The 246,535-nt window shown below is 38.9% G+C and overlaps 9 protein-coding genes and 3 long non-coding RNA genes across 19 annotated transcripts; 4 read left to right on the top strand and 8 right to left on the bottom strand.

Moving 5' to 3' along the window:
* Positions 1-10,275: 10,275 nt before the first annotated feature.
* On the top strand, positions 10,276-15,313 carry LOC140224453 (maternal protein exuperantia-like). The gene is made up of 4 exons (XM_072299517.1): positions 10,276-10,435; positions 11,775-11,919; positions 13,365-13,842; positions 14,944-15,313. Exons 2-4 carry the CDS (start codon positions 11,789-11,791, stop codon positions 15,073-15,075), a joined length of 741 nt encoding a protein of 246 aa, XP_072155618.1. The 5' UTR covers positions 10,276-10,435; positions 11,775-11,788; the 3' UTR covers positions 15,076-15,313.
* Positions 15,314-42,161: 26,848 nt separating this feature from the next.
* LOC109037118 (SET domain-containing protein SmydA-8) lies at positions 42,162-65,044 on the top strand. 3 transcript variants are annotated; one of them, XM_072299515.1, is made up of 5 exons: positions 42,162-42,310; positions 52,208-52,303; positions 61,859-63,116; positions 64,228-64,412; positions 64,707-65,044. In XM_072299515.1, the coding sequence occupies exons 3-5, from the start codon at positions 61,859-61,861 to the stop codon at positions 64,824-64,826; spliced, it is 1,563 nt and encodes a 520-aa protein (XP_072155616.1). In that variant the 5' UTR covers positions 42,162-42,310; positions 52,208-52,303; the 3' UTR covers positions 64,827-65,044. The 3 variants fall into 3 exon arrangements, with proteins under 3 accessions (XP_072155616.1, XP_018907165.2, XP_018907166.2); XM_019051620.2 differs by lacking the exon at positions 42,162-42,310 and having other exon boundaries at positions 52,191-52,303; XM_019051621.2 differs by lacking the exons at positions 42,162-42,310; positions 52,208-52,303 and adding an exon at positions 60,028-60,642.
* Positions 65,045-65,382: 338 nt separating this feature from the next.
* Rpt1 (26S proteasome regulatory subunit Rpt1) lies at positions 65,383-74,675 on the bottom strand. Its single transcript, XM_019051623.2, has 9 exons — positions 74,479-74,675; positions 73,345-73,382; positions 72,078-72,251; positions 70,776-70,915; positions 69,674-69,842; positions 68,984-69,148; positions 67,864-68,055; positions 66,870-67,065; positions 65,383-65,752 (listed from the first exon to the last, which is right to left on the bottom strand). The coding sequence occupies exons 1-9, from the start codon at positions 74,552-74,554 to the stop codon at positions 65,595-65,597; spliced, it is 1,308 nt and encodes a 435-aa protein (XP_018907168.1). The 5' UTR covers positions 74,555-74,675; the 3' UTR covers positions 65,383-65,594.
* Positions 74,676-74,773: 98 nt separating this feature from the next.
* On the top strand, positions 74,774-78,637 carry LOC109037096 (probable transcriptional regulatory protein Pmob_0807). The gene is made up of 5 exons (XM_072299075.1): positions 74,774-75,141; positions 75,770-75,882; positions 76,296-76,425; positions 77,830-78,026; positions 78,295-78,637. The coding sequence occupies exons 1-5, from the start codon at positions 74,910-74,912 to the stop codon at positions 78,490-78,492; spliced, it is 870 nt and encodes a 289-aa protein (XP_072155176.1). The 5' UTR covers positions 74,774-74,909; the 3' UTR covers positions 78,493-78,637.
* Positions 78,638-81,979: 3,342 nt separating this feature from the next.
* jar (Myosin heavy chain 95F jaguar) lies at positions 81,980-161,113 on the bottom strand. Of its 3 annotated transcripts, XM_019051591.2 has the most exons (24): positions 160,798-161,113; positions 146,848-146,879; positions 107,269-107,468; positions 106,479-106,552; positions 105,654-105,783; positions 103,831-103,995; positions 103,223-103,485; positions 102,715-102,864; positions 101,668-101,927; positions 100,746-100,903; positions 100,119-100,283; positions 99,537-99,760; positions 99,057-99,260; positions 97,846-98,070; positions 96,884-97,091; positions 96,259-96,497; positions 93,059-93,279; positions 92,605-92,695; positions 91,996-92,126; positions 90,127-90,177; positions 88,172-88,286; positions 87,509-87,626; positions 86,362-86,574; positions 81,980-86,029 (listed from the first exon to the last, which is right to left on the bottom strand). In XM_019051591.2, the coding sequence occupies exons 3-24, from the start codon at positions 107,447-107,449 to the stop codon at positions 85,872-85,874; spliced, it is 3,744 nt and encodes a 1,247-aa protein (XP_018907136.2). In that variant the 5' UTR covers positions 107,450-107,468; positions 146,848-146,879; positions 160,798-161,113; the 3' UTR covers positions 81,980-85,871. The 3 variants fall into 3 exon arrangements, with proteins under 3 accessions (XP_018907136.2, XP_018907135.2, XP_018907137.2); XM_019051590.2 differs by lacking the exons at positions 146,848-146,879; positions 160,798-161,113 and adding an exon at positions 108,318-108,475; XM_019051592.2 differs by lacking the exons at positions 90,127-90,177; positions 146,848-146,879; positions 160,798-161,113 and adding an exon at positions 108,318-108,475.
* On the top strand, positions 117,498-160,787 carry LOC140224452 (uncharacterized). The gene is made up of 4 exons (XR_011899729.1): positions 117,498-117,990; positions 140,784-141,020; positions 153,857-154,041; positions 156,182-160,787. It is a non-coding gene; the product is annotated as an uncharacterized lncRNA (long non-coding RNA).
* Positions 161,114-168,432: 7,319 nt separating the features above from the next.
* LOC109037114 (transmembrane protein 104 homolog) lies at positions 168,433-178,214 on the bottom strand. 2 transcript variants are annotated; one of them, XM_019051616.2, is made up of 9 exons: positions 177,849-178,214; positions 176,669-176,790; positions 175,704-175,809; positions 174,306-174,399; positions 173,774-173,838; positions 172,790-172,920; positions 171,986-172,079; positions 171,223-171,316; positions 168,433-169,200 (listed from the first exon to the last, which is right to left on the bottom strand). In XM_019051616.2, the coding sequence occupies exons 1-9, from the start codon at positions 177,870-177,872 to the stop codon at positions 168,437-168,439; spliced, it is 1,494 nt and encodes a 497-aa protein (XP_018907161.1). In that variant the 5' UTR covers positions 177,873-178,214; the 3' UTR covers positions 168,433-168,436. The 2 variants fall into 2 exon arrangements, with proteins under 2 accessions (XP_018907161.1, XP_072155617.1); XM_072299516.1 differs by lacking the exons at positions 176,669-176,790; positions 177,849-178,214 and adding an exon at positions 175,902-175,973.
* Positions 178,215-179,629: 1,415 nt separating this feature from the next.
* Positions 179,630-206,820, bottom strand: LOC109037124 (uncharacterized). Its single transcript, XR_002009436.2, has 3 exons — positions 206,539-206,820; positions 182,618-182,813; positions 179,630-182,162 (listed from the first exon to the last, which is right to left on the bottom strand). It is a non-coding gene; the product is annotated as an uncharacterized lncRNA (long non-coding RNA).
* On the bottom strand, positions 202,324-206,528 carry LOC140224451 (uncharacterized). Its single transcript, XR_011899728.1, has 2 exons — positions 204,821-206,528; positions 202,324-203,994 (listed from the first exon to the last, which is right to left on the bottom strand). It is a non-coding gene; the product is annotated as an uncharacterized lncRNA (long non-coding RNA).
* A 6,260-nt stretch (positions 206,821-213,080) lies between the features above and the next one.
* Naam (Nicotinamide amidase) lies at positions 213,081-215,288 on the bottom strand. The gene has a single exon (XM_019051628.2). The coding sequence runs from the start codon at positions 214,743-214,745 to the stop codon at positions 213,696-213,698; it is 1,050 nt and encodes a 349-aa protein (XP_018907173.1). The 5' UTR covers positions 214,746-215,288; the 3' UTR covers positions 213,081-213,695.
* Positions 215,289-221,119: 5,831 nt separating this feature from the next.
* flr (actin-interacting protein 1 flr) lies at positions 221,120-242,750 on the bottom strand. Of its 3 annotated transcripts, none has more exons than XM_019051619.2 (16): positions 242,610-242,750; positions 237,885-237,976; positions 236,690-236,811; positions 236,026-236,116; positions 235,327-235,474; positions 234,558-234,738; positions 233,838-233,999; positions 233,238-233,366; positions 231,924-232,028; positions 230,897-230,999; positions 229,861-230,075; positions 228,713-228,832; positions 227,073-227,231; positions 226,268-226,418; positions 224,778-224,927; positions 221,120-223,673 (listed from the first exon to the last, which is right to left on the bottom strand). In XM_019051619.2, the coding sequence occupies exons 2-15, from the start codon at positions 237,898-237,900 to the stop codon at positions 224,815-224,817; spliced, it is 1,815 nt and encodes a 604-aa protein (XP_018907164.2). In that variant the 5' UTR covers positions 237,901-237,976; positions 242,610-242,750; the 3' UTR covers positions 221,120-223,673; positions 224,778-224,814. The 3 variants fall into 3 exon arrangements, with proteins under 3 accessions (XP_018907164.2, XP_072155614.1, XP_018907163.2); XM_072299513.1 differs by lacking the exon at positions 242,610-242,750 and adding an exon at positions 242,458-242,509; XM_019051618.2 differs by lacking the exon at positions 242,610-242,750 and having other exon boundaries at positions 237,885-238,044.
* On the bottom strand, positions 238,999-241,387 carry LOC140224450 (uncharacterized). Its single transcript, XM_072299514.1, has 2 exons — positions 240,751-241,387; positions 238,999-239,349 (listed from the first exon to the last, which is right to left on the bottom strand). Exons 1-2 carry the CDS (start codon positions 241,072-241,074, stop codon positions 239,089-239,091), a joined length of 585 nt encoding a protein of 194 aa, XP_072155615.1. The 5' UTR covers positions 241,075-241,387; the 3' UTR covers positions 238,999-239,088.
* Positions 242,751-246,535: the final 3,785 nt, after the last annotated feature.

The following is a 246,535-nucleotide window of genomic DNA, read 5'->3' as shown; positions in this document are numbered from 1 at the left end:
CCGTGGAAAAAACTATCTCCCTTCCTTTGTGCCAAGACATTTTTAGAGCCCGAGTTTTCAAGTCAGTCATTTCGATTCTCCGCTAGTTTGCTCTTCGACTCTGTTTTATATTCAGGGTGTTTTCTTAATGATCTCTTTCTTAAATTTTTAATTTTCGAGCCCCTCAAAAATGTCTCGATTTTTTCAATCGCCCCCAGTAAACGCCAACAATTTTTCTCCACTCTGGCTCCACATTCTGGTAGCGTTATTAGGGGTAGGTTTTAGTCGACTGACGAATCTTGTACTACATACTTAGTCTATGTGCGTATTGAAGCAGTGTGACACACTCCGATCAACGAGTCTGACGCTCGATTTTCCCATGATATTTCAAAATGCATGAAATAAAGTCATTTTTTGAATTTGAAATGAAGAAAATTACACTGCAAAAAAAATGTTACGGGCTATAAAGACATACCGTCCGTTCCGAGCTCTAAGTCCGAAAGTTGCGGATGCCGGAGCCTTAGCTTCGATTGCTCCCGGTGATACGCCCGGAACTTTCAGCCTCTGAGCCCGGAAGGCGGACGGTATGTCTGTATAGTCCGTAAATACGGCTTCCACGGCCGGAGTTTTTTTTTAGCGTACAAGAAGGATCTAGAAATTTCCGGTTGCTATTGTAAAGTGTCTAAAGGGGTACATTTTGTCCGTCTCAATGGAGATGTTGCATGTGTGAGGGATTTGCGATTTGACCATTGATGCCTATGTAAAAGTTCGTGAGAAACACGATGGTGCCATTTGTTGTGTACTGCGGGTGGTACCGGATATAGGAAAAATGAAGGCAAGGCAAAATACGGAAACGAACTTATGTATTGAAAAGCGAACGAACGGTGAGGTGACAAAAACTAGCTGCTATCTTACGGAGGTCGAGAGCCGGGCGTGTGACTCCCGCGCCAAAATCAGAGTGTCCTTTTCTGGATCTCTGGCGATCGGATCCTCTGGTCTCATTAGCTCATAACGGTGACCAGCTAATGGCTCCAGATATGAATGAAGGGCAAGGGTTGAGGGTGATTAGTCCGGACCCCGCGCGGAATGATGGGATAGAAAGTGCAGAGTCCGGTGATATGACGTAAGAAGAGAAAGCATGCGAATAGGTGGAATGTCCTGAGACCGGATATGAGGTATAAATGTAAGAGTGTAAGTGATGATGGAAGATAGGTATAGATAGATATAGGTATAGATAGATATAGGTATAGATAGATATAGGCATGTTGGGGCACACAACACTCCTCCCTCCATGTGAGAAAAAAAAATTAAAATTTCGAAGAAATTTAATTTTTTTTTTTTTTTTTTTTTTTTAGAAGGAAAAAAAAAGGGATTATCGAAGAATGTCAGAAATAATGAGATATTTGAAAAGGCGTGACTGATCCGGTGGATCTGAAGAGGAATAAAAGAAAACAAGGGAAGATGTATGCGTAAAGATGCTCGTTAGGTAAAGTCAAGATTTAAGCAGAAGAATGATGAAGGAAGAATCAAAGGGACAGGGATCGACTGAATACATTTAAACTTGTTACTTATTTAACATTAAGCAATCATAGAAAAGTATGTAGTGAATTTAAAATATTATTTACACGGGGACATAAAGTTGCTGTAGTTCTGAGTAATGATTCCTTCATAATGTGGGCGGAACTTAAAATAATTATGTACAGCGACTCAAGGACTAAATGAGTTGTGTGAGACAAAGTACCTACTTTGGGTAGTACAAATAAGATAATAAGATAATAAGAATATAAAAAGAACGACGGACAAGATGAGAATAATGGTATTAGCAGCTTAGAAGTTTACCGGCTAAGCTGTCAGGAGTGCAAGAGCAACTATATTAGGAGGACAGATAGATCTAGCTGTAAAATTTTATAATTAAAGATCATTAAATATATGTACATAAATCACGTGTAATGTATTCGAGCATATAAATGAGATGAAGGATGAAATATCACAAAATGTTGCTCTTTTTTTTTTTTTTTTTTTTTTTTTTTTTTTTTTTTTTATTTATTTACCAAAGTAGACGACGTCACTAAATAAAAGTACCTAAAATTTTAAAATGCAAACACAGCAATAATGGTGCTATCTGTTAAACGTCAAATTTGAGTTATATCTAGCGCGTAATCCTCTCTTGGTAAGGTGTTGCGCTTTATTGTACTTAAATTCAATTCAATTAAACTTAGCAGAATTTACCAAAATATAATTCAATTGTAGCTACCAAAATGTAATACAATTAAAGTTACCACAATTTTATTTAAATAAGTTACCGAAATTTAATTTAAATAAAGTTACCAAAATGTAAAGTAAGTTTTATTGTAACGGTAACAGTGAGTGCCTAGGTCCTAATTGATTGCGATCGGGTGGCGGGTCGCCTAGGAGTTACTATCGGTGGGCTCCTATTAAGTTCTATTTGTTCATCTTCGCTTCCAGATTCGTGGTTACGTGAACGACTTCGATATCTATTTAAATTGATATTGGTTATGCAAATTTTTGATAGATCTAGAGGTGCGTTTTTGTTGGATTCGGGCCATAACTTTCCCAGAATGGGTAACCAACGGCAGTTACAGCATTTACAGCAAAATACATATGTTATTATGAGGGCTATTACAATGATTGTAAATGCTAAATATGATTGATACAAAATAGAGTGTGTTACAATATGGGGTTTGCTTAAGTTATCATCTAAAATTTCTTGGAATTTGTCTAGTTTATGTTTGGTGTGTCGTAGTTCCTCTAAGTTTATTCCAGTAATAGAGAGGGGTTTCATTAAGTTTGCCTGTTGGTTAATGAACTGACTTTTGTACACGCAACAATCGTCAATTGAAATGTTGAATTTTGGGATGTAATGGGTGACATTGGACGAATAATTGGATGAAGCTTTCAATGTAGTGGAGAATGTATATAGCTGACAGCTTGAGCGGAGAGTTAGAATGCCGGAGCCTTCGATTGTTGCGTCCAAGATGTGGGATGCGTCCTCCTCACAGGTAATAGACGCGGCCGTGGGTTTGGTTACCGTGAAGAGCCAAGAGTTAGGCTGGATGGAGTGCCAGATTTCCAGGTTCGCCTTCAAGGTCCGAGTTAGGCAATCCTCAGGAACTTCGGTCGGGGCCATGAGCAGTTCCGTTTCGCAAACTGGGTTTTGCGCCGTTGAGTAAGTAACCAGGTCCGTACAGATGTATTCTCCGTCGGAAGTGCTGGTGCATCCAGTCCTATCCTTAATTAGACAATACTTTGTTCTTGCTGTGTTTATCAAAAGGTAAGGGAATTGGGTGTCGATAATGGAAAAAACGCTTCGATGTTCGGGTGTTGTGGCCGGGAGGGGGAGAAGGTGGAACAGATTATATGTAATTCCGGTGACTAGTGGGATTTTAATCGAAAAAATTAAAAGATCGTTGTCATAAAAGGCGGCGATATTGCAGATTGTAAAATATTTATAAATGTTGTTGAAGTCTTGTGGGGCGAAAGGCAACTCGTTGTCTCCTGTTAGCTTAATTTTCTCTAGTTCAGTTTTGAGCGATTTCGGAGTGATTATGCTTGGGTGAATAACTTTCTGCTTTATAAAAAGAATTGATTCGATTAAAACGTTTAACTCGTCTCGCAGTTCGGCGATCAGCGTATTAAGCAAGTTTAATTGGCGCAATATCATCCCTTGTAACTCTAGAAATGATATATTAGCCCTAGTTCTTAACGCTTCATCATTAAAAACTCTAACGTTGGCATTAAGTGATTCTTCGGCGGTTTTCAATGACTCAGTGCTTACGTTATAATTTTTGATGGTGTCGGAAATTAAATTGACCTGCGTGCGCATTAATGTTTGTGTTTCCTTATTGTTGTGCAACAAGTTGGAAATAGATTCAGAGTAAAATTGGGCATCTTTGGCATCGGGGATGCCAAAAAGCCAATTCGTAACGTAGCTTACGCCGTCGAACAGGCCTCGACGGTTTCTTTTTTCATGAAAATTGTGGCCTAATAAGTGGTTTACTGTTTCCAGTTTATTTTCTAAAGATGTTACAGCTTGCTCGATTTCCTTGATCGTTGTGTTACAGTGCAAATCGATATGTTTCTCTTGAGAAACATGTCCGCAAATGTTAGAAGATTTACTGGCCGCCTTTTTAATAATATGTAATTTTTCGGTATAAAATGACACGTTTAAAAAAGAGAGTAAAGTGTATTGGTCGTTAGCAATTTTAGTTAGACCCAAGTTATGATAGTAAATTCCCGATTGATGTAAGATAGGGGTTATGTTATACGGTGTCTCGCACCATTTTTTAGGTGCCACTCTCTGAGAACTTACTTTCAAGAATTGTTCCTCTTCCTCAGCCTTGTTCAATGCTTGGAGTAAATTTTCAAGAGTTTGGCATCTAAGAAATCGTGAAATTTCTGGCAAGGAGTGGTAGATAAACCTACTAAGTGCTAATTCCTCGATGATTTCTATTTTTCCCGCATTCCTAGTGTTTTCAGAAGTACTTAATGTAGATAATATGCGGATCCTAGTAGAATTTATGCGGTTATAAAAGTCAATAACTGATTCCTTGGGATTCTGCCTAATGTTATTCATCTCTTCCATAAGTTGGACATAATTTTTCCTATCAAGATAAAACACATCGAGCGCTTCTTTTAATTCTGTTCATGAATTAAACTCTTTGCCTCTAATACGTGATTTTACCGAACTGCTTAACTTAGAATGAATGATTGTAAGAAGAGGAACTGATGAATGAGCGATACGCACTGCATTGTCACAATTAACCACAAAATCATAATATTCAGTTACTTCACCCTTAAACTCTCCAATTAATTTGCTCAAAAATGTGAGATCTTTAATTTTTGTACCGTCGTCGACCATTTTGGGGTGTGGGGAAGGAACGAGACACAACAAGAACAAAATACCAATCAAAATTAAAGACAGGGTGAAATGCACTTCACAAACCTTTGAAGAATTTTGTAGAGTGGGACCAGGAGGGTTGTTCTTTTGCCGACTGCGCCACTGTTGTGTACTGTGCGGGTGGTACCGGATATAGGAAAAATGAAGGCAAGGCAAAATACGGAAACGAACTTATGTATTGAAAAGCGAACGAACGGTGAGGTGACAAAAACTAGCTGCTATCTTACGGAGGTCGAGAGCCGGGCGTGTGACTCCCGCGCCAAAATCAGAGTGTCCTTTTCTGGATCTCTGGCGATCGGATCCTCTGGTCTCATTAGCTCATAACGGTGACCAGCTAATGGCTCCAGATATGAATGAAGGGCAAGGGTTGAGGGTGATCAGTCCGGACCCCGCGCGGAATGATGGGATAGAAAGTGCAGAGTCCGGTGATATGACGTAAGAAGAGAAAGCATGCGAATAGGTGGAATGTCCTGAGACCGGATATGAGGTATAAATGTAAGAGTGTAAGTGATGATGGAAGATAGGTATAGATAGATATAGGTATAGATAGATATAGGTATAGATAGATATAGGTATAGATAGATATAGGTATAGATAGATATAGGTATAGATAGATATAGGCATGTTGGGGCACACAACACATTGGTTTTCTCTGAAATCATCTCCCAAGTTCAAAAAAGCTCTCAAAGTGAGGCCAAAATGGAGGGAATATCCCACGCTATCTTGAAAGTCCACGTCTACATCATGACAAACTATCCATAGGGAGTAAATACATTGACAGGGCTGTCACTTTGCTTGGGGACTCCAAAACTGAAAACATGGCAACCCTGCTAATATATTTGCTCCCTATCTTTGAACGGAGAGTTTGTTTTGATGTAGAGGTGGACTCTCAGGGTAGTGCGGGATATCCCCTCCATTTTGGCCTCACTTTGAGAGTTTTTTTGAGCTTGGGAGATGATTTCAGAGAAAACCAGTGGCACCACCGTGTTTCTCGCGAACTTTTGCACAAGAATCCATGGTCAAATCGCAAATCCCTCACACACGCAACATCTCCATTCCCTCGGTTGTAAGAGTCACACATTCACTCGTGATGTTCGGTCGTCCACCGCTCAACCCAAGCTCCGCGGGCGTAATCTCCGAGTTTCCGGGTTGGTCTCCTCCTGGTGGCGACTTTTAAGCTGAGGCAGGAGTCTTGATTGAAGTTGGCTGAGCTATTAATATTACAGTGGGCTCTGACAATGGGCGCGGCTGTTTGCCTTCGCGGGCGTCGCGCGGGCGTCTTCCTCTTCGGGCGGGCGCGAGTGCGGGTTTGCTTTGAGTACGCCTCGCGAGGTGTATGGGTCCCCAGGGGCCCGCCCGCGTTGAGCGCCAGGCCCTTCCCGCTGCTGCCGGATCAAAACCAAATGCAAATCTCTAAAACCACCGATGAAAATTATGAGGTTGGGCCGTCCTTAAATTACGTAACGCTCTAAGGGGAGAGGGGGGTTGAGGAGAGTGTTACACCATTTTGTTTTTATGTGTTAAATGATACTGACCTACGTCACAAAAGGGTTATAAGAGGAAGGGGGTCAAACATTTCCACAAAGCGTGTTACGTAATTGATTTATTTTTATATTAAGGGAAAGAAAAGGATGGAGGAGGGCGTTACGCTATTTTGTTATTACGTGTTGCAGGATAGGGACCTGCGTCACAGAAGCATTACAAGGGGGAGGAGGGGTCGAAAATGCAGAACAAGTACGTTACGTAATTTAGGGACGGCCCCTTATGGAATGTAACAAGAGAATAGTCATATGCATAGGGTCCGTTTTAATCTGTCCATGAAGCAGAATTTTCAAAAATAGGAATTTGATTGCGATAAATAGCAATTTGTCACAATCTCTTATTTATCACAATTTAGAACAAGCTCGGTGCGACTTAAAACTTCAAATTCCTTAATAAGGCATTTGGATGTGCCGTTACGCCTTCATCGAGGGTGTGCTTCGACTTCGAGCAACTATTTTAACTCTCCGGAAATCAAATTGCCTATGCGATGATTTGAAGGAATTCTCAACGAATCCGGTGCGACCTACAACTATTAATCGCTAATGAGGGCATCGCACAGCGTAGTCGCGACTTTGTCGAAGATTGATAAGTCAAAACTCGAATAACCGCAGATCAAAATCTCTAAGAAATGTCCTATGATCCAAATTACCACAAAAGGTCACTAGCTGCGATTATTCGATTTTAAACTTACCCATAAGAATACCTAAACCAATATAACATTAAACGCCGCCGGGACACACTTTCAAAATGACGTTCCTGAGAGGAATAGACTGATTTTCTACAGGTAAATGAATATCTAATATATCGTTTCTAAAACAAGCAGAGGTAATAATTTTGTCCTTTTTAGATCAACTAGGTCCGTTTTCTCCATCCTACCTCAGCCTTTTAGTTTGGTTCCTTTCTTCATGTCTGGAATAAGCCAATTAAAACATGTAAAGGAGCTAACTGAAGAAAGTCTTGGCAAAAAGAGACAAAATGTATTGGGTCGTAGCTAAGATTTTGCGATTCCCATCATCAGCTCGTTCCAACCGAAACTCTGGCAGTTAAAATTCATTTAAACGAAAACATGTTGAGTATCAATAGAGGATATAACGAATGTACGGAACATATTTCAATCCGTATTCTTCTTCCTTTTTTCCTAATCTTTTCACTCTTTATTTTCGGCAAAGAAAAATTAAAATCTAATACAATCTTAACGCTAATAAAATGCACAATGGTAGTGAACTTGATTTGTCTCTCGTAAAATCGACGGGAATAATTTTGATTTTAAGGTGCTTGGTATGGCAACGGAGATGCTGTTGAGGGTAAAACTGCGGAGTCGGTGTTGTACGACGTGTGTGAACGCTTTACAACGCGCGACTCACGCAAATCGCAGACTTTTTGACAGGTCGCCTATAAATATTTTATGACGTCAGCAAGCGCCGAGTCCCCCGTTAATCCTTTCAATTATCATTATTTGTTCTCGTTCGCCCAACTTTTTGACCTTTCCTCCGAGCTTTCCTCCCCCTCCTGTCCGCGAGCGCACCCTTTCCAAGTCGCGGCAAGGAGCCGTAAATTTTCTTTGACGCGTCCTGCCGACCAACTCCAAACTCTAAGAAACACAGCAGCCATATTAAAAGCACATCGTGCTATATCCCTCGAATTTTATACGGGAAAGTATAGGTAAGTGTTTTGTAACGTTAAAATATATTTGGTTTCTTTTTGCCGAGAATTTCTTGGGCTAGCTTTTTTACATGTGCATGTCATATTGTCTCTTCAGACTTCTTTTTTAAGCACTTTTATTTTCTTTTAATGAAACTATAGTTTCATTCACATTACCTCCAGATATGAGAATATGAGGGAAAGCACCGAATTAAGGTAGTAAATATTCGGGAGATATTTTTGAATAATTCATTACGCGACGCTCATTTTTTTGAGCAAATAACCACTTGCTGCACGCACGATATTTTGAGGTACACCTCGTAAAATTAAGTTGCAATGCAGTTTTAAAATTCTCGTAATCTCCCGAGTTCAAACCAAGTTCTTCTAATTCTTATGACGTGAAAAAGCGAATTTTATTTAAAGTTCCGAAACTCTTTGGGAAGTCCTGCCCGGTTTGTCTCATCAACCATCAACACTCTTGGACACTATTTCTAACAGATTCGACCAATCAAACCCGTCAGTTTTCCATGGATCGAACCTTTCTTAGGACCACCTCGCGAGGCGTTACCAAAATAACGCACGAATTCATGAGTCATTGAATCGGAAGTATACCGAACTCAAATCAAAATGGCAGCTGGGAGGTTCGGGCGTAAAAGTAGTGCCGAACCTCTAAATAAAGTTTGCCACTGCGCTCGTCATCGACCAAACATGGACAGCTTCAGAGCCGCTCAAAACAGGACCTTTCCCGAATGAAATATGAAACTCCCGACTTTCAAAGTCGGCAGTTTTCCGCTCCGCCTTAAATCAGGAAACGACGGGGAAATCCGAAAGAAATGGAGCATCTTTATGTAGATCCGCTGTTTTAGAGTGATGATATTTTATTTATGCGTTTTTTTCATCTCCGGATTTTCGTCTCACTTTTCAGAGCGGGCGGGGCCGGCGGAGGGCTCCGACGGTAATGATAATGATTATTATAATGACGTCGGCAGAGAGGAAGGATGCTAGGGCACTTGGAGCTAAGTGATGTTGCTAGGCTCTCATTTATAATGCAAGATGTTTCATTTAGAATACATGCTTCTTTGTGTGCGCCCAGAGCCCTCAGTATCCACCCAAAATATGGAATACATTTAGCTCATGAAAAACTCAATCCTCGGTCCTATGCCTCCTTTCCTCTTCTCTTTATTTACTTTCTCACTTATTATTTTTCCGACTTCCCTCCTTCTTTTCCTATTCTCCTATTTTGTTTCCTCTCCGGTATTCCTCTGAACACCTTCGAGCCTCGTTTTTTATGGGCTTTCTTTATAGTTGCTTTCGACATCCTTCAACTGGTGGGCGGCCCATTAATGTGACTGGAGGGAAGGAGAGTTATGACGAAGCCTCGAGCACAGTGCCGGAAATGGGTCAGTCATAATAAGTGTCATGAAATTTTGGAATTTTGAGGTACTCGAAATTCCCTCTGTCAAATAAATCATCGATTTTCCGTCGTCAAATATTCGATTTTTTGTTTAAATTCTGCACGATAGACGACACTGAATTACACTCCCTTATAAAAGGAGTTTTATTCGAAGATTAAATGAGTCGAATGCGCAAGTCGGAGAAATTTTCCAATAAATTATTTTTGATGAAAAATATTCAAATATCATCATCATGGTATTTTTTTTCCAATCTCGCAAGATTAACAACATGATGGCTAATATCATCCATTGTACTTCTGCTCCGTACAGTTTCTTCGATCATAATCGAATCAATAAGCATGAAAAGAAGCCCCTGCACTTTTTTCCGATCTCTAACTAAGGTTACCAAGGTAGAAGAAACCATGGTATGCTCTAATGCATTGGACAACGCGATCCACTGCATTTTCTAAAAGTGCGATCTCCCTATCAAAATAAAGCGTGTTTACGATCGGACTGATATTTAAATTTAGACAAGGCTGAATTATGAAATTAAACGACTAAAACACGATTTCATGATACGCATCTTTTTGACCCATCACGAAACATGACTTACTTTGCGCATATTAAAATCGATCATCAAATTATTCCTCTCGAGTTCCCGCCAAATCAAGGACATTATTGCGTACGGAAGTTCAGTGCATACAATAACGTTTATGAAAATGAGTTTAAACTCTTTGTCTACATGTCGCGTTGATAAGAGATTTACTACTGCGATTTCTCCGGAAAAGGTCAGACTCAGTTTATTTTGGAGGAGAGCATTATTTTTTTTAGTAGACAGTGATGTTTTGAGACCGAAAGTCGGTTACAAAGTTGTTTCTCTCATTCATCGATGAGCAGTGTTTGCAATATACATAAGTGAAACTGCGGCAAAAATTTGTCATCCAGACCCTCAAAATAGCAGGTAGGTGCGAACTTTAGTTTTGTTAGTACGTCTAAAGGCATTGTCACCCTATTGAAGATTGCGATGCACCCACGAGATTTTGGGCCGATCCCGGAATGAACTTAGAATCCAGGATTTGCCCGGGCAAATCGCGATATGACCAAATCATGTGGGCAAACCTTGCAACAACCACAATTTTTTCCAATGTGCCCGGGCACATCGCGACTCGGCCAGATTGTTTTGGGCACATATTATTATACAAACAAAATTTATGTTATTGCGATTATGCGCACCATCTTTTAACGCTGCGTGTACTTGTTTTGATCGAACGCCGCGGAGGATTTATCTTATCAGAGTTATCAGGCTGTCGGTCCTCTTGGAATCAGTGACCAAGGATTGTTGTCGAATATTGACACCTCGCTCGTTGATTCATCATACCGGTCAGTATCGGTGAACATGTCCAACGAAGCGTGCGTTGATGTAAGTGCTCCTAGCAACGACGGAGAGTCCGTAATGCGCGAAAAATTTACTAAGAAATTACCTAAGTGGGGAAGCGAAGGACCGTTGAAGTGATTTCTGAAAGTTAACCACGTATGAAAAGCTCATTGAAGATGATGGCATTCTCGACATCGTGCGTGACGTTCGCCTTATATGCGACTACGGTGGCCGAAATCGGGTAGAGTACGAAGTGGAGCATAACAGATAATGGGTTCAACATGATGAAAGCTAGCTACCTTCATGAAAAGATGCAGGAGGCGCAAGAGATAAATGAAGCCGCATTCGGACAAGCAAATGCCCGAGGTACTGGATTTACATTTTGTCCCGCTGAATGAAGAGGAAATGCAAAGATTCACTGGAGAGTAAAAAACATTGGATCTAGAGTTCAGACTCTTGAAAACAGTGACAAGAAAATGGACTCTTGATTCAATCAGATTTAAGCTTAAATCAAAAGGAAATCCGCTCAAATTAAGAGGCTTTGTTCTTGATTTAAGCTTAAAGCTGATTGAATCAAGAGTATTTTTTCTTGTCGATGTTTTTAAGAGTCTGGACTCTTAAAAACAGTCACTCTTAAAACATGTCCAAGAAGGGGGGGGTCCAGACCCCCTGTAACACACACCCCCCCCCCCCCCCTGTCTACGCCACTGCTAATGCCTGTCGTATACTGCATGTACGCGACAGGTTAGTTTGTTCTGCATGTCTCTCTTCCGTGCCAAAATAAACGAAAAACACCACAATGTGCGGTTTTAAAAAAATTAACAGCAGTAAAAAAAAATTAAATAATATTTCCAACCAAAGTGTCCCTTAAGCATTAATTATAGCATACAATCATTACTTATTTACGTTTTTATCCTGTTTGAAGGAACAAAGATTACAATGGATCGCGATAACGTGGTAATGAGTCGCGATTTTGCACCCGTATTTTTCGACTTGGAAAGAACGGGTCACCGCGCCGGGGATGAGATAATACGGATTGGAGCTATCAATAAGGACAACATATTTTGCAGGTATGAATGAAGAATTTCTTCAGCATGAAAGCTTAATCCAGTTGCAATTTTAAAGTTGTTTTCGCGTAATGAGAAACCAAAATCCCATCGATGATGCACAGTTGCTACAATCAGTTAGATTTTTATCATTGCTGATGAGATCAGATACTGATAAGAGCAGATCATTTTTACTTTTACTTGAGACGTTAGAGACGACTCAAAATTCATGCCACCTCATGGTAGCAAATGCAAAATACTGGAATACCCCTCTATGAGGATATTGTCCAAATATATGCCACAGTTTAGGCTAAAAATATTGGGATTCTTCATTACAAAATTCATTTGTGTATGGTTATATCATTGTTTCAAGACACCTATTCAGACGGGAAGAATGCACCCTCTTGCTCTGAAAATTTTCTTTTTACTGTAAGCAAATTAAGACAGGTTACAGGACTGCATGAATAAACTTCTTGCAAATCCAGTATAATCACAGCTATCTTGAAAAGCGCGGCAGGGTAAATCCTAGCTTGGGTAAAAAAAAATTCTTCTCGTTTGCACAGAGTGCAATGCATCGAATTGCCCTAAATGGGTCAGTTGCTTCAGCACAGAATTCAAATTTGATTACTGAATCGTATTTAGTATTACAAAATAATGTTTATTATGTGCCTCAAGGCAATTTTTAAATGTCCATTAATTCAGAAAGTACCACTCTCAGAAAGCGGTGAATGATGTCACCCAGCGAAATGATGTAAATTGTGATTTCCGTTGATGCCCTGGTTTTATCGCTGACATTTGCAGAAAATTAATGCAAATTTTCTTATCGCTGACAAATGACACCAAAGTTGAACTCGTATAACGTCAATCAGTTTCATTTTGAAAAAGGAACCAACAACCGAACGTTTTAACAGATCGTTTTATTTGCAACATGATATTTCACTAGATTCAACACTAATATCATGAATCTGATTGTGAGACATGCGGATATGCGGAAACCACCGAATCGTTTTTCAATCGTCGATCTAACGCTTTCAATTCTAGATGCAACTACTCGTAATATTGCAGACTATCCATGTTAAGTATTCATAGAAACGAAGGTGCACAGATCCTTCGCACGCTTCATGAGTCACTTCGTTGTGTAAAATCATGTTTTTACTGATTTTACTAATTTATGTTACCTAATCCCTGCCTTCCAATAAAGCACCCTCACAGATGCAAGTGCAGATAATGATCCACGAGATGGTTGTTTTTGTACCAGTGGCGAGGCGTGAATGATCGACTATCGATATTTCCCCCACTTAAAACTATGGTAAAGAATCGATTATGAAGGTTTTCGTTGCGAAAACTGTGTTCCCCAATCCTTTTCCATATGTTTAAATGGCAGATTCGTCTATACGCAAATCACACCATTCCATTCCCTTGTACGCAAACTCCCATTCATTAATGCATAGTTCTTTTTACAAATGCAGATACATACTTCCCAAGAATGACATCCCAGCGGTAGCTTCAGTATTGACAGGACTCAGGAAGGTGGACGGAAAGCTCCACCTTCGTGGTGAGGTCAAAGAAACTACAACACTGAAGGAGGCACTCCAGGATTTTCTGAAGTATCTGCGACAATTCAACAAACCCGTCATCATGATCGGTCATAACTGCCTCCATTTAGATTGCCGTTTTCTTCTCAATAGCTTGAGACAGTACAGACTTTTGGGTCAATTTACTAGGATTGTTCAGGGCTTCACCGACTCAGTACCGCTATTGAAAAAGTATCTGCCCGGTAGACCCTCGTTCAATCTAAAGCATCTCGCCGTCGATATTCTGAGTCAAAACTCGAATTTGGAGACTCAAGAGACTCATACTGATGCTACCACTCTCATCCACATTTTTCGAAAATACAAAGTAACAAGCTCTCAAATCTTCAAATTTTCCAGCTCTGTTAAAGATGTGGTGCGTATGAGATCATTTTTCACTTCACTTCATTCGCTTTATTTTTGGTTTCTTTCGCAAGATCAAATTGCGAAAATTGTAAAAAGCTACATGGCAGTGGCAATTTTAAAAGTTGGCATCACTGTTTTTTGCATGTAAATGAATTTAAAAAATCGATTTAAGTTAGATAGTTACACAATTTTACGAAGCAGCCCGAGACAATGGTAACATGAAAAAAAAAAAAAAACTATGGGAAAATACTGAAAACAAGGCTAAACATACTGCACTAAAAACCCGAGACGTTTTTTCCCAAGACTGAGCCATTGTAAAGTTGAAATGTCTCGGGCTTTTAGTAATGTATTTTTAGCCTTGTTTTACTTTGTTCCCCCACTTGTTTTAGATTTAAGTGAGGTGCTCACCAAGAATCGATTGTTTTTCATACATTTAAATTGAGGAATACCAGTGTTGCCGACTTTCAAGCAGCGTTTTCAAGCAAAATCGAGCAGCGCAACGTTTATTCTTTCATAGAAATTCCACGTTAAACACAGAGGATGCTTCATAAATGTCCAAATTTTACTGTAATAATACTGTAGCTTGATTGGGCTCACAATGAGCTTCTGTACAAGTTATGAATTGAAGCACTACGTAACTTGATTCCTCTTCAAAGTTTTACCGCAAAAACTAATCAGACAACGGGAAATCTAGAAATAATACATGTTACCTGAATGATTGATTCATATCATAAATAATGTTAATAATTAATATGAGTGAAACAGCCAAAATACAAACGACGTCATATGGATGATCTAACTTCTGTTTGATCTATGTTAAAAATACGTGTTAATATCTCGTTAATTAATTTCCGAACTTCCCGATTTGTCTATAGGTTTCTAAGTAAGATTTTGAAGAGAAAACATGTGACCCTTTCCTGTAGTTTGGACCCGGTTTAGTCGCCCACCAGAATAAGTTCAAACTGCATTAAAAGTGCAGTACAACTTAATGATTTTCCCGTGCTCACTTACCAAAATCTTCAGAGGAAACGATTTGTCTTTACATGATAATAAAACTGAATTATTACTGTTACCTTGATTCATTTGTTTTCGTTTTCAATCTGATACGCAGCTAAAAAGAGAGGATCGTCGTAAAATTGCAAAGAAAGATCTCCTATGTGCTGACTCGTCCAGGTTTAAATCTGCTTATTACAGGCTCTGTGCCGAAAAAAAGACGGAGCAGGGCGAAACATCGAGAGTCTGAAAGAATGCCTGGATACAGAACCCAAGGAGCACAGGTTGCAGTAAATTAAAATTATGTCAGTGAGTAAAATTATTATTGATAATTTTGTGTAAAATTATGTGCTAAAATTATTGATACTGTATCAGAGTGTTGTGAATTGGGTGTACTTACCGTTGGAAGGGGTTCTGCCCTGTTTCAATGAAATTGGGATAAATAATAAGTTGCAAAATTTTTTACATTTAAAATTCTGTCGCATAATTACATGGAACGAATTTCGGTTTTTTATCCTCTCCTTTTTTTTTTACACAGTTAGGACTACTGTAATGTACACGTTTACATTATTATTATATACGTTATCAAATCGTCACATATTTTTGACTATTTGATACAAGATTAGGTACGTTAGATTATTTTCGATCCGAGCAAGTATCTTACTTTATTCGAACATATTGAGATAAGGCTCAAATAGGTAATCGGACATGGAAAAAGTTGGTCGAAGTAAATAGAAAATAAAAACTTTTTTGCGTTTTCTACAGAAGCCCAAAGAAGACTTTCTTATTCACGCTCTAGATATTTCTTTTCTGTTTCGGGCTCAGTAAGTACACCCATGTTCGAAGGAAACGAATGCCTGGAGGCAAGTCTCCGTCTTCCCCTTTCTCAAACCAGAGACGGAATCAATTATTCACCGGTAAAAAGTCTTGGACTACTCCCTGTTTGCGGCGCTTATTCCGAGGGCTTTTAGATGAGATAATGGGTCAACGGTAGGGTTGCTGGGGTCCTACTTGTTGACCCGGCGGCGCGGCGAGGCGCGAGTCCCCAGGGCCCTGTGACATTATTTGCCTTCTGATTAGCCGTCATCCCTTACGTTGTGCCCCCGCCCCTCGGGACGCTTCGCCTCTACGACGTGCCTGGCTTTTTGCCTATCCTTTTTTCCACCTCTCATTCCCGCAATAAGTGGCAAAAATACCAACCGGAAGCCACATTGATTCTTTGCGTTTTGAAGAAGTTTCCCGAAATGCTTCCCTGATTTACCTGTCTCCATCGTAACTTTTTTTTTCTTTTTCTTCATTTTTTTTTCCATTTTTTTCCTGAAAAATACATGACTGACACCAGTAAAATGTTGCCAAGAGGTTTGAACCTCGTTTGGTACAAGTAGTAAATCTATAACAATTTTTGATCATAACGATGAAAATCACATTCAGCGATCGGCACCCTACCCTAATTAGCATATTTTTACAGTGTATAAGTAACAGTAACCAAAAAGAATGGATACATCATAAACATTACGATGTAATGCGCAGATGTCTAACAAATAGAAGAGCAACCGATTTGGTTTCTTTATGTAAAAATGACATAACCCTTTTAAATTTAAATTCGATCACACATAAGTCTCACTTGTAACTGAGTATAATATTTTTACTGCAATTTTCATTAATAGGTATATTTCTGGATTCATCGCCTTTTCATTCGAGAAATATATTCATTTTGAGTTCAAATACACTACCAATGGGCAAAAAAACATTACACTGATGACTACAATAATTATAATCCACCTTACTCCAATAATGCCTTTGACGCATTTCTCATGAATTAGAGACAAAAATGTTGAGGAATAAACGATTTATTCGAAGCGGAAAGTGAAAACCCTCTAAGTTCCGAAGGATTTTTATCACGAAAAATGAGTACTTAAAGCTAGAAACTCGAGAGTTTATCGGCAACTTTTCAGGAAAGAGAGGGTTCCATGCACGAAAAAGCTATAGAAAGAGGCAAAAATGCTGCGTTTTCGTCGCAGTCATTTCATACAGTCTGTAACATACGTGGTATGCACGGTGGAGGAACCCACTGGGAAATATCAAGTGATCTTTTGTCAAAACATAAGAAGAGATTTACTCTGCCGACGCATCAAACATTTATAACAGTCCTTTTTGCCTTTGTTGCCAAACGAAGAAAGAAATGTCACTCGATAAAAGTTGGGTGAATATGCAGAACCACGGCTAAACATGGTCCACATTTACGATGATGCTGTACAAATAAAAATTCAGTAAAGAAATTTCATGATTTACGTCGAATAAAAAGGCCTTGAATCTATTCATAACCGAGAAAAGTATTCCATGTAAGCATTAAGTCGCGGTCCTCATCCGTGGAAGACGGAAAATTAATTCGTGTTTTGGACCTTGTCCACACAAGCGCAGGTCGAACCGATGGTTCGAGGAAGAAAGTAGGTATAGCCAAGTTCCTCAGTTTCTGAAACAAGTTCGCCTGCAGTTTTGTGACCTGCGATCGTGCAGACATAGGCATACATTTTTGTGAAATTTTATGGGCTGAGTAAATAGGGCTTTTGTTGAAACCTTGTGTTGAATTGTTTCTTAAAAACAGTGGAATCTAAAAGAGTAAAAAAAAATTCATTTACACACAACTAGGGTATTCTTTTATCCTCTTTTCTATAAATGATTACATTTTGAATGATTAAAATGGATTTACTTTACAAAAGATGGATAAAGTTAAACGTCTGCCGCAAAATTGCTTAGTGAACGAATCTAAACTACCCGCCTTCATTTGAAGGTACAGGCAACACAAGATCCCAAGCGCGCGAAAAGTGGTATCCAATATCAACCGGTTGTTTTCAAAAGAGACAAGGAAAACTGGATGATGGATGCTGGAAAATTGCGGATAGCACACATTAAGGTGTAAGAAAGGCAAAAATATTACTTTTGCATATCTTTGTTCATTTCTTTTCGTAGCTGGGTGGAAAAATATATATATATAAAAAGGTCGCTTTATAGCACTTCCTCGCGCTCTACGACTCCTAACCTCCACTGCTCTCTTTCAAACCACAAAGCTTGGGGGATTGAGCACCTTAACATTTCCGCTTCAATCCCTTCCCTCCAACCTTTCATGTAAAAATGTAAAAAATCATGTAAAAATGGAAAAATGTAATGAATTTTAAAATCATGAATCACGAACTTTTCCGAAATTTTTCAAAATTGTTATAATAAAATGGCAAAAATATTTCTAATTGTTGATAATCAGCCCAAATAATTTTAGAAACGCTGCCAATATTGCTTAGAGGTATTATTTTACTTGTGCTCATCACTCGTGCTTCATATGGACGTATTTCTATTAAACGGAACTGTGTGCATAAAGACATGAGCCCGAGACCCATAAGATTGTATGCATTACAGGGCTCACATCACAATGCACATAGTTCCGTTTGATAGAAATATGTCATATATGAGACGAAGGATTAAAAATCCAGAGAGGGGGAGGGGAAACCCGAATTTTTTTGCGTCTTTCAAAATTTTCCACTGCGGGTTGCATATCATACCCATGAAGTAAATGCCTTATATTTTTCAAGAAATTTACGTCTCGTGAACCTCACGAAACATTCCACGAAAGTTTCTTTCGTTTAAGACCTCCTTGCTCGGTGGCGGGTGAAAATGTTACAACGCTGTGCGTACCCTTCGTCGAGTTCATAAACAACCCTATCCCTGGTCCGCGTCACCCTCTGTCCATTTTTCTGCGATACAAGCTCTCTTTCTCCCGTTTCCTCATTCACATTTGTCATAATCCCACCGTCCCGATCCCTCCGCCCCCACCCCGCTCCGACACACTTTCGACGTCTTCGCCATGAATTTTGAATGAGGCCGCCGCCGAGGAAACTCCCTTCAGCTCCGCATCTCGCCCAGATTTTGAGGCCGCCGTTGACCATGTAATTTATTAGCATCCTCAGTCGCCTTTCACCATTCCAAATCACCCGTCCTGCGGGTCGATTATTGAAATTGATAGACAAAGCGATAGACAAAGAAGACAAAAAGGATATGGAGGGATCCTATTGGTGGAAGCAGATGGTTGCAATGGACAAAGGAGGTAGGTAATAGACTAACTAACGGCAACCCACGAGCGACCCGACAGTTAGCCTATCATTTTCTCCCTTAGCTATAAGAACCACCCATTTCAAACATTAGGATCGCTCCATACTCCCTATGTCTTCATTGTCTATAGCTTTGTCCATCAATTCAGTAATCAGTCCGCTGGGGCTTACTCGCCTCTTGCTTGAAGTGATCCTGCGGGCCGATTATCGAAACTGATAGACAAAGAAGACATGGGGAGTATGGAGCGATCCTATTGGTTGACATAGTTGGTTCCTATAGACTAAGAAAGAAAATGATGGACTAACTGTCGGGTCTTTGGTAGGTTGCCGTTAGTTAGTCCATTACCTACCTCCTATGTCCATTGCCACCACCCGCTTCCACCAATAGGATCCCTCCAAATCCCTTTTGTCGTCTTTGTCTATAGCTTTGTCTATCAGTTTCAATAATCGGCACGCTGGGGGCTCCTTTCGATGGCCCTGCAAATCATGCTAGGTGTCAATTTATGACAATTGTATGGCTTTGCCTACAACCTTTTAATGACTACTGTTATGTTACTTGTCCAATGAAGGCAGATACCAGATACTTCCATGAGGAAGAAAATTGTTGAAGATTCTTATCATAATGTTGTTACTGCTGCCCACAGCGTATTCCTAACATTACAGTGTCCTATAGAAAAATGAGAACAGAATCGCCCTCCATAGGCAATGTGGATCCAAGGGAGCCACTATCACAAATGGACTACATTCAGCAATTTGTAATTACAGTTTCTGGCCTAGTTTAAGAACAACATAAGCACCATTAGTTTTCCTATGACCATATTGTGTGTTTCAACGAAAGTTACTCAACATCAATTTTTAAAAACTTCCATGGTTCTCCGTGCAAGAAAAATCTGTGAATACTCCAAGGAATGATGTAGATTTGTTCTCCTTAAGAAAAAAGTATATTGACAGCAGAGATTTTAAAACACCGCAAACGAGATGCGTGGTTATGGCAGTTCATCATTATGTTCTTTCTTGCTGTTAATCGCATGCAGCCTAAGTTGCTTCATCTAAGGTTCTGATTGAGATTGAATTAGCATTGAACATAACTTGTCAAGTAAATAAATGATAGGTATTGTCCAAATTTACATTTTCCCAATATAGTCCGTGTCCTGCATGAAATTCTGTTGAAGAATCACGTATCAAAAGCTTAAATTCTTAACTTGTTTAATGGTCCATTTAATCTAAAAAAGCGAACATAGAAAACTTTTCTAACTTTTCTCAGAAAAAATGTTGTATCGGGAGAAACAAGGCAACGTTGGACAGCTCATACGCGCGTCGAAACTCAAAATGGGCCTTTCAAGCCCCATTTTTCGATGCCGCGATTACCTTAACGCGCCGAACACGGTGCGGTCGGTGTCAAACTCATATCAGCGCCTGCAAGACTGTAGGAATACTTCACGCATTGCGCCAAACAGTGCGGTCGGCGTCAAACGCATTTTAGCGCCTACACGACTACCTGAATACTTCTCGCATTGCACCAAATGCAATGCGGGAGTTATTTGCGACAACTACTCAACCACGGGTATAGGCTTAGTTGCCGCTCAAGGCAACGCGTCAAGATTTTGAACTATTCTTGAATGGTAAAATTCATTCATATCATTCGAACTGCTGGTTGAGTCAAATGTATTAGAATTTGGGTATTAGACACCCCAATTCCCTTAACCATTCCTGGATAGTAACTAAAACTCTCTCTTTTTTCTGAGTGTATTATTCGGGGTGTCTCAAAACCGACTTTTTTTTTACTTTGATTCCCGATTTGAGTTACAAATCAGTCCAAATTTCTGGAATTTGCTCGCTCATTCCCCGATAATATTCTGAGAAAGTGAGATGAAATTGTTGTACAAAATGATCAGCATTATCTTGCCCCCCCCCCCTTTCAATAAAAATAACGGTAATTTCAGAAATATTTCCATGCTCCCAACGGCTACCCAAGCTGAGAGGCCGTATCCCCCCCATAGAAAAAATGCCTTGCTTAAAATAAAAAGGAACTGAGTTCGTGGGAGTGAGCAAAATGTACAAAAAATTCAATATACAAAATACAATACATAGAGAAATACTTATATAACACGTAGTGAGCTTTGAGCTGTCAACCTGAGTCCGAGAGAAGGCGAAAATAAAGAGGCTGTGGAAATTACATTTCAAATAAAAAAATACCTTGAATTGGGTGCCTACCCCCCACCGTGAGGGGAGACATCCTGAAAAATTAACGAGAAAGAAAAAAAATTCTGTCAGGCTGACAGCCAAGAGGGGCGACCAAACGGTCTAGGCTAGACGCTCAAGGAGCGCCTTAGCCTCGGAGGGGTACAGTTTTTTCTTTGACCCATCCTGAAAAAAGACCACGAATTTTTTAGGATGCTTCGGAGGATTTGTGTCGTGCAGCTCGACAAAATCCTGAAGCTTCCTCAAAGACCGCGGAACGGGCCGAGGTTCGATCGGCGAGCGGGTGGCCTGGCTTGCAGGAGCAGGCGCCGTATGGGTGACGGCACTGAACGTGGAGGAGCTGGGCCGCTCCAGATACGCGATCAGCGATAGCGGCGACATGCTCTCCATAGGCGGCGTCGTCAGATCGATGACCTGATCGATGACCTGATCGATGACCTGATCGATGACATCGATGCGATGCGACGGAAAATGAACGAGGCGGCGGAACTGTGAGATCTGCTAAGAATGAAAACTGATCTCTGGCGGGCCAGAGAAAACAAGAGGGCCTATGAAGGTCGGTTGCCCCTTCAGATAAGTGGGCTACTCTATTGTCGAATACCTGGTTTTTGATCTCAATGCGTAACGAGGAGCCTAATTTGAGGCGATCTGGCAGCACGATTTGTGCCCGCCTAGATACAGCCTCCATACAGAGCAACATTAAAGGGCCACAATCAACGGTGTCTTCCTGCTGCGGGCAGACACCGGCACACGGTGGATCGAGACAATGGTACAGGTCGGTCATGGGCGATTCGGGCAAATCGCATTTTTTAAGGGTCAAAAGTGTTCCTCAAGATTTATATTTTAAGGATCTGACATTGATTTGGAACGAAACATGTTCATTTTTGTGACAGAAGGCATGAAAGAGAGGCTTTGCGTAACTTTTCATTTTAGCGAAAAATCGTCAGAGTCTTTCTATTCCATTTAACTTGCTTCTGTTTAAATTACTGCTAATTTCATTGATGGATTCTTATTCTTCAGAGTCTGGAGAACACATTGCACTAGTAATTTTTTGTATTCGACCCATTTTTTCAATGATTATGTTTGTGCTAATGTGTTCATCTCAAAAAGCAAAAAAAAAAAGTTTAGGTAAACTTTTAACTACCCATCCGCCACCATCCGCCAGAAAAATTTGTATAGGCATGTTCGCAGGAGTCCTGAGAATACGATCCCGCAAAATTTGGGTGCCACTTTGCGCCACTTTGGCCGTGACGTCACTTTTTCTGTTGCGTTCCGAGATTGTGCGCGAGCCTTATCTCGAAAATCAAGCGACCGGTGAGCTGCCGCGGCACTTACCTTGCTTCTGTTTGAATTAATGCTAGTTTCATTGATGGATTTTTATTCTTCAGAGTCTGGAAAGCACATTGCACTAGTAATTGTTTGTATTCGGCCTATTTTTTCAATGATTATGTTTGCGCTAATGTGCTAATCTCAATAAGCAAAAAAAAAGTTTAGGTAAACTTTCAACTACCCATCCGTCACCATCCGCCAGAAAAATTTGTATAGGCATGTTCGTAGGAGTCCTGAGAATACGATCCCGCAAAATTTGGGTGCCACTTTGCGCCACTTTGGCCGTGACTTCACTTTTTCTGTTGCATTCCGAGATTGCGCGCGAGCTTTATCTCGAAAATAAAGCGACCAGTGAACTCTCGTAACTGCTAAATGACCCAGGTAGGTATGATTCATGTTCATCGGAAACTGAAAAACAAGTTTCACCATTAAAACGTATGCTCTTTGGCCCTTTTGTCGTATTTTCATTATTTCCTAAATTACATATCTATTGGAGAACAAAAAAAAAAAAAAAAAAAAAAAAAAAAAAATCGGGCACATTTTCACTCGGACATCCCTCTATATCCCTTAGAAAGCTTTTTTGGGACGTATACGTAGATAGCTTGAGGAAATTTTACCAAGTAAGCCCCCCCCCCCTTTACTTGCCTAGCCCCTGACTATGATGCCATTTTATCTGTTGGCCTCCGCGATCGCGCGCGACCGGTCACCGGTGAACTCTGATAACTGATGCTTCTCTCAAATACGTACATATTTTTCAATTTACACCTATTTTGATGTAAACAAAGTGCAGTCAGTGCGAAACTAATTACACTGCGAGTACGTTCTAACGTTACAAGTCCGGGAAATTTTGGAATTTTTACGGTTTTTGGCGTTGCTCGTTTTTTGCAGCAGCTCATATCTGGGGATGTATTTTTGCGTATTTGTGACACTTATTTGTAAGTTTTCATAAGTTCATTCATAATTTATCCTCTTCCATCATGAAAAATTAAAAACTCCGTCCTACGAAGTAAAACACAGACGCCTAAACTTTGCACCTGTATAATTTTCTCGACAAAATGCACAAAAACGGGTCTTTAGGTACGTTGTTCACCAAAAATAACATCAAAAATGAATTCTACGCGAAAAATTACTTGAGATAAGTGGTATGTAATCGATCAAATGACCAGGAATATTCGTTATCCTCGTAAAATTAGAAGCGGAACGCTCCATGACCGACCTCTCCCATTGACTCGATCCACCGTGCGGCATAGCAGTTCCACTCCTCTATCTCAAAAGAATTTGGGAAGCAAGTTGATATAAAACCCAGCATACACTCTAAGATGTATTGCGCATCTTTGTCGCAATATCTGCTGTCAAACACAATTATTACATGGTTCTTTAGATCCACTACAGATAATGCCCAATGGTTATAGTGGACATTGCAGGGCACCAAAATCAGGTCCGTAGAGAGCAAAGGGGTATCTTCAAGGAATTTGGAGGCAACCTCTGCGCCGTCCCTTTGGAAGGCTTCGAAGAAAAATGTGTCGGCTATTTTTATTTTTAGATTTTCGTTAGAGAGGGCACGCTGCTGGAGCAAATTTCCATAGTGGTTTATCAACGCATCATCAATCCATTGGTTTAACAATAAACGGGCAATAGATTCAGGAGGGCAACAAAATTTGAGAATTATATAAGAGAAATTCAAAAAAGAGAGTGCGATACGTTGAATCGTTGAATTTACTTGAATCCATTGCACGTACAGCGCACCCCCCTCAGTCAATGCCATCTGAAGGATGTAAGTGAAAAATAAACGCAAAATGTACCTCTTCAGCTCTCCCCCTATTTTTAAGGGTTTCTTCAATGAATAAAGACCCTGGGTAACCTGATCAGAGGACAAATGAAAACCTGCGGAAAGTTTCCCAAGTTCTTAGAGGCGGGATCCTCAGCAGACGCGCCATGAGGATTTTAGTTTCCCTACCTGAAATTTATCTTCTTATTTTTAATTCGAAGTTTGCCACGATGGGCGGATTGCTACTTGGGGGTTATCAAAGTTAAAAAGGAAGGGCTGCGGAAGGGGGATGAACCAGTGCGGGGAAACAGAAGCCTGGGAGATAACGAAGGGTAGCGGGACTTGTGTTTGTGTAAGTTTTTATCGATGATTAAAACTTGCGCTTAGCATTGAGTTGTTAATTATGAGAAAATAGCAGTTAAGAATTATTCTTAAGCATGTTTACTTCGCTAGACTCGCGTCCTCCAACTTCTCGTTTTTGTTGCTCGTTGCCAAATATATGTGACTTTTTTCTTCGCGATTGCGTTACCTATGGGAACCGTCCTCCGGAAACGTGAGTTTTAGGATGAGGGATTGACTTTTTTCTTAGCGGTTGCGTTACCTGGAAACCGTACTGAGGAAACATAAGGTTTAGGATGAGGGATTTTTTAGTATAGACTAACACACCTAGGGAGCTGAGTGTGGGCGTTACGGTACTTTGCGGAAAGGCATCAGGGACATTTACGTCCCTCCATGCAAACAATAATTAATACCTTTCGTGGAATTGCAGAGAATAGAGAATAAATACTCACGCCACTATCTGTTCCTTTTCCATGATTCTTGATAAAGAAGAACGTCTTTGCTATGACTTGCACTTGACGGTCGCTTATATCACGAATTCACAACAAAGGAAAACAAAGGATCAGCTGGTCACCACGCGGGTCGAAGGTGGCGCCGCCACTTCCCGAATCAATCCGAACATCCGCGACCTCGGCCGCGGTCGTGGCTCCCCTGTCACCGGATCCTCCCATCGCTCGTCCGGGACACCGCGGCTCCGAGCACTCGCCGGATCCCCTCTCCCTCACCCCGCACAACGGAGCTCCCGGACCCTCACTCGAATTTACAGTGGAAGCCCGCGCGATTAATCGAACGGCTAATTCTTCCTTCTCGTCGACGGTAAAAAATGCTGGAATCTCTCCCAGTATCACTGGGACGTTCGAAAATTCGTGGTGTTGATCACAGTAACGTCTCTTTCAAGACGGGCAGCTTCGTTGATCATGGAATGCCACGCGCGTGTTGACTCCTCACAAAAGTGAGGTATGCAACCCGCATTTCATGGGATTCGTGAGGAATGCACATCGCAAATTATCGCTGAGCACCGGCGAGGTGCGCGACGAACATGAGAACGCCTCCCGTCCGTAAGGTATGCAACCCGCATATCTGCACCTTAGGTCGGCGAGGCACGCAACCCGCAACTGAAATTGGGTCGTTCGACAACAACCCACTTCGGTTAGGTTAGGTTGGGTTGGGTTAGGTTAGGTTAGGTCACACGACAACGCTGAACTTGGGTTAGGTCACACGGCAACGCTGACCATAGGTTAAGTCACACGGCAACACTGAACTTAGGTTACACTTCGACATCTCAGGTGTGCGCAAGTCGCCATTTCCCCTCTACTTGCCGCTCCATTTAGGAGCCTCCTCGTCGATTTCCAATCGGATCCAAGAGACAGGACGTTGTGGGAGAAGAGGTCAAGATTCCTTTTGTATAACATTATACAATTCCTCCTTTTCATATAAAAGGATCTGCAATCAGATATATATAATCAGATTTTAGAAGTTAGAATTAACATTGAGCTTAATAGCCAAAAACTTTTTTTTTATTTTCTACTTAACATCAGGACAACACAGGATTGTTAAGTATCAAGCATAAGGTGTCATTTTTTATAATCATATATATATATATATATATATATATATATATATATATACTATATATATATATATATATGAACAGAAGCACTTAAAGGAAGGAATTTATATCAACTAAAATAGTTTCGGGGAACACCATAGTGCAGGGGAGCAATAGATTAATGGCCCATTTCGCATGTGTTCAAAGGCGGATGTGTTTCCAGGAATTAATTTACAAATCCGTAGACGAAAACTACACGAAAGGCGTCTGCGAAAAATGTAGTAATTGTAAAAAGGGATTTCTCGACGACAACGTCAATTGCTTGGATAACATCAAAATTCTGACCACGAAATTCAATCGTTTAGATGACAACAGAAAATGTTGTATTCTAACGATAGCCAAAACATTATGCAGTTATCGTAGCCATCTAACGAAACGATTCGATAGGATTGTCAGATACAAGGAGTTTGGGATTCTAATGGGAACTAAGCCCATCAGCCATCGTCAGCCCATTTGAGTTAAACTCAACAAAAAGTTGAGTATGAGGGCTCAAATAATTGTATTGTATTATAATTGTTTGTATTATATTGTAATTGTGTAATTTTTCCTAATTGAAATTGTGTAATTCTTAAAAAATTGTATTAAAAATGAAATAATTTGTATTAGAATGGATTCTTGACTATAGTAAAGAAGTTATATTATCGTTAAAGAAAAAAATGTGGGACTGGGTCCACCATGTACTAGACACAAAACAATGATAGTCCCTACATAGCGATACAAGTTCAGCTTTTCGGCTTCTTCATCGCTTATAAGATCTTTGCAATGTTGCTGACCATAAAATATGCTGTTGAGGCACTGCATCTCCTCCATACAGTCAGTGAGAAATTGACGTGTGACGCCGCCTGCATCATACGCACCTCCTGACGACCCAACAACATCAGTGTATCGGACGTTGAGCCGCTTAAAAAAGTTCAATTCGCCGGAAATAGTACTGATTTTTTAACAGCGGTCCGGAAATACTGAAAAAGTGCGAAAATTCAGCTGAAAGGTCCGGAATTATTCATTTTTGTCGCAGTTTGAGAGAGAAATTCAAATTTTTTAAAATTTTCGAATTTCGTCAAATGGAGGTACCTGAAAAAATACTGAATTTTTTCGTTAAGGAGGTACACTGGAAAAAAAACACATTGGATCTAGAGTCCAGACTCTTAAAAACATCGGCAAAAAAAGTACTCCTGATTCAATCGGAATCTAGCTTAAATCAAGAACCAAGCCTCTTAATGGACTATTTATGCGAAAAGGAGATATGTGGAAGTGGAAAGATGGGGTGTGCTCGTTAGTGGTCGGGCCATAAGAATGAATGGGGAATATAAAGCGCCAGTGACGTCAGCGGCAATGAGTGCGCACTCTAACGACGGGGAGATGGTCGTCGGGGCGCTGTAACTCGTGAGCCCTGTGCACAAGGCTCTCTTGCCATGCCCGCGGCTCATGAGTTAGCATATTTTGGCGTTTAGCTCCCTTTGATTTAATGTCAAATCCCGCTTCTCAATTTTCTCAAAAGGAGCTATATCCACTTTTTACATTGTTTCTTATGACCCAACTAACGAGCACACCCCATCTTTCCACTTGCACATATCTCCTTTTAGCATAAATACGTCCAATTTAAGCGGATTTCGTTTTGATTCAAGCAAAAATCCGATTGAATCAAGAGTATTTTTTCTTGCCAATGTTTTCAAGAGTCTGGACTCTAGATCCAATGTGTTTTTTTTTTGGTTTTTTTTTTTCAGTGTATGCTGAATTTCTTGGGTGTATGCTGAATAGGTACTGTAAAAGTACTGATTTTCGGCCCGCATGTGTTAGTAGACACCCTGAAAACATTTTGTCGGTAAAACGCTAGCAAAATCTAGGATAGAGTTACAACGTTTTCGTCGAGGAAGGCAGTCAACCCCTTCTGCGCGCTGGAAAGTTCAGAACAACTCCATCGTGCGAGTATGAGGGCGGCCAAAAATCGCGCGAGGGCTCATCCGAGATGGCAACGCGGAAATTTAGACCCCCCGTAGACTCATAACAAGAGCTGGGAAACTCGGGACGCCAACGCAACGGCGGCGCTAAGGAAGAGGCGGAGGCTGCTGAAAAGCGTTAAATTAAAAGAGCTGATAATTAAAACTGGTCTCATTTGACTTGACTTGTGGAACATTTTGCGCCCTCCTTACCCCCGCCCACCTCATTCACCGCACCATATCCAACCCCCGCCCCCTCCCCCGCGAGCCCGCGCCGCCACCATCTGCCCACCTTGTGCCTCGACTTCCTTTAAAAACCAACTTATCTCCCCCTCCATCCCTTCGCTCGCGCTTTCATTTAATCGCGTAACCCCCCCCCCCCTTCCTTTCTTAACCTTGTTTGCTTATCGTTTTGAGCAGCTATCGCATCGGCTTGTCTTCGGTGACAATGATCCACTGATAGACGTAAAATTCAAATGTGAGGCTCATGCTACCCTCCAGGGTGCAGATTTTTGGCCCTCATTCATTATCGCTGATTTTTATATATGAAAAGAAAGGGAGAGATTATAGGACAAGCCAGAAGTGGATGGATTTCACTGGCTGTGTGTCACACTTAAAATTTTAACAGTGAGCCACCAATATGCAATCTCAACACGTGCTACGTCCTCTCCTTCATAAACATAAAGTCGTCAAACGTCTTCCTATCAATTTTGGAGTGAAGGTGAATCCAGCCCAGTTCAAGATACGTTTTGTTTAACATATCGACGGTGAAACTACCAAACCACGTATCTCGTTTGCGGTGTTTAAAAATCTACGCTCACATTTTATTTTTTTGAAGTAGACCAAATCAATATCATACCTTGAAATTTTCACGGAATTTTCTCCGCACAAAGAGGAAAAATCACAGAAATTTTCAAGACCAGAAGTTAGGTAGTTTTTCATTTAAAAAATAAAGTACGACAGGAAGTCTGCGACGTCGCAAACCGAGATACGTGGTTTGGTAGTTTCACCGTCGATATGCTTACACACAAATCATAACTGTTGTTTCATCGTTCCTCTGACGAGCAAATTCAACTAACTAAAACATTCAACTAAACATTAACATTTAACATTAACGTTTAACATTACATTTCAACTAAATGTCACCGGTGCTAAAACTTCCACCTCCAGTTTGTATTTTTCACTCGGAGACTGGTGCGCATTTTTCATTAAACATCGATCCCTCCACGACTGATTGGCAGAGATTTGCAATATTTGAGATAGAAACTGAGCAGTTATTTTTGTTTAAAAAAGAGAAGCATCATTTAAGTAAAGTTTCCAACCTTGGACGGAAGTTGCGTTCTTTCGTAAGGAACAAGACGATTTTGAGCAGGCATATGGAAAAAGTATTTTTCTATATCTCATTTTTTTTAGCGGTATAGTGCAGTATTCTCAATATTTATAGATGAAATCTTGATGAGCGAAATCTTTAATCTCAACGGTGCTCATCTTCTTCGAGGAACTTAAAAACGCGTTTACATAGAAAACAGCCGAGCGCTTCTCTGTAATGAGAACGTATTTTAGCGTCCCCGCTTGTTGTTTCTCCTTCTCTTTTCGTCGTTTCCCTCACAAAGGAACGTAACTCCATTTCAATGTTGCCAAATTCCCCCTCGCAAATTGCATATTAACCAAGAGAATCTTGGGCATGCCTAACTGAAAATTTCACTGATTTTTCCTCAGGTTTCATTCAAAAATCAGAAAAAAGGGGAATAAAATTTCACAGGTACATTTTATAAAAATATTTTAATTGCATGCCTGAGTCAATTTGGCAACCTTGGAATGGAGTTATGTTCCTTCGTCCGGGAAACGACGTATTGTGACCGTGTGTGACAGTATTTACTCCGTGTCCCAACAGCACTGTATTCGGGGATCAATAGGAATCAATTTCAGCAGGATTGCTGGCTCATATCTCGGACCCTTCTGCCTCGCCGCACGCGGCATGTTGCATACCCGGCGCGGCGCAGCGGAAGGTATTTATTTAATGGGTATTATTTACGATCCGAAGGTGGAGGGCGGGGGCGCGCTCCGCCGAGCTGGGCCGAGGGAGTCGAGGAGGTGAAAATTAGATTTCAAAAGTTGAGAGCGGGTGTTAACTTCGGGGAGGCTCCGATCTGGCACCCTTTGTATCGGGGAAACTTGCACCGCGGCTGGTGACGGTGAGCCTTTTGGGAGGGGGGTGGGGGGCTGAAGAAGTGAATTTGATTTTCCCCATTCGCATCCGATGCCGTACCCCGTTTCATAGCTGCATTTCACACCCCCGTTTCAGCTAGATTATCTATAAACTATTTTCCACAAGGCCGCGGCCTGATCCCTACATTTTCCTTGTATGTATTTTTGAAATGCTGATGGAACAATGGAGAATTTGCATGCCCATTTTTTATTGCTTCATCTAAAAGTGCCTAAAGAGCTGATTTCACAGTATTTTTTATAATTTTTTTCTGATATGGGTAATGGTATAAAAGTAGATTTAAAAGTGAGGAAATGCACCACCTAGTGACGTCATCTGGCGGCATTTCCCATTTAAACACACGTATTTTCGCAGATTAGATCATTATGTCATAGCTTCTTCAACACTTGTTCAATTCATGAACCAAAGATATCCTCGTGCTCAGTTCACCCAGTAGTTTCCACTTAAACACGAATTTTTAACTGTGTTTCTGAAAAGGAGTGCGACTTTTGGTGTCGGCTAGCGCTGGTCCTGAGGAAGAGAGGACGAGTGCCAGCTGTCCTGTAGCGGACTTGGTTTTTGCGCTTGGAAGCGCTTAGAACACCCCACGAGATAGCTCGGTCGGGCTGACCCAGTGTGATAGCACTCCGGGCGATCTGAATGTTGAAGCGCACGAGTTTTCACCCTCGGCACCTCGGTGATTTGCGCTCGAGAGCGCGGTGGGACCCCCTAGAGACTGCTCCAAGGGCTGTGCCCGGCGGGAACACGCCAGGCGAACGGGAAAGCGGTGTTGGAAGGAAGTCCAATTCGATTCCTTACCAGGTCAGGCAGCGGTCCGGTGGTTTCTTAATGCTGGTGACGGCGTTGGATCTTGGTGGTGTTTGAGGCGGAAACCAGCCTAGAGCAAGCGCAAGCGGTCCTCCTGCTTATTTGAGCGCTGCTCGACGAATGCTGAAAACTAGGAACCTTGCTGGCTTTTTATAATGCCAGCGACATGCAAAAGAGAGGGGCGAGAGCCAATGAGAAAGCAGGAAGAGAGGAACTTACCAATGAGGTGATGGAGATGATAGCTGCTGAAGGCGATGCACTGGAATGATGCAATGACGTGGTCCGTTACCTGTTTGCCGCGAAGCCGAGCCTTGACCTCGGGCCATCGACGGAACGCGGTGCCGCGGGTAGGTGATAAGATGGACCCGCGAGTGTAAACAGGAAAAGAAGCGCGTGGCCGCAGCGGCACGTGCCGGTCGGAGGGACCCGCGCGGAGTTGTCAGATATTGGGGACCCAACACTGGACATGGAAGTCCACAGTTGCTTTTTGCGCTTGGAGACGCCGTAGAGACCCCAAGAGACGGCTCCTCGGGCTGGCCCAGTGCGGTAGCGCTCCGGGCGATGTGGGCATGGAAGACCCGCAAGTCGTTGGAGCCGTGGAGAGCTCGGCTAGAGTTGGACCAGCGCGCCGATGGATCAGAGGTGTAGGTACCTGGAGGTACTTACCGTAGGTAGCTTCTCTTCTGGCGGTTGAGCTGCGAATGGAATGAGACGCGCGGCCGCTCGCTTTTTATAGCCGCGGCGCGACGCGCGGCCGCGTGATGAGTGCGTGGGACGCGGGACTGGTTGCATAAGCAGCACACAGCGAACGGTCCGGCGGTACGCGCGATCCTGGCATCCAAGCTGATTGCCAAGTTCCTCAAAAAATTGAGATAGAAAAAAATGCCCCAAAATTCTACAATTTGAAAATTTGCATTCGCAGACAGAGGAGGCTGGTATAAACATACCGCCCGCCATGAAACCACAAAGGGGTCTCATAAGTAAAGGAGGAGACAAAGGCAAAGAGAGAAAAAAAGAACAAAAATGATTATGCAAGCTACTAGATTCTATTAGTACAGCTTATCTCAATTCAATACAAAAATACAAAAAATACAAGAAGATACAAGGGAAATACAAGAGACAATACAAGAGACAATGGATCTCAGCGCCGCTGGTCTTTCCTAGAGTGACGAGAGCCGGAGCGCGGCTGATCCGATCGGTGACTCCTCTGCCGGGGCTCTGGACGTCGCCCGCCGTGCTGGCTTCCGCGCCGTCTGCCCTCTTCCTGCTGATCTTCCTGATGTTGACGCGCGCTAGCGCGCGACCGACACGCCGCATTAACTCCATCTTCCGCACCATCCAGGGCGGCAGCGCTTTGGATGGCGCCCTTCCCAGATACTCTTCGATGAGACTCTCCACCATCCAGGCTGGAGTCTGCAGCTTGGCATCGGCGATGACGCGCCCTAGCGCGCGACCGACACGCCGCTAACTCCATCTTCCACACCATCCAGGGCGGCAGCGCTTTGGATGGCGCCCTTCCCAGATACTCTTCGATGAGACTCTCCACCATCCAGGCTGGAGTCTGCAGCTTGGCATCGGCGACTTTGATGATCATTGGCCGCCGAGGGGAGCCCCGCAAGGACTGAGGACGCAGCGTGGAGGACGGAGAGGCGATGGGGGAGAGGATGACGACGGAGGGGGACACCAGGTTGATGGGTGAACCGAAGGCGGGAGGAGTAACGGCCGGTCGGGGGGTGGCTTGTTGACGAGGAGCAGGTGGGGTAGGTGAGAGGGACGGCAGGAACGGGGACGACGAGGGCGGCGTCCGGATAGGCTCGGGGGTTTGGAGAAGGATGTCCTCAATGTCAAGCGTCACTGGTGGCGGCTGGTGGACGGCGGGTCCAGGCCCGTCGACTGCCGATTGGCCCGGAGCCGCGGCTGATGCAGCTGGCCGGGGCCGAGGATTGACGCATTTTACTGGAATGCGGCTGACTCTCTTGGGTTGCTTCAAAAGGCTAGCTGAGGTGGTGACCTCTATGGAGGGGTGGGCACGCACCACTGTCCTGGGGTCCACCGCGACCTCTCGAGGGTCCACTGCTCTAAACTGCTTGTTCGGCTTCTTTGGGCTGGCCGATGCCATAGGAGCCCTTCTCTTGGGCACGGTCACCTTGCTCTTCGAACTGATCCTTTTGGTGGGATCACCTTTTGGCTTCCTCTCATAGACCGAGTGGCGCGACAGCGCCGGCGAAGCAGGCCGAGAGGCTGGCTTGGATGGCTGCCGCGGTAGGTGAGAGGGACGGCAGGAATGGGGACGACGAGGGCGGCGTCCTGATCGGCTCTTTTTTTTTTTTTTTTTTTTTTTTAAATAAGGGAACATTACAAAGACAAAAAATTTAAGAAGTTCGTACTATACAGTACTCTTAATACATGGTTCGACACAATCTTCATCTCTCACGTATGCTACCGCCACAAGATGTTTTTACACAGCTTGCGAGGCAGCATTTGGAAATGCAAGGAAGCATTATGTCACATAATCACAGCATATATAGGAAACAACGAATTATACTGGTAATTTAGTCATAGTAATCATCACAGCATAAGAGAATTTTGACAAGAGGAAATTCAATACAAGGTAGTGAACACAATCGGCTACCTTAATCACGTGTTCGATTACACTCTACGCAAAATTGAGTATCGTGTAGAACAATGAAATGACATGAATACATAAGACAATGGGTCAATTCTTAAATACTAAAACTAATATCAGAAGAGTGGGCACGTCACTTTGCTGTACGCTTAGTCTTGGTTGATGGCTTTGTTCCAGGGGCTTTGCGCTTTGGTGCTCCTCTACCAGCAGGCGGGTCATCGTCCATGTCCTCCGCTTCGCTAGTCTCTTCATCGTCCACAGGGGGCTCCTTGCGGTCCCCCCTACTGAAAATCCTTTTGATTTTCTCAACAGCTTCAGCCGATGCCACGGAGCTCTCATTCAAGACTCTCCTGAGAGCTTCTCCTGCACCTGCTGCAGCTGACGCTTTGAATTGGATCAAAGTGTTGCTCCATTGCGGGTCATAATCTGGATACGACTCTACTTTTGCTTGAGTAAGGTAGGGGGACTGAGCCAACGTGCTCTTCGGCATCATTGCCAGTATGAAAGTGCCTATGCGGCTCAGCATGTCCTCCGCAGATGTGTCCTCAAAATCCATGCGAGCCTTTCCAGTGAAGTACGATGCCCCGATGTGATAAGCAATCCGGCTCTCCATGATCGACTTCCGGATTCCTGGCAAGGCTGACATGCCACTGAGGTTGGGGCAGAGCTGGCCAAGCATGTTGCGGACCAGACGTTTCGCTCCTTCGTAGGCAATGCTGTGACGTGCTGTGCCAGCGGGCATCCCAGCAAACCTGAGCTTTGCATCATTTGAAAACACGATGTTGATTGATTTAGTGTAAGTTGGTCCGGATAGAGCCCTTATTCCAGGGACCTGAGCGATGTGGAAGACTGCAAGAGTAGATGCCCAGTGCCCTATAGTATGAATGCACGTAACCACTGCAGTATCATTTTCACGCCAAGTGGGGTACTGCACAAGGGCAACTTTCTTGGCGTAGCCCTGCAACGGTCCTTGTCCCGTGTGGTGATTCATCAAGTATAAATTTGCTTTAGTGGCAATCACAATCGATAGGGCTTTCACGATGGCATCTGGGGTGACAGCTTCTGGAGCAGCCGGGTCTGTGATGGTGACATCTGTTTGATCTCTTATCATTCAGTCCCCGTCAGGCCTGCCGCCAACTGTTTCCGCAAGACCTGCCAAGACAATCCCAGCGGCTGCGCTTGCATATAGGTTCCTCATATCGGGAGGATTGCTGTTGAACGTTGTGTTCGCCCAGGCTGCGGCATATCTAGCTGCTCTGGATTGGTTGACATTGCTCAGGACTGGGAGCTTGAGGTTGTCCGGCAGCGCGGGGTCCACACCCGGAACCTAACCTAACCTAACCTATTTATATTGTAGATCCATATTGATAATGTAAGAGGCTGCAGCAAGCAGCGTGCACAAACTGAGGAAAATACAACGCGTTCGCCAAGACCCCGCATCCACGGTCCTTCTTATCAGTATCCGATACATGACCATCTGATACTCTCACCTGTAAACAAATCCCATGGATGCACTGTTGCCAAAAATTAAAAATTCAGTATCATCTACCCTCGCCCAAAAGTGCCACGATTTCGGCCTCGCCCGAAAGGCATTCGCCCAAAAGGGACGCGACCCCACACCCACAGCGATTCCAACTTCAAATGCTCCGTTGATCGAGGGCAGGTCAAACACCGCCGTCATGATTGCCAGCGCGGAAGAATTAGCTATGAACTACAGAGAGGACTACTTGAATAAAATTTTAAAGATTAATTGTTGATTTTCACTCGTTTTTGCGCAAGAGTTTAGGGCAGTGTGCACGCGTTAGAACACAGACGAAAGAGGGAAGGGAAACTATACGGTCGCAGTATTTACCAGAGATGAGGCAGCGAAAAAGGGCACGTAGAGATCTCCAAAACCGACGTAAGAGTACACAGCGAACGGTCCAGCGGTACGCGCGATCCTGGCATCCAAGCTGATCGCCAAGTTCCTCAAAAAATTGAGATAGGAAAAAATGCCCCAAAAATTCTACAATTTGAAAATTTGCATTCGTAGACAGAGGAGGCTGGTATAAACAGTTTCGATTAAGATTCTTTACTACTTTTTTCGGAATGAGGCGGGGGGCGAGTCTTTAACCCCCCCCCCCCCCCCCCCCTGCGGTCGAATTAACTCGAAATGCATGTCGCGAGGCGTGTGGTGAATGAGCCACGTCATCTATAAGGAATCAAAATCAGATGAGCCTAAACTTTAATGCGTCTCCACCAAGACTGGCCGAGGTGGAAACGGCAACCACGTCAGTGGCGTGGCGTGCTTTGCGATATATCGATTGATACGCAACTCAAACCTATGAAAAAGATCGATTATCAGGGTGTTCGCAGCGAACACGTTAGTAATCGATTCTTTACCATAGTTTCAAATGGCGAGATATCGATAATCGATCATTCACGCCACGCCACTGAACCACGTACTTCGACATGGAACCAAGTCAAATAAATGAAACTATGAATAGCTTGTTCAAAATCCACTTGAACTATTTTACAATTCACGGTGAACCCGCGGACATTTTTGTAAAGAAGAGGGAGTAAGTTTCGAGTTTCTTGTCAGGGACCAGACCGAATACTACGTGGATATAAAATGAATTATGGTTTAAAAAAATGGTAAAATCCTCGAGTAACAAAAATTATTTCTGCTGATTTCAGAGTTTGTAAATTGGCAGCACACGCTAAAATAATCATATTCTCTTCTGCGACTCGTGAGAACAAGACACTGTTAAAATAACCCAAGGAGGCGGCATATCCATTTTCTGTCGTCTTCTTTCTTTCAGTAGTTTGCGCAGTTTGCAGACAGCTGTCCATAAAGTCGCCCTTGAGCTCTTATAATCGCCTGATTTCGAATCCATAATGTTTGATACGATTTGCGAGAGCCTGTGTGGCTAAATTTAAGCACTGAAGCTTTTTATTCAATTGATAAGTTAATCGTCCAGGTACAACAATCGTGCAAGATTGCCATTTCGTTTTTTTACCAACCCTCATGAAACCTCCATGATAACGTGATCGAGAATCAGTTTTGAAACGTGTTTGGCTCCAGTTTTCTTTACTAAGATGCTTCAAGCTGATCCAAGTTTGAGTTCATTCATTTTAGCAATGATTGGATCTTCGTCTGTTCAGCTCAGTGCTCCTGTGTCTCCGCGTGCACAAGCGGCTAATGATCTGAAGGCGGATCAAAACATGGCGAATGATAAGCCGAGCATTAAAATTAATATCAGAGAAGAGCGAGTAGTCTCGGAGAGTACGGATTCCGTTAAAACGTATGAAGGGAGGATGGGAGAATGTTGCCAAATAACCTGCTCGAAGCCGAGGTACGGCAAAATACTTGTCGATGAGGACAAGTGATCGCGTATAATGATTGTCTCCCCGATCGGAGGGATATTTGGATCAGTGGCGTGGCGTGCTTTGCGATATATCGATTGATCTGCCATTTACATCAATGAAAAAAGATCGATTATCAGGGTGTTCGCAGCGAACACCTTAATGATCGATTCTTTATTATAGCTTCAAATGGCGAGATATCGATAATCGATCCTTCACGCCACGCCACTGATTTGGATCGCATTTAGCAAAAAGGAACCAGCGCAACTACAGTGTTGTGAAAATGATGCTTCTTCATAATTATCGAAAAAATCTCTTAGATTAGCAAATAGTCTTTGCTTCCCACCAAAAAATTGCGTTAATTGTAAAGGGAAATGCTGTAAATTTTAATGCCCGCTCATACGTATTGTGTATTTTCAAAAGAAAAGAAAAAATTGCACGATTTTGAAAACACTGCAATTGCGTTGGTTCCTTTTTGCAAAATGCGATCCATTTGCAGTGAAGAATGATTTCAAATTTCTTCGTTTTCAAACTGAAACGATTGGGTTCCTTTTTTACCGTACTTAGTTTCAGTAAAGTAGATGGAGGGAAAAAAGTATGGTTTGAGCGGCAGTGATATGAGTGTGGTTATCACCAACGGACTCCATTGTCGTAAAGACTTAAACTCTAATCGCACTCACCAAAATCATGGTAAATGCTGGTTATCCCTACCCCAGTATCACAGTGTAAAAGATCATGTAAGGTAATGGCACCAGATTTATTGTTTAGTATATTAAGTCATCTTTTGCCGCCCTTAAATAACACCTTGTTACCGTTACAAGGAACCTTGTCATGTTTGATCCACCAGGATTCTCGTTATCCACGCAAATGCTCCGCTGTACTCAGCCAATTAAAGGTCGTCGCTCAGATTACTTGCGTAGCCACTGAAACACCATCGACGGAAATATACACAATGTGGTAATGGAGTAAGAGAAAGGACGCACGTTGATGACGGCGCAGTGATACAACTATTCGTGCTTGGCGGATGTCCGTGTTGCGTCTGCAAAACTGAAGGCGCGATGGTGCGAGGCGTGAAATCTCAATGCTGCGCTCTTCGCTACCGCTCAGATTCAGGAGAAAAGTTAAAAAACGAGGCACAGATAAGTCTTTCCAACCTTCAGCTATGTTGACACACGATTTCTGTTTTTTTTTTTTCTCTCTTTTCAATTTGATGTCTAATTCTTTTCTTACGATGCATTTTTAGGCCTACATCTAAAGCTAGCATGTATTAGCCCCATTCAACCTACGATGTTTTTTTTATCAAGCCTCGGGGTAATTTGGTCCTGCCTGGACATCTAAGTTCTAAACAATTTTCACTCGCAATTTGTACATTCACCAAGAAACCGTCATGTCACACTTTTCCACCCGAAAATGTCATTGATCTCCTTTCTGATCACACGCCAAACCCGGCCAAACTATGGACAGAAATTGAATAACGATGCAGCTTCCGTAAAAACTCGGATAGTTCGAGTCGATTTCGCAACAGTTCAATAGAGTTACGTGCTTAATGCAAGAAAAGACGAGATGCCGATGAAGAAACAGCATCTCTCGGAGGCTTCGATCGAAGGGAAGAGACCGCAGGGAGGCATCGACTCATGATTCGGCGAGGGTCGACCTCTCCTCCGAAGCCGGGTTTCGACTGTGACACTTGTGAGGTTCCTTTTTTTTGTTTTAAATCGAAGACAGCCCTAAAGTGGAGGAGGGTTGCGTGGCGGAGGCGGAGGCGGCAGCGGTGAGTCCGATAGAAGAAAGGAAATCTGATAACGAACTTTTGGTCTTGTTACCTTCACCATCGCCCCCTCGGCAGCTTTAATGAGCGATTTTCTCAAGTAACTCGTTGAGAATTTTTAAACGACCCCGGCCCCGAACGGGAATCGCTCCTGCGTTTTCAATTTTTCCCTCCTCCCCCTCCCCCGCCCCCGCCCGCCCGGCGCCCCTCGCCTCTCGCCCCGACGCTCCTCATTACCCGATGTGCTTTTCGCGCCGATGTTTTTTTGTTTTTCCCGTCGTCCTCCACAAAATGACGCCGCGGCGCGTCACTCGCGTCCCGCTGAAATCAATTCTCCGACGGCGCGCGCCTCACCGCACTCTGGACGGATTGCACCGCCCTAGGAGCCAAAATATGAAGTCAAGGAAAATGGATATTCGGATAAGAATGAAGTCGTATAGAAAGCTTTCGCGCAAGCGTCGTGCCCTCTCGATAGACACTGGAAAAAAAAAAAAACACATTGGATCTAGAGTCCAGACTCTTAAAAACATCGACAAGAAAAAGTACTCTTCATTCAATCAAAACCTAGCTTAAATCTAGAACCAAGCCTCTTAATTTAAGCGGATTTCGTTTTGATTCAAGCAAGAATCCGATTGAATCAAGAGTATTTTTTCTTGTCGATGTTTTCAAGAGTCTGGACTCTAGATCCAATGTGTTTTTTTTTTCCCAGTGGAGCGTAACTTCATTTTCATGATGCTTAAGTTCCCCTCGCAGATTGGGTATTAATTATGAGAATCGTGGGTATTCCTAACTGGAAATTTCACCGATTTTTCCTCAGAATTCTTGCAAACATCAGGAAATTTTTGATAAAAATCGCACTGGTACAATTTTATGTAAAAAATTAATTCTTTGAGTCAATTTGGCAACCTTGGAATAGAAGTAGGTTCCTCCGTGCGGGAGACGACGAAGTGTGGAGGATTGCACTGTCCTGCTGAGGAATGCCGATGAATTTAGCGCAGAAAACAATGGAGAGACTGGAAAAATACATTCCTCCAATGGAGATGTTGTATGTGTGAGGAATTTGCGATTTGACTATTGGTTCTTATGTAAAAGTTTGCGAGAAACACGATGGTGCCACTGGTTTTCTCTGAAATCAACTCCCACGCCCAAAAAAAGCTCTCAAGTTGAGGCCAAAATGGAGGGGATATCCCACGCTATCTTGAGAGTCCACGTCTACATCATGACAAACTATCCATGCAAAGATAGGGAGCAAATACATTGACAGGGCTGTCACTTTATTTGGGGACTCTAAATCTGAAAACACGGCAACCCTACTAATGTATTTGCATCGTATCTTCGCATGGAGAGTTTGTCTTGATGTAGACGTGGACTCTCAGGATGCGTGGGATATCGCCTCGATTTTGGCCTCAACTTTAGAGCTTTTTTTGAGCTTGGGAGTTGATTTCAGAGAAAACCACTGGCATCACCGTGTTTCTCGCGAACTTTTACGTAAGAATCAATTGCCAAATCGCAAATTCCTCACACATGCAACATCTCCATTGCGACGTTTTTTTTTTTATTAAATTTCTTCAAGAAAACTAGCTGACATTTTCTCTTGAAATTTTCAACCGACTGTTAGGGTTATTTTATGTTTTACTTCGTTTTAACCAAACTTACGCATTGAAATTGCTCTCGGTGATGAGCTATTCTCGAAAGCAAGACTTATCAGTTAAATTAAATCATTAAAGAGAATGGAGAGGGCGAATATGTAGTGCAATATTTTTATGTAAGACACAAAGAACAAAGACGGACGGAATGTACTTACCAACCAAAAACTGTACATTGGGTCATAAAGTTTTTACAATCCCAATAATTAGCTCCTGAATTTTTCGATACTGTGATCCCTCTTCCTGGGAACGGTCACACATAATGGGAAACTCCAAATACGGAGCATGGCGAGGTTATACATCTAATTTTAAAGTTCCAGCGAATCTTAGCCTAAAAGACCAAGACATTCACCCACTGTGGATCGCCGTGAGCAGTCGCTGCTGGAGCGGGCTTTAAATTAAGCAGAAGTATTCAATTTTCCGCTCTGCGCGAGAGAGGGTGGCGCGGAAAATATTGACTTTATCTCGATAAATATTTTGCAGCTCCCAAGAGGTGGTCCACTCGGCTCGACGCTGCAGGGCGAGACGGGGGACGGGGGCAAGGAGCAACGTCAGACCAGATTCGTTTGCTTTCCTCCCAGATTCCCTCTTTGGAGGTTTCCGGTTCGCGGAAATTTTCATGTAGAAATAATCAAACCAGGCACCCAATATTTATACCTAGAACAGAAAATTCTCAAAATGAACCGTAACACCAGTATCTCCATGAGTCATTCCATCGTAACGGGTGTGACAACAATTTAACTTTAAACAAGAATTTGAACTCTTTCTTGGGGTTTAATTAAAAAATTATCTGCAGTAGTAGAAAGAACTTTTTTATAGATCATTTTGGTATATCAGAAATTGTTTTTTTTACTTTGTTCCATTCCTCAGAAAAAAATTAAAAGGCTGCGTAACGGGCGTGACCGATTTTGGAAGTGAGTTTTTCCTAAGTGAGTGTAAAGTGGAAACTCAGCGATTTTTATGAATGTAAAAATCTGCTTAAATTATACGATTAAACCAAGGGTTTTTGCTTTAACTGCCGATTATCCGTTTTCAATTATCTTTATATACAATTGACAGCTTTATGCTGAATTTTTTTAACGCACGTTGGCAAAAAAAACTCCAACATACTATCTTTTTTTCTTTCCTTGAAAAATGGGAAAGTTTGCGTAACGGGTGTGACAGATTGTCTCTCTGAGGTCCATCACCTCTGAGAGAGGTTAAAAGTTAAAAAACTTACTTTGCAGGAGTACATTGAATCAGTTTCTTGACAACTGCAAACACAACCTGAAACTTGCTTTTGGCGGGAACACCAGAAAACATTGCTACCAAACTGTCACTCTTTTTACAGGAGTGAACAGATTGGCCCAGATATTCCGGACCACATTCCACCAAAAACTGCTGTCTGTCAAACCGCCCTCAACAATAAAATAATTTTCAAAGTCATTTTAAAAATGGTAATACAAAAGTCTAGACTCGTGAGGCCTGTATCAGCTTCTTAGCTGGTAAAAGGAGAAAACATCGGCTTCTTAGCTGGTAAAAGGAGAAAACATCGGCTTCTTAGCTGGTAAAAGGAGAAAACATAACTTAGGTACTTAGACCATATAAAAGTGCTCTCTTGTCCACAGATAATGGAGCGGGGCCCGCGGGGCCAAGCGCATCAATTTCATCAATGAGGGTGGCAACGTCAGCGTCCAGCTGATTCTGATTTTGAGGGAGAGGAATATCATCAGCCATGACAAACAAGTAGAGTATCTTGGAGGAAGGAGTTAGTATAAATCGGGGTGGCTACTTCCCAAAACGGTATGTGATTGTAGAAACTTTTACAAACAAATTAAAAACTTTAACCACACGGAAAACCGTTGCACGAAAACATTGGCAAGGGAAAACTTACTGCTTTATTTCTGTCTTCATGAAAAGTTCATCGCCATCTTGTGAATCCTCCTCGGTATACCCTCAATTTTGTATGCTACTGTATCGTCTTGACAATATTTGCACCCGTTTTGGGGTTTTTGGTAATTGATGGTGAACAAACGCCAGGCCTCTTACATGCATGACATTTCAAGTAAAGTGAGACAAATTTGGAGTGAACCTCTACATTTTCATTTCGTGAAGCTCATTATTTACAGGGAATACTGATGCCTCATTAAAAACCTGCAGCACATGAAAAACCATCGCACAAAAACCATGGTACAAACAAGTAGATATGGTGAATGAGATTTTAAGCATTACCTAGACGAACATTCATTCAGGATAAAACTATAGACTAAAAAACCTTGATGCAGTAGAGAAAGATCCCAAACTAAATGATAAGAAATAACACATAAAATTGATAACAAGAAGAAAAAATTGAATTGATAACAGAATTTGAAATTAACGATTTACAAAAGCACATTAAATTGATAACAAGAAGAAGAAAATGGAATTGATAACAGAATTTGAAATTAACGGCATGATGTTCTTATCCAAATAATTCTGCAACTCCTCATTTTAGCCTATCCCTGATGCGGTGTCTCCTCTGTCTGCTGTTTTCCTAACTGTTTCGTTGTGTCAGTTTTCTACAGACTGTCTTCTCCTATCTGTGGTTCCTCTCCCCCAGATGACGTCTCCCTATCTTTCTCAGCATTTTTCAGCAGAGCTTCAGTTCTAATCAGTCTATTTATTAAAGTTAAGGCATCAGATGTACAACTTGCACTCCTCAGATGCATCCGTTTATAGCGAGGATCTAAAATTGTAGAGCAGATCGAGATTTCCCGATTTTCCAGATCTCCAAACCTGTCCTTTCTGAGAATCTCAATTTTTATCTTTTCAGCTGTAATCCGCTCACCTATTTCTGTCTCAGGTTTCAGCTCCTCTAGTTCCTTAAACAAACAACTGATAAGAGGAATCGTCTTGCTGGCGGTGACATATTTCTCCTGACTGAGAGCTTTTGTCACTTTCATCAGCGGAGCCCATGAGTCCGTCGTCTCTTTCAGCTGTTGTACTTCCTGGGCCGTGATCATTGGTGGCGCTTTAGGATGCTTGATGAGAACTGCATCGACTGGCTTATGAAGCACTAAAAATCTATCAATCATTTCAAAATAAGAATTCGACCTAGTGGCAAAGGCTTGTAGAAGTTTCAAAGGCACTGGCCTTCCTGACGCAATTTGTACGTCTCGCAGTTCATATGCAAAGTTGAGACTGTGTTTACCATAGGTTACAATTGGTTTCATCTTCCCTGCAGGCTCTATGAATTCTTCTATGACAGCTTCAGCCACTACATTTAATTCATGGCCAGAACATGGAATATGCTTATCTTTTGAAACTAATGTGTCCCTAACCGCTTTGACAATGCTTGGTGCATTGTCAGTTACTCCTCCTGGAATTTTGACGACTCTGACATCCCACTTCTTTTGTACTTCTTCAAGAGCCTGTTGAATGTGCTAAGCAGCATGATAGGTTCGTAACTCTTTAGTTGTTAGAATATCTAAATTCATGTGTACACCTTTGATATAAAGAGCTGTAACACCACGGTAACCTTTCGTATTTGGATCATCTGTCCAAATATCAGTGGTTATACTGATATCATCGGTGGCAGATAACTTCGTCTTCATTCGAGAGAAGTGCAGATAATATTTCTGATCCATCAAATATGTTACCGTCTTTCGTCCCGGTACGATGTACAAAGGGATGGCCACCTTGCAGAATGTCTGAAACCCTCATCTTCTACGATACTAAGAGGCTGATTTTCAACAGCAAGCATGTCCCTGCTAAAAATGAGTGAAATGCTAGCATATTGATAGCAATGTGCTAGTATTGAGTTTTAAATCATAATAATGAGTAACACAATGTCAGCAATATGTTGTAATAAATATAAATGTATATTTTTAAATATAAATGCATAACAATCATCAAGAGCAAATAAGCCAAATGGAGTTGTACTACGGCAATAAAACCAGGGAATAATATATAACATACATTTTCCCTCATTATCTACAAATAAAATACATATATGAAGTTTTTCATCTATACAGAGTCGTATAGAAATCCCGCACCACTACAGACAATTAAAATCTTATGAGTGCTTCCAGACCAAAGGAAACTATTCTCGCGGCCCCCCAAAAATTTTAAGGGACGACCCTGAAAAAGTACAAGAAACTCAGGGTTCGTGCAGGACTTCTGGATCACTCTGTATCTGTACACGGAGAAAAAAGCTTCGTGCATGGGACCCGAAGCTCAGGTCGTATGGATCTCTGAAGTTTTCTGATCACGCATCCGAAAACTTGAGGTCGAGCTGCCGAAGTTCGGGTCAGACATCGAGCCACTTCGGTATGCACCGGAGTACTTCAGATGTGTGACCCGAACCCTTCGGTATATATCGAAGTACTTCAGATGTCTGACCCGAACTTCGGCAGCTGGGCCTCAAGTTTTTAGATACGTGATCCGAAAACTTCAGAGATCCATATGACCTCAACTTTGGGTCCCACGCACGAAGTTTTTTTCTCCGTGTGAAACTTCCACTCATAGTTGTTTTTGGAGGAACCTGCCCACATCACACTCACCCATCTCGGGTATATCAATGATAATCTTCCCGGTGGAATCCAGATGCAGAGCTTTTGGTCCTCATGAGGATGCGACAATGGGCCTTTAAACTTTGATAGGGAAGGGCGTTATTAATGATTTGCAAACAAAGGGCGCTGCCACCGGTTTCTGGTCTTGCGGATCAATTACCCGGAGCCGGGAGCTGCGCTTTAATAAAGCGGATCCCCGGATTGTCGCAAAAGCTCCACATAGTCGTGCTCTCGACCTCCTTCGCACACTCACCTCTGTCACCGCTCATTGTGTTGCGCCTCCGCGCTGCCCTCCTTTGCATTTTTAAAACATTTTCTCGGCTCCTCCGCGTTTTCCCGTCCACGGCTCTTTCATTGCTCCCGAGCCTTTTGTTCTTGCGAGTCCTTGAGCGAGCACCTTAGCTCGTCCCAGTCCACAGCAGCCGAGTATGAGTGAGATTGCCGACGCAGATGCGCCTTCAGTTCTCCATATAGGCAAATCCGTGACGCTACTCGCGATCCATGCATTGATCGGGAGGGACCCTCCTTCGAAAATTGTGGGCTTCCCACCCATCGGTTGAATTTTTTGTATTATTACATGGACCGCATTAAAGAGAAAGAACCCGAGCCACATCAGCTATGTACGTGCGTACGTTTGAGCCTGCAAACATTTTCACTGTTGTCGGTAAGACTGAGTGTCAAATGGTTAGGGTGAGAAGATAGCCGATTAAAGTAGGGGATACTAAGGCGATTGCTAACATCTTTTACATATTCAATGTTGACACTTTCAATAACGAAATTCTACTAAGGGCCTATCGTCCTCGTTTTTGCTAAAAATTCAAAATCTGCGGAGATTTTTTACCTAATCAATGCGATATATCGCATGCCAGTTCGACCACGTCATTTGGGCTTGACGAATCACCTTAAAATGCATTATCCTCACATTGAAATAATAATCAGTGATGAGTCTTGAGTTATCAAGGGAAAAAAAAACTAGATTATCTAAATGGAATACTTACGGTTGAAATCTACTGTCTGGAGATGACGGATCCTCGCAGGAATGAGTCAGCCTGATCAAACCATGGTATCCGCGGCTTGTAAACATCTGACTCTGCCGTGTCCGAAGTAAAATAAAGAATTCCACTAAATACGAATAACCTGGTGTAGATACAATAATTAAAACCATTAAGACAGAAATTCAAGGTGTAAGGGCCCCTTGCCAATATCATTAGCTACGCTCTAAAATCCCTTCTAACTTTTAACGTAACTTCACATGGTTAGTAGACGAAGTGTGTGATAAAAAGACTTCGAAACCATGACATCCACATCTTGAAGAAATTATTAACTTTGAGCCCCTTGATAATGCGAAGTTCAAATAATAATAACGCTGACAACATGTTCACAAAGGAAACTTTAATACACATGGGCAGAACCGGGAACTATATTAGGGGGTGGCCAGAGCACCTCATCCAGGGGGGTGGTGTTTTGGTCTCCCATTAAGGGATCTCTGAGGAACTCCTTCGGCTCCGAGAACGGGAGAAATATTTAGCTCCAAAGAGGGGATCCAGAGGACCTCCTGCATAGAATTGGAGACGGGTAGAGTTGCCTCATGGGCAACTATGAGCTTTGCTCTCCGAAAAAGTGATCAAATTATCATTTCATATAAGATACATATTATTCATGTCACCCAACAAATTGCTTGCATTCTCTCCTACGACATGTCATTGCATACGGATTTTTAAATTATCAGGAAAAGAGGTACGTAGGTACTTTACCTGTTGTTTTTTTGTTTTTTTTTTTTGGATTTGATGACTTTTCTTTCTTCTGTGGCAAATGTATGTCTAATATTCTTGATTTTCTTCCTCAGAGTTTCTAGTGCTATATATCTTTACAAAAATGAACTCTTCTCAGGTCGTCTTGTAATTCCTTGAGACTTTCATTCCTAATTAACCTTATTTTGTAATCTTCACTTTGAAGGTCCCACAGAGACGGATGTGAAACCAGGCAGTCGAGGAACGTAGAGATTTCCTCTGCTGACCATTTTTCGGTTTGAACAAGAGCCATTGTGTACACACTTCTACTGTAATTTTAACTTTTAACAATTTTCACGATTCCAAATGGTCGAGGAACGTAAACTTATACACATAATGCACCCAATGTACTGATGGATTTCGCATCCATCAAGAATAAACAGGACTTAACGAATGCATCTAATCGTCCAAAAAGTAGGATTGAGTCCTACTTTGGATTCAATCGCGGCGATTGGAGAAATTCCGAGAATTTTACTCGCCCGTCGCGGCGATTGACCGATTACACCCGCGTTTAAACGCGAATCGCCGTGTGTATCTAGGCCTTAAAGGTGCGTTGATGAAGTCTACTTACCTGTTTGCATTAAGTCAAGACTATGTAAAGGCGCGTAAAGTGACACCATCGCTACGCTCCACTATAGTCTCTACGACCTCCAGAGATCGTTGAGTTGTAGAGCTTCTGTGTAGTGAAACGTCATCCTACCACACTTTACAGGTAATGCTAAATGGAATACGTAACACACTTGTAGCGCCTCGGGTAATTCTGTAGAGCTTAACAGTTCAAAAAGAAGACTTCAACAACGCACCTATAATCACATTGACGATGCTTCGATGAAGACAGCACGAAATTGCAGTAAAACCTTGTAGCTACCAAACTCAGGCATTTAGAGATACATAAAACCGAAAAGACAAGTAATTTTTATCTTACCTGTTGTGCCAGGTCAAGAGATGCACATGTGTCTTGCAATTTCTTGGATTGTCATCTCACGTTTCCCTTTATTGTGATAGCATGGATCACTCAGGCTATGTGTAAACATTCGTTCTTTTTGCTTCATTTTTTTTATTAATTCGTATGATTTGCTCGATGTTCCATTTCGCTTTCTCTGGTTCCTCGTTCTTTGCTGCAGGTCTTTTCACCGTTGTTTTTCCTCTTCGGCCGGGACAGGCTTGAGTTTCAGCACATTCAAAATAGAGGATACTTGGGGAGTACTATAGTGAAGACTAATTTTTTCCCTTCTTCGGGCCTTTTAGTGAGAACAACAATAACAACATACTGCCTCCCATCAGCTGTGAATTTTGTTTTTGGTTTATTCATGATGAAATAAAATGAGAAAGTATAAAAGCCTGGCAATTCACAAACACTATATTCAAGCACGGTTGCGTGAGTAGAGAGAATTAGTGTGTCTGCGCCACACTGCAATATCCTCATTGTTGAAGACGCATACTTGACGACCTTGCCGAGAGATCCGTTGTGCGTCACCTTCCTCACCACGTGCCCAACGTCTCCGCCGTCGAACCCCCCCTATTTCTCTCGTAATTATCCTCCTTTACTATGCTACCGTTGAATACCCCTACCCCTCCTACCCCACTTCTTCGTTTATGACCAATGTCTCAAAATTACGTCACCTAATCAATATTAAACCGATGTTCGATATCTAAATTCCCCGCACCCCAACTCCCTTCATCTTTCATATGCTTCCGAAGGAAGCATATGAAAGATGAAGAGAGTTATGGATATGGATATGGAACATGGATTTAATATTGATTAGGTGACGTAATTTTGAGACATTGGTCATAAACGAAGAAGTGGGGTAGGAGGGGTAGGGGTATTCAACGGTAGCATAGTAAAGGAGGATAATTACGAGAGGAATAGGGGGGGGGGGGTTCGACGGCGGAGACGTTGGGCACGTGGTGAGGAAGGTGACGCACAACGGATCTCTCGGCAAGGTCGTCAAGTATGCGTCTTCAACAATGAGGATATTGCAGTGTGGCGCAGACACACTAATTCTCTCTACTTGCGTGGAAATCAGATGAAGGATGAGGCCAACAGTTCCATCATCTACCATCAAATTTTTGCAGGCCGTAAAAATTTGATGGTAGATTATTTTTCCTTCTGAGATGAGGCCCCATCAGCAGCATGTTTTTGGGTCGAGGTTGCAAAACTTTCAACGTTCCTTGGGCTTTTTGTAGCTTCTATAGGATTTAGTTCTTTTCTTACGAAACCATTACCTATCAGTATTAATACTGCTTAAGACATTGTCAGTTTGAGAAGGTTTGAAAGGAATTTTTCCACCCTTGTCGACACAGCTGTTTGGCCAATTGAGAGTTTCAAAATTCAGCAATGAACGCCCTTGTTCAAGCGGTTGAGGTTTCTTGGTTTTTGGTCTTCTTACTCGAGGAATATCATCTTCACCATCATCTTCACTCGATGATAAAATTCTTTGACACGGTTTCCGTTTCCTTCGGCCACGGCCTAAATTTTCCGGCTCTGTGAGTGAAAGTTGTTCGTCTTCATCTTCGGCTTTCTTAGCGATTTGCCGGGCAGCAAGAAGACTTCCTGGAAATATTCAAACCGGTTAATATCACGCACCGATCTTCATTTGTTCGGAAATTGATGGAAATTTGAGCGTGTATCCAGGCCTTTCAAAATTTTGGGGGGCTAACCTCAGAGGAAGGAGAACAATAGGGTGGAACAAAAAACACTTTTTTCGGAATTGCTTGATAAGTATCCCAGAAAAGTTGTCTCTTGTGCTGTGATTAGACCCGTGCTCTTCCTCTTTCGAAATTCCAACGCCTTCCGGTGGTACGGCACTCCACAAGTTGAGATTGTGCGCAAAGCGATCTGAATCGATAAATATAGAGGACACCAATTTGCATATAACTACCAATATTGCAGTCGATAGAACTGATTTCTTGAGTCGATCTTTTAAAAGATCGTTTCTTCAAGGATAAATGATCGATGACGTCTTCTGCTCGCCCATGATTGGATCGGGAAGTTCGGTTTGGTTTCGGTAACGTGAAGATTCCGTAGCCGTCACCTTCCGGCCAAAGTATGAAGCGCCATACGACGTTTAAAAATTTCCGCCGCCATTTTATTTTTTCATCTTACAAATCCATAAATATTTGTTGGTTGAATCTGTTTGAAAATTTCACTGAATTTTAGCGGCAGCACGAAGAAAATTCAGTGAAATTTTCAAATCGATTATTCAACCAAAAAATCTCTGTAAAAGAAAAACAAAATGATGGAGGAAATTTTGAAACGTCGCATGGTGCTTGTGATTCTTTGGCCGGAAGGTGACGACATGACGATTTGATCAACAGTCGATGATAAAGGAAGGGTGTCCATAAGTGTCGTTTTTTTGCCCGCTCTTGCTAAGTTTCCCGATAAATCAACGGAACGGGTTTTTTGTGATAGAGTTTTGATTCGTATGAGTACTTATGGGCCAAGAGTAGTGAAATTACTACGAAATTTCTCATTTTCAGCTTCTCTGACAAATATCTTAACATTTTGGTTTGAGTTTATGTTCTATTGTGTTGAACCAAACGATACATCGAACCACTATCGAATACTAAAAAAAAAAATACACAATTTAATTTACAACACAATACATACAAAACATACATTGAAAATAGTAAAAAATAAAGATCACCGGATCGATCTCTGAATCAAGTCGAGTCGATTCCTTCCGGTCGATTTAAATCGATCCAGTGGAACGATTGTCAGCTCGAGTACGGCCATCTCCATCACAGAATCTTATGAGAAAAGCTAATACACTGGGGGAAGGTTGCGGGAGTTTGATTACAAGCCAATAACATGCCGACTGAATAAACATCATAAAGTTGTTGAGTGCAATATAAAAGGAGGAGCCTGTGAAACGTGAACTCGCTGACATTGGTACACCATTGATTAAAAAACAGTTCCTTATTAATCCGCCGTAGGACCCGAGCGCGGAGCGGGTCGGCATTGGCGAATGTACATCACCACCCCCGGAATGCTCAACTCAAGACGCATCTACATTGCCAAATCGACTCAAATTTCGAATAACTTCAAATATTTTTTTTTACAATAGACCTCTCAGCTGTGCAATATTAATGTTTTTTTTTTTTTTTTTTTTTTTTTGAAGAAATTTTATGTAAGTACAACGTAACTACTACAAGAATTTTCTTTTCCTGGTCTACATATGATTTATAACTAAACTAATTGCATCAAATTTACAGAGTAACGTTAAATAATAAAATCATAATCTGAACAACAGGAATTATAAAATTCTCTGGCTTCTTCATCAGAAATGGAGTGCATTTTGCAGTAAGGAACCAGAAGAATTGCGATGATGCTAAGATTGTGCATTTTCATCCTTTGCAGTTAAATTACTGAAACCATGAAAAAATGTGAAATTTACATTGTAATTTTGTCTTAAATTTACAGTTTTTAGCGAGTAAAATAGAAACTGTAAATGAATAATCAGGCTTTTCTTCCAAGATACAAGAAGTTGCACAATCTTAGAAACACTGCAGTGCTCCTGGTTCCTTTTTTGCAAAATGCAATCCAATATTAAAACGTGTAAATTTTAGTTTGATATACTAATAAAATACGCAACTTAGTTTGGTTTAGCGTTGATTTACTCGCTCAAAAAAGATTTTTTTCCCCCTCACAATCAATATTTCTTATATTTTCACTCAGCTCTCCGGGAACAAATATTCTTCTCATGTGCAAATAGTAGATTCATTGCAGAATGGGTAAGAAGCCGCATCATCTGGGCAAGAGACCTTATGCATGGTACTGAGACTCGTATTGCGTATAGTAAACCCGTCTAATTTAGCAAACCTCAGAAAACAGCATAATATTTCGGTTTTTTCGAAAGAGTTTTCGTTGTTTTTCATTTTTCAAAAGAAACTACCTCTATAGGTACTTTTGCACTTGTGCAATGAGGCTTTGTCTTTGATTTACACATATTTAAGATAAATTATTCCACGTGTGTAGTCTGATCCAAATCCTTCTTCCACTCCCCTAAAATGTCTGCATTAAATTCGGAGATCGCATTCTTTTTCGCGACGCATACTTTTGGAGATTTCAGAAAATCAACCTGCGGAAGTTTTTCACGAAACGGAAAAAACTTCCACTATTAAACTATTCAGATAAGTATAGTTAATATTGTTTTTTAATCTATTCTGGGTAGTTATAAATAAAATTTCTGTTCCCATTTTTATTACTTTCACAATAGTTTTTATCAATTTAAACACTAACACATATTCTGCTGCCGTTATAATCATCACCTTGCCTTTTGTAACTATTAATTTCATCGATAGAATTAAGTTTTTTATAAGCCACACACATCTTTATATTTGATCATTGCGTTTCGCAGGCCGTGGAAATCGGCAACTGCGGGACATCGTTCAAGAGGCAGGTTCCGGGGGAGAAGTGACTTGAGGCTAATGAAAGAAAGAACAAGAAAAAGAGGGTAAGATTTTGATTCAAAAGAGCATAATTCAGTCTCAATCAACCCCTTGTGTAAAATGCCTGTGTTCAATTTAAGACCCTATTAACTTTAATTATAAAAAGAAGCGCGGAGAAAATATAAGACTCTTGCGTTGCGTATTGACTTTTTTATCGGGAGCCGCCCGCGAATTTTTGCCTGCGAACGCCTTGATAAAGCCTCGGCCTCCCATTCTTTGAGAACTTTCCGCTTCCTTGTTTATTTTTTCCCCGGTTTCCCCTCAATACTTAATGACGTAGTGCTCCTCAAACTCGCTCTTACTTATTGAGATTGAAATTTTCAAATAGAACATACTTACCCGCTTTCTGTTCCTGTATAGCATTTCCTGCGGGTACAGGGTCTTCATATCATTCATCTAAAGTGCAGGGAGTGGTAGACGTAATCAATGCATGTAACTCACGGACTTACTGATTTTAGGCTAAAAAAATTAATGTTGTTAAATGTTGTGAGATTTTTACTTGATGAGGATTTATTTCGATGGATTGAATGAATTGACCTGTATAGTTTTATTCTCATATCTATATTCTTATCCATCAGGGGAAACATAGAAAAAACACAGGGAATTTGAATATTGGAATAAAGTAGAAACCGTGGAAAATTACGTACGATTTTACGTTCATAATGTTTTTATGAGTCGGAAAATATTGACTCCGCAGGTTTGAATATTAGAGACAAACACAGTTCGGCCAGCATTAGCGCCTACAAGACTGCAAGGGTACTTCACGCATTGCGTGTACACTACAAGGATACTTCCCGCATTACGCGTACACCACGGTGCGGGTGCGTACGCGCAATGCGTGAAGTATCCCTGCAGCCTTGTGGGCGCCAATACGTGTTCCAAGCATGCGTCGCGTCTTCGCGTCGTTTTGATAGGCTCTAACATTCAAACTCGCGGAGTCAGCGTTTTTCAACCCGTGATTTTGAAATGTTGGTACACTCTTTATTGATTATTGTCATTTAGTTAAATTATGCACACTTATGTCTAATTATGTACTAAATGAAAAAATGGTTAGCGTTCTGCAAATATTAAGGTGGCTCCATGCCATATTTAATGGTCCTCAAAACACAGAATTTTTCTTTTATATTTTGTGCTTTTTACCACAACAAATCATTGAAAACACTCGTTTTATGTACGTATGTACAGTATAAAATACGCGAGCTGATGATCTTAGTTTTTTTTCAATTTCTGCAGGGGAGCGCTGCAATGACTTTGTAAGTATGAAAAACCCAACTCCAACTTTAAAAATAAAAAAAATGGCAAAGTTTTCTCTTCGTTATACAAAATCGTCAGTTTGCAGATAGTCGGTATTGTTCGTTAGCCATCGTTTCGATTGAATAGCAAAATTAGGACAGTTTTCATACCTTGAAGTTCGAAGCGCTTGGATTATCAACACAAGAAAAAACTACCAAGAGTAGTATGAGGTGGAAGAGAAGAAAACTAAAAAGTATTCAAGTTATACAAGTTAAAAACTAAAAGAATAAATATAGGTGTTCGAATAAAACAATATGGGACTCTGCGGGTCACTCGTAGCTTTGTAGCTCAGGATGTAGGTCTGTCAGTGCTCTATTGGATATAACCTGTACTCTAAGGTATAAAAAACGATGCCTGACCGGTGGCCAGACGGTATCTGCTTACCATTCGAGTACCTATTACATCGTCTCGACTCTCGAGGAGTGAAGCGAGACAAGAAAAGAATTCGCCGAGACGGGAATAAAGATTTGCATTTGATTGTGAAGATAAAATGGTCAAATGGTACTCCAGAGACATTGGTGCCGAGTTCACAGATTATTCATACTTACTCACGGGCATGTCACTGTAAGTCACCCCTATCCGATCAGATGGGATTTTTCAATTCCTACCACGACCTCATCATAGACCCTCTTTTGAGGTTTATACAGTTAAAAATGTCCGTGTTCATGGTTACTTCGAGTTACTTTTTTTCGGTCGGATCAACCAAGGGGACTTGGTTATCGATCAAATTTTGGGGTAATTCGACTGAAACCCTGGGTTACTCCGAGGTATTTGGGGATGAAGAGTGTCCTGCTGAACTACTTTAAACTTAAAAAGAGAAAAAAAAATAAAAAAAATAAAAAGAAAATAAATAATAGTAATTATTTCGTGAAAAGGAGGGTTAATGTTTATTTTCTACATTGAGTCTTATTGAGGGATTACATTTCAAACCTCTTTTTCTCAGTTTCAACTTAATGTAGGTTGGTTCCTTTCGGATAAACTCGGTCAATTTTTTCTTTCAAATTTCAAGAAGAGTGGGGAGAAAAACTGATAGTCTCTAAATTGAGCTTACACTGGAAAAAAAACCACATTGGATCTAGTGTCTAGACTCTTAAAAACATCGACAAGAAGAAATACTCTTAATTCAAGCTCAGATTTAAGCTTAAATCAAGAACCAAGCCTCTTAATTTGAGCGGATTTCCTTTTGATTTAAGCTTAAATCTGATTGAATCAAGAGTCCTATTTCTTGTCAATGTTTTCAAGAGAGTGGACTCGAGATCCAATGTGTTTTTTATCCAGTGTATGTTGAAAAATAAAAAAATGAGTTTCCATCAAGTAAAATTTTCCCACATGCCAAAAGCAAAAACCTTGTATTTACGGCAGTCAGCTGATCATCCGAGCAGTAGCCACATTTGCTGGGTATGCTGATTGTGTTTTCGACAAGTTTGCAAAAACAATGCACGAGTGTTTAGAGAGAGAGAAAAAAAGTTTGTGTAATAATTGATCCAGGGAATTTTCTGACTGTAGAACTTTAAAATCGACTTCCATAATGTTTCTTTTTCCTCCTTCAGAATTTCAAAATCAAGTTTCCTTTATTTTTTGACGTTTCATGCCCTCTTGAGTTCGTTAAAAGTTGCGATAAAGTTCATGAAATTTCACGATATTCATGTTTGGTTCAAATGCTGAAAGTCTTACACCATCTAATGGCTTATTTGGATTACATTTTGCAATATGGAACCACTATTTCTGGCCCATTTTAGAAACAATGTTCATGTCATTGCCTTCCCTATGCAGATGTGTGTTTTCATGGAAGAGCCAGAGAAAGTGGTTCCTTATTGCAAAATGTAGAGTCCCTTTATTCTGAGAGTCAAGACAACACCCCCTCATGGAGTCACAAACGGGAATAAAGATTACAGAAATTGAACGGTTTTTGTAATCTTTGATCGGCCCATTCTCAAATTCCTTTCTCCGTCCCTTCTCTCATTCCGTTTGTTCCTTGCCGAACCCGTAATTCCTTAGTCCATTCCATACTATAATCTTTGCAATCGGTGAAAATGTAATCTTTATTCCCGTTTGTGACACTGTGAAGGCCTAAAACAGGGGAACCAATCAGAAATGGATTCACATTGTCTTGACTCTCAGTATGAAGGGACTCTAGCAAAATGTAATCCATTTATGATGGGAAAAATAGGAGAAAGGAGGACGACCCGACAACGTTGGAATGATACCTCCTCGGTGCTCTTGAGTCTCCCTCCGCTCCGGAGCGACGAAGCCCAGATGCGCCCTTGAGTGGTCAATTCAGTCCAATCAATTGAATATACAGATCAGATTTAAATAAAAAAGGTCACTCCACCCCTGTTTTACCAAACTACCCCCTTCTCGGTTTCTGCCTCTCCTCCATAGCTCCCGTGTCCGTCAGCTTCAATAAGAGTTATCGATACCTGCAGCCTGATTGTTGAAATTTATGTCGGCTCATCAAAAATACATCGATACATTACACAGCGCAGATAGGGCTACGTCTTATCTTATCTACCCAAAAAGCCAGTTAAAGTTTCAACAATCAGGCCCCTGGTAAAAATTGGCAGTAGAATCTGCGTTCCAAAATACCGTAGACCTACAGCCGGCTGTAAGATTTCCAATAGCTTCTATAGCCGGCTACACAATTTCTTATAGCCTTTTATAGCCGATGTCGATTAAGCAACAGCCAGGCGATAAAGTGTATGCTAAACTTTACTAATTACGGATGCTATGACTTAGTGAGTTTTTGGAATACTGCTCTCTTTTTGGGCCGTAGTATCTTGATTTATTTTGCGAGGAAAGCTCCGTACTTTTGATGGATGCCTGCCATTACTAATATATAAGAGCGCCTTCAGTTTCGTATGATACTGTGCAATACCTCTGGTGTGAAATAGTTGCCTCAAGCGCCGTGGCAGGCGGGCAGCCAGCGCGAAACACGCATTGGCGCCTACAAACCTAACAGGGATACTTCACGCGTTGCGCAATGCGTGAAGTATCCCTGTTAGGTTTGTAGGCGCCAGTGCGTCGCCGCTCCGCTTTGTGTTAGGCTCTGATATTTAATCTGGCGGAGTCAGCGTTATTCAACTCATGATTTTGGAATGTTCGCACATCCTGTATGGATTATTCTCTTTTTCATTGATGAAAAAAAATATGTATTAAAGGAAAATATAATGTGTGCTTTGTAAATATTAAGGTGGTTCCGTATCAAACTTAATGATTTCCAAAGCACACGAATTTCTACACAATTTCTTATAGCCTTTTATAAACGATGGCGAAAAAGCAACAGCCAGGCGATAAAAAGTAAAGCCCGGTGATAGGAACTATGGCCCGGCTGCATAATTTTTTATCGCTTCGTATAGCCCGGCCGTATGATTTTCTCCGCATTCTACAGCCAGCTATATGATTTTCTGTAGCCTTCTTTAGCCGGCTATAAGAATTCCGATGGTATTTTGAAACGCAGCTCTTATCGCCAATTTTTACCAGGGACTGCTGGACTCGTAGACAAATTTGCCAATTTTACGGATAAAAAATTTTCGTAGCAGTTCCCGAAATGAATGAAGATCCATGATTACCTACCGTAAAACCTTGGGGGTATTTCTAATTAGACATGTTAGTCCAGTGCCAGTAGATCTCAAAAGGGGGTTATGAATGCAAGAAAGAGGTCAGAGGAGGTTAGAGATGATTCTTATGTATTATTGGTCGCTGAACCCGAATTCTAAGTTTCCCATCAAACCCAATCACTTGTGCGTTCTCCGGAAACTGCCGCAAATTACGTTTTTACGCGCTTTTCCGGGCATAAATAGCCTAATAATTGGATTGCATTTTGCAAAAAGGAACCAAGAGCGGTCCAACGGTGCTGAGATTGTGCAACTTACATTCTCTTTACATTCGGTAAAAAATTACCGAAGTAATGTAAAAAATGAAACTTACAAAGGTAATTTTCGCCTTGAATTCATAGTTTATTGGGAGTAAAGATAAAACTCGTTTAAATTAAATGATCAGTTTATATTTGCAAGGTGAAAAAGTTGCTCAATCATAGCGACATTGGAATTTTCTTGGTTCATTTTTGCAAAACGCAATGAGTAACAGAGAAAGAGCAGAAACCTCGATTGCAAAATTGGACAATTTTGTTGGCGCCAAGATAGCATTTTAGGCCACCTCTGTCATCTTAGATTTTCAAATTTTGAAAATTTGACTGAAAATCGATTTTCAAGTTGAAAGAAATACCCTCTGGCACCGAGTTACGCTAAAATGGATCGAACCGGAGTCGCAGTCTGTAGGATCAGTTGGACTCGTGGTAAATGATAGAAGTTAATTTACATTCTAAATAATGTTAATGCCCCTGCAATTTCGTCTGATACTGTGCAATACTTCTGTGGTGGAATAGTTGTTCAGAGCGCCTACAACACTTCGACTTGACGGCAAAGGATCGAAGTTAACGCTGAAATTACACTCTAGCGCGTGCGCAGTTACATATCGACGGTGAAACTACCAAACCACGTATCTCGGTTTGCGACGTCGCAGACTTCCTGTCATACTTTATTTTTTAAATAGAAAACTACTCAATGTCAATTCGTGAAAACTACCGTGATTTTTCCTCTTGTTGCGGAGAAAAATCTATGAAAATTGTAAGGAATGATATTGATTTGACCACCTTCAAAAAAATGAAATGTGAGTGGAGATTTTTAAACACCGCAAACGAGATACGTGGTCTGGTAGTTTCACCGCCGATATTCTCTCTATCAACGATGGAGAGATAAAGAACGTTCACACCTCGCTTTGTGACCACGGTACCGATATCTTTTGGCATCGGTATATAATTGTAAATTTTCGTTTAAAGGTATAACGATAAATGCGCTCTTAACCCCAAATTTGAACTCAACCTTCATTCGACCGAAAAGTACACCATTACAGAAATTTGAAAAAGTTGACGCAATCTTAACAAAAGTTATTGTGACTACAAAAAATTCGCCGACAATTTCTGAATAGAGTGGTCCGAAACTATCCTCGTGAATTTGCTTTAATTCCTCTTCTCATTCTGTCACTAAAACTTAAGAACTATGTATGTTTGAATAAAAGTATTTAAGTATTATAAAAATAGAGGTAAAATGATTTTTTAGTTTTGTGATCGATCTGCCCATATTTTTATATTATCTTGAATTTTAAAATGATTCATACTCTAAATGAAATTGATTTCGTCGTTGAACGATGCTTGATTTTTTAATCTCTATCTCTCCCTCTCTCCCCCTTCATCGCTCCCCCTATAAATTTTTTTGTGATTGCTACACGTATATTTTTGCATTTTAAGTTCCTAAAGATGACCTCTTATAGGAATCATTGCATTCTTTGGATATTCGAGATACTATTTTCATCGACTTTACGCGATTCCCTTCCACAGTGTGTCGTGTTTCACATTTACGATAACTAAATTATTTTTACCACGCAAAAAACTCCTTCAGCCGACAAATATCTCGATCAACGGATCCCACGCAAAGCAACGTTACTTTACAACGCCTGCAAGATGCAATCACTTTATGGTTGATGCCAACGTTGCATACCCAGAAAATTGAAGGCGCGCCGCCCTTCCTTGTATACTCGCGAGTCGTGCCGAGCGTCTGTGCCAAAACCATTTGACTGCACTTGAGGAGAAATTGGCACTGATACTATAGTGATTTGGAATTTTGAATATTGTCTCATCTCTGATGAATGACAAACCAGATTTGAGAAGCATCTTAACACGCGAACAAGGATTCCACATTTGGTGAATTGGCGCGCGCTGAAAAAGGTATTGACTAGCGCATCCCGCCACTGCTGCCACTGATTTGTCACTAGTTTTTGCGCGATATTCCGCAGCGCAGAATGAATAATCCGAAGAAGTCTTGCATTCGAATGATCCGCAGATGGAACTTTTGCGAGGTCTTGGGATCTGCATGCTTAACCAGCCGACGAAGTGTTTCGAGAAATATACTGATGCCACTAATGAGTCTCTTCGAAGTCAATAGTCATTTGATGTTGACGGCTAGAGGGATCGCATTTAGCCAAACGAACCAGCACGATTACAATGTTTTCAAAATCGTGCAACTTCTTTTCTTTTTACAAAAGTACCGAGTATATTTACAGTATTCGAATTTACACAATTATTTTTCTTTAAAATTGACACTTTTTTTTGCGAAGAACAAAAAGTTTTTGCTACTCTGTGAGCTTCTTTGGATAATTATAAAGAAGCAACATTTTTACAACACTAATCGCGCTGGTTTCTTTTTGCTAAATGCGATCCAAATAGCTGTAATCGACAAAAGTGTAGAAAAAATTTAACTTTGTTATGTTGGAGGGGGAGGGGGGATACCATTAACCTTTCAAACCACCTCAATGATAAGAGCGACTACATACGGAAGTTTGCCTCCATAGCTACACCCCCCCCCCCCCCCATGTATGCTATGTTTATGATGGTGAAGAGCGTTATCCGATTTGGTGTGACATGCAATCAGTACCGCTTATCGGTCTTACTCAAATTAGCGCCTGAAAAATTTTCGCCATAATTCCGGATTCGTGCATGCTTCATGAGACATCCGGAAACTTGAAAAAATTCCGGAATCCGGAGTGGATCCCCGGTCCTGAAAGCGGCATCACTGGCCGATTGTAACCTGGTCCGAGCGCTGCGATCCCTCCGAACGGCCGAGCGCGGATTAGCGGGCAGGACCCTCGTGCCGGGCCAAAACCACCTAACTCCAACGGAAACCCGATGCACGACTGCGGTTTTGCGCGGCGCAGCGGAGGAGATTTTGGCAAGCGACTCGGCATGGCAGTCGCGTCGGTCCAGGCGCTAAGCGGCATTATAAATAGCCCGCAACAATGCGGCACGGTGGAATCGTTGGATTCTCCTCAGTCGTCAGGTCGACCGATCGCGCACCGACCGCAATCCCGTCAGGATACAGGAAATCCGTCCGGGTTACGCAACGGCCTCTTATCCCACTTTTTAGGGTAACACAGTGCCCCCGAAAACTAAGGTCCGCCTGAACCCCACACTCCCCTCCCTGGGCTCTGTTCAGTTGAGGTGAGTCGACTTTCACTAACTTTCATTTTCAATTTTAGCGGCGGTAGAGACGGGATTTCAAATTTTAAAATTTCACAAAAAAAAAAAAAAAAAAAAAAAAAAAAAAAAAAAAAATTTACTTAATGATTTATTGAAAGACAACTGAACTGGGTCAAATGTTTCTAAGTGCCATCTGAAAAATTCAAATTTTAAGTTTTCTACGATCAGGCCAATGTTAAGAGTACAGGGCCAGAGGCGTAGTTAGGAAAGTTCTAGAAGCGCGGCACTGCAAAATTCAATCTTCAGGCACTGGCTCATTAAAAATGAAGGACTCAAGCATTATTCCTTGATAAATCTACACTCCCAAAGATATCCTCATGGGTCTCTCATTTTCTTTTTTCATCTTGCAGGATTCTCCAAGTTTTTATGACATTATGAAGTGGAGAGGTAAACAAATAGTGAAAATGAGTGATGAGGGTTGAAATCGGCACTTGTTTCATATTTAGGTAGAAAACTTTCCTAGTAGGAATAGAATAGATAACCAGTTACATTGGGTCCAATGATTTGAGTTCTATATCACTGACAAAAATAGAAATACTGATGTACCTACAGATCTCAGTGTTCTAAGTCACCATTCTAACTTCAAAAAAAAAAATAAAAAAAAAAAAAAGCAACATTAGCTTAACTGATTTTCTTAGTCTGGTATTTTTGCAAGAAAATTATGGAAATTATCAAGAAAAGTACGGAGCTATCCAGAAAAATTGTCTGAAATTAACACAATTAGTTAAATATGTACATTTAGTGTTTCTGCAGTACATTACAGTTGGGGCATGATGTCTTGTACTAAAATAAGTGCTCAATATGTTTACCACGGATCTATGACATTCTTCACTGCAGAGAGAAAAAGTGATTCTGGAGAAGAGCGAAACATTATTTATACATCACAGCAACATTTCAAAACTAATTTTCAGAGAACTGCTGGCCAATCCTTTTTCCAAACTTTGCAGTGCTCTTAAAAAATCTTTTTTTTGATCTTTTTTTCATCTAGCAATGTATTTTGTCACACAATTTAGTGTTTTTTCTCATGCTAGTTAAACTTTTAAACCATTTTTCAAATACTTTTATTCCTGTCTGATAACAGTAGGATCCTACTACTTTTATACAATTTTTTTAAATTAACTGCAACGTTTCTTATCTTTTTGATTTTTTCCCTTTACTTTTTTTAAATCTATTCCAGATGTCAAATCAGTGCGCAACTTGTGGGGAGGAAGCCAAATTATTGTGTTCAGGATGTCATAGTCTTTATTACTGCGGCAGAGAACATCAGAAAAAACACTGGAAAACACACAAACCAGAATGCACCACCTTCCGATTAGAATACTCGCCAACCATGGGTCGATATGTAGTCGCAAACAGAGACATCAAACAAGGAGAGATCATTTTGAAGGAGAAACCTATCGTCCTGGGCCCGAAAATAGCTTCTCTACCTGTATGCTTAGGATGCAATCGACGGCTGAAAGCTACATCGATGGACGATGATGATCCTTTAGAGTACTACAAATGTTCCAAATGTGGTTGGCCTCTATGTGCACCTAGATGTGAAGATTCTCCGAATCACCGAGACGAGTGCAAACTGATGAGTGAGAGAAATTATCGCAGCCCAATCCAGTACCAAGACTCACCAAAAAAGGAATCAAGTTACTGCTGTATAACGCCTTTACGCTGCCTTCTTCTCCCACAAAAGGAATTTCAAAGACTGAGCGGACTACAATCCCACTTAGATGAGCGAATCAATACTCCCTTGTATAAAATTTTGAAGACTAATTTAGTGATGTTTATTCGTGAGGTACTAGGCTTAAAACAGTTTGACGAAAGGACAATACTAAATGTTGCGGGTATTTTGGACACCAATGCTTTTGAAATTCGTAGAAACATGGGGAATGTAAAAATTCGAGGTTTATATCCTCGAACAGCAATGCTGTCTCATAACTGCAAGCCAAATACAAAGCATGTATTTGCAGGAGAAGATTTTGAGCTATCCCTGATGGCAACAGTTGATATAAAAAAGGATGAAATAATTTCGGCAACATACACGCAAACCCTGTGGCCAACTCTGGATAGGCGAGCACATTTAAAGATGTCAAAATGTTTTGACTGCAGCTGCGAGAGGTGTGCTGATGCAACTGAGTTCAATACATTCTTAAGTGCCATTAAATGTTCAAAATGTAAAAACTATGTGATATCAACAGAGCCTTTAAACAGACTAGCAGACTGGCAGTGTACATCATGTAGCAAAATTTTCACAGCCAAGCAAATAAGCTTAGGAAATGACGCACTGAAAAAAGAACTCCAATCTTTGGACAAATCTTCGCCATCTCAGCTTGAACACTTTTTAGAGTCTTATTTAACTTTTGATGGAGTTCTGCACGAAAATAATTGTCATGTGCTTGAGGCAAAGTATGCTCTTTGTCAGATCTATGGAAATATGCTATCAGGTGAATTGTTCATCTTAATACTTAGGACTTGCTCATATCTTATCAAATGCCGCAATCACACACTGAATGTGGGAGCTGAATGTGGCTTGAATGTGGAAGTCATCGGCCCGATGCCTGAATTTTGCGTTTGACGCGCAAAATTCAGCAACGACTCTCAGCAACCATTGGATAATGTTGGATTTGTCTGAATTATTTGAATAAATTTGACACACATTTGGATGAAAATAACCCGAATAAGTGAAATTTCAGCTGTTGAGCGCTAAATGTTGACTGCCACAATAGTGCTGTCTCCACTCATCAAAATGAATCGATTTCAACAATAAGTGGCTCTAAGTCGGGACTGGATGCGATTGATGAGTGTTGCAACTCAAAATAGAGCTATTTTGAGCACGAATCTATTTTGATCAACAATCGCGAACAGATCGTATTAATCGATTCATCTGAGCTTCCATTTTGACAAGTGGGCACAGGGCTATTCAGCTGCCAAATTCAGCGTGTGATTGCAGCAAAAATTAAAAAATGCCTGTATACAGTTCTATAAAGTTTAATAGGATTATGCTCACTTTTTTTTAATTGTAGGTGGAAGCATTCAGTCTGTCAACTAATAGATGTGCTAGAAAAAGATATGCATTGTCGATAGGATTATAAAATTGATGGAAGTTCAAAAGATGAAACACTGATCTCCTTTGCATTTTGCTTTAGGATTTCTTTCAGTTCTCAAAATTTGTATTCAATGATAAGTTCAATATGTTCCTCTAAGAGGAACAAAGAAAGCTTCAAGGTAGACGAGTAAAATAAAAAAATTTGACCTCATCGGTAAAATTTCATAACTTGTAGAGAATTAAATTTCAAAAGAGCATGAAAAATTAACAGATTGGCTGAAATATGGATTGTGAGAGTCAAATTTGAAAATACATATCATGAGTTTCTTTAGCTACAACTAAAAGAGGAAAAGTAAAATGGTATTTTTAAAGGAGGCTAGATGTATTCTGGATATCAGAACTGATGTAGTAACTTGATGTATTCTGGATATTATATTAGATAGTATTCTGGATGTTAGAACTTCTCTTCATGATGTTGCATTAATATGTTTTTTTGTTTTGTTTTGCAGAGCTATCAGATGATCAATTGACCAATAAGATAAATTTGTGCAATGATATTCTTGAGGTAGCAAACATATTGGAGCCAGGAATCACTAAACTGCGAGGAGTTTTGCTTTACGACATGCAAGCAGCTATGGCTGTCCTGACAAAGAAATTGTTGGAATCAGAAAAAATTACCGCTGCCCAAGCAGATGTAAGTTTAATTACTCGTCTGCTCTCAAAAATTTGATTTCAAAGGCATGAAACTTGTAAATAAAAGGATACTATGTATTGCTCATCTGCAACAGAGCCTGTGCCTGTGATTCAATGTTATAAAACTGAGAGGTGAGGTTCTTGGCCTCTTTGTGGTCCAACTCCCCAAAGCACTTAACGCCTCAAGCGTTATGCGTTACTCTCATGATTTCGTATTATAGGGTAAGATTTGATATTTTCTTTTATTATGTTTCATGTTGTTATATGAGCCTTAATTAGATTTTGTTTGTTGCAGGCATCAATGAGGCAAGTAATTTCAGTCTTACAAGATGCTGCAGTAATACTGAAGACAGATCCAGACTTAGGATACTTATTAAAGGATAAAGTGAAAGATTTGTCAGATTTATGTGAATAAACAGCCATCTTGGCGCCCTTCTGTCATTTTTCCTTTGTTACCTTTATCAAAAGTTTTCTGTGACGGTTTTCCTGATATGTTAAGTTTTATTTGCTTTACTCAGTGTAAAAAAAACATGATAAAACTAGAATATGTTTGTCTTTTGGCCCCGAACAAATTCATGCTGCAATACAACAATTTATGTGACTTATTAGAATTAAACTTGTGATAAATTGGTATTTTCCATTTGTTTTCAGTTATTCCAATTTGGGGCAAATACATTAGCAGGGCTGTCGCTATTTGTGGAGATTTCAAGGCTGAAGCCATGGCAGCCCTGCCAATGTATTTGTTCTCTAACCATGAAAAACTCTCTGGAGGTATAGAAGTGGACTTTTGCCACAACATAGGCAATTTCCTCCGCTACAGCCTTAGCTTCAGGAGCTTTTTATTGAGCTTGGGAGTTCAATTCAGAGAAAACCGGTGGCACATTCATGTTCCTCGCAAACTTTTACCAGAAAAAAAGAATTTAAATTGCAAATGCATAAGGTATACAAGAGCTACATATTACAAAAGAATATTTTGATGAAGTTTACTGTTACCTTGCGGAACGATTTTATTTATGTTCATTTTTTTACAAAAAAACACATACAAAAAGAGTGCATCTGCATTAAATTTAGTACGATATATGAAGAAGTCAGCATTATATGAGGAAAAATGCCGAGACAATAAAATTTAAAAATTAGTAAGGGCAAAAATTTACTTACAAAAGATAATTTGTTAATAGTTTCACTAATTATAAGTCATATAACGAGGCGTTGAGGAGAACTTAGCATAGGACTTGATGACTTTATTTACAGCTTCCAAAAAGTCTTTTTCTGTTGCTACTTTTCGTCTTGCTCTGATGGCAAACATTCCTGCTTCAGTACACACAGACCGAATTTCAGCACCTGTTGAAAACAAAGGTCAAAATAATACATAAAAAATTTGTTGGAAAAAAAACCCAGGAACCTCAACTGAAAAAGCTCTTGAAATTAAAACTTTGAGTGAACTTTTGCCACTTGCGGTCTGCAACACCAACCTGAACATGACTAGACCTGTAAAAGGGACCTCATCTTCTGGGAGGAAAATTTTCCTTAATTTTTTGCAAATGGGTGGAGGAAGAAAATATGGAAATTTTGGTTCACCTTAAACCCTAAAATCTGAAAAGTTGAAAGAAATTTTAGTCCCCAAGTGATTCTTAAGTTGTAAAAAAAGAGGTTTAAGTGTTTGCAAAAAGATAAGGGAAATTTCCTCCAGGAAGGTAGGGTCCATTTTCACAGATCCATTCACAAATTTCACAGGAACAGTGAAATCTGCGCTTCTAGAAGTGCAAAAAAGAGAGAAAAAAGGAGAAAGGAGTTTCAAAAAATGAAAGTTCGGTTTAAGAAACTATTTACTCCGATTGTAATTGAAGTCAAAATCCAATTTGAAGAATACAACAAGGAAGGTGGCCTCAGCGCAATATATTTTATTAAATTACAGTGACAACGTACAAGTGACGGCTGCAATTGCTTGTTTTGTATATGATAATTGTCTGTAAGCCTTTGTTCAACTTTATTGGTTAATTTCTTCCAATAAGTACCTAATTCATTTAATTTTATTATCGTACTTTTTGCTGTATTTTTTATTAGTTTTTATGTACAAATTTAATGCCCTGAGGATGACACTTGTGTTAGAAAACTTCGGCAATACAATGTAATTTAATAAAATGCATTTCGCTAAGGCCACCTTCCTTGTTAAATAATTATTATGTGCAACTACCAACATGTTCAAACCTTTCAAAGGGGCAGCTTTAATCATAAAAGAAAAAAGCTAATAGCAACTTACATTGCTGGCTTTGAGTATATTAAATGCAAAGCAGTTCACGCCCTTCTATGAACCCAAATAAATGCTATTGGTTAGGAGTGAAAAAAAATACGAAGGAAAAAATACTCTTTGCTATTTCACATCTTATCAATTGTTATGATAGAACTATGCTGTAGCTTGCCCTGTTATGGACTGAAAAAATATTATGTGGTAACGCACCTGTGCTGTTCGGGCAAAGACGAGCTAGTAGTTCAAAACGAATATCCTTCTCTACGCTCATAGATCGAGCATGAATTTTGAAAATGTGGGTCCGACCCTCTAGATCAGGTAAACCAAATTCGACTTTACGATCCAGACGACCAGGTCGCAATAATGCAGGGTCTAATGTGTCAGGGCGGTTGGTTGCCATTAAAACCTGCACAAAATAAATAAAAATATGTCAAGACAATCAAAAGGTCTCATACTTGAAAAGACAAAGTAGCCATTTTTGAGAGAGCGAGTTTGAATATTTAATCTCCATTTAGAAATCAGTTTTGAATCTAATATTTCATGCTGATAAATATTTCTCTGACACGACACTTCTTTTTCCAGGTAGAGTTGAAAATTACAAGTAATCTGACAAAAAAAACATCTGAGAAATAACGTAATGCCTTTTTTATCCTAAGAAGAAATTCTTAGGTCATTAGAGCCTAAAATCTGGGGCCCAATTTTTTTAGGAGCTTATCAAGTCTATCAACTAAAAAAAATGTTCAAAAATACAATATGCTATGGGGCTGCTTTGATGTTTACAAAAGCACCGCAGCACACAACATGTTAATTTAATAGAGTACCTACTTTGATAAGTGCAGCAAAAACCATACAGTGAAGGGACATTATTAATTTTTGTCACTAAAACTACATCCATTCAGGGGTGCAGAAAGTTTCCCGCCTTCCTCCACTTTTAACCAAAGTTCCCGCACAAAAAGAAAAGAGAAAAAAACATTTACACAACAAACACTTATTCACCACTAAAATGCTGTATTTTGAACAAGGTTGTTGGGTTAGAGTTTCATGGAGGTTCCTCCATTTCACGTTACTAGCACTTGACTGGGCTGGCCACATGGTTGGGAAGTTTCTGCACCCCTGCACCCATTTGATAAAAATTAAAAAGGATAGGAAAAAAGACTGAGCTATTTACTCCCTCTTTTTTCCTCCTATAATAAAGAAGAGTCACCTTGATATTTCCTCTTGGATCAAACCCATCTAGTTGATTAATAAGTTCCAACATTGTTCTCTGAACTTCATTATCTCCACCTGCGCCATCATCGAACCGAGCACCACCAATTGCATCAATTTCATCAAAGAAAATGAGACAAGCTTTCTTACTCCGAGCCATTTCAAAAAGTTCACGGACCATTCTAGCTCCCTGTAAAGAAAGTAATTGATTGAATAAACAGACATGACAGAAAAAGTTGAAAATACTCTTGGAGACGCTTGCTGAAAAGTATAAAATGTGATGTATCATCCTCAACTTAAATCAAAAGGAATTTTAAAAAAAATTAATACATTTTTAAAAGATGCAATCTAATTCAAAACGAAAATATCCCTGTTTTTTTCATCTCTACAGTAAATCTCAGTTACTACTTGCTAGGAAAATCTGGTTGAATTAATTTCAGGTGCATAGCGTTTACTACTTATTCAGGAAACAGCCGATCAGTTTTAAAGGACTGTGCACAAAATATTAAGACATTCAGCAGCAGACAAATTTTGAGATTTTTTGATATAATGTCCTTACGATGTCCTAAGTAAGATCAACTTTTGAATTCAAAATTTTTACAAGCCAATCTCCAGAAAATCAGGTCTGAAAAAGGCATTTTTTGGCAGTTTTATATGCATTATGAAGCAGAAAAAAGTAGGTGATCAAGGAGGAAGCTCTTCTTTCCTCATCTTGCACTGGTTAGAGAGATAAAACAGTGAATTAAGTTGGTTACGAACAAATGGCTCTGCATCTTTGACTCAGGAAGGGTGTCTTTTTTTCATATTATAACAAGAATTAAACTGCTGGAAAATGCACTACATGGACCCAATTTCCTTGAGATTGGTACGTAAAAAGTTTGAACTTAACGCTCATCTTACTTAGGAGCTTGTAAGGAACATCAAATGAAGAAATCTCGAATTTGACCGGCACAAAATTTCTGGGTATTCCGTGCATAGTCTTATAACTGCATGTTAAACTGCACACTCATAAACTATGTGTATGTTTTAATTCAGAATTTGACAGTTTCAAAGAACTTGCATAAATAGCCAAATAGCACATTGCAAAAATTGAAATTCAGTCTTGCTCTGATACATACCTCTCCGACATATTTTTGGACTAATTCTGAACCGATAACTCGAATGAAGCAAGCATCAGTCCGATTCGCGACAGCACGAGCACAAAGAGTTTTGCCGGTTCCAGGAGGTCCAAACAGCAAGACACCCTTTGGTGGCTCAATACCTAGGTTTACAAATTTTTCAGGCTGCAAAAAAGAAAAATTTGTTGAAAGGGATGGAACGATCAAAAAAGTTGAAAAACTCCACAATTAACCAAACCAACCAAAATCAATTACACATCGCTAAAATTTGAGACTGAAATTGAATTTTAATGCATGAATTTATGATTAATGAGCAAAATGCATAAATATTTCAAAGTGAGCGTGTAGCCCTGAAAAATACCAGATAGAGTAGACTTGCATTTATGTTCACGTACATCCTTTACTCTCTGGTATATAATATGTAATGAAAGACAAGTAGTGTCTTTTAGTAATGAAAGACCAGAACATAAACAGACTGCTGAATTCACTGTTTGAAATATTGTTGTTTTTGATGATCCATCTGCCCAGGCCCTCTAAATCCCAGCACAGAGATCAATCAACACCTGTGTATAAACGATGTTCTTGATTAACATACATTGAGTCAATTGGCAATACAAATGAAAAGGATTTAGCCACAATGGAGACTTTAAAACTTCAAGCAGAAAAGCAGACAAGAAATACTTATCGTACATGGAGAAGTGGAGTTTCTACAACTTCACGTAGCTTTTCAATTTGCTCTTTGCAACTTCCAACATCATTGTAAGTGACATCTGGCTTTTCTTCAACTTGCATCATAGTGACAGTGGCATCAATCTTTGGAGGCAGAGGAATGTGGATTTGATATTTGTTACGATCCACTCTGTAAAAAAAAAAAAAAAAAATACCATCTATAAAATCAGTTTTCCTTTTAGTTTGACATATTCAGTAAAAATTTTCAGAGCAGACACTGATTAGAGTAATTAATGAAATGGGACTAAGAATAGCTTGTGTTCAAGGTATGCTTACTTTTCTTGAAACTACCCCCCTTACACTTAATCCATTCACTCACATTGATGCACTAGCTCATTAAGAGCTTCCAGGCTCTAAATACAATATATCGAAGTGATGATAATGTAAAGAGCTCAAATCTGAAAGTCCATTTCAAGGGAGCGAAAACCTAATAACAAATACAGCTATAAAATCTTCATTTTGAAATTGAGTGGACAAATTAGTTTTGAAGAAACTCCTGTTTTTGTTACATAAGTGAGTTAACTTCAATATTTAGCATACAAGGATACTCTTGAGGTAAAAAAAAAAAAAAGTTTAGAGGAATCAAGCTGTAAGAGAGTACCCTATTGAAGGAGAAACTTCCAGACTATGTATTTACATCATTTGAAAATCTTTGCTCCCAATTCACTTTTTGAAAAGAAAACAAATCAGTTTCATTCCTTGAAGTTCTCTCAGAGTTGTCTTTGCAAAGAGGAGAAAAATAATGGAAGTTTTCAAAAATTGAAATTGTGTAGTCTTTTGTTTAAAAAATGAAGTATGATAGGAAGTCTTCAATGTCCGTAACCGAGATACATGGTTTGTTAGTTTCACCGTGCCTATCCTTCTTTTATCAAATGAATATCTTCATGAATGCCCAATACCTCTACTAAGTATCGTTGAAAGACATTAGCAAAATAGAATAATTTATGATTAAAATAGCATCATGTTCAAAGTCACCTTTTAATTAACACTAGTTAAACTATGCATGAATTTGTTACATTGAAAAGTACAAATAGTCCAGCAAAAGGTAATTGAATTTACATACCCTACTCTCATGCCTTCTTCAATATCTGTAGGAGCAACAGAATCCGCCAGATCAACAACAAACTTTGCAAATTGCTTGACGTTTATGACATACTTCAAGTCATCTGAATCAACATTGAAAATTTTGGTACATCTGGCAACCTGCAAAACAGAATTATCAAAATTACTAAATAAAAGGTCATCTCTTATTCATTGAAGCCATCACAAGCTGATTGATGAACTTGGCTACTGGTTTTGTTACACAAAACTTCTCCTCCTCACAACAAATCGGCATTTACAGACGATATTTTAATTAAAAATTTCAAGAATTGGTATTCAATTAAAAACTAGCAGTTTGCACTGCTTTGTGTTGGACCACTAGGTCTCAATCAGGGCATAAGAAAATTTAAAAACAACCCCCTCCTGAAATAAAACCACTCTAAGCTAATAAGGGGAACTTCCCAAGTTGCCGTCTCCGATCGGGCTGAAAAAATTCGTACGAACTCTTCGGATGAATTTATTAGACCCAGATTTTGTTGTTTTTTCAATGCCCCCTGGAAACACCCCAAAAAATTCCGAAAAGTCTTGCTCTGAGCGCTCGAGTCTATGTACGCAGTTTAGCACCACCTTTCTCACATCATGCGATGGCTCTGCAGTAGAGCGCTTGCCTCGTAAACGGGCGGTCCCAGGTTCGATCCCAGGCGTTGTGTTTAATTTTGACGTTCGAATTTTATATTCTCACACATTTTCCGCAACAGCTCTTCACATCGAATCACATTTGAAAAAGTTTGGACCTCAAAACATCAATAAAAAAAAAATGAAAAAAAAGTATCTATACCTCTAATTGAAGATGTTATTGATCATTGATTAAGTTTGTGTTTGGTAATGGTTGTAAATTAATTGATGTTTTAAGTTACAATGTATTAAATGTGATTCAATGTGAAGAGCTCTTGCGGAAAATGTGTGAGAATATAAAATTCGATTGTAAAAATTAATCGCCACGCCCAAAGATTGAACCCGGGACCGCCCGAATACGAAGGGAGCGCTCTACCGCATAGCCACCGCCTGATGAGGGAAAGGAGTTGCTAAAGTGTGTACATAGACTCGGGCGCTCAAAGCAAGACTTTTCGGAATTTTTTACGGGTGTTTCCAGGGGGCATTGGAAAAAACAAAAAAATACGGGTCCAATAAATTCATCTGAAGAGTTTGAAGAGTACGAATTTTTTCAGCCTGATCGGAGGCGGCAACTTGGGAAGTTCCCCTTGTAAGCTAATTAGCAATGTGTGAAAAAGAAATCAAGGTGCTTAAGTGAGTAAAAATTCACCTGTAAAGGCTGTTCACTTTGGAGGATTGTTTTATCTGCTGCTAAATCCCAGAGTGCAGGGGGAGCAAGCCCTGTGTCTGACTCTTTGATACCACTCAGCTCATTGACTCTCTTGATGATGGTTTGAATATCATCCTCCACTGCCTTGATGCTTTTTGTGTACTGGCCTTGACCCTGAAAAATTAATGACTCTATTAAAGAGAGGCTTGATGAAATTGACAGGTTAAAGCTCCCGAACTATCCATTAGCAAATTTAGTAAAATGTGCTAAAAATAGAATTATGGTTACGAGATGTCGAGACTCTAATAATTGTTAATTGATGTATTTCCTGAATGATCTAAAATATAAATCAATCACAGAAGAAATATTTCTGAAAGTCCACAAGAAGCCTGAACTTAAGTTTTCGAAATATTTCAGCTGAGCACTTTCTGCCGAGTTAATAAAAAAATAAGATTTCTAGATTTTGAAAAAGCGTTATCTGCTATCCTGGAGAATATTAAACATCTGAACATGCCATTTAGAATGGCTTTTGGTCAATACTGTTTTTATCAAACTGCACACATTAATCCAAAATAACTGCAAGTTGGTTTGACGCTGTTGCGCCTTTACAGCCCGAAACATTTCACAATACACTTCTCTGTGATCTGATACCAATTAACTTTTTTCAGTTTTTGTGACCTAGGGTCTTTTTTCCCAAGGATAATCATAAATTAATAAAATAAAATGAAAAAATGCCAATTCATAAAAAATTAATACTTCACTGCCTCATTTTGTTTTCTGTTTGATTTCGTACTTACAGTTGGTTACTACTTACCTACTACACTTATTTTTCGCTTCCTTTGTATTTTTTCGTTCTTTTTTGTTTTATTCATATTTTTTGTTTTATTTTTATTATTTTTTTTTTTTATTATTTCCAGTTGTGATCTTATAAACTCCTAATTCGAAAGAGGCCAATACTTTTGAATTACAAAAAGATTCTTCAATTATTTCTTTCTTGCTTTTCTCAAATTGGAAAATTTTAAGCTTTATTACAGCATACTGTGATCTCTTTGTTGTACCTCTACACAGTCAGTAAGTACATGATTCTAGTGTGACGCATTATAATAATTATTTCTGATGAAAGAGGGCAATACTTTCATGCATTTTATAAATGATTTCTTCCTTTTTAAGAACACATAAATTATCAAAAAAATATGCCAATAAATACATCATGGTTAAAGATAATAAAGAGAGTCATTTCAAACAAACAAGGGACTACAATACTTACATAAGTTTTTAGCAAAGCTATGTCTCCTTCATCCAAGGCTGCAAAACAGAGAATTAACCTATCAGTGCACTTGTGTCAAAGTTTCAATTCTAATTGAAGAGAAAATTTTTAAGTATGAACCATAAAAAACACTAACATTTACTGATAGCGCTTTGTGAAATTAATTGTGAATTCCTATGAAAAAAAGAACATCAGAAATCAGAGGATGATAACAATCCATATGTAAACTACTGGGAAGTAAAATAACATCTGGAAAATATATTTTCAGGCACCAATTACCTGGAAAAACCAAGGTGGCAAAAATAGACAACTGAAAGTCCATGTTGAGAATTAGGAAAAAGGGCAATACAAATGTCCTGTTACGAGAGGTTATTCTGATACATCAGAGAAATGCACTTCCAGATAGTGACTTTGTCTTACATGCCTGCTCCAAATCATACCTACTGTAGGAATTACTTGAAGTTATCTAAATTTTTCCTTAAAATGACTTAGATTGTAAGAAACAATTCACTTTACTTACCATCAAAGTGGCTAACTATTAGCAAAAGAAACCGCTTCACAAAAATTATGGAGGATGTAAATGGATACCTTCTATAATTTTGGTTTTTGTTCTTTTCTTTCTCTTATAAATTTGGATATATACTAAAAATCATTGTGCTTCTACCCGCTGTTTATGTCTCCTTAAAACTTCAAAACAGATAAGATCTAAAAATTGCTTGAGTCATGGACTTTTTTTGGATGGTTTTTCCTCTTTTCGCAACAACTCTGGCCCAAATATTAGACAAGTGGCTGATGAAAGATCATCAAGGAAACTGCAGGATAAAAAAACTCTTTGTCAACGCTGGACCTGTCATTTTGATTTGAGATAAGCAACTCTTGGAGGAAACATGAGATGTTAAAAGCAGGTAAGGCGCAGATTACGTCCACTCGGTGCGTACAGTAATGATTGAATGTGATCGTAAGTTTGAGTCGACTTCCTGTTTCACTTACACATCTATCATCTTAGAACTTTTTTCCCATTGCACATGTACAAACTAAATCTAGAAAATTGAGGAACATTATGAGAAGAATGATTTTTGTTGAGCTGAATGGAAGCTGGGGCTATGACAAAGCAGTTTGTTACCGACTACTTACATTTGACTTCTTTCTCCTGAGGATCTTTTTCATCCTCTTTGGTTTTGCGCATATCATCTCCTAGATAGTCTGGCATTGTAGACTCCCGGGTAAAACACAAAATTTGTAGGAAAAAAGAGAGAATGAAATAGAAGTTGAACTGCAAGCAGAAGAGGAAAGATAAATAAACTGGAACGGAAAGTGAGGTTAGAAATCCATGACCGAAAAACATCAAAAGCTTCAGTTGTTGATTGTTGTTTTTCGTGTTTACAGTTCTGTTTTAGGTTATGTATGTCATATGTCCTTATCTGTTATCAGTTGTGGTTCTCCAATAAGTCTCATGTTTTGATAGTGATAAGGGATGTGACTGAAATTTATTATTTCCTTAACATTTTCTCATCAATTTTACGCATTGTGTCTCTACATCCACTGAGAAGCATCTTACAATTGATATGAACCGATGCAGATTTATTTTAAATACAAACTTTCTTTTCTACCAAGCAGCATGGCGAGGATCATTGTGCCCTGATAACAAGACTGCGCTCTTTCCAGAATTTACTCCTTTTTTCAGAGAAAAAGGACACAGTAAGTGGCAAAACATTAGACATCAGAAAGCAGCTAATGATTTACAAAAGTCGAGGACCTTCAATATGTTAATACTCCAGATTAAAAGAGCAATCCTAGGTAAGAACATTCTTTTACGCATTACTTATATTTCAGTGTTAGAAAATTTACCTCTGTCATTATCATTGCAGTTTTTACTCACCTGCTACATATTCCAGTACTTTATCATTTTGATTGAAGATTCTCTACGTATTTTATATGATGTATAATGATGTTCACTTCACTTGTATTTCAGACTTATATCACTGATTACCGATAGTAAACTATCTGGAATCTTAGATGTATGTATACGAGTAATAGACTCTCAGAATGAACAAGCATTAAACTTTGACTTGTCCTTAGCGCAATGTTAAATATTTTCTATCAATTAAACATTCACACCATAAGTCTAATGCTTGTATAAATGTATCTGCTTCAGTCACCTTACAAGTAGCACGTCTCACCCAATTCACGTTTACCTACAAGAAGTATTGGTTCCTATTAACCAGATGCTAGTGAAAGGAAAAATGCAAAGTTGTACGAAAACTTACATTTAGGTTTTCAAACTCAAAAATGTAAGTTTTCCTCCAATCAGTACTTGGCCTCCATACTAGTACTTCTTACAATAAAAAGGGTACTGTCACACGAGTATCTATCAAATGTTTCCCAAATTCACCTGTGTTTTGTTTCTGTGGTGTGAATATTATAGATGGAGGTAGCAACAACCCCGAACATAACTCTGCCTTGGCTAATGTGGTTGCCAGTTGTAAGAGAGCTAATATGCCTGCATCTACAATTCAAAGTGCTCTCCAAGGATCTAAGGTAAGAACTAAAAAAGCCTACAGAATTCATTCCATTTTCTAAAGAACTTCACATCAAGGCCTTTTCTCTCAACTTGCTAAGTGCCACTTCCAAAACAGAGTTCAGTGAAGGAAAAGTATTCAGCCAGCAGGGTAGGTATTGAATTCTGAACTATTGAAGTGATACCCTCTGAACTGTATGAACTGCTGTTTGATACGGAAGATGCAAAAACAAGCATTTAGTAACTTGCTGTAGTAGGGGTATCTTAAAAAAACAAATCATAGAAATCTAAATTAAAAATAACTTTTTGAGTGTAAATGGGCAAACTAAAGAGGAATTATTGTTCATAAACTTAGTAATTATTGTTTGAAAGCGAATTTCTTGTAGAGTTAAGCGAAACACTGAAATCGATTGGCGTTTTTTTCTTGTTCCAGGATAAGCCTTTAACCTCTGCTTGGTTCGAAATGAAGGGTCCGAAAGGAAGTATACTGTATATTTCGGCAATGTCACATCATGTTCCTATCCTGAAGCAAACTATCAAATCACTTGTCAAAGGACAAAATGGTATTATTTATTTACTTTTTTATTCATAGAAATAGAAATTTACTTGCGAATGCACACAGGAAGATGACCATAAATTTTTTCCGGTGAAAGTTCAAGGAACTTTTTCAAGTGAAAAATTTCCATTTTAAATATTACTTAATGGAAAATCATTTTAAGTGTATTTTCCGAAGGAAATACACTATTTTACAGTTTTCGGTGGAAAATGTGCTTTTGTATTGCAAAGGTTGAACTTATAAGTGGTTCACTCAATATTTTATTTCTTTAAAGACCACTTAAACGTACTTAGTTAAATTTCAAACACAGTGGGGTAAAACCTTAAATATCTCCCTTTCAAATCAAAGTGCTTAAATTCCTAACTTCAAACCATCGAGACTCTGGTTTGCTTGTATTTTCAAAGATTTATCTTAAGTTAATAGGTGTCATTCTTACACCACTTCTGCCTATTTGTTCTTAAATTCATCAAAGAATTTTAGAGCCAATTATAACTTCATTTTAATCAGTTGAATTGTATCAACAAGCAGGCGAACAGGGCCGGGTTAAGGGTAGGGCCACATAGGTCGAGGCCCATGGCAGCAAATTTTGGGGGGCGGCAAATTTTGCGATTTTTTTAACTTATGTCTGATGAAAAAAAAAAAATACAAACAGGAAAAAGCGGCAAAAACTTTATTTACCGAGAGTAAATATGTAGTAATTTCTAATTAAGTCGTCTTTCGGTGGTGCGCTGGTGCATACAAGAGGCAGCAGCTTTCATGATCCGAGTGTAAGAGAGAAACCGAAAGCGCAGTTTGGTAAGGAGGACTTCAGAGAGAAAGGAGAGGCAAGAAGCCCTCGGCGCGGCGGCGCAGCACTACGCCGACTGGCAGCGGATTCCTCCCCTCTCTCATGAATTCGTAATTTCCCCTCTCCTCAACTGCCTTCAGTCATCAGGTAGAATTAGTTTCCAACATGAAAAGCAGAAAGAAATTTTTTTAGATGTAAGTATTCTGATCATTGCGGAAGCTAAAATTATTAAACTAAGTACAATCACGTTTCTTTTTTTTCAAAATTTTCTCATTTATTTCTATTCAATGCAACTTACGGAAGGCCTGCTCTAGTTTACAGAACTTATTTTTCGCGCGTAGTTCCGTCAAATTTTGCTAGTGCGGACAAAGCTTCCACAAAAAATGCGCCTAACACAGGTAAAAGCGTCTTATGCACCCACCCCTTCCTCCCCTCTGGCACGACTATTTATTGGTTCTTATTGATGTTTTAAAACGAATGATAGGGGGCAGCAAAATACAGGCGGCCTATGGGCAGCAAATAGGTTAATCCGGCCCTGCAGGCGAAGAGTAAGACCAAGTATAAATACACCCCAGTTCCCTACGCATTTTCTTACCTCATTTTACCTATTGCATATGTTAAAAGGCCCAACCAAATGTATTTTTATTTCTAGTCCTGTAGAATTCACAGAGAGGATGGCGAAAGGAGTTTTTGAACACAAAGGGATTATTGTAGCTGAGCCTCCACCTGATGTAAAAAATATTGAAGAAATCAGCATGGATCATGCAATTGAAATAGGTGCTGAAGAAGTTGACCCCATAGAAGATACAAATCTCTTAGAGGTACGTACGCGTACCAACTCTCTTTTAATTTTACCAATGGACTGCTCAGTGTTAGTCAAGAGGAAGTCATGGCTTTTTTCATTTCTATCATGACCTTACTTTTTGCATGTCCAAAATTCAAAATTAACTTTATCTTGAGGTATACCTGCTTTCTCCTTTTACTTCAAAGTAAATATTTCCTTAATGGTTTTCAGGGCATGCTTAAAATTCTAATTTTTTGTCTAAAAATATTCCATAATTGCTCTCATTCTATATGTTTGATGTCCAGTTTGTAACCGCTGCAAGCAGCTTGTACAAAGCTCGGATGGCGCTGGAAGAGAAAAAGTATGTCATCAAAGAAGCGGAGTTAGTGTATATACCCCGAGTTATTGCTGAATTGGATGACGAGGAAGCTAAATTGTTGCAAGCTCTGCAAGATGAGATTGAGAAATTACCAGAAATTGTTCAAATCTTTAGAAATTTTTGAAATCAAGGTGAGCTGACTCATCTTTTTATTTTAGGTATGAAAATCAATATTCCATGTGGCTAAAAAAGTGTTTTAATTTGTTTGAAGCATTCTTGAATAACTATTGAACTTGTCATGTCCATCAACTTATAATGCTCCGACAAAAGAGCCTTGTTAAAAATGGGTCGAAATTCGCCCCTTTTTAGGCCCTCGATTTTGCCAACGGGAATTGCGCCAAATTGTTGCATATGATGCCCTAAGTCTCTGGTAAAAATTTCAGCTTGAGTTGAAAAGTGGTTCGGAGATACGGGGGGGGTGAAGTGGGGGAGTTGAGCGGCTGGCGTGCGCTATTTCCGCGGCTGTTCCTCGCCAAATCTTCGTTTTGATATCACCCGTTACATGTTTTCCTATGTAACTTTTTGCGTACTTTCCGTTCCTGACCTTAAAAATTACTTACAACCACTTTTTAAGGCGCTAAGGGGTGAAAATAGGGGTTGAACGGCCAGCGGCGCGCTCTTTCCTTGGCTGTTCCTCGCCAAATCTTCGTTTCGATGTCATCTATTATATGTTTTCCTATGTAATTTTTTGCGTACTTTCCATTTCTGCCCTTAAAAATTCCTTAAAACCACTTTTCAAGGGCCCAGAAAATTTTTCGCAATTTTTATTTTTTTTTTTTTATTTTTTTATTTTTTTAGTTTTATTAATTGATTTCGTATTATTCCCTAAGATCTATTCGTGCCGTATATTTTCACGTTTTCTCAGTGTACCTCACACGCGTACGAGAATATACGCATGATTTCATCCGAACATAAATGTTTACACGCCTAAATGATATGCAAAGACGAGCATTCGTAGAAAGGAGATGGTTAGAATAATGGCAGAATCATCAAGTAAAGCTTTAAAGCTCTCACGAGGGCACATTTTTAAATCGATAACTTGCCATAGCTCTTAATTTGTCATACTTCCCTTCACTTAATTAGGGTGACGATTGGTCTTCCAGCGTGAACGTGTAAATGTATCTGTGGTCATGTTATCCTTAAATACGGCGTGTAGGCTGGTAATGGCTGCTTTTAAATAAATAAGTAACGAAGTAAAGGACAGATTTTTTATCAATTAGATTAATGTACTGCCCGGGGCATATCTAAGATTTTCCCCCATATTTGCCGTGTCATTTTGGCGTTTAAACATTTGTTCCGATGAAATCATGCGTATATATTTTCTCGTGCGACGTGGGAGGTACACTGAGAAAACGTGAAAATATACGGCACAAATAGATCGTAGGGAATAATACGAAATCAATTAAAAAAACTAAAAAAATAAAAAATAAAAATTGCGAAAAAAATTCATGGCCCCTTGAAAAGTGGTTTTAAGTAATTTTTAAGGCCAGAAACGGAAAGTACGCGAAAAGTTACATAGGAAAACATGTAATGGGTGGCATCAAAACGAAGATTTGGCGAGGAACAGCCGCGGAAATAGCGCACGCCAGCCGCTCAATCCCCCACTTCACCCCCCCGTATCTCCGAAACCACTTTTCAACTCAAGCTGAAATTTTTACCAGAGACTTAGGGCATCATATGCAACAATTTGGCGCAATTCCCGTTGGCAAAATCGAGGGCCTTAAAAGGGGCGAATTTCGACCCATTTTTAACAAGGCTCTTTGAATACTCTTGAAGCATTACTTATTTTGCATATTTACGAAACATTATGACATTTGGTCATTAGGTGGAGGAAAAAGCAATTATTTCCAGCAATCTGTATTATGAATAAATTTGTATGCATGGAGAAAAACAAATGATTTTCCCTACTTTTTTTAAAAGTTCAACAGCCCTTGCAGATATCTTTTTTGAACTGAACACATTTTTACATGAATAATTTTATTCAGTTTCTGAATATTTTTAATAATTTTTAATAAGTTTTCATTCTTGATGCAAAACCCGGTGGCTCAGCATATAGATGAAGCATATGAGGATATGTGCTTCTTGAAAAGTCCTAAACAGATTATTTAAAAATGTAGGTATTAAAATTGAAGATTAACCGGTTCAGGAATTTCAATCTTGAGCATTTCTGACTCAAAATTTCACCGATTTTTCTTCTGATTTCATGCAAAATTAGACAAATTTTTGACAAAGATTGCATGTGTACATTCTTGTAAGAAATTGAATGGTTTGAGTCAATTTCGCAACCTTGAAATGGACTCATGTTTCTTCGTCCGAGAAACGACACTTTGTCTTTTCGTAAATGCCTCTCCAATCTTCTTTGGCTCACCACATCATGGCTTGCTGCAGAAGTTTGGGAGGGTGGTCACAGAGGGGACACTGAGTTCTCTCACCAAAAAAAAAAAAACAAAACAAATTGTTAAGATTTTAAGGTGATCATTTCTGTTATTAACTGTATATATGTATAGACTTTTGTTAATGTATTATTACAAAATACAACATTACTTAATGAAGACATTATGAAAAGTTAAGAAAACTAGAGTTGTTTGTTAGCTGCCCCTAAACAACTGAGACCTAAGTAGTGCAGTGCAACGTAAATATTCAAATGAAATTGCGATTTAATAAAATGAAAGTGCAATTTTTTCAGCTTAAAATTGGAATATTTTTACATCATTTAGGCAATAAATGCCGATTTTAGACAATCACCAAGGTGACTTCCATAAGTCAGAAAGATAGAAAATTTGTAATGCAATGAAAAATTCCAACTTATTTCAATTTCATTGAAGGAAATTTCAATGAGAAGTGTCCTTCCAGTGAGTAAATAGACAACATGCACAACCCTCTGATAGAGAAGCAATAATTTTACCAATAATTTAAGCAATAATTTAAGTGTTTAACATTTCATTGCAACCCACGCTATCTGGGGACTGATTCTGTAACTTTTGAACTAAGGCAGCGCTAGAAAGCTCATCTTGGTTGCATTTGAAGGAACGACTCATTTTCTAAGAATAACTCAAGTTAATTAATTGTTCGAAAGTTTGCAAATTTATGAAAGTAAAAAAAAAAAAAAAAATTACCTTGTACCATTTTTGGCATGTATTTTCCTTCCCAGAGAAAGTTCTTCCAATACTGTTTCTTGAAACTTGAGCAAACTTGGCAACATAAAAATGACTTGGTAACTTGGTTTTTTATAGTGTTTATGGAGTCGCATGCATTTTGATTCACAGGATCAGTTTCAGTGGAGTAGGAGACATTCAACTACTAAGAGATTTCTGCTAAGCATAAGTACAGAAAGAGTGAGGTATACTAAAGTAAATTTTTAGTAATTGTTTGATTATTAAAATGCCTTCTACATGACTTAAGATGATCCTTTGGATCGAAATGAATTTGGTTTAGTTAACAGCATAAAAATTGCATCTATTGGCATAGTCTTTCAACCAATTCATGGAATACTAGATGCAATCTTCACTCCTTTAGGAATTTCTTTATTTCTAATTAATTTGAGACGCTACCAGGTTTCTTATTTTTATCTCAGGACAGAAATAATAAGAAAAGAACAAGTTGCACACAACTTTTTGGTCTCAAACACTTTTGTCAGTTTATTTTTTGTCGAAAAGCTAAATTACAATTTAACGAACATGCGTAGACTTTGAATTCATAAATTCTCTTAAAATATCCCAACAAAAAATACATAGAATATTGATTTTTACACCAAAAAAAAAATGAAAAAAATTAGATCACATAATACACCAATGGCTAAATTTGAGAACCACGAATCTCATTTTATGGCTTTGTAGATTTTGCATCATTCTTTGTTTCTTAATTGGAGAGCTAATGAAAGAGATATCTTGCAAATTTTCATGATTTTTTCCTTCCTTTAATTAGAGTGGTGCATGTCGATTGTTTTTACTCTGTTCAAAGAATATTCTGGGAAAATTTCAAGAAATAAAGTTGACTCATTTTAAACATTATGACAAGAGAGGAAAATTTACAACACTCAAATTGAGATACATGGCTCTCAAGTTTGGTCATGGACATTTGTCAACCATCAACTGATGAAGTTTTCTCACTTCCTGTTCAAAAACAAAGGCACAGGATGAAGATTTTTGTAGGAATTGCATTGGACAAATACACATTTCATGTGTAGAGACATTAAAGGAGCCTCCAAGCAAACCATTTATGTACAAAAGATGATTATTCAAATCAATCAATAATTAAATTACAAATTGTGTGGTACATACTGAACTTTCAAACTATGTGGAAGGTTCTCAGCATCTGGAATTTTCAAAGTAAAATAAATTTCAGGGATCAAAAATTTGAGCTAGGCCCCTAATACTGAATCAGGAGAAAAATTTAAATTCATAAGAAACTAAGGAATAAATGAACATCAATGGAGGATAAGAGTACATACTAGTTTACTCAACTTACTTTGTGATAGGTGATAGATTTCCTTCAATGTTTAGATACATAAGTTACTTCACACATTAAAAATTAGGGCAGCTGAGCAGGATACTTTTGACTGGTTGCAGGATGTTAAAGTTCATTCTCTATTTTACTTTAGCCTGATTTCAAACCTCCAATTGATTCAATATTTCTTGATGGACCAAACATGTTCTTGAACAATTAAAGACTGAAAGTACCTAACCATCAGAAGGAGATGTGTGGGGTTGGATTTTTCGCTGGCACCTATGTGCATTGCGTTATTAGACCTTACAAAGATATCACAATTAAAAATATCAGCAAATATTAAATACACACAATGTTATGAAATGCAGGTTTCATTTTACACTCGTGCACCGAACTCTTATTTACAAGTAGAGATCTCCTCATAAAAGGAACGTTCAAAAGATAAATAATTAAATAAATATGTAAGTAAATAAAAAAGATTTCTCCTAATAGGAGGTGGTTTACTGTGAAGCACCTAAATCAAGAAAGTAACACTTGAAATTATGATCATATTACTAGAAGAATACTCCAGTTAAAATTACTGATACACACTGAATTCCACATTCAAACACAGAATGAATTAGAGATAGCGAGCACAGCCCAAAAAAATCTTCAAGAACTTACATCTTATAAAATTCTGAGCTACATATTTTATGTGGTTCGAAATTACTATACTTTTAGTGTTTTTCCCAGAAAATTTTAGAATACAACAGATTAGGACATAAAATTTCTCAAAAAAAGCAAATAAACAGAAATATATTAATTAAAAAAGAAATAAATAAATCCACAATTAAACACATTCGGAAATTTCCAACTGAGCGAGTAATTCATCAACAAATAATAGATTAAGGAAATGCTCATTCATGCTTTCTGAATGACAGGACAAATTTCAACAATCTATAAAAAGAACAATATCTCACAAAATCATGTAGCACTTTCAATACATTACGAAACACTTTGACACTCAGGTGAACAGATGGTGAGACTAGTAAACCTTGTGTCTCAGTCTTCAATGTTGCAAAGTTCTATTATTTCACTTCTCTTAAAAGGAAGAAAAGAAACTTCATTTGATTTGAGAATCTTTGCTCAACTTGTCCTTTTTTATTATAACATTTTAAGTAAAAACATACGAAAGTTTCCTTCAGAAATAATTGGGAGCAAATAGAAAAAACAAGAACAGGAATTACAAAAAATAGCAACTGAGATGCAAGGGCTCTTAGTTTGAACATCAGTGAAAAAAGACAAAAAAAAACAAGGGAAATAAGATTTTACTGACAAAAGAGAAAACTAAAGAGAGAATGAATGCATAGTACAAATCATCATAAGCATCGGAAGATCCGGCAAGTTGGCAAAATTGTTTTCTGCCTATTTAAAAAGATTGAAATAAATCAACTCTAGAAGGGGCCACATGCCTCGACAAGAATTGATTATTCAACACGGCACAAATGGTGAAAAACAAATGTTGCCAACCTGCTGGATCTGCCTCTGTTCACAGGATATAATTATTACATAAATTAAAATGATTAGGAATAAATGCAAATAAATAAAATAAAATAAAGGTATAAATGAAAAATTAGGCAAATCATAAGTCTTTATTCATGGAATGTCTTTGCGGAATGAACAACTGAAAATGCTAAAAAAAACTGTTATTACTGATCACCGGCGTGATAAAAAGCTGTCTGATTGTACTGTTTGCCATGATTTTTCTTTTTCTTTTTTTTAAAAATAGAAAGAGAGATTGTGAAGGAAAAAAATGCGGGAAACTATAAAGTCACTGAGGTAAATATACGATGATTGGTGAACATCTAACATACCTACGTTTTTCCTTTCGATGATTCGCAAAAATTTGCAGTTGTAATAAATCACAACAAAGGCAAGTAAAATGCATGATTTAGCCAGTCTTCTTGGACTGAGAGTTGTTGTTAGATTTAAAGTCTGGTCAAATTAAAGAAAATTAATTTTGGAATCACAATTGAAAAATAAATTATAAGAAGATATGAGTTAAAGTTGGTCTGGAATCTCTATAGACGTTCTCTAATGGGAGTTCAATGGTGGGGAACTTTATCAAACTAACAGAGAACAATATTGCTTTGAACACAGAGTGTGAGCATACTGTTCAATCAGAGCCGTAAAGTAAACTTAAAATCTTACCATTTGCTTTCACCATTATGCTCTGAAGAATGATGACCAGCAATGCCATCAATTACCCTTAATACAAATTAAACATGGATTTTTTTTTATTCTTGGACACATGCACAAAGCGATTAGACTTAACTGAACCAAATCTCTCCATTGTGAATACCCATTCAGAGCGGACAGCCAGAGCCTTCAAACAGTGACTAATTAGCAATTTACTGCTTTCCAAAGAGAGAGAGAGAGGGGGGAGGGATAAAAAAGTTCCATCAAAAATTACAGACCTAAAACTGCTTGAAGTTGAGAATATCAATTAACAGTAATACAATGTACAGAGGGTCTACATAGATTGCACATGAGTTACAAAAGTATTGAAATTCAAAATCACTGGTCCATTTGAAGTCTGGATGTAGAATCTTGTGACTCAACACTGCATTGGCCTTCGAGGCAGTAAATTATACTCGTAATGTTATAAGTGCTACATTTATGATTCATTTAAAAATAAAAATCATGAAAAACTGCCTCCATTGAGGTTTCCAAATCCCCTATAATAATAATGATCACAATGATATAATGCGGACAGCTCTTTTTTAAATGTTCCATGACTGTTAAAGAGTATGATAGGTGAGAGGAAGTGCTAGAATCTGTGAGAAGTTGAGTGCATACAAAAGATAAATTTCCTTAAAAGTCAACCAGGTAGGCAGAATAGTTAACCACAAGTCATAAATTAATCACGCATCCGATTGAAAGTTGACAGCCAGTCATAATTAACCTTTACATTTCAAAAGACTAAACTGTGGTTTCCTGTACAAAAAATGGATTCTTTTAAAGTATCCAAAAAATACCAACTTTATTGACATAGAACAGTGCTCCTCTTGCGTTTGATTATATTTTTTTTGTGCGATCTGCAGGTCGAATATATGGCTTGCCTCCATGCCGTTCCCATTCTTTATTAAATTCATTTTCTAAGATTTCAGCTCCTCTTTTCCTCGTTAATCCGGTCTCTTCTAGGCTGAGCTCACACATCTGCATGTCATCCATACCTAGAACATTGTAAATTTTTAAATAGAATTAAAGTATGTAATTTCATTTATGAAAGCTGGGTGATACTGATATAATGAACCACTGACCTCTGTAAGATATTAAGCTCCACAAAGCACAATAACAATGGAACCGAAAAAATGGAAGAGAGCAAGGTAACAAACTGAGAGTATCAAAACTGAGGTTAAAACAACATAAACTGTGAATAACTGAGATATTAAACTCAGAACTCACAAAAAATTAAATAAAAAATGCCTATGCGATGTGGGCCAGTTTGAAAAAATGAAGGCTGTTTTACTTGTTAAGAGTATAGGAATTTCGCCTGAGCACCAACCTGCAATGAGAAGAATTGGAGGTTTGTCCGGATGCAACTCCATCTGACGTGCAACGTACTGACCATCAAAATGTGCATACCACCACCCTCTCTTATTACTATCGAGAACTGCACCGTTATTTTGGTTGGCTGGTCGAATAAATGGAATGCGGAAGTAGCGCTGCGAACTTTGAGTGGTAATAGCTTTCGCTTGAGTTCGGGGCACTTTGCTTGCTGTAAAATAGAGTTAGAGACTATCATTAAAGCTTTGATGAAATAATTCCTTTAAGGTTATTCCCTGATGTCACAATGCATCATGCACCATCACAGTGTCATCATAGTGATGTCTGGATGGTCAGAATGATGTGATAGATTGATATCAGAGTGAAATTTTAGAGATTTGTTCCTTAAGGCATTGTGATGTCTCAATGACCAGGTCGTTATGCTCCACTTTTACCAGGGTTAGCTGAAGAGCGAAAGTAAAGTATCCTAGACTCAACACAACCCCCCCCCCCCTTCCCCAAAGAGGGCAGACCGAGTTGTCCCTCAAGACAAATTTTTCGCGATTACGCTGAGATTTTTCAAAATTCCAAAATGTTTGATAAGTCTTGCTACAGTGAATTTTTATGTTAATAAATAAAGTACTTTCAAATTTTCCAAAATAGTTTGATGCTTATCATATTTTTTCACCTCCCTACGGGTTTAGAGAGTAGTTAAAATTAGAAGTTCTTTATTAAAACTGATCATATATCGATGGTAAAACTTTTAAATGACGTTTCTCGGTTTGCAACATTGCAGACTTCCTGATATGCTTTACTTTTTTAAATGGAAAGTTACTCAACGTCAAATCTTGGACACTTCCATGATTTTTCTACTCCAAGTGGAGAAAATTCTGTGAAAACCTCATGGAATGATGTTTACTTGCTCCCCTCAAAAAAGTGACACAAGTGTAGATTTTGAAATAATGCAAACGAGATCCGTGGTTTGGCAGTTTCACCGTCGATATTTATTCCAGCAGCAACTAAACTGCACCTGAAACATACACAAAGCGAAGGCAAGGATCTACTAATTAGGAACAGAACTTATAATTTTCACATGCTTTGCCTTACAATCAATGGATATAAAAAAATTATGTATAAAAATTAAGTTACTGAATATATGACCATACCTGCATCCATTACTGATCTGGGAGCACGTTCATTTTCATCCATTGTTGTGCGCCTTCGATTCTTGGCTTTCCATGCATGGTACACTTTTAACCGGCGGTGAAATTCGATTCGGCAAGCCTAAAAGAAAGAAATAAAAACATTTTCATGAAAGGAAATCATTGAGAGGAGAAAAAATACAGCCCTCCCCTGTACATATTACACCAAGTAAAGTACCTGTGTACTGTGCATACAAAGTTTTCAAGTAGCCCCCCTCTCCCTTGCCCTTCCTTAGAAGTAAAACATTTTTTTAAGCCTTTTAGATTTGGCTCCTTAATGGCATTTACTTTGAAACCAGGGTGGAAGATCTTGGCATACCTCGCATTTGCTTTAAGGAAGGATGCTTACATAAGATTTTGTAGTTTCGAAGGAGTATATTATATTGGTCAGGATTTTTGTTGGAGAAAATATGGATAGTCCAAGAGTACCCACAGTATTGACTGGGCTTTTTAAGACTGGACCCCAACTTAAGTTGCTTTTGCTCATTTTTCATTTATGGCTTTTCTGAAACCAGTTATAAAGAGTGGCAGATATTTGGGCACAGATATTGGTTGTCAAAAGGTCTGACATTTAATAAAAGAAAAAAAAAAGGGGGGGGGGGTTTACAAACTGAGGAAATAACGTACCTCCAATAGTTCGATATCACAAGATGTATTTATAGTATCACGTAGCTCAGAGTACTTCCACTTTGATAAATCATACTTGGAATTACTATTCAATTGAGACCTCAAAGCATCAGCTCTGTAAAAAATTAAGAGCATGTTTAGAAACTTTAAACACACATATAATAAACAACAATTAATAGAACAATCAACTAATACTCCAACTTATTATCCCGGTACCAATTTTAACTGATATTTTTCTTAACGGCTTAGGGGCCAAAATACAAGTGTTGAGAAAAACAGACAAAAATGTGCCATTCGGTGAGCCAAATTTCATTGGGAATTCTCCAGACACATCCATTTTTTGGGCTAAAAATACTGAGTGCACGCTGAATAGCACAGTTTTTATGTTCTTCTTGAAACTTGGATTTTGGCACTTGGGCGCTTAAAAATAATATTGGTTTGATTTTAGTTTTGATTTTAGGCTTGGTTTTCTTAAATTTCTTTATCGCAACACTAGACCGTTCTTGAAGGAAATAAGGAAAAGACCGATAGAATTAGGCACGAAGAACGAACAAGAGAGCAACAAAATTCCTCTTAGGTATGAGAGTAACAAAGGTAGAGTAATTAAGTAATCATTCGAAGAGAATTATTTGCAGGAAAGTGCAAATTAATTTAATACTTCTGCGTGAAATAATTGGGATAGCAAATCACCTTTAGAAGAAAGCAAAACAAGGCTAAATTGGAATTTCTTAAAAAAATTTTTAAAATGAATCAACAAGAGGGGAGCCCCAGAGAAATTCCTTTCAGCACGTACAGTATACTTTTTGAAAGACAGGAATGAACATGAGGAAATATTGGCAAGTTTAAAAAAAAAAAAAGAAGTGGTGCAACTTCTGTCTGGGTTTGCAGCCAAAGAAATGCATTTTTCAAAGAATTTGAAAACAATACAAATGCCATACATTTAAGAGTAATATCATCGAATATTTGAGACGTAATTTCTATTCTCAAATTTGACATAATTTTCAATGCAGAAGATCCGCTTGAAGGAAGAGGCAATCAGAAATTTGCAATAACATTGAGGTATCTTTGCTCTTTTAACAATTGTTGAAAATTTCATAGGAAAACTTTAGTTTGCACTGAATATTCAAGCTTTCATAAATATCATCCAAGACGAGCAGATTTACTTTTGAAAAACTAGTTTTTAAAAGCTCCAACTCCGTTCATGTGACTCATCAAGTTACGTACTTTAGACTTTTAATGAATCAGGCACCGAACATAAACCTGCCAGCATCGATAGAGGGAAAAATATACAAATATTATACATAGGGGGGAGAAAATGGGGGCACATAAATACAGCTTCAAAGATTTTAGGAGTCTTCAAAATCCATGTTTGTAAATGGGAATTCTCCCAGTGTAGAACCATGTCGGGCATGTTTTCAAATGGGCAAAACTTTGTACTTCCACATGAGTGAATAACAAGGATAGATGTAGAATTAGATATGTGTGTTCATGTAGATGTGATCAGTCATGGAGGAAGGACACTCATTTAACGACTCATTTAACTGTGGTCAAATATAAGGAATTTCAGCCTTTGATGAGGGAGAGGGCAGCTTAAAATATATGTAATTATCATCTGGGTTTGCTGATAAAAAGCACTCATCCTGAGTTCATTCAAAAACTTTTCATTCTTTATGAACGAAGCGTCCTTTTCCTTTGGCTGATCACAAGTATTTGCCTCAGAGTGCACTTGAAATTTCTGGATGCATTCCGTACGTACAATTTAAATATAAAACAAGGGACCATCTACAGAGTTGCTATCTTCTGTTAGCTCTGTTCAGTTGTATCTGGTAGCCCGATCAAGAATCGGTTGCGATTACTTGGCTTGAAATCACTGCGTATGCACTGGTCGAGAGAAAGGTAAAATGAATCTATGGATAGATTTTGACATAAAAAATATCATGCAAAGAAAAAGGTACCTGTTGAGCTGATTTAATGAAGCTGAATTTGAGATTCGGCCATCTAGTAACCTGCCACCAAGAAGATAAAAAAAAAAAAATTATTTGCAAATGTGTACAAAATCAAAACATGTATTTGCAGGCGCTCAAGCATGCACATAAGACACAGAAGTGCTTGGGCAAGTGGATAACTGCTCAATTTTGAAACTTTCAATCCAGTGAGATCATCGAAGCAAAAAAAAAAAAAATTATGAGAGGTCTTTCGGAATGACACCATCATCCTCTTCCTTTCAAAATTCCGAAATAATATTTTTCTTCAATGAATGTCACCTTTGACCTCTCACATTTTTATTGAATATTTTTACTCAGTACTATTTGACCAAAAATAATTTTAAATGTATTTAATGGTAAGTATTTAAAAAATAATAAGAAGTCCTCGATAAGTTTGATCCCATAAATTCGTTATTGCCTGAAGCAGTGTTTTCGGTGCAAAACTTGAAGCTTTAGGGCAAAAAATAAAAATGAGTCATAGTTTTTGACGAAGACATAAAAATTTTGGCCAAGATTCATCAAAAAACTCAAAACACCAATTTCAAAGTAAACTTTTAGCTTTATGCAGAAAAACCATCACAAAAGTTGTGAGTTGTTTACTTTTCATCTGAACATAGAAAAAGCAAACATCTGTCATTGTACCTTGTGCTTCATAACATCTCTCATAAAAAATCTTCAACTTTTCCTGTAATATATCAACATGTTTCAAGTGCTTGCTCCAGAGAATTGCAACATGCGTAAAAAATTCAAACAGATAAAAAATGCTGTACAAAAGAGGAGATATGTACAAATGCAGTCGAGAAATGGGTCTCAGGCAAGAGAGCAGTATCCTTAATGGAAGTTTCAAATCGCATATATCTTTAATCAAACTATGCATTAGATTTACTAATGATAGGGCTTCTTCATTTTTATAACTGATTAAGAGTACAAACCGCTAAAAAACACTGCCACACCGATGCTTGAGTAAGTTAAATCAGTAAAAATTTACAATTGCCTTAGAAAAAAGAACTCTATCTTGTAAAGGCTTCCAACAGTTTAATTAAACGATGCGCATAACCATAGCTTGAGTTCTTCTTGGCCAACATTGTCGTACAAGCTCGGTGATGTCAGTGTTCAGATTTTCTGATCTTTCTCTAATTTATGCTACTATAAAAACTTCTGGAAAGGTTTTTTTCTGATTTTTTTTCTTTATAAATACTCCATTGAAAAAACACTCTTCTGCTTGAAGTTATCCAAATGTGCCACATTACATATATTTATACGCACTTTGATGACACTCCTCTTTTAATATTTACACCATTGAATTGGGAAAATTGGTAATTATTTGTAGGAAATACAGAAATAGTAAGATTGATTTTTATACAAAAATTCATAGGTGATGTGCAGTGGCATGTCTTGTAGATTTACAGTATTTAACAAATTAAAGTACACAAGTTTGAAATAAAATTACAACACTGAGAATCTTTCCTGGATAAAAAAAAGACATGCCTATTCAAAGGAAAGAACCAGAAAGCGTGAATTTTTACTAATCCGAGAAAAGCATGTATAAAACACACAATTATATTATAATGAGATATACCAACAGTACCCAATTGCTGATGTTACATCTTAGGATCTTTTTATGTACTAGTGCAGTAATGATTCAATGGACTATCTGCCTTCACTGAGTTTGTCCTTGAATTTTTCTTGAAATTGTGTTTCCCTCTAGACATTTCATTTTGATTAAGTGCACCAATTTAAGACAGACTGATAAATCTATGAATTAAAACCAATGTTCCCTGGCGATTGGAGGAGCACAGGCAACAAAGAGACGCTGAACCCAAATCAATAAGAACTAACCTTGCTTGTGGTGGAGATATGTCATCTATAATACCATTGCTTTCTGCTGCTAATCGTAAGGCTAATTCATGATCTCGGCGCTCTTGCTCTATTTGTTCTCGCCTACGAGCTGCATCTTTCTCCAGTTCAGCCTAAGGAGACAGAAAGAATATTAGTCCATACATTTCATTACAGTACTCTCTCTCTAAAATAAATCAGCAATGGACCGAGTGATTTTCTTGGAGAAATTTTTTTATTATGACGAATGGCACTTATCAAAAATACAGAGGCATGCGGAGTAGACAAATTCATCAGTATGAGGAAATTTTTGTTCTAACAGGTATTGTTATAGGGAAATAGTACTGAATGAGTAAATTTAAATAATTATTTACCATCTAGAACAGGCTAATTTACAGGGAATAAATAGAAGAAAACACTATTAGAATGTAAAAAATATAGTCTCTCAAGAGGGCACGAACTGACTGTATGCCATTTCTTCAAAATATGCTTTACATTCTCATTACCAACAGATTTTGACTTCTGAACAGTTACCAGTCCTAACTACCTAGAACTAAGAAAATGAAAGGTACGCCAATTCTTTGCAAAACCAAAAAATTATGTATAACTGACCTGGATAGCAACTACAGTTTTTTCGTCTAGATCATCCATTCTTCTTTGCTCCTCTTCCTCTACCTTCCTCCTATGCTCCATTTCTATTTTCCTGAAATTTAAAAAAAAAAAAACTTTGGATCAATATGAAGTAAAATTTTGTTATTGAAATAAAGCAAAAAATGGAGTAATTACCTTCGAACTTTCACTGACACCATGCAAAATGATTGTATTTGGGTTCCAATTCACATACAGCATTCGGAACTTGGAAAATTTTGAGAATTTTCTTGTCTTGCTAAGTATTGTAAGGCAAAGAATAAAAGCAAAAAATGGTCGGAGAGGCAGAAAAATAAAATCACGATTGTATTGCTCATGAAAATATGAAAAGCAGTAAACTACTATACTTTTCAAAGGCACAAGAATTCATAAAGTATAATATGTAATGAATAGAAAACTGGAAAGAATTTGTACTTACATTTTTTTGCTAGCTTCTTCTTCTACCTTTCTTTTCTCTTCCTCCTCATTCCTTCTTTTCTCCATGTCCATTTCCTGTTGAATCTTCCGCAACCGCTGTTGTTCGTCAGCGCTTTTTTGTGCAGTAAGTTTGTTTTGCAACTGTCCCATTAGACTGTTCGATTTATTCATCAAATTTGTGTGCAAGGCAGCAATTTCTTCAGGTTTGATCCCAGGATTGTTCTAGAGGAAAGTGCAAAATGAGAAAAATTACCGTCCCCTGATATGTTGACTAAAAAATTAAATCGAATTTTGGAATTTTTGTAAAAAATTGGCTGTGAAATATTACCAGGACATCCTCTTTGCATTAAAGCTTGCGAGTTTTTTTCTGAGAAAATTTTAACTGAATATCTGATAAACAGTTTCTTTCTGCACATTCAAAATTAGAATCTGAGGCGATGAAGTAACTCACGAGGAGCACTACGCTTGTTGTTTTCCAAATTAACATGTCATTGAGAACCAACCCGATATTCCCATAGTGCACAGATGTAAGCAATGAAAATACCTATCACAGATACAGACAATTAAAATAAACCACACTTAAAAGATATCTTGCATATATCAGCATTACATTGTATATACATACCGGGTGTCCATAAAGTAACTGAAAAGTGGGTATAACTTTTGAACAAAAAAAGATAGAAGGTCGCGGTTTGTGGCATTCTTCACATCCAAAAGGGGAAATTTTTTGATGGAGGGCTTTCCCTGGTGGACCCCCCTGGGGGGGCCCAGGGGGGGCAACTTCAAAATTCAAATAGCAACCCCATTTTTTTAGACATGATTAAAAAGAACTTAAAAAGACAAGAAAAATGGCGCAAATAAAATTAAAATCGGTTATTTTGTTCAAAAGTTACAGCCGGTCAAAGTTTTAAATTGACCACTTTTCAAAAAATCGCCGATGAGCTCCAAATAATCGGAAAAACAAAAACAAACCGGGAATGAAAAGTTTGAAAAGTGCTTTTTAGGAAGAGGAAAAACAACTGACGTTTGTCACAAGTCTGGATGGCATTGTTTCAAAATAAAATTTCGGAAAATTCAACATGGCGGCAAATTTGAGGAAACGCAAAAAATGAAAATTCCAGAAACTGTTATCTTTCAAATACCCTCTAGTTTAAGGAAATCAAAGGTATCAACTTTTATTCCTTTATTTGGCCAAGTAGAGCAATAATTTGCTGACTTAAAAGTTGTCAAGCGGGGCGCCTTCAATCGTTGGAGTATGCGACATCACAGGATTAAGTGTGCTGTCGAAAAATGAAGCCGATGTGAAAAAGCGCTCCTCCTTTGGGATGCTTTAGAAATGTTTAAGGTCCTCCTCCTCAAATTTAACGAGAAAAAAGAAGAAAAGTAAAATTTAGCAATTTTTACCCACAAATTGGCGAGCCAAAAAAACAGATTTATCCTGGTGGGGTAGGGGCGGTGGACATTTATGACATTTCTATCTCTGAAAATTAAAAATCCAAGAATAATTTTAAATTCTCTAACTCCTGGCACTCCAGTTCGGCAAGGAGGATATCTGCAACGCTTCCAATTCCGAAGACGCCGTTCTACTCTTGATTATTATCTGAATTGAGATTATCTTATTGACAGTCTCAACCTTACGATTTGAGACACCAATCTTTTCGGTAACATCTGATGCACTATCTGATCGGTGAACACGGTGAAGCAGTAGCAGAAGTCCTCCTTGCCAAATTGGAGTGCCAGGAGTTAGAGAATTAAAATTATTCTTGGATTTTTAATTTTCAGAGATAGAAATGTCATAAATGTCCACCGCCCCTACCCCACCAGGATAAATCATGTTTTTTTGGCTCGCCAAGTTTGTGGGTAAAAATTGCTAAATTTTACTTTTCTTCTTTTTTCTCGTTAAATTTGAGGAGGAGGACCTTAAACATTTCTAAAGCATCCCAAAGGAGGAGCGCTTTTTCACATCGGCTTCATTTTTCGACAGCACAACTTAATCCTGTGATGTCGCATACTCCAAACGATTGAAGGCGCCCCGCTTGACAACTTTTAAGTCAGCAAATTATTGCTCTTACTTGGCCAAATAAAGAATAAAAGTTTGATACCTTTGATTTCCTTAAACTAGAGGTATTTGAAAGATAACAGTTTCTGGAATTTTCATTTTTGCGTTTCCTCAAATTTGCCGCCATGTTGAATTTTCCGAAATTTTTTTTTGAAACAATGCCATCCAGACTTGTGACAACGTCAGTTGTTTTTCCTCTTCCTAAAAAGCACTTTTCAACTTTTCATTCCCGTTTGTTTTGTTTTTCGATTATTTGGAGCTCATCGGCGATTTTTTGAAAAGTGGTCATTTAAAACTTTGACCGGCTGTAACTTTTGAACAAAATAACCGATTTTAATTTTATTTGCGCCATTTTTCTTGTCTTTTTAAGTTCTTTTTAATCATGTCTAAAAAAATGGGGGTTGCTATTTGAATTTTTGAAGTTGCCCCCCCTGGGGCCCCCCCAGGGGGTCCACCAGGAAAGCCCTCCATCAAAAAATTTCCCCTTTTGGATGATGAAGAATGCCACAAACCGCGACCTTCTATCTTTTTTTGTTCAAAAGTTATACCCACTTTTCAGTTACTTTATGGACACCCGGTATATGTTTGTTGGTATGTATCTAGCACATGTGTTACTTGGTGCGTCAATTACTTGTACGCAGCATTTCTTAGGTTTTGAATTACTTGCCCACAGGTGCAGGGGATATTTTGTTTTAGTTTCTGAGGGATTAAAAGAACATTTTTTTATATTTTTTATCCTAGGATATCTGTAGATGATGAGAAAACGCAGTTTTATTCCTCAAAAGTCACAAAAATACCTGAAAATTAAGAAAATGCCCATGAATTTGTGATGACATATCCGACAAACCCATTTAAACTTCAAAATTCTGCAAAACTTTCAAGTGTTTCAGAAATTTGCTACATACATACCTCTTTTTTCCTGCACTCCTGTTTGGACTTCAGTAATGTGGAAAGTTACAGTGTAAAATTTGATAGAATGATGCATGACACTTTAAGGCTTAGAAACTTGTTATCGACTAACTTAGACTAAATTTTTTTAACCTCAGTTTTGCCTCCCAGCTTGCAAGTTTTTTTATTTGAATAGAGATGATAATGAGTGAAAAGAATTATTGAAGTGATAGGGAAAAATAAAAAGCGCATACCTTAATTTTATTCACAGCATTTCTCATATCCATTTGTAAGTTTTTAACTTCTTTCATACTTCCATCATCCTTTTTCAATTGTTGAACAAGAGCCTCCATTCTTCCAAGCATTGACTGTAAGCTATTAATTTTCATTATACCTCTATAACGAGGCCGATGCCTTTTCTTTGCTAAATACATTCGAATGTTCTTCTGTATGGTAATATGACAACTTTGACGATACAGAATTTTGTTTTTCACTGGAATAAACAAACATGACAGATTAGAAAAACTAAGAGAAAAATCATGGAAGATAAAACTGTTGAAATAGTAATACATAGGCTTAAACTAAAGCCAGTCGATAAGACTGGAATGACAGGCAACGCTTTCTATGGGTGACTGAACTAAGTTCACTGATTTACTACAACCAAAATTCAGAGTGAGTACACTTGTGTAAACAAAACTATTAAAAACTTCTAGAAGAAACAGCACAAAACTGAAATGATAGATTCAAAAGATTCTTTACTATTTACAGCAACTTCTAAGAGAATGTTCCACCTGATAAAAAGCCTGAACCCAAAAGAGTTAAAAAGAGATTGCTCATTTTTAAACTAGATTGAGACCATAAACTTGCCCTCATACTCACATTTAATGACGGACAAAGCACACCACTGGGCCTTCTTCCACCGAGATGCCAACAGCCATTTCTTCACTTTCTCAACCATAGCAGCTAGATTTTCTGGGTCTGATCGCATGATTGCATCGAACTCAGCAAATTTCCCAGGCCTGAAGAAAACTTTGGAGACACCAAATCGATAGTCTGTTTCGCTCATACCTAGAGCTCGGAAAAGAGCCTGAAATATCATAAACCATATTGTGAATGACAGCCACTTGAACTGACTCAAATATTCAACTGCAAAAGCACTCCATGAATCAAAGGAGCATAAAAAAATAAATACAGAGGTTCATCATTGCTGTAAGCTTTCTGACCCCCTAAATTGTCAATTTTTGTCAACGTTCTTTTTACTGGTTTACTGGGCCAATTTTTGTTACTTTTGCAGCTATCGATAGGAGATGGTCTCTAGAATAATTGGGCAAAGCCTAAATTCTTGCCAATTTGCTGCCTAAGACCAAAAAAATACAAGAAAATCATTGAAATTCGATCAAATTATCCTATTTAACCTTAATACGGGCTCTCAGAAGGGAGAAAAATTCTTGCAAGTCAAAAAACATAAACTTCCTCTAAATTAATTATAAAAGATATCTTTGGAAACCCAAGTGCAACTGTCAGTATGCGAGCTTCAGTTAGGGGGCAAGAAAATGCAATATTTCAAAATCCAAGCCTTTGTACACTGAATTCATAGCTGAAGAAGGAGGCACAGGTTAGTATTATTCAATCAAGCCAAAATATTATGGAGGTTCATTTTCCATGAAACTACACGGCCTGCAGGGGTGAGGCGGTCGACAGTTGGACAGATGCTAAATGAGAACGATCCCATTCAACGGCCTTCGTAGAAAAGTATTGGTCACCTTATTTCTGTTTTTGTGGTAATACACATTATCCTAATCAATTTTATTGGAAATTGAAAATACATCAAATTTACTGACCTTACAGAATAACCTAGGATCCAAATTTTTCAACTGCTTCGGAAGGAATTTCTGGTACATATTATACAACTCATTGAAGTGGGCTCGAGAAGGAAAACCTTGCTGCATCAATTCCAGGACACTGGTCATTCCGCTACATTGGAGTTGCGATAAAATAGATCCTCCTTCAAACTCATGATCCACCATTCGTTGATTAGGTTTTATACACCTGACAAAACTTGTACCCTTGAAAATGCAAAGAAAAATTAATGAGCAACAGTATCAATATGCACTAACACGGGAAAAAACATTTATTTATGTCAGCTTCAGACAAAGAAATAAACACATTCATTGAAGTAGGTGAATTATCAACAAAAAAACTTGGTGTGGTAATTTTTTATTCTAACTGAAAGACAGAGATTCGATTGACATTCAATAAAAAAGAGATGAGACAATAGCATCGAGTTAAACCCTGCCTTTGATGATACACAATTCAAACATGAAATACTCTTTCCATTATTGGTCCATCCCTATCCACAAAGCTAATAGCTAACTGTTAGGAAAGTACTCAGCTCTCTGCAGATACCTCTGTTTTTTCACTGGTCTCTTGACAGGTCCTGCAGTATATTTAGCAATCTTCTCAATTTCAATCATTGCATTATAGTCGGTATCTCCTTCAAGTGTGTTCTACATTGCTTGAGTGCTTGCTTTCAAAGAACGTTATTTTTAGAAAAGAATAAATTGGGTTGCGTTCAGGTTTTCACATCCATTGCAATGCAATTTTAAAATTGGGACATCTCCTAAAGTTCATTAGTCTTTCAGCATTGATTTTTATTTACGCTTATACAGTGAAAATCGGATATTACAACATTGCTTACAACAACTTGGGATCTGGTCAATCCCTCGGCTGAAATCTCATCGAATCAATGTATTAATGCATCCGTTAGAGCTACATGATGACCAAATAAGGCCGGTTCCTGAAAGGTTGTTGTATCCAATTCCCACTGTATGTCAAACATTGAATAAAACGGGATAAGTTTCCAACTTTCTGGGTTTAATTTACCGCATTGTAATTTTTTCTCTTAGTAATACTGTTCTTTTCGATAGAAAATTGATCGAATTTATAACTGCATTGAGTTAAACTTGTTTTCATAGTTTATCACTCATTAAATCTCATTATTCATAACCCAATGACTAATTATTATGTAATAAAGGTCGAATCAGATACTCACCGTGCTTTTCAATTTATCCATGAGTTCTCCTAATTGTGTCTTAAATTTCGAGCCAACACTGATGAAAGCTAGTTTTCCTTTATTCAAACTGGCACTAGAATCATTGCCACTGAATAGGCTCTGAAGAAACTTATTGTTGCTTTCTTGAATCAAAGCCTCTAAACTTGCGTGGAGTGCATCATTATTTTTCTCCAGAAACTGATCCTGAAATAATATTACGTTACAGTCATATTAAACATAACAATAATGCATAGTGCTGAGATTTGAGTATTTAAAACGTCTCAGTTTGATAAATCTCTAAAATTGATGTTTGAAAGTAAACATTTTACATTGTAACCAGGTATGATTGGGAAAAATTTAAAAATAATACTTTACTAACTGAAGATTTTCGTGAGGAAAAAATTACCTGCATCATATTATATGAACAAATACAACAAGAAAAAATAAAGAAAACAATCAGAAAGTAGGAATCGAACTTACAGTATGGTAACAAACAGCTCCTGCAAAATGCCTGATTAGAAAGCCTTCGGTATCTCTGATTTCTCGATGAGCTTTCAGGCGAGACGTACGTGGAAGGGCCAGCCGGAAATGATTTTTCCATTGCTGATGCACTTCACCAGTGAAATGGTCCGGACTTTGCTTCGGTAGTTTTGATTCTTCGTCTAATAAACTAAAAATGCCAACTCCCTTTGCTTCAATTAAATCTGAAAAAAGAAAGCTGTCATTAGGACTCAGATGCGACATTGAGAATTTTTAATTTCTATGCAATACATGTACAGATCGGTGCAAAGAAAATAAATAAAAAGTAACAATTAACGATTGCAAGTGTCTTTTGATGAATTGGAATAATTAAAAAAATTAAGAGCCAACTAAATTCTTGGGTTCCTAAGTTTCCTTGCACCTTAAAGTCTACCATAAAGGCTAAAAATCTGTCCGTATGATCATCCAACAGAAGAATTTCATAAAGACTTTAACAAGTGCTGACTATAGATTCACCAAAGTAATGGTTGATTGTGATCAGCAAAAAGAAAGAAAAAAAAACCAAAAACTAAAATTGAGTACCTATGCAATCCTGATTATCAACAAATGCAATTTTCTTCACTTGGAGTCCTTCCCGTTCATACAAATTTTGTTCATCCTTCAGAATTCTCTCGTTGAAAAATTGCTGCAGTTTTTCATTACAGTAATTAATGCAAAACTGTTCAAAACTATTTACTGTAAAATATTCTGGAACCAAAAAACAACAAGAAACATTTTAAAACAAAATAAGAGAAAATGCTAGTTGGATATTAAGTTTTTTCACATCAATTTTCGGGCTAATCTGGTTGCCAACAACTCAGAAAAAGGAGTGAATTATTGATTCTCCTGGTGTGCTCATTATCTTTTTGTGCCATTTCACCTCTGCAAAGTCTATTCTTTTCATCGAATCTCTTTAGTGCACTAGATTTGTCTATAAAGAAAGAAAAAATACAGCCTACTTTCAAATGAGGGTTGTTTCAACTGAATTTTTATCGGGCTGTTAAGGTTGTTTTTACAGGTGTAATTCATAGATGGCACCATTCTGATAGTACTTCTCTTGGCGGAAGATTTTTTCAGATTTACTTTAGATTTGATCAGAAGTAAAAGCGGTGCAAAGGCTTGTATTAGATACAAATGTAACTGTAATTGTAAACAAGTAAAAAAACTCACCAAAACCAGCAATATCAAGGACACCGATGTAATAACTTGATGCCTTAAATGGAATACTCTTATTAATACGCAGTACAATATTATCAAATAATTTGCTGTAAATAGCCTTTGCCAAGGCATCCCTGGCATTATTGGCTTCGTACACTTTAAGAGGAACTCTGAAAAAGATGGAACAAAACCAATCAAAATAGAGCAAAGGAAAATAATAATACACAGAAAATTAGAGTAGAGAATAAAATGCTGAGAATTTTCCCATAAAATAAACTGTGTACACATACATCAGGGTTACCACAAACTTTAGATAATGAATTCCCCTCATTTTTTAGACACATTTTGGTAAAACAAACTGACAATTAAAGATATGCCAGATGGTTAAAAAGATCTAATTTGAAATAGTTTTCCGGCAAAATTTGTTATACAAGACGTCAAACCCATCCTAGAAAACAAAAGATAACTTTACAATTTTTCGACACTTTTTTCATTTTCCCTGACATTTTCAGGTTTTCCCTGGCTATTTCCTGGTTTACCAAGTATTCCCTGTCTGTGGAAACTTTGATACACACACAATTTCTACTTGAAATTACACAATAATCTAAAAAGAAAAACAATTCTGTTGAGCATTCTGATCTTGCCAGAACCAGCAAAGCAGTTCCCAATAAAGCTAAAGAGGGGATCCAGCATTCACTGTTGATCTACTCCTTTCCCCTTGGAGTAAATTTCATTTAATACTTTCACCTGGAGGCGTACCTCTAATGGGCTTAGAATGTCAAAAGATACCTAATTTTTATGCTATTACTGCAGGTTAAGAAAAGAGGTAAAACATATTTTTCCAGTTCTTTAACTCCAAACACCATGTATTTAGTATTTTTTGAAGATTACAGCAATTCTGAATGAGTATTCTTAATGATAGGGAGGAACTTACAGAATTACGGTGCCTTTCAGTCCACCTCGATTTGTCATCATGACTTTGGTCACAAGAGCCTGTCTTAATTCTTCAGGATCAACAGCCAAAAGTTTAGCAGCAGCAGACAAGGCTGCCTCGGAATGAGCGCAGACCTGGGAGCCTCCTTTGCTCCCCTCGAGGTTTTCTTCAAAAGCCACATTACCCAAGTGCAATACAGCTGCTACCACAGTGTAGATTTCATTGCGTGATGCTTCATCTAAACCAAGCCTATTGAGGGCCTGAAAAATAGAACATTACTGTAAATTTGGTGCTTACCAAGTCATTTAATTAGTTTTTCAATACATTAATAGTCTGGGAGGATTTTTATTCATTGGCATACATTTTCTGAGAAAGTCAGAGGAGTGAATACAACAAACTGCTTATCAAAGATGGGCAAAATTCCTCGTTTTCCAATCCGTGAATTTTGAAATTGTGCTACGCAAGGTTACCACAGAATTTGGAAATGAAATTCCCTGATTTTTTTAGCACTTTTTGGTAAGATACCCTGACATTTGAAGAAATGCCGGGTGGTTAAAGAAACATAATTTGAAATAGTTTTCACACGAAAATGTGCTGCTCAAAATTTTAACCCATTCTAAAAAGCAAGTAAAGGTGATTTAACCGTTTTTCCCTGACATGACGAACAATCTACGCAGGTCAGTCATTCTCCATGACGAGTTTTGGAACTCGACTGTGTAGTGGCGTAGAGTTGGCTTTTTTCAGAGTGGGAAATTTAAATGCACTGTATTTCTTCTGTAAGCAGCCAATGTTTCCCTGGATTCTCTGACTGTGGCAACCCTGCCTCTGAGAATTCCATAAATTAGGCAGCACGGAGAAGGCCTCAGACATTTCTGATATGCTCAATGTGATATTTGTACAATCTTACCAATAATAAGTCATTTCAGTTGGCTGAATCTCTCGAGCGGAGAAAACCCATTGCAAAATAAAATGTAAGTCCTTAGAAAAATTGGAAGATGATTAAATAAGGACAGCCTGTTGGCAAGGAGGAAGGGGACTTAAATTTACCTGATCCATATTGATGAAATCCTTAACGTCATCTAACATGGGATCCTTCAAAGGACCTTTGCTGCAATGTGAGGAACTTTTCTGATTACTATTCAACGTTTTCTCAGTTTTCGAGTCGGTGAAGTATTGCGTGCACCCATTTTTCAGATACTGTTGAAAATATAAAGCAATATATGAGATAAAAAATACAAAAACACATATTTTTTAAAGCTTGCAGAAATTTCATGTAAAGTTAGCTGCTCTAGGTTACCTACGTCATAAGTTACAATACAATTAGACTTTGTCCGGAGGTGGCTACCGCCACCCATGATCAAGGGTGCAAAATATTTTAAAACGTTTCAGTTTGGACAAAATTATAGGATTTTTTCTTCATTTAACTCTTTAACTCAATGATTTTTTCAGGATTAATAGATTTTGAGTATTTTTCATTATTTCAGATACTTTAAATTGTATCATTTTGATCATTTGATCAATTTGATTTTTGAAAGATCATTGTGATTTAACTTACATAGTAATCATCTGGTTTTGTAAGGTTGAGCTTGGCTCGTAGATTGCTGGGTGCTCCAGCACACAACAAATAAAAAATATGATAGTTTCTCTCAGCAGGACTTTGAGTCACTAGCCGAGATTTTTCTAACAAATAGTGAGAGATATGACCCCCAACAACAGCACATTTTCCATCAAAGTGAACTTCCATGAATTTGCCGAATCGTGAAGAATTATTGTTACGGGTTGTTTTAGCATTGCCAAAAGCTTCCAAAACAGGATTTGCTGCAAAGAGAAGAATACAAGTGTTAGACATGGAGGATTTCTAAAATTTACTGAAACATGAAGTTACATGAAGTAACAAGTTAATGTTCAAAATGTTACAATCACAAAATAATGAGTCAAAGTCATTGAAATTTAAAAACTATATCGTTGTATCGACCAAACTTTTGATTTAGAAACAGAATAAAAAGGCTGAAAAAGTTTTAAACTTTCAGCTCTAAGAATGCAAGTTGGATTAAGGATATTGCTGCTTTTTATTTTACTTTTAGACCCAATGTGAAGTTGTTCAATCCATAAACTTTCAATTTGCTTTTTAATTCAAGAGAAAAACAAATGACATATACAAACCATCCAAAATTTTCTGCTCAATTGGACCAGCAGACGAACCCCATAAGTCACACAGGTAGCGTAGCAAGTATTTTGTAGACTCAGTTTTGCCAGCACCTGACTCTCCAGAGACAATGATGGATTGGGACTGTTTCAAGACTTTCATGTCCCTAAAAGCTTTGTCGGCTGTCAAACAAACAAAAAATGTACAATTGGAAATTGCAATTTAAGGAAAAAATATTTAAAAGGTACTAAGAAGGATCCACCTGCTGCAAAACATTTGTAGACCTTGAATAACGACAGATTAGCCCAGATCGCTAACATCGGCGGAAGAGCGTGGGTAGTTTTGTGAGCGCCATTGGCGGGAAAATCCATGGGCATTTAAAACTAGGAGCCAAAACTGAAATTTTGGCTATTTTCAGCAGATTTTCCGCATGAGAATACTTCTTTTTCAGATTTTTGTGGGATGAAACGTACCGAAGAATTCAAGAATTAGTTTCTCAGTAGAATTAATGTGGTTCAATATTTCCAGATTAAAAGATGCAGCACTTTCCCCCTTAATTTGGAATGTCTATCTCTCATCTATTCTGGATGGATCAATCTTCACCGCCAGATTATAATATATCATCTTTTTGAAGTTTAAAGCCATAGAAACCGAAAATTAAAGCAAAATCCTAGTAAAATGAGACTTTTGGTTCCTAGTTTTGAATTCCCGCCAGAAGTCCCATGAGAGCAATTAATTGCTACCAACTGTTGTAAGAATATTGAAACAGAATACTTAGCATAACAGTACTTGATAAAATCTTATTTGATCAAAAACCATTATTACACATTACTATTTATACTTTATTAAAGCTTTATAATCAGATTCAAGAGGAAATTTCTCTCGGTCCGGTCAAGTTCTTTCACTACTGGTAGTGCCATCAATTTTCTAAAGTTGCCTAACCTGTAGCAAAATTACTCACGCTTTCTAAGCATTGGCTAGATTGGATGTTAGCGATCTGGAATAATCTGTGTGAATAACACAAGGATGATCAAAGCCAGACTAACCTTGATTAGTAAAACATCGAGAGAATCACAAATTGGAACACTCAAGATCAGTGAAAAGGGATTGCAGACTAATAATCAAATGAAAATGCAAGTTTCTGTCTCACTTGGTTCCTTTTGATTGGATTTTTATTGGGCACAATTTGCAGGGATTTTTTTCCTTTTCAAAGGGTCAAATTTTTGGTAAATATTTTAACTTAGATGAGACCAAACTCTAATTCTACCTAATGGTTCTGTTTTTTTCTAGGTATTGGAAGGAAGACTTCTCCATACCTTACTTTAAACACAAAGGTCACACACAGAGCCTTTCATCACAAAGGTTCAGACTGATTTATCAACTTTTCGAACCACAAGACTGTTTTTCCAATGACAGAATCCATATTTAGGAATATTTCTGGAATGTTTCAGGAATTTTTTGCCTCAAGTTTCAATTCAATGGCTTGCTACGTAAAAATCAGGAAATTTTCTGGATCATTCAAATTACTTTTCTTATGCAGAAAAGTGATTAAGGACCTTCATACGTCTTTCCTGGTGATAAAGGAACTATAAATTATCAGCGCCAATCCAATGATGGGGGGGGGGGGACACTAAAAAAAAATGGCCCGAAACTGAAAGGTGTGGGCGCAGCACCATCCTCCACCTTGTTCAATGATTGGTAAAGAGACACTTTTCCATAAAAAATTAGATGGCGTGTTTCTGTGATTGAGTATCTGATTATCAAATCAATAACGAGGAGACAACAGTGCTATTGTCTTTTGATAAGCATAAATTTCTTCAACAACTCATGAATTACTCACCGATTGCAAAGACATGAGGGGGAAGCACTCCAAGGGACTTCCCTTGATACTGTTTGATTGTTTTTGAGGTATAAAGGTCCTTGATTTCAAAATAAGGATTGACAGCGATCAAAATATTTGCAACATAAGTCTGCAGGAGAAAAGAAGAAATCGTGTATTAGATACATCTAAAATATAAAAATATTCCAATATTTGAGTTAAAAACATAGGAAAGATTAACTTTCAGAATAAATCATTGTCTTTTCAGAGCACTGAAAATAACCAATGACAAGCCTTCAACAGTTTGATCAAAACCTAACACATCTACGTCTAGACAAACCATAAAAGATAGGTAAACCAGAAAATTTCAAGTAGTCTGGTGAGCCACCTGTAAAAATCATTAGCTTACTGAAATACAATGATAAGAATAATAACTGGAGAGGGGCAGACTGAGACCGAAAATTAACTGGGAACGTAGTTTTAGTTGTTTTCTGCCATGTGAAAAATATAAATGGTCCAAAATTTTCTAAATATCAATCGGTCCTGTTGCGTACATTTAGCAACAATCAGAACTATTGAATAACTATTCAACTTCATAATAATAATATTCATAATAATACTGTGGATATGACTTTATTCACACGGGTTTATAGCGTTACAATGCGTAACTCTCTTACCACGGAGACATGTCAGGTTGAAGCTTAATTAGCTTTAACAGGTCCATCGGGATTTTTCCTAGTGTACCTACTTGCCTGTCTGCCCCAGTGACTGAGAATCGCTTATTGTCTTTTTTGATCTTTGAAACTCGCATTAAAAAAAAATTAGAAACAATAAGTATATACTCACATAAATTTTATCTTTCATGTATCGCAATCGTATATTATTCAACAATGTTGCTTCATTCAAATGCATTAGAGCACCTGAAAAAAAAATTGATGGATTATTGAACAATAAAAAAAATCAAATAGAAGAAAGACAAACAAAAAATTCATCTTGCACTCTTGATTACGTAGATTATTTTGAATGACTAAACCAAAATTAGAATGTAATAAGTTCAATTTAAATAAAATTTATCCATTTCCCAAGTTCACAGACCGTATATCCTACGGATAAAAAAGTCAATTCTATAAACCTGATTTTTTACCTAGGAAATACCTTACAAGCAAAGGAAGTACCTAGCAAGTTAGGAGGAGTTTTTGCCAAGCACTAAGGTATCTGAAGCTGCTTCATACTTTCAGCGCCTGGATTTTTTTCTCTCATTGATTTTTGCTTAAAGCTTATTCGGTGTGACAGATATTGAGTCTTACTAATGGTACCATCTGAATGCATGAAAAAGCCTCTTGAGCAGGGCTGATCATCCTCATTAGGAATTAAATTTTGTCTCAATATAAATAAGTACTTTGAATGGGCTCTGACTTTTTTATAGGGACATGACCTAGCACAGAGAGAAAAACAGTGTGCAATAGGAACAGAGCCTACACCATAGAAATAAGGGCACATAGAGCCTTCAAAGTAGCAAGTAGAAGGTACAAAAGATGACCTTTTACCTTCTTATCCTGACATAACGATGGATAAGTAGAGTTCTACAGGGTTTGTAAAAAGTGCTGAGTCTGAAAATGGAAGGACTAATACTTACAATTATCATTAACATCTCTATCTTCATGTTCCTCAGCAGTGTAGACACGATCCAGACTACATGTGGTCTTGGGTTTTCTTGAATCAAAAGGCTGGACTGTGACTTCATCGAGGCCGATGTCGATAATTTTCCCCAAGATGAAACCCTCCGCTTGATCGGACACCCAGACTTTTTGCTCCATGATGCAAGGCTCGTTCTCCCTGAATAAACAAGAGAAAGTCATTCTGTTAGGAAATTGACAAGTTACCAAAATCTACAAATTTCCTCTGCTTTTTAAGTAAGAGGCTAAAGATTCACAAAAAAATATTCAGAGAAATAAAAAAAGCTCTGAGTGAGTGGGATAATGGTACTTTCGCAAAAATAGCTTGATGGGTGAGCCACAGAATACTTGACCAAATACTTTGATTAGAACCAAATATCAGGTGGAACTAACTCCTGAGTGAAACAATCGATGCAGAGGCATGACGCAATAAAATCAGAAGGACCGAGTCAACAAACACAAACCTACAAAATAAGTGCGCGGTTGCAGAAGAATCTAAGATCCTTTAAGTAAGGGAAGAAGGGAGTAGAGGTATTTATTAATAGTGCAAGCGACAAACCTCTGCAGGGCAGTCATTTACTTCCCTCAACTATGAAGGCTAGCTGTGACAAGAGGGTGAACGATGGGGGGCGACAGCTGCAAGGACTGGCAATGAAAGCCATGTTAGCCAGCGGAGCCTGATTTTTACGGTCTGAATCAGTGAGGGACAATGTCTAAGATCAGCTAGCAGGTCAAGTAGGTATAAGCTACCCGATTCCTACAATGGATGAGAAGATGATAAAACTTCCGATATCAAACATTGTCACCAAAACATGTAACTTGAAATGTAAGCGAGTAATCCCTATGAAATGCCCGGTGGCGTGCTAAGAAATAAACAATATCAATCAGGAGTGTAAGTACTTCATGTAAAATAATGATCATGCATGCTCTGCTGATACAGAAGCATGAATACAGATACATACTATATGTAAGACGAATTAATAAATGCTGATCTGTAAATAACAGGTACCTGCTCATGTTTAATATCGGCACAGAATAACGGACAGATCCAAAATCGAGCACAAAAATCAGTAATCAGTAATTAAATGAAAACCAGTTTAGGAATCATTTGAATAATTTGAATGAACAACATTACAAACACACGAACACACACACAAAACAGCTGTTACGTCAGATGGTCGATGCATGACGAAATCAACGCAACGGTAGCCAATCGATGAAGTTGGCGCCTTTTTTCGAAATATTTTGAACGCTTTCAAAAAAAAGGCGCCAAAATAAAAGAGCGCACATTGTGACAAGGCGATTTCATCGCATCATGTCGCGGAAAAGCAAGACCCTTTAACTTTCGGGATCCTTCAACATTTAAAACCCTTTAAAATACTCATCGTCTATCAGTTCCAATTCCCTGAATCTGTCGTAGGGTTTTCCTCGAGAGCGCGTGTGTTTGTTTTAGCACTTTCAATACTCCGTAGCCGCTACCATTGAATTTTTTCCCGCATTTTTCGATTTATACAGACCAAATTATCCTCGCCGGTAACATTCCGTAAATTTATTGTGAGTATTCAAAAGTTACTCATATGTTTGATTTTTGGCGGTGTTACCGTTTGTGAGTAATTTTCGAAAAACCGGGAACTTTATTTAGTACGAGATGCGGTAATCATTGCGCAAGGCACGCATACACGAGCGCACTTTCACTCGTCACAGGTATCGAACTGGAATCAAAACCAAGTGCAACGTCTGGAACCACGTGGCCATGGCTCGTGGGGCAACGAAAAAAGAAGGAAGAAAAAAACTGAACAATTATTTCAGCTGCGACGTTATCTTGATAACGAATCTGGCTTAAAACTGCGCTATGTCCGGTAGCGCCGGGCAAATCAAGGAAATCCGGATCAAGATGCTTTTCGGGCGAGATGATCTAATTACTTACTTACATTCTGCCATGCCAAGGAAGAACGCCGTATAAGCCATCAAGCGTTGCCAAATTTCCTTTGACCAATCACGAATTTTCAGAAAAATTTGTAAATATTTCTCTTCCGAATTCTCAGAGGAATTTGTTCGTAATTTGATGTATAAAGTATGAAAATTTCAAGGAAAAATATTCATAACTTTCCTCCAAAATAAATATTTCTTCAGAAGAAATTTGGCACCATTCGAATGCTCATACAGCATTTTTACTTAACACGGCAGCATTGTCGGAAGATCGTTGGCCTGAGATCGACGTCACGATGGATTTAAATCACAAAGAGGATCAAACTTAATGGTACCTACATCTTAGAACAGATTTGTCTAAATGTGAAAGTACACGGAAAGAAATCGAAACCGATCGGTCAGTTTTAATGACTATTATGTGTTGTGTAAAAGATCGGTAAAAACCACCAATTCAGAGAAATCTTCCTGACTTCTGAAAACACATATTTGATGGCGAAACTGCAAAATTGCGCATCTCTGTTTGCGACTTCCTGTCATACTTTATTTTCTACATCGAAAACTACTAAACGTAATTTCTTGAAAACTTCGGTGATTATTATTCTCTATGTGAAGAATATTCTGAGAAAATTTCTAGCCATGATGTTGGTTTGGTCTCTTTTTTGAAAATAAAACCGAGCTGAGATTTTGAAACACCGCAAACTATATTTTTGCAGTTTTACCGTCAATTTGTACGCTACCCCTGGTAAAATTGGCAGTAGAATCTGTGTTCCAAAATACCATAGACCTACAGCCGGCTGTAAGATTTCCAATAGCTTCTATAGCCGGCTACACAATTTCTTATAGCCTTTTGTAGCCGATGGCGAATAAGCAACAGCCAGGCGATAAAGTGTATGCGAAACGTTACTAATTACGGATGCTAGGACTTAGTGAGTTTTTGGAATACTGCTCTCTTTTTGGGCCGTAGTATCTTGATTTATTTTGCGAGGAAAGCTCCGTACTTTTGATGGATGCCTGCCATTACTAATATATTAGAGCGCCTTCAGTTTCGTATGATACTGTGCAATACCTCTGGTGTGAAATAGTTGCTTCAAGCGCCGTGGCAGGCGGGCAGCCAGCGCGAAACACGCATTGGCGCCTACAAACCTAACAGGGATACTTCACGCGTTGCGCAATGCGTGAAGTATCCCTGTTAGGTTTGTAGGCGCCAGTGCGTCGCCGCTCCGCTTTGTGTTAGGCTCTAATATTTAATCTGGCGGAGTCAGCGTTATTCAACTCATGATTTTGAAATGTTTGCACATCCTGTATGGATTATTCTCATTTTAATTGATGAAAAAAAAATATGTATTGAAGGAAAATATAATGTGTGTTTTGTAAATATTAAGGTGGTTCCGTATCAAACTTAATGATTTCCAAAGCACACGAATTTCTACACAATTTCTTATAGCCTTTTATAATCGATGGCGAAAAAGCAACAGCCAGGCGATAAAGTGTAAAGCCCGGCGATAGGAACTATAGCCCGGCTGCATAATTTTTTATCGCTTCGTAGAGCCCGGCCGTATGATTTTCTCCGCATTCTACAGCCAGCTATATGATTTTCTGTAGCCTTCTTTAGCCGGCTATAAGAATTCCTATGGTATTTTGAAACCAGCTCTTATCGCCAATTTTTACCAGGGACCCACAATTGTACGCACACAGAACTTGTACAACGCAATTTGGATTGAAAATGTTTAAGATTTTCCAGAAATTACGAAATTCCTTGAAACATGTGAGTAAAATTCTAGGGGTTTTTCTGCCCTGTTTTTTTTTTTTTTTTTTTTTTTTTTTTTTTCCGTTTACCACTTCTATCACTATTTTCTGGCTCGCGTATCTTAATTTACAATATCGCAAATTTCTCTTCGTATACCATATTTTTTAGTAAGTAGGTGAAAAGTAAACACCATCATTGATTAAAAATTTCTGCGTTCGTTATCCTGTTTTATAAAAAGTATTTTTTGAAAATTAGAAATGGCCTTGGTTGGTTCTTCTCCAAACGCCAAAAAAAATAATCGAAAATTTTAGGAAATGTGTTTTCAAATCAGTCATCTACTATCTACCTGAGAAATGCTGTCAGTTTCTACCATATACCCATGCTTCATCTCCTTTTCTCAAAGTTACCTACTGTGCCGACTATTTTTCCAGCGACAGGAAATTTTCACGGCAAAATGTACGATCGTCTTGGGGTACGCCATTTCCAGGCACGTTACAACAGCAATTGTATAATGGTGAAATCATTAAAAGTGGCACTGAAAAATAACGGTCATAAATATTTATGATGAATTGTAATCATCCTCTCTGAGAGCTGTTATTTCAGCGATTGCAACTCACCAAAGCAATTTTCTCTTCAATGAGAGCGTTGGCCTCTGTAAACCCTAAATTTCACCGAAGTTACGCCAGTGACATGCTGAAATAAAATTCTCGGCGTTTTTACCAAGGTCCGTTGGTACCTTTACCATCTCACTTTTTTTACCAATTATTGGTAATTTTACCAAGACAGACTGGTAAGCTTACCTAAAAACCGGTATTTTTACTGTTTTTTTCAGGTAAGAATACCACTTTTATGGGTAATCAATTCCCGGTAACTTTGCCATTTTATCTCGGTAATTCTACCTTAGTCGATAAAAAATATTGGCGTTTTTACCAAGGTCCAGTAAAATTACCAAGAAAGTTCAATAATTTTACCGAGATTTCTCGGTAAAACTACCAATTCCATAAATGGTAATTTTACCAAGAAAAAACTGGGATCAAATAGAACCCTGAATTCTTGGTAATTTTACCCTTTTCTTAGTAAATACACCGAGATTTTTTTTTCAGTGCAAGGGGACAGGACAAATTCCCTGGAATCAGAAACAGCTCGGATCTGAATCAGAGGAGCAAGTGTGCCCAGCGTGTACGCCTCGTGATGTAACCCCTGTCATCAAAAAACGACTGCCATTTTCAGACTCTCAAGAGGGGAACTGTTATCGAACATTTTCCGGCCATTTTTTCTTGGTTAAATGGTAAATGGAAATAGCATTAATGATGCGGAATAAAGCATTTGAAACAAGTCTCACTTCAAAATTCTGAATGTAGGAGTAGTTTTCGGTACAGCTATTCATACGCTCGTGTCAAAAAATTCTAAAAATAAGTCGAAATTCAATTTTTAATTCACAACGGTAGGTATTGATTCCCTCGCAGACCTAGAGGTTCACAACTCTATTATAGGAAAATTCCATTTCCTCATTAAAGGCTTCATTTTTTCATTTTTAGTTTCTAATGGCGTGGCAGAATTATATTAAAAAATGAAGGATGATCATTTATTATGTTTTTCGTAAAACAGCATTTCGTCAGACAAAAATTGAAAAAGTGTTGAATGGAGATACGGCGTCCTCACTTTGGACGGCAGATTATGCAGTTAGGAAGTGCAATTTCTGGCTCAGTTGAAAAACAACGTATGTGCCATTAGTTTCCCTATGGACATACGTTTTTTCACGGATGAGTTAGAAATTGTGATTCCTAATTGCAAAATGGACGTATTTCTATCAAACGGAACTAAGCGCCAATTTGAGTTCCTTTTGAGGAATTTATAATCCCGGATAGCGCGGTCTGTCAAGCGGACCTAAGCGCCATGGAAAAGCATTGCGAGTATAGGACGGAATAAGCCGGACGCCCGATTCCGCCGCCAATCCAAGCCCCCCTCTACCTTCCTCACCCTATGGCGCTTAGGTCCGTTTGATAGAAATACGTCCAAATGTAGTTCAGTTAATGCTTCCCCTCAAAATGATGTTAGTCACATTAACGCAGGAGTCACTTACGCCCCGACTTAACCCAACAGTGTCCGGGCTCGCAGCGCAACGTTGACAAAAATAACGGCATATTACGTAACCGGAGAGCCCGTCACGCAACGAGCAACGAGCCCATTGCAAAGAAAACAGAGAAGTGGGTCATGAAGCCGGTCGTTTTTCTTTTACGGATGAAACCCGTTGCCAGCCGCGCTCTTTTCGCGCGGGTGCTGCTTCGGCTTCGAGGCCTCCCAACTCCAGAGCCATCGTCTCAACCTCAAACCCGATCTGTATTCGCGGACCACTGACTCTAACTATACCGAAATGCGTTAAATTTTCCACCGAGATTGAGGACTCCTTGGGTAGGGGGGCGTAAAAAAGCTCGCAATGCTGCTAAAATTTTGTAATTTTGTTGTTTCTGTAAGTAGAATCTATCCGAAAGCTTCTATGTCTATTGTTCTGGGCACAGTCTGAGTTTGTCCGCAATATTGTGCTTCTGAGCCTCAGTGGGGTCTTCACCTCCATTCGGTCCAACCAACCACCGGTTTGGTAGACCTTAAAAATTCTAGATCGGGTCCAAAAAACAAAAAAATTCAACAATAATATGATTCACCATGACTGAATCCGAATCTGATCGATAAATTAAGAATATGTACCTCTAGTTTTTTTCCACCTATGGATCCCATAAATCGGTAAAAAATGTATACTGGCCGCATCGAGTTGATCATTGATGAGATAATAGGAAAAAAATGGGATCAGCTGTTTTCACATTTTTTTGGACACTTTAGGTTTGTTCGAAAAAGTTGTATCAATACTTTGAGATTTTGTATGAATTTGCTCTGTGTCACATAATTAACAGGAACAACTCGAAGGAGAATCGTTAGAAGTATTGTGTCTCTCTCTAAGATAAAAAGATAAAAAAATAAAAAAAATTAAAAAAAAAATTGTCAAGACAACAACTGGTGCCACTTGGTTCTCTTTGAAGAAATACTTTCCAAACCATGACATTAACCTTTACTGTAGATCAGTGGCGTGGCGTGAATCGCGATGTATCGATTGTTATGCCATTTAAACCTATTGTGAAGAATCGATTATTAAGGTGTTCGCTGCGAACACCCTGTTTATCGATCCTTTTCCATAGGTTTAAATGGCATAGCAATCGATATATCGCAATTCACGCCACGCCACTGTTAGATGTCATCAATCATCACGGTAGGTATTCAGATGGTTATACTTCCGTTCATACTGACCGTAAAAACTAGGCGTTTGGACGGATCTTAGTTATTTCACACCAATTCATAGGACTCCGCACTGCTGACCCACGAAAAGCTGTAACCCATCCTGCGGACTGATTATTGAAACTGATAGACAAAGCGATAGACAAAGATGACAAAAGGGATATGGAGGGAACCTATTGGTGGAAGCTGATGGTTGCAATGGACAAAGGCAGTAGGTAATAGACTAACTAACGGCAACCTACGAGAAACCTGACAGTTAGTCCATCATTTTCTCCTTAGTCTATAAGAACCGCACATTTCAACCAACAGGATCGCTCCATACTCCCTATGTCCTCTTTGTCCATAGCTTTGTCTATGAATTTCAATAATCAGCCCGCTGGGAAGAAGAGCATAAGTGCGGGCGAGAAAGGGAAGCAGTCCCACGTAATGCAGCGGCTCACGCAAGAGTCGGGGATAAAGTTCACTCAACCTGAGGCGGAGGCCAGGGGATGGGGGCGGAGGGGTCACCACGGTGCGGTGGGGTACCGTAGCGTAGGTCCGTAACTTCGTGCACCGAGAGCGTAAGGATGGACGCCGGCTCCGTTATGCCGCCCGTCGCCAGACTGTGCGCAAAGCAGCTGGATTTACATGGGAGCCAACGAGGACTGATTGTGAGTTGACTGCCTCGGTGCGCGCCGACTCCACGTCTGTCACATCCGACGCCATCGCTGCCACACTTCACGTCTTTAAATAACGCTGTGGAGGCAATAGACTGATTTAGTGGCTACGTCATTTGATATAATGACGAACCCTTGATTCAAATGTAAACAATAGAACCTTGTTTCTTATTCGCGCCCTTTGCGCCATGGTCGTAAAGTGCGTCCAAGTGATTCTTACGATCGAGAGTTCTCGTGTTTAATGAGTCTTTAATTGATTCGTGACCGATCAATGACTAAAAATACAATAAATAATAAATAAAAAAATATTTTAATAAATTAATACAAATAACTCATGACGAATTCGTAATTTCGTACATGATGTTGTGGGAGTATTTTTAGGTTCGAACCAGAAGTTCGATATTATATCGAATGATGTAGTCACTAAATGATTGTTGCTTACTCTGACCAGTTCGCCATCAAAAAATGGACGGACAATTGGAGCGTCTTGGGAGCAGTAATAGTTGCTTGTACCACTTTGATCATGTTCATTCAGTTCTAACTTGAAACATGCACTGAAAAAAAAATTGCTAAAATACGGTGACAAATCACCAAATTAGTTAAATCAACCCGGTGTTCTTAATCTATTTTGATGAGTTGTCACCTTTTTTCACTATTTCATGTGTTGATTTTAGCAGATTTTTTTTCAGTGATGTCTCTAGCATGGAAACAGCTGACGCCGCAAGTTTGAATGATTGCGTCAAACACAGTGCGTCACGGCGCCAAACGCATAGTAGCACCTTACAAGACCGCAGGATACTTCATGCATTGCGCGTACAGCACGGTGCGGGCGACGCAGCGTATAGCGCCTTACAAGTCTGCAGGATACTTCATGCACTGCGCGTATATCACGGTGCGCACTCAAGCCGTGGAGAAGTCGTACGTTGTTGGTATCGAACCTACCCCGGTGTACACCCATTTCCGAACAGTGCACACTGCAAGCTTGCGATTCTAGGATCACAGGATTGTAGAGATTTTGCAATTCTGTATGTTTTCCACTGAAAATATAGTTACGAGTGAAAAATTTTCAAGTTGGAATGCTGTTACGTTCGGTCTGTAGGCAATCTCCGGCCACCTCGAGGAGCAAGTCAGCCTCTGTTATGGAGTGAAACCCTCGATAACAGCCAAGGGTCCATCCAAAGTCTTTTTGCGTTACCTTACAAGAGCTGGGAATATTTGGAAAAATCAAAAGAATCAGATGCTGCTTCATAGTGTATGGACACGAATCATAGAAGACTGCGGGGGAAAGAACTCAATTTTAAAAACCTGAAGACGGAAATTAATGAAGACTTCATGCCAAACTTATACAAGCTTTTGCAGGTCTCTATTGGCTTGTCCATTAGTTCGGCGAACTGTGAACGAAGCTTTTCTGCCATGCGCCGAATTAAAACATGGCTTCGGACAACAATGATGCAAACTAGATTTTCGAATCTCTCTTTGCTTCATATTGAGAGTACAATGGTCAAAGTGAAAAACTTCTCTGGAAGAGTAATAGACATGTTCTCGAAGCAAATTAGAAAATTGAGATTTTGTTAAAAATGCTTGTTTAGAAAATTGAGATTTTGTTGAAAATGTTTGTTTCGAAAATTGAGATTTTGTTGAAAATGTTTGTTCAAGAATTTTGTATATTTTTATTGCAGAGCTCTTTAAAGAAATAATAATTTGCAGTTTATTTTGACCTTTTTTGTATTTTTTCTTTTTTCAGTTATCTCCTCCGTTTTTGTGTATGTGCTTTGAACATTGGTTCCATCTTGCAAACATTTTAAAAAAGAAGATTAATTAAGAGCAAAAAGAAAAAAAATAAAATAAAATAAGTGTATTTCTTCCGGGAAATAGAGCAACTGAACAACAATAAGAAAAACATTAATTCCATCCTGCTTTGTTTATTCAATTACCTCTAATTAACGAGGAAAAATCAGAGTGTAAAATAAAATTATGAATCAATGAAATTTATCACTCTTAATGCACATAGTTTTTACTTAAAATCTCGCGCTCGAACGGTTAGTTTTTTCTTCTCTGTTCATTATTCAGTTGAATTGCTCTAAAAAATCTGGATGCAATCGATTTTTTTCTAATTCATAATTCATATCTTTATTTTTTGGTACATGACAAATGCTCATTCGTTCATAGTTACGTCTTGCTCATTATATTATATTTTACTTTGCATGGGCTTTTCCTAATACAGAACAATGATTCTGGCATTCACTAAACATTTATTTCGCAATTTTCACACAAATGAGTGGTTAAAAGTGAGAAAATAAATGGAATAACCTGTTGAATGCAACAATTTCAAAGTATTTTAACCTTAAAATGCATAAAACTGGGTGAATTTTATGCAGAAATTGAAGGAAGATTAACGCCACAAGTGCCTCGAGATGCGCTCAAATAGAGTTAAAATTTCAAAAATTTTCCGGGGGAGGCCCCCCGGACCCCCCGCTGACCTGGGGGGTATTCCATACCCCCCAGACCCCCCGGTGGTGGGGGGCCAGGCCCCCCCCCAGCAAAATGGCCTAGCTACGCCTAGAGACTGGAGGGAAAATTTAGCGACACAGCGCGGCGGGCGGTGGTTTTATATCATAACAGCATAAAGCATGAATTAACTTTATTCGCAGTTTTACGTGACCTCATGGCAAATTCGACCCTGCCTCTACTTGCACCGATAATACACAAATGCGTCATTTCAGACTCGCCTTTAAAAGCTTTTCAGAGCTACAGAATTGCCTTGAGACAATACTGGTGGGATCATCGCGTTTCTCGCGAAATTTTATGTTGGAGTGGGCGGTTGAATCGCAGTCTCCGTGGTCTTACGGGAGTTGCGTGGCCCCCGACCACGACCGGATGTCGCTTTGGAAACGTTAAGTAGCGGGGCTTTAAACAGCACCTCAATTACACCAATCACCCTGTCGATGGTGCAGTGCGGTGCAGTCGTGAAATAGCTCCATCTAACAATACTTAAGATAAGCTAGTTGTCGCAATTTCTTCAATAAGCACTGCCACACAGAGGTGCATAATCAACGCGTAAGGTAAATGAAACATGGGTGGGTAATTAGATTTAGGTAACTTATCGATGGCGAAATTGCCGGACCGCGAATCTCAGTATGCAACGATGCTTTTGAACTTGGTTTTCGTGAACTTTGTCAGCATTTGCTTTCAAAGGCAGTCTTTAATTGTTAAATTATTTGATTTTATGGTTTCTTTCTGATCATGATCCTCGGTCATTCTTTTCTGGAATAAAACGCACAGCGTCTATTGTCGTGCGGGCAATAACGACTTGAACGCCGCATTCATTTCTATATTATGTGCAACGCAGACATCCTTGGAGTGGGAATAGTTGTGTCAAAACTTTACATCCTATTAGCTTGAGACGCCCTCTTCTTTTCTTCACTCGAATTATCATGATGACCTTTCTTACTATATTGCAAATCATCTTAATTTGATTTTATACAATTTTATTTTACTAGATTAAATGCTTTTCAATTACTTTAAATTTCAATGCGGGATTTTCATAGTAGCGCCTCACAAAACCGCAAGATACTTCATGCATTGCGCGTACAGCACGGTGCGGGCAGCGCATAGTTTAGCGCCTTACAAGTCAGCAGGATACTTCATGCATTGCGCGTAAATCACGGTGCGCGCTCAAGTCGTACAGTAGTCGTATTTTCTTGGTATCGAACCTACCCCGGTGTACACCATTTTCGAACAGTACACACCGCTAGCTTGCAATCCTAGGATCCCAGGATTGTAGAGATTTTGCAATGCTGTATGTTTTCCACTGAAAATGTAGTTACGACTGAAACATTTTCAAGTTAGAATGTTGTTACGTTCTATCGTCCGAAAAACGTCTCCCTCAAATGGTTAAATTATGGTTTCATTCGGTTTTGCTCCAGGTTTTTTCAAAAAAAAGATGGCAAAACAAGGTTCCAGGAGGATTTTATAATATTTAAACATCTCTTTGCTTCCATTGTAGATACATCACTATTGTAAAAAAAATTCTACCAAAGATAGGCCCCCGCCATAAAAGACAATCAATCTACTTTTCGGAGGATATAGGACGATTAAATTGAAACTGAGAGATAAAAAAAATCTCAAGAGAATTTAACTCTCAGAACTGCGGATGGTACCGAATTCAATTGACAAGGAGCGCGCCCACCTCCGCAATGGTCGATGAGTTTGATTTGCATCTGCGGTGGAAGATGAAATCTGTGTCGGTGGAAATGAAGAGCCAAGGTGGTGCACGGTTGTCAAACCTGCTTTTAAAAACTACCCGGGCACGTCGCAGAAACCCAGGATATTTATACTAATTTCCTACGAAGAAAAGGAAACTTTGTCTCTGGTGAGTGAATATATATATTTATTACTACATATTTTATGCACAGATCGTTCGGCAGGCGTAACCAGTATGGGTCCGCTCCCAATAGGCGGGCAGGCGGTTTGTAGGTGGAACATATTCTCGTTCCGATAACAGAGTCTCTGATGGCAAAAGTGCGAAACCACGTTTCTCCGTTTGCGACGTTGTAGACTTCCTGTCAAATTTTGTTTTTTCTTTGGAAAACATTAGCCAACGTAATCTACGAGCAAAACATTCTGTATAAATTCCAAGCTAAAAAGTTGGCTTCTTCCTGGTCGAAAAAATAAAACAAGAGCGGGTATCTTGAAACAGTGCAATGGAGATACGAGGTTTTGCACTTTGCCCATCGAAATATATCGAGAAAAAAGTTCGGTCATGCTGTGAAAAATCATGGCAAATTCTTCATTTCTAATTTAAGCCGAAAATGTCATTCCTTTTTGCTGAATTCGGATCAAATATACACCTAGTTGGTAATTATCACTACTGTCTAAACGATAGTTCATGGTTTACAAAGTTTTTGAAAAAATTATGATAGTGTTGCAAACACTCAAAATAGTAAAATGGTGGAGGTGGGTGCAGGTGCACTGCGCACTATCGGGAACGAAATCAAAGTTAAAAGCATCAAAATTAAAATTTTAAAATGAAACTATAATAAGAAACAAAATGAATACCATTAATTTCCCGAGAAAATACTGTAACAATATTGTAATGGTGAATTTAGCCTTGTGAACTAATTTTTTAAAACTGAATTTTTGAATCGTTTTTGGAGTCTTTGAATTTTGGCATACCGACTATGATATCATACCACTTAAGTCTGGCCAACTTGGAAGTCGTCATTTAACATGGAGCTGACAATGAGCTCGAACTGTTTCGGAGGGATTCAACCCTTAAGGGCACGGAAGCCCAAAGGAAGCCGTTCAACTGCCGAATATGACGACATTATGAGACGATACCGGACTGGGCTAATGGTATTATCTCATCTCACGACCCAAGTCTGTAGCGTGGGCCGCGAGCGATGTGTCATTGGCACTGGCCTCTTCGTTCCTGACTTCCAGTCTTCACCGATCGGTCTCGCGTTAAGAGATTTAAGAGTTGCCAAAGTGGGCAGAACGGGTATTAAAAAGATCTCGGTGACAAAAATCAATAGCTACGTTTATGCGAGGCTCGAAACCGGGGTTTCATGAAACCCGAGTTTGTAATGCAAGTTTCCTCCGTCGGGTTTATGCGGGCGCTGTAACCCGACTTTCGCGGGAAATCAAACTTTCCGATTTTGGCGCTGTTTATGCGCATATTTTCGATTGAACTTGAATTTCATGTTGGCGCCATTTTCACAAGCTATACTTCATTTTTCCACTATGAATTGATTCAATAAATTATTAGGTATTACTCTTTTAACCTGTGTATGTTCAATTTTTCCACAATATATAAGCGGAGGCTTCATCTTCACTAGAAAAGCCTTTACTGACTTTCTGAGCAACAGTTGGAAAAATGACAGTAGATGTTTCATCATTTCACGTTCATCTTTAAAATTGAATGAATACCTAATCTCAACAACCCTCCAAATCATGCTCGAGCTTATATTCTGAGTTCAGAAAAGTTGCCATAGGTAATTTTTAGTGATGTTAAAAATAATTATGGCAGGCGCAGAAATTCATCATGTTGTTGATTGAGCTTCTAATGATCTTACAATAGGTACTTAGATATAGGCATTGAAAGTGTAGGAGTGCTAATCCAGTAAAGCACCGCACCTTCACTCCATGCTGTTGTAAAGATTGTGTGTCTGCCATTATTGTAGTGAAACAAATAAAGAATCGGGATATACTTATGGGAATTCCTCCTTCACGATATGATCAAAATAAGCAGATATTGATAGGTCAACAATGTATCGCTGAAGCAGAAGCGTCTAAATCCTCTTGAGGCAATGGACGGTGACAATCTCAACAAACTGGTGACGCTTCACAAATTCTGAATTTCCACATTCCCAGAGACACGCGCTGAAATCCTGTTTCTCGCACCCCTCTTTCCGACTGCTCTCCGAGTCCATGAGCAAGACAGGAAGAAAATAGGCAAGCTACCTACCACTGTTTGCCTACCTATGTGTGTTTTCCTTAAACTTGATTTTCAAAGGTGACTCATGTACTTAAAGAGCAACTGACAAACAAGATTTCAGAACCTGCCATTGCATTTCACTAATCTAAGACACAAACCCAACCTTACCATTGATATTCTTTCGCTTAGACTGTATATTATTCTCCTACTGAGATTCGATATGAACTCAATTCAAAAATCCTTCTGAATTTAATAATTCAGTTAGATTGGAATCTGGAGCTCTCAGTCTATCTGTAAAGCGCATTTACTAACATTCACTGCTGTCACAAGATATTTTTGCACAGGCAGAGCCACTTTCCACAGTTGATGCATCTCTAACGCCAAAACTCAATTATGACAAGTGGTTCAACGACCAAAAATTGTTACACGCCTCAATAAAAACCTTATTCTTATCTCAAATTGAAAATCTTAGATCACAGAGCACTCACCGAAGAATCTCCTTCCTTCTGCATCAGTATGAGAAGAGTGACGATACTTTGGAGCAATAACTTTGAACTAGTTTCAATAAATGATGGCTTCAGAATTTGAGTCATCATTTACAAGAGATTGGATCAAAGAAATAAGTCAGCAGGTCACGGTTGTGGCTGGAGTCACACTTCCAGTAGGACAACCAGGAAATAGATACACGGATAACACACAAATTCAAGAGCTATGCAGCTCTGACTGGATCAGATTTTAGATTTAATCGGTAGATTGAAATGAAAAAATTCGGTGCACTACTTAAAGGGAAGCATGGTGCCTTATCTTGAAATCTTAGGCAAATCGTTTGGATACAGTAAAAAAGTTCTCCGCAGATGATGAACTGGTAGGTAAGGCTATTACTCAATTGTAGCCTGTAAAGCTCTTTGCTTGCTTTGCTTCTGTAGTCATAAAATGTTGATTAGAGTTGCAAGAATTATCTGGAAAAGCAGTAATAAGCCTGGATTCCATCTGACACTAAACACCTTCACTAGAAAATAACGTCCTACGTTTAGCTAAATAAGGATAAGTAAGCCACATATAACTGAAGGAATCACGTGAAAGTGCTTAAGCAACAATTATAGTAAAATTATGATTGTAAAAAATGTTGAATAATGACAAAATTAACGCTAAATCGTGGGATAAGCACCAGTTGTTTACGAACGTTATGATAATAAATCCGCCATATTGCCGATCGCGCACCTGAAAATCGCATTTGAAGTCGAATTTCAACTAATTTCAACCTCCGGTTCGTTTATGCGGAGTGCGAAAACCTAGTCTTTAGTGTAAAATAAGGTTTCAAACACAAATTTCGGAAACCTACATTTCGTTAGTTCCGTATCGTTTATGCCGTGATTTGAACCTTGGTTTCAAACTCAGGTTTCGATTGAAGTTAGGTTAAGAGGCTCGCATAAACATAGCTAATAGTCGGCTGAGGACATAGAGTACAATAGAGTCGCAAAGTACTGGAGCGCCGATGAAGCCAATCCATTAACAGGCGTTTCCGAGCCACGTGTGCTCCGAAAATAGTGAACCATTTGCGAACCCAACGGCATTTTGTAACACGGCGGCTTATGGAGAAATCAAGAATTGCTTGGGTTTTTTAGGTATTTTATAATTCAATCAGCATTAATTTTTGCAAATTTTGCTATTTAAAGGTAGTCAAAGCCATAATGAATCCATTGATGTATATTACTCCTGGATAATATTCATATTGGGATTTAATTTCTGACTTATACCAAGTGTGAACCAACCGGCATTTTTTAACACGGTGGCTTATGGAGAAATCAACGACTGCTTGTGTTTTTTCGACTTTTTTTAATTCCATCGGTATTAATTTGTGCAAATTTTGCTTGAAATAGATATTCAAAGCCATAATGAATCCATTAATGTATGTTACTCCGAGATAATATTCATATACGGACTCAATTTCAGACTTATTACCGGCCTACTTATTTTAGCTGGTTCAGTGTGTGTCTAGCCGACGAACGGAGCCGAGTCGGGACTGTCGGGAGTGGGGAGCGCTGAGCGCGAGTCTCTGCGTATGCTTCATCGCTAGTCGCCGCACACTAGTCTCCGGAAAACTGGACAAAACAGCCTCGAAAAGTGACTTCATCGGCGATCCAGTACTTTGCGACTCTATTGTACTCTATGGCTGAGGAAGTCAATTTTACGAAGAACTGCTCATTCGCTGGAAGAAGTAAGCATTTGTGAATCCAGCGCTCAAGGATCATTGGTGATTCTGCATGGGTTTACAAAAATATAGAGGTAAAAGGAAAGGCCGGAGGTGCAGTCAAGCATTTTCAAAGTAGGACTGAGGCCAAACATTTTTCATGGGAGCTTAGAAGAAATAGAAGCCCAAAAATCGTAGAAAAAGAAGCATTTTCGGGCAATAAATCACGGACTCGTTTCAAGAGAAAGGAGCTTTCTTGTAAACCTTATACCCTTTTTTGGCTAACCCTCTGCCCAAAGCTCGTAAGGTCACGGTGTGTAAGGATACAGAAATGTGACTTTTATCTAAGTTTTTTGATATTTTTACCGTAAAAGATAGACCAGGCTAGCCTTGCGTTAGGTTGTGGGAAAGAGGAATTTTAGATTTACGGCTGTTGTCGACGAAGCTTAAATGGAAAATAATAAGATGGAGAGAGAGAATATGGATTTAATCTAAATCTTATGCTTGAATCCGATTTCTGAGGCCGAGTGTGTAGGTAAGTGTTGAGTATCGATTAAATATGAGTGCATCGCAGGTGGACTGAAAAAAGTGAGAGTGAACAGCTGTAAAAGGATTTAATTATTTCTCAGACAGTGAGTGTCAGGATTATCAAACCAAGTTTTTTAGCAAATGACGTGATAACACAATCGGCCACTTGAATCTTTGCATAAACTTTAAAGTATTCTTGTCACGGTCGTACGAATGAGTGGAATTTTCCGCAGATGATAGACAGTGTACCGGAAGGATATCTCCTTACTACCACCATGACTACCACCTTGACTACCACCATGATATTATGAATGAAGAGGACGAATCTCTTCCGTAAGGGATGACGGAAAAATCAAAATCTGGATGGTGAAAGTTATTGACTATCCTGCGGGCTGATTGTTGAAATTGATATTCAAGAAGTATGGAGCGATCCCATTGGTTGAAATGGGTGATTGTATCCATAAACTAAGGGAATAATGATGGAATAACTGGAGGGTCTCTCGTGGGTTGCCATTAGCTAGTTTAGCTACCTATACCTCCTATGTCAATTGGAAATACCCACTTCTACCAATGGGATCCCTCCATATCCCTTTTCGACGGTGAAACTACCAAACCACGTATCTCGTTTGCGGTGTTTAAAAATCTACGCTCGCATTTTATTTTTTTAAAGTAGACCAAATCAATATCATTCCTTGAAATTTTCACAGAATTTTCTCCGCAAGAAGAGGAAAAATCACAGAAATTTTCAAGACTGGACGATAAGTAGTTTTTCATTTAAAAAATAAAGTATAACAGGAAGTCTGCGACGTCGCAAACCGAGATACGTGGTTTGGTAGTTTCACCGTCGTTTTGTCTTCTTTGTCTACAGCTTTCTCTATCAATTTCAACAATAAGCCCGCTGGGAGTTATCTCGCAGGTCCAAGACACCAGGCTTCACTTATTCCTAAGTGGCAGGTCACACATTTTTTGGACCCCTCAGCTAGACTTCAATAGAGGTGACAGTGGGGCAGGGCAGGTTCGGTGTAGCGACCGGTTCGACAAAACTTATTAACAGCTCGTTCACGTCTCGTCACGTCGCGTCGCGTCGGTCGTCGGGGCAATGACAATATCTCAATTTCATAACCGAAGCGGGCGGGATCCTCGCCACTTACGACGGCACACAATGGATCGAGTCAACAGGAGAAGTCGGACAAAATTTGGAAATTTTAAACGCTTATAACGCCGTTTATACAAAACTTTGAGATTCTAAAAGTGGTTCCGTTGGAGTCTTCGTGAAATTTTCTTCAAGAACCACCCCTTAAAATTTAAAATGTGACGAAATGGACGTATTTCTGTTAAACAGAACTGAGCGCCATTAGAGTCCCTTTATACTGAGAGTCAAGACAATTTGAATCCATTTCTGATTGGTTCCCGTATTTTAGGCCTTCACAGTGTCACAAACGGGAATAAAGATTACAGTTTCACCGATTGCAAAGATTATAATCTGGAATGGACCGGGGAATTACGGGTTCGGCAAGGAACAAACGGAATGAGGGAAGGAACGAAGAAAGGAATTCGAGAATGGGCCGATCAAAGATTACGAAAAACGTTCAATTTCTGTAATCTTTATTCCCGTTTGTGACTCCATGAAGGGTGTTGTCTTGACTCTCAGTATAAAGGGACTCTAAGCGCCATCGGGGTAAGATTGGCGGCGGAACCGGGCGTCGGGCTCATTCGTTCCTATACTCGCAATGCTTTTCCATGGCGCTTAGTTCCGTTTGACAGAACGCGCTATCCGGGATTCTAAATTCCTCAAAAGGAACTCAAATTGGACTGCGTTTTGCAATTTGGACCTGTAAATTCCGGCCCGGTTTAAAAACAACGTATGTGCCATTAGTTTCCCTATGCACATAAAAGTTTTTTCAGATGAGCCAGAATTTATAGGTCCAAATTGCAAAATGCAGTCCAATTGGCGCTTGGTTCCGTTTGACAGAAATACGTCCAAAGAAACATCAAATTTTGCAGTTTTAGTAAAGAAAATTTGTGTCCAACCTCTCTAATTGACTCGATCCACTGTGCGGCAGAGCGAGAAAGATGTTGCCGTTTTAAAAATTTAAAACCGTTGAGGTTGTCCGATACAACTGCGTATAATGATTCGAATACCCGCCTCTCGAAACGGCAACTCCACCGAGCTGAACCAATGTCAAGAACTTGCGCGCGGAGTCATGCCATAAAGCACTCGAAATTCGATTGGCACGAGAGGGAGACTTATCGTCATCAAGGTTACGACGTGCCGCTGCAAATTAAAACTTAATCGCTCTCGACTCGCACATGGCGGCTAGGCTGGGCAGGGTACTTTCGCTGTTCTTCAAAATTTGACATTCCATTCCTGAGTGCAGAGAGGAGAGGATCCCTGGGAAGTAAAATGTGACAGGAGAGTTGCAACGTCGCAAATCGAGATACGTGGTTTGGAAACCTCACCTTCGACATAGAATTGTTTTCCGTTTCTCATGGTTTTACAGCCGATGGACGCGTGGAAAGAGGCTAAGTTCATCACGGCGCCTGAATGCAACTATTCGTGGTCTAAGGATGCGCGTGTTGCATAAAAGAAACTTGAAGGCGCTCTAATTTTTCTCGCCCGCACCGAAACCGAAAAGCGCGCAGCGCGTATGTTGCGCCGCGCGCCGCGGCTGGATAGCCACAGTGAAGATGAAAATACAATATCACCGACCTCTAATACGGTCTTTGAAAAAGTCCACTATCAAAATCCATCGAGTCTACAAAAAGGTCGATGCCGGACGGACAAGAAGAAGGAAAGGACACAAATAAATAGGGAAAAATGGCTAAAAAATGAGACGATAAGAAAGTTTACCTATTCTATTGTTAGCATGTACGAGACAAGTAATTTGTCTTCATTTAAGGACGCCAGTGACGTGTGGAATATAATTGTGGGGTAGGAAATAGAACTCCTACTACTAGCAGATCGATGACGACAACTCGTCAAACTTGTGGGCTACACACGTCACACTGTCTTTCTTGTGAGGATCCTGTTTCACTCCATGCGTATAACTCGATAAAATTTGAATGCAGTTGAAGTGTTCCACTTCATTCACATTTGGGCTTTAAAATTTTTCTCTTCGGAGGGGAAGAAAAGAAAACAATGATCTAACACAACAAGTAAAGATCTCGGGTTACAGAGTAACTCTATTATTCAGATGGCCTTTACACACGCTCAGTTCAGATTCTACATGGATTGCAAACAACTGATCACGATCATTCTCGCTGTCGATAAAAAATTTGATTTACCTGATTGTTTAAGGTCAAGAAACATTTTTTTTTTATTTTAACTTTTAGATGAGGGTTTTGGTCTGTTCAATGTGATGTTTACGCTGTAAAACATATAAATGTATAAAAATATCCAATATAAGTTCCTAGATTTTCTTACCCCGTAATTATAAGGAAATAAAGATGGGCAAAATAATAATTTTGAGAACATTCGTTTAAGACCATCATAAGTGGGTTATAAATTTCCTCAAATATTTAGGGGTTGAAAAATACAAAAAAATTCGACGAAAAAACCGTCGCGTTCAAAAAGTGTTCTCAAGATAATATTATCTTTCATTTTATCTTCCTCGAGTGAAGAGGGGTGTTATTTCCTCACACTATTGCCCCTGTGTCTCCACTCTGATATAGAATCAGCCGCAGCTTATTTGCCGAAAGTCCTACTCGATTACGTCATGCATATCAATTCTGCACCCGTCAGCTTTGTTTTGTCCCTGTCCCGAATATGGGAACGGACAAGCTTCCCACGGAAAATTCATCAACGTCAATCACAGAGTACTTTTATTGAGTGATTCATAAAGGAACGATGAGTACTTTCAAGGTGCAATGGAGGGGGGGGGGGGGTTATCAGGTGGTGTGTTTCTACTACTATGCGATTTGTTTGCTGAGTTCAGCTAAGCAGCGCTTGGTTGTGAGCATATTCAATTTATTGAGTTGATTTACCGACATAACCATCCCCCGAATCCGACTCAAACGTTTTATGTTCAAAGAAAATTTTACTTCCTAGCTTAGAGTTGAGGTTTTCTTATAAGATTGGAAATCCGAACCCGAAAACAAACCTTTCTGAAGTTTATTATGAGAGGAAGGTAGCCGTCATGTTGCGACAGTATTACCTTCATTCTAGGAAAATTTGTAAATGAACATTCCCGACTTTCCCAGGAATCGCAAAATGTCTCATGAAACTGGTACATTGCCAAAGAATTTAAATGTCAGGCGTGCTCTTGACCAGGGCCGGATTTACCTACTTGCCGCCCATGGGCCGCCTGTATTTTGCCGCCCCCTTCTCATTCGTTTTGAAACATCAATAAAAACCATCAAGAGAACATGCCGAAGGGGGAGGAGAGGGGTGCATAAGACGCGTTAAATCGTGATGGACACATTTTTTGCGAAAGCCCTGTCAACACTACTAGCAAAAGTTCACGGAACTTAGCGCGAAAGTTAAGTCTCGTAAACCTATCGCTGTTTGGACAACGCCTTCCATTTATAAGAAATGAACGACAAAATTATGAAAGAAAAAACATGAATGCGGTTCAATAATCTTAACTTCCGCCGCCGCGCCGCGCTGAGCGCACTGTGTTTGGTGCAATGTGTGAAGTATTCCTACAGTCTTGTAGGCGCTATGCGTTTCACGCCGACGCGACCGCTGCGGACCGCTGTGTTTGACGCAATGCGTGAAGTATTCATGCAGTTTTGTAGGCGCTAATATGTGTTACGTGCCGACCGCCGCGTAGAGAGCTTCTTCTTTTCATGTGAAGTCTTCGTTATCATTGCTCTCTGCGGCGCGCCGTTCCAGGCCAAATTGCGTGTTTGGTTTCTCTCTTAACTCGACTAATTAAAGGTGCTGTTTCTTGTATCACCGAAAGACGACAAAATTAGAAATTACCATACCTTTACTCTCAGGAAATGAGAGACTTTATGGCATTTTCTAGTTCGTAATTTTTTTTCTGAATCCGATTTTTTTTTATATACCTACATCTGAAAATTTTTCAAAATTTGCCGCCCCCTAAATTTGCTGCCATGGGCCGCGGCCCATGTGACCACCCCCTAAATCCGGCCCTGCTCTTGACCAAGAAAAAAAAAACTTACAAAAGTTTGGAAGATGAGCAGTAAGCATGAACAGAATTTTCCCTTCAGAATTGACAGAGTTTGACCTTCACAATTGTTTTCCAAATTGACCCGTATAATGTTATATTGTGGTAACACTTAGAAATTTCATCACTCAAACATACTACAGCAGTATCCCACCACATATATTACCAACACTACCAACAGGCATTGCAGTACGACAACAACTTTCTTGCTATATTTCTTGACGAGTTGAAAATCCACTGCAAAGTGCTCTGTAAAAATGATAGTCATCGGTGGCATGAGTCTATACTTAATTTTCTATTAACGGAGCTTCAGTGAATAATTCCGCTGCTTCGTGCCACTTTTACAGAGCAGAAGCCCCGAATAGTGAAAGTGCATAAAACAGGGAAAACAGCGGAAGGAAAATGAGGAGAGAACCCAATGAGTTCGCTTCCGAGTCATCATCGTTTGGACAATTAATTTTACAGATTTTGAACAGGGAAGCCACTTGGAGATTTGGAGTGAGGAAGGTGCACTGATAATACAGCAGTGCAACCAGCGAACCAAGAAAATTTGCGCTTTGAATTGAGTAACAAACTTTAATGCTTCTTATTGTGTAACAAGTACGGACAGGTGTAAATGCGCGAGCACTTAGTTAGGTTTCGGTATGTAAGTCATACCTGGCCAAGGGCAAATCTAGGATTTGAGTATGTTTTGTGTTACACAATGTCTTAGGATACGAAAACTACTACCCACCTGTTTGGAAAAAATAAGTTAGCAACTTTGCCGCATTCTACAGTATAAAATAGGCGAGCTAATAATTTTAGTTTTTTTTCCCAATTCTGTAAAGGAGTGCTTCAAAGACGCTGTAATGCATGAAAAACTGCAAATCTGACCTTAAAATTAAAAAAAAAAAATGTCGAAGTTTTCCCTTCGTTCTGCAAATTGGCAGTTTGCACATGGGCGGTATTGTTTGTTGGCCATCGATATGCATATCAAAGCCTTTTGCTTTGCGGTAAGCTGCCGTGCTAAGGAAGAACGCAGTATGAGCCTTCAGACGTTGCCGAATTTCCGTTGATAAAACACGAATTTCCCGGTAAACTTAGTAATATTTTCCTTCCAATTTTCAAGATTATTCTGTTCGCAATTCCACCTTAAGTTTCTGAAAATTTCAAGGGAAAATGTTCATACATTACCTCAAAAATAAACATTTTATGGAAGGAAATTAGGCAACTCTTGAATGTTCATACGGCGTTCTTCCTTAGAACGGTAGTATGTATCACAGCGTTCAAAAAAAATCTGAGAGAATACGAGAGAAATACAGCTGAAGAACTGTATGAAAATCGAGCATGGCTTCATTTTCCGTTTTTCATGGCAACGTCCAGCAGGAACTACGATGAGCCACGGTGACGCGATGATGCTTCGTGGATTTTCTCCGATGTTTATTTACGTTCACGCTTTCTTCTTACGCCTCGTTTTCCTCTGCAGTTTAGTTTTCGGTGGTCCTCCTGTTGGTGCATCATCAAATTTTGCCTTGGGTTTTTCTTTTGGTGCTTTGTGAGTAACGCTCGTTATTTGCTCATTTAGCTGCGGATGCTGGAATTCGTCTTTCCTTCACTTAAAGTTCTACCTTTGCCAATAGTGCGTTCTGGTAGAAATGACTATATCGAATGTTTTGTTCATTCATTTTTTTTCTTGGAGACCCGCACAAGAAACAAATCAAAACACTTATTTTTACTTACTTCCCTGGTAAAAATTGGCGATAGGAGCTGCGTTTCAAAATACCATAGGAGTTCTTATAGCCGACTAAAAAAGGCTATAGAAAATCATATAGCTGGCTGCAGGAAGCGGAGCAAATCATATGGCCAGGCTAATACGAAGCTATAAAAAAGTATATAGTCGGGCTATAGTTTCTATCGCCAGGCTTTACATACTTTATCGCCATTGGCTATAAAAGTCTATAAGAAATTGTGTAGAAATGCGTGTGCTTTGGAAATCATAAGTTTTTTACTGAACTACCTTAATGTTTACAAAACACACATTATATTTTCCTTTAAAACACATTTTTTTCATCAATTAAAATGAGAATAATCCATACAGAGTGTGCAAACATTTCTGAATCATGAGTTGAAAAACGCTGACTCCGCGGGATTAAATATTAGAGCCTAACACAAAGCGGAGCGGCGACGCACTGGCGCCTACAAACCTAACAGGGATACTTCACGCATTGCGCAATGCGTGAAGTATCCCTGTTAGGTTTGTAGGCGCCATTGCACGTTTCGCGCTCTGCCCGCCCGCCACGCCGCAGCGTGCCACGACATCTGAAGCAACTATTTCACACCAGAGGTATTGCACAGTATCATAAGAAATTGAAGACGCTCCAACATATTAGGAATGACAGGCATCCTTTAAAAGTACGGAGCTTTCCTCGCAAAATAAATCAAGATACTACGGCACAAAAAGAGAGCGGTAGTCCAAAAACTAACTAAGTCCTAGTATTCGTATTTAGTAACGTTTAGCATAAACTTTATCGTTTGGCTGTTGCTTAGTCGCCATCGGCTATAAAAGGCTATAAGAAATTGTACAGCCGGCTACAGAAGCTATTGGAAATCTTACAGCCGGCTTTAGGTCTATAGTATTTTGGAACACACATTCTACTGCCAATTTTTACCAGGGTTGCTGCAAATCATCATATTGCGCGTATCACGATTAAAATCTTTTTTCTAAAGTTTAAAATGACAAATATTAAAATATCTTTGACTTCCAAGTTTCTCAGTCCAATAAAAACGTACAAAATGCTCAGAGGTTTTGGGGTCAATCATCCACAAACGATGCTAAAAAAAAAAAAAAAAAAAAAAAAAAAAAAAAAAAAAAAAATTGGAAGAAAATTAAAAATGCTGAACGACGTTACTTTGCGCGATCGTACGCAAGGAAGCACAGTCAATGGGAAATGATTTTAAGCCATTACACAATGTCTTTGTTTTGCTAAATGACGCGACAAAATAGTGCGAGCAAATGATTTTGAGGTAAATTGATGGGAAAGCAGCCGCGAATCATTAAACTGAGATTCCAGTGACCCCTAGAAAATAACTAGGACTGATTGAATGAACAGCACTACGTGCTTACGAACCATTTATCCGAGGACAGTTAACGGAACTTGAATGGGCGATTGTTTCAACTGACCGTATTTTTCCGTGAGATATATATTTTTTTCTTCCTTTTTTTCTCATTTTTCTTTGTCCGAGCATTTTGCCGATTGATTATGAGCTCTCCGACCTTTTATTAGAAGACTGTCAGAAAAAAAAAAAATGTGCCCCCCATAGAATTCAATACACCTAATAAACTGCTCACATTCAGACAGCGCTAATTGCAATAACTCAAGAAATTGCAATTCGAAATTGTATTTTACTTTGTCCACACAACCGTGAATGCAAATATAGGGTTGCAGTGGTCACCGGTTCCCTGTATGCCCATATCAAGCTAAAAGGCGGCTATATACCTACATATTCACTCCAATTAGTATTTTTCTACAGTCATTCAACACAGTCCTCAGTTGCAAACAGTGTAGCATACTTATTTTTGACCTTCAGGAGCAAATGAGGGTGCAGGTTGAGTTCTCACACCCTCTCTGCGAGTGATCTCGCCATCCCCTATTTTATTCATTTGACCGAACGAACTGTTCGGTCCAGTCCGATAGTGGTGTCCGACGCACCCGAGCATAACGGACACCTGTTCATGTAAGTATGTGTTATTTGAGGGACCCTTTGCTTCCATGGTAACGAGGCTGACAATGTTCGGACATGCATGGATGAGGGCTTGAAAAAAGTGTGGAAAAAAATATTGTACGTCACGTTTGAAAACTTTTACAGAGATATCAAAGACACTAAGCGAAAAGTTGTGTAAAAGTTGTGTGTGTAATCCACTATTTCTAAGTATTAGTCACTTATTTCCCTTTGACTTAAATTATTTTTGATGATTTTTAATTTGGTACTCTGAATTACTGCTATTCCCTCAACATTCGATGAAATCAGATTGAAGAGTATTAAGTTGAAAATTTATTCGTACAGTTCATAGTGTATTTTACTCAAGCAGTATTTCTGGACCCTGTTACTTGCTTTTAAACTAATTTTGAGTATTCAATCCGAAAAAAAGTTCATCGTAGACTTCTGTTACGTCAAAATTAGCAACGTGTACAACAGGTGATGATCGGCAAGGGTCCATAACACCCCTCCTGGGTCCTCATAAGAGTACGGCGCGGCACCTCGATACGAGTACGGCAATAAGGCCCTCGCCCAACGCGGCGACTACGACTTGCTCAACTTGCCGCACCTTGAGGGCATGGTGTCTACAATTCTTGACCATGCTCATTCCCTGATTCCCCTGGTTTTTTTCTGATTTTCACTGATTTTCAGGAGCTCATTCCCTGAGCCCAAAGTTTTCTTCCACTTCTCCAGAATTTCCCTGGGGAAAAACTATGGAATATTTCCTCCTTTCAGCCGATTTGCCAATGCACACTCAAATCTTTGGTTCCAAAAGTGTTCCTGATGTTTATATCATCTGATCAATGGAAGCTTCTCTATTATCATGATGATTTGAAGATTCAAGTATGTCATTCGAGAGGTCAATAATGGCGGCTCATGTGCAATGCCATAAACCTATATAGCAACAAGTACTTAAAATTTCCACAAATTTTGAAAACGGAACGATCTCCAAGCGGCAGAAGAGGAGATTCCGGGTTCCTGATTTTTTAATAAGCTTTAGCTCAGCTATAACTTGTTCCGAGAACCGTGCTCGTGTGGACAGAGCCTTAAGAGTCCCTCCGAAGCCCAGTGTCATCAACATACATCACGTATCACTGAAAAAAAAGTTACGGGCTGTATAGACATACCGTCCGTTCCAGGCTCAGAGGCCGGAAGTTCCGGCTTCCAGCTTTGACTGCTCCGGGTGCTATACACCCGGAACTTTCGGCCTCTGAATCCGGAACGCGGGCGATATGTCTATATATCCCGTAAGTACGACTTCCACGAACAGAGTTTTTTTCGGTAATATAAAGGCACCTACACTGAAAAAAAGTCTCGGTGTATTTACTAAGAAAAAGGTAACATTACCAAGAATTCAGGGTTCTATTTGATCCCAGTTTTTTCTTGGTAAAATTACTATTTATGGAATTGGTAATTTTACCGAGAAATCTCGGTAAAATTATTGAACTTTCTTGGTAATTTTACTGGACCTTGGTAAAAACGCCATATTTTTTATCGACTGTGGTAGAATTACCGAGATAAAATGGCAAAGTTACCGGGAATGGATTACCGATAAAAGTGGTATTCTTACCTGAAAAAAAAACAGTAAAAATACCGGTTTTTAGGTAAGCTTACCAGTCTGTCTTGGTAAAATTACCAATAATTGGTAAAAAAAGTGAGATGTTAAAGGTACCAACGGACCTGGTAAAAACGCGAGAATTTTTTTCAGTGTGACTGCTCTGGGTGCTACGTCCGGAACTTTCGGCCTCTGAATCCGGAACGCGGGCGGTATGTCTATATATCCGCAAGTACGACTTCCACGAACGGAGTTTTTTTTTCGGGAATATAAGGGGACTCTAGGTCAGGTATGACTGCTGAATTTTTCCTCGCATTGCGGCCTGCGTTGGCAACGCAGGCATCCAGGTACGCTCGGCAGTCTGTCGGGGACGGTATCATCATCCACGGGACGGCAGCTTCGAAGCCACGATGACATTTAGCAGAGCAATTACACGCTCCAAACGGAGCCGACGCGCCAACCGCGTCATGCGTCTCCTCCTTGCCTCGGTCCTCGGTCTCGCCGGGAGCGGCGAGCGGCAGTCTCGTGGTCGTGGATGCAGTCGGACATGGATTTATGAATATGCAGACCGAGATGCGCTGCTGCTGGCTGGCTCGGACCTCGCGCTTCCCGCTTGAGTTAACCGAGACAAGATCGTGGAAAAAGAAGGAAACTCATTACCCGAAACAGGAATAATTACCCGGGGACCCGCATCACAAGGCGAGGGCGAGGGTGTACGAGAAATCAGATACGAACCCACCGAGTCGAGGCGCGTTATGACTAATGCCTCACGTGTGTCGATTCCATGCTTTCGTTCATACTCTGCCTTTTCATGTCCTATTTTGGAATGTTGCCGCGGGCCTGGCTCTGCTACTGCTTGTAACTTGTGGTTCATGAGGCATTCTAGGTGCTCGGCAGATTATAAACGTAGGTTTTATCTTTCCATTCCAAAATGTTCCATCGGTGCCATTTTCTTTTCAGTATACTTAGAACTCAATATTTTTGAGGCGTTTAACTCCAGGGTGTCTAGCATCAGGAAAAACCGGAAAAACCCGTAAAATATCAGGAATTTTGGTCGATCAGGAAAATATCAGGAAAATCGGAAAAATTGGACGTTTTATCAGGAATTTTTCTTACGCGAATCTCCTCAGCGGAGAAAGTCTTACTGCTTTTTGCCTACCGTGCCAGGAGTCGAAAAAAATCAGGAAAATATCAGGAATTTTCGAAATGAAAAAATCAGGAAATTTTTTATAAAATATCAGGAAAAATCAGTAAAATGTCAGGATTTTTCAAAATTAAAAAATACTAGACACCCTGTTCACTTATGGGGTGGAGAGAAAGCTGGAGTCTACGGTATCAAAATTTTTAGGGAGATACTGGTATTGAAAGACAAGGCGATAAACCCGCTTCCCGTTGAATTGCCAAACAGCAAACCCGGGCTCTCTTCACATAGTTGATTGAGCGTTATTGGCGCCTCTAGACTGTTATTTTGTATTTGAATACTTTGTTATAGGTAATAGTTGAATTTTCTTTTGTTACTGCTCTTGCTCGCTCTTTTGTCTCAAACTCCTTTTGTCTTCTCCTAATTATTTACTGTATTGAATCATTTTGTATGTAAAAGTTTGCTTATTGAGGGGGGGGGAGTTACAGGCTATATGGACATATCGACTGTTCCGAGCTCAGAGGCCGAAAGTTCCGGGTGCTGGAGCCGTAGCTTTGATTGCTTCGGATGCTACGCCCGGAATTTTTGGTTTCTGAGCCCGGAACGCGAACGGTAAGTCTATACATATAGCCCGTAAGTATAATACGGCTTCCACGGTCAGAGTTTTTTTTTCAGTATTGCTTTGGTCAACTTACTGCTCAGGGTGGAATTTCTCTTGAGAATCAATAATGGTAGTCCCTATAGGGTAAATACAGATACCCACAGGTACCCATGGGGCAACTAAGATGACCCCAGGGGGCTCAGGGCACGCAGCGGGGACCAAGAATAATGGGTTCCCACGGATCCATCTTGACAGGGAATAATCATCAAATGAAAATAGCAATGATCATCGAAAGTAACTTTTACCTCAGCCATTCATTGCCTAAGTGGCCAGAAACACACTCTTAACTCCGCAGCTTGGTGTTAAGCGGCGCGTTTCGACGACGGCGTCACGTCACGCACGTAGCCGTTTCGAGACGGACGCGTGACGGTCGGCGCACAGTGGATCGAATCAATACGCGAGGCCGGACAAAATCTGGAGACTTTAAACGCTTATAACTCCGTTTATACGAAACCTTGAGGTTCTAGAAGTGGTTCCATTGGTTTCCTCGTAAAATTTTCTAACTTAAGTACCCCTTAAAATGTAAAATATGACGAATTAAACAGCAAAATTTGCAATTGTAGTCAAAAATTGCACGTCCGAGCTCTCTAACTGACTCGATCCACTGTGCGGCGGTTCGGTGTCGCGGTGTGCGGTGTGCGGCACGTCGAGGGAATCAAAGCTTAAAAGATTCGCGAACTTGACAAGGTCGCTCGGCCTTGCCCGCTCCCGCGGCCCACTTAACACCAAGTGAGGCACATCGCATCGCGATTCATGGGCAAGCGACGACCCACGCCACTCGGGTGTGCGGAACTGGAGACCGGGGGATCCAACAGGATAATAGGAGAGCAGGGCAGGGCCCATAAGCGAGATGCGTGATGCAACCACCAAAACAACGCCTACCGACGCTCGCCTCGCTGCTCCGTTTCATCACGGCCATGTTGCGAGCTATCCCTCCATTCCAGTGGGCTGATTATTGAAATTGATGGACAAAGCGATAGACAAACAAGCCATAGTAAATATGGAGCTGTCCTATTGTTTGAAATCGATGGATCCTATAGACTAGGGAGAAAATGATGGACTAACTATAGGATCTCTCGTGGGTTGCCGTTGGTTACTCTATCACCATAAGGCTTGTCCATTGCAACCACCCGCTTCCACCGATAGGATCCTTCCATATCCCTTTTGTCTTCTTTGTCCGCAGTTTTGTCTATTAATTTCAATGATCGGCCCGCAGGTGAAAATAGAACTCTAGACGGAATGAGGATCACGGGTTTTGGAAGGAAGGTCCATAAGAAGCCCCCGCAAGAAGTTGCTTAAAACCAGAGGTGCAGAAAATACTCGATAAAATCCGAACATGTCCGTCGTGGGGTTGCATATTCACTATTTTTCAACTTTCACGCACTTTCACGCATGCTAAACGATACCTCTCCGGATTTTAAGCGATAACTATTCAAACACGGCAGTGGCGTGGCGTGAATTGCGATGTATCGCTTATTCTGCCATTTAAACCTATGGTAAAGAATCGATTATTCAGGTGTTCCCCCTGTTTATCGATCATTTTCATAGATTTTAATGGCATAACAATCGATTTATCGCAAAGCACGCCACGCCACTGGCTGTCAGGGATTGCATATTCACATCACTTTGAAGGAGACTTTATTTCACAAATCTAAAAGGTAATGGACAATTTACACCCCAAGACTGAACTGAATAGTCAACCTTGTGCACGAATTAATGAGGGAACATCGTATTCCTGGTTGATTTTTAAACCCTCCTCGGTGAAGTGGGACTTAACAAATAGGTGTAAGACTTGAGATGAAACATTTTTTTTTTGGAAGCTCTGGTTTATAACTGTTCAATTTAAGACAAAAGCAAAAAAGCAGTTAGAATTCAAGGGAATAATTTGTCTCGTCAGCTAAAATATCAAGGTAGCTATGAAAAACCTTGCTGGGTATCTATATAGTGAGAGTTCAAAGCCATAATGAATGTAATCACGACGTATTATCCCTGGTAAAAATTGGCGATAAGAGCTGCGTTTCAAAATACCATAAGAATTCTTATAGCCGGCTAAAGAAGGCTACAGAAAATCATATAGCTGGCTGTAGAATGCGGAGAAAATCATACAGCCGGGCTATAGGAAGCGATAAAAAATTATGCAGCCCGGCTATAGTTCCTATCGCCAGGCTTTACGCTTTATCGCCTGCATGGCTGTTGCTTTTTCGCCATTGATTATAAAAGGCTATAAGAAATTTTATTAAAATTTGTGTGCTTCGGAAATCATTAAGTTAGATACGGAACCACCTTAATTTTTAAAAAACACACATTATATTTTCCTTTAATACATATTTTTTTTTCATCAATTAAAATGAGAATAATCAATACAGGATGGCAAACATTTCAAAATCATGAGTTGAATAACGCTGACTCCGCCAGATTAAATATTAGAGCCTAACACAAAGCGGAGCGGCGCGCGACGCACTGGCGCCTACAAACCTAACAGGGATACTTCACGCATTGCGCAACGCTTGAAGTATCCCTGTTAGGTTTGTAGGCGCCAGTGCGCGTTTCGCGCTGGCTGCCCGCCTGCCGCGCCGCAGTTGCCACGGCGCTTGAAGCAACTATTTCACACCAGACAAGAGGTAATGCACAGTATCATACGAGACTGAAGGCGGTCTAATATATTAGGAATGGCAGGCATTCATCAAAAGTACGGAGCTTTCCTCGCAAAATAAATCAAGATACTCCGGCCCAAAAAGAGAGCAGTAGTCCAAAAACTCACTATGTCCTAGCATCCGTAATTAGTAACGTTTAGCATACACTTTGTCGTCTGGCTGTTGCTTAATCGCCATCGGCTATAAAAGGCTATAAGAAATTGTGTAGCCGGCTATAGAAGCTATTGGAAATCTTACAGCCGGCTGTAGGTCTATGGTATTTTGGAGCACAGATTTCTACTGCCAATTTTTACCAGGGATTTGATATCTTGCTGTACTATCCGTTTCGTTATAGTCCATGTAACATGGTATATTACGTATTAAATTCAGCACCAAATTCCAAATTAAATTGAAAATAATTCTTCATCGGCTGATTACTAAGCCACGGTGCAAAAAGTGCATCTGTGGTGAGAAAGTTTAATAGTTGAAAAAAACTTGTCTCAAGCGCTCAAGCTCAAACACTGTGATGCCTTGAGCAGACAGAGTGGAGTGTTTATAAGTTGACTATGGTTGTCAAGACAAGCCAAGAGAAATGAGATTACTCCAACAAGTGCATAAGTAGATGATGATAATATCCTGAAAGTTTAGTCAATAGTTTTCGATTCATAAGTCCGTGCAAAATCGAACCAATTTGTAATTTGTTAACGGAGCCATTCTGCATTGGGAGTTTTGGGGAAATACGTATTTGCAATGATTTTTAATTAGAACTCTGGGATCATTTATGGTGGAAAGGAACTCATTCGAAAATGAAGAGGGGCGAGAAAAACAACCAGGCTAAACTATGAGGCGAGAAGCACGAAATAACCGCTTAATATTCATTTAAAACCAAAGCCGATTAGGAGTTTCTAAATCTCCTGCTAACAGATTTCTTTTTCGTGATGAAATTCTCGTTCAGAGCACTGTGCGCAACGAGTCTATCTCCGTGGGAACCTTAAGGAAAATCTCATACCCGCGCTCCGGACTGTGTCCGAGATATACTTCGGTAGTAGAAGTCGGTCAGAAAATAAATTATCACCACTACAGTAAGCAAATTATGCAATGTTAAACGCTAAAACATTCAATGAGTTAAACACCGAAAACGAGAAACACTTCGACTTGATGAACATCGGTAAAGCAAGGTCATTTCATGTTCTTAAGAATTTAAGAAGATAGTTCATAGTCACGCAAGAAGAATTTTACAAACCCTGCCTGATTTGAATTGAAATTGTGAACTTCGATTTCAGACATACGCAATTTTTTTATAGAATGATCTGAAAATGTAATTTTTATTTCGAAAAATACATCCCATTTTTGAGTCCTTTTGCAGAGGAGTTTTCTGATTTCAGACATACGAAGTTTTTTTATGGAATGATTTGAAAGGCTGATTATTGTTTCGAGAAATACATCCCATTTTTGAGCTCTTTCTTAGAGCAGTTCTCCGTGAAAAAAAAATAAATAAAATATAAGTCTTTAATTTTCCGGACACGTTAAGTTTGGTTAAGTTCTAAATATCGGCTGATCCAGAAGTATTCATTTGTGGAATGGTGCTAATTTATTCCTGTAAGTAATACACAAAAATAGGCTGAATAATTCAACTAAAAACACAAGGAAATGGGCAACAAGGCTAAAAACAAACAAACAGTTATCACAAACAGGACTCTAAGTGGTTTCTGGATATTTATAAATATATATATTTTTTGTGTCCTGCGATTGCGGAAGGGGTTGAAACCACCCCGAAACATCCCAGGAATTCTGTTTGCTTGTTCGTTTTCAGCCTTAGCCATTTTCTTGTGTTTTTCAGTTTGTTCCTGTATTTTCACCTTTCCTCGAAACAATTGGGATTTGGAGATAAGGCACCACCTGCACGTTAGATTTATCACGAACGTCGACGTCACAGGAGCGTGTATGACGTTGGGTTTGATTGAATAAAGCGGCTCGTAAACACCTGATCAATCTTTATCTCACGCTGCTCGAATTACCACAATTACCCGAATAGGGTCAGTTTCCAGCGAAAGCACCAACAACTTCCACTTGATAAGTATGTTCCTTGCCTTAAAGCCTAAATTACCGTTTCACGTAGACACCGCTGCCAGCTTACTCCGAGAAGCTGCTGGGCATTTTTAGAAAAGTGAACTTATATGCTAGGGACAGTGCTGCTGTGCTAAGAAAGAAAGCCGTATGAATATTCGAGAGTTGCCTACTTTCTCCAGATAAAACATGTATTTTTGAGGAAAGTTACTGATACTTCTACTTGAAATTTTCAGATATTTTGGATAAAATGCGAACAAAATTGTCTGAAAATTTTGAGAAAAAATATTAATCAGTTTACCAGGAAATTCGTGTCTTGTCAAAGGAAATTTGGCGACGCCTGAGGGTTAATACGGCGTTTTTCCTTAGCTTGGCAGATTGGATGAACGAAATTTTAGAGAAAAAGGGGAAAACCGTGCGTTCAATGCATACTATATGTATACGGCTTCTTATGGGCGCGTCGCAACTTAATCCTATTTTATCCGCGCTAATAAGTGTCCTGTTCGAAATTCAGCTTTTCCACTGAATGTAGCTTGTTAGGTACATATGTACGTGGAACATCTAGGGAACTAATCTACAAGCTTTTACAATTCTGCCGTCTTTCGTATATACGTTCTGCTTACTTTCTTCGGCACGGTACTAAGGGTGTGTTAAAAGGCAATTATTGCAACTTACAAAGAAACGAAGGACATTTCTCAATGGAAAAAGAATAACTTAAACTTATTACATTCAATTTCAGGTCCGTATTCACATCAAATATCGCATCGAGGACATATAGGCACAATTTTGTGTGAACACAAGTTACATGGGATAGAGGGTCGCACGTACACAGGGCGAGAGTAAGTACTTCATGGAAAAGAAGATAGTAACTTTTATGTAAGTCCACCTATTTTGCACTCAAACAAAACTTTCAACTGTGGATAATCAAAATCTTAATAGCATTTACTGATGAGCCTTGCGTGCAAACATCCTTTAGCAAAATTTTGTACTGACTGTGAGTGGAAGTTATTAACATTTACGTTAAATTGGAAATTATCACAATGCTTAAAAATCGGCGAGACTAGAACAAACCCACATCTCGTTGCATACCTAAGGCGAACTCCTGTTAATTTTTACGTTTATTTTAAAGGAATGTCAAATCGTCGTCTTAGCACGAGATGTTGCGGGGTTTCTCATTGCCCCTTTAAATTGCTCTCTTAAATTTCATGTAAAGAGAGTAACAAGTTATATTCTCTTTGATAAAATAAAAATATAAATAAAGACTTTAAAAGCACCGCAATGCTGTCGTCCAAAGTAAAAACGACGTATCTCCATTCAACACTATTTCAATTTTTTTCCGACGAAATGCTGTTTTACAGAAAACCTAATAAATATTCATCCTCAATTTTTCAATACAACTCCGCCACACTATTAGGAACTAAAAATAAGAAAATGAAGCCTTGTGGCAGTTGAATTTTCTTGTAATAGAGCAGTACGTGCTGGAAAAAAGGACAGAATTTTGAGTGGAGTTACGGCGTTTTTGCTGTGGACGACATAATGGAGAAACTTATTTTACATTATACTGCCGTCCAAAGTAAAAACGCCGTATCTCCATTCAACACTTTTTCAATTTCCTCCAGTCACAATGCTGTTTTACAAAAAACACAACAAATGTCCATCCTTCATTTTTCAATACAACTCCGCCGCACCATTGAGAACTAAACATTAAAAAATGAAGGATGGACATTTGTTATGTTCTTTGTAAAACACCATTGTGTCTGGAGGAAATTGAAAAAGTGTTGAATGGAGATACGGCGTTTTTACTTTGTACGGCAGTATAATGTAAAATAAGTTTCTCCATTATGTCGTCCACAGCAAAAACGCCGTAACTCCACTCAAAATTCTGTCCTTTTTTCTAGCACGTACTGCTCTATTACAAGAAAATTCAACTGCCACAAGGCTTCATTTTTTCAATACAACTCCGCCACACCATTGAGAACTAAACATTAAAAAATGGACCTTTGAGGCAATTGCATTTTCTTGTAATAGAGCAGTACGTGCTGGAGGAAATGAAACCATTCTGAGTGGAGCTACGGCGCTTTTGCTGTGGACGGCAGCAGTAGCGTGGCGTGAATTGCGATTTATCGATTGTTATGCCATTTAAACCTATAGTAAAGAATCGATTATTAGGGCGTTCGCTGCGAATACCCTGTTTATCGATCCTCTTCCATAGGTTTGAATGGCGTAACAATCGATATATCGCAAAGCACGCCACGCCACTGGACGGCAGTATAGGTGATGAATCTCGCACGATTTGGCTATCACGAGAGCCAGTTCGTAAGCTTCATCTTCGATCTCGAGTCATGAAGCTCTATTTTATATTTGAATAAATGACTACTTACTGCAGAGCGCTTAAAAGGACGCTCGGCCGGGCAGACTGGATGCTGAACTTTATTTTCAAGCTACTTTCTTTTGCTCGCCATTTTCTACTCGTCCGAAAGCCATCCGACTGGACCGCGTAACCGTCGCAATTAAGTATGGCGAGAGCGTTTTTCCAATACGAGCCCGTCTCTCCGACGAAATTAAAAGTTCTAGTGAAAGTTGACTGATTTTTTTCCGACGGCGGCACCCGGTGCTCCGCTCATCATGCGACATTTAGAGCCCGGCTAATTCAATGAAGGCCGCCACACGGTTGCCGCGTCCGAAAATCTCGCGTCCTCACTCACCAAAATTGTCGTGTTTCGCATTCTAAATGGACTCTGAGACTCGGAACTAACTCCAGGGACGGATTAAGGGGGTGGCCACATGGGCCGCGGCCCATGGCGGCAAATTTGGGGGGCGGCAAATTTTGCAATTTTTTTAAATGTAGGTATAAAAAAATCGGATTCAGAAAAAAAAAAATCAATGAGAAAGGGGGACAAAATCTCTCTTTCCTGTATATTAGTATATTAATTTCCCTCTAGTATATTAATTTCTAATTTTGTCGTTTTTCGGTGATATAAGAGACAGCATCTTCAATTAGTCGAGGTGAGAGAGGAACTAAACAGTAAACACGCAATTCGGCCTGGAGCTCAGCGCATAGAGGAATGATGACAAGGACTTGAGATGAAAAGGACAAGCCCTCGGCGCGGCGGTCGGCATGTAACACATGTTAGCGCCTACAAGACTGCACGAATACTTCACCCATTGCATCAAACACGGTGCGGTCAGGGGCGATTGACGTGAAACGCATAGCGCCTACAAGACTGCAGGAATACTTCACACATTGCGCCGAACACATAGCGATCAGCGCGGCACGGCGGCGCAGCAGCGAAAGTTAAAATTATTAAACCACATTCATGTTTGTTCTCTCATAATTTTTTGGTTCATTTCTTATGGATGGAGGACTTTGCTCACACAGATATAGGTTTACGGAACTGAACTTTCGCGCAAAGTTCCGTGAAATTTTGCTCGTAGTGTTGACAGGGCTTTAGCAAAAAATGTAGCCAACATCGAGTAGGTAAACGCGTCTTATGCACCCCACCCCCTTCGGCACGCTCACTTGATGGTTTTTATTAATGTTTCAAAACGAAAGAGAAGGGGGCGGCAAAATACAGGCGGCCCATGGGCGGCAAGTAGGTAAATCCGGCCCTGACTAACTCTCAAGAATCTAACATGCTACACATTAAAATTTTAGAGAGTAAATCAACCGCGTTCAGCAGAAAGGAACTAAGCCACATCAGCTATTGTCAAATTTAACTGATTGTGAGCAATTTAATTTTTTACATGAAAACGGCTGTGCGGATTTTTGTGCAAATTTCAGTGAATTTTCTGCATAGTACAAGACATAATCCTTAAAATTTTCAAAGGGATCCGCATCAAGATTCTCTGGTAAAAAATCAAATTCCCAATTAAATTTAGCAACTGCTGATGTGGATTGGTTCCTTTCTACGAAACGCGGTCCAATTGAGAGGGTGAGAGACGATCTTAATAGAGAGACTCGACACTCAGAAGAAAAAGTATGGAAGTGACTTTCTAGCTGAGTTATGGATCTTGAAGGAGCCGCACTTTGGTTCGCGGATGCGTGTTTATAAATTCACGATTTATAAAGTATGGTTTAGAAAGGTCGCAAAAAACAAATTTTCCCTGCCTCATTTCTTCCGCCTTTTCTCTCCTGGCGAAACAAGGGGCTATCATAACTACTATCACACCCTTTATGCTCATATGACTCCACCAATGGCGGATGTCTATACGACAGATTTATCCTCACAGCACACAATGGATCAAGTCGATCGGAGAGGTCGGAAATGAAGTTTTTAACTAAAACTGCAAATTTTGATTTTTAATTTGTCATATTTTAAATTTTATAAAGGAAGCATCCAAATTAAAATCTCACGAAAAAACCAATTAAATTACTATGAGCTTTTAAAGTTTCCAAATTTTGTCTGACCTCTCCCATTAACTCAATCCACTGTGCGGCATGTGCATGTGGCAATAATGCGACAGTACCATCTGAGGCGCCGAAGGTATAGGCACGAATGCAGAAAGGTTCAGAAAGGTTCATAAAGCTACTTACTCATACAAACGGCGAAACTTTTTCTGCTAAGGGCACAGTTGCCCAACGCATACAAAATCACTCCGCCGGCACCACCCGCACCCCGCCGCCGGCTAGCTGTCCACATTTGGGGACTCTATGGGATGGGGTCTGGGCCTCGATCAGAAATTCCTCTCGATCGTTCGGACCTCTCTCCGTGGCACGGCGTGTTTCCTGTCTCCCCTGTTTTTCCACGAGCGCCATTTCTCTCACTTCCGGTCTCTCCTCCGCGGTGCCGCCACCGGAACTACACACTAAGTCTCGCTCACAATTCACGAATCCTTGCCCGGGACCCATGCGCCCGTGCAAGCTCTAAAAATGTTGCTTTTTTTGTTACACGCCCACGCCCACGACCAGTGGCGGGGCGTGAACGATCGATTATCGATATTTCTACATTTGAAGCTATGGTAAAGTAGTGATTATAAAGGTGTACCCTGTTTATCGATCCTTTCCCATTGTTTTAAATGGCAAATCAATCGATGTATCGCAAAGCACGCCACGCCACTGCCTCATACCCACATTATTCACCGTTCATTGTAGTAGATTCAATGACTACGGCTCACTCAGTGTCAAGTCTGGTTTATGTTACCCTTCATCAATGTTGCCGTCTAAATGCGTGTAGTGAGCTATTGAGTGGTGCTCATTTGGCACTAATCGAAAATTGGCTTGTGTCTAAATTTGCGATAAGCGAGCTTTATTGACACTGACATCAAATTCGTTTTCGATTTAAAAACGTTTTTGACTCTCTAATCTAGGAGAGAGCCGACATGGAGGAGGCGAAAGGAGGAGAAATAATAATGGGTACCTATACTGTTTTTGATCAAATTAAGATTATTAAAGAAAATTTAAAAAAAAAATTAAAATGGTTCCATTAATTTGCCTGCGGTCAATTCTCTCACTTAATCTCCCTTCAAGATAGAATCTTTTGTAATGTGGCTGATCAAAATGAACATAGTGTGGTCTCTATTATACGCGATTTAGATTATACGCGATTCACATTATCCGCGATTGAGTCCTATTCTTCTTCTCCATTTACTTTCATTTTTCTCCTTTCAGCCTTGTTACTTCATTTATTTTTCTCTTTTCCTCCTCCTCTTTCTTCTTCCTCTCTTTCGTGGAAAGAATTTTTTCGTTAATTTCCGATTACCTACGGTTATAAATTTATCCGCGATTTTCCGGAATCCTGCACTAACCGTGATCCCGATTACTGAAGAAGAGATAAATTCCGAAAAAGGAAAACCTGAACGAAAAATATAACCTTAGGAGAATACCGAATGATGCTTACCTGTCACATCAGCGGGTAACGAACACGAGACCCTGAAACAAAAAGAAAACGATCCACGTAAATAAGCGACAACTCAAAACATTTAGGAATCCTACAAAAATCGCGCTTCCTCGGAATCGCGGAACGGAGAAGTTGTGCGGAGGCATATTCCAAACCTCGCGTAACATCCTCTGCACATCAACATTTTTCATAGCTTTACACTTCGTAGACTCGCACTCGTTGAGTCATTTTACCTTGAATAATTCGCAGCCGGAGCGAAAAAGCAGCTACCTACCGCTCACACGCTATGATGCAATTCCGGTGCACTGGCAGGCATAACATTCCCCGTGCATGTAAACGAATTTTCCCTGTTCCAACAGCGCCTTGTTTAGACTCGTTTTTATGTTCCTATCAAAACACAATCGATGCTAATTAACACTCTTCAAAGAAAGAAAGAGAAAACCTTGAGTCTGGAGTAGCAATGCTGTACGGTCTCGTTTTAATGAGAAGAGAAAAGTGTCAAAAATACACTTATCATTGAAGGAGCTGATCATGCACGACCATTCATGGGAACATTTTCGGGAAAATTGGGACATTCATTTCTTTTTTTCATTTAAGCTGATCTTATAGGGAGACGTAAAACATGGGAAAACAGCTCTCGATTTCCAGTCATCAGTTTCATTTATTTTCACGTGACATGTGCTCCAATGTAATTTTTCAACTTTAAACGGGCTTTTCTCATCTGAGTGTGGGACGCTCTAATTAAGTTCGTGTGGACAGTTGGACCCTGAACAATAAAATTCGCAAAAGTATCAATTAGCCGAAATCTAATAATTTAACTATAGAAGCTCTCCCTCTCTGTAATATTTATACAGTCGCAAACACCAAGGGCTTACATACTTAAAATTTAAACTCAAAGTCCAAAAAATCGTGGTTTCAAAGCCACCATTATCTTAAGCGCACCGACCGATGTGTTTTCCAATTAATTTCAAGAGAATGCATTTGATCACTCAAAGCTCATCAAATAATAATATAAATAAAAATTCCTCCCGTATGAGTATATTCTGACATAATCTGCATCCTTGTCTTGCCTTTCATCTGCATATTAGAGGTAAAAGGAAACCGAAGAAATCCCTTCTTTGACCGAGCTAACAAAAACTATCATATCACTTTTGTACCTCCCCTGTCACGCATTTGTCGTAAAATATGTATGAACATATCTCTAAAATTCGAACGTGTTAATGCGTATTTGTCTGATAAATTTGAATATTCTCTCTTTATTTTAACTGGCTATCACCAAATCGTAACTGAGTAATAATCATATTACCACTACTTTGTGGCACTCGTCACTAATACTTAAGCCATCGCTATACGAGTCATGAGGAGAATCATACACAGAAACTTTCGCCCGCTGCTGTGACTGTGAGGTAATAAAAGAGTGAGCAGACACGCGAGGTTTTCACTAGATTAATGAGAGCATCATTAAAAATGACGATATGAAACAACGTCCACTTTGTCCTACTCCACAATCTATGCGTGTGTAAAATTTGGGTCGAAGCTGTACTACCTAGGTACCTGGTAGAATAGTTCAGAGGCAGATGTGCTTTAGCAGGACGTCCGTTAAGGCACTTTAGAAACCCTGATCGTTTTTTCGAAAATTCAAAATATTAAATGTCAGGATAGTTTTGAGATGTTCCTCTTCCAGTTGACGCGCGGCGCGATTAAAGGGTTTACATTGCAAAAGTTTCAAAGCGTCTGAAACTAACTTTCGTCACGTTTTTATAGCAGTCACCGAACAGCGGGCCTTATATTAGGCACCAATTATTCTTTTCTAACACAGATTACGCAGATAATATTATTCATTCTAAGAAAAAAGTTCGGCTACATGAACCGTATGTATACGGTGTTCAGTATCGACCGTATTGTCCGGTTCATGTAACTGTACTCTCGGTTCTGGGAATCGTATCCTCGATTCAGGCAAGCGAGCATTCAGACCGAACGGAACTATTGGAAAAGTCCGGTTGCATGAATTAAGGGTACGGTTCCTAGGACCGAGAGTACGGTTGCACGAACCGAAAAATAAGGCCGATATTCACCATTATATATACGATTCGTGTGACTGAACTTTTTTTCTCCGGTAAATTGTAGCTTATGAACCCCGATGATCTTGAGGAGCGTTTGGCATCAAAAACTGAAAATCGATGTCAGAGGCGAATGGACACTTTCAAAGACATTGAATCACTTTGAACGGAGAGGGGTCAAAAAGGGGTTCCGGGGGACTTTCCCCAGAAAATTTTCGAAATTTCAAAGCATCTAATATGTAGGCTGAGTCAATTTCGTCATTAATAATTACAAACATAAGCGTCCTCCCTTTCTCTTTCCCCCGTTCCTTCCTTCTCTCATCCTTCCCTATTTCCTCCTTCTTTTTTTCGGGGGAGCGGGAGGGACCCCTATTGGATCCGCCTATGATGATGTTTGAGTTTAAATGAGCTTCTCCGCAGTACTAAAAAAGTCGAGTTTTCTCCTTATGAACAGGGTGTCTACTAAAACAGGCTGGCCAAAAATCAGTACGTTTACAGTACTTTTTCAGTACATTACCAAGAAATTCAGTACCTCCAATTGAGGAAATTCGAAAAATTTCAAAAATTTGAACTTCTCGCTCAAATTGCGACAAAAATGACAAAAAATGAAAAGATTCCGAGACCTTCTTGCGGAATTTCTGCAATTTTTCAGTGCTTCCGGACCGCTCTTAAAAATCAATACTATTGCCGGACTTTCCGAACTTGTAGACACTTGACACCCTGTTGAGGCATATTTTGCTTGACTCCACCACATTTGCTGAGGTAACTTTGTGACGTAAGCAAAAAATAATTCATCGATACCTTAACTCTGGAGTCCGCAGCCGGAGAAATATCCCTCAATAGGGATGATTACGGTGTCATCCGGGCAGATATGCAGCCGTGAGTTTGGTTTAGTTGGTCGGCTCGACTTCGGTTCCCGATCCCCCTAGCCAGCTTCTGATCAAAGCTTTTTCTAAATTAGAGCCCAAACCAACATATGATAGTTTAACCACCTAGATGACCATCTGGCCGAAACCCACCCCATGTTGAGGTGGTAGTGCGAAACGGATGGAAATCGAAACCCCCGACTTTGGCTTACCACAGCCGGTGGAATAAGACGCTTAAATTGTCATATCTTCGATAAGATTCGCCACTTTTTCTCCCGGAAGAACTACAAAAAAAAACTCTGGAGTCCGAAAGTCGCTTTATAATGCGAGCGAGCTTTGAACTTTCTTCGCCTGGATGGGATCGCAGATTGTAGTACGCGTAACAGCAATAATGGTAGAGCGAGATTAATCCCTCGAGCTCATCTCTGAAAAGAGGCATGCAGACTATCATTATCGCGTGTATTGTTTGCACAACTGTACTTTTTTAATTACGCACTCGTCTCACTACACTCTTCAGTCGGCTGTGCTCTGTTAGAAGCGGCGACAATGAGAAATCACCTTATCCCGATCAGTTCAACCTGGTTATTCTGGCGGTTTATGCCAACGTCCGAGACAGACTTAGGTGCGAATTTGCAACCAAGGTGAAAGAGTTGAAGGAGGTTTGAATAAATATTCGAAGGGAGGTAGCATTGCTCAAATGGACCAGATACAAAATTTCAGCCCGAGAAAAAATATTCGTGAGTTTTTTAAAAAATGAAAATTTCAACGGGAGAAATTTGGCATCACTAGCTCAACCACTTATACATCTCTCTCCCGTATGTATCATTGCAGAATAGCACCTTAACTTAGGCTGAAAGCGTAGATTAGGCCCAAAATTAACCGCGAGTTTTTCGAGTGCTATGCCATGTTAAAATAGGACTACAACTTATGGTTCCTCTAAGAAACAACGTATGTACCGTTAGTTTTCCAAAGTACATACGTGTTTTCAAGGATGGACTAGAGATTGTAATTGCAAAATGAAGTTCGATCTTGGACCTCATTTGGAATGAGCCTCTGGGATAATTGGTTGACCAATAATGCAACATGCACAATACTCCGACGGAGTTTATTCTGTGATAATTTTACCAAGCAGTTGCGATTTATTAAGGTGGTAAATTGTGCTGGGTCCACACTGTTTTGTGGGGAAAACAAGTCCAAAAAGTTCAATAAATTCAATTAGAGTCAAACATTTTTGAGCTTTAATGAGTACCAATGCAAGATTTGGGGAAGGGGGGTGTTCAGCTCAAGCAGATGCACTGGAATATTAAGCTGCGGTCACGCCGAGAGATCTATAATAAAAAGTTTGATCTCGCCCGCAAAACAATGTGGATCCAGAACTGTTAACCACTTGTTTCGAACAGTTCGGGCCATGCGATTTACATTTTCATCTTATTGCAATTGATTGCAACTTGTTCTATTTTGAGGTGTCCCCTCAGCGGACTGATTGTTGAAGTTGATAGACAAAGTTATAGACAAAGGATACAAAGGGAACAGCCCACGAAAGACCCTAGTTAGTCCATCATTCTCCCCTTAGTCTATAGTAACCAACCGTTTCGACCAACAGGATCTTCTTTGTCAACCCGCTTTGTCTATCAAGTTCAACAATCAGCCGGCTGCAGTACCAAGGATGCTGTGCGAAAAGAGTGGAGTCCGACGAGGATCTGGAATGGCGAACCCAGGAGCTGTCCTCCGGTGCGATCCGGTCCGGAGAGCCAGAACCGTAAGTCCACGGGGAGCAGGCCTCACCGGAGCAGCCAAGACAGAGCCGGGGAGGAATGACCTGTTTGTAAGTAGATCATCGGGACGCTGCGCTGCCAGGAGTGCAGGACCAAACCGACGACGCCAAATGGTTCCCTCAACTCAAACGCGCCCAGAATAACGAAGAGTTTCCGGCAATTTGCACTTGGCCTGCCATTTTGCGCACGTCCTTTAGCGGATCCCACTGGGCACGACCCTGTGATCAATTTCTGTCGAGCTCAGGAGTAGGGCAGCATGTGCAAAAGATTTAAATCATTAATCTGAGGACAGTGAATACATGACCATCTTCGGTGAAAGGGCGCATGAGGCTTGCAATGCTGCTGAGATTCTGCAATTTTTCTTTTACCATTTGCTCGAAAAATAAATCAATTTACAATTGGACCGCGTTTATCAGAAATGAACCAAGCCACATCAGCTGTTGCTAAATTTAACTGGGCAGTTTAATTTTTTACAAGAAAACGTTTGTGCGGATTCCTTTGAAAATTTTAAGGATTTGCTTCGTACTATGCAGAAAAGTTTCTGACATTTTCACAAAAATCGGCAAATCGGCACAACCGTTTTCAGGTAAAAACTTAAATTGCCCAATTAAATTTGGCAATAGCTGATGTGGCTTGGCTCCTGTTTGCTTAACGCGATCCAATTAACTTACTTCCACACAATAGTGAGCGGAAATTTGGAACAGATTTAGGCAAAAATTTATGGGGTGTATAAGACGCGTTTACTCGTGTTGGGTACACTTTTTGTGAAAGCCCTGTCAACACTAACAAAAGTTCAGTTCCGTAAACCCACCCCTGTTTGGACAAGGCCTTCTATTTATAAAAAAGAACGAAACAATTATGAAAGATCAAACATAAAGGTGGTTAAAAATTTTTCCACCGCCGCGCCGACCGCACTGTGTTGGCGCAATGCGTGAAGTATTCATGTAGTCTTGTAGGCGCTATGTGTTTCATGCCGACCGCCGCGCCGCTCCGTTCCAGGTCAAATGGCGTGTTTGGTTTCTCTCTTAACTCGACTAATTAAAGGTGTCTCTTGCATCACCGAAAGACGACAAAACTAGAAATTCCTATACTTTTACTCTCAGGAAATGACAGATTTTGTCGCCTTTTCTCGTTTGTAATTTATTTTCTGAATCCGATTGTTTTCTCTCATTTTTTGATACCTACATTCAAAAAGATTGCGAATTTGCCGCCCCCTAAATTTTGCCGCCATGGGCCGCGGCCCCTGTGGCCATCCGCTTAATTCGGCCCTGGATGGGTTACTTTTAATTAAACAACTGCTTACGTTGCACAATCTTAGCTCGTTCCAAATTACTTTCCCTCTTTCGCTGTGCGTGGGATAGGAAATTGCATACAACAAAATTGGAAAAGTAATCTGAAGTGGGCATACGCTATTTTACCGAAGGAGTTCTCGATTTCGATTATGCACGGTAACTATGACCGGCGGTATCGATTTCGATTAATCGAAAATCGCGGACATTCCGAAATGAAGATTCACGGCTGAAAAACTTAACTGAGAAGGATGTATCCTCGCAGAACAAGGCGAAAAAAGAGCAGGTTGTAATCAATTTTGAATCGCGGAGCATTTTTAGCAGGAAGAGGCGACATTAAAATCCTCATGACAGGGAAAAAATGGAGCAGTACCAGTACCTATCTGACTATTTCAAAAGGTTCTAAAATGCAATCCTCGAATCCAGCCAATTTTTTAAATAGATTGACTATGTCTATTCGTATTTCTGAGATTGCTTGATATGGGAAACTCCAGAAAAGTTACAGAGAAAAACACAGGCCTATGAGACTGCTGGCTTTATGCGCAGGCTAAGAAACCAGAGCCTCGCGGCGAAGTTGTAGTCGCCTTCATTTGTCAAAGTAGGCAAAACGAGCTCCCACGAACACATAAAGTGGTATCACAGCAGAAAGAATACACTACTACTAATTACATCGACCCACAGAGAGATATGTTGACACCACCGTTTCGACACGCAGGAGCTCCCTTTTACTACCGTGTTAAATATAAACAAAAGTGCTTTTTCCGAAAAATGTTTTCAAGAATAAATAAAAGAACGATACCGTCGCAATTCCTACAGGCGGAACGTTGAATTTTTTCAATTCTATGCGCGTGGCCTTATTTTTAACCAAGATCCTTGTTTTCGGTTCTACCATCGTTATTTAATTCACAAGTAGGAGTGCCTCTGTCCGGCACACGGCACCGCTGATGTAAACCTGCGCATCTTTTAAAATCGTCTAATAATGATAAATCGCTTCATAATCTTCTGTTTCTCGTTTCCAGCTTTGGACAAAAATCGCATACACTAGTTTCATGCTTCAAAATACGAGTCATGCCTCTACATTTCGATCCAGTGATCTTGGGACATTTAGGAACGATCTGCTTGAAAAAAAGAGTTCTGATGATTCGAATTGCGTCGTAGTCTCGTGGGTGCCTATTTACAGCACCGAAAAATCTAAGCATTCACTGTAAGTCCCGTTCTCTCCGATTTTGCCACACTTGAAGTGAGGAAATTGAAGACCTGGCAATTGCCGTCAGGAGGTGCTAAAATCATGTATGAGGTTTCTCGGTGGTAAGCGATTTGTTAGCCCTTGACCCATTTACTTACTACTCCGAGATTTTTCCTAAATTTTGGGCTTCATTATGACAATTAAAGAGCCGCTATTCTCAAGTCCCGGCAACACTGCGGAAAATGAGAGACACTGTTACCTTGCCCTAAAAAGAACTCGTAAATTTTAAGAAAACAACGCTTTAAAAAAAATTTAAGAATCCCCTATGGGACAATTTTTTAAGGATTTACGAGAGGTAAGATTTAAGAAAGTATTGAAAAACTATTAAAAGATCTATTTACTCCAGTTTTTTAGGAGTTAGAGGGTTCGAAATTATTTGGAGAAAAAACTCTCGAGAATATTGGTATGTTTTTAAAATTTGTTAAGGTTGTGATCTTTTGTGACTCGGGTATTCACCGGTGGCGAGGCGTGAATGATCGATTACCGATATTTACCCATTCGAAGCAATGGTAAAGAATCGATTATTAAGGTGTTCGGTGCGAACGCCCTGTCTATCGATCCTTTTCCACGGGTTTAACTGGTAGATCAATCGAGATATGACAAAGCACACCACGCCGCCAGTATTCACGCCATTTTTAAAATAAAAAATATCCAATGAGGGTCACCTAGAGTCTAATTTTTGACAGTTTTTTTAAAGAATGTTTTACGAGTGCATTTTAACGATCGTTGTTACCAGGGCTTTTCAGCTTACCAGATTTTGATTTTCCACTCCTTAATCACGCCCTTATTTAGACGGATACGTGGCAACCATCTGAGAAGATTCATCCGGGAAAGCGTGCAATCCGGCTTTGAGTTGCTCATCTCCCGTCTTTCTCCACGCTCTCCGGAGTCTCCGGTTGCCCGATCATACCGGGCCCAAGCACCACCGCACAGTGGATCGAGTCAATCAGAGAGGTCAGGCATGAAATTCTCAACCAAAAATGCAAATTTTGATGTTTAAATCGTCGCATTTCAAATGTCAAGGGGTGCATCTAGAGGAAACTTTCGCAAGAGAACCAATGGAGCCACTTTTAATATCTCAGACTTTTGTATGAACGGAGTTATGAGCTTTTAAAGTTCCCAAACTTTGTCCGACCTCTCCCATTGACTCGATCCACTGTGCGCTGGAGTTTCTTCTTCGACGTTAAAAAAGTTGGCACTACTCCGTCGATATGTCATCCGGGCTCCTCTCGCTTATTCGAGTTTTCTAGCTTCGATCTACGGATGACGATAAAGCCATCCAACTGTCAGTGACTTCTTGCGGCTTCTACTGAAAATTCCTGTCACGATTCTTTTGTTGGGCAGCTTTAGGGACTACCTGTGGCTGCCTCCCCGATTTTGCCCCTGTGTTCTAAGAAGTAGCTTGTTACGTAGCTATTACTTATCTAGTTTTTGACTATTATACTGCGGCAGAAAATTCAGCAAGTTGATTTTGGTATGTGAGATTGTCCGAGCGAAAAAGGACCCGCAGTGTACAATTATACATGAAGTCATGATTAAGTAGGTGGTAAGGAAAGTCACACACGTTCTTTGAAAATTTTACCACAGAAAAGCCGAAAACTTTCAAACCAAGCAGGAGTTTTTATGGTTTGAAATTTCCAGATCAAAAGATAGAGTTTTGAGAAAAATCTAAATTCTCGTTAGTCATGTTCAGGGCATGAAGTCGTCGAATTCATGATTAGTTAAACTTTAAGCTCTCTATAAGCACAAAAATGGCTTACGCTACCAGCGTGGCAAAATTTCCCTCGGTAAATCGCCAATTTTCGAGAAAATTTGTAAAGGTTTGTCCTCCAATTTTTCCGACGATTTTGTTCTCAATTTCACCTAAAGTTCCTGAAAATTTCAAAGAGAAATAATCATAACTTCCTTCAAAATAACTATTTTCGGAGAGGGAATTTAGCAACTCTCGAATGTTCACACGACGTTTTCCCTTAGTACGGCGGATATGTGTGTAATGCGACTCAAACTTCCAAGCTCCGTTGTGAGTCAGACTGACAAATGAGAGTGGTTCGAGGAAAAGTCTGCATAATTCCGATGGGTGTATTGCCCTCTGTTGCAGATTAATTGCTGAGTTTTCGCCGGCAGTAATGACTCGCTGCACTGCGAATGCAGCAACAATTCGTGCAAGAGAGTGCGCACGCGGTGCCTCATGCAGACCTTGAGTACCGGCGAGACAATTGACTGATTCTGATTGTGAGTATGACCGATGCGCGGAGTGCTACGTCAGGCAATATCAATCATCCAACGTCCTTTTCACGGCCTACTGCTTTCCCCGGCTTGCTTTCATCGATCTGCATCCCACAGCTATGTTTTAATTAGTTTTAGGAACCCAAAGCTGAGGGCAACGACTCGCGAATTTTTTGGCGCCGAGAATTTGACCCCCAAGAGATTCGCAAATCTGACATGTTCATGTTACGGAAGAACATAGTTTGAGCATTTGCCCAGTGACCGTGGGGGAAGGTTTGAGATACGGCCTAAAACTAAAGAAGGACCTGAGAGAGCACTCACCAGGGCCGGATTAAGGGGGTGGCCATATGGGCCGCGGCCCAAGGCGGCAAAATGTAGGGGGTTGCAAATTTTGCAATATTTTTGAATGTAGGTTTCAAAAAAAGAGAGAAAAAATCGGATTCAGAAAACAAATTACAAACGAGAGAAGGCGACAAAATCTCTCATCGCGCGGCGGTCGGCATGAAACGAACAGCGCCTACAAGATTGCGTCAAACACACTGCGGTCAACAGCAGTCGGCTTGAAACGCATAGCGCCTACAAGACTGCGTGAATACTTCACGCATTGCGTCAGGCACACTGCGGTCAACAGCAGTCGGCTTGAAACGCATAGCGCCTACAAGACTGCATGAATACTTCACGCATTGCGCCAAACAGTGTGGTCAGCAGCGGTCGGCGAGAAACGCATAGCGCCTACAAGACTGCATGAATACTTCACGCATTGCGCCAACAGTGCAGTCGGCGCGGCGGTTGAAGTTAACATTTTTAACCACATTTATGTTTGTTCTTTCATAATTTTTTCGTTCGTTTTTTATAAATGGAAGGCCTTGTCCGGACAGGAATGCGTTTACAAAACTGAACTCTTGTTAGTGTTGACAGGGCTTTCACAAAAATTGTGCCCAACACTAGCAAACGCGTCTCATACAGCCCTCCCCCGTCGGCACGTTCACTTGATGATTTTTATAGATCGTATTCGACAGATCACACAGGTATGAGATTACATTGATATCGATTTGGTTCAATACGTAACCACAGCCTCAAAAGTCAATTTAGAAATCTGAGGTAACGGGTCTTATGTGATCGAATTTTTATTCTCTCACGTACCAAATGGCAATGAAAAGTGAAGTTGTTAGGAATTTTCTCATTTTCAGCTTTTCCAAATTAAATCCTAAAGTTTTTGTTTGAGGTTATGTACTATTGTTTTGAACCAAACGATACATCGTACCACTACTGTCGGATACGATCTATTGATGTTTAAAAACAAATGAGAAGGGGGCGGAAAAACACAGACGGCCCATGGGCGGCAAGTAGATAAATCCGGCTCTGGCATTCACGGAAAATTTTAAAAATTTAGAGTCTCTCATACAGTATTTTCAATTTATTCAGTATGTACTATTCGTCCCTTTGTTTACTAAAATATGAAATGAACAACTAGAAACACGTGCACTTCAAGTATCCCTGTGCTGCTGATATCGGCAGTTACTACGGGTACATGTCAGGTACTTTAAAAGCAGCCTTAACTGACAAAACGCCCTTTCGTCGAAGATAAAAATTGGCGAGTTCTATAGGATGAAGCCAGTACAATACTGATTCATTGCGGCTGTCCTTCATACCGGGCACCGGCTGATTGTGCGTCCAGATTGACAAATTGCACACAATTTATTTTATGAGTATTTGGTGCTTAAAGGGCACTAATCAGTGCAGCGTTAACTTTTGCAACTGTGGGAAAAGATTGTAATACTTGTCAGAGCCCAGTGCCTATTACACTCTTGGTTGCTCCCATTGTTGCCAGAATCGATACCAATAAAGTTGGACGTGATACCAAATTGAAAGGGGAGAAAACCAACAGTTGAATCAATCCGTGCCTACTAAAAACTCTTAGGAAAAATTTCTTGACACACTAACTAATTCAATTGATGACTTTTACTCCAAGGGCGCCGCCCATTAAGCGTGTCTCTGAGAGAAGTTCCATTGAACTGGTTGTCACTTCTGAAATACCTCCACCTCCAATAACCTACTAGAATCTACCGAGATAATTTCTTATGTACATTTCTGCATTTAAGGGTGGAAGGCGGCAAAAGCGCACCCAACTCCAAATTAGTGCCTCTTAAAATGAAGCATGTAGGTATGTAGAATTAATACTCCATTTACATTATTTCTCTCTCGTTTAAATCAGTATCCCCTTCCATGTCTCGATATAGGCAATGCAAGCGGCTTGGGAGTAGTAATAGTTGCTCGCAGCATTTTGGCTCGGATTATTAGCTCGGATTCATAGCTGTGGCGGTTTAATACCTCACTCACGTTGTTCCTAACTTGTTCCGGCCTGCAGTTCGCCTTCAATATTTCGATAGGCAATGTGAGCGGCTTGAGAGCAGTAATAGTTGCTTCCAGTAGTTTTGTCATGTATGTTCATTGGTATCGAACCTTGCATTAGCGAATTAATTTTACCCCATATTACAATGTTCAGCACTTGTTCTAGGTAAGTTTCCGTCCATAATTTGTCTAGGTAATGTAAGGAACAGAGAATACACATTGCTTTGAATATGTTAGACAAGTTTATACCTGATTTTGATAATGTTAAACTCTCCTCATTGATCCGTTTCCGTATAATACTTCCCCACTGATCTTTTGTATTGGTCTCCTATTATTTTGACCACATTTTCTTTACTTAACACGATAAAATTACCACGGACAATCGAACTTCTCAAAAACAGGGGTCGAAAAAAGTCCCTGCTTTTCATAATTATTCGCGCTAGCCGGGAAGGTGCTTCCACAAAAAGTGATGATCTATTTTTCTTTCTTCCTTTATTTTAGTCGTCAGATTTTGGGTCTGCCGACGAGAGGGAACCTTTAAAACGTTAGTAAGAAGAACTTAACCAACGTTTATTTTACAATTTCTATGCCGCACAGTGGAACGAGCGAATAGAAGAGGTCGAACATGAAGGTTTTTGGCTAAAATTTGAACTTCTGATGTATCTATAGTCACAAATTCAATTTCAATGGGTTTTTTGGAGAGGAAATTTTACGGAACCCCCATTATAGCCACTTTTGAACTTTCTTGCTTTATATTATCAAATATACGAGAAGCTTTTACAATTTTCAGATTTTATCCGACTTCTCTTATTGACTCGATCCAGCGTGTGCCGGACATCGCAAAGAAAGGGGGAAAATCTGAGGGTTTTCCACGATTTTTGCACGAGCTTGGCTCTCGCGTGATTCGGGAAAATTATCGACCCCTGCCCAAAAACCCACGTTGATGGGAAACCACCAGGAAAACTGGTTTAATTTTCCAAGGTCTTCATCTCAGGTTGGTATTTCGTCGTTACCGGCAACTCTGCGCGCTCCGGTGTGTCGTCACACTTGATGTCATCCCCATCTCCCCGGAACCAATGCAACACGCACCGGCACCAATCGCCACATTCGTATTCAACCCGATCCCCGTGCCCATTGTCACGTTGTTGGTGGCATGGACACTGGACACTGGACAGGGCCCGAAAAAACGGGGGAGTCTCCTGCGTTGGACGTGCGTTTAAAAGTCACGCGTGATCTCATTCTCCCCGAATGCAGTAATTATAAACTTAGGTACTAGCGATAGGCGCTGCTCTATGGCCGCTGAAAATATATGGGGTGTTCCAAAATTTCCGTTTTAACCATTTTGTCATTTACCTACTAATGAACATTTCAGAATTTCATAGAATATTCTTGAAAGGGCAAAAAAGAACTACACAGTGAAAAAGATGAGCTATCCCTCAAAAAAGCAAAATCCGACAAAAATATGCAGCGTCGCAAACTGAAGAACCTATCGTTCGATACTTAATTTCGCCGTTGATTTTCCAGTTTGCTCACATCTTCGATCGCTTCTTTAAGGAGAGAGAGAAAGAGCTTAAAGAGAGAGAGAGTTCTATTTTTGCTCTATTTTAGTACAGTTTAGGTAGGTAAGTAATATTGATGTACCAACTCGATACATGCGCACCTATGCTAACGTCGTTTTTTTCTTGTAAATTGTATCCAACCGATGGTCCTTCCCCACAGTTTTTGCCCCTGAACTGATGCGTTATTTTCATTCGTTTTTTTTTTAACTATAATTACAGGGTTGCTACAGAATTTAGAAAAAGTAATTTTTTGACATTTCCCTAATTTCCCGGACACATTTTGGTGAAATTCCTCGACAATTGAGAAAATGTCAGATTGTTATATAAAGACATAGTCAGTAATGGTTTTCAGGCAAAATGTGTTTTTCGAAACGTCCAACTTATTCAAGAAGGCAAATAAAGGTGACTTAACAATTTTTCCGTGACATTTTCGTCAAATTCCCTGACTTTTTACTATGCCCTGACATTTCCCAGTATTCCCTGACCGTACCAACCTTGCATAAATCTATGAAACACAGAATCTAGACTTTTTTTAGGTAGAACAGACAAATTAAACACGTAACACCGAAATATCTACCTGTAGGTTCGATGATACGCCGGCGCTTCGTAAACCACTGCGCCTCTTCAAACAACACTGAAAACACTTGTCACGGCATCCTACTCGGTGACGCACAATGTAGATTTTCGTGTGGAAAACTTGAAACGTTAAAAACGTAGAACTGACTACACAACAGAGAGATTTTTAAGCGATATTCCTGCTGCCCGGGTTTCTGGCGAGCGGAACACGAACCTGGTTGCGGCTGATCGAAAACCCCGCGCCGCGACCACGATACGCGCACTGGGAGCTCTGGTGAACGACTGACGAATTACCGCGAAGGGGAGAGAGAATGATAACACCATCGCGGTGCGCTGCGTTAAGCAGTCGGAACCAGTTCCGCGGAACGGCTCTCTCGAACGACTCGCTATTGGCCACGATTCCGGGCTTCGGAGATGTCAGCGAAAAAATACATTTTGAAAAATCCGATGGAAAATTGTCAAAAAAATAGTATACGGTGTGTCCCAGGATTACACTGAAAAAAAATTCTCGGCGTTTTTACCAAGGTCCGTTGATACCTTTACCATCTCACTTTTTTTTACCAATTATTGGTAATTTTACCAGGACAGACTGGTAAGCTTACCTAAAAACCGGTATTTTTACTGTTTTTTTTTTCAGGTAAGAATACCACTTTTATGGGTAAACAATTCCCGGTAGCTTTGCCATTTTATCTCGGTAATTCTACCACAGTCGATAAAAAATATTGGCGTTTTTACCGAGGTCCAGTAAAATTACCGAGAAAGTTCAATAATTTTACCGAGATTTCTCGGTAAAACTACCAATTCCATAAAAGGTAATTTTACCAAGAAAAAACTGGGATCAAATAGAACCCTGAATTCTTGGTAATTTTACCCTTTTCTTAGTAAATACACCGAGTTTTTTTTTTTTTTCTTTCAGTGAAGGTATGAATATTAAAGGAGTCGATTCTTTGGGTCGAAAAAAGACGTTTTTGTATTGTAACTTTTTTTTTCCAAAAACGCCTTCCCCAGGGACCACACCCTTCGCGCCCACCCTCGCTCCATTCAGTCCCTTTTATCTCGAAAATGATGAGTCATAGCGAAAAACGCAAGGTACATTTTCACAATATTTTTCAACGCTAATCAGGGCCGGATTCACCTACTTGCCGCCGAAGGGCCGCCTGTATTTTGCCGCTCCCTTCTCATTCATTTTGGAACATCAATAAAAACCATCAAGTGAACGTGCCGGAGGGGGAAAGGTGCATGAGACACGTTTACTCTTGTTGGACACATTTCTTGCGAAAGCCCAGTCAAAACTACTGGTAAAAGTTCATGGAACTTTGCGCGAAAGTTAAGTTTCGTAAACCTATATCTCTGTGTGGACAAGGCCTTTTACTTATAAGTATTGAACGAAAAAATTATGAAAGAACAAACATAAATGTGGTTTAATAATTTTAACTTCCGCCGCCGCGCCGCGTTGAGCGCACTATATTTGGCGCAATGCATGAAGTATTCAAGCAGTCTTGTAGGCGCTATGCGTTTCACGTCGACCGCTGCCGCCGCTGCTGCTATGTCTGACGCGATGCGTGAAGTATTCATGCAGTCTCGTAGGCGCTAATATGTGTTACATGTTGACCGCCGCCGCGCCGAGGAGGGTTTCTCCTTTTCATCTCAGGTCCTCGTCATCATTGCTCTCTGCGCCGCGCCGTTCCAGGCCAAATTGCGTGTTTGGTTTTTCTTCTTAACTCGACTAATTAAAGGAGCCGTCTCTTGTATCCCCGAAAGACGACAAAATTAAGAAATGAGAGATTTTGTCGCCTTTTCTCGTTAGTAATTTTTTTTCTGACTCCGACTTTGACTTTGCCGCTCCCTCAATTTGCCGCCATGGGCCGCGGCCCATGTGGCCACTCCCTAAATCCGGCCTCGACGCTAATTCTAAGAGTGCCGTCAAAATTCAATTTTTGTCGCTAGAAACATTAATTTTGGCCTTTTTTAGGTTCGAACCCCCTAATTGAGTTTTCCTTTTTTTTGGAGGTCAAAAATGAAAAGAGCGCTAAAAATTACTGCCAAGTACCAACTTCAATTAATATTGGTTGATAAACATTGTCACAATGTTAAAAAGACGATTCTTTTCCTCCATCTTTGGGGAGTCGTGGCCCCCAGGGAAAGCGTTTTTGGAAAAAAAGTTATACCACAATGAAGACGTCTTTTTTTGACCCAATTTTTGACTCCTTCAATATTCGTACTTGACCCTGGGACACCCTGTAGAGCTGACTAATCGACAATGAAACTGCAAAAATACGTAAGTATCTCGGTTGCAGTGTTTCAAAATCTCCACTCCTACTGTACCTATTTTTTCAAAGGAGACCTGACCAACATTGTGGCTCGAAATTTTCACGGAATATTCTTCAAATAGAGAGAATAAAAATCGCAGTTTCAAGAAATGACGTTTAGTAGTTTTCCACATGGAAAATACAGTATGGCAGGAGGTCCGCAACGCTGCAAACCGAGATACGCATTAAATTTCTGTAGTTCCATCATCGCTGTGTATCATTATTTTGTCGTTACCTTTTCCTCCCATTGAATTGAAAGAAAAAGAATAGTTCGGAAAAGACAGGCCGATCCGTTCCTTGCACCTATTACTTAGCATTGACTAGGCATTTGAAAGTAATAAAAAGCAAGTAATTTAATTTGAAGCCATAAAAATGACTAAAGCATTAAAGATTGATGAAAGTTCAAAAACTTGTACCTTGAATTGCAGTTTTTCAAAATGTGTATGTTCACTTAAATTTTACGAAGAAAATCGAGCTGATTTAATGGTCTAAAATTTTAACAAAATTTTCTTTGTGAGGAGAAGAAAACTTAGAATTCAGAAGAAATTTCAAGAAAAATATTGATCAGATATTCCTTCTAAAACAACGAATAAAGTAAACCTGTAATCAGAGATATGGGTTTTTGAACTTTCAACAGCAATTTGAAGTTACTTTAAGTAATGTAGCGAGATTCTATGCAAGGCACAGAATGACGATGCTCTTGCCTTGTGTAGGTATACTCTTGGTAATGTGTCTTTGACAAGTAGCACTGAAGGGAAGTTAATCAAAATTCGTCTGCGGGGCTCAATATTGATAGCTTTATTCACATTCACATACCAGGATAATGTTGAACACTGATAATGTAGAGAAAAATTCTAAAATTTGAGTAGGTGGTGATTGTTTTACATGTTTGATGAGAATTAAGTAACATCGGAGGGCATAGAAAAAAAGGTTGTCATGTGCTAAAACTTTTAGATTAGATACCCACAGTTAGAAAAATCTGATAAAGTATGAACTCCAAAAAATTCAAATTTATGTTTTTAATAAGACCAATTGATGTCATTAAAACTTTGTAAATTTTTTGAATATTAAAGATAAAAAACTCAAACGACCCAAGAGAGCAGCAGGTTGCAATGAAAATGGCCTCAGGAATTAAATTTTACAAGCTTTTAAGCCACCCTTCCATGAGTAAATAAACGGTTTTACGTTTTATTACAGGTCATTTTCAACTTCCACCGATGAATCAAAACATCTCTGTCAATCCTCATACTACTTGAACAAAGTATGAGAGTAAGTACTAAGTTCTTATTTTAAATACCTACAACATAATTTTGAAGTGAAATCGTGTGCTTAATTTAACATCACATATTTTGGCTCAATGTATCAAGTGACAATATGAATAAAACTATAAATAAAATGTGGATTAAAAAAAAATAAAATTTGGTAATAAATAACAGAACAATTACTTTAGATTAAGCATAACAATTGAAATCATTGGAATTAATTAGCATAAAATAATAAAACAAAAAAATAATGAGAGATATGAGAGCTCTTGTAAAAATGTATTATACATCGAATCTGTTGAAACTGGATATGAGTAAGGAATACCACATGCTGGACCTTGACGTGAGTTTATACTGGAAATTATTGGTGGGGATGAAAATTTGAGCCGAGAAATTGATATAATTAAAAAGATCAGAAACTCGTTTATAAAGTGATTACTATGATGATCCCAAAACAAAGATAAAACAACAAGTAAAAATTTCGATGTGATGAAATTCGTTTGAACAAAAAAAAAATAACCTTAGAGTTTTGTAGCCAGTGCAAGTTGAGGAGAATATTACGAGAAAGAAGCTCTCCTCTATAACCGGAAATAAGTCATGTAAAGGCACATGTTTAAAATTTCACACCTCCTCCTAAAATAAATGTCTGCCAAAAGAAATAAGAATCGCTCCAAGCTGATGAATCCACGTTCAAACTTTTTGAGCTTCCATTGATTAGAAATTAGAAATAAATGAAAAGGTGAAACAATGAGAAAGGTTGAGTAGAGAAGTAAATGCACTAAGTGAGATGACAGAAGATTTAACCTGACTTCGGGCTGAGGAACTAATAATTATTAAACCTCTGGTGACACACTAGAAATCTTAGAGCATAAAATACACACAGATATCAAAATGAGTTTTCAATCATTAAAGATAAAAAATTAAAACTTAGATGCTATTTCCATAAAAAGATAAACAATACATATTAATATTTACAAGTTTAAATCACAGGGCAACACTAGGATGATACTAGTAGTTTGAAAGTAGAAAAATTGCAGCTTCATTGAAAAATGATTAAGAAAGGGAGAAAGAAAGATAACTAAGGACACTTGTGACCCTTTAAGAACTTGACTTTACAATCCCTGTTATTACAATAGCCTAGAGGAAAATAAAAAACGGAGATTTTTTGTTTTTTGCGTTTGAGTTTTTCAATTTTTGGAATGTGTAACCTCATTATTCACTAGATCCAAAATCCATATCACTTTAGAGGACTAAAAATCCTGAAAACTATTTGCAGACAAAAATTGAAAAATGTATGACGAGAAAGCCTTGTTGTCATCAAACAAGTACAGAGCCTGGTTGTTAATTATTTTTAGTTCACAAAAATGGTAGTACAGTAGTGTCCCAACTGAAACATTTGTGCATAATCAGGAATAATATGCGTTTCAATCAGTCTATTGAATTAATGCAATCACATCACAAGTTTATCACAACTTAATACTAAAAAGAAAATCTAAGAAAAGATTATGCTTGAAAATAAAATAATAAAATAGAGTCATTTAGCTCACTTTTTTGTGACCAGGCCACACGAGTTTGCTTTGAAACATTATCTGAAGAAAAAAGTACTTATGGACTCTAAGAAACATTTAAGAGGAATATTTTGCTGGTTATTACTTATTAGCACAAAGTGTTAAAATAAATATTTTGCAAAATACAACATGATCGAATGAATACATGAGACACAGATCATTTCAATGAGCCGAGAGCTTTGGTCCATGATATTAAAAACAAGTAAATTCCATACCAGAGGCTTGAAATCTTAAGTAGTTCTTTTGTTTTTAGGAGATTCATAAGAGATAAGAATGGACAGACATTCTAAAATATGATAGTTGTACAACAGTAAAATTAAAAATCCTTACAAGGGATTATCTCTTTTTTGGACACAAAAAATGAGTAACCACAAATCAAGGTGGGCAAGAAAAAACACTACACTAAAAGAAACATGACAGTTACCACGACGGTAGTAAAACATCAACACAGCAATGCAGAGATGAAATTCCTGAACGTTTTTCCGACATTTATGACCAATTTTAAGATAATTCTTGAACTTTCCTTGAATTTGGAAAGAAAGGTGGTCAAACAGAACTATTGATCAAATTATTCAAAGTTTGAAATAGAGCAAGATTAAACATCATTGAAAAGCATCTGTCAGTTTTCTCTGACTTTTAGCTGTTTTCAGATGAGTTCTCAGATATTTCAAAGTTTTCTCTAATAACTTAAAATCCCCAACTTTTGTCAACCTAGACAGTAACTACTGAGATCCGTATTCAGTTCTATCTATATATATAAAGTCGCTTTATAACGCACTCTGGCGTTCTACGACACCCAAACGCCACATATGCCTGTCTTCCCAGAGGTTATCGGGCAATTGACACCGCAACATCTCTTCGTCAACGCCCTGCCGCCAACCCTTTACGGGACGTCCCCGTCGCCTCTTCCCAGGTGGTACCCAATCCAAAACTTGTTTGGGCAACCTCTCCTCCGACATTCTTTGCACATGTCCATACCAGCATAACTGCCTGGACATGACGTCGTGCACGATATCTCTCTCAACCTTCATCACCTGGCGAATTCTCTCATTACGGACACGGTCCCGTCTCGAAATGCCGGCAGATCGCCGCCAAAAATCCATTTCAGTTGCCCTCAACATTTCTTGCGTTCTTTTCGTCAAAGGCCACACTTCACTACCATAGAGCACGATACTTTTAACGATGGCGTCATATATCCGGTGCTTGTTTGCCTTTGAGATGCTCTGATCCCAGAGCACCCCGTTCAGCATCGCGATGGCTCTCCTGCCCTGGATGATCCTGTCCTTAATTGCTCTATCCATCCTTCCATCCTGATCGAGCCAAACACCGAGATACTTATACTCGTCACACTCTTCAATGCGCCGTCCATCCTCAAGCTCTATGCTTTGCCGTTGATGCGCTGCTCCCACGACCAGCTTCTCTGTCTTGGACACACTAACGTCCATGCCCCATTTCCGATATTCTTCGACCAACTTCCGCGTCATGTAATCCGCATCTTCCTCATCTTGAGCTACAACGATCTGGTCATCGGCAAAGCATAGAGTATAAAGGGTCTGCCCATCAAGGAGTGGAACGCCCATTCCCGCAACCTTATTTTTCCATTCCTTTAACACGTGCTCTAGGTATACCTTAAATAGTGTTGGTGACAAACAACAGCCTTGTTTTAGCCCTTTTGTGACGAAAAAACCTCCGGACAACTCTCAACGACATTTAATTTTTGCTATCCTCCCGTTAAAAAATGATTTAATTCAGTTCTATCTTCTGCATGAATTCTTACTTCATGATCTATGAGTCTCTTGACACTGCGGCATCTTGCTGAATTCTTGCAAAGTTTCTTTGCCAAAGAGGGAGCAGAAAAGTTGGAGTGTTCGCTGAGTTGATAATAATGCACTATGGAAGTCCTCAACTACCTTACAGATTAATTATTGTCAGAGGTGCCTCAAAATCATATCTTCTGGAAGAAAAATTAATGGTCTCGGGGGCTTTCACCTACGTGATAGGGAAATTTTGTATTCAAAACAAAATAAAATGCCCCTTTGTTGCTACTATCGTGATAACGGTCATTGTGTCTTTGCATTGAATAAATGTTGAAGCTTCAAAATTAAGTAAGTCTCAAGTTTACAATCTGAGAGGGTAACTAAATTAGGAATCACAAATTACATTTTTCTTTTCATCTTGAGCACTAGCTTCATCCCTCTAAAAATTAGCGTACATACTTCTGCGCAAAACTTCATGATATTCATTAAGAACAGAAAGTTTTAAAATTTATACAGATCAAAGCTAAAATCAGAAAATTTCAGTAAAATATTGGAAAATCCAAAATATGTATTTGTACTTACCTCTTTTCTAAAATTGCTTTCAACTAAAATTCCAACAATAGGGTGATATTGTATATCAGTACATTACTCTGAAGGAAATACTGGTGAAATGTGAAAAGAAATTCAAAACAAAATTCCTCTATGGAAAAAGTTAATTCCACGGGGAATGTATCACTCAATTACTTAAAAAACTGATACGTTCAGAAACTTATCAGCTAGGTTCACCGAGACAAAAATGACACAACAAACTGCCCACAAAAGAAGAGCACGCGGCCAAATTGGTGAACTGAATGGCGATTGATGTGGATTTACTTCATTTTTGAGGGCTTCTGGAGTTAAAGCACGAGATCTAAGAAGTAGAAACACAGGAATAACATATTGTATTCCTGCCCCAGCATAAGATCCATTAATGCCAACAATTGTTTCAATATTTGTGAATAAAAGCGCGACAATAATAGGTACGGTTACAGCGATTGTTGGAAGAACTAACCTGCGCACCACCCAGGGGCCATCCTCTCCAACCGATGCAGCTTGTAAGTTGTATCTTAATGTGATAGCAATGATAGGGAAACTGGCGCTTAATGTTAAAACAGGGAATAACATCAAAAAATAATCGATTATTTCTAGATCTAGCTTAGTGTTAAAATCTGGTCTAAAATTCAGTGTAAGAAGTTGCTCAATGTTGGGGAAAGCAAAAATGCTTGTAAGGATGAGGATGAAATAAAATGTCAGAATGAGAATAAAATCAAAAGAAAGAAGACGGCTTAGCTTGCTCTTGTCTTTGATTGGTGTGATGAGAGCTGGTAACGAGTGGTGGCACATAAAGGAGTAGATGCATGCGCCGAATAAAGCAGGCATCCCAGCAGGTCGTACGACAGGTGGGGAGCCATGATCCTGTGTGGGGTCTATGATTCTTTGCACCGACAGCACAATCATGACACTGAAAGCTAAAAAAAGAAAAAAATGGAGAGGTTGTGTTTTGTAATCACTAAATTCTTCAATTGACTTTTCACTGCTTTTCATGAATCCTTCCATCAAATGTTCTTCTTTGGTCCATCAAACTGTCTTCCTTGGGGATTGATTCAATAGACCTCCTCTCTGTAAACTTTTTGATTACAATTGCACCACTCCAGTTCAACACTTCTACTAGCACAACTACAATCCTTTTCTCCAGTGACTCATTCCTTGATTATCTAGCACTCTAAGATATGAATGCGTGTCTTTGCAAACCTTACGTAGCATTTTACTGGCAGAAGAATGTTATGAAAAGTATCATGTATATCATCTCTGAACATCAAGTCCTGAAATTTTTGATAAATAAACCAAGCAACTGATAATGCTTGCGAACTTTATGTAACGACCAATAATTCGGTAGGCATCATCTCACACCGTTCTTTTCTCGGGCTTCCTCCTGACTTTCTCAATAGTTCTAGCATTCTAGAAGTATTCTCAATCTTCCAATGTTTTTGATTTCTGCTGAGTGCTTTCAGCTCAAATTACCAGATAAATGAAGCTGAATTCTAGTCTAATTGTTTTATTCTTCAAACGGACCGCAATCCCTTTGGTCAACAAAATTAAAATGCTACTCAAGACTTTTTTGGAAATTACAAGAGGGTCATTGGCACCAGCACTGCAAAATCTTTATGGGAGGGTACTCAGAGTACAGTGAGTGAGAGATGGTTACAATCAAAAAATTATTGTATTATTTGATCCTTGAATCCATATTTTATCCACATAACAGTGCTAAATTTGACTTGTTCCCTACTTATGTGATTTTGCTGAAAAGTTCCATACGTGTGTCCAACAAGCCAAGAGATCATGCAAGAAAAAACTAAAAAAAATATGATTGCTCGCTACCGGAGTTTACAGCAATATACAAGCTACCTCTTGGTTGTGTCCATGATATGAGCTGATCAATTAGTTTCGCGATAAGCCCCCCGATACATTTCTGCCAGCCTGACAGCACAATGGAAGCCTTACGGGGAAGACTGATTGCAGGGTACGTTTTATAGACCAGGATGACAAAAATAATATCAGCCATGAGCCTGACAAGGTCAGAAACATGTTGAAAGCATATCTTTCGATGAGTTGAAAATGCATTGCTGACATTCCAGATACCCTAAGCCTATCTTGACTTTTCCTAAGTATATTTGAATCCTCCTGTTTTGGATTAATTGAATAATGCTACAGTCCTGGTTCGAATCCCAGTACCTCCAAATACCCACTTCTTAAAGACCAACAGCTCATGGTGTGTTAGCTTTGACTGCTTGCTACAAGTGATGTGAGTTGAAAAAGTGACATGATTATTATTGGGGTCTTTTTCAGACAGCCTCCCTGTGATTAAAGAAATATGCATATATATCCAGTCAAAAACAGATTGATACAACTGGAAACTAGGGCTGTTCTATCGGTTGTCGGTAAGCTACCGAAACAGTTCCGTTAAGAAAAAGTTACGATAAGAGCGCTCTTGCCGATAGCGATCAGAGTTTACGGAGCTGGCGAAAATAAGCTGTTGCCATTTGTACATCTATTTTACGCGCCGCCGCGCCAGGCAATCTGATAAACCGACACACGGGGCAACAATGCATTGAGTGCGAGCTCTCAAAACTCCGATAAGGGTGGCTGTTGTCGATATCATCGCCACTGTCGGTGCTGCTGCCAGTTTCAATAAGGGACGATGTCGATAGTGTACCGGCAAGAATTCGTTTGAACACCCCTACTGGAAACACGAGAAGTTTATAGAACTTACATTGTTATTAGCAATAAGATATTTGAGACCTCCCTCCTTTCCACTCCCTTGATCCTTGAAAAGAAGGGGACTAATTATAATAAATGCAAAAATACCTCATCTATGTAAAAGACTATAGGTATTCAACAACGAACTTTTAATTGAGAAAGATTATTTTCAGTGCTAAGCACTTTTAGATAATGGCTTGCTTTACAGATGACAATTTTTGAAGTGAACTTACCAAGCGTTCTCATGAGGGTAGTAAACATCTGGATGTATTTCGTTTTCTGAACATTAAAAAAGGCGAACGGTCCAAGAGTAAGCACGAATAGCAACTGCAATCAAATAAACAAAACATCAACCATACTTATTTAAAAAAAAAAAACTGTATATATACAGATGTATAGTTGCATTTTTTGGAACTTAGTTATGTTTTTGCATTACGTGTAAGAGTATTAGTATGTTTAAATACGGATGTTTATTTGATTATAAAATTTGCAGTACTTTCATAGATGTAGAATTTGTAATTTGTGACATGGCAATCGATTACTTTTTGAAAATTGCAACATTGCTGTGAGATTCTAGGCAGTTTTTTTGTACATCGAACAGAAGTAGATGAGGACACTCCTCTTCCTTCCCCCTTTTTATCTTGAATTTTTGGTTTTACCGGGACACATTACTCAGATTAGTATTATCCTTCTAGAAAAAAAAATTTGCTCCATGCAAACTTAGATGCACAATTTCAATGTATGAACAGTCTTGAGGTTTGTTTTAGCAGTTAGAGTTATTAATTTCTCGTTATGTAAAAAAAAGTTCTCGGTCCTAATATTTTCTTGTTTCAGCATCCGTATGTTGAGGCTTTATTCATTAAGATCTGTTTATTTTCATGTCAATCATGTGAATAGTACCATAGTAGTTTCACTCTGATTTTTCAAAAAAATTATCACGGAAAGGTCATGGTTAAAGACAATGTAAAAAAAAACAAACAAAAAGAAGCAGTTTACCAAAAATATAGCATAAGCTCCTCTTCTAGTGATGGTTGCCCCTTCCCAACACAATTCATTGTCAGGATGAGTTGAGTTTATTGAGGTGGTCATACTGAAACAGCAAAAGAAGAAAAAAATCAAGCTATTGAAAAGTAATATAAAATTTTGGCAAGTCTACCTAAGGACAAGTCTTCTTTCCACTCAAGGAATTAGCTTCTCTTGTGAATATGAGTACAATGAAGAGGGTCTGATCAAACATTTATGGTGCCGGATATTAATATACATTAGCATGAGTCATGATTTCAATATTTGCAGGCTAAGAGCACCTCAGCTCCATTGGGCTAATGAGTGACTTGAACCTAACACATGAGCCTGAATTTCTAGATTCTTATTTTAAGAAGGTTTCCATGAAATTTTTGTGAAGTGAAATTAATTGAACTCTCACTCATTTCGGAGCTTAGTTTTTTGTCCAGGGGAAAAATGGCAAAGAGAAATTAGGAAAAAAATCGGCTGGAGGCATGATTCTTCTTGGATTCCTTCTAAGTTATGACACAAGAGAAGATTGAAACAAGGGCTTTCTTCATATTTCTTAGCTAAGCTTTCCATTTTAAATTACATTTATTCTAAAGAAATTTCCGCCGATTAATGTTACGCACAATGAAAAGTCAACAGTTAGTTTGCTAATTTTTAGCACTGAGAAATGCAATACAGTATGTTATCCACTCTCTATGACATACACCTGACATAGGATCCAGAAGAGTGACAAGCGATCCTGAATTAGAAAGTAACAGAAACTACAAAAATGAAGAGAAAAATGCTAACCATGAGACATCAACCAAAGATTTTCCAACTGCTGCTGCATACACCGTCAAATCTCCACATAAATAGAGGCAGAAATTTATAAAAAAGAAAACCTTGCCCCATGGAGGAAAGAAGAGCTCAGCCATTTCCACCTGAAGACAAAAATCAGAGTGATCATTAACAAGCATAACCTGAAAGAAACACCTTATGTCGTCACCTTCCGGCCAAAGTATCACAAGCGCCATGCAACGTTTCATTTCTGCCGCTATCATATTTTTTTACAGAGAAATTGTTGGTTGAATCTGTTTGAAGTTTCATTGAATTTTTTTGGTGCTGCCGATAAAACTCAGAGAAATTTTTGGACAGCTTTGTTGAACAATTTCTCTATAAAAAATAAAATAACAGCGGAAATTTTTAAACGTTGCATGGCAAGTGTGATGCTTTGACCCAAAAGTGATGATGTGTGAAAGGATACGTAATTTGACGGCCAAAGTGCAAAACAACGCATCTGTCGCAACAATCCAATGTTTAAAAGTTTCCGCTAGTATCTTACTTTTTTAAAGGAAAACAAGCCAACTTCTCAGCTTGAAATTCATACAGAATATTCTGCTGATAGGGAAGAAAAATCGAGGAAATTTTCAAGGAATTACGTAGCCTTAGTACTTCAGCCATCGATTTGGACCAGTAGCTACTACGTGTTATTGAATACTTTTACATAAGTGATCGAAAGAACTCAAATTTCCTGAAAAATATATGTACACATAAGAACTCATAAAAAACATAACAAAGAAATAAGAAGAGGCACTAACTTAAAAATAGGCCTCAAAGAAGCTAAAAAGATGCAAAACGTGCTCTGGTCCATTTTGTCTTTTTAGGAAACCAATGCAAACAGAAGTTCGCACAACATATCTCCAGGTATATCCCCAACCTTTATAATATGTAGCTTTTTGAAAAAAAGAAAGTAAGAATGCTAGCAAATGCAAGTATGTGTACGGATGATCTTACCATTTCAACTTTAGTATCAACAGAGAAAAGTGATCTAGGTGCAGCTGGAAATTTATCGATATATTCTGCAACAAAAAAAAATCAAACATACATGCAGTTTTTCCCAAAGGTAATCCAGAATATCTTAGATTCAAGCTTGAACTTTACCTATGAGATATGAGAAAAACAAAACTTTGAGAAGCTAGAGGGATCAAAACCCTATTAAGTCCTTTACTATTCAACCCAAAAGAGGGAGTAAAAATAAAATGTCATAATCTGATAAAAAGGACACTGTTTTGATAGAAATATATACATTTTGTCAATTTTCATTGTCTGTAGCCTGAATGAGTTTAATGAAATGACAGGCTAAATTGATGGTTACTGCACTTCAAGTAGTTTGTTTTATCAAATCAAAAGAATCAATATATTGCTGCCATTTCAGCACAAATATTTGTCAAAATAAAAATTCTGTCTTAAAATTTGTTAACAGCTACACTTTTCAAAGCATAATAAAAAAAGAGGGAACTTAAATTATTAACAAAAGTATACTGACCATTCGGAACTAAGGGAGATGTTTCAGGAGGTATCCTTGAATGATCACCTTCTTCATCCCCCGACACACTTACGTCAGAGTCTCCTTGTATTTGCTACACAAAAATAAAATGAAGTCAAATTAAACAAAATTAGGAGGCTACACTCCCTGGCCGCTTCGCCATCCAACCTGCGCCTCAGGTCTTATTACTCTTATGATTTTATATTATGGAGTATAATATGGTACAAAATTACAAGAAGAGGGGGATGATACAATATTTACAGAAAATGCCGTCAAATTGTCACTTTTGCCATAAAAATATTCTTGGTCACAAGCTGAAATATTTGTTGCTCTACTTAGGTACAGAATTGTTTTGATAACCTGAGGAATAGTCCATTTCTATTAAAAACCAAGAAGAATAATTATTTTGTGTACAGTTCTTTGAAGCTGCTGAGGAAATAAGTTTTCAGTGACTACTATTGCTCGAAACTAATGCTCAGTTATTAGGAGATATTTTCGATATTATTTTACTTTTGTACCGCTTTTCCAAGTGGAAGCAACTAGTGGACAAAGAACTGAAATTTACGAGAGACAATTCACAGAGATTTTCTACCTACCAACAATTTTAGGGTAGCAGTTGAAATTGTTTCAAACATAAATAATACCAAAAAAGGATGAAAACTATTCTATTCTGCAAGACGAAAATTGGTGGCTGAGGGGCTAAGTCAGGTGAGCAGCTCGATCTACCGTTGAAGGGTTGATAGGTTTGGACAAGACAGGATCTTCTGAATGTGTCAATATATCTGTGGTCCAACCCTTAAACAATACCTCAAGCCAGTCACTAACTCCCACCCTCAGTCGCCACTTTTTATGTTGTGGACTGCTGACTTTCTACAAAGTAAAAAAAATAAAATTGACACTTTCCCATGCTCCTTCTTTTGCATTCTTCATAATGTAGACAAAAGTCCACAGTTAAATGATTGAATTGTATAAATGCGAGCAGGTGATTATTTCAAATTAAAGACATAAAGATTTGAAAAGTCTATGAAACAAGACAAAACATTAGTGATAAGATAAATGGCTCTGATAAAATATGATAATTCAGTCAGTGACAATTAAGATGGTTAGAATTCAGAACAATTAATCCTTGAAAGAAAATTAAAAGTAAAAATTCAAGGGAAGGAACAAGACTCTTTATAAAAATTCTTTCCAAAGGCATGGCACTCCACGCACTTGACTTGAGCATCTTCTATCATTTTTTAAGCTTTACGAACCAAAAAAATTTTCTGAAAATTTTTAGTATAACCCCTTTCCTCTTCCATGTATTTTTTTACACAAACACTGCAAGATCTAGTAGTTTGTCATAAATAATTTAATGTTATCAGAGATGTTGGTACTGGATTTCCAGAAAATATTTACCTTCAAAAAGGCTGCTTTGGATTTCTGAAGATGGCGCAATCTTAGTGTCATTTTTACAGCATTGGCCCGAGACATTGCCTCTATGACGAATGTTACAGCCATATAACTGCAAAGGAAAAAAAAAATAGATGCTAAAGCTTTACTTACATATCGCACAATTTCAATTGGTTTCATAAAGAATGAAAAAAGTAGACATACTTATTTGCTGCTTCAAAAACTGTGCAAATAAGATATTCAATAATCGACTTCTATGTTGCGATCTTTTCCATTCTTAAAGAAGTACATTCAACTTGGTAATTGGTATTCTTGTAAATTACATGGATAGCAATTGAAAGAAATAGCTTTGGAAGTACTATAATTGTTACTGGGGGGAAAAAATAGTTTTTGGAAGTAAAAGTGTTGTTATGATTTTCCATTCATGCTACAGTGAGTACAAGATGGGTTTGTTAAGTTCATTGTACAAAAATCTCATACTTAGGTTCTTCAAAGTGTCACTACCGACTGTTCACTTACTCATTACTTAAAATGATTGATAAGTTCTTTTTTTTGTTTTCTTCCTACCCTCTATCGAAGAACACTCTGTATTGATAAACACCCTCATTTTAATTTTTCAAGAGGTGTATATCGACGGTGTAAGTTGGCAATCACATAACTCGTTTGCGGTGTCTGAAAATCTCCGTCTTTAAGTTAATTTTTTAAAGGAGAACAAATTGACATTATTCCTTGAAGTTTATGCAGAATTTTCTTCACACAGAGAAGAAAGTTTTTCGCGGCAGTTTTAAAGAATTGCCATTGAGTAGTTTTCCGTTTAAAAAATAAATTATGACAGGAAGTCTACGACGTCGCAAACCGAGTTATGTGCTTGCTGACTTACACTGTAGATATACATGTGAGAAATGACAAATGAGGATTATGATTGACTGAGTATCATCCTACAAACATACACAATATCTTGATTTTCTGACCTTGTGAAAGCGAGTGCCGAGAGAAGCAGGATTCCAAAGACCCATCCTGCCTGGACAAATGCATGCGGTAGAGTCAACACTCCAGTCCCAACAATTAAATTGAAAACGTACAGTAAACCAGTCTGTGAAGAGAAAACATATAGGAGATAAGCATTTAAGTTTCAAATTTTTAAAAATAATAAATGAAACCTTCATAAGGAGAACTTAAAAAAAAGTTGACACTCTTCAGTTGGGTTTTGGATTTTTGAATCTTGCTTTCCCATTTTATTGTGTGATCACAAGCTGTCAACTAAAACAACTTGATCATATTAATAAAATCAATACACAGAATTGATAATTCTTTTGGGCAGTTATCTCTAGTGCACATTTTGCAGGTAAAAGAGAAGGTTCATCAGCATTAAGAGTAGAAAGAATGTGGTTTCATTCCTTCCTGGCTTTCACGATTAATTTTCAAATCTATGTGTCATCAATATAACTAACTCCAGGTGAGAAAATCTCTTTTAACGATGACATTAAAAATGGCAACGATTCCAATGATAAAACAGTAATACTGATCTGAGTTATTTTCTCCTACGTCACACCGTTCGACTGATCACTAGATTTTACGCTTCCAATCCCATTGGATACCTAAGTAATATGTTACCTACGCATGATGTTGAATTCTAATGATTTTTTGAGGGATCGAAGGGAATCATAAGTCAGGGTTTTGGTGGATAGTTCCAGGGCTGCAGAAAGTTCTTCCCCTTCACATTTTTTGAAGTTGCCTTCACAATGCTGTCCATGTAAGACTTGCACGCTTCACAGTTTCCTCCGCAACAAATTACGCGCTTAGCGGGTTTATGCCTTCTACTTCAAATTTTTTTAAGCCTTATCAAGGGCCTACAGAGATGTCCCGCAATCAGTCGATTGAGCACTTTCTGCACCTCTGGTCACTTCTGCTGATGGAAATGAACATCTGCTGGGATTGTAGAGACCACTACAGGGTTGAAGAGAACAGTAACGATTAAGATGATGGGGTGATTCTAAAACAAATTAGGGCAAGAAGATGAAAGGACCCCTGAAAGCAGAGCTTGCAAAGATCGCTAATAAAGGACCACAACAGATGGATTGAGTGCGCAGCCCAATGAAGCTGAGCCATGCTCACGTAAATTGCAAAAGGGATCAAAAATCGTTATCTTACCCATGTTGAATAGCCTTCATCCATTGGGGCAAAGCTACCCCCAAGAGGAGCGTACTGCAACGAAGGTATGTTGGAATAATTATGAAGAGAACTGACGAAAAGATGTACTTATTTAATAAACTGCTAACAGTGGTGTGAGCTAGTGGTGTGATGCTAGTGGATGAGTCAACTTTCAAGAACTTGAAACCATAATTGAGAGACAGTTTTAATTGACACTGATAATGAAGGTACTGATTAAAAGTATTCACGTACGAAACTTAACTGGCAAGAGAGCTGATAACTAAATAAATTAAAAATAAATCGCTCAAACAAAAATTTAGCCCCCTCTTGTACGATTGATAAGGCGACTGCCACGCTGTATGTAAATACGGTCAGAATAGACACTTCTTATCAGGTGGGTGCTGCTCTCTGTGCAATGCTAGCAAGGATTTAAATTTTTACGCGGGAATGATGATGCCCTATGCGCTGAGCGACCGGCTGCGACCATCACGAACCAATTATTAATATCTAAACGGACAAAAAAAAATCAGTGATTGTTCGCGTATAAAATATTAGCGTGATTTTTTTTCCCGAAAATTCGTCGTATCTAACCACCACTACAGAAAAATGTTGAGTTAAAAAAAAAGGTCCCCTAGCTAATTTTCGGACCTACCTAGACCTAGAGTAATGTAATGTATTGTATGTATACTTACTCATTGTAATGTATACTTAATGACATGGGTAAGCATGTTCCTTTTTAGAACATTCAGATCGAGGTTGCAGGTCTACGCGACGTATTTCGTGAATAGCACCGTGCAAAGGGTCAAAATTACTGAATATGAAAGATCAGCTGAGGCTAATAATTAACAACCAGACGTAGCCCACATTTCAGGAGAGAAAGTGCAGAATACTATACATTCACTAATATATTTACTAGACTTTAATGCTAACTCCACAATTGCTTAAGAGATCATGAGAAGCGTAATATCGATGGTGAAACTACCAAACCGCGTATCTCGGTTTGCGACGTCGCAGACTTCCTGTCATACTTTATTTTTTAAATGAAAAACTACTACTACTACTACTACTACTACTAGGCAACCATAGGCGCCTACAAACCTAACAGGGATACTTCACGCATTGCGCAATGCGTGAAGTATCCCTGTTAGGTTTGTAGGCGCCATATTCAGCGCATTGCGCAATGCGTGAAGTATCTCTGTTAGGTTTGTAGGCGCCAGCGCGAGTTTGGCGCGGCTGGTAGTGCGCCGCTGAATATTCCACTAAGTGCGATTTTCTGATCAGACAAGCTCCACGAGCTCGGTAAATCGCGCAGGGAGCCTCGGGACATGAGCTCTGCAGTAGGTATGTGATGTGGTATCACGCGAAAATGAAGGAAAATCTTAGTTTTTTATCGATCTCAAATTACTAACGTTTATGGATGCAAGCATTGTCCTCGCTGCTCGCATCGTTGAATTAATAAATCAATCGCGCAAATATTCGCATTCCGGAGCTTGGTAGATCTTCGTAATTTGTAGCCCCTTAAATGGAGATGTTGCATGTGTGAGGAATTTGCGATTTGAATGTTGATTCTTACGTAAAAGTCCGCGAAAAACACGATGGTGCCACTGGTTTTCGCTGAAATCAGCTCCCAAGCTCAAAAAAAGCTACTTATTCCGTTTTCAAACTTCGCATATTGAAATACATGGTCTAGCTACTTGGGAAAAATATTTGTAAAATTGCATTTGTTTCACTTAAAAATAAGTTGGTAGGTAAGGGCTGGTGGATATTAAAAAACTACAAAGTTAACTAAACAATCATTTTATATTGTTCCAAAGACAGAGTATTGATAGACATGTGGTTGCAGAATGGGCAAAATAACAAGACTTAAAAAAAATTGACAACCACTTGAGGAAGGTAAGTGCAATAGGTGTATCAGAAAGATGATAAACTTTCATTGCAGGATATAGGTTACATGAAATTTTGCAATGGATTGATGGTGGCTAGAATAATTTTTATACTAGGTATTTCTGCAGTTATAAACGTACTGACTAGTTTTTTTCATGGAAAAACTATTCTTTAAATCTATGTACAAGCTTGATAGATAACAACAAGGCTGCTCGACTATAAAACGCTCTCCAGTTCTACATTTAGTCATCATGACTGAAATTTCAATAGAAAATTACAAAAATAGAGGAGGTATTTTAATTTAAATCGAGGAGATTATCATGTCAACTACGTAATCATACAGGTTATCCATTATGTAAAAGAAAAAATAGGGCTAGGAAGTTGCTTATTTAATTTTGTATTGGTTAGTTGGTCAAGAAAAGACTAAGGTAAAGTGGATGGTGATAAATTGGGTTTGATAGTTTCCATTTTCGTTATGCCTGTACTTAGTGGAATTGCCAACAAGCTTTTGGAGGTGCCTTTCGATTATTGTCAATTCCACCCAACGCAGATACGACAAAAAAGGCACCTGACAAAGTTAACCAAACATATAATTCTACTCCACCAAGTCTTGTCCTGCCGAGTCAAAAAGAACAAAAGTTCAATGATAGACCTGCATATTTTAATCAAACTATGAATAATAAAAAAATGATGATCATTTAAGTAAAGGATAAAAAATAATTTAAAATTGAATGGACTTTTGAATTGGGCAGAACTCAGAAGAAGAGATAGAGTATTGGTTTCAGAGTTTTAAACGGTCACTAAAAATCATATTGCCACAAATGAGGTGGCCAAATTTTTCAGTGTCAACAGCGATGTACCATTTTCATTTTTACATACAAACTATACCCTAAAGACAAGGTATTAAATATTTTATTACACTCTAAAGGTCAACCAACTCATTGGACGTAAACACTTTTCATGATCCATTCTATCTCACTCAAAAATTACTTAATTTTAGGTATTCCCTAAGTTTTGAGGACAGTGCTTTTTTGAGAAACATGCGTTTTGCAAAAAATAAGACATCTATTGATATTACAAAATTAAACGCAGGCTTTAAAAGAATATCACCAGTTCCTTCAGCTACATCCTACAACTAACACTACTGGTTCCGAATAACTTAACAGATTGAAACGATGCAAAGTTCCTGTTGACACCTTGAATTTATGTATGATAAACTTTCACATATTTAGTGTACATCCTTCTTAACTGCACTTTGAATTAATCAACTTGTGAAATTGCAACTTGCAAATAAACTTATGAATAAAAAGCTAGGATAAGGTGAGGGACAGGATGTCTGTCATTGGCTTTATAATTAAGTAGAGGACCTTTTACAAAAAAAATTCTGAAATAAAACTTTTAAAATTTGGCACAAATTCAACAGCCTGTTTTCACTTGTAAACTTTTAATTTAAGTGGCTACTGAAAAAGAGGCGATGTCATGGGAAAAATAATAAAATGGGTGTCAAACAATAATTTAAAAATGGAGGAAAGAGAAACATGTCAAAAAGAGGAAAAAGCAACAAAAACAATAACAACGGAATTAAGTCATACAAAAAATGTTGGAATTAATTGTTCAAGAAATACTTTTAAGAGTGGTGGGGTGGTGGCACACAATATCCATTGCATAATTAGAACTATAATAGGTAATAAAAGAGGCTTTGCCTGGGAAAAGAAACCTTTTTACTTGGTCTTCCATACCAGAATAAATGTATATCATTGATATAATATACTTTAAGGCGCCTATATTAAATCTTCAAAAGAGCTGAACACCTGATTGTCAAATGCTCACTTAGCTTTTAAAAAGTAGGTACTAGAAACCGTAACATTTCAATTTCTTCTTCCTCCCTCTTTTTTTTCTTAGACGATCACGGCTTCTTTTACCCACCAAGCGAAAAAGAGTGAAAGAGAAGAAACAATTATGATTAAGAAAATTTTTGAGTCACGTTCAACAAACAATAAGATCAAATAGCCAAACTTTCTTGCAGATGTGCTGATTTACACAATCTTGATTGTTAGAGCGTCTTGGACTCATCGTTTTTTTGACTTTGTTCTTTGAAGAAATAAAAATAACAAAAAAAAAGTACATATCACCGTGAAACCTCACTCACAAAATGGTCAAATAAGTCAACTAGAAAAAGAAGGACAAACACAGGGGGAAAAGAGCTTATACAAATAGAAACAAGAAGTGAAAAATAAGGCATCCAGCTGGGACATGAGAGAGGGGAAAAGTGATGATTTGAATTACATTGCAAGTCACTGCCTTTCTGTTTCGTCACCTCACTCCTGAGCTTTTCTCTGATTTCACGAACTTGCTCAATTCACGAATTTTGTGAGAATGATTGACAAGCCGTTTCTCGAAGCTCTTCATTGTTACAGCCATTTCATCCAACTATAACAGAGAAATACGCACAATTGGTTATCAGTTATGAACAGGGAATATTATGTTTTTCAGAGAGGTAGAATTATGCCAGTTTCTTTGCAGGATGACTATTTTCTTGGATTTCAAAAATTCCCGGCATTCCATGACTTTTTATGACTTTTGAACATCAATTTTCATCTTTCATCACTTGCCATGACTTTTTTCAATTTTTCTTTCAGCATGACTTTTCATGAAAATGCTTTTCGGAAAATGTTTTCGGCACAAAACATCTTAAAATTTAAAATATTCAAAATTCGTTTTATTTTAAAATTTTGTACTATTTATATCAAATGAAATAAAATAAAAAAAATAAATATAAATACATAAAAAACCTAATAGAAAGGATAAATAAAGAGCATAAAAACAAAGAAGAAAAGAAACAAAGCAGCACTTGAAATCTTGCAACTAAGAAATGAGTGACTTACAAAGTGATTGTAGTCTTCTAGACGTATAATTTGCTGATGCTTATCATATAAATCCTTCATTTGCTTGCCAATGAGTAGTGCTAATATGCAAACAAACAAAATTATGAGCTGGAGGGAAGTTATACGACGTGAAAAGAACATCCCCTTATAGTAATCATCACTGAGGGGAAATGTAAACCACTTGAAGAACCTCGACCTACAACAGAAAATGAGACGGGAAAAAGTCAAAATTTAAGTAAGATGTGAAAATAAAAATTTCGCAAGTATTACTTAGGCGGTTTAAAAGTAATCACGTCATGCACTGAAACAATTTCAGACGAAAATCTTGGCCTGCCTAACGGTCGAAACAGCCATAACACTCGGATACAACTAATCTTACATTTTCTGTGAGGAGGAGGGTATCGCTCGTAAATGAGGGCGAATTATAAATCTTGTGACTACGGCCGCGTTCGCTGTAAAAACGGAGGAAGGCAGGTCTCGGATTTTGGAAAAAAGTGGGTGGTTGCGAAATATTTTCCTCTGGATTTTTCTTCCCTTGGTTTACTCTAAGAGCTATTCATACACTTTATATAACTTGGCAAGTTATATATGAGGATTATGAAAGCACATCAAAGAAAAGGGAGAAAAATGCAGAGAAAAATACTTCGCAACGATTTGCTTTTTTCCCAAAACCCGAGACCTACCTTTCTCCGTTGTACTTTAGGAATGAAAGCTATGCTGTCTCCTATGGAAAAACGCCGTATGAACCATTGGCTGTCGCCGAATTTCCTTTAATAAACAACGATTTCCTGGGAAATTTTGGAAAATTGTATTCCAATTTTTCGGAAAACTTTGTTCGCAATTAGATCTAAATCACCTGAAACTTCCAAAGAAAAATATTCATAACTTCCCTTAAAAATAGTACTTTATCAAGGGACATTCGGCAGTATCCGCATGTTCATAAGGCGTTTTTCCTTAGCGTGGCAGTATGTGTCTGTCAATTCATTGATAATTCCTCAAATGAAAGTAATAGGTCCTCCGGAAGCGTAGAAACATTCAGATTACAGCCAATCGGTGGATACAACTTGATTAACTTCTGTGTGAGGTTGGGTTGCATCGCAAAACTTGAAGGCGAACTGGCAGCGATTTCGTTTCCAAGTGATGTGGCTAGGCGCGACGCGGCGATCCAACCGTTACGCTGCAAGTACCACCGTCATCCTTATTCCGCGATGAGGAGGATTTGTGGTTTAGGGATGAAAACTGTGCTGCCTTGCTAAGTAAAAACGCCGTAAATGATCATTATGACTTATTTTATCGCGGAATAAACCTCCGGCATTCTCCGGATTTAGATCAAATTCCGAGCGAACTTAACTAAAACACCGAAAAGAAAACATTCAAAGTCTGTCCAGGAAATCTGTGTTAAATCAAAGGAAAGTCTACGACACACACTGGACCGAGTAAATAGGAGAGGTCGGACAAAATCTGGAAGATTTGTAAGCTTAAATTTTCGAAAATATGAAACACAAAAGATTACGAGTAGTCTAATTGGTTTTTTCGTGAAAATTCCTTTCATAAACATCCCTTGAAATAGAATTTCCGACAAAAGTAACATCATTTGAAATTTTAGCCATAAATTTCATGTCTGGCCTCTTCTATGAGCTGGTTCCACTGTGCGACACTCGGAGATTTATTCACGCAAACTGACATATTGGTTATTAAAAAAAAAAAAAAAAAAAAAAAAAAAAAAAAAAAAAAAACCTTGCTTATAATCTACAAAAGGCATATCGAAGCGCTCGTAAGCGGAGCTGAAAGCTCGAGATCCGGCATTACTTCCACAGCCCGAAAAGTTTCACAGAATTTCAATTGGTTAAAAAAAAATAAGCAATATCCCCTCCCGGGGGGTGGTTGCCCGGGCTCATCCTGAAATTAGGGACGGACGGCGAAAGCGGCCCAGTTTAAGTTAGTTGCTGAGCTCGGAGATTTAAATCACGGAATTTATGAGAACACGATCGCATGACTATAAATTAATAGCGGGCTGCCATTAAACTTATCTCCAGCTGGGCTCAGCCTCGCCTCCTGCAGCTGGGCGACTCACCCCGACTCCGCGTTGGGCTCCCTGTACCGGCAGGGCGCGGGCGCCGGGTGGAAGGTTGAAGGTGGAAGCGCCACGCCGAGCTTCGAAAGGGGGCAGGGGCCCCTCCCCCCGCGGCACCCCCCCCCCGCCACCTCGCCTTAGGCGTCACTTGCTCAAATGACTGTAGCACCTTCGGAATTTCACCTTTGAGAGGTGGTTTATTCCTGCTTTCGAGTGTTATGACTCGCGAAAACTGGGGGCGCATTGCCGTGCTAAGGAGGAACGCCGTATCAACATTCCAGAGTTGCCGAATTTCCTCAGATAAAAGTATCATTTTTGAGGAAAGTTAAGAGTATTTTCTCTTGAAATTTGCAGATGATTTAGATCTGGCTGCGGATGAAACTATCTGAAAAATCTGAGGAAAAATATTCACGAATTTCCCTGTAAATTCGTATTTTATCGAAGGAAATTTGGCAGCGCCTGAAGGGTCATACGGCGTTGTTCCTTGGCACGACAGCGCAGGGGTGGCGAAACCTCCGAGGTGGGAACTGACGTGCCGGCCGAGTTGCCCCTTCTCGTGGTGAAGCCGTCGTTCCTCTGACGTAAGAGCGTGTTTCCATTTCCACACGAGCCTAGCAAAGCATGGAGCTATACGGAAAACCGGGCTCATGTGGAAATCAAGATACGCCCTTGTTACGTTAGAGGGGCGACGAAGGTGTCGAGGGTAGAGTGCTGCCGTGCTATGGAAAAACGCCGTATTAGCCTTCAGGCGCTATCAAATCTCCCTCGATAAGAGTTTTGTTTTTCTGGAAAGTTTGGGTATATTTTTCCTTTAAATTTTCGAGCACTTTAGTTTAAAAAGTGATTATTAATGAAGAATTAGAAGAAAAATGTTCATTATTTTACCCAGTAAATTGGCTTTTTCGCAAGAAATGTGGCAACATCTGAGGGCTTATACGGTGTTTTTCCTTAGAACGGTAGAATAGAAAAAACGTATTAATATTCGAACGTTACCGAATTTGCCCAAAAAATTCTACATACTTAAAGAGACTTATTCGAGTCTTAAAGATTAATTATGTTATGTATCTTTTAAATTTTCTTGTGTGCTTATATGATTAATTTGCGAATTAAATTCTCCGAAGAATTGGAAGAAACATATCCGCAAGTTTCCTGGAAATGCGTACTTTATCAAATGAAATTTGGCAGCATCTGGGGGCTCATACGGCGTTCTTCCAAAGTATACGGCAGAATAATATGATTGGTTTAAAACTTAAACGATAGAACAAATGCCGCGGGAGGAGAGAGGGGCTTCAGAGCATGATATGGAGGCAAAGAAAATGCGGATTCTACTTATCTTTGAAAATCCTCAGTTAGATGTTTAAAGAGTTTCAGGTATTTTAAGACGAAATTGGAACTTTTTGTAGAGTAATGTTTTAGAGAGGAGTAATCGTCACTTCGAAATGAACTATCGAATAATTTGTCGCGAAAAAGTTTGAAGGTCTCGTGGAGCTGTGACACAAATCTGTAGGAGAATATGTCTGCACTTACTATTAGTTCGATATGGATCAGGATAAATAAGCTGAGATAACCTACTTGGGTATTCGCACGGCGAAAAATTACGTAAATATACACATTTCTGGTAAAAGATTTTGAAAAATTTTAGTTTTTTGTACTCGAAGTTTTAAACGGTTACAATATTTCATCGAGAATGACTCATAAGTTACCCGGAAACTGATTCCCAAAAATACTATCATGCGTTTTTCACAGGCGTGATTCAGGAGGCTACATAAAAATGGACTGTAAAAATAACTCGGTGCTGTGCAACGATTCCAGAATGCATTGCGCAGTGATCTATTTCCCTTGTGGTTGAAAATTCCTCCGGGTATCAGAGACGTACAAATGATTGATGTGCTAGGCAGCGTACGAAAATGACGGCCGAGGTCATGATGGGAGGGGATGAGGATGACGCTCATGCGACAGGCTACGCGTCATTTTGAATTTCGCGCGCATCGCGAGATTTCCCGCTCGCCGCGAGGTGAATTTGGCGGGAAAACATGGATACTCGAGAGGAATGAACTGATAAAGCAATCACTTCTGCTCGCTTGAGAATGATAACATCTGCGAGTGATAGGCAGTGAAATTATGAGGCATCTAATGATCATTAAACAAAAATAATGCAACTACCGAAGACATATACGAGATCTAAGTAGGAGGGAATTAGAACATCATCGGAGAACATCATCTATACTAAACGTGTTTCAGTCACGGTTCTAAAGCAAGTAAAATAGTATTAGAAAAACCGTTAAGCTTAACAGCAAAAATGGAAGAATGAGAGCATGATTTCCGGAATTTTATGGAAAATCCAGAACATATTGAAACATTTTCAGAGTTACATTTATTGAGAGAAAAATAATTTCAACTCTAGCTACATTTCCTGGAGCTTCATACCGCTGCTGTTAAGTTTTAAATGCTCTTTCATGTTCTCTTTGAAAAATAATGTATAAAGGCTGTTTTTGGAAGAAGCGTAGCATCTAGCCTCTGATTGACACACAGAGGTACTCTTTATTGGAGATTTTTCAGCGTTTCAATATGATCGCAAAATGAGACGCGAAGACTCGGAGAAAAATTTTAAATTTTTGATATGAAAAAGAGCACATGAGCGCAGTAAGGCTTACATTTTGTTGGCTGCACTTGGCCGTACTAGGTCAATTCAGCATGTCCTTTATATTCGACTAAACCAAAAGTTATTCTAGAGTAAATATGTCAGTAGGTTGAGCTTTTCATGCAATATGCACCTAGGGCGCAGTTTTGAAAAGTTTCAGTTGCGTCAGTCGCAGAATCGTGTTTCGATGTTCGCAGAAATCAGCTATAGATTAGCAAAGAATGATACGATGTGCCCAAACATTAAGTTTCCATTTTCAATATTAACGAAGATATTGCCTTTCAAAAACCACGGAGTATGACAGCATCCACCGCGGTTATACGTACATAAAACGAGTGCTTTCAATGATTTGTTGAAGTAAAAAGCACGAAATATATAAGAACAAATTCTGTATTTTGAAGATCATTAAATTTTGCATGGGACCACCTTAATATTTGCGAAACACTAATCATTTTTTCATTTAGTGCATAATTTGACATAATTGTACATAATTTAACTAAATGACAATGATTCATAAAGGGCGTACAAGCGTTTGAGCCTATCACAACGATGCGAAGACGCGACACATGCGTGGAGCACGTATTGGCGCCTACAAGGCTGCAGGGATACTTCACGCATTGCGCGCACGCACCGTGGTGTACGCGCAATGCGGGAGGTATCCTTGTAGTGTACACGCAATGCGTGAAGTATCCTTGCAGTCTTGTAGGCGCTAATGCTGGCCGCACTGTGCTGGGCTCTAATATTCAAACCTGCGGAGTCAATATTTTTCGACTCATGATTTTGGAATGTTTGTACTTTCTGTATGGATGATTGTCATTTGAAATGATAAAAACATTATGAACGTAAAATCGTACGTAATTTTCCACGGTTTCTACTTTAATCCAACATTCAAACTCCCTGTGTTGTTTCTATATGTATTTTCCCTGTATTTTCCCTGATGGATTTTATAAAATACCTCTTTACAATTCATTCGTCACAGAAGTGTAACACAATCACACTGTCTCTAGGTTCTGCATGTTACCCGACAACTTCTTAAAAAGGCAACCTCTGCCTTTTCAATTTCTTGTCTAACTTCACTACCGTACAGTCCTCTCGTAAAAGACTACTGGGCTCAATAATGTTCAAAAGGCTAAAATTTTAGAGTCAACGTCAAATGCCCTCCGTTTTCCCCGCTAGGGAAAACCCTGCATGACTCTTGATTTTAATGATTCTCGCTGACTATCTTCGACTTACTCTGCTCCATGCAATGCCGTTAAAAAATGCAATAAGGCGCTTCTTTCTGGGAGCTTTCGAGAGAGGCGGAATATGACAACCCTGGCACGGGCTTTTATCGTGAGCGAACAGAAAAAAAACTTTTAAGTGTTGATGAGAGCGGGCAGGTGAACGGTGGGGGGCGTGAGTTTTTACCTATGCCCCCCCCCTCCCCCCAGGAGCGCAGGGGGTTTACCAGGGAGGAATTGATTGATTCCAAGATTATTTATAGTAACCCTGGAGCCCCGGTTGCCAGCCCGATAGCAGCCCGCCGGGCGCTATTGGCGCTAAACGATATAAATCGATTTATTTTCATTGGTAGCACGGGAAAAAGTTGGATCGTTGTTATTGTTTGGACCCGATTTCATCCAAGGCAGATCCCCCATAGTGACGTCATGGCTGGTAGCGTCTCAAAGGCGCTCCACAGAGAAGGCGGGCATACGTGCCCGACTTGGCAACATTGTTGAAAGGTTCGAGGTTCGAGACTTGAAGTCTCATAAAGTTCCACTGTGTGTTCCACTTACACCTCCGAGCTCTCCATTTCAATTTAATTTGCAACTAACTTTTCACGATCCTTTGTTTTTCCCCTCGGTTTTCTTCGCCTACTTTTTCATCACTCGGGCACTTTATTCCGGTCTTTAGTTAAAATAAGAGAGGCGGAGAGGTATAAAAAAAAGGAGGAAATGGGTCGTAGGCACGAGCAGGGGTAATTTGAGGGACACGTTGCAGGTGATCTGCATCATTGGCAATTACCAGGCCTCCGCGGTGCATGGAGGACTGCGGAAATATTTACGTCCGGTCTCGTTTTGAGAGCTGTTTTCCAAGCTCTACTAGGTATGAGTCGTCTCAGTATAGCAAATAATGAGCCGCCGAAGCTTCCATTTCGATGGTGGCTCACGGCTTAGTGTCATAAAAATTCGCGATAAATCGAGGGTAAATCCAACCGAAGATCCACAAAAAGTTGTGACCGTTCAGAGGGGAAGAGACAATAGTCCAGAGAGGCAAAATTTTCGGGTTTTTTCTTTTTCTTTTTCTTTCTTTCTTTACACATTAAGTCACAAAATTTCATTTTAAGATTTCGAAAGAAACGTCTCTTTATGGTCCTCAAGAATACTTCGTGCGGATTAAGGAACTTCACTTTTTCGCCATTCATTGGCACAAAAGTGAAGTTCCTTAGTCCGCATAAAAAATCTGGCAATGACTTACTCAAGAAACAACACGTGTAACACTGAACACACATGTGTCTCCCCGTATAGGCAGGTGCCTTAATGTTTGCAGAACATGATTGCAATGATGAAACAATGATGATGCAATGATGCAATGATGATGAACATGATTGCAAGAACAAAATGATTGCAAAACGTAGTCCAATTATACCTAAATAGGTTTCTTAATAGTTTCTCCCCGTATAGATAAGTGCCTTAATGTTGGATGTTTGTAATGGTTCTTGATTGCAAAACGTAGTCCAATTGTATCTAGGAACGCTTTTTCAGTCCTAATAAGTATGTTTTCAAGACACTCTTTTGAGTTTTCGGTATCAATGACTCAATTTTGAGTTTGGTGAAGTGGGATCCTTTTCCCCGTGGATGGTCACGATTCCCTCTAAAATGTCAGAGGAAATTGGTCCATTAACATTACACGAAACTTCCTGACTCCTCAACTTTTTGTTTCATAAGTTAGACCTACACTGAAAATCCAGCTTTAGCGTTGGGACCTACATCGTAGAGTTGAGCCCTGAAACACTGTAAGTCGAATCCTGCCAACTACACGCAGTGGTGATTCCATCGGTTTCCTCGTAATATTTCCTTCCAGAGATACCCCTTAAAATTTAAAATGTGACGGAATGAACAAAAACATTGTCAGTTTTAGTCAAACATTTCACGTCCGACCTTTCTAATTGACTCGATCCACTGTGCGGCTGTGGGGTAGGTCATTGAAGGTACTTCAGGGCTCAGCCCTACAGGCTGTGAGGTTCAGCCATTAAAATGAATTCAAGGATTTGTCTGCTTGTGTGAGTATAAGTTGCTACTGATTTGAGTGCAGTGATGGTTTTGGTAGAGTTTTGCGGTGAATTTAGCGCAGAAAACAATTGAAAGACTGGAAAACCCCAGAGTTAACCGAAGGCTCGGGTTATTTTGTGCTTTACTTCCCATATTAACACGAAATTGTGGTTACTTTTTTTTACTGAGTAGGCATTCCGATGGCAAAACTTAGCGTATCTAGATTGTGACGCGACGTTTCAAAATTTCCAAACATGTTTTATTCACATCAAATGGAAAACGAATCATAAAAACGACGTAGAGTTTATAAGGAATAAAATTTCATGGAATGACAAAATAATTTGATACGATGATGTGAGTTTCAGTTTTTCTTGAAAATGTAACATGCGCGGAAATTTTGAAACGTTACAACCGAAATATTTACGTGTTTTTGAAGTTGAGCGATCGAGATAACAGATGCAAGGTTTTTTCCAGTTGCTATTCGAGGAAAACACATTGTTTACATTGACCTTGGATCCGATCGCGGAATGACAATATTTTCGCGCAGCAACTCATACAATACTGCCGAGCTCCGAAAACGCCGTATGAACGTCCGGATATTGCAACATTTTTTCCGGATGAAACATTCATTTCTGAGGAAATTTATGAATATTTTTCCTTGGAATTTCCAGATACTTGGACATCAAATTGCGAATGAAATTTTCTGAAAAAATGACGAAAAGATATACGTAAGTTTCTCTAAAAATTCGAGTTATGCCGAAGATATTTGGCACGCCTGAAGGGTCATATACGACGTTTTTCTTTAGCACGGCAGAATAGCCCACTTCGGTTACCTCATCCATGCTTCCGAAGCGGATGTTGATAAACAATACTCTGCCGTGCTGAGGAAGAACGCCATATGAGCCACCAGGCATTGCCAAATTTCCTTAAACAAATCACAAATTTTCAGGTAAGTTAGTAAATACTTCTCTTCCGACTGTTCAGAGGATTTCGTTCGTAATGAGCAGGGTTGCCACAGAATTTAGAAAATGAAATTCCCTGACATTTCCCTGATTTCATTTCGCTGGCACATTTTGGTAAAATTCCTTGACAATTGAAGATGTGAAGGATGGTTAAGGAGGCATAATTGAAAATAGTTTTCAGGCAAAATTTGTTGTTCGAAACCTCAAACCCGTTCTAGAAAGCGGAAGAAGGTGATTTAACAAATTCTTCCTGACATTTCCCGGTTTTCCCTGACTTTAAAATTCCCTGACATTTCCCGGTTTTCCCTGACTGTGGCAACCCTGAATTAGGTCTAAAAAGTCTGAAAATTTCAAGGGGAAAAATATTGTTCAAAAATAAATATGTTCTAAGAGGAAACTTGGCAACATTCGAATACTCATGTGGCGTTTTTACTTGGCACGGCAGTAATGAGGATGCCTACCGTTGGCGTAACACGCGCGGGTGGAGTACACGTTTACTGCCCGTTCCACCCCATTGAACGTCGCCTCTCTTACATGAGGCGTATCTCTATCTCCACACGAATCATGGATAACATAGAGTTACACGGGGCACGGAGGTCAAGTGGAAATTAAGATACGTCTTTACATCAGAAGAACGACTTAATGACTGAATATCCGGTGCTCCCTGATCATATCGAATAGATAGAATTAGGACCAAATTCTGGACCTGATGGGACGCGATCGTCACAACTCAATCCTCCTACGGCCTACACCCGTTCACTGGCTGACACGAAGCTTATTTATTTCATGCTTTAAAACAGTCAAAATGGTCGAAACTTCCAGTAATCAATATAGCTGTTCCAAACCAAAATCACAAAATATCGAGACATTTTTGAGGAGTTCTAATCCATGGTGTCCAGCAATCCTCAAAAAAAAAAAATCCCTGATATTTCCCAGATTTCCCGAACAACGGCCAAAAAATCAAGAAAAATTAAAATTCCCTGACGACGGAAAATAAAGACAAAAAGGAAAAATATTCCTAATTTTTCGACACGTTCGAACTGATTAGATGTACGTGAGTAAGAATTTTTTCACGTTTTAGGACTGGAACGTAATGTAATAAATATAGTAAAATATATGATGCCTAAACTCAAGCGAGATATTCTTGACCAGTTTTTAAAATTTAAATGACATCAGCAGAAATTCTGGTAGGAATTTTGGTAGAATTCTCCGCAAGAGTAAAATTCGCGAAACATTTTCCGAAAACTCCGTTTTCCGATTTTCTGACGTTTCACTGACACGAAAATTGCTTGCAAAATAAAATTCCCTGACGTGCCAAATTTTTGCGGATTCCCTGACGTTTTCTTTGATTTCCCTGACACCAAAATAAATTCCCCGACATTTCTCGGTTTTTCCGGTCGCTAGACACCCTATCCTAAATCGGACGGACCTATGGGGAGAATCAGCCAAACTACGCCATAATTTAGTTCCATATTTTATGTTTTTAACAAAAAAACTAAGTAACATTCTGACCTAAAATTTGGTGAGGTTCTTCGTAATCGAAGGGGAAATTCAAAGAAAGTTTCAAAAAATTATGTTCACTAGTTAACGATCAAAAAAGTAAAACACAAAAGGAAATTAGGTAGGATAGGATTTTTTGCTGATAACGGTCCCATAAATTGCACTTTTTTTAACGTTGTCACCTGAGGAAGGTAGTAAATAATTAGGGTACAGTTTTGACAAAGTTTCAAGTGCATTAAATGAGAAGATTCGGAAGAAGGTAAAGTGTGTAATTGCCAATAAAGTCAGGCGAGAAATTTCCACATGAATATTCTCCATTCTATTTTTGTATGTACCTATTCTTAATTTGATGATTTCTTTTTTCAATTTGATTATAAACTCTAAGCGCCCTATCTTCGTGGAATAACAAAGTATGAGTGACAATGAGTGACAAATGTTTGTTATAAGCGGAAAAAATTGAAAACGTTTCGGACTTACAATGGCTAGGCCTGGCTGCAACTACTTGTGTTCTCGGGATATTCGTTTAGCATGAATAGTCAGGGGGCATACGTAACAAAACATATGTCCCGTGTGCAGATTCGTGAAGGCATATTGTGTGATACATCAATCTCTTCGTTTTGATGTCTAGAAAAAGAAAATCGATGATGGCCATCTCAAATTTCATACAAACCCCCCCAAATTCAAGATGGCGGCCAAAATGGCGGTTTTGGGGTAAAAAAATTTAAAGTTTGCAAATACGTCGTGTCGGGTGTCGTTTCTTATGTATTTTTGATCGTAGAATCCGAATTTTCAGTCAAAAGTTAGCCCAAAGGTCATTTTTAGGCCAAAATCCAAGATGGCGTCCAAAAATACCTCTTACGGGTACTAATTTGCCTACTCGGGTCTACATGCATTGTGAGGTATCAATTATTAGGTTTTCAGGGTCGTAGAGTCCGAAAATGAGGTCCATTTTCCGCTGCGGCTCTCAAGAAGCCCTAAAATCAAAGATGGCGCCCAAAATGGCCGCCGGTCTTGCGGATGAAACTGCCATTTAAGGCAGCTATAACAAACAATACGTTCAAAATTAAGTTTCTTGGGTCAAGAAGTTCGAATAGGAGATCAGATGTTTACTCCTACAAAAAATTAAGCCTCCGAATCGAAAATCGCTGCCGACATTGTTGCCAGTTAAAGGCGCAGACCGGTAAATGACTGATATTAAGAGATTTGCCGAAGGAGGGGTTTCGATAAGGGCCGTTGTTGGGCCCATACCCTGAAATTCTTCAATTTCACGATTGTTTGCTCATTTAAAGTCTAAAGTTTGCGGAATGTATCATGATTTGGTCATTTCCGGTCTATTTAGGGGTCTAATACCGGCCTAAACATGAGACTAAAGGCCGATTTTGGCGAAAAATGCGGGTTTTTTTACATTCGACGTGACGCTGTTTCTTAACGATCCCATCATCGGAGGAGATTGTTGTCCTTCAAGTACGTTCATTAAGGATGTAAGATAGTCACTTTGCCCAATTTTCGTTGATGGCAAACCTTGCGCTCAGAGTTAAAACGATCTTCTTAGAATTTTCTTGTTTTTCATCATTATTTAAAATGGCATAAAAAGGGCGACTCATCTTAAACCAGAAATAGATTCATTGGTGGAAAATGTACGCAGCTGGTCATAACTGTCCTCCAAAAAATTAATGGATTAAAGCCTCCCCCCCCCCCAAAAAAAAGGAAAACCTGTGTTGCCATATTTTATTGCCTAACATCACAGAAAACCGCGTGATTATTTCAGTATTTGGAGGCTGTTCTTCGTAGAGCACATTTAGCAAAGCTCAAAACCCTTGATTTTTCATACGTTACGATCGCATGATTAGTGATTATATAAATGCAATGGAGATGTTGCATGTGTGAGGAATTTGCAATTTGACTATGGATTCTTATGTAGAAGTTCGCGAGAAACTCGATGGTGCCAATGGCTTTCTCTGAAATCAACTTCCAAGCTCAAAAAAAGCTCTTAAGTTGAGACCAAAATGGAGGGGATATCCCGCGCTATCCTGAGAGTCCACCTGTACATCAAGACAAACTCTCCATGCAAAGATAGGGAGCAAATACATTAGCAAGGTTGCTGTGTTTTCTGTTGTGGAGTCCCCAAATAAAGTGGTAGCCCTGTGAATGTACTTGCTCCTTATCTTTGCATAGAGAGTGTGTCTTGATTTAGGGGTGGACTCTCAGGATAGTGTGGGATATCCCCTCCATTTCGGGCTCAACTTGAGACCTTTTTTTGAGCTTGGGAGTTGATTTCAGAGAAAACCAGTGGCACCATCGTGTTTCTCCCGAACTTTTACGTAAGAATCAACAGTCAAATCGCAAATTCCTCACATATGCGAAATCTCCATTATCCATCATTATTTTGTTTATTACATGTAAGTATCTGTAGAGGTTCCCATCGTGGCGCGGCATTCGCACATATCATCGGTAAAAATCGAGAAAAATCCTAGTTGGCCGAGGATTTCAGCCACTTTCTCGGAATATGCGCATTTTGAAATAAATATGTAAGACTCGAATTACAGTATTCAGAGATGCAAGTAGATTATATTTTGTGTTAGTGATAATTGCTTTAAAATTTTGGGCTTGTAGGTGGCCTATTATCTTACGAATTTTGTACACGATATTTACAAACGAAGGTGCAACTTTGAATCATTGACCGTGATCTGAGATCCGAAAAAAAAGTAAGCCATGTGTCAGAATCACGAGTGCTTAATGCTGATTTTTCACCACCCTGACAATCCCTGCCCCCCGCCATTCTTATTGCCTGCGATCGATCAGAATTCTGCTACCTAAAAATAATTTGAAACCCTGGTTTTCCTCACTTCTGCCCAGCCACCCAACAGCTTCCTCATCAGTCCAAAATCAAGGGTTTTGAGCTTTGCTAAATGTGCTCTACGAAGAACAGCCTCCAAATTACTGAAATAATCACGCGGTTTTCTGTGATGTTAGGCAATAAAATATGCCAACGCAGGTTTTCCTTTTTTTTTTGGGGGGGGGGGGGAGGCTTTAATCCATTAATTTTTTGGAGGACAGTTATGACCAGCTGCGTACATTTTCCACCAATGAATCTATTTCTGGTTTAAGATGAGTCGCCCTTTTTATGCCATTTTAAATAATGATGAAAAACAAGAAAATTCTAAGAAGATCGTTTTAACTCTGAGCGCAAGGTTTGCCATCAACGAAAATTGGGCAAAGTGACTATCTTACATCCTTAATGAACGTACTTGAAGGACAACAATCTCCTCCGATGATGGGATCGTTAAGAAACAGCGTCACGTCGAATGTAAAAAAACCCGCATTTTTCGCCAAAATCGGCCTTTAGTCTCATGTTTAGGCCGGTATTAGACCCCTAAATAGACCGGAAATGACCAAATCATGATACATTCCGCAAACTTTAGACTTTAAATGAGCAAACAATCGTGAAATTGAAGAATTTCAGGGTATGGGCCCAACAACGGCCCTTATCGAAACCCCTCCTTCGGCAAATCTCTTAATATCAGTCATTTACCGGTCTGCGCCTTTAACTGGCAACAATGTCGGCAGCGATTTTCGATTCGGAGGCTTAATTTTTTGTAGGAGTAAACATCTGATCTCCTATTCGAACTTCTTGACCCAAGAAACTTAATTTTGAACGTATTGTTTGTTATAGCTGCCTTAAATGGCAGTTTCATCCGCAAGACCGGCGGCCATTTTGGGCGCCATCTTTGATTTTAGGGCTTCTTGAGAGCCGCAGCGGAAAATGGACCTCATTTTCGGACTCTACGACCCTGAAAACCTAATAATTGATACCTCACAATGCATGTAGACCCGAGTAGGCAAATTAGTACCCGTAAGAGGTATTTTTGGACGCCATCTTGGATTTTGGCCTAAAAATGACCTTTGGGCTAACTTTTGACTGAAAATTCGGATTCTACGATCAAAAATACATAAGAAACGACACCCGACACGACGTATTTGCAAACTTTAAATTTTTTTACCCCAAAACCGCCATTTTGGCCGCCATCTTGAATTTGGGGGGGTTTGTATGAAATTTGAGATGGCCATCATCGATTTTCTTTTTCTAGACATCAAAACGAAGAGATTGATGTATCACACAATATGCCTTCACGAATCTGCACACGGGATTAGGTATGCCCCCTGACTAGAACAAACGATTCGCGGCATGAATAGTCTCTATTCAATTTATATATTTAATTTACTTACAATTTTTTTTCAATTTGATTAAATACTCCAGCCGCCGCATTTTTGTGTAACGAAGGCGTGTGTAAATACAACGCGTGACACATTCTGTTGCCTATTACAAGCGGAAATGGACTGCATTTTGCAATTTGGAACTATAAATTCTGGCTTCTCTGGAAAAACACTTATGTGCATAAGGAAACTAATGGCACATACGTTGTTTTTAAACCGGGCTAGAATTTTTAGTTCCAAATTGCAAAATGCAGTCCAAATGATCGAAGGCGCTACGGTTTTTTCAATGGCTAGGTTTGGATACAACTATTCGTGTTCTCGGGATGTTAGTGTTGCATATACAAAAGATTGCGGGCGCTGTGGTTCTCTTCAGCGTAACGTATGGCTGCGGTTGTTAGTTCTTAAGGGTTTCCTAGGTTGCATTTACAATCGTGTTCACCATGAAATCCTCGAAATTCGGATAAGTCGTGAAGCAACATAGCAACGTTACAAAATTGAGCGAATGGCGGAAATAATATTGGTAGTAATTTGGGGGGTTATGCAATGGCTTTGTGGAAATATTTTTGGTGGAAAATTTTCACACAATTTTTTTTCATTTGGCGACGCTACCGTGATGCAACACGGCTCATTGGAACTCTGAGGATTTCATGGTATACATTCTTAACATTCAAACATGGTAAATGGAACATGGAAAACCCTTAAGAACTAATAACCGCAGCCATACGTTGCGCTCATGAGAACCAGAGCGCCTGCAATCTTTTGTATATGCAACACGGACATCCCGAGAACACGAAAAGTTGCATCCAAACCTGGCCATTGAAAAAACCGGAGCGCCTTCGATCATTTCCGCTTGTAATAACAGAATGTGTCATAAATTGCATTCATACGTCGTCGTTGCACGTAAATACGGCGGTTTGAGTATTTAATCAAATGAAAAAAAATGTAAGTAAATTAAGTAAATATATAAATTGAATGGAGATTATTCATGCCACGATTTTTCACCTAACTTTATCAGCAATTACGCACTTTGTACCGATTCTTCAGAATCCTCTCATTGAATTTGCTTGGAAATGTGAAAAAATCGTATCCTGTGGTATTCAATAACTTCTGTATATGGCAGCGTTGCCAAAAAGTCAAATTTGCGGGAATCAGCAAAAAAGAGCGGAATCACAACCTGACGTGATCATTGCTATTTGCAGGGTGAAAGGTTTTTTGGATTTAAAAATTTTCTGACTTTTCAGCTATTTGGAACAAAAATTTTCAGCGTTTTCAGTCATGGCTGATAAAAATTATAATCACAAACATATCTGAGTGCATAGTATCTTGATAGAGAGCATTCCAATGTCGCTAACCTTGCAAACATAAACGATCATCTAAACTAGTTTCACCTCTACTCCCAATAAACTATGAATTCAAGACGAAAATTACCGTCGCAAAGTTTACTTTTTGCAAAGAATGTACCTAAGTTGCACAATCCCAGCAACATTGAAATGCTCTTAGTTCCTTTTTGCAAAATGCGATCCAATTGGTTGTTGCTGCAAAAAAATAGTTTCCCACAACCTGCTATACAATGCTCCAGTGACCATGTAAGTTGGCCCGAGCACTAACTTTTCGGGAAGAAAGCCTTTCCCCTACCTGGTTTCTCACTTAATATCCGCCCGAGTTTCGCATATCTTCCGTTTCTCCTCATCGCAGCTTCCATCAAACCGCAATTGCCCGGAAACTAGGACCGCACATCTTATCTGATAAAATCGTTCGCCCTTTAGACCGATTCTGGGGGGTTAGGCTAGACTAGTCGATGAGTCAACTGTTGATCTAATTTCATTACGTGAACGTAGAAGAAAAACGGGGTAAAAAATCACTAATGTGTGATCAATTTTCAAGGACAATTCTGTAATTTCTCCTACGATTTTAAATAGATTAAAACGCGTAATATCCAAAATCTAAGCTCAGATTCGGATTCCTCGTGAAAAACTGATGCGATTTCATGCATCAAATTTTAGAATAGCGTGAAGGAAAGAGGTTTAATGACGTAAAAAAACACTAATGTGTGATCAATTTTCAAGGACAATTCTGTAATTTCTCCTACGATTTTAAATAGATTAAAACGCGTAATATCGAAAATCTAAGCTCAGATTCGGATTCCTCGTGAAAAACTGATGCGATTTCATGCATCAAATTTTAGAATAGCGTGAAGGAAAGAGGTTTAATGACGTAAAAAAACACTAATGTGTGATCAATTTTCAAGGACAATTCTGTAATTTCTCCTACGATTTTAAATAGATTAAAACGCGTAATATCGAAAATCTAAGCTCAGATTCGGATTCCTCGTGAAAAACTGATGCGATTTCATGCATCAAATTTTAGAATAGCGTGAAGGAAAGAGGTTTAATGACGTAAAAAAACACTAATGTGTGATCAATTTTCAAGGACAATTCTGTAATTTCTCCTACGATTTTAAATAGATTAAAACGCGTAATATCGAATATCTAAGCTCAGATTCGGATTCCTCGTGAAAAATTGCTGAGATTTCATGTATCATATGTTAAAATAGCGTGAAGAAAAAAGGTTTAACGACGCGTATAGATTCTGTCTTTGAACTACGCCGCCCAGACACGCCGCCGCGCCGGTCGCCCGAGATGCAACCGGACGGTGAGGCGCCGGCGCTAGCTAAGCGTTCGGTTTCGTCCCGAGGAATTCCTCACGATAAATTCTTATTCTTCCTCCTCCGCTGACCCACTGAGCACTACCCATGTTGCCACGTTGGATTCATATGCTCGAATCAGTATGTCTACGTTACGTCTCTTTCCTTCACGCTATGCTCGGGTATGATACATGAAATTGTATCAATTTTTAACGAGGAATCCGAATCTGAACTTCGATTTTGGGTATCACGCGTTTTAAGTAAAATTTTCAACTTCAAAAATCCGAAATGACTGACGTGGCTTAAAATGCCATCTCGGCTCCTGTTCGATAGATTTTCCTGAAATTCGGTGTCAGGGTATGATACATGAAATCGCATCGATTTTTTACGAGGAATCCGAATCTGAGCTTCGATTTTGGGGATCACGCGTTTTAAATCAAAATCTGTCAAAATTCAAAAATTCGAAAATCTGAAATGGCTTAAAATGCTATCTCGGCCCCTGTTCGATGGATTTTTCTGAAATTCGGTGTCAGGAGGTATTTTTCGACGGGAAACTCGAATTTTTAGTCCATTTTTTAAAATTCTCAAATTCAAGATGGCGGACGTGGGCTAAAATGCTATCTCGGTTTCTGTTTGTTCGAGTCTTGTGAAACGCGGTATCACACGGTATTTTTCAACGGAAAACTCGAATTTTTAGTCAATTTTTTAAAATTCTCAACTCCAAAATGTTGGATGTGGCCTAAAATGAGCCCCGGTTCTGGCCTCCGTTTCTGTTCGTTAGAGCTTTGTGAACCGCGGGATCAGGGGTACTTTTCGACGGGAAACTCGAATTTTTAGTCGATTTTTGAAAATTCTCAAATCCAAGATGGCGGACGTGGCCTAAAATGCTATGTCGGCTCCTGTTCGATGGATTTTTTTGAAACTCGGTGTCTGAGGGTATTTTTCGACCGGAAACTCGAATTTTTACTATGTTTAAAAATTCTCAAATCCAAGATGGCGGACGTGGCCTAAAATGCTATGTCGGCTCCTGTTCGATGGATTTATGGCGCCCCCTTACTACATGCCTACTCTTGTATTTCTGTACAGCCGCAAATTTAGGGTCAAGGGGCGCCTGACCGTCTATGGACCAGGTGGAGTTTTTGTCCTGAAAATTTACCTTTAGACGGCAATTCTCTTTATATTTTGTCTATGGTTTTTATGCCCCCCCCCCCTTTCTCGCGGACTCTCTTTTCACTTTTCTTGCCTCCTTTTTCCTTCCATTTCCCCCTTCTTCCTTGCTTTCACTGCCCAACCTTGTTTCCTTTTCCTTTTTTCCCCTTGTCCTTTCTTCCCTTTTTTTCCTTTTCCTTTTCCCCCTTTTTTCCCTCTCTTCTTCTTTCGTGGCGCCCCCCAAAGGCTGGCGCCCGTGTGCGCCGCACGCCCTAAGTCCGGGCCTGTTGATAGTGAGGAAATTCAATGTTTGGACTAAAGGAAAATATTTCTGCTACAAAATCGGGAATAGAGAATTACACTTGGCTCCAATGCACATGCATCAGTGCAACTTAGGAGGTTACCAGTTAGCAAGATCGAGCTCCATCGCCGATTCTAGCGGTGGACGGTGCCAAAGCGGAATCGCTTATCCACATAGAGGAGCGGCAGTGTAGCTAGAGATATTCACCCGTTTGAATGTGGATACCCCTCGTCGGACTCGGAGTCCAGGCGCCGCTACTCGCGGCATCCGGAGCGGCTTTGTAGCACTGACGCAAGCGGCCCACGCGCGGCGTCACGCAGCGCGTTCCTAGCGGCAGTTCTGACTGATAATGAAATTTATTCGGGGTTTTTATTTCTTCTACAAAACATCGGATCTTCAGGAAATAGATCTACATCTCAAGAGAATATAATTAAATTTTGAGGCTAAAAAGCTCAAAAATAAAATGTCAAAAATACCTCTGAAAAAATTTCACAATCCATGAAATTTTTTCTTGCAGGTATATTTTTCACTTTATTCCTCAGTTTTTTAGCTTCAAAATTTCAGAAATCAGGCACTCTAGAGATGTAGATGTACTTCCTGTGGATCCGATTTTTTTAAAAGTAACCCCAAAAGAAAACTTATAGTAAAGACCTACACTTATAATGTACTTATATCAAAGTGTTTTCGATAGGTACACAAAACACCAAGTCAAAGTTATTAACCAAAGTTATTTTCCATATTACCTCGAAAATCTATTTTTCTAGGAGACAAATTGCCTCTTGGATGAATTCGATTTGTCGCTAATAAAACTTTTTATATTGAAATACTAATTAAATGTGATGGCAGGAACGTTAACAGAAATTCTCATAATTCTTTCCCCTATGGCTAACTAGATTTATTCTCAACAATGTAACAAAGGAGAACATTTAAAGTCAAGAAAAAAAGAAGAAAAGAAAAAAACTCAGATGTATACCAACAAAGATATTTTATTACCATTATATCATTCCAAATAGACTCGTTTCTAAATTTAAGATGTACATTGATGATGTACAAGATGATCTTTTCTCTAGGGCAAACTAGAGATTTAAGAGAAAATTTTATTACCTAGTTCAGTTTTTTCATTAATTAAAAAAGTTTATTTATGGAACACATTGCACAAGTAATAAGCATAATTTGTATGAAAAAAAGAAATTCTGGAGACTAGCCATATCTGAAAACATTGGTTTTGGTAACTTATTATTCTTCTACAACCCTGTTGATAAGAGTCTCCTCTCGGAATCGGCACTATTAAGTAGATGTAAGAATTATTATCGATAAAATTGGAAAGCGGACGAAAGAACAGTATTAATGACTTTAGCCGTATTTGATGGAGCCTCAACATACGTCCAGAATAGGATGCTGCAAATACTTTCTATCAAATCTCATCGAAGCTGACAATGAATCTTCACCACTTTCTCAAGGAAAATATAACTTTTGCCACTTTATCATCAGATGTCGTTCCAAGGATATATCCTTCATTCCTCACAAAGACATTGAAAGACATTCAACTCCATATATTGTTGAAAATCCTGACATCGAAGGATGCATGTCATTGAAAATCCTAAAACATGTCGTTAGGAATTCTAGGATGATGAATGACATTAAACGGCGCATGTCATTGGTCATCCTACGATTATGAATGACACATGTCATTCGTCATCCTAGGATAATCAATGACACTGAAAGACACATGTAGCTGGTAGCACAAAGGGAGCATGTTTGCCATAGAGAACCCTACAAAGATGAATGAAGTTTGATGTAGAAAATGTATACCAAGGTATTGATTGATGCGCCACATCTAGTCCGCATAACGCATACTCCAGTAAGTAAATCTTCATTAGTCACCGGTGTAAAGTATCGTGAGATTTTGACTGCGAGACCCTCAGTTTTGGGGGGATGGAGGTACACAATGTCTTTAATTTAAGCTTAATAAGTTATAATAATAAATCATGACATTCAGATCCACTTAAATGATGCCGACAAATACAGCTAGATCACTAAAAAGTATGACAGAAAATATTCAAGGCTTTGAACTACATAAAATCAAAATTTTCGGGTAATATACAGCACAAATATGTAACTCAGACTTGAGAGGGCATCAAACTTGCTGAGATGATGTTTCATGATGAGCATCAAAAGAAACTGCTTTCTACAGTTTATCAAAGTCCTTCTGTGTTGAAAGAGTATGCGTTAAGAAATTATATAAAAAAAGACTCACCAAATATAAAGTTCTTCTTTAAAACTTAAATTCCGAACAGTTTGGTTTTACCTACTGATTCAGATATTTAGGCATTTCCAACACTGAACTTAAGTACACTTTTCTTCTTCGTTTGAAAAAATTAATATCTGGACAAATCAAACTTAGAAAGTCACTGTTTATGATTATTTAAGTTGCCTACACTAAATCTTCCTTGATATCAATGTTGTTTGAAGCAGGCACTAAATGATGAATTTTGAGGTGATTTGATTTTGCTGCCAACTCTCTACCAATGATTGCTCAGATACAGGATGGGCAATCAGATCATAGAATATTAGCCGCTTGGAAATTCCAGAATACTTGGAAATAAATCTGAGTGCAGATGCTCGTCTGGAGTGAGGCCACTGAAAAATAGATGAAGAAAATGACATTACACATTAGCTTCACACCTAATAAACCCAACTTATGTTTAGTTCTTATACATTTACTCTGTTAAACGAATCAGCGATTGTTATCATTTAAATATTGAATACTTCAGAACCAACGCATAAAAGTTCTGTGAAAATCACAATTTCATTTCCGTTGACTTCTGAGAGACTCCGCAACCCCTTGAGGTATGTTATTGTGAACAAATACTCCACACCTCACAAGGACCACCCAGCGGATGAAACCAAAATCAATTACTCATTGAGTTCAGCTTATCTCATCCGAGATAGGTTACAATGGACAAGGACAATTCCAACCCTCAGCACAGATGAAAGTACCTAGCGGAGAAGAAGTGAGATGCAGTCTGAAACTCATTGATTAAGTATATACGTCGACAACTCATAAGCAAGCTCACTGCTCGAGTGCTTACACGAGTCTACAAGTTATAAGCCAGTGGTACCTTGCATTATAGCCAAGTAAGATTCGAATAGACTACAATCACGAGAATTTTGGCTTATTAAGCTGAATTGTGTTCTTGCCGCATTAGTAGTTCAACGTCTGGAGGACAACTGAGGATGATCAGCTGTCCTGCACTTTCGCAAGGAAATATGTTGAATTCAAACAAACAGAGCATGGTACAAAGTGGTAGGGAGGTTAGCTCTGAAAAGGAAAACTAACTTTCGTCCCTCAGCGAAATAACTAACTAAGAGATAAATACTTCGGCTTTGTTTCTTGCACGAGCGGCAGAATTAAACACCGGTAAGGAAAATGAAAACGCAATAAAAACATGGGGAAAATACTTACTTTAACAAGTGGACTTTACAATCAATTCCATGAGCGCTCACGACTTAAATAAAATAACAACAACAACTGAATCCTGAATTCCTGAATCACAACTAACAACAACTTGCCTGTTGAAGGACGCGCGGCGCGCGCATTAAGACTCCTGCATTTCTCCGCAACTCCAAACGCACTACACACGCGGCTAGATGCGCTCGCCTGGACTCGTTCCCGACTCATTTTCGTTCAACCGCTAGAGACGGTGGATGAACACCGTGAGAAGCGCGCTTATCACAACTCAGCCTCCAATCTGCCGCTAGAGACTGTGGACGGAGACTGTAAGGAGCGCGCTTAGCAATGCCATCTTCAATCTACTGCTACATTTTGTGGATAACGCGAGTATTGGAGCGAGCTCCTGTACGGGCTAATGGATCCAAATGACGGAGCTCAATCTTGCTAACTGGGTAATTACTTCATATTCACTTGTGCTGATTTTATTGTGCCGAAGAGTAAACAAAGGCAGCAAATTGGACATAGACTTAATGGTTACTATCAAGTTGACATTAGTGTGCATACCCTCATTAGGTTTCGCTCATCTTGTGTTAAGACCAAAGTCAAGACTTGTCTTCATCAAGACTCATCTGTGGTGCCAGCTGAGTGCATGTAAGTAAAATGCATTGTTAAACCCATCAAGGTGTCAGTCAGTCCCAGAAGAGCATTGTTAAACTACAGAAGAACAACTCACTATCTGCCAGGAGTGACCAATAATTACCCATCGAGTTGCTTAGCGATCCAAAGAGCCCTAAGGACTGCTAAATTGCTGGCCATCCAAAGACATTGAATCAAGTAGACTGTGCGCGTGGCTCAAGCGCTCGAAGAGACTGCAGAGAGGCAATGGAGAATTCATGCCCGCGCTCGGTTTGTCACAAATATCTCGTTTAGAGCCCATTTTCAGACAAAATTCCTAAGAAGACAAGTTTTAGAACACACAATTTTACACCCGAAGAGCACTGTTTCATTTTTCGGAACCAATTAATAACCGATGAAAAAAGCCTCACAATTCGACAAAAATTCACTGGAGTCACTACTGCGCATGTGCGCAACTGGGACACACGAGCTCATCGATGCTGGTCGGTACCACCACTCATCGGCATGCAAATTTTTAAAAGTTCTCTCGCCTTCCGTAACACAGGATGCACGGTCTACGTGATTCAATGTTTTTGTGGCCATCCCACTCCGTACATTTTCTGACACCATCAACAATTTGCAGGCCGAAAATGCCATCGGAATGTTTGTGTTATAGTCTCTTCTGATATATAGCCATTCAAATTACAACATTTTACTCCGCTAAGATTAACAGCATATCGTGGTGAATTGTTTAGCGAGGACCCTTCAAGCCTGATCAGAGACGGAAATGATTCTTAAGAAATGATTGGCCAGCTCTAGGGCCTCAGACGATGAACCTTTCTATCGGCCCTCTGGCCAAGGACAATTTAGACTCTCACTGTTTTAGCTCTGGCAATTAATATCATTTAAATCGTTTCCAAATTAAAACTCGTTGAAAACAGATGCAGTTCCTGATAATCAATCAGATGTTCTATCTTTCCACTATTATAGCGAGAATTCCTAACCTCAGTCAAGGAAACGGCTGCACCAAACATAAAAATATTAATTTGATGCTGAAGTTTAATACAGACAGCTTCCTTTAAACTTCGAAGACGATTATATAAAGATGCACTTACCAAAAAATTAACTGTCGATGTATGTAAGTACCTAAGACATCAGCAAGGAATAGACGTTGATTGCAAAATCAGGAGAATAGGCACGGGATTCTCTAATCACTGATGAAATGAACATTGCATTTACTATTTTAGTACAGTGATGGACATAATATCACAAAATGAGATTGAATGCTTCAAAAAAGTGAACAATCACAGTATTAGAGAGATAAATTATAAAAAATGCCCCGAGAACTTCAAGTCGGATAGCGAATTCGTTTTTGATAAAAAACAAAACAAACAAACGAAAACAAATGGCGCTAATGTCAGCTGATAACAAAGCCAAGGACTGCCAACTTTGAGAGCGAAAGCTACGCGAGTAAAAGGGTTCCTACGTTACATTTATTCAAGATTTTCATGCAAAATTAAGTAGAGCCTCCCTAAGATTATTAAATAATATTTTCCAAAAAAAAAATGCATTAATAAGGGTGTACGTATCATTAATCTAGTCTGCCGATATTGCACGTTTTGTTTTCGTGAGATTGTAAGACTGCAGTACCGATTTCCGTTTCCGTCGCTGGGCGCTATGCGCTCAATCATTTCCGGTCCGGTACTCCGAATACTAACGCGCTTGCGTTTTCAGAAACGTAGGAATACAGTTAATAGATAAGTACATATTATTCATTCCCACAAATTATAAGTCAGGGTTCGGTGATGCTAACAATTAATTAAAAGCCAGGTAGCAGTGTCCAGAAAAAGATGAAAAAAAAAAAATTCCCGGCCTCACACCTAATATTTTACTGAAAGGTTCTTGAGATAAAAATAAGGTTCACAAACTGCATGTATATTACGAGCCAATGTTCTTAGAGCCTTGATGGGATTATTAGGGCACTTTTACAAATCGTATTCGATACCAAGAAGCTTCAGATACCAGCTTGAGTCTATAGAGCGCCGTTTTGGAGAGAAACTCACTTGAACGCATAAGGAATACTTTGAAATTACCAAAGATTAAAAATGCTCTATTCCCAGTTTGGAAGTAGAACTTTTGGTAAATTCTGAATGCTGAGGAGTATCTCATACATACTACATGATAGTAGTTGTTGTGTACCGATATGGCAATACTGTATTCTGATATATGCATGATACTTACTCGGACTTATTGTGTCTTTTGAATAGACATGTACGCCTTTCCTGAACTCATTCACGGAAATTCTTTTTAGTTTACACGCGTGATATATTTCCTCAGATACAGCAGTGGTATCCTGCCTCATTGCAATAACCCTTAACATGCCCCTTTTCAGAAACTCCTAAAAAAAAACTGTCTGGGTACTTGCTTCCGACTTTTTCAAACATAATTTTGAACTTTTTTTTGTTGAAAATCTACAGTTGATATTTTCAGAGTTTTTTGACACTATGCTAAATTTTACTAAAATTATACCTCTCGGAAATTTTACTTTAAAAAATACCCAAAAAGGTTCTCGTAAAACGAACATTTCGAAAGTTTCATCAAGAGTTTTAAAAACGTTTTTAAGATTCGTTGCTACTAGAAAACTGAAAAAAAACTCAAATTAGGAATGCAAGGTTCTAGTATCATAATTGGATTGCACTTTGCAAAAAGGAACCAAGAGCATTCCAATGTTGCTAGGGTTGCGCACCTTACATTCTTTGCAACTCAATTACTAAAATCGTGCAAAAAAAAATATTTACAAAGCTAATTTTCGTCATCAATTTATAGTTTATTGAGAGGAAAGATGAATCTTCTTCTGATGATCAGTTTATATTTGCAAGGTAAACAAAGTTCCACAATCTGAGCGACATTGGAATGCTCTTGGTTCCTTTCTGCAAAATACAATCCAATTAATCATCATAATTTGGAAGTTTCCTCGAAAATCCCTCAAATTGAAATTTTGTGCAGATAGTGGCGACAAATGAACAGTTTTGAATAAGATAAAAAGTTTTAAAATTCATACCAGAGAATACCTAGGATAGATTATTAGTTCATGACATGAGCCATAATTACTGCTCATCATGTTTGATACAGTTCTGTTCAAGATTATCTATCAAATTTCTTTGCTTAATATAGATCACTTGCGTGTTTAGTAGGTTGTAGAGTAGGCAGTAAATAAACAACAGAGCAATTATGTGAAAAAGGTATGTAAAATTTTATTCCATTCATAAATGATTAAAACACCGGGACACAAGCTTTACATTTGAAATTCACAATAGATGAAGCACTTGGGTGCATCATATTGCGCATCGTCAAAAAAAGGAGGTTTTTGAATAATCAGTTTCATGAGAGTGGGAAATAGTTAAACTATCACATTTGTGCCTGTGACTTTAAAATTCTAACTTCTTACAATGCAAAAATTTTACAGGCTGTCTACATTGCTATAAACTACATAAAAAGATACCAAAACCTAGGAGGAGCTGTTCTTGCTATGAGTTGCAAAACATCCAATACAAAGGAGGAACCAATGACCATTCGATTAAGTTATCAATTCAATACTCAATGGTTACATGGTTTTGAAAAACTGGATTATAATGATGGGAAAGGATTCCTCTATTCAAAAAATAAAGTAGAACTAGTAAATAAAACAATATTGCTTGAAAACAATGAGAAAAAACAATAGACCGATAAATAAAATAATAATGAAAAAAATAGGAACAAATGATCTGTATTTTTAATTCCTACCAAATCACCTTTTACCAATATTACCATAGAAAAGGATTATGATGGGTTATGTAAAAATATTTAATGGATGATTTCTACTTATTGATTTTTAAAAAATTGAATATATCTTTTTACTTTATTTCATGCTTTTGGCTGTGCCTGTAGATAGCTGCAATGCATGAAAATAAATATTCAATTCAAATATTTTCACTTTTAAGGTCACATTGTACAGGATAAAGTACTGATAAAATACAGACCTACACCAATGAGATTCAGTAAGTACTGAGTTCATTTAAAAAAATTAAAGCAATTCATTTCTCAGACTTGAAAATTACCAATACAATGAGATTCTGTAAGGAACTATCTTGTGAGAATCACACCTTGGAAGGAATCTGAAAAGTTTTAGAAATTGGGAGGACTGCAAGTTTACTACGAATTTTGTGAGTGGGACACAAATTCAAGACTGAATAACCATGAGATTCATAGTACTTTGCTTTCAAGCTATTTATGAAATAAGAAAGATTAAGTTGACATAGTGGTGGAAACTTCCAAGAGCTCCAACATTTCCAAACAAAATTTGAAGGACAAGGGGAACTTTTTGAAAAAGTTTAAACTCTGAAAGCTTAGAATACTACATAAACTAGGTGAAAAATTGATGATTATTGTGCCCTCCTTTTAAAAAAAATAAATAAATAAAAATAAAAAATTAAATTAGAATCATACAGCTATAAAATTATTGAGTGCAAAAATTCTAAAAATAACTACTGGACGGCATACTATCGCATGGCCTTGTTAAAGTCATTAAAAAATTGAGCCTTTCATAGTGGCGATGTGATATCGCCATAAGAATACATCCAAAATTGAAAACTAAACCAAAACTGCACAGAAATTACGAAGAAAGTAAATTTCAAGTGGTTTGTAGAAAAGGAAGTTCTAAGCTTCTGTAATGGAAACTCCTTTTCGCAGTCTAACTGGGGAAGAGCATTTCGCATATTTCAGCTGCCGGAAATTTTGGACTATGAGTGAGGAATAGTAAAAAGATAAACTCAAACTCTGGTATACTGCAGAGAGAATATTCATAAGAGGCTTTGATGGGGATGACTGCTGTATTATTTTGTCAGGACATTCCATATTTTCATTTCGGTGGTAAATTTTAAAAATGATAAAAAAAATTTAAGGGGAAACACGTTAATCCTTGAGAGTAAGGACAATTTTTTCATCGCTCTTTCTCTGCTTTATCCAATCTCATTTAACACATTTTCTGTTCCTGAACTTTTTCCTTCCCATGTCAAAACTCAATTTTAAGAGAGAAGTGAGAGTAACAAAGAACATATTTTCTCCTAGCGTTAACTTGTGAACAGATACATTTATTAAAAAGGTATATTATTCATTTTTTTGTGCCAAGAAAATTGTGTTAATGCCTTCTTTTAAAGACAAATAAGTACAATAAACTGAAAAATAAGACGGATAACATATAAGGCACTAAAAGGCACTGAAGTGCAACGAGCAATAATCAAAAGTTGCTAATTGGAAAGTGCTTAAAAATGTTACAAAAATTACAGAATAAAGCATATTCTACATGGACGTTACTAAGTAAAAGGTCAAAGTAAACGATAAATTATTCCTTCTTCTTTATTGCAAAAAGAAGGTTTGGATGAAACAGGAACTTTCTTGTACAAAGATCAATGTATCTTGGAAATAAATATTGTGCTGAACGATTCTCCAAGCCTGGTCTGAAGATTAAATCAACAACTTTCATGAACAGTGGGGTGAAAAATTTCGACACATTTTAGGAAATAACAGATTTGAGAACTACCTACAGAGACGAGAATAATCTTATCAATCGATGAATGATTCTTATCATAGCTCTGTTTTTGGGTGGCAGGATACAACCTACCAAAAAACGAATTAATTTCTGTGGGTATTTAAGTATGGAGACAATCTGTTGACCCATCTCCAGAGGATTTCATGGAAAATTTCTCTAAGAGGGTGGCCCTTTTGTAGGAGCTAGGAGGATACTGTGGTTAAAACAGATGAACAAACGATGTTCCAGCATTCAGGAGGAAAAATTGCTCCATACCAAAAAGGCACAGTATGCTAGCAGTAATTGTTCAGTTGTTAGGTAATTATTAATTACCTAATGGAATTTGAAGACAGTGCATAAAAATTAGGTATCTAATAAAATTGGTACTCTGAAGGGAGACTGGTGATTTAAAGATTAGTTGAATTTAGACACTTAAAGTCTACACAAATTTCAAATAGGCGACTTAAGTGGGCTGATCTTTTCAGGGAGTTGATTGCACAAACTCAACCTAAAATTGCGTATTAGTAACTTTTCAACACAAGCAAATATGAATTCTTGCTGGGCAAGATGAAAAAGTTAGGTACTTAACACTCCTGAAAAGTCACCACAGCTTATTAAACACACAGCTGTAAATTAAAAACTCGTGTGAAATAAAAATCAACAGGAATTTCAGGTCTAGGGACGTGAACAAGAGGCACACAGCACATTAGATTAGAATACTAATTTGGTAAAAAAAAAAAAAAAAAAAAAAAAAAAAAAAAAAAAAAAAATGAGGATTGCATCCTGACTTTTTTCCTGGGTCACACAAAATATTAAACAGACCAGACTTGGTTTTTTAAAAAATTACTGGCAAGAAAAAATCCTAGTACTTGAAAAAAGTTTCAGAAATACACCAAAAAGCTATTGAGCAGAAACAGAAACCAAACATGTGAACAAATAAAAGAAAGTAAAATTAAAAAAATTGCTTCCAAAAAATGTTTGTAATATCTATAAAGAAATAAAATATTTATCTGAAACCTTCTTGAAGGCTTTAAATAGATAACAATAGAGGGTGAAACAGTCTGAACAGTTACCAAAACCTCTACTTAACCAGGGGTCTTGTGGAATGGCAAAAAGAAAAGGGGGAGAGGAAGGGGTGGTAAATATCACTACAATATTCCTAACATTGCTCCACTACCTGAGACTTAATGCTGAAAGGATGGCGACTTTCTAGTATGTAAAATACAAAACATAGGATAGGTAAGAGATTATAAAACATAAAAGTGCTTTTTTTTGTCTCTTTCCGTGCTACCTGAATAGAAAAAAACGATTCTTGGCTTCATTATGCAACTGGAAAAAAAGCTCATCAATCGAAAATTTTCTTAGCTGCTTCACTCACAAATGAGCCTGAACCAACAGACATTCTCAACAAAACACTCTCTGAAGAGATAACAAAAACAAAAATCGCAATATCATGTACTGCGCGGTCATGAGATCATGTTCACCAGTGTCCTTTCAACATGAACTAGCATTGTAATACTTAAGCTGCACAGCAAACATTATACTGAGTAAAATGAAAATACAATTGATTTATGGGAACGATTTCATAAATTTTCCTAATTTTAAGTAAGTGGGTATCATGTAAATAGGAACGGAGATGAGGCTTCGTTTCTTGGAAACTAAAAGCCTTCATAAGAGATGTCAGTTTGACGTCCATTGTTAAAGTCAGCTTACAGAACCTCTCTACTCAAACCGACAGAAAATTATGAGTCAAAGGAGCGAAAGTTCTTGCTGACAGTTGAGTTGCTAAGTTTGGAAATACAGCGGAATAATTTGCCATGGAATATTTTTTGCGTTCATTTTTGCCTGACAAATTCTTTGGGCACAATTGGCTCTTCACTTTAATATCCTTAAATATTTACGCCAAGAACTCAGTCTAGACTAAAAACTGCTATCACTTCATTATTTCAATGACAAACATTACCTGCCTTGCAAATTAATGCCAGAGTGCTTGTGGAAAAATTTTCTCAACCCTCTCGCTGAGTCACTTGCCAGGTGAGCACAGTACTTAAGTCTTCTTCTGACTTTAACAATGCAGCAAATACTTAGGCCTTGTCTCCACGAGATGTTTTCATGGAATTTTCTCTAGTTGCCGTCTCTACGAGACGTTTTCATGGAATTTTTCCTAGTTACCGTCTCTACGAGACGTTTTCATGGAATTTTCCCTAGTTGCCGTCTCCATGGGACGGGGCTCTGACATTTCTGCTACAAGTTGACGTGGGAAGATAAATTAGTAAAAATTGAGTATTTAACCAGAAAAAAGATAATAATTGATCATGATCAAGAATTAGACACAAATTATTTTAATTAAACAAACACAAACGATCGAGTGAGCAACAAAATATCCCATAATTCGTTTTCACTTCTTCTTCCTCCCTCAGTTGGTCTTAGGCTTAGGGGTACAAGGACCAGACTCATTACTAGGAAAAATATTGATTAAACTCAATATTTTTCCTGACTTTGGACGTGGGATTTTTCCTGGGACAAATCCTGTGAAACAGTCCGTGGCGACAAGGCTTTAAAGTAGTTTAAAAAACTTAGTTGGAAAGTAACAAAGTACTAATTTTAGGTGGTAAAAGAATAATCACAATAGAAATACCAGCTACATGAATACAATGATAACTAAATATAGATCCTTCCAATCATCTAAGGAGCATTTCGCTGACCTTAGTTATTGCCATTGATCAATTTTCCTTTCTTTTTCAATCCTAGTGCAAGCTTGTAGCCTAGCTCAGGCCTTCGGTCTCTCCCTTCAACCATGGCTTTGACTTGGCTTGAATTGACAATTACTCCATGGTTATCTATGACTGATTTACGAGTTGCCTCTATATCATTCACGTCTACCCCTCTGCAGCAGTCATCAATTAAAACAGTGCGGTAACCAATTGACTGAGCATCAAAAGCAGATGCTCCAACACACACATCGTAAGCTAAACCACAGACATACAAATCTGTTGCTTTCACTTTCTTCAACTGCGACTGAAGTGTTGTTTCAGTCATTTTCTTATTGTCCCAGAAAACCGAATACGAATCCACCTCTGGATTAGTGCCTTTGTAAATTTTGACTGCATTATCAACTACTTTTAGATCTTTGTGAAGTTCTGCACCCCATGAGTCCTGCACGCAATGTCGTGGCCATAACCTCTGTTTCATTAATGGTGGACCTTCAAATACGACAGTGTCGTACACTTTGGCATCTGCTGCGCTAATGCCACTAGATGGATGAACTTTACGCTGAGGTAAGTTGTCAATAAAAGATACATGATCACTGGGATGCCAGTCCAGGGAATAGAAAACAGCATCAAAAGGAACTGTGTCTAATAGTTTATTGATAGGATCTATTACCTCACTTCCATTCTGTTGCGCTGCACAGTGGCTGATGTCTAGCGTTCCGGAAATAAAGTCATTCTGTACATCAACGATCAAAAAAGCATTGGTAGGATGAACAATTATTTTGATCCAATTATTCCAACAAAAAGTGAACTCATCTTTATCGATGAAACCATCATTGTTTTGATCAAAAATTGCGAATACTTCATCCAATTGATCCTTCGTCAAACTGTAGATTTGTCCTCTGTCATTGCGAAATAACGCACGGCACACAGAAGTGAATTCTACCGGATCCAAACAGCCATCACCGTCTTTATCGAATGCAGAGAAGCATGCATCCATATCACCACTTTTGAAAGCATCGGAGGTATCTACTTCGGAAAACATTTGAACATTCTATTGAGACACGAGAGGGTAAAGGGTGCCTCTTTCAATTAGATAAGAGGACTTGCAAAGTAATGTTTCACCGGTGATCGATAGGACCAGCAGTTCATAAATATCACACTTAATTAATAAAATAAACACTCGGGATCAGGGGTAATAAAAGGAATGAACACAGTCGCAGAAATCCGATCGCCGACAGTTTTACGACGGTGATAACAGATAACTACTTTGTTTGTTGGTATAGGATCCGTCGGGTTGCTCCAGAGTGGCCGTGCGCATGCGCTCCGCCTGCCGCCACGCTGACTGGCTCACTGTGATAACAAATGAAGTTGCCAAGTCGTTCGCTTTCACAAGCGCCATGGCATGGCGCCATGGCGCCTCTAGATGCCATGCTGCCAAAAATCCAAACTTGATTGACTTGATTTGATATTTACAGAAAACATCCGATACTATCCAAAAACTCCGGGGGTAAACTCTTATTTCCGGTGAAATACTCTGTTCAGAGGTCACAGATGAATCATATCAGAGACACGTTTCTCGTTTCTTGACCATTCCTACCAGTTTAACTTAGACACCTGCCTGGCGCATTCAGGACACAACCCCCCCCCCCCCCCCCCCCGGGTATATAGAGAAAAACTCGGGGAGTCTAATTGAATGATCTTTTTTCCGTCTCTTTCATTAATAATTTGTAATTATCGAATCATAGGCATGTTTGTGTTTGTCCTTATTTCCGATTCGCCCCCCTGCGGGGAGGGGGGGGGAGCGATTACCCCCTGCGTAATCAATTAATGAACAGTCCCCCAGTTCTGTAGTTTTTGGGCCTTTCTATAAGGGGGGAGGGGAGGAAACCAATTTGCGACGTTTGCGATGTAAATCCCCACCCGCGATTTGAATCAAATATTGTTCTTGATTTGAATGGCGTCAATGGAACGTGTGTTCCTTGCCGGGACCAGAGTTGGAAAATTTCATGAAATTCATTTGCGTGAAATTTTTTTAATCTTGCGGGGATGCTTTCAGGAGGCCAAGAAACGCCAACAAACAGTAATTCTCGATTTTTATATTTTTCACTCCAAGCCTAAAACATTCAATATGTTTTAATGTGGTTTAGTGGTTAGGTTGGGGCTAAAATTTCTAAACTCCCCTTTATGCCCTCCTTCGGTAAAGCACCGCAGTAGGGTATACCATAATATTGCCGCATCAACAATAGTACCATCTGAAACATTTTCCGGACTTCCGAAAGTTTACTTTATAATTAAAAAAAAAATGAACAAATTTCAAATTTTGTGAAATTCATTCGAGCCTTTCAAAATTTCGCTTTCTATCTCTGGCCGGAAGGGAGTGAAAGTGACAATGCTACTGCAAGCAATTGTGCTCTCAAGCTGCTCATATTGCCATTGCGGTTACTGAAGGCGAACCAGATAGAGTGAGAGACGCAGCAAGGAAAGTAATCAATGTGTCGTCACCTTCCGGCTAAAGTACCACAAGATCCATAAGACGTTTGAAAATTTCCGCCCCCACGCTAGTATTTTACAGAGAAATTGTTAAACGAAGCTGTCGAAAATTTCATTGAATTTTCTTTTTGCTGCCGGTAAAATTCAGTGAAAGTTTCAAACAGATTCAACTGTCAATTTCTCTGTAAAAAAATAAAATGGCGGCGAAAAATTTTAAACGTCGCACGGGGCTTGTGATACTTTGGCCGGAAAGGTGACGATGTGTTCCCTTCCCTGGCTTCCCGCGGTTATTCATTTTTTTAATTTACTCACAATTATTGTTAGGGGTAATTAAAAGATTATCTATGCAAGGAATGTTCCCTAATAAGCGCGTAATGTGGCGCCCTCCTTGTGAAACATAAACCGCTGCTTTTAACTGGGTCTCTGGGAGAGATTGCTGTTCATTTTCCTCTTTATTCCTCTTAATCTCGAGGCCAATTTTTAAAATAATACCTGAGTAGAGTACAAAAGCCTAACTGATGTGAATTGGGAACTCCTGCAAATATTTTTTTTAGGATCTCTTTTTCATTTCCAATCTTTACTATCGAGCTGATGGCAAGTTTGGAACGTGGCTGGTCGTATTTTTTAAACTGTCAAAAATTTCAATCGAGAAAAAACAGTTTTTTTTTCCTTCCCGGACTCATTGGTAAAAACTTTGGTAAAAAACTTAAAGCCCTTTTTTAAAAAAAAATTCAACTTTAGGTTTGTTAGATTCTTTTTGCTTGCTGCTTACGTCTATTGATCAATAGGAATTGAGTTTTTGAGAACCTCCTAGATTTGCCTTCAACTAACGAGTCAGGCAAATGAGGGTCCTCAGGAGCTACGCGCCGTTTCCTGCCACAAAAATTATACGTACAGTTCGTCTTTCAAATTACTTTGTTTTCTCTTTGATCGTGATATATTGGGGATGCACCCGCTCTTGCCTATCTCGTTAATTGAAGGCGAATCTAATACCTACGACACGACCCGATCATGCTGACCCTTGTAGATATTTGCGCTGAGCGCGGCGCGGCGTTCAGCACACACCAGACGTCTGGTCCTGTTGCTTTGAGAAAAATCAGATTCATATATCTGTGAACACCGTTCGCTCGACAGTTCCTTTTTGAGCTGATTAAAATACTTGAAGCAGAGAGCTATCTTTAACGCTGAGTAAAATTTTAGTTTCGGCATAGAACTTGTACTTAGGTAAATCTGTAGGAAACGCTATAGTTGGGCCGCGTTAAACAGAAAGGAACCAAGCCACATCAGCTACTGCCAAATTTAACAGGGAAATTTGATTTTTTACGAGAGAACGTTTGTGCTGATTCCTTTGAAAATTTTGAAGAATTTGCTTTGTATTATGGAGAAAATTCATCGAAATTTGCACAAAAATCCGCACAACCGTTTTCATGTAAAAAATTAAATTGCCCGATTAAATTTGGCAATAGCTGATGTGGCTTGGTTCCTTTCAGTTTAACGCGGTCCAGTTGAAAAATAGTGTTAGAACGCCCAACTCCATACCCACTCCTCCCATGAAGCTGCGTAACGCTAGCAAAGATCCTAACCCATCGCGAGGACTCCTGAGGCATTCCGTTATTCAGAGACGGACCTTTGTGGAGGGGGTGAGAGGGTCTCCCCCGGGCCCCGCCCCGTGTGAAAGAGACCGAAAATGGTCCTTTGATGGTCGAAATCACTTGAATGGACTTGCCTCTCATGACGATAACGGAATCATCATCGCAGGCAACGACTCTTCCTGAGAACATAACGTCTCATCCAAATTGGACCTAACCGCTTGTCTGCGCGGAATGACGAGCCATCTAGGTTTTCCAAAGGGATCAGTCACCGGATAAGTAAATGCTGAAAGGGAAGATGAGTGCGGTTAAGCAAAACGTGGACGAATTGGTGGCATCGCTGGGGGTAGTAATTTTCAAACGCTGAAGGCACGTCACGGCTACGATCATCTAGCACGAAAGTTTCGGATCAATTACGAAAAAGTTCGACATGAGTCAACAACTTTAGTTACTTACAAGTTTGATAGCAGCTGATAGCTGCCAATGCACTCCCACCAACATTAAATTTAACATTTGCGTTTCAGCCGGGACGCGATCGTAACTTACCTAATCTTACTGCCGCTTAGGCGTTTAAATTACATCAATTGTTTCGAGGTTCGGCGACGTCATAATTCACCCAAGAACACAGAACGAAACGAGCTACTGTGTGAAGAGTCGATAGAGCTCCGTTTGTGGGAACCGTTCACTGGCGTTGACCTTTGATCCTTTGAAGATCTGCACGAAAGGGGGAGGGAGGGCCAGGGACTCCACTCCCTTACAGGAGCTGGGATTGCGCCGAGCACGGGGGTAAATCTTGCGCAGGTGCTATGGAAGCACTAGGGTGATAAACATTAAAACCACGTAAGCAGGTAGATGTCTCAATTCCACATTTAAAAACGCGGGTGGAAAAAGGATGAACTTTACTTCCAAACTTTTCTTATTCAGTTGATTTAAATGGGCATTTAGGTGTTTAATTGGGAAGCGAGACGCGCCGTGATTAATAAAACCTCGTTGCTTTTTATTTATTAGGTATTCATGACTTAATAACTCGACTGAAGATACGAGAAGAAAAAAGGAGGCCCTTTCTCTTCAGTGGCTATGCAATTTAAGCTATTCCAGAGTCGAAACATTTTTATCGCGCATTTTAAATGAGCTCATCGGCGCGGCGTGCGGTGCTACATGTCAAACGAAAAACGGACAAGGCGCAGGAAACAGAGGGAAAATCCTCTTATTTCGGAGATCGCATGAGTAGGTTTCAGTAAATAAATGAAAGTATTATTACTGATATTTTAATATATTTTAACCCTTGATGCCCAAGCTCGGTCAAATTGACCCGAAGCCTTCGGGTTTTGATTTAAAAATATTTACACGGGGCACGTGTTTTAAGCAACCTTCGGGCCGAGGGTTGCTAAAAAAACGTGCCCCTCAAGTTGTAGGGGGCCGGTACGTAGAAGCTTTAGATATAGGTCTACAAATACATCTTCAAGAAGAATCCGACGTCAAATCGAAAAAAAAAAAATTAATAAAAATAATTGGAAATCATTAAATTTGACACGGAACCACCTTAATTTTTACAAACGCACAATATATTTTCCTATGCTACATGTTTTTTTTTATCGAACATTTCAAAATTATGAGTTGAAAAACACTGACTCCGCCCGTTTAAATATTGGAGCCTAACACAGCGCGGAGCGGCGCGGCGAGGCGTGCTATCAGCGCGGAACGCGCGCTGGCGCCTACAAACCTAACGGGGATACTTCACGCATTGCGCAATGCGTGAAGTATCCCCGTTAGGTTTGTAGGCGCCAGCGCGCTGCCCGCCGCGCCGCGGGATGCCACGGCAACTAGCAACTATTTCGCGGCAGAGGTGTTGCACAATATCATACGAAATTGAAGGCGCTCCAACATATCAAGAATGACTGGCATTCTTCAAGAGTACAGAGCTTTCCTCACAAAGAAATCAAGATAAAACGGCACAAAAAGAGAGCGGTATTCCAAAAAAACTCACCAAGTCCTAGCATCCGTATTTAATAACGTTTAGCATAATTTTTGAATTTCATTAGAGAAAAAAGTGCTCGATTTAAGCAGAAACATTATCGAGGATGCCATCAAGAAGATTTTATTGGAGAGTAAAATAGCTGTACTTATGAAAGCAGGTTTCTGCTTGATGTAGGTAAGTGACTTTTCTTTTTATAAAAGCATCTTTGAACAAGCATTATTTATTCATAAGGAAATCTTCTCGGCGGTAAATTTGAGCATATTTCTGCTTGAATCAAGTCTTTTTTTCCTATAATGAAGTTCAAAATTCATGCTAAACGTTAGTGAATACAGATACCAGGACTTAGTAAGTTTTTCAACGACTGCTCTCTTTTTTTTGTTGTCACTCAAAATAATTTGCGAGGGGACTTCGTGCTTTTGAAAGATGCCATAAATGATAATACGTTGGGGTGACTTCAATTTTGTATGATACTGTGCATCACCTCCGTGGCTAACAGTAGCTCGAAGCGCCGCGGCATGCCGGCGCCGTTGCGAAGTTATCGTACACAGGAAAATTCTAAGAGCCTTTGGTTGAGGCAAATCAAAAGGTTTACCCGGTTCAGGTATAACAAGATGAGATTTTCTTGAAAAACAGTTAAGTCCTGTTACATCAAAGAGGTGTAGAGAGTTTTAGTGAATTTTCCCTCATGGAATTGATGCTCCCCCATTTTTACCAAAAGTCTCAATTATATATTTTTCTTCATTGGACCAAACAAAAAAAAAAAAAAAAAAAAAGCAAACCCTTATTCTTCCAGGACATAATACATTTTCATCCAAGAACCTCGTGAGCAATTGCCGTTAGTATTTATATGTGGACCAATTATCTTTGGGTCTCAATTGTTGAGTGGACCAAAACTCCCTTGCTGAAAAAATGCTTTGGCGTAAACTACTGGAAAAAACAGGTGCGTGAACAAAAAATCGTTGATGAAATGTCCATAACCAGCCAAAGCTAGGAGAGACTTAATCAGGCCTCACCTTGTTTTTTAACTATTCTCCAATATGTGAGCGACACATTATTGACAATTAAGAGCGGAGTATTCCGAGGTACCGCCATTGCACTTTCAATTTAAATTTATATAATTTTCATTATTTATATAGAATAAGCTTTTAGAATTATGACTTGACAAGCAGACCTCCAAGTCTGAGTCATTATGAGGAGGTCGTGAGATTAATGTTACACTGGCCATATTTAAACTTAAATTTTGAAATGAACCTGTTACTGAATTACACTTAGTGCAAGAGCGCTTTTTCTTGAAAGTCACCCTTTAGAGTGCTGGTTTAAAACTTAATACAAGGAGTTTGCAGACACAAAAAAATACCATTGTAAAATAGTAATACCACTTTTCATTTATTCAACACGAGCAAGTTAAAATAAGTGTAATCATAGTAAATAATAGAACGATTATATTATAAATTCTTTAAAAATAAATATAGATAAGAGTGAAAAACATAAATTAATTCATGATCAAATAAATAAGCAGACAAAATAAATAAATAACAAGCAATAATACTTGGGACAGACATAAAGTGAGAGTATGTATGTACTTAAAACAAAATAAATTAGGGGATTTGATTTTTTTTAAAGAAAGATTTACCTAACATCAATTCAAGTAGAAAAATAAGCTAATTCTGGAGCATGAAAATATTCCCTCATTGAAAATCGATTCCAACACCCTAATAAAACGTAGAAAAATACTTTCTAAGAAAATATTTTTGATTAATTTATTTCAGTGCAGGAGGTAAGGAAGAATTTAAGATTTAAGTCTTCTAACCGTGTTACCTACTTTTTCAGAATAAAAAACTTTTAGAAAAATTAAGGAACTTGGATTAAAACCACAAATTAGGAAATACTTTAAAAGCTTTGGATCTAAAATGCAAAAAAGCGACTTTCACAAATAAGGAGTACATTCTTAAACAAACGCTTAATTAGTATCAAAATGAAAAAAAACATTAATTAATAAATAAATAATCATATAAGGAAAATAACAATAATCTATTCCCAGTTAGAAAAAAGAAAACATACTAAATACACACATTTTTCAAGAGGTTTCTCTTCTCTTCTTTAGAAATTTCTATTCCTTTCTGAAATGAGGAAAAGGAAGACAAGGAAAACTTCTCGGACATTCAATAACTCATCACTGGCAGTTCTCGGAGCATAATTGAATTCCAATTACATTTTGACACGATCTTGATTTCTTGATATTTTGGAAGCATAAGAACTTGGAAACAAAGAAGAAATTGATAAAACCTAATCATGTGTCATCTAGTAAAATTCACTCGTTCAAAGCTTGTATTTTTCACAAAGGACATTCAATATCCATGTTTATTGCTTCTCTCTTTAGTGATCTCTGGTGTAATTTGATAGAAAAGAATGAGTGACCAGACCATCTTCGTCACTATTTTTTTATTTGTATTAAAGTTTACCAAAGAGTAGTTTCAAAATAAAGGAATAGGAGAGGACAAAAAAATGTGTCTTCTCTAGAAAAGTAAAAAAAGGGGGGAGGGGGGATTGCCCATAGAAATAAAAAAAAAAAAGTAAATGCTGTTTGTTCCCACATATATGTTTTTTGGTTGTTCATATTAGTAAATAAAACAAATTATTTCACTAATATAGATTATGATGATCCAGAAAATTTTGAACAAGTTTTTGTTGTTTGCCCTGATAAATTTTATTTCACAGTACAATAAAATAATGAGTTAATTTATTCACCTTAAGAGACGTTATAAAACTTGACTAACAAAAACCACTATGTAAATTTCAGTCTGACAATGAGTGCAATGAATGTTAGGCGGTTAAGTGGATTATCAATGTATTTTACCGACAAAGTTTATTTAAATGCAGAATGCAAAATCCTGAGAGTGGGAAGGAGCTGTTAAGAAAACAGAGATATATCTAAAATATCTTCCTAGATTCTGATCAGCTTAAACTAACAGTTCAATTGAAAATAAATTCAGATCTTACAGGATTCCATACTTCAATGCTCAGTCAAGTTTGACGAAATTCCTGAGTCTAACTTAGTAACTCAATTTGAACGAGATTCAGTGATTATGAACAAAATATGATTTATTTTGATTGTGAAAAGTTGTAAAACGGTAAGCGAGAACCAATTATTTAGTGCAATATTCAATATTCTGTCATTTTCAGTTCATACCCATATTTTCTGAGGGTCCGAAAAAATAGTACAAGTATGCATCACTCTGACAAGTACAGGCAATCACGAATCACATTAAACTTAGGAAGTTTAAACTCCTGAGTTCACAGTCTAAGCACAAACTGAGGCAGTAAGTATGAAAACAGATGACAAGTAGAGGCACATTTATTCACTTTGTACGAGAATTACTTAATCAATCTATTACTATTTCTGAGCATTTCCACAGAGTCTACATTGATCACTTTTGGAAAATCCTGAAAGAAGAGATTTTTCAGCATCATCCATACTGAGGGAAAACCATGCAATCCTTTCTGTTGTGGGATAGGTCGACACACATATTCAATTACAAGTAAGACCACTACCGATAACTTGATGTTCGAATTTTTAGAGAGAGTAGGATGAGCTGTAAACATGCACATAGAAACTGAGCGAGAAAAAGGCTTCAGTCTGAAAAATAAAAATTGAGGGCCTTCTTCCAGAAAATTGACTGTTTAGTACGATAGCTTGAAAATAACCGAACAGCAGGCAATGCTGGTAAATACATTTTTTCCAGGAAATGCAACACAAACTAAAAGATTGTTAAGAAGAATTTTTGGAACACTCTGGATGATTAGACTTACCAACTAATGGCAAGAGGTAATGAATTGGATGATACCAGAAGTTGAGACAACAGCACTTGAGGGAAGATGAAAAGCACAATGATAGAAAAAGTTTTATGAGGACCTGAAATAAAATAGAAAGTGTCATTAGAGATAAAGAATTGATTACAAGCCCCAATGCCTTCACTTGGAAAACAGAAGAGCCTAAGTGCAGGATCTAAGACAATGACCTCTACATTGCTATGTTAATGAGGCTGTTGTGCAATTTTTTTTTTATTCATTTTCCGGAAGAATGTAAAAATATAGAAAACCTTCATTTTTCTGTTTTGGATTCGATCAAATTTCAACAGAGAGAAAGACTCCCAAAATCGTCGAAAATCCATGTCCATTTCAAAAAAAAGACTATTGCATCAACAGATTTTCAATTTCATGAGAAAAATTGACCTCCATGTATCCTTTCACCAGCATTTGAGGGAATACTTTCAGATTGCAATTGCGAAAAAAGGTAATATATCCTGACCATGCTTGCCATTTTATTCCTGTTAGAAATTAATGTTTCTGTCATTATTTTTATACATTTGTCTTGATTTGAATTATACGGTGGCCATGTTGCATTGGATTCAAGGCGGTTGAAATCATGGGTCGTCACCATATATGACACCATGGGCTTCAGGCCAACAAGAAACGCTCCTAGAAGCAACTACTGCTTAAAGCCCCTTTTTTTCGGTTGAAAAGCTGTTCTCAGCTCTTTGCAGTGCCAAAACGTGTTTCTCAATAGACTGTACTGTAGAAATGTCTACCTGCAAAGCAATTTTTGAATTTTGAAACAGCCCCATGAAGATGTTGCAAGATAGATTGGAGACAAAAGATCTTAATTGATGAGAGGAACACGAGAATGTAGAGATGAAATTTTGAAGAGAAAATTAATTCAAGATTTTCAACTGCCATTATTTTAAAATGAGTTAGGTTAGTGTTATAACTCTCCTCATTGTAAAATTTAAATGCTTGCTCCAAACTTATTTTACTTCATTATTCCTCTCATTAATCTAAGAAGGTGAGCTTTCATTTTTAATTTATTACTTGCATCCCTAAAAAGAACTTTGATTGAAGTAGTTGTTGAGGTAAAACAATTTTAGAGTTCAGGGTAAAAAATGATGAGTAAGGACAGAGGTTTGTTTTTGTTTCCATCCCGTTAAATAAAACAGTGATATGTTAATTATGTACTCACCAAAATTTTACAATATAAAATATTAACAATGATTAGTTCAGGAAATTGGTGCAACTTCCCAAATTTTGGTGTTACAATCACGACCAACAGAAATAACAGTTTCATCGTCCAGCCAGGCCACGCTTGTTATGTTGCTCTGCGGGTGTGCATCTGTAAATAAAATGATGACACTGTAAGGGGATCCTCCAAATTCAGAAAACCTGTGGTTAAGTGATTTGACATTTTAAGACGAATTTTAATCTTTCCAAACAACTTTCATTTTGTAGGTTTGAAGAAGTGGGCCATGGATATTCTAATTTTTGGGAATCAACGAGGCAAATTGAAAAAAAAAAAGGTCCACATGAATTGGGAAGCGTGAGAAAAAACATGCACGCAATATTCAAGAGCTGGTAAGGTATGTTGGATGGAGAAACATATGAAATTTGAAGAAGTTTAGGCGACTCAGTGGCAAAATCAAAAGGCACTACCGAAATTTAGCTAAGGGTTCATTTAATGTTTTAAAGCAAGTTGAAATATTTTGGCCCTCCTGAAGACAGATTTTTTTTTTTTTTTTTTTTTTTTTTTTGCAGAATGCAAACTTTTCAGAGGTTAAATGACTCGAAAATTATGATGGTCACATTAAAAAAGTCGGAAATACACTCCTTACTGGGCAATTTGCGTTGTTAGGAACGCGCTTTTTCAAATTTCCCGCGTCTGGGGGCAGTTTTCTAACGGCAACTCGTGGCTATTTCCGGCCAACTAAAAAAACTGACAACATAACCTAAAAATCGGAGCTTGTGATATCGTGAAATGAAAGGTAGAAGGATTGCGTTGGATATTTAAAAGTTGATCGATTTGGTTACCGCATAAAGCGTACATGGACCACTATGAGAGATCACGTTGGGTTTGTAAACAAACTGAAGGAAAAAATAACAACAACAACAACGACTCGGCATCTTCCAGAAATCACCGAGCCCGCCGTTTGCTCGTTTCCGGTGATTCAAAAACTGCCCCCAGACGCGGGAAATTTGAAAAAGCGCGTTCCTAACAACGCAAATTGCGCAGTAAGGAGTGTATTTCAGACTTCCTTAATGAGACCATCGTAATTTTCGTGTCATTCAACCCCTAAAAAGTCTATTCGCGCGGCTGTATCTCTTGCATGCAACAGGCCCGTTCTTACTTAAGGCATTGTGTAAAACAACTCTATCTGCTTGGTAAGTTTGGGAATACTACTTCAATTGTTCTAAACCAAGTCACGTTATTTTATTGCTTGGTCCTCCAGTTCAGCAGCGCTCGAGCAGCAATCTCTGTCCAAACCAGCTTTCAAACTCTGAGGGAAAACTGAGGGAAGGAAAAGAGTCTGAACTATTTTGAGAACTTTAAAAAGAACACAAAGAAAACCATTGAAGATTTAGGAGCTAGTAAATCAGCATTGGACCTGCACCTACACCTACGACCAGCTAGCGACGTACCAGCAGCTACACCTGACGATAAAGTATAAACCCACTCACTCTTGATAATGGTGTGTTTGGCAGGATGATCCAAACTCCAGATGATAATGCTAGTATCTAAACTGCCACTGGCAACCTGTCTTGAGTTGGGGGACCATGCAACACAATCGACTCTTGCGTTATGAAAACCCCATTCTTTGTTGTGCGCCAACTGAAAAGAAGTCCATTATTACAAACTTTGATAACTTTTCACATGTTATTCTTATACAAGCATACTATAAGATGGAAATAGCAATTATGAAAAATGTGTTGAAATTAGGAGGATCGCAAGATCAAATTGAAATTGTGATTAAAATTTATGTCTAAATTTCATACTTTAATATCGTTTATAGTATTACATTCTGCTTGCTAGATACAGCAATAAAATACTTTGTACCTCCACAAAACACACTCCATTAAAACCATGTTGCGAGAATGCAATCTTTTGGAATTAAAATTTATTGAAACCCTCCCATGCTCCTCTTCACAGCCAGATATACTTTTATAACACGAGCATGCAGAAAATATAAGGAGGAACATAATTCCAAGATGGCGTAATCAGTTGATATCCCAGCAAATGGAAAATTCTGATCGGAGTAGGAGCAAAACTTTTACGTTTAAATTATGTTACCCCTTGATGATAGGGTTCTTTTTTTTCATTTTGAATTATGATCTCATCAAAAATAAAATTTTCACTGCATTCAACTGTTGTTGACTGATTTTGTTACATTCTCATTTTATAGATTGTCTAAAAATAAAATTGATGTCTAAAATAATCTTCTGCCTGAAAATATCTCCTGACAAAGTCTGGAAAAAAGTTACTCACTTGAAATTCTGGCACTTTGTACGGTATGACTTTGCGATAACAATCAGCTGCAACTAAGTACTCTCCATCCGGAGAGAAGGATACAGCAGTTATAGCTCCTAGATGAGAACATTCTGTGACGGGAGAAAGATTGACTCCATCCAACTTGTAAATGTGGACCTGTGCAATTTAATAGAATTGAATAGATTAAGTCTACATATGAAAAAGGAAAATGTTTCCTAGACCATAAAAGCTCTAGAGGTTACCTCGGTCATAGCTTATCTTTGTGTCAGTAATGACATTCCGGAATTCAATAAAGGTTGAAAAAATAGTTCACACTAAGTTCTTGAGACTCTCTTCTCCCTTTATTGTGATGCTATGATTTCTTCCAGCACCACCTTGTCAAATTTAGTTTGGGCCACATTTCTAGTGTTTTTTTTTCAGTTTGAACGAACAATTTAGGGATACGTGCTTTTCTTGTTCGAGAGCGGGTGGTTGAGTCTAGATGCGTTTGCGACTCTAATCACCAGTTAATCATTTATTTTTGGGTTTTCCTTGCTTTGTTCTGAGAGTTGTTTAGCAGCTACGGTAGATGGCGCGAGGATCACTCTTTTGTGTCATGCCTCGCATCATATCCATGAACAGCAATTCTATGCCGTCTCGGGTTTTGTGGGATGCTAAATTGGGCTCACTGAGGAGTGTTATCTACTGATGAGGTCTAAAAAGACCCCAAATTTATAGATCTCTCAGCGTCACCTCAACTTAATAGTCCAATGCAAACTGCCTGAGCTGAACACTTTTCCCTCTCAGTTTTGTACTAGTACTCATTAGAGCCAAAAAAAATTGACTCAAATTGAAATTTTTGGCTTTGTTTTTCACGCAATATACTGTGGACCCAGCAGAATTTTACCACCTTGTTACACACATTTCGGGCCATGCTTCAAGTGTTTTTTTATCGCTTCTTCCAGTACTCGGAAAATTGTAATCCTAAAACTGCTATGATGCGATAGGAAACAAAATCCTTGCGTTTACATTTAAAATGCTGGCCAAGTTACTGGTGACAGTAAACCTACAAAATTTTGAGTTCCTTGTCACAATTTACTTACGTAAAATATGACTTTACATAAAATGTGTGTTACTTTACGTGGAATCAGGAACGTAAAAAATCGCAAAGCCCTCTCCCTTATCCCTCCACCCCTTAGGTGCTATGTATTTTATAGATGGTCCCAAATGATGATTGGTCAATAAGTAAAATGTGACCAATTGAGCAATCATCATTTGGGACCATTTAGAAAATACATGGTGCTTTAGAGAGGAAGGATAAAGGAGAGCGTTTAACGATTTTTTACGTTTTTTAAAATAGGGACCTACATCACAAAAACGTTACAAGGGAGGAAATTTTCAAGCAAAAATGCCCAAGTGGTGATAAATTACATGAAGCCCTTATTTCAATTTTTAGGCTCCTCCTTCCCATTCATGAGGTACCTAAACTCCCCTCTCCTGAGAAAATAATATTTAAGACTGGTATAGACTCACTCCTCCTGCCCTAATTCAAAGAAAATAGAGGAGAGAGCATGCTGTGTAGTGTAAAGCTATCATGATAAATTATGGTCAAGTAAGGGTATGGGATGAAAATTAAAAATAGGATACTTTTGCCTTACTTTGTCATCAGTTGAGCCTCCAACTGCAACAAATTGATATTTTTTATTTATTGCCACAGAGGATGGTTCATACGAGATGGAGAGACTTGACGCCTTTTGATTGCCTTGGAAGACTGTTAGCTGGAAATAGAAACATAAATTTGAGTTAATTTACATTTTAATGACTTTGAAGATGACTGAAAAGAGGAACTTAAAAACTTCGTTTTAAAAAAATTCTTTTTTATGGTGAAGAACTGACATGTAACTTTTTTTAGGGCCTACATTTTAGATGTAGCTAAATAGATAGAAGAAATTTTTAGTATGATCTCAGATTCAAATCTATTGACTATTCCAGTGAGGAAATTGGAGTAGCACATTTCTAGCTCATTCAAAAATCATACATTAAACCAGAATTCTGGCTTTGGTCTGTGAATATGAGGGGACAAAACTTTCACTAAACTGACCCATTTATTTAAGAGAGTATCTAATTAAGAAAAATAGAAAAATTAAAGAGAAAACCATAGAAAGTTTTATTTAAAATGTTGTAAATCTTCAAGTTCACCAAGATTGATGCTTGTGAAGAGAACCGAACTGTATTTGATCAGGATGCTTTAGAAAACGTTTGTGCAGTTTGAACCAAAGGCGAAGAAAAATACAAATTGACAATTCGGCTATTTTGTGAATAAAAGAACAAAGTTGAAGTTTTCAGTCATTAAAAGCAGTTTTTACAACTTTTTGACCCAAAATTGGAGGAGGGAACTGTCAAATTATCTCTGTGTAGTATCATCAGCCATAAAATACCCTACGATTTTGTGCAATCGTAGAAAATTAACTCCTAAATTTATGGTAGCAGCCTGCAAAAGTCCTACGTCTTGGCAACTATAATTTTTCAGTACCTTAATTTTTCTTTTTAAGGTGCTTGGACCTTTTTGTACATGTGAATAGTTAAATTGCTTGATGAGCAATGATAGGACTGATAAAAATTCAAATTAAAAAATTAAAACTATTATATGATTTCTCTTCCAAAAACATCTTCCTCATTTCAAACTCACTTAGTGTTTTCACTACGTACGCTTCTCTATGTCTCTTATGAGAGGAACTGATTGCTGATGTTCCTGGATAATTTGAAAAAAATATCACAGAATTGAAGGTCCTCTCGTAAGACATACCTCTTTCACAGTGGCGACAACAACTATATCTTCATACACATCCATACCAAGAGGCTGAGAAGTTAATTTTGAGACAATGGAGACATAACGACCTTCTGATACATCAATTTTCCGCAAAGAGTCGTCAATACCACAAGTGTACAAAGAATCTTTTGAGACTTTGATCCCAGTGATCAAATTACCATGGCCATCTCCTTCAATTCTGTCATTCTCACCTGGACAGAGAAAAAGTAAAGGGACGAATAAAAATAACGAAGAATAAAAGCTCTCATCCAGAATTAAATTCAGCAAAAAATATTGAGAAATTGACAATTAATTAGATTTTCCATGAATTTTGTAACACTCTCGGGCGGAAAAGTGCACATATCTGCTAACTTTACACAGCATTATAGCAGTTGAAATTGTGTTCAGCAGAGTGTTACAAGACTAATTATTTTTTTTTGCTTGGTTTCACGTAAGTTTTAACCATTTTTCAATCAGCCCAGAAACCTCAAAGTTTACCACTCTATTTTGATTTCGCTTTTTTTCCCCTATTCCTGGAGGCAACCTTGACTTATTCAATTAAGCTTTGTTTTCTCTTGGATTGGCCATTTATCTGTGGAGTGATACTATTCCTTGACATTTACTTCTTGAGTTCAAACTGAGCCTGCAAAAATTGAGATTTCTGTCGTTGTCATCTGTTCGATACTTGTGAGCACACACCTATAACTGATCAGAGGATCAACATCGAGGCTAACTTTAACTGGGTTGCATTGGGCAAAAAGGAACCAAGAGCATTCCAATGTCGCTAAGATTGTGCAACATTTCTACCTTGCAAATATAACTGATCACCTAAACAAGTTTCATCAATAAACTATAAATTCAAGACGAAAATTGCTTTTGTAAAACTTTTGCGTAATTTCAGTAAATTAATTGCAAAGAATGTAAGTTGCACAATCCTAGCAACATTGGAATGCTCTTGGTTTCTTTTTACAAAATGCAATCCAACTCTTTCACTGATAAAGAAAAGGTTGTAAAAGGATCAGGCTGTACTTACCAGTTTTCGTGTTCCAAGAAGTAATATACCCATCATGTGAACCTGTGTAAACTGTTTTCTTATCCGAGCTTACTTCTAAAATAGTGATAGGATTTTTATGACCCTAAAACAAAGGTAAACCAGTATGAGTAAACTACATATTACAGGATGAAAAAATTTAGAGAACAATAGTTGATACTATACTAAGAGCTGTATAAATGTCATGATTACTGACAACTACACATAAAATGCGAGACAATTCCTAAAAATAACTGTGATCCCTCTGATTACATCATACATTTATTATGATGATCATGAAACTAGAGACACGTATTACAATTTTAAAATTTCCACTCATATTTTGGTTCCTTAACCGTTGCCTGCCACTAAGTTTTGAGTACCTATTTCCCCAGGCATTACAACGCCCTCCCCCTCTAAAAAACAAAACCAAAAACAGAAGTTCAAAGGAGCATTTTTCCCAAAAGGACCATTCCAATAGCTATAAGCATATACATGGCTCAGGCGACCGCTACCTTAAAGGCACATTTTAATGGGAGCGACCGCATCCCAATCAGGGCAAGCAGTGGTGCTTGCGGAAATCTCCAATGCCAGTCGTTACGACCAGCATAGCAGTCAATGTGTTAAAGAAGAATAAACTAAGTACATTCCTTGAAATTTGCACCAAATATTCTTGAAAAGGCAAAGAAAAATAAAATAAAATTTTGTGCAATAGCGATAATAGGTCATCCTCTGAAAAATTAAAACAGTACAGCAAAACTGCAATGTGACAAACCGGGATCCGTGTTTTTCCAGTTTCACAATCAAGAGACTTTTCATTTTTAGGACAGAAATTAGAGTGTTAGTGAATGTTGATTCCCAAGAGATCCTTCAAAATGAGTTGTTATTTGTGGATGTGTGATGGTAATTTGGTAATGAGCGATTACAGAATAAAAACACAGAGGAAAATCCTTAATATAGTCCTACTGCAAATTACACTAACAAGTGGTTGTTGAAGATTGTTGAAAATGAAACTTCTAAAATGTCTTACCTTGACGATTCGAATAGGTTTACTAGGATTATTGATGTCCAAGTATGAAATAAAACCACTCAGAGAGACAGAAAGAAGATAATCGCCCTGCCACAAGCAAGATACCTGAAAAATAATGACAAAGAAATGATAATTATGAATAACTAGTGGTCTAGGCTGGCTTAATGCTGTCAAATACTAGCTGACAAAATTCTACTTGAATGATAATATAGTAGTCATTCGTAAGTAATTCATGAGTTAGGGCAATGATAAAGTTTGAGGCGATAAAAATATTAAAGGCATTGAAAGGTGTAGATACAATTATAGTAATTCTAAGCCCTCTTTGGTACTAATTTTCAAAATTTTTTTTTTTTAGAAATAGAAATATGTAGAGAAGTAGAGACTGGCCACCGCACCTGCTGGCAATAGGTTGTTGTGCTTATATTTCAAAGCAAACGACAAAAATGCGATTCCCTGTATGCAATGGGCCTGTTGCAAACTTTTGCTAGAGCAAAAATAAGAGTTGTTTCCTATATATGATGCCTCAAAAATCACGATGTGCGCATCGGTAAAGTCTGAAATGCACTCATAACTTCACAATCTGCGTAAGAAATTTGCGTTTTTTTGAGCTTCCCGCTTCAAAAACGATACTACGGCACAGGTGAACATTTTGTTAGAAGAGTCGCTCCATCGTCGGCAATATTCATCATAGCCGACGCTTGCGCAGTTCCGCGCGTATTTTGAGGAGAGTTCAAGGTCAATCAAGGCGGGTGAGGAAAATATGAACGTAAACACGCCGATTGTTATCTAGTCTAATCCTGTTCAGGTGTTATCTCGTCCCATCACAGGTGTTTTGGCGGATTGTCGTCGGCCATGATGAGTATTGCCGACGATGGAACGACTCCTCTAACAAAATGTTCACCTGTGCCGTAGTATCGTTTTTGAAGCGGGAAGCTCAAAAAACCGCAAATTTCTTACGCAGATTGTGAAGTTATGAGTGCATTTCAGACTTTGCCGATGCGCTCATCGTGATTTTTGAGGCATTATCTATAAGAAACAACTCTTATTTTTGCTCTAGCAAAAGTTTGCAACAGGCCCATTTCCTCCTGAAATGCATACAGGACATTTTTGGGATAGGAGTTTGGAGGGGCCTCTTTTATAAGTAGAAAGATTTTAACATTCAAAGCAAGAAAGAGCATTATTTGCAAAATTCATAAAGAAATCACTCAAAAATGACTACTCCACTAATGGAATGAGTAGTTTCCCTGGTTTGAAATAACTCACTGCCTATTCTAAAAAATTTAGTGTTGCATAATTCAAAATTTACTAATATACCTGCTGATCATCTACTTGCGTGCCCATTACAAACTCTGTGACAACTTGTTTTGTTTCAACATCCCAGATCTTACAAGTCTTATCACCTGAAGCAGTTAGTAATTGTTTGCCATCTGGTTTCCATGATACCTAAAAAGATATACAAAATAACTTTGAAGAGGATATATAAGATATTTTTTACACACAAAAAAAATAAATAAATAAAGTAAAATTTCGATTTTTTTGATCTGACATAAACCATAGTAAAATCTGGTAAATTGATCAACTTGGAAATCAAAAAATCAGCTGCAAAAAAGTCAAGTGCGGCAAAAGCGCTTCATATCTTCATCAGTGGACAGAAATTCTGGACTTCAACACCCAACAACGAAATTTCATTTACTGACACCTTATCTCAGTGATAAGAGGATAATGAAGAAAAGATTGAAAGAAACATCTGATCTAATTATCATATTTTTCGTTTTCATGGTAAAATTCATCTTGGATCCCTCTCTTATCTGCAATGTGGCATACCATCTAAGGGCGGTTCAAGTTAAAAGACAAGTCACGCAGCATTCACTGGAGTAATTGCCTCGTTAAAAGATGCAGAATATTTGTACTTACCGCATACACACCACCTTTATGGGCAGGACTGCCTAATTCACTGATGAGATCACAAGTTTCTGTAGCACCATCATACAGGAAAACTTTACCGTCAAACCCTCCAGAGGCAAATATGTCTCCATTTGGCGAGTAGCGAACTGTTTGAACAAATCTTGAATGATCCTGAAATAAAAAACGAAACTAAGTTATGTAACATGCAAATTTCCATTAAATTGCAATTGAATATAATGGGCATTAAACAGTACAGTAAGTTGAGAGTAAGCAATAGCAGACAAAAACTTTTTTACAAATTCTATGCACATTAAAATATCAAATATTATAATCGTCTCGTTATAGCCTGGACAATTTTATCAAATGGTGAGACGAAAAAAAAAAACAAACAAACAAATAAACAAACAAACAACAAAAAGATGAAGATAAAAAAAAATTAGGTTTCGTTACATTGATTTAAGATCTAATTTTTCTTCTTCTTTAATTTGCATTAAATACCTACTTTATGCAGCCTCTTTGAAAAATTGCTTGAAAGTTTGCCAGGCTTGTGAAAACGGAACACTCAATTGGCAGACTAATTATCACGAGATAAACTCAATTATCGGATTTCAGAGGATATGGAGAGATCAGAGACACGGGAAGACTGCAAAGACACATGATGCGTCCATCTTTAAGGCTAAAGATAAAAAATTTACTAAACCCTCTTCAAAATATTGTATTATAGCTTACCTGCTTTGTGCGACTGAATTTGAAAGGAAGTCCATCAAAGATGGCTACTGTATTATCCTCACTACCAGTTACAATTTTAAAAGGTCTCTTTGGGCGGAAGTCACAAGAATTTATTCGTTTAGACTGACCAGATATTACTCCGACAGAGGTTCCAGTGTCAGACATGAAAACATGTCCAAATCTAGAAATAAATCAGAGGAAGAGAATGAGGACATCTGATCAAAATATTTGTTTTTGGAGTAAATAGATTTTTTTTTAATTTAAAATTTCCAAGGCTCTATTAGCGGTGTGTTGATTGAACAAAGATTTCATGACGAATTAAAGCAGATTCATGAGATTTCATGCTGGAGCAGTACAAAAAAATGACTGGAAATACATGGAAGACAATAAATATCAAAGCCAGGAATTTCAAAAGCCAATGCATTCGAATACTTCTTTTTGATTGATTAGTTGGTTATTGCAATACACTTACAAATTGCTATCACTGAAAACTATCTGCCTGAAACAAGAGACAAGTGGCCTCCAACAGGATAGATTAGACTAAACGCTCAGAAAACCACATCAATGGTCAAGTTGGAAATAACATAGGTATCTTCAATGCGATCTTTCAAAATTTCTGTTCCTACTTCATTTTTTGAGGCGAAACATGCCAATTTTACGGCTTGAAAATATAAAATATTCAGTTGAGTAATGTACAAGCCACAGAAAAGCAACGCTGGCTCGATAATGAAATGACTCAATGAGTGTAAAAAAATATTGTTCTGTTTACCTTTCTCTACCTTCACCTACAGCGACCATTCTAGCATTATCAAAGGACCAGGCAATGTCCTTGATGGGTCCTCCAAGAGGGGTGAATTCATTTTTGAGAAGATGTTCTTTATTAACTGTGTCCCAAATCCGCACTCTTCCTGAAACATCTATGCACCAAAAACACTTCAATGTCACAGGGGCTTTAAGTCTCAAAGCATAAATAAATAAATAAATAAATTGTAAAAAAAGTTGAAAATTTTTCTACTTCTTGTACTTTGCAGCTTTTTCCCCATTTAAATGTGGCCATCCGTGGATGTGAGGACATCAGTCCACTAGAAGCCAAAATTGAACTGCGAGTACCAGAGATCATAAAGTGATGCTTCGCAAAAATTTCAGGACAAAAAAACATCCAAAAACGTCAAACTAAACGGCGGTAACCTAATTGTAAAGCTTACAGTTTGAAACGGAAAGTTTGAGGAACATTAAAATCATTGTAATCTGCAATGCTCAAAGCACAACATTTCTGGTAGCTCAGCTTTCATACTTATTTGTTTTTACCTAAAATGACAAAGTCACTTTCTTAAAAAATTTACCTCTGTGCACTGAGGCTCCTTTTCTAGGAGCCAGTCCGAGTCACGTATTACTTTGAAGACAAAAAATTTGAAGAGTATTTACAAAAAATTTTCGTGCACTAAACAGAGAGGAAAAATAATCATACCTCCAGATGCGATATAAAATCCACTTGGCGAGTACTTGGCAACATTGACAGTATAGGAGTGCTCTGTGTAAACATCTGCGATGGCTGGATTCTGTAAAATTTGGGCACAATATACATGATACTTGTTGTTGCAGGCGAAAACAATGTGGTACAACTAATACAATTAGAATAGACTTGATTTCAGTCAAATTCAACTTGTGGTCAAGATTTGCACAGAATTTAAAAATCTGTTCCAGTCATATTGGCTTTTTTCTAAACCTGAGATGATTCTCTTAAAAACAAATGGGAACCATAAATTATTTTCGAAAGTCTTTCCTATAATTACCTAATACAGAAACAACAGTTTCTTGTTTCCTAAATACAGGACTTCAAGTTGCCAATATTCTTTTCACTGGATATTTTTTCTCCGGAAATTGTGAATTTTTATGACTTACCAGGATCGTCCTCTTAAAAGAGAATAATGAACCTGGTACCCAAGCTATGCGAGTGATTAAAAAGTTTAAGACCCTTAAAATAAGGCCATTAGGCATTGATGAAGGAGATAGGAGTACTAGTCTGACTGCCATCATAATTTTGGACACATTATATTGCAGCCAAACTTCCAATCCCTAATTTTCGACGCAAGCTCTTTCATTTCAGGCAAAATGAAAACAAGATTCCTTACCTCTATATTTCTGATAATGACACTATTCCCATTGGTGTAGAGAAAGTTCTTTCCCTTGGGATCTCCACCCAAAACAATTGGATTACCTCGCTCAGTCTTGGGCAATGCTGCATAGATACTTTCTGCAAAAAAAGAATATTGATTGAAAAATTAAAGCAAAATTTCAAAAAATTCAATACCTACTTGATATGATGCTCTTTGCAATCTCTCAGGAACGATAAGTTTCAAAGGATCAAATTCTCTATGAGTCAATTCCTGGAGAGGCTAGGTTGAAAAGTAATTTGTTCAGCATTTTTTGATGCCTTATCTTTTAGAAATGTTGCAACATTAGAATTGGTGTCTGGGGAGAGCATTCCTCTCTTCCCTGGCCAGGAAAATAGAGCAGATAAAAGGAATCAAATTCCTTCGAATGATAACAAAATATGGTGTAGTATTGACTCACACTGCAGCAGGCCCACATGAAAGTACGCATAAGAAAACTGAAAAATTAACTTTTTGGCACTGCTTTTCTTGACACTTATATTGAAAGTTCAATCTTAAAACATTATCATGCTCACAGGCATGTAAAGAACATCATTTGAAATACTTAATACCTACTGAAAATTTAGCTACACCGAAGTCTTTGGTAGAATCCTTCTACGTTATCACGTTCGTCTTTCATAGGTGCAAATCTAAATGTCAATGAATCAATCAAATTTAGAGGAAATAAGTTAAATGAGTCAGACATTGAGAAACAGGCCTCCAGTTCTTAGTAACTAACCGTGTGAGATAAAATTTTGCCTCTAGACGTCCAAAAGTAGTCAGATAATAAAATCACTGGTATATTCTTGCAGTAATACTAAATTTTCATCAGATGAACAGTATGAAAATTAAAAAGCTTTATGGATGTCAGTTGGAAATTCACCAGTTCAAATGAATGAGTCATGATAAGCCTTACACATAGGAAACCTCATGAGCATTGCGAGGGAACTGGAAGGAAACTCATTCTTCAGAGCACTGAGATCAATCGCATTGGCCGCAACAGTAAGTAATAGTGATCCTGAAGAGTTCTGAGGTATTCCTAATGATGATTGGGCATGATATAAATTGCAAATGCGACCGAGCCGGCGAAACGGCATTTTGGATACGTTTGCATGACTCATTAAGGAGTGAAACCTCAATTTCACCAAGTGATTCAGAGGTAAATAATACTCACTATTTGAGTAGGACATCCTTCTGCCTGGAAAAACGGACGCAAAGACGAGTAATTGTAAGGAGTCTTAATATAGAATCACAGCAACATTGGTCCTAAAAACAGAAGCACCAAATAGATAACACGGAGATAAAAGATAACTATTTTATTTTAGGTTAAGCGTAATCACAACACAACTTTTCGGCTTCAGACTGAAGTATGCCGGTTGCCAAACTGTCTAGATATTTATGGGATATCTGTGTAAATTTAATTTTCCAATTAGTTCAACTGCTTGGATTTTTCTGAAAATGAGGATAATATCAATAATTTCAATATTTATTCCTGAGAAACAACTATAATCCCTCGAAAATGCATTTTCTACGCTTGTCTCTTGACGATATTTCGACAAACCGGCAACTATGTAACTATCCGTTTACCGATCATGGCGCTAACATTCAAATTTCCTGATGTCCTTATTTGGAGCGCACGGACAGCTCAAAATGGAGAAAAAGGATTGAGTTACTCACGGCAGTGACCTTCGCAACTTTTGATCTCCACTTATACTCGTAATTTTCAGATGAATGATCATCTCTCAGCGCATCGAGTTAAAAGTAAGTAATTAATGGAGGACTTTTCTATTACCTACTTTTCTTGCAGGCGCCACAGTGGTGATCGCACGAAGAGAAAGAATAATTTTATATTATCCACGCATTCATTCACAAAAATATTAATAGATATACAGCAATAGGTAATTTCAATGATAAAATAATAGATAAAATTATTTTTACAAAAATACGTCAACGCACCGGGAAACAATCTGGTTTTTTTTTTTTTTTTTTTTAAATTCCGCGAGATAAACATATTATAAAGCACGTCGAAATTTTCATTTTTATTTCAAAGCCCTCCACAACAAGCTTGCCAGCGTTGACAATTGCTCTTTTTGACTTCACTCTTTAATCTGGACCACATTTTGCGATAAGGAATTCTGCCTCATTTTAGAAGCAGCATACATGCCATCGGTTTCCCTTTGCAGAAATTTGCTTTTATAGGAGGGCCAGGGATAGTGGTCCCTTACTGCAAAATGTCATCCAACTAATCCCACTCACAGACGAATATCTCATTTCAAAAGCTTACCTACGTGGAAATGGAACGAGCGAGTCGTATGAACCAACGGTTGGCATAAACTGGAAATAGGGGAGGCTGAAAATTTTTCAGGGAGTCTTTTGGATCAGGTTTGCATGGGAGTAGGAGGTTGTTGAAGCCAAGGGACAGCGAGGATAAGGGTACCGTCATTGGAGAGGCTGCATTGCGATTTCTCCGTGACAACTTGTCGCGGAAGCCGGTAAATTTTGGAAATCGTCCGACTGGCATAGTTGGCTGAGCTCACGTTCACCTCGCAATCCTCGTGACAGACGCGCACCTCAACGACGTTACAACTAACGCTGAGTTTAATCTCCGATGGATGAAATCCTCGAACATCTACGAACATCTATCCGATACGCACTTATACACATCGTCACCTGTCGGCCGAAGTATCACAAGCGCCATGCGATGTTTCAAAATTTCCACCGCCTCTTTATTTCTTTACAGAGAAATTCAACGGAGCTGTCCAAAAATTTCACTAAATTTTCTTTGTGCTGCCGATAAAACTCAGTGAAATTTTAAAACAGATTCAACCGACAATTTTTTTGTAAAAAAATACAATGGGTGGCGGAAATTGCGAAACGTCGCATGGCGCTTGTGATAATTTGGCCGGGAGGTGACGAAATGAAGGTGGAATCTAATCATGGCTTGTAGTTAGCACTAACAAGAAACGTCTGTGGGGGCACCTTATCGGGGGGCAAAGAAAAAGATCCCATGAGGTGGTTCTGGCATCTGAAGGGACTCGGGGCTCCTCAGAAAATTTTTTGAGGAATGAGACGTCTTAGGAGCAATTTTGAGCTGTTCTGACCGAAAAATCTATTTAAATACAACTCAGTAGAAAACAGAAATTTTACTCACTTATTCCTGAAAAGCCCTTAAATTTTCTGAAGAGAATCAGGTAGTTTTTTGCCCCCCCCCCCCCCCCCCCCCGTTTCACTCACGAGTCCGATGCAGGACAATGATATTGAACATGGTAAAAAATCAATAATTTGACCTCCTCTACAAAATTGTAAGAATTTCATGAAAAAATTGCATACGAACTGTTTTACTTGAACCGAAAAAGGAAGAAAAAAATCTGTCCATCAGAGCCGGATTACGGGGGCGGCCACATGGGCCGCGGCCCATGGCGGCAAATTTTGCAATTTTTTTAAATGTAGGTATAAAAAAAATCGGATTCAGAAAAAAAAATTATCAATGAAAAAAGGGGACAAAATCTTTCTTTCCTGAGAGTATAGTAATTTCTAATTTTGTCGTTTTTCGGTGATACAAGAGACAGCATCTTTAATTAGTCGAGTTAAGAGAGAAACTAAACACGCAATTTGGCCTGGAGCTCAGCGCAGAGAGGAATGATGTCATCTCCTCGGACCTGAGATGAAAAGGACAAGCCCTCGGCACGGCGCGGCGGTCGACATGTGACACATATTAGCGCCTACAAGACTGCATGAATACTTCACCCGTTGCGTCAAACACAGTGCGGTCAGGAGCGGTTGGCGTGAAACGCATAACGCCTACAAGACTGCAGGAATACTTCACGCATTGCGCCAAACACAGTGCGATCAGCCCTGCGCAGCGGCCGAAGTTAAAATTATTAAACCACATTCATGTTTGTTCTTTCATAATTTTTTGGTTCATTTCTTCTAAATGGAGGACCTTGTCCACACAGAGATATGTTTACGAAACTTAACTTTCGCGCAAATTTCTGTGAAATTTTGCTAGTGGTGTTGCGATTAGTGTTGCGATCCCTTACCTGGAAATTGATCGGATCGAAGAAGAAGATAGTGTTGAGAGCGGTGGGTGGGTTCGCGGGGGCTGCAGCTGCAGGCATGGCGAAACATTGAGGTTGGCCAATGGAGGCTTGTGCCTGCTGCCATTGACTGATGATGGCCATAAGATTGGTCATATTGTCCGGGGGCCAAAAAATCTCTACAGGTCTCCCCGGGCCGTTGGAAGTCCCTGCTCCTTTTTGCATCTCCTGAACGAGCTGTTGAATAGTTGAGCGCGCCGAAGCGAAGTACGGATCGTACAAGAAATTGCCCCGCACGGCGATTGGCGTGAAATTTGGCTGAGCCATCGACGGTCATAAAATCAATCGCTGGTGTCGGAGGATGTCTAAGATTTAAATTCACACAACCATAATTACCTCCAGTCACTATTGGCCTTTGGATGGAGTTGAATAGTACTTTTGAGGGAATGCTAGGTTATTTCTAAAGTTACGGATCGTGAAGTTCGAGTACTCGAGAGCGGTAACCATGGATACGTGGACTATAGCCCGCGTGCCGCGGCCTGTCTTCTCATGAATACCTTCTTAGGTTTAGCAAAACGCGTTTTGATATCGTGCTAAATACAAGTCACTTGTCAAAAGTGGAAGTTTGTCACTTCCACTTTTTGTCAATATTTTCCTCTTTCCCTCCATCAAATAGTTCCTCAAAATTTGCCACTGTGTGCAATCTGGGCCTAATGCCAGGAGTGTCAGACCGCGAATGACTGAGGTACAAATCTTCACAACAAATACAAGTATCTTCCTACGCTATTTCGCGGTTGAAAACAAAAATCCGCGAAAAAACTGGACGGGGAAATTCAATCGCCGCGTGTGCTAAAATCGCCTTCAAAACAACGAGTAGGCATCACGCTGCCGCTGACAATGATCATGCACGCGAATATTTCGGTGTTTAGGGGCATGACATTCATTGAATGTGACTTGAAGTTAAATTTCGTGCTACTCGATGGATCAGGATGGATATTTTTGAAGAAAGCAAAGAAACCAAATGGTCTTGGGACTGAATGCACCCGTGCGATTTGAAAAATCAAAACATCTGAGTTAGAAAACCGGTGGAAACGAGGAAGACTCTCGGGAAAGGTCCCAAAAGATAGTTATGCTTCCCCAGAAAAGTTCGAAATCAATAAAATAATGGTTTTTACCATGGAGGGGGGGGGGGGGGGGGCACTGAAAAATGGTCTGGCACACTGATCTTCCGTCACCAAAAATTCATAGTTTCTGCACATAGGAGGAGCCAATCCCACGCGTGTTCTTGACTTATGGTATTGAAAAAAATTACTTTCCGAAAAAATGGACAAGTTATTTTAAAGATTTTTTCCCGATGAATGGCGCGCCGACGAGAGCATTTGGGGGGTAAGTATATTTAAGGGGCTTGGAGAAGGCGCATAAGTGCAGTTTTTGAAAAAAATGAGATATGAATGATTTCGATTGAAACTAGTCTCAGTGCATTTTCGGTGAAAAATTCCCTCCAAAATTCCAATTTTTATGCATCCAAAAGTGAGTTTGAACTTTCTTTCCGCCATGAGGAGTCATATCATTTCGAAACTTTATACACGTAACATTCGGAATAGCAAAAACTGCACGTAGTACGCGTCTTGTCCTCCAAGACCCTCATTTTTGATTTTCGGGAAAGAGGAGAATTTTAAAGCTTTATAACTTGATACCACGAAAACTTACCGGAAAAATTTGTCTTCATCGCTGTGTACGAAATAGAATAGCTGACGAAGGTTATATTCCTAGAATCCGAGAGAAAGCAGGTCAACTAGAAAATTGAAGCGAAGCTCGTTATTTGCTCAGTTTATTAGCAGCAAATTGTGAAAATTACTCACTCTGGAGACTGTATGGACGAGAAGGCTAACAATCGCAAAACGGGGCTAACGATGGATAATGTAGCACAGATGACACATTTCGGTGGGTTTTGAAGAGTGTTTGAAAGACACGGGCGCCTACCATGCTGCGCCGCGCACACCGCCGCCCACTGAAGGAGCGAAAATTTTTCCTCTATTATAAAAATAAGTCGAAAGATGATTCTATGCATACGGTCCGCAGCCGGCCGGCGCGGCGGCGCGCGCACTCGGCGCCAAACATATTTCAGTGTTTTTGAGCCCAGTTCGACAAAACCGACAAGAGTCACAAGCGCCATGTGACGTTTCAAAATTTCCACCGCCATTTTATTTTTTCACAGAGAAATTGTTGGGAGAGTCTGTTTGTAAATTTCACTGAATTTTATCGGCAGCACGAAGAAAATTTAGTGAAATTTTCGGACAGCTTCGTCGAACAATTTCCCTGTGAAAAAATAAAGTGACGGCGGAAATTTTTAAACGTCGCATGGCGCTTGTGATACTTTGGCCGGAAGGTAACGACCTCATAGTGATGGCCGAAGTGTTTAACCACGTATCTCTGTTTGCGACGTTGCAGACACCCTGTCATACTTCATTTTTTCTAGGGAAAAATGGTCAGCGTAATTCATGGAAAACTTCCCTGATTTTTCATCTCTATTAGCAGAATATTCTGTAAAAATTTCAAGCTATGAAGTTGGCTTGTCTTCTTCGGAAAAAATAAAATAGGAGCGGAAATTTTGAAACACCGCAATGTAGATATGTGGTCTCGCACTTTGGTCATTGTAGTCTCTTCTCAGATACCAGGCGCTTTTCCACACGCGCAGCATTTCCAGGATATAGCCTGGTGAAATTCCTGGCGATGTTGTCCGCGTGGGTACCTTCCGGCCAAAGTATCAGAGTTAGCGCCATGCGACGTTTAAAATTTCCGCCGCCATTTTATTTTTTCATAGAGAAATTTTTCGACGAAGCTGTCCGAAAATTTCACTGAATTTTCTTTGTGCTGCCGATAAAATACAGTGAAATTTTCGAACAGATTCAACCGACAATTTCTCTGTAAAAAAATAAAATGGCGGCGGAAAATTTGAGACGTCGCACGGCGCTTGTCATAATTTGGCCGGAAGATAACGACGTTGTATTGCGATACACGTGGGTACTTAATTTGAGTTAAAAGGTAGACATTCTCGCGAGAGAGAAGTCGAATGAAAGTTGCTTTCGATTGATTTAAAACTTCTCCAAAATATATCAAAAATTTGATCAAGCATAGGAAGGCAAAAACCCCGAATTGTTACATTTTTAAGATAGACCGGTTATTGGCTTATAGATAGGAGGTGATGGATTCAATTTACTCGTCTAGAAAGTGCTCGCACACCCGCTGCATCGGCAAAAGGAAGCGCAATAAAACGGCGATCGCCGGAGAAAGACCTTAAAAGCGCGTCGACATATGTCCGCCTTCTCCCTCCATTTAAGCTTCCATAAGTTTTTTGCGCTGTGGGCGCGCACTTCTAAAAATCCTTAAGACAGTGAAGATCTGATCCTGTAAGTAGTCGCGATCAAGCGCAAGCTCTCGGCTCTCGCCAAACTGTGTGAATCCACAGAAAAAAAATCCATCGACGTAATCGATTTTCCGTGAAATCGGAGGAGTTCACGATTAAACGCGATCGCCTGCATGCGAAATCTCGGCCACGGCAAGTAGGTATCTGCGAAGTATTAATTACTGAATTACTCACAAAATCTCAAGAATCTGCAGATCGTGCACGTGAGTGTGAGACGGAATTTTGCGCGAATGTGTTGACATTCGCATAAAATCACATACATAATCATGTTGCATACACAAAAAATTGCAGGCGCGCTGGCTTTCTCGAGCACAACTTATTGTTAGCTCTTACGGGCTTTTCTTTCTCTTAAGGGGTTTTACATTTACAATCGTGTTATACTTAACCTTTAATGTTTTTTACAGTGTGACTCTGGACGTTGAGTCTAGACGATGAGCCGTGTAGTACCGAGGCAGCGAATCTGCCTTGAACGCAGCGTAGGAAAATGATGCAAACTGTATCAGGAATGTTATCGGCAGTGGCTTGCGGGATTGACATCCGCGATGCCTCGGTGAAAATGTTAACGATGAAAAATTTACACCACTTGGCAACATTGCCGTGATTCAACACGACTCCCTAGGAGATTGCATGGTAAACGCGATTATAAATGCAACGTAGAAAGAAACCGCTTGAGAGCTAAAAATCGCAGCCAGCCAGCCGTGCCGCCGGCGTGCGTGCGTTGTGCCACAGAAAACCAGAGCGCCTGCAATTTTTTGTGTATGCATCACGGACATCCCGAGAACACGAATAGTTGCATCCGCGCCTGGCCATAGAAAAAGCCAGCGCGCGATGAGAATACGTCGTTGTTTCGCGGAGAAAGAGCGGTTTGAGTATTTAATCAAATTGGAAAAAAGAAATGAGTACATAAATAATAATAAACACATAAATAAGGAGGAAAATATTCATTCATGCGGCAATAACTCGCCTTATTTTATCAGCAATTCTGCACTTTCTATCCACCCCATCATTTAATCAATTGTGTGTTAGAATTAGGTATTGCCTATACTAATTATTTACTATCTTCCATAAGAGCTCTGGAAAAAAACACAATGGATCCAGAGTCCAGACTCTAAAAACATCGACAAGAAAAAGTACTCTTGATTCAATCAGAATCTAGCTTAAATCAAGAACCAAGCCTCTTAATTTAAACGGATTTCGTTTTGATTCAAGCAAAAATCCGATTGAATCCAGAGTATTTTTTCTTGTCAATGTTTTCAAGAGTCTGGACTCTAGATCCAATGTGTTTTTTTTTTTTCCAGTGAGACAGCGCTGCCAAATAGAACGACTTATGGAACTGTTATCAGCAATTCAGCAGTCAGCAACGAGTGGGGTCACAACCTATCGTGATCATCGCTGTTGGTAAGGGAACAACTTTTCTTGGATTTAAAAATTACCCAACTTTTTAGATATTTTGTTCATTAAAATTCCTTGCTTGTTCCCTAGCTTTTGAGTGTTATTTTGTATGGTTTCTGAAGAAAATTCTTATCACTAACAATTCTGAGCGCCAAGTATCTTGAATTCGACGTATTTCTGCCGAACGGAACTGTGTGCATTAAGACATGAGCCCTGGAACCCATAAGAATATGTGCATAACAGGACTCACGTCATAATGTGCATAGTTCCGTTTGATAGAAATATACGTCCAATTGAAAGTGAGAAAAGACAACGCTTTGGCTGGACGAAAAAATTCACATGGTAAAATTTCCTAACTTTTACCGACTTATCAGGGTTGGATAAAAATCCTTGAGCTTTGAACAGAAAAATGTCTTACTTTTTTTGTATTTTGGTCGCAACTAGTGAGGAAAAAATCATACAAACTGGGAAAAACTGATCAAAGCTATTATTGATGGAGTTATTAGCTTTTTTGTAAGCAGGCCCATGGTAAGGATAGATTGGAGACAATACTGAAATATTGCAGTGGCGTTTGCCAGTGCTGATCCAATAAGGTCCAGGTCAATGCCTGACAATGTTTCCTGTCTTTCCAATGGCTCTAATGTCCTTGCATGAATATTTTTACTTGGAAAATATTTTAAAAGAGACTCTCTGGGAGTTTCATCTATTCTTCATTCTCTACTGCTTAGGATTTGAGTAACCACCCTATATTTGAGCAACTTAGAGGTAAAATTTTATTTTTCTACACCTCGTATTTAATAACAGTTAAAAATCCTGGTATTCATACCGTGCTCACTCAGCTGGCACACTGGTCAAGCTGCACTCAGAAGATATGGCTCCAGCGTGAAATAAACTCTGAGCAAATATCACACCTTGGCAGGAGAGATAATCTAACAGGCGAACGTAAAGTAGAGGCCCTGCATGGATTTG

Source organism: Bemisia tabaci, chromosome 4 (assembly GCF_918797505.1).
Source record: "Bemisia tabaci chromosome 4, PGI_BMITA_v3".
Classification (NCBI taxonomy): Eukaryota; Metazoa; Arthropoda; class Insecta; order Hemiptera; family Aleyrodidae; genus Bemisia; species Bemisia tabaci.
The sequence above is the reverse complement of the archived record's forward strand: the minus strand, read 5'-3'. Positions and strand labels throughout refer to the sequence as shown.

Excerpts from the sequence above, each read along its gene's own strand:
- LOC140224453 (XM_072299517.1), top strand. The coding sequence starts at position 11,789 with ATGGATCGCGATAACGTGGTAATGAGTCGCGATTTTGCACCCGTATTT. Across the intron at positions 11,920-13,364 it reads AAGGACAACATATTTTGCAG|ATACATACTTCCCAAGAATG; the intron begins GTATGAATGAAG and ends TTACAAATGCAG. Across the intron at positions 13,843-14,943 it reads CCAGCTCTGTTAAAGATGTG|CTAAAAAGAGAGGATCGTCG; the intron begins GTGCGTATGAGA and ends TCTGATACGCAG.
- LOC109037118 (XM_072299515.1), top strand. The coding sequence starts at position 61,859 with ATGTCAAATCAGTGCGCAACTTGTGGGGAGGAAGCCAAATTATTGTGT. Across the intron at positions 63,117-64,227 it reads CTATGGAAATATGCTATCAG|AGCTATCAGATGATCAATTG; the intron begins GTGAATTGTTCA and ends TTTGTTTTGCAG. Across the intron at positions 64,413-64,706 it reads TTACCGCTGCCCAAGCAGAT|GCATCAATGAGGCAAGTAAT; the intron begins GTAAGTTTAATT and ends TGTTTGTTGCAG.
- Rpt1 (XM_019051623.2), bottom strand. The coding sequence starts at position 74,554 with ATGCCAGACTATCTAGGAGATGATATGCGCAAAACCAAAGAGGATGAA. Across the intron at positions 70,916-72,077 it reads AAAGTGAACAGCCTTTACAG|GTTGCCAGATGTACCAAAAT; the intron begins GTGAATTTTTAC and ends TCTGTTTTGCAG. Across the intron at positions 68,056-68,983 it reads TCCAAAAATATGTCGGAGAG|GGAGCTAGAATGGTCCGTGA; the intron begins GTATGTATCAGA and ends CTTTCTTTACAG.
- LOC109037096 (XM_072299075.1), top strand. The coding sequence starts at position 74,910 with ATGAACCGATGCAGATTTATTTTAAATACAAACTTTCTTTTCTACCAA. Across the intron at positions 76,426-77,829 it reads ACTTGTCAAAGGACAAAATG|GCCCAACCAAATGTATTTTT; the intron begins GTATTATTTATT and ends ATATGTTAAAAG. Across the intron at positions 78,027-78,294 it reads AAGATACAAATCTCTTAGAG|TTTGTAACCGCTGCAAGCAG; the intron begins GTACGTACGCGT and ends TTTGATGTCCAG.
- jar (XM_019051590.2), bottom strand. Across the intron at positions 101,928-102,714 it reads ATTTCATCAATATGGATCAG|GCCCTCAATAGGCTTGGTTT; the intron begins GTAAATTTAAGT and ends TCTATTTTTCAG. Across the intron at positions 86,575-87,508 it reads CAGATCAGTAATGGATGCAG|CAAGCAAAGTGCCCCGAACT; the intron begins GTATGGTCATAT and ends TCTATTTTACAG.
- LOC109037114 (XM_019051616.2), bottom strand. The coding sequence starts at position 177,872 with ATGGATGAAGGCTATTCAACATGG. Across the intron at positions 174,400-175,703 it reads CCAAAGCAGCCTTTTTGAAG|CAAATACAAGGAGACTCTGA; the intron begins GTAAATATTTTC and ends ATTTTTGTGTAG. Across the intron at positions 172,080-172,789 it reads TCTTTGGTTGATGTCTCATG|TATGACCACCTCAATAAACT; the intron begins GTTAGCATTTTT and ends TTGCTGTTTCAG.
- Naam (XM_019051628.2), bottom strand. The coding sequence starts at position 214,745 with ATGTTTTCCGAAGTAGATACCTCCGATGCTTTCAAAAGTGGTGATATG.
- flr (XM_019051619.2), bottom strand. Across the intron at positions 233,367-233,837 it reads ATAAAGGTGGTGTGTATGCG|GTATCATGGAAACCAGATGG; the intron begins GTAAGTACAAAT and ends ATATCTTTTTAG. Across the intron at positions 227,232-228,712 it reads GAGGCTCAACTGATGACAAA|GTCCACATTTACAAGTTGGA; the intron begins GTAAGGCAAAAG and ends TAAATTGCACAG.
- LOC140224450 (XM_072299514.1), bottom strand. The coding sequence starts at position 241,074 with ATGGCTCAGCCAAATTTCACGCCAATCGCCGTGCGGGGCAATTTCTTG. Across the intron at positions 239,350-240,750 it reads TCGATCCGATCAATTTCCAG|ATGTTCGTAGATGTTCGAGG; the intron begins GTAAGGGATCGC and ends CGTATCGGATAG.